This window comes from Rhinoderma darwinii, chromosome 4, assembly GCF_050947455.1.
Source record: "Rhinoderma darwinii isolate aRhiDar2 chromosome 4, aRhiDar2.hap1, whole genome shotgun sequence".
Taxonomy (NCBI): Eukaryota; Metazoa; Chordata; class Amphibia; order Anura; family Rhinodermatidae; genus Rhinoderma; species Rhinoderma darwinii.
This window is the reverse complement of record NC_134690.1, coordinates 323,654,047-323,941,410: the sequence shown is the minus strand read 5'-3', so window position 1 is coordinate 323,941,410 and position 287,364 is coordinate 323,654,047. Positions and strand designations below refer to the sequence as shown.

The 287,364-nt window shown below is 44.0% G+C and overlaps 2 protein-coding genes across 3 annotated transcripts; both read right to left on the bottom strand.

Annotated features, from left to right (window-relative positions):
• Positions 1-22,705: 22,705 nt before the first annotated feature.
• LOC142760555 (E3 SUMO-protein ligase ZBED1-like) lies at positions 22,706-25,507 on the bottom strand. Its single transcript, XM_075863747.1, has 2 exons — positions 25,259-25,507; positions 22,706-23,899 (listed from the first exon to the last, which is right to left on the bottom strand). Exons 1-2 carry the CDS (start codon positions 25,505-25,507, stop codon positions 22,706-22,708), a joined length of 1,443 nt encoding a protein of 480 aa, XP_075719862.1.
• Positions 25,508-100,881: 75,374 nt separating this feature from the next.
• HNRNPLL (heterogeneous nuclear ribonucleoprotein L like) lies at positions 100,882-263,639 on the bottom strand. Of its 2 annotated transcripts, XM_075862799.1 has the most exons (13): positions 263,243-263,639; positions 223,850-223,968; positions 206,415-206,652; positions 202,530-202,615; positions 192,197-192,293; positions 192,048-192,120; positions 178,565-178,636; positions 165,639-165,853; positions 129,398-129,519; positions 127,362-127,563; positions 126,933-126,990; positions 119,852-119,950; positions 100,882-104,741 (listed from the first exon to the last, which is right to left on the bottom strand). In XM_075862799.1, the coding sequence occupies exons 1-13, from the start codon at positions 263,405-263,407 to the stop codon at positions 104,686-104,688; spliced, it is 1,602 nt and encodes a 533-aa protein (XP_075718914.1). In that variant the 5' UTR covers positions 263,408-263,639; the 3' UTR covers positions 100,882-104,685. The 2 variants fall into 2 exon arrangements, with proteins under 2 accessions (XP_075718914.1, XP_075718915.1); XM_075862800.1 differs by lacking the exon at positions 178,565-178,636.
• Positions 263,640-287,364: the final 23,725 nt, after the last annotated feature.

The window sequence follows — 287,364 nt, the reverse complement described above, 5'->3', positions numbered from 1 at the left end:
ACATCTACATCTCTGATATCAGCAGAGGCGTAGCTAGGTTCTCCTGGACCCGGGGCAAAGATTCCGTTTGGCGCCCCCACCCAACTTATTTCCCGACATCTCCTCTTCCCTCGCCATGTTTGCTTTCTCTACCAATCAATGATGTGTAGAAAAAATGTTCACAATTTTTTTAAATGTAACGTGAGCATAAAAACATTTCTACATTTTACAGGCGATATAGTTATATAACGTAGTTATCATAAAAATAAATTAAAAGAAAATAAATTAGAGGCCACACACAGTCCCCTTGTAAATAGCGCCACACACATCCCTAGATAGTGCCACACACATCCACCTTGTAAATAGTGCCACACACACACCCCATGGAGATAGCGCCACACACAGCCCCCCCTTGTAAATAGTGCCACACACAGCCCGCTTCCCCCCTTGTAGATAGCGGCACACTCCACCCCTTGTAGATAGCGGCACACTCCACCCCTTGTAAATGGCACACTCCCCGCCCCCTTGTAGATAGTGCCACACACAGCCCTCTGCCCCTTGTAAATAGCGCCACACTCCCCCCCCCTGTAAATAGCGCCACATTACCCCATTTTAAATAGCGCCACACTCCCCCTTTGTACTAAGCGCCACACTGTAAACAGCGGCGAGCAGTAGCCTACCGCTACCACGCTCTGCCTGACGTGACTTACCGGAGGAGGCCATGCGGCGCAGGCAGCGACAGAGTTCCTTCTGACTAGAGTCGGTGACAGCCAGGGCCGGCCTTAGGTTGGATGGCGCACTGTGTGGGGCTCTCTATTGCCGGCCTCTAGACAAACCAAAAATGAACCACATATATGGACACGCACATACTGGAACATATATACTGTACAAAAATAGATATTGGGATGCACTCCTCAATCAATTGGCGCGGTGCTAGTAAGGTAGGGACGAGAATCCCACAATATTGGAAATATATAACCCCAGCACACACAGAGGTACGCAAAAGATCCAGATGCAAACAAATTTAAGTTTTATTGCAACAAAAGATGGTAAAGTTGAGGTGGAAAGCGACTTGGTAAAGACGTTTCGGCCGAACCTCAGCCTTTGTCACAGTCGCTGTAAGACGATATCACTGGTATGGGTTGTCCGCCGGATATTCCCTGTGTATATACTGTACATACATAAAGACAGATATTTAGACATACAGGCAAATACACATATACACATTCTGGAATATATACATACAGGTAAATATATAGACACACACACACACACACACACACACTACAGATAATGTAGTAGATTTCACATGCAGTCCTATGTAACATCACAGATAACACACAGTGGTAACTCTCTGAGTACAGATAATGTAGTGGATGTTATCTGCAGTCCTATGTAACACGACAGATGACACACAGTGATAACTCTCTGAGTAAAGATAATGTAGTAGATGTCACCTGCAGTCCTATGTAACATCACAGATAACACAGTGGTAACTCTCTGAGTACAGATAATGTAGTGGATGTTATCTGCAGTCCTATGTAACACGACAGATGACACACAGTGATAACTCTCTGAGTAAAGATAATGTAGTAGATGTCACCTGCAGTCCTATGTAACACCACAGATAACACACAGTGGTAACTCTCTGAGTACAGATAATATAGTGGATGTTATCTGCAGTCTTATGTAACACCACAGATAACACAGTGATAACTCTCTGAGTACAGATAATGTCGTAGATGATAACTATACCCACAGACACATATAAACACACACAGAGGCATATATATATAAGGGGCAGCAGAGTATATAAGGGGCAGCAGGGTATATAAGGGGCAGCAGGGTATATAAGGGGCAGCAGGGTATAAAGGAGAAAGCAGGGTATAAAGGAGGAAGCACAGATATCTGAATTTTATCTGTTCTACTTTAATATTGAACACACTTTTAAAAAGAGACATAAACACATGCAGAGACATACACACACACACACACACACACACACACACACACACACACACACACACATATAACCAGGGCCGCCATCAGGAATTTCAGGGCCCCATACAGCTAAATTGTCTGGGCCCCCCTACCGTGGCACCGCCTGTTAACGGTACTCCGTCCAGCACTATATCATGCTCTTTGTGTGATACATAACTAATAACTTTTTATTTGGCTGAAAGATTTTGAAGCCTGCCACCACGACAAGGTAGACTCTTTTGGCAGGGCCTTACTCTACGCTAACTTAAAAATATATAGACTTTATTCCTTTTTCTGCAGATTTTATGAATATAATAATACTTAAAGGGGTTTCCCAGCCCCTAAAAATTGATGTCCTATCCTCAGGATAGGCCATCAATAGCTGATGGGTCGGGGTCCAACTACCGGGACCCCCGCCGATCAGCTGTTTTGAAGGGAGTGCAGCGCTCGTACGAGCACTGCCTCCCCTTCATTTCTACTTGCTCACCGTGAATCGTCGACACAGATGTAGTGCAATTCAGAGTATTGCAGCCTTCGCACATTCACTTCATTGGGAGAGGGCTGCAATACTGTGAATCGCAATTACATCTGTGTCGACGATTCACAGTGAGCAAGTAGAAATGAAGGGGAAGCAGCGCTCGGACCGACCCATAAGCTATTGATGGCCTATCCTGAGGATAGGCCATCAATTTTTAGGGACTGGAAAACCCCTTTAAAGGAACAGTGTCATCACAAATAAATTTTTTATATGTTAAAGATGTTAGTGCTTTAATAAAAACGTTTATATTCATTTGTGTGTTTGTGTTTTACTGTTTCTTATTTTTACACTTTTTCTTCCCTATGGGGGCTGCCATTTTTTGTTCCATTTCTGTGTGTGTCGATTAACGACACACACAGACATGGAATACGGCAGCCACAGTCCCATAGGGACTGTGAACGGCTCCCGTCCCATTGACTGCCGTGTACGGCGTCTGTGTGGGAACTGCGCATGCGCCGCTCCCACACAGTCCTATTCGAAATTGGCGCCGTCCGGCGCCATTTTCCTGTGGACCGGAAGTCGCGGCCGGACAGTAATATTACTACTTCCGGTCGCGGCTTCCGGACTTGTGCACATGGAACAGCGGCAGCAAACGGAGCGGACGGGCCGGAGGGAGCCGCGGCGGCAGGAGCAGGTAAGAGATTTCAATGTATGTTAGTGTTTGTGTGTGTTTATTACTGTATGTAAACCTACTACACTGTGGGTTACCTCAAAAAATAGGAGGTTAAACCTTTCAAACCCCTCGTTTATCCCGGCACTAGCCAGGATAAAGGAGGGGGGGATGCTGAGAGCTCACTAGAGCGAGGGCTTTTAACCCAATGTTGCAATGCTGCAATTTTGGGAACTAGCTCCATCTAGTGACCAAAAATTGGTAGTATTATAAATTAGAAAAAATTTATAATATTTCCTGACTCGCGAAAAAAATAAAAAAAATTTGAACAATGTTTAATCACCCACACACTAAATGTTTAATTTTTAAAAAAAAACCATGTTTTTCTGGCAACACATTCCCTTTAAAGGGAACCTTTTAGCACACTCATGAAGCCCTAACAATGGACACAAGGCAGTGCTAAAGCTAGGACTTCTCGAAAATGACGCAGCACTTTAGAGTAACACATAGTTTAGTTTAATCAGTGCACCTGTCACTATATCATACTGCCCGCAGTTGGGGCAACATTAACAGGCCGACAGGTTCACATAAACAAAATAGAAGATACAGGATTTGTTTTGGTACAATCTTAAAACCCCATCTATGATCAAAAATAGATGCAGAAGAGCAAAGGAGAAAAAGGTTGTTAACAGTGGCATAACAATTGCGGTCACAGGGGGGGGTGGGTCGACCTGGAATGGGCGAGCCCCACTTAAAGGAACAGTGTCATCACAAATTATTTTTTTATATGTTAAAGATGTTAGTGCTTTATTAAAAACGTTTATATTCATTTGTGTGTTTGTGTTTTACTTTTTCTTATTTTTACACTTTTTCTTCCCTATGGGGGCTGCCATTTTTTGTTCCATTTCTGTCTGTGTCGATTAACGACACATACAGACATGGAATACGGCAGCCACAGTCCCATAGGGACTGCGAATGGCTCCCGTCCCATTGACTTCAGTGTACGGCGTCTGTGTGGGAACTGCGCATGCGCCGCTCCCACACAGTCCAATTCGAAATTGGCGCCGTCCGGCGCCATTTTCCTGTGGACCGGAAGTCGCGGCCGGACAGTAATATTACTACTTCCGGTCGCGGCTTCCGGATTTGTGCACTTGGACCAGCGGCAGCAAACGGAGCGGACGGGCCGGAGGGAGCCGCGGCGGCAGGAGCAGGTAAGAGATTTCAATGTATGTTCGTGTTTGTGTGTGTTTACTACTGTATGTAAACCTACTACACTGTGTTAGCTAAAAAAATGGCGACACACAGTGTAGGAGGTTACACCGTTCAAACCCCTCGTTTATCCCGGCACTAGCCAGGATAAAGGAGGGGGGGGATGCTGAGAGCTCACTAGAGCAAGGGCTTTTAACCCAATGTTGCAATGCTGCAATTTTGGGAATAGCTCCATCTAGTGACCAAAAATGGGTAGTATTATAAATTAGAATTAATTTATAATATTTCCTGACTATTTCCTGACTCGTGAAAAAAATAAAAAAAATTTGAACAATGTTTAATCACCCACACACTAAATGTTTAATTTTTAAAAAAAAAACATGTTTTTCTGGCAACATATTCCCTTTAAAACCGTATCCTCGTATTTAACGAAGCGTTAGGACGGTGTATTCTGCGTCTTATATAATTTACTAATGCTGCCCGGCCAAATGTGGCAATGGGCCTTGTGTACCAGGCCATGAAGGCAAGAGGAGCGAGTAGTGGGGAGTACATTTTTATGTCGGTTCTGGGGTCCATGCTTAACCCCTTAAGGACGCAGCCTAGTTTGGGCCTTAAGGCTCAGAGCCCATTTTTCAAATCTGACATATTTCACTTTATGTGGTAATAACGTCGGAATGCTTAAACCTATGCAAGCGATTCCGAGATTGTTTTCTCGTGACACTTTGGGCTTCATGTTCGTGGTAAAATTTGGTCGATATATTCAGTCTTTATTTGAGAAAAATTGCAAAATTTAGAGAAAATTTAGAAAAAATAGCATTTTTCAGAATTTAAATGCATCTGCTTGAAAAACAGACGGTTATACCACCCAAAATAGTTACTAGTTCACATTTCCCATATGTCTACTTTAGATTGGCATCGTTTTTAGAACATTATTTTATTTTTCTTGGACGTTACAAGGCTTAGAACATAAACAGCAATTTCTCATATTTTTAAGAAAATTTCAAAAGCCTTTTTTTTAAGGTACCTGTTCAGTTCTGAAGTGGCTTTGAGGGGCCTATGTATTAGAAACCCCCATAAAGCACCCCATTTTAAAAACTAGACCCCTCAAAGTATTCAAAACAGCATTTAGAAAGTTTTTTAACCCTTCAGGAATTTCACAGGAATTAAAGCAAAGTGGAGGTGAAATTTGCAAATTTCGTTTTTATTTCTGAATTTCAATTTTATTCTATTTTTTTTCTGTAACAAAGAAGGTTTTACCAGAGAAATACTACTAAATATGTATTGTCCAGATTCTTCAGTTTTTAGAAATGTCCCACATGTGGCTCTAGTGCGCTCGTGGAATAAAACACAAGCCCCAGAAGCAAAGAAGCACCTAGTGCATTTTGGTGGTGCTTTTTTATTAGCATATATTTTAGGCAGCATGCCAGGTTTGGAGAGGTGTTGAGGTGCCAAAACAGTAGGAATCCCCCAAAACTGACCCCATTTTGGAAACTGCACCCCTCAAGGAATTAATTTATGGTTATTGTTACCATTTTGACCCCGTAGTTTTTTCACAGCGCGTATTTGAATTGGGCTGTGAAATTAAAAGAATGACAATTTTTCGAATAAGATGTCATTTTTGATCAGAATTTCTTATTTTCACAGGGAACAAAATGCCCCATTTTGTTGCCCAATTTGTCCTGAGTGCGGCAATACCCCATTTGTGGTGATAAACTGCCGTTTGGGCCCATGGGAGGGCTCAGAAGGAAAGGAGCGCTATGTGTTCTTTGGAGCAGAGATTTTGCTGGATTGGTTTTCGGGTGCCATGTCGCATTTGCAGAGCCTCAGAGGTATCAAAGCAATGGAAACCCACCAAAAGTGACCCCATTTTGGAAACAAAACCCCTCAAGGAATTTATTTATGGGTGGTGACCATTTAGACGCCACAGTTTTTTCACAGAATTTATTTGAATTGGGCTGTGAATTAAAAAAAATGAAATTTTTTCCAATAAGAGGTAGTTTTGGCTCAAAATTTCTTATTTTCACAAGGAATAAAATACCGCATTTTGTTGCCCAATTTGTCCTGAGTGTGGCAATACCCTATTTGTGGTGATAAACTGCCGTTTGGGCCCATGGGAGGGCTCAGAAGGAAAGGACCACCATGTGGCCTACTGGGAATTTTCTGGTGCTAAGTCGTGTGTGCAGAAGCCCCTGAGGTATCAGTACAGTTGAAACCCCCGAGAAGTGACCCCGTTTTAAAAACGACACCCCTTAAGGAATTCATCTAGAGGTGTAGTGAGCATTTTGACCCCACAGGTATTGTGTAAAAGATAATGCGCAGCAGATGGTGCAGAGTGAGATTTGCAATTTTCTATATATATGCCATGTCAGTGTCCGATATATTGTGCCCAGCATGTGCCACCGGAGATCTACACCCCATAAACTGTAATGTTGGCTCTCCCGGGTACGGCAATACCCTACATGTGGCTGTTATCAGCTGCCTGGGCACACAGCAGGGCTCAGAGGGGAAAGATGAGGAGGGGTAAGCTGTGCGAAGTGGATCAGAGCGAGTAAAACTGGGGTAAATTAAAAATAAAGGGATGGATGATAAATTTGAAAACACTCTTTCATACAGAGCTCTGGTTTTTCGGGACACGCGTCACATTGATATATTGTGTCCTTCCTTATCCCCCTCTTATAGCAGACTCTGCACCTCTTTTGACTTTTTCCCTTCTTGCCAGTTTGGGGAACTTCTCCTAAAAAGTGTTGCCCTGGTACGATGCCTGTGGCCCCGCTTCCAGAAGTACTGTAAGGCTTCAGGACTTGATCTGACAAGTCCACCCCTCCCATGTACCTATTGTAGTCCAGGATGCAGTCTAGTTTGGGGGTCCCTGTACTGGTACCTCGTACAGGTACATGGGTACTGGTGTGGCATCTCCCTGGTCTTGTACTTGACACACAATATGTTGCTGCTAGATTGTGCCCTGCTCTCACCCCTTCTGAGTGTTTGCCCAAGCAGAGTCGTAGGGAGGCCTCTCAGGTTTCTTCTAGCAGTGCCGCATGCCGCAGGACTTCTGGAAGCGAGGCAGTTGAAGAGTGGGACGCTGGTATAAAATTTATCCAGGTAGAGGTGGTAACCCTGGTCCAGCAGTGGGTGCACCAAATCCCACACAATTTTTGTATTAACTCCCAGTAAGGGGGGGCATTCTGGGGGCTGAGAACTGGTGTCCTTCCCTTCATATATCCTAAATTTGTAGGTATACCCTGATGCACTCTCGCACAGCTTATACATCTTCACGCCATACCTTGCCCTCTTACCCGGCAGGTACTCGCGGAATTGAAGCCTCCCTTTCAAATGTACCAGGGATTCATCTATAGAAATACACTTCTCGGGGGTGAATGCTGGGAAAACCGGGCACTGAAACGGTCTAATAGGGGTCTCCGTTTATACAAACGGTCAAAACTGGGGTCATCTCGGGGTGGGCACGGCTCATTATCAGTATAATGTAAGAAGCGAAGTATTGCCTCATTTTTATTTTATTTTTTAGTTTCCAGCTCAGTTCTGAAGTTGCTTTGAGGGGCCCATATATTAGACACCACTATCAAACACCCCATTTCAGAAACTAGACCCCTCAAAGTATTCACAACAGCATTTAAAAAGTTTATTAACCCTTTAGGCGTTTCACAGGAATTTAGAGCAAAGTAGAGGTGACATTTAATTAATTTAATTTAATTTATTAGGCACCATGTCCGGTTTGAAGAGGTCTTGTGGTGCTAAAACAGTGGAAACCCCCCAAAAGTGACCCCTTTTTGGAAACTAGACCCCTTGAGGAATCCATTGTAGTTTTCTTGGGGTGCATGCGGCTTTTTGATCAGTTTTTATTCTATTTTTAAGTGGCGTGGTGACTAAAAAACAGCAATTTTACTATTGTTTTTTATTCAATTTTTTTTACAGCGTTCACCGTGCGCTATAAATGACATATTCACTTTATTCTGCGGGGCGATACGATTACGGCGATATCAGATGTTTATAGTTTTTTTTTATGTCTTATGGCGTTTGCACAATAAAATACATTTTGTAAAATATAATTTATTTTTTGTGTTACCTTATTCTAAGAGCCATAACTGTTTTATTTTTCCATCAGGAAAGCCGTGCGAGGACTTATTTTTTGCGTAACGAACTGTAGTTTAGATCAGTACAATTTTTCGGTACATGCGACTTTTTGATCTCTTTTTATTCCATTTTTTGGGAGGTGAAGTGACCAAACAATTGTGATTGTGGTACGGTTTATTATTATTTTCTCTTACGGCGTTCACCGCGCGGGATAAATAACGACATCGTTTTGTAGTTCAGGACGTTACGGACGCGGCGATACCAATTATGTATAGTTTATTTGTTTATTTATATATTTTTATTAATAATAAAGAACTGATAAGGGAAAAAGGGGGACTTTTACTTTTATTACTTTTAAATCTTTTATTTTCTTATTTTTACACAACTTTTTTTTACTTTTTCACACTTTTTTTACTTTGTCCCACTAGGGGACATGAGAGCAGGAGGCTCTGATCGCTATTCTAATACACTGCACTACATGCGTAGTGCAGTGTATTAGAGCTGTCAGCTGTTCGCTGACAGCAAGCATAGTGGGTCCTGATTTTGTCGGGACCCACTAGGCTTCCGTCGATGGCGTAGCCAGAGTCCATTGTTAGGATTCTGGTTGCCATAGTAGCCATCACGGCCCGCTATCGTGTAGCAGGCCGGCGATGGCAGCTTAACCCCTAAGAAGCCGCGATCGCTATTGAACGCGGCTTCTAAGGGGTTAATCGGCGGGGACCACCGCGATCGGTCCCTGCACACTAAGCTGTGATAGCCTGCTGTCGGAAACAGCAGGTATCACAGCTCAGACACGCGCCGGGGAAAGATGGCGCCGTGTTTACTCAGGTCAGTAATAGTACTGACCTGAGCGCGAACGTTCTACTTAGCAGGACGTACTATTACTGACCTGAGCGCGAAGGGGTTAAGGTGGATGAGGCTATTCAAAAGTGTGGCGTCTGGCCCAGCACAATGTAGTTACACCCCTGTGTGTAAATATTATTCTAATTCTCTATGTAACCCATTTATTCATTTTACACTTACCTTTGCAGTCTTCTCTTCTCTTCAGCAGGGGGGCATCAAGCTCACAAGTGCTTACCACACACTGAGGCTGAGCCACTCCCTCTGCCCTATCCAGACACAGCAGTTGGCGTTGCTGGGATCGCTCTTCAGCGCTTTGGACCTTTAGCAATAATAAAAATTATTAAGTGAAAGAAAAAACAAATATATATAAACATTGTAAAGAGCTTCGTCATTCGTTCTACAGAGTTTTAAAACGTTAGGATTAACGCTTATGATGTTGAGCGTGACATCAAGATGTGCTAGATTGCAGCATGAGACCGCTCAGCAACGTAAATACACCCCAGCTAGACTCACATTGGAGCTGCTGCTTACTGGTTAAAAAGCAACCATTCAGTCCAAAAAAACAAACAAATTAAAAACTGCAAAATTATTGTTAACTTACCTGCTGGCCTCACTTGCTTCTGGCTCTGCTTCCTCATTCCGGTCCCCGTTTTCCAGAATCCAAGATGGCTGCTACTGTCTCAGACTTGCATATAGAAAGCATTGCCTGCCAGTCTGAGACATGCCCCCACCTCCTTCACTGCTCTCAGAAGGACAAGCACCGGTGATGTCAGCGCTGTGTCCATCTCTTCTGACATTTCTCTTGCTCTGTCCCTGACAGGGGTTCCGGCTCCAGCAACATCCTCACTGACAGTGGAGGACGGAGGAAGACAGCGCCAGGGTTGGCATGAATCATCTTCTGTATGTAAGTATATCATTGTATGCTTGGAACGGTCTTTTATGTTTTACTGTCTGTGTTTCTTTTAAAGGTTTCCGTGTCTTGGCCTATGTTGGATTGTCGTGGGATCAAATGTTTTTTATATTTTTTCAACTGTGTAACTTTGCTAGTAATCGAGGTGTCTGACACCTCTCCATTACAATCGCTAGGGCTTGGTGTCAGTCAGTGATGTGCTATGTCCACCTTTTGCAGAAATTACCCCTGTACCCAACGCACCAGGGGTACTGGGAAGAGGCGAGAACCATAAGAAGCGGCCCAACCAACGTAATGGGCAGCCGCAGGCTGGTGTTTTTAGGATCGGAGGGGACCAATAGCCATGAACCTTCCATCCGTATAATCAGACTGCAGCTATTGATTTTCTCCAAGTTTTTTCTTTTTTTTATATATCTATATATATATTTTTGTATTTATAGGATAGTGTAATGCCTTTCTTAAAAAAAATAAGTAAAAAAAAATAAGTAAATGATTCAACAAAAAAACATGTGGGATCCTCCTATTTCTCTATCCAGCCAAGAAAAACCAACAACCGCAGTCTGAAATTCTCAGGATGGGAAGGTCCATGGCTATTGGTTCCTTCCCATCCTAAAAACACCAGCCTGCGGCCGTCCCAGGGGCCACACATCACATTAGATGGGCCACTCCTTATATTCCTTGGCTCTTCCCAGTACACCTGGTGCGTTGGGTACTGGGGTAATAGATTGGAGGGGTTGGTGTCAGCCAAAAGTGGACATAGCGCACCTCTGACTGACGCCAAGCCCTAGCGATTGTAATGGAGAGGTGTCAGTCAGACACCTCGATTACTAGTTCTGTTATACAGTGGAAAAATGTAGAAAAAACACTTTATTGAACTAAACTGCGCCCCCTACAGCCGGCTTTGATAATTTTATTGGTAAAAATTTGATCCTACGACGATCTGACGTAGTCCAAGATACTGAAACTTGTAACAGACAATAAAATATATAAGACAAACATACAATGATATACTTACACACAGAAGATGATTCATGCCAACCCTGGCGCTGTCTTCCTCCGTCCTCCACTGACGCGCTGTCAGTGAGGATGTTGCTGCAGCCGGAACCCCTGTCAAGGACCCAGCAGAAGTGTCAGAAGAGATGGACACAGCGCTGACATCATCGGTGCTTGTCCTTCTGAGAGCAGTGAAGGAGGTGGGGGCATGTCTCAGACTGGCAGACAACGCTCTCCACATGCAAGTCTGAAACCAGAACGAGGGAACGGAGCGGGAAGCAAGAAAGTCAGGCCAGCAGGTAGGTTAACAATAATTTTCCATTTAATTATTATTTTTTTTTTGTGTTTATAAGAACGAGGGTCCCAAACCCCCAGATCCTCCTCACTGCACAGTTAGGCGGACATTGAATTGAGCGGCGGTCAAGCATGCACGCTTCCATTTCATTCAAAGTGTATGGGAATGACGGAAACAGCAGAGTACATGCTTGACCGCTGCTCCTTACAAGCTCCGCCTGCATGGGAGTGCAAGTTTTATTTTACTCAAACTGCCCAAAATGTAGTTCACACCTGCGTTCAGCTTTCCGTTATTCTGCTCCATCAGAGGAGCAGAACAATGGAAAAATAAGATGCCCCTGTTCCATTGCACAACGGACAACACCTGCCGCCAAGAAACCCATTGACTTTAATGGGTTTTGTCGGATTTCCGCTGGGGTGTCCTTGGTTTTAACTAAAACAATAGTGCAACATGTTGCACTATTGTAACCGGTATTCTTGGTCAGATCTGCAACGGAGCCTCCAACGCAGATGTGAACAAGGCCTAACACAACAGTTTTGTATTTTTTGAAGCTGGTTCACAAAAAAAAAAAACATACAAATTCGACTGGACCAACTGCCTATTTAGAGACAGGCAGCAGCTCCAGGAGCGCCTCATAAGGGTAGGAACACACTAGGCGGATATATGGAGTAAAACTACACAGCTTATCCGCCCGGTAGCTGCAGGGAATTCCGCCAGAAAAACCGCACCAAATAGCGGTGCAGTTTGCATGAGGCATGTCCGCTGCAGAAATCCTGTCTAGGCGACGCGTCTCTCTCTTCTGAACGTAGCCCCGCCTCCTGGGATGACGCTGTAGACCATGTGACCGCTGCAGCAGTCACATGGGATGAAACATCATGATAGGAGGCCAGGCTGCGCTAAGAATAGAGGATTGCGTTGCCTAGACTATGGCTGGGGTAAGTCTAAACTTTTTTAATATATTCAAAATAAAAAAAATACCTTTTTTTTCTCATTTGTGACTGTTGCTGCAGAACCGCAGCATTTCCGCAACAAAGGAGCAGAGATTCCACAGCATAAATTGACATGCTGCGGCTTAAAAAACCAAGCTGCAGGTCAATTTTTTTTGCAGCGTGTGCATGAGATTTGTTCAAATCTCATCCACTCTGCTGCTACTGTTATACGCTGCGGATTTTCCGCAATAAAATGTGTTGCATAAAATCCGTAGTGTTCATGCCTAGTGTGTTCCTACCCTAACAATAAGGCCCAGTTCACAGAGTTTTTTGGCCTTGATTTTGACTCGGACACTGCGTCGGATTCAGGGCCAAAAAACGCCAAAAACCGCCTCCCATTGATTTCATCTGAAATCAATGGGAGCCAGTCGTGGAAAAAATAAAAAGCAGCACGTCCTTTCTTGCCGCGGTTCCGCCTCTGACCTCATGGGAGGCAGAGAAAGCATTTTTCTCGGCGTTTTTTTGTCTGCAGTCCTCAAACGCCGTGGGCAAAAATTTCTTGCAGCACAATCGTGGCAAAAAAGTATGGGCAGGTCAAAATCTGCCTCAAAATTCTTGAAGGAATTTTGAGGCAGATTTTTTATGCCTGCAAAATACTCTGTGTGAACAGGGCCATACTTAATCAGCACTTTCAGACACTACTTACTGTGTCAGAAGAGCTGCTGGCTCCCACTCCAGTCCTCGTTGTCAGGCGATGATTTCTCCACAGGTCTTCCAAGTCCAGGAAATGGCGGGGATCAGAGAATGCCCGCCGCTGCGCTACAACTTGACGCCTCCCCCTCTCCTTACACAGCTGCGCTCTTACGTTGTGGGGGAGGAGGAGGCCCATGTGAGTATAATGGAGGGGGGATGTACTCTGCACACATCCTGGTGCGGTCGTGTGCTCGCGGGTGTGCGCGCGCGCGATCTCAGGTGTGCGTGAATGGGCAGTGTTTGACGGCCGGGCCCCCATGACGAGAGGCGCAGACAAACTCAGGGGGGAGGGGGGCCCGCAGCTCACAACTTTACTTTGGTGAAAAGAATAGGTACCATTGCAGGCGTCTATTTTTTTCTACCAAAGGGAAGTCGCGGCAGTTGCCGGGCCCCCCTTTTAATTAGCTTTGGCCGGACCCCTTACACCAGTACCCCTAGTACTGCCCTGATGGCAGCCCTGGAGCTAAGGCTCTGTTCACACTTCGTTATTGCCTTGATATTTGATATTTTGTTTCCTGTATGCCTCTGCATGTAATAGTGACTATGCTATTCCATTCAGAAAAAAGGTCAGCCAGTGCTTTTGAGACATGATGGCACAAGGCCCAAATTCATACATTAATATAACAGAATTAAAGACACCAGACAAAAATATGTGGATAAAAAAGGCCGCAATGTTTTTATTAAGGGTTACCAAAAGATATTGATACTTGAATCAATAAGATAAATACTTGAACCAAATAAATAATTAAAACCATTATTCTCATACAATGAGAAGTGTATGACACTGATTGATCACTGATTGGTCAGCCTCACACACTTCTTTACAACACCCACTTGGTCAAAAGTAAAAACACGCCCAGTTGGGCATTAAGAAACTAAATCTAAAATTGCTCATAACTTGCTCAAAAATGATCGTTTTTCAAAATAAAAACCACTGTTGTTATCTACATTCCAGCGCTGATCAGATTATGTAGGAGATAGGGCACTTATAATCTGGTGACAGAGCCTCTTTAAAAATCACAATAATAATAATAAACCAGTTTAAAACTCAGTCCACCCAGCAATAGCTGGGAGACAAAAACCCCACAAGCCTTGACTTAGCAAGGCAAGGCCCCCAAAAAACACTGCAGCAACGTTTCCACCATATTTTGAAGACCAAGATTAAATATAACAATACCAACATCAGATAAATGTACTCCATTAATTCTGTAAAAACCAGGTAAAAAACCTTCCAAATCTGTATGTCTATAACTAAATCCATCCAAGCATTGGATATATTTTGCGAGCATTCTGTTGACACGTTTTCTGATTCTTTCAAGGAATAAATTCTCCTTGCTAGACCAAACAAATCTAGGGATAATTTCAGAGAAAACCAAAATAGAATCAGGGAACATGCATCTGAATAAAGCAAAATCCCTTTTAATATTCCATAATAGATCCAAAGTTTTAATTTTGCCTAAATCATTACCACCTACATGAAAAATAACAACATTAGTGCTAGGCCAACAAACCGAAAGTTTCTTAATCTCTCCCATTACTCGGCTCCAAATGAGGCCCCTGATTCCGCACCAGAAAATATAGACAGTCTTGCTATCAAATGATAAATTTTCAGTGTAGATTCGTCTTTTAGCTCTCTTTTGAGCCCAATACAAAAAAGAATGGCCAAGCATCCATACAACTAAAGAAGAACCTAAAGAAAGAGAAATCAAAAGGTGAGCAATAAGTCGGGCCTGACATAAATGCTACAGTGAAGGAAATAAGTATTTGATCCCTTACTGATTTTGTAAGTTTGCCCACTGTCAAAGACATGAACAGTCTAGAATTTTTAGGCTAGGTTAATTTTACCAGTGAGAGATAGATGATATAAAAAAAAAGAAAATCACATAGTCAAAATTATATGTATTTATTTGCATTGTGCACAGAGAAATAAGTATTTGATCCCCAACCAACCATTAAGAGTTCAGCCTCCTCCAGACCAGTTACATGCTCCAAATCAACTTGGTGCCTGGATTAAAGACAGCTGTCTTACATGGTCACCTGTATAAAAGACTCCTGTCCACAGACTCAATTAATCAGTCTGACTCTAACCTCTATAACAAAGAGCTTTCTAAGGATGTCAGGGACAAGATCATAGACCTGCACAAGGCTGGAATGGGCTACAAAACCATAAGTAAGACGCTGGGTGAGAAGGAGACAACTGTTGGTGCAATAGTAAGAAAATGGAAGACATACAAAATGACTGTCAATCGACATCGATCTGGGGCTCCATGCAAAATCTCACCTCGTGGGGTATCCTTGATCCTGAGGAAGGTGAGAGCTCAGCCGAAAACTATACGGGGGGAACTTGTTAATGATCTCAAGGCAGCTGGGACCACAGTCGCCAAGAAAACCATTGGTAACACATTACGCCGTAATGGATTAAAATCCTGCAGGGCCCGCAAGGTCCCCCTACTCAAGAAGGCACATGTACAGGCCCATCTGAAGTGATTGGGAGAAGGTGCTGTGGTCAGATGAGACTAAAATTGAGCTCTTTGGCATTAACTCAACTCGCTGTGTTTGGAGGAAGAGAAATTCTGCCTATGACCCAAAGAACACCGTCCCCACTGTCAAGCATCGAGGTGGAAACATTATGTTTTGGGGGTGTTTATCTGCTACGGGCACAGGACTACTTCACCGCATCAATGGGAGAATGGATAGAGCCATGTACCATCAAATCCTGAGTGACAACCTCCTTCCCTCCACCAGGACATTAAAAATGGCTCGTGGCTGGGTCTTCCAGCACGACAATGACCCGAAACATACAGCCAAGGCAACAATGGAGTGGCTCAAAAAGAAGCACATTAAGGTCATGGAGTGGCCTAGCCAGTCTCCAGACCTTAATCCCATCAAAAACTTATGGAGGGAGCTGAAGATCCGAGTTGCCAAGCGACAGCCTTGAAATCTTAATGATTTACAGATGATCTGCAAAGAGGAGTGGGCCAAAATTCCATCTAACATGTGTGCAAACCTCATCATCAACTATAAAAAACGTCTGACTGCTGTGCTTGCCAACAAGGGTTTTGCCACCAAGTATTATGTCTTGTTTGCCAAAGGGATCAAATACTTATTTCTCTGTGCACAATGCAAATAAATATATATCATTTTGACTATGTGATTTTCTTTTTTTTTTAAATATATAATCTATCTCTCACTGGTAAAATTAACCTAGCCTAAAAATTCTAGACTGTTCATGTCTTTGACAGTGGGCAAACTTACAAAATCAGCAAGGGATCAAATACTTATTTCCTTCACTGTATATCTTTTAGACTCCCATCTACCAACTCGCTTTATTATTTCTTCATCTAGACACAATCTAGCTGCTTCTGTTGCAGCACCAATCCTGAAAGAGTGTGAAGATATTTTAACATCATCCAAATGTAATAAAGATAGACACTTTTTTAACACAGAATTGAACTGGTATTTTGTTAAGGGGCACAAATTCTCGTGCATGAAAAAAGGACCTGGAACAGCTGGTCTAATATCTAACCAATCTCTAACATTCAAAATTGGACATAGAACGGAGCCATCCAAAGAATACAAAGAAATAAAAGAACCTCTTCCCAACTGATCAGTCTTTGATCTCTTCAAATGAATAGAAACTACTGACTCATCTATTCTAACGTCAGAAACGTCCAAGCCAGAGCATACCGGCTTACTTGCAGCAACTAATTCACCTATTCTCATTGCTGCAAAGAATGCAACGACAAAAGCCGTTCTAAATAAACATCGCTCAAATTTATTAAAACAAACCGTTTCCAAACTTACCCAAAGTTGACCTAATAAATCAAAAGAGATGGGCCTTGTCATATCTGGCTGCAAAAAAGCTTTACGGTACCCTTTTAACACTTGCTTTACTGGAAAAAAAACTAGCAAACAATTGGTTACCAAACATCTTTAAAAAGAAAGAAGTTCCAGCAAAAGTCTTAGAAATATGTGAAGCAGAAAATTCCTTATGAATTAGATCAGATAAAAACAACAAACATAAACTAACATCAACTTCAAAATGATTAATTTGAATAGAGGAACAAAACTGTGTCCATATTCTCCATGTGGCTGAATAATCAGCCCATGTTCTAGGAGAGGAAGAGGCCCTAATGTTATCAAAAACTAGTCCCATATTAAATCCCATAAGTGTACAGGGCATTTCGTTCCGATCAGGTCCGCCTCTGGAGCCAACTCCCGAAATCTCAACCACTGAGATAAACAGTCAGCCAAAACGTTACGTTTACCTTCTATATAACTAGCCTTTAGCCATATATTAAAACGCATACAACACAAAACTAGATGTCGTAGCAATTTAACAACAAGATTTAGAGGAAAAGGTATTAATAGCAAAACAAACACCTTTTGTTGTCTGAAAAAAGAAGAATTTGTTAATTACGGAAATGAGAACCCCAAATTACGATAGATACAACCACTGGAAACAACTCAAGCAGAACAATATTCTTTGTAACACCATTCTCAATCCAAGACAAAGGCCACTGCTCAGCAGACCACTTACCCTTCCAATATTCTCCGTAGCCAATACTACCTGCTGCATCAGTAAATAGCGAAAGCGCATTAGAATCCTGAAACAGAAAATTACCACAGCACTGGACCACAAGTGGGTGCACGCCTCAATAGGACCGGATCCGCGGTTCCCGATATCAGATAGACGAGGAGACAGCACTTCTGTCTCCTCGTCCACTTCTGAACATGCTTGAGAAAGGTCCTGTTGGACTGAAACGTCGCACGGGTGATTAAAAAGCTGACATATGTTGGAAGTGCTGTCTCCTCGTCTATTTTGTCTATTAGAATCCTGAAAATCATCCTGCCAACAGCTATGTCCATTCAATTTCTCTAAAAATTCAGACCATGAGCTCAAATCCTCTTTCAATTGTTTAGTAATCCTGATATGAGAACTGGGAGATTTAAGCCCTCTAGTAGAGAAATATAATCTTTTAGAGAAAACCCTGCCCATAGGAATGACTCCAGAGGCAAAATTTAACAGCCCCAAAAGCGATTGCATCTCTTTCAAAGTGCATTTCTTGTTTGACAACATATCAAATAACAGTGATCTTATTTTGTCTAACTTAGCCACAGGCAACCTAAACTTCATTTTAACAGAATCGATGACTATACCTAAAAACTCTAAACAAAAACAAGGGAAAACTGTTTTTTCCCCTGCAACTGGAACAGCAAAAAAATTACAGACTTCAAAAAACTTCTCTAATAACTTCACACAAACCATAGAACCAGAGGGTCCAACAAATAAAAAATCATCCAGATAATGTAAAACTTCACCACCTGATACCTCCGATTCAACTATCCAATGAAGAAAGCTAGAAAACGCTTCAAAGTATCTGCACGACATAGAAAAACCCATAGGGAGACATTTGTCAAAGAAAAAATGATTGTCAAAATTAAATCCAAGAGAATTAAAGCCTCTCGGATGCACAGGTAATATCCAGAAAGCAGATTTGCCAAAAGCGCACCCTGACCACAACTTCGAAACATATTAACTGCCTGATGGAAGGAGGCATAATCCACTGAGGAACTATGCCCAAAGGAGATAGCCTAAAGTTTTCAAGAGGTGGTGCTGAAAAAGGACCAGCAATTCTCCCTATTTTCAGACATAATGGAGGCATTTTACGCCTCGAATTACTCCTGAAAAAACGCCCCTAATACGCCTACAAACATCTGCCCATTGCTTTCAATGGGAATTATGATGTTCTGTTCCCACGAGCCTTTATTTTACGCTTCGCTGTCAAAAAACAGAGCGTAAAAAGATGCTCCATAAAAAGAAGTAGTATGTCACTTCTTTAGGCGTTTTTTGGAGCTGATTTTCAATTGAACACTATGAAAAACGCCTCAAAAAAACGTCTTAAAAGAAGCCTCAAATGAAGATCCAAACTTCATTCTCAGCATCAAAAACGCATGAAAATCAGAGGCTGTTTTCTCTGAAATCAGCTCCGTATTTTTCAGAAGTTTTTTGTTAAGGGTATGTTCACACGAGGGCGTCCGTAACGGCTGAAATTACGGGGATGTTTCAGCCTGAAAACATCCCCGTAATTTCAGCCGTAACGGCATGTGCAGGCGCTTGAACGCCGCGTCCATTACGGACGTAATTGGCGCTGCTATTCATTGGAGTCAATGAATAACGGCTCCAATTACGGCCAAAGAAGTGACAGGTCACTTCTTTGACGCGGGCGTCTATTTACGCGCCGTCATTTGACAGCGGCGCGTAAATATACGCCTCGTGTGAACAGACAAACGTCTGCCCATTGCTTTCAATGGGCAGATGTTTGTCAGCGCTATTGAGGCGCTATTTTCGGACGTAATTCGGGGCAAAAACGCCCGAATTACGTCCGTAAATAGGCCGTGTGAACATACCCTTAGCGTGAACAAACCCTTACTCCTTTTGAATTTTCATTCTAGCAATATCCTTATACAGATCTATTGTTTTTAAATTATTCACCCAAGAACAGCCGCGACCTTCATATTCTGGTATCTCAAAACCTTCCGAAAAACCTGCAAAAATCAAACTAGCTTTCTCCGTCGTGGTAGTGCTCTAGCCACGGAAGCATTCTTTGTAATTTCACTGGTGTCTGTGCTTTTAAAGAGGCTCTGTCACCACATTATAAGTGCCCTATTTCCTACATAAGGAGATCGGCGCTGTAATGTAGGTGACAGTAATGCTTTTTATTTAAAAAAACGATTATTTTCAGAACGTTAGGAGCGTTTTTGGTTTATTCTAATGAGCTTTCTTAATGCCCAAGTGGGCGTATTTTTACTTTAGACCAAGTGGGCGTTGTACAGAGGAGTGCATGACGCTGACCAATCGGCATCATGCACTGCTCTCCATTCATTTATACTGCACTAGCGATATAGTTATATCACTATGTGCAGCTACATACACAAACCCTAACATTACTACAGGGTCCTGATAATGAATACACATGACCATCCAGCCTGGACGTCATGTGTATTCAGAATTCTGACACTTCTGAATCTTTTTTGTGAGATTCCGGCAAGTGAGACGAAATCTCGTTTACCTCCGTAGTCTCGCGAGATTTCGTTTCACTTGCCGGAATCTCACAAAAAAGAGTCAGAAGTGTCAGGATTCTGAGTACACATGACGTCCAGGCTGGATTTCATGTGTATTCATTATCAGGACCCTGTAGTAATGTTAGGGTTTGTGTATGAGGCTGCACATAGTGATATAACTATATCACTAGTGCAGTGTAAATGAATGGAGAGGAGTGCATGATGCCGATTGGTCAGCGTTATACACTCCTCTGTACAACGCCCACTTGGTCGAAAGTAAAAATACGCCCACTTGGGCATTAAGAAAGCTCATTAGCATAAACCAAAATCGCTCCTAACGTTGTGAAAATAGATTGTTTTTTTAAATAAAAAGCATTACTGTCACCTACATTATAGCGCCGATCTCCTTATGTAGGAGATAGGGCACTTATAATGTGGTGACAGAGTCTCTTTAAGTTCTTTAGTATTAAACTGTTGCTGATTTGTTTGGCTGTTCCTTTTAAAACACCTTGACATGGGATCAGTGCCCCCACAAAAGGAGCACTCATGCTTGTATCTACAATTATGCAACTATTTACAAGTTGCCTCGTTGTAGGCAAAACAAACCCCTTTTCTCATCGCACCTTGAAGGGGTGTATTTTGCTTAGCCTCCACCGATCTTTGTGGCAACATCAAATTGATCCAAAGACCTACGTTCTTCACACCCCATTTTATGTTCGGGTGTACCGTCAATTTTTGACGAAAAAATTCATCATAATTAAACCATGCTAAACCGCCAAAATTACGATAAGCTTCTAATATTATATTAATGTGCTGAAATAGGCCAGAACAAAATTCAGGGTAACGCTCTCCCAACACAGAAGCATAGATACAGAAAGCCTGTAACCAATTGTTAAATGATCTTGAAAAAACACGCTTTCTTTCCTCATCAGCCTTTTCGTCCTTTTTATCAGTACGCACAACATGATCCTTCGCTGAAGGGAGCAAGGATAATAAATCAATACATTCATTTCTCCAAATACGGTCCTTTAAAGCCACAGGTAAATGAAAACTAAGAGGTGACATCTCACAAGAAATTGCCTCTTTACAGCAAGTTTCTACAACATCAACTCCTTTATCTAATAAAGGCAAATATCTACTGTCCTGGCCTACAACTGAACGAACAGGAACTGAACTAACATTCATACAAACATTAGCACGAACAGAAATAGGAACAGGCGGTTTAACCCAAACATTAGAAAAAGAAGGTGATACCGCAGATTTCGATAAAAATTCATTATAAAACTGGAAAAAACTAGACATAACATCAGCATGAACAGGTTGTGGTACATTTTGAATCTCACCACTCCTTGAAGCCTCCTGGGAAGATCCAGAGGATGAATTCTTTCCTTGTAGTATACCAGGAACAAGCTCAATATTCTGTATAGGGATGTCACGATACCAGAATTTGGACTTCGATACCGATACTTCGTTTAGTATTGCGATTTCGATACCAAAACGATACTTTGCCAAGAAAAAAAAAATCACAAAAAAACCTTCCATTTTCTAAACATAAAATGTTTATTGGATTGAATGTTTTTTTTATTGTTCAGATTGCCAATGTTTGATTTTAAAATGGAACATTCTTAAATAAAATCTATAGTGGTTTTTTACCTTCCCTAGATTCTAAGCCCTCGCGGGAAGGGTTCTCTTTTCCTTTGTACCACTATGTAAACCCTGTACAGCACCATGGAATTAAAGGGCTATTAGCATCTGAGACTTTAATGGTATATCTATATAGGATATGCCATGAATGTCTGATAGATGCGGGTCCCAGGATCTGGGAGTCCCAGAGGTGGGACTCACATCTATCAGACATTCATGGAATATCCTATGGCTATGCCATGAATGTCTCAAATGAGAATACCCCTTTAATAGTTCTTAACTAATAATAATTTAATTAGAATTCAGCAACTGCAATAAATTGACTATGTAAAAAACGAAACGCAAGAAAATGTAAAACATGGCCGGCCTCTTTCTTTTTCTGAAATTACAAGCTTGGGAGTTGCTTTGCATGTTTAAGGTTCTTAGCCAGGAATACCAGTGTGTCTATGTGGTCTTCTGTCAGTCTCATTCTCCTCGGACTGCAGATTAGGCCAGAGGTACTAAACACTCGCTCTGATGCACAGCTAGAGGCCGGAACGCATAGATATGCTTTGGCAATATGTGCAAGGGTAGGCAGACTTGTGGCATGTCTCTGCCACCAGGCAAGTGGGTCTTCTTCAGGACTAATCTCCTTCATCTGGCTGTACAACATGAACTCACTGCTAAGCTTTTCAGCAGGAGTTTTGTCCGATGATGCTTCACTTTCAGTTGTACCCGCAGAACCGCCTGCTGATCCCCTTTTCTCTGTTATGATGCTAGACAGCAAGCTTTTCAGATCAGTTTTTTTTTTTCTTTGCTACTTGTCCCATTGCATCATGTTCTTCCTCGCTGAACTCTTTCTGACTGATGCTCCGGTTCTGCTCCTTCAGGTAGCGAAACATTGGAAGCTCTCTGCAGAAGCTCTTCCTTCATATCTTGGATCTAAGTATGTGGCAATGTTGAGAATGAGTTGCAAGTTTTCATTTTCATACCTCTTTTTCATGTCATTTCTGACCCTTTGTTTCATTTCTCTTGCAAGAATGCGGTCAGATTCCTCCTCTGTTACACATGCATATATTTTCCATGTCAAGGGAAGAACTGAAGAAAGAGTGGGGTCTTTCTCACCACTTAAAGCATCTGTGAAGTCACTCATTGGTGAAAGCACATCTCGAACTGTCTCCAGAATGGTGACATCTGTGTCCTTCGGCATAAGATGCCACTTTTTGCGGTTCTCTGCCAGAACAGCACAGACAGCTTGCTGCTGTTCACAGAACCTCTCTACCATGTCATAAATAGAATTCCACCTGGTCGGCTCATCATGAACGAGTTTGTGTCCAGGTATCTGCAGTGTTTTCTGTTTCTCTTTTCGTGCTCTGCTCACCTTATTTGATCTGCAGAAGGCTGAGACCGTCTTACGTAGTCTGGACAGACATGCTGCCACTCTGTCAATATCTAAGGCTTTGTTTACTGCCAAGTGCAAATTGTGGCCAAAGCATGGGACCCAGTTATATTCTCCAAATGCTCGGATATCGTTAGAGGCATTATCTGTTGTTACTCCAGCCATTTTGGATAGGTCCAGTTTCCACTCTTCAGTTATTGTTTCCTGAAATGCCTCATCTAAACTCTCCGCAGTATGATCTGTGTGCAGAGCTGTACATCCTAAACACCAAGATTGCATCTCCCATCGATCTGTTATAAACTGAATGGTGACAGCCATGTATGCATCTGTAGCTCTGCTTGTCCAGAGGTCTGTACTACAAGCAAAGAATGGAACTGAAGCCAGTTGTGCCTCAACAGCCCTTTGGATTTCACTGTAGAGTTGTGGTATTTCTGTATACATGAAGTAGTTTCTACCAGGCAGGTCATACTTTCTGTCTAACTGCTGTATCAGATTTCTGAATCCACTTTTCTCAACTGTAAATATGGGCACTTGGTCCATGCAGATGTACTCAGCTACAGCTCTGTTTAGTCTTTGGGCTTCTTTGGAGTCTTTGCCATATTTTCTGTTTCTGTCTAGCACAGAGACAATGGTAGCCTGACTGGATGAACTTGAAGGAGTGGTAGAAGTTGAATTCTGCTTCTGTGTAAGGAAAATAAAGTGTGAGAAGAATATTCGTAACTTGGACTTAAAGGAACAGTGTCACGAAAAATTTTTTTTTTACATCAGTTTGATTTTAGTGTTTTATTAAAAACTTTTATATTTATTTGTGTGTTTATGTTTTACTTTTTTTTTTTTTTTTTGAACTTTTTCTTCCCTATGGGGGCTGGCATTTTTTTTCCATTTCTGTATGTGTCGATTAACGACACATACAGACATGGAATACGGCAGCTACAGTCCCATAGTGATATGCGAACGGGGCCCGTTCCATTCACTATGCTGTACGCCGTCTGTGTGGGAATGGCGCATGCGCCGCTCCCACACAGTCCAAGTTGAACTGTGCGCCGTCCGGCGCCATTTGCCTGTAGACCGGAAGTCGCGGCCGGACAGTAAGATTACTACTTCCGGTCGCGGCTTCTGGACTTGTGCACTTGGAGCGGCGGTAGTAGACGGAGCGGACGGACCGGAGGGAGCGGCGGCGACTGGAGCAGGTAAGTTATTTCTGTGTATGTAAGTGTTTTACTGTGTGTTTACTAGTGTATGTAAACCTACTACACTGTGTGTTAGCTCAAAAAATGGCGACACACAGTGTAGGAGGTTTGACCGTTCAATCCCCTCGTTTCTCCCGGCACTAGCCAGGATAAAGGAGGGGGGGATTCTGAGAGCTCACTAGATCGAGTGAGTTTTCTCAAATTTTGCAGCATAAAGCAATGTGGTTGCTTTACCACATGCAATGCTGAAATTTTGGGAATTGCTCCATCTAGTGACCAGCACTGGGAAATATTATAAATTAGAATCTAATTTATAATATTTCCTGACTTGTGAAAAAAATTAAAAAAATTAGAACAATGTTTAATCACCTATACACTAATTGTTTAACTAAAAAAAAAAAAAAAATTTTTCTAGCGTCACATTCCCTTTAAGCTGCACACCCCATTTTTGCGACATTATAACCACCAATATTTCACGTTTAAAGTTAGCCCACATGAAATTTAACGATTATGTGGGCTATGTGCTAAATATACTAATATGTGGCGCACGTGGTAAGAAGAATAATTAGCTTAGACGCAAAAAACTGTTACATTCTCAACAGTTCTAATTATTCGTCTTACCATGTGATTTTGTGAACTCATGATGATCCACATATTTGTGTTTCCATCGTTAACAGTATATTTAGCACATAGCCCATATAATTGTTAAATTTCATGTGGGCTAACTTTACACATGAAATATTGGTGTTTATAATGCCACAATAATGGGGGTGTGTAGCTTAACCAAAAATTATGAACGTTCTTTACAGGACATTTCACTAATCACTTAAGAAAGCGTAACTTTGCTAACCTGTCGACTTTTCAGCTCTTTGTACAGGTCGGGGTGATTGTCGGCCAAATGTTTAGCCAAGTTGCTGGTGTTGCCTGCTTTGCAGTGGAGGGATTTATAACACCTTTTGCACACCGGTTTTGTCATTTCTGTTGGCTGCCGGTCTTTATCAGCAATGTAGGCAAAGTATGTCCACACTTCACTCCTTGAGCACTTTTTTTCAACACGTTGTGGACGTGAGAGAACATCTGCCGTTTTTGGCGTTGCCATGCTAGTTCCTGCCTTCTCGCTGCTCAAGCTAGACTGTTTGCGTGTGACTCTCCAATCTCAGCAGAGTGGTTGGGATGCTGGGCAATGTTCGGTGGCCAAGCAGAAAACCTAACATAAGAGCATTGGTAGTTGGGTTAATGCGAGGTACATGATTGGTTTACTCACTATTAGGCCTGATTTACACAAGCTTGTGTGTTTTGCGCACGCAAAAAAATGCAGCGTTTTGCGTGCGCAAAAGGCACTTGACAGCTCCGTGTGTCATCAGTGTATGATGCGCGGCTGCGTGATTTTCGCGCAGCCGCCATTATAGAGATGAGGCTAGTCGACGTCAGTCACTGTCCAGGGTGCTGAAAGAGTTAACTGATCGGCAGTAACTCTTTCAGCACCCTCGACAGTGAATTCCGATCACCATATCGAGTAACCTGTTAAAAAAAAAAAGAGGTTCGTACTTACCGAGAACTTCCCGGCCGTTGCCTTGGTGACGCGTCCTTGGTGACGCGCCTCTCTTGATATCTGGCCCCACCTCCCTGGATGACGCGGCAGTCCATGTGACTGCTGCAGCCTGTGCTTGGCTTGTGATTGGCTGCAGCAGTCACTTGGACTGAATTGTCATCCCGGGAGGTCAGACTGGAGGAAGAAGGAGTTATCGGTAAGTCAGAACTTTTTTTTTTTTTAACACGTTCACGGAAGTCACTGTCCAGGGTGCTGAACCAGTTTAACTCTTTCAGCACCCTGGACAGTGACTGTCTCCTGACGTCGCGTACCGGAACATTTTTTGCCGGGTTCGGTCAAAACGAGTTCGGCCGAACCCGGTGAAGTTCGGTTCGGACGGTTCGCTCATCTCTAAGACACTCCGTTTGGATGTTAGTAAACAGAAAAGCACGTGGTGCTTTTCTGTTTACATTCAGAGTTTGACAGCTCTTGCGCGAATCACGCAGTTCACACGGAAGTGCTTCCGTGCGACCTGCGTGGTTTTCACGCACCCATTGACTTCAATGGGTGCGTGATGCGCGAAAAACGCAGAATTTTAGAACATGTCGTGAGTTTTTTTCAGCGCACTCACGCTGAGCAAAACTCACGGACTGTCTGCATGCCCCCATTGACTTGTATAGGTCCGTGCGACCCGCGTGAAAAGCACGCGAGTCGCACGGACGTATATCACGTTCGTGTAAATGAGGCCTTAATGTGAGGCTTATGGAGGTCCAAAACACCATGTGCTTCACATTATAGTAATTGATCCCATTAAGTATCTGAAAATTGTAATAGGCAACATTGGGTTAATGTGTCAGATACATGATTGGGTAACTTACTATTAGGCCATGTTCACACAGGGCGGATACGCTGCATAAAAAGTATGCAGCATATCCGTCCTGGAACCCGCACGGAATTCAGCCAGAAAAAACACACCAAATTGTGGTGCAGACTTTTGGGTTGAATCTCCACTGCGGAAAACAGTGGCCCTGTTTCCGTTGCCATAGTGAGACTTTCTTCTGTTCTCGTCCAGGAAGGCCACCTGGGTCTGATGCTGCAGACCATGTGACCGCTGCAGCCGGTGATTGGCTACAGCAGTCACATGGGATAAAGCGTCATCCCAGGAGGCCAGGCTGCACTGAAAACGAAAGTCACTATGACAACGGCCAGTGGTAAGTATAAACTTTTTAATTCATTTAATCCCAAAAAGATTATTTTTTTTTTCAGAGTTGCGATTTTTACAGCAGAATCGCAGCATTTCCGCCACAAAAATTGCAACATTCGCTATTTATTGCGGGTTTTAACTCCCCATTGAATTCAATGAGGAAAACCCGCAACAGAAAAGCAGCGCTTCTGCAGCATATATTGACATGCTGTGGATTAAAAAACGCACCGCAAGTCAATTTATCAACGTTTCTTTACATACAGCTTGTGGAGGAGATTTGTTCAAATTTCATCCACTCTGCTGCGCTCCTATACTTATCACTGGGAGCAAAGTCCGCAAATGCGGTTGACACTCCGCGGCCCGTCCGTGCAGTATTTACTGACTGTAAATTCTGCACGGTCCGGTCGTGTGAATGAAGCCTTAATGTGAGGCTGATAATTGATACACCAAGTGCCTCACATTAAAGAGGTTTTTCCACAAACACAGGGTAGGAGATACATGTGTGACATTTGGTACCCCCAGCGATGAGGAGTACAGGGGACCAAAAGTCCCCTAAAGTACTCCATGAGAATGGAGCATTACTGAGGAGCATGCTTGGCTAGCTCTCCATTCATTTCTATGGGTCTTCTGGGACCGCTGTCAATGAAGCTGGCTGAATATGCTTACAACGCTCCATTCTCATGGAGCACTGATTTAACCAGTTCAGGACCGGGCTATTTTGCGCCTTCAGGACCAGACACCGTTTAGCCCTTTTTAGCACGTGTTAGTTAAACGGCTAGAACTTTTTTATTTGTTGGGCTAACGACGTGATTTTTGCGATGTTTTTTCCGTAGACAATGCAGGTTTCTTTTTTTATCGTTTTTATACACACCTTTTTTGCTATTTTAGAATTTTTATTCATAAAGTTTGAAAATAATAGTAAAAAAATAAGCTTTTTTAAGTTTCAGCTATTTTTTTTGTAATAACATAGTTTTACCCTAAAATAGACCTTTTATTTGTGATCGTCATTGTCTACCGTAAATTTTAATATATTACATGTCTATATTAGGGTAATTGGGTCAGCGCTAGCGTTACAAAAATAACTGGCGGGGTAGAACGTTTTTTTTTGGGGTGTGTATTTTATGTGTATTTATTATTAATTTTTTTTTGCACTTTACTTTACTATTTTTTTATTATTATGGTCTGTCCCTCAAAGGTCAAAAAAAACCTTTGAGGAACTTTATATATTTTTTTTCTTTCTTTTACACCATGTTTTCCCACTGTAACTGGAGCTGCACAGAAGCCCCAGTTACAGGGGAAATCAGCCATCTCATAGTGACGATTGTCACTAATAGGGCTGTGCTGGGTCTAGTAAGACCCAGCAACAGTCTGTCACTAACGGCACCCGGCGATTATGTGACCAGTCACATGATCACCGGGAGGAATAGAGACAGCGCTGCTGCTGCTGTCTCTATTCATATACACAGCGTCCATTGAGCGCTGTGTACAAGTCATCAGAGAAGACAGAAGCAGCGAAAGCTGCTTCTATCTTCTCCTCAGGGTCCCCGGCAGTCGGAGACCCGGCATTCAGCTGCCCGATCGCGCGGGCAGCAAGTTAAAACCCGAGCCATAAAAAGTCTATGGCTCGGGTTTTAAGGACCAGCGGTCGGGAACCAGTTAATCTCTGGGGGTCCCAGTGGCCGACTCCCAGCAATCACACATTAATTCCCTATCCTGTGGATAGGGGATTAATGTGATTTGAGGGAACACCCCTTTAATAGTAATGGCAACATTAGGGTTAATGTGGGTCACATTAATCCTAATGTTCCTCAATGCTGGCTGTAACAAATACTAGTGCCTTTATTTTAGGCTTTTATTCTGCTCTAATACCTGCTTTCCTCTGTGACTACACTGCAGCGCGGTTCGACTCCAAACTTTAGGGCGCGAGCGGCACAGGCACGTCAACATCAACCCACTGCCTGTGCCGCGTCATAATCCCTCCCTGCCTCTACACACAGAAGCAGCTCCTCATTGGTGACAGTGGAAACAGGAGGGAGGAGCGTTCCACCCTGCTTCTGTGACGCACCCAGGATGAATGACGAGCTGGGCGGCAACTGAAAGAAAAGAACATCGTGGGCGCTGTACTGTGCGCGCGCCATGTTCTCTTCATGTATTTCAATAGTAAGCTGAGCGGACGCACAGCTAAGTATCGAAATACAGGAAATAGCGGTATCGAACCGTTTGGGGATGCAGAGTATCGAAACAGTATCGAAGTTTCGATGCATCGTGCATCCCTAATTCCGTACTGCATTCTGAGACACATCCACTGACATCGCTTGTTGCTGGGTCAGATGAAAATCACCACTTGAGCTTCCCATAAGTGACTGCTGCTGCTGCTGGCGAATACCTGACACTGCAGACGAAGGCCCTGGAGTCTCATCATCCTGATAAAAACGCTGGCTTATCTGAGGGGAAGTGGGAGCAGCTGCTTGAGAAACAGCTGATTGCCTGCTCCTGCTCCTCACTGACCTCCCTCCTGTGCCTCTGGAATGTGAAGAGCAGCTCCTTCCTCTGCTGGAAACAGGCGGTGGAGTGTATACAGCCCGGCTCCTCCTCTGCCTTTTAGACGGCAGATCAGAATTTCCTTCCTCACTGACGTTGCTTGAATGGCGGAACCAGTCATTGACAGCGCTGTGTCTCTTTCTTGTGTGGGTGCCATGTCTCTGGCTGTTCTAAACATCTCCTCAGCCAATCTTCTCCTCCGGCCGACTCTGCCCGAACAATAAGCTGCCTCAGAAGATCCTCCATGACGCTGGCCCTAGGAAATCTGGAACTGACAGAAACAGCGGGAAAGCTGTTTTTTTTTTTTAAAGCAAAATCTTCCCGCCTTCAGACTGAATGGCCAATCAGCGACAAAGTCCAGGTGCTGGGCAGAAGAATAGAAGCTTCCAAGAATCTCCCCGTTAATTAGACAACCAATCAGCGACAGTAACCTGGTGCTGGGCAGAATATCAGAATCTTCTGGAAAAGGTAGGTAAGTACCAACTGCAAGATAGAAGGGGGGGGGGGGGGTGGACGGATCAAACCACCTAACAAAAATATAATAATTAAATGAACCAGCAATAAAATCGTGACATGAATGCCCCTATGCCATCATGTGTCCCCCAAGCAATACTGCTGTGGGGGCCCTATCATTCTATCCTCTCTGTTCCTCTCTCTCATTATAGTCACACAATCATTGGCTGCAGCCAGTCACGAGACATTGTTACACATCATATACACACAGACATATAGTATAATATAGGTGTATTACTCCATATCTGGGTGTTTTCTGTGAGGTAATGTTTGCCTGTAGTGTATTATATAACCTGTATATACACACAACACATACAGACACAACACTACTGGCTGCCAGTACACTCCACAGCCTCAACATCACAACTGAGCATGTGCGAGGCTCAAACAAAATGGCACCTGTCCTAAGTAGAAGACAGTTATACCTCACTAATCTGTAATCTCTTCACCATAATCCTGGTAACTACAAGAATATTTATAATACAGGACATTAGTTATAACCGTGCCTTCCAACCAGATCCAGATGTCCTGGGACCTCTGGTGCATTTCTGGACATTACCTGTATTTGCGTCCTCAGGAGTCGTCATCTTCCTGCTCCACCATCACTCAGCACAGACCAGAGGAGACCCAGTGGCGAATCATCATTACGGCGAATCGCACAGGCCCCCTGATGCCCGGTGGTGTCTAGAGCACATGCTAGCGACATCCACATTCACTTGTATTTGCATCCTCAGGACGCTCGCTAATACAAATGAATACTATAGGCTGCTGGCCACGTTAGGCCTGCAGCCTATAAGGCGCTGGGAAGACTCCCTGCGCAGGCCGGCATGATGACGTCCCTGCATCACGCTGGTCTGCGCATGCGTCCCGCCCGGACGATGTGTAGAACTCTGTCCGTCGTGGGAACGGGGCAAGGTAAGTAAAATATTTTTTATTTTATTTGCTTTTTTGTGGGGGGAGCGCTGTGTAGCACTATATACAAGGGGAGGGCTGTGTGGTACTATATACAAGGGGGTAGCGCTGTGTGGTACTATATACAATGGGGAGCGCTGTGTGGTACTATATACAAGGGGGGAGTGCTGTGTGGTACTATATACAATGGGGAGCGCTGTGTGGTACTATATACAAGGGGGAAGCACTGTGTGGTACTATATACAAGGGGGAAGCACTGTGTAGCACTATATACAAGGGGGAAGTGCTGTGTAGCACTAGATACAAGGGGGAGGGCTGTGTGGTACTATATACAAGGGGGGAGCGCTGTGTGGTACTATATACAATGGGGAGCGCTGTGTGGTACTATATACAAGGGGGGAGCGCTGTGTGGTACTACATACAAGGGGGAGCGCTGCGTGGTACTATATACAAGAAGGGGGGAAGCACTGTGTAGCACTATATAGAAGGGGGAAGCGCTGTGTAGCACTAGATACATGGGGGGAAGCACTGTGTGGTACTATATACAAGGGGGAAGTGCTGTATAGCACTATATAGAAGGGGGAAGCACTGTGTAGCACTAGATACAAGGGGGGAACCACTGTGTGGTACTATATACAAGAAGGGGGAAGCGCTGTGTAGCACTATATAGAAGGGGGAAGCACTGTGTATCACTATATACAAGGGGGAGCTCTGTGTAGCAGTTTATACAAGGGGAGCGCTGTGTAGCACTATATACAAGAAGGGGGAGCGCTGTGTAGCACTATATACAAGAAGGGGGAGCGCTGTGTAGCACTATATACAAGAAGAGGGAGTGCTGTGCAGCACTATATACAAGAAGGAGGAGTGCTGTGTGACACTACATACAAAGGGGGAAGTGCTGTGTGACACTATATACAAGGGGGGAGAGCTGTGTGACGCTATATACAAGGGGGGGGAGCACTGTTTGACACTAAATACAAGGGGGGAAGCGCTGTGTACCACTATATAAACGAGGAGCGCTATGTGGCACTATATATAAGGGGGAAGTGCTGTGTGGTACTATATGCAAGAAGGGGGAAGCGCTGTGTAGCACTATATAGAAGGGGGAAGCACTGTGTATCACTATATACAAGGGGGAGCGCTGTGTAGCACTATATACAAGAAGGGGGAGCTCTGTGTAGCAGTATATACAAGGGGAAGCGCTGTGTAGCACTATATACAAGAAGGGGGAGTGCTGTGTAGCACTATATACAAGAAGGGGGAGCGCAGTGTGACACTATATACAAGAAGGGGGAGCGCTGTGTAGCACTATATACAAGAAGAGGGAGTGCTGTGTAGCACTATATACAAAGGGGGAAGTGCTGTGTGACACTATATACAAGGGGGGAGAGCTGTGTGACGCTATATACAGGGGGGGGAAGTGCTGTTTAACACTATATACAAGGGGGGAACCGCTGTGTACCACTATATAAAAGGGGGAGTGCTGTGTGGCACTATATATAAGGGGGGGAGGAAGTGCTGTGTAGCACTATACAAGGGAGGTGCTGTGTAGCACTATATACAATGGGTGAGGCGCTGTGTGACGCTATATCCAAGGGGGGAGCTCCTTCTGACACTCTATATAAGGGGGGAGCGCTGTGTAGCACTATACAAAGGAGGGAGGCGCTGTGTGACACTATATACTATTGGGGGAAAGCTACTGACACTATATACAAGAGGGGAGCGCTGTGTAGCACTATATAGATGGGGAAAGCGATGTGGGACAATATATACAATGGGGGAAGCGCTGTGTAGCACTATATACAAGGGGGGAGCACTGTGTGACACTATATAGAAGGGGAGAAGTGCTCTGTGACACTACATACAAGGGGGAAGCGCTGTGTGGCACTATATACAAGGAGGAAGAGATGCCTGACACTATATACAAGGGGGAAAGCACTGTGTGACTATATAGAAGGGGAGAAGTGCTCTGTGACACTATATACAAGGGGGAAGCGCTGTGTGACACTATACAAGGGGGGCTCTGTGGGGCACTATATACAAGGGGGAGCGCTGTGTGGCGCTATCTACAGGGGGCTGTGTGGCACTGTCTACAGGGGGAGGTGTGTGATGCTATCTACTGGGGGTCTGTGTTGCATTATTTATAGGGGGTCTGTGCTATCTACAGGGGGGTGTGTGGCGCTATCTATATGTGGGAGTGTAACTATCTACAGGAGGATGTGTGTGGCACTATCTACAGGAGGGTGTGTGTGGCGCTATCTACATGGGGGTGTGGCACTATCCACAGGGGGCACTGTATGTGGTGCTTTAATTTACAGTGTGTGACACAATTCTATTTAGGGGCACAGTGTTTGGTACTATTTCATTCAGGGGTGCAATGTTTGGTGTTATTATATTTAGGGGCACAGTGTGTGGCACCATGATAATTTTATCTTTGTTTATAGATGTGGAAATGTTGGAAAAGTGAAGAGCCGAAGACATCTGAGTGGCAAATTCTGAAGAAATGGATCGTGGCCGGGAGAAGTCGTCATGAAGTCTGGACCGGATGGAGAAGAAAGGGGGAAAAAAACTACTAGAATCTGAGACATTGTCACCTGTGAGTTACTAGATTTAGAGAATCTGTCACCTTTCCTGACATGTTTATTATAGGAAATCCTTGTATTTCACAAAAAGTCCTTGTGCATTCCAGAACTGATAGACAAATTGGTGTTACCGTTCCCCTTGTCAGAAGGATGTGCCCTGTGACAAGGGGAATTGTAACACCCATTTGTTAATGTTTGCACGAAAAGATAGTGTTAACAAAAGTTACGGCGCAGCAGGGCGGCGATGGAGAAGGGGGACCCATGTTTGGGTAACAGCCCAGGGCCTATGGGTTTACTTAATCCGCCACTGCGGAGAACTGCAGAGGAATCTACTATATTCATTGTGGTAACAGGGAGAGATGAAATATATTTCTGAAAATATATATATATATTTTATCTTACATTTATTTTAAAGGGGTTGTAGAAAGAAGAGCCTATAATCCATATAGTTTCTATACATTTTATATATGTGGCATTTATGGTCTGATGCACATGAGATGTAAAATACAACAGTTTATACTTTCTGATGTGCTGAAATAGCAGTAACTGAGGAAATGGCAACGCTTCAGATTAGATCATATCTTTATATTGTGTTTTTACTTCTAGCGAGGACCAAGTAATCCAGCATTGCAAGAAGCTAAAAGGTGTCACGAGAGGACAAGTCATAGTTTGGTAAGATCTTCATGTGCAGCTCTATCATATTTAACACATATATATATATATTTATCCGGTGTCCTGCTGCTATCTCCAGGGGGGACCTCCAGGGGGGTGTCCCTCCTGGTGGGCTACATTTAATGTAATGCCACACCATGTAATGCTAAATTTTTGGGTTAGGTCAGTCCTTCAGGGGGGATTGCCCTAACCCAAAAATGTAGCATTGCATGGTGCCCATTAATATAAGAGAACCCTTCGTGTAATGTCTAAAAGCACTGGGTTCCCCTTGTAGCAGCTGTCCGCTATGACTACTGGAGGGACACCCCTCTACTATCTCTATATACCCTGATAGCACATGTGGGGGGGGGGGTAGTGGTATTATACATTGGGGGTCTTGTTTGGATGGTGTTGTTCTTCTGACATGTTCAGTTTCAATGTGATTCTTCCGAAATATGAGACATGATTTTAAGATGTCACTGGTTGCTTCATAGATTTATTGCAGCTGTAACTGGGGAGAAGATTTTATCACAGGTTCATCCTACACTAAACTGTATTTCTGTGGACAGTGCCACTAACCTACGTATTGCTGTGGTTTCCTGGGAATCGCCACAAACTCATTCACAATATTCTCCAGGATTTTACAAATAAAGCGCAGGTTATGTTCACATTTATTTATGTCCGGTAGCAATTCATCCCCCAGAAGAAACCTCTGGAGGTGTGGAGACATGTGCTGCCATATTTCTATACATCCGGCATGTCCACAGATGACGTACAGTATCCATACATAGAGATTTGTGTAGTCACTCCTGGACTAGCGCCTCTGAGCAGACCCTGTGCATGGTAACTCCAACTAAATGTAGATAATTCCAGTGGTCCCTGAAAGAATAAGTACAATAGGAGATAAAATCTCTCCTGCCTGATTTCCCTGCCCCTCACCAGTCCCCATCCCCCAATCAACAGCAGAATCGATCTACAAAAAATACCTATACAGATATACAGTATATTATACGTAAATAATTTCTTCTGTCCAGCGTTCGGACCAATGGTTTACTTCTCCGGAAAAATCCTGGGGGCAGAACTTCTGGGAGAGTCATCAGTATGTGCCACCACCAGAGCCTCCACAGCCACATGGACATCACAGTAGTCACCTGTCGCCATATCTAGTCTTATGAATATTCATTTAATGCAGTTGTCTGCAGTGTGTTGCCAGTAGATGCACCCAAATGTCTGTCACAATGACAAGCATGGCGTATATTTTACCATGTTGATTATTTTGCATAACATTTTTTTCTTCTTTCTCTGTTCCCCCACCTACAGGTACATGAAAATAGTGGAAGCTCTGCCGACATATGGTGTTCATTACTACAAAGTAAAGGTCAGTGACCGTTCCCCAATAAACACATCCATAAAAAAGTTATATTCTTGTTCACAGACTTTATTACTAGTCCAGGACGACCCTTTAAGGGGTTTTCCCACCTGGGAAATTGATGGCATATCCACAGGGGATGCCATAAATGCCCGATACATGCAGGTCCCACCTCTGGGACCCACACCTACCTCCATGACCCCCGTCCTATCTTGTCCATCTCCCAGTGCTCCCCGCCACTGTCTGACGAGGTGGTCCGGAGTTACAGAAACAGCATAGCTCGCTGTGCTACACTGTTTCCGTAGCTCCCTACCACTTCGTCAAACAATGACCTGGCATCATCAGGAGCCGGCAAAGGTAGGACGAATCTCAGGGGGCCCTTTTCTAGAAATAGGGTGTGGGTCCCAGAGGTGGAACCTGCATCTATCGGACAATTATGGCATATCCTGTGGATGTGCCATAAATGTCCAAGATACGAAAACCCCTGTAATGAAGAGAAAATAATTGCCCATGTTCTTCCAGTGTTTGATCTTTTATGAAGATATTCGGCTGGAAGTTTTCATGTTGCTGTCATTTGCTTTGTATGCTGTAGCTTGGCATTGAGCTGAATTCCCAGCCCTACTGTAGATTCTGGTTGTAGCTTCACTTATGTCTACTCTAATAGTTTTCTACACAGATAGGAGGGGACATTTTGTTGCTAAAATGTTAACACTAACCAGTCATTAAAAACCATTTCAACCTAAATACTAAAACATTTCTATAGACACAAGTACTTGAGTTTTCCTCTTGTGTGAGATTGTTAAAAATTCTTCTATTCAATAATTTCATAGTTATATCACATCCTGAGAAAGTCGTATACTGCCAGTATGGCTGCAATGACATTTGTATCACCAAACCTTCCCTGTTAACCCATGTAATTCCAAAGTGCTTCTTCTCAATTCTGGAATGGACACTTGAGGAGGAGAATTCTGGCAGTGGATCTTTTGCCACATTTTAGTGTCCAAATTACGGCTGAACTGAACTTGGATCACTAGATAGCTCTATGGTGATCTAAGTTCGGTTGAGTAGAACCGCACAGGCTCCAAATGTGACAACCGTAATATGCGTCCTAAAATGTGGCTGAAATCCGCCAAAGTTCAAACATTTTCAGATGTGTTGTATTGCTGCTTGTCTGGAGCGGGAGATGCATCTAGTAGAAAAGCCAGACAGCGCACAGCAGGTGTAATGGCAGGAAGGAGGTGAAGGGAAAGTGAGCCCTAATCTACCCACCGCCCTGTCCCTGCCTACTTGCAACGACCCGCCCTAGGCGACGAGGTACAACTGGGCGGCGGTCCCTACGCTGGCTAAGTGCACAGGAAGACAAACAGGGAACACGCAAGGGAAGGGGCAGTAGCCACGGAACGCCACGAGGAAACGGGGCGGCGAACGAACAGTCAGGACCAGGACGAAGTGAGTACACCCGAGCAGGCACGGAGACAGAAGCAAGCCAGGGCAAGCAAGCAGGTAGCAGAACTGCAGCAAGGCAGAAGCACGGCAGAAGCAGGCTGGAGCAAGCAGCAGTGGGGCCAGGAATCCAAAAGAATTACAAGCACTGAGGGAGAGCACAGGGCAGGTAATAAAGGGCAGGGGGCGGAGCTAACTCCGAGAGACCAGGCCGCGATAGGCTCTCCCACTCCTGAGCCTGCCACCCTGGTTGGTGGGAGATGGTGTCAGTCGAGCAGGTCTGGCCTTAGGTGTGGATTGATTAATCCCAGGAGTATAGCTAGATGAAGTACCTGGCAGATCCCTAACAGTACTCCCCCTTTTATGAGGGGCCACCGGACCCTTACTAAGGGGACCCGGTTTAGTGGGGAAGAGGAGGTGGAACCTCCTGATCAATACCCCAGCATGAACATCACGGGCAGGTACCCAAGTCCTCTCCTCCGGCCCGTATCCTCTCCAATGGACCAGGTACTGGAGGGAGCCCTGGACCATCCTACTGTCCATGATCTTGGCCACCTCGAATTCCACCCCCTCAGGGGTGAGAACGGGAACAGGAGGTATCCTCGAGGGGGACCAGGACGGGGAGCAGCGTTTAAGGAGGGAGGCATGGAAGACGTCATGTATGCGAAAGGATGGGAGGAGCTCCAGACGGAAGGATACAGGGTTGAGGACTTCAATGATCTTATAAGGTCCAATAAATCGGGGAGCAAACTTCCTGGACGGGACCTTAAGGCGCAAGTTCCTGGACGACAACCAGACCAAATCCCCGACGACAAACCGGGGGTTAGCAGAACGTCTACTATCCGCCTGAATCTTTTGTGCGCTCTGGGACGCCTCTAGGTTCTTCTGAACCTGGGCCCAGACAGTGCACAGTTCCCGATGAACCTCCTCTACCTCAGGATTATTGGAACAACCAGGGGAGACGGAGGAGAACCTTGGGTTAAACCCGAAATTACAGAAAAACGGGGAGACCCCTGACGAGTTACTGACCCGGTTATTCAGGGAAAATTCAGCAAGGGGAAGGAATGAGACCCAATCGAATTGACAGTCAGAGATGAAACACCTTAAATATTGTTCCAGGGATTGGTTGGTCCTTTCCGTTTGGCCATTAGTTTCGGGATGGAAGGCGGAGGAGAAGGACAGATCAATCTCCAACTTTTTACAAAAAGCTCTCCAAAATAAGGAAACAAATTGTACCCCTCTGTCAGAAACGATATTGACTGGGGCCCCATGGAGACGCAGGATGTGTTTCACAAACAAAGAAGCTAACGTCTTGGCGTTAGGTAGCTTCTTAAGGGGCACAAAGTGGCACATCTTGCTGAAGCGGTCGACTACCACCCACACCACCGACTTGCCCTGAGATGGAGGCAAATCGGTGATAAAATCCATGGAGATATGGGTCCAAGGTCTCTGGGGAATGGGCAAGGAACGTAGTAGGCCCGCAGGTCGGGACCTAGGGGTTTTGGACCTAGCGCAAACCTCACAAGCGGCGATGTAAGCCCTAACATCTTTAGGCAACCCAGGCCACCAATAGTTTCTGGTAATGAGGTGTTTGGTGCCCAAGATGCCAGGATGACCAGATAGAGCGGAGTCATGGTTTTCCCTGAGTACCCTCAGCCGGTATTGCAGGGGAACAAACAGTTTGTCCCCAGGGACGTTCCCGGGAGCTGCACCCTGATCAGCCGCGATATCAGAAGCTAAATCAGAATCCGTGGCAGAGACGATTATATCAGGGGGTAAAATACAAGCGGGATCCTTCTCGGAAGGAGGATTGGCCATGAAACTACGTGACAGAGCGTCAGCCTTAATATTCTTGGACCCAGCCCTATAGGTAACCAAGAAATTAAATCTGGTAAAGAATAGTGCCCACCGAGCTTGTCTAGGATTAAGCCTCCGGGCCGATTCTAGGAAAACCAGATTCTTGTGATCCGTAAGGACCGTTACCTGGTGTCTGGCCCCCTCCAGGAAGTGCCGCCACTCCTCAAAAGCCCATTTAATGGCTAGAAGTTCGCGGTTACCAATATCATAGTTACTCTCCGTGGGCGAAAACTTCCTAGAGAAGTAAGCACAGGGGCGGAGATGGGTGAGGGCGCTGGTACCCTGGGACAAGACGGCCCCTACTCCCACCTCGGAAGCGTCAACCTCCACAATAAATGGCTCCTCTTGGTTGGGCTGAATCAGCACGGGGGCCGAGATAAAGCACTTCTTGAGAGTCTCAAAGGCCTGGACGGCCTCAGGGGGCCAATGGAGGACATCGGCACCCTTGCGGGTAAGGTCCGTAAGAGGCTTAGCGACGACCGAGAAGTTGGCAATAAATCTCCTGTAATAGTTGGCGAACCCTAAAAAACACTGTAACGCCTTAAGGGAGGCAGGTTGGACCCATTCCGCCACAGCTTGAACCTTGGCAGGGTCCATGCGGAATTCATGAGGAGTGAGGATTTGCCCTAAAAATGGTATCTCCTGTACCCCAAAGACACATTTTTCAGTCTTAGCAAACAGATTATTCTCCCGAAGGACCTGGAGCACCTTCCTGACATGCTCCACGTGGGAGGACCAGTCCTTGGAAAACACCAGTATGTCATCAAGGTACACAACAAGAAAATTACCCAGGTACTCTCTCAGGATTTCATTAATAAAATTCTGGAAGACAGCAGGGGCATTACACAACCCAAAGGGCATGACCAGGTATTCGAAATGACCCTCGGGTGTGTTGAACGCAGTTTTCCACTCATCCCCCTCTTTGATGCGGATAAGGTTATATGCCCCCCGTAGATCGAACTTAGAAAACCATTGGGCTCCCTGAACCTGATTAAAAAGATCCGGAATCAAAGGAAGTGGGTACTGGTTCCTTACGGTGACCTTATTCAGGTTACGATAATCAATGCACGGCCTAAGACCACCATCCTTCTTCCCCGCGAAGAAGAAGCCAGCACCTACAGGAGAAGTCGAGGGGCGAATGAAACCCTTGGCCAGGCATTCTTGGATATACACCCTCATCGCTTCACGTTCAGGACATGAAAGATTAAATATCCTACCCTTAGGAAGCTTGGCACCAGGCACCAAATCGATAGCGCAATCGTAATCTCTATGGGGGGGCAACACCTCGGAGGCCTCCTTAGAAAACACATCGGCGAAGTCCTGAACAAACTCAGGAAGCGTGTTTACCTCCTCCCGGGGAGAAATAGAGTTAACAGAAAGACATGACATAAGACATTCATTACCCCATTTGGTGAGATCCCCAGTATTCCAATCAAATGTGGGATTATGCGACTGCAACCAGGGAAGACCTAATACCAGATCAGACGATAATCCCTGCATCACCAGTACAGAGCACTGCTCCAAATGCATGGAGCCAACCAGGAGTTCAAAAACAGGAGTATGCTGAGTAAAATAACCATTAGCAAGGGGGGTTGAGTCGATTCCTACTACAGGGATGGGATAAGGTAAATCAATACAAGGCATCTTTAGAGACATAGCAAAATCCACAGACATGATATTAGCAGATGAGCCAGAATCCACGAAAGCACTGCCCGTGGCAGACCGGCCAGCAAACGAGACCTGAAAGGGAAGCAAAATTTTATTGCGTTTCACATTAACGGGAAATACCTGTGCGCCCAAGTGACCTCCCCGATGATCACTTAGGCGCGGAAGTTTTCCGGCTTCTTATTCTTGCGCCTGGGGCAGGTGTTCAGTAGATGCTTGTCGTCCCCACAGTAGAAGCAGAGACCATTCATTCTGCGAAACTCTCTACGTTGTCGAGGGGACATGGAGGCCCCGAGTTGCATAGGTACCTCCGAGTCCTCCGTGGAGGGGCGAGGAGACGGGACCTCGGGGGGAATCGCAGAAAAGTCAGAGGGGAGCACACTGAAGCGTTCTAGCTGACGTTCCCTGAGACGTCGGTCAAGTCGTACTGCTAGGGCCATAACCTGGTCAAGGGAGTCAGGCGAGGGGTAGCTAACCAGCAGATCCTTCAGGGCGTCAGATAATCCTAACCTAAACTGGCACCTTAGGGCAGGATCGTTCCACTGAGAAGCTACGCACCACTTCCTAAAATCAGAACAGTATTCCTCAACCGGTCTCCTACCCTGACGTAAGGTCACCAGCTGACTCTCGGCTAAAGCAGTCCTGTCAGTCTCGTCGTAAATGAGTCCGAGGGCAGAGAAAAAACGATCAACAGAGGAAAGTTCAGGGGCGTCAGGAGCCAAGGAGAAGGCCCACTCTTGGGGCCCTTCCTGGAGTCGGGATATGATGATACCCACCCGCTGGTTCTCGGAACCTGAGGAGTGGGGCTTTAGGCGGAAATACAGTCTGCAACTCTCCCGGAAGGAGAGAAACGTCTTACGGTCCCCTGAAAACCGGTCAGGTAACTTGAGGTCGGGTTCTAGAGGTGAGGTGAGGGGTACTACTAAAGCAGCGTCACCCTGATTGACCCTTTGGGCCAGGGCCTGGACCTGTAGGGAGAGGCCCTGCATCTGCTGGGTCAGGGTCTCAAGGGGGTCCATGATAGCGTCAGCGTAGGAGAAATGGTAGACTAGGTAATGGCTTGTAATTATGTAATGGCAGGAAGGAGGTGAAGGGAAAGTGAGCCCTAATCTACCCACCGCCCTGTCCCTGCCTACTTGCAACGACCCGCCCTAGGCGACGAGGTACAACTGGGCGGCGGTCCCTACGCTGGCTAAGTGCACAGGAAGACAAACAGGGAACACGCAAGGGAAGGGGCAGTAGCCACGGAACGCCACGAGGAAACGGGGCGGCGAACGAACAGTCAGGACCAGGACGAAGTGAGTACACCCGAGCAGGCACGGAGACAGAAGCAAGCCAGGGCAAGCAAGCAGGTAGCAGAACTGCAGCAAGGCAGAAGCACGGCAGAAGCAGGCTGGAGCAAGCAGCAGTGGGGCCAGGAATCCAAAAGAATTACAAGCACTGAGGGAGAGCACAGGGCAGGTAATAAAGGGCAGGGGGCGGAGCTAACTCCGAGAGACCAGGCCGCGATAGGCTCTCCCACTCCTGAGCCTGCCACCCTGGTTGGTGGGAGATGGTGTCAGTCGAGCAGGTCTGGCCTCAGGTGTGGATTGATTAATCCCAGGAGTATAGCTAGATGAAGTACCTGGCAGATCCCTAACAGCAGGTTCTTAGTGCACACTAGGTGGGTGGGTCTATATTTGTTTTACTATAAGACCGTCCCTCTTCAGCACACGCCACTTCTTACAGTGACTTTACATCATATTAAATGGATCTTTCCATCCCCATAATTGGATCTTTGTATAAATGGTTTGGCTGACAGATCTCATCTTTATTATCATTTTCCCTATTCATAGATTCTGAACTTATCCATCCCTTTTATAGATTTGAGGTGAATGTTATTTTGCCATAGAAATTTGGGGTGTTAAATATGTCTGTCTCCTTATGACGGGATAGGTTTGCACCTAACATTAACTGACTGTACTGTGTGGCATGTAAGAGCTCAATAAAAACCGCCATGTTTGTGGTCTGTGCATCAGTGAAGAGAAGATGGAAAATGTTTCTGTCAGTGGTTATACAGGGGACCAGCGACATGATTGTCAATACAATTTTCTGGCCTTCACAAGATCCCAGTGCACATAACTCCTATAACCTATGTCCAGTATATATGGCAGTGAGAAATAACTGTTTGCAGCGCTATCACGTCTCTCCCACCCCCCTCAACAGAAAAAATCAAATAGTTAAAAAAATAAAATTGAACTGGTCAACAGCACAGGTAATGTGCACTACAGATCCCAGCATGCTCTACTGCCAGAAGGAAATTAACTACATGGATGTATTTAGACTTTTAAAACATCTCTATTGTCTCCTCATCGAACAGAGAAGGTGGAAGAAACACACATTGGGTACAATCTGTCCATGCCAATCCACACACATTTTTATTTTCTAACCTACAACTTGTACAGTGAGAGCTAGAATCTGATTGGATGCCATGAGCAGCACCACTTAGGACCTTGTTGCCATGGACAGCATCACAGAAGCGTCGTCATCCAGTCACGGAATACTCAGCAAGAACGGTCAGTGCGAGGCAGCCATCGAGGAGAGAGGAGCGGCTAAGCACTACTGCGATTGTCCCGGCTGGGTTATTGTTTCTTTTATTTCTATTTGAATTTTTTTTTTTTTTTTTTTTTTTGGGATCTACCTTCCAGACCCACACTTCCGAGTGTGTGGAGGAAGAGGCAGCCAGATGGCTGCACCGGGGGCTGGTGGAAAGCTCCAGCCCCGGAGACATCTCCATCGTCCCGGGAAGACCCCGTATAGCCAGGAGCCTGAGAGACAACAGAGGCAGACTGGCTTTTTTTGACATCTAATGGCAGCATTGAGGATCGTGCCATTTCTTAAAAATCTGTGGAGAACACCAGATAAAGAATTGGGCCGATACCTCAGGCTGAAGACTCCACCACCACTACCACCAACATCTGCAGCTACCACCTGCTCAGCAAGGGAGGAACATCAGGTGCCAAAACCCACCATAACATCAGGTGAGGTCCAGGCCACTGCCCCATTGCCCAGGAAACCATCTGCCTGGGAGCTGCCACCAACAGCTGCAGTCCCTACCTGTGCAGCAAGGGAGGAACATCAGGTGCCCATACCCACCATAACATCAGGTGAGGACCAGACCACTGCCCCATCGCCCAAGAGACCAACTGCCTGGGAGAAGTTTCTGGCAAGAAAGCCATTGGTCTTTGCAACAAACAGGGGGTCACCAGTAGTGGCTCGAAAATCCAGGTTCCGCAGTGCACCTTATGACTTACCACCGCGCATTAAAGTGACTGCCAGACAGGTGCATGAGACCCCACTATGGGACACTGTGGGTTGTGCATCACGCAGGATGATGAGAGCCATGCTGAACACACCATTGGCGGATGATTGCAGGTGCTATGTCAGCGATGAGGGAGACTATGTGCGGTACACCTTCTCCAGGGATACCATCTATCCGGAGGAGTTCCACAGAGAAATTTCATTTCGCTGCAAAAAGATCTAGTGGTGGAGTCTCCTGCAACGTGCCAGTAACATCAGGGCACTAGCTGCGATTTCAAATGATTGATTTTCTGGTTTTGACATTGGCTTATTTATTGGACTACTCTTTCTGACTGCCACCTGCCCTGACCTAGACCTGTTTTTTTTACTCTTCTTGTGTTTGCTGCCTGCCCTGACCCCGGACTGTTTATTGACTTTGCTTGTTTGCTGCCTGCCCTGACCCCGGCTTATAAATCAAATATTCTTGTTTGCTGCCTGCCCTGACCCCGGCCTGTTCATCGACTACGCTTGTTTGCTGCCTGCCCTGACCTTTGCTTGACCAGCGACTATTCTTCTGCCTGACTATTTGGTACCTTGTTGTCTGCAGATGTAGGATCTGAATGGAACACTCCATAACATGTATTGCATCATAGGGATGATCCCGGGGGAAGGCAGTGCTCTTTTGCCTCAGAATGGGCTCCAGGCTCCACAAGCGTCATTGCTATGCTGCTTCTCAGGGTGATCCCCACTACATACATTTAGTGACCCTCTGCTTTTAAGGCAGGCCTGCACTGATGATCCTCCGTTCTCTCACAGAGTGCTAACCATTACACTATGGAACTTGCTTCAGGTCGTAACCCCTAAACCAGACTTCAAGTCTCACACTAGAACTCCCCACTACTGCCTGGTGTCCCCTTTGTATGTTCCCAAGGGTCCTCCTAGCACCCGGGTACTTTCAGTGTCCCCTGATTTTCAAGGTTGGCTCGCCCTGATTATCCTTGGTTCCCTCCAGCTGATGCTGCTGATGGACAGTCTGGCCGAGATCCAGAGTGCTAACCATTACACTATGGAACCTGCATTCAGGTCGTAATCCCTAAACCAGACTCCAAGTCCCACACCAGAACTCCCCACTACTGCCTGGTGTCCCCTTTGTATGTTCCCAGAGTCTCCTTCTAGCACACGGGTAAATAAGGCGATTATCCTCTTTGGTCCCTTGCTCTGGATGATTCAATCCTGCTTAATTGGAGCCGCCATGTCTTGCTGATAAGGGCTGAAGGGATAAATCAATCCCCAGGACAATGGGAGGTTATTTTTAAAGGGGTATTCCTAATGTAAAGGACCTAAAAAATAATATAATAATGATTAATAATGTGATTGATTTGATTTTTAAATAGTTCTGCATTCTGCAAAATTGTCCCCCTATCCTCATTTCCCTTATTAGGCAGTTTCCTTCCAGCCGGTCAGTGCGGTCTATTTAGGCAATAGATTTCTCGTCTGTCGGGACAGGACAGGGTGGGCATTGGCTTCACACTCCTGCACTGCTTCCCCGGGCAGGCACTAATGGACGCTGAAAATTTCTATATATATATATATATAGTATATAGATATATCATAAGATGTTCCCTCTGCAACGCTATAGGGCAGTAATGGGTAATGTTTATAAATATTGTGAGAGTTTTGAAAAACAACGTTGGGAAGATAGAAAACCCCTTTAGATGGGCCGGTCACTACTGCCATTATCCTACCCATGTGCAGGGTGATGTCAAAACCAATGTTGATAGTGGTACCTGGTGGTTTTTAAGAATTATGCAGATTTTACCTTTTGCTCTGATGTACATTATACTTGATGGCCTTGTGGAGGTATCAGCACTGCACTACTACTCCCACTGTGCCACGCAGAATCCTGCTATATCATCAAGTCTAAATGCAAAGGCAGTCCTGCCAGACTTACTGATAATTCTCAACTGGCGTCTTGGTCAGAGACCTCCTCTCCCTCTGACAGTATGTTATCTGATGTAGGAGACTCCCTCATCCCTGCTTGCCTATCACAAACTGTCTTCTGATCCTCACCCATCTGTCAAGTATCATCTGCCAGTGCCTGTACCCTCGGTGTGCTTCACCGTTGTATTCTGGTCCGCTGGGCCAGCCGCTACTCACACCGGGACCACCTCAAGAGGTAGTGACCTGGTAGTCTCCCCGCAGCGAAGTCCAGATCCCCGTACGGGGATTAAAGGGTGAAGACCAGAGAGGCTACTTAGACAACGCCCTTAGAGGTGGCCCTAAGCCAAACCGGTGGAGTAGCACAGTGGGTCCACAACCCGCTGGTCATAACACTTGCTGCCTCTTCCTCTGATCAATGAGAGATGGAAATATCCTATATTGGTGTTCTGACTCTTGAAGGGCCCATGCCTATCCCTGAGACAACTTACTCTAGTAATTGACTCTACTCTGGGCCTCAGTACTGGGATAACTACATCTAATAAGATAGAAGAGGCATCCTTTCCCTCTCACAGTATTCCAGCTGATGGAGTAGACTTGTTTATCCCTGAATCCCCTGCTGACTCAGGAGTTCATGAAGCATCTGTTAAGGACGCAACTAGGAGAATGTAATAGAACTTGTTGACTCTCTAAAAAAGGAATTGCTCCAATCAGGAGACCATTGCGAAATCACAGAATGAACTGATTAATAAAAATCAGGAAATAGAGAAAAACAATTCTGGACATAGGAGACCGATTCCTTCTCAACCATAATTGACTTTGAGGAATCCTGGATTTGGTCTCTAAGTTACCGACTTCATCAGATTTCTGCCTCCAGATGTCTGCACTGTAGAGAAAACACTGGCCCCAAAGCTGAAAAATCTTCCCCCAGTTGGACGACTTTACACAATCTCATCATCACATCGAGATCATTGCCTACAAATGGAGATTCCCATCAAACTAGTAATGTCCAAAAACATCCATCATTATGTCTTCACAACACCACCTGCAGCTCTGAAAGTCTGAGAGAAATGGAAACTCCTGTCCCATCACCACCAACATAAAAGAATAATCCTGGAAACTCAATCATGAATGGACTATAGCTGGACGGTGATGGTAAGTCTAAATAGTCAATGTTTTCCCTGATGATAATTTAGGATGTGCTAATAATCGTTACATGATGTCTCTTCAGGATTCTGTAGTCTGAATACATGTTCACACGACCACTCTCATTGTTTTACCTTGACCATTTAGGCTGCGTTCACACGTTGCAGTCATGTCACATGTTTTTGCCAAGACTCTGTAATGGCAGGAAGGAGGTGAAGGGAAAGTGAGTCCTAATCTACCCACCGCCCTGTCCCTGCCTACTTGCAACGACCCGCCCTAGGCGACGGGGTACAACTGGGCGGCGGTCCCTACGCTGTCTAAGTGCACGGGAGAACAAACAGGGAACACGCAAGGGAAGGGGCAGTAGCCCACGAAACGCCGCGAGGAAACGGAGCGGTGAATGAATAGTCAGGACCAGGATGAAGTGGAGTATACCAACGTGAGCACAGAGAAGGAAGCAAGCCAGGGGCAAAGCGAAGCAGGTTAAGCGGAACTGCAGCAAGGCAGAAGCAGGCTGGAGCAAGCTGGAGCAAGCAGCAGTGGGGCCAGGAATCCAGAAGATTTACAAGCACTGAGGAAGAGAACACGGCAGGTAATAAAGGACAGGGGGCGGAGCTAACTCCGACTGACCAGGCCGCGATAGGCTCTCCCACTCCTGAGCCTGCCACCCTGGTTGGTGGGAGACGGTGTCAGTCTAACAGGTCTGGCCTCAGGTGTGGATTGATTAATCCCAGGAGTATTCCTAGACGTAGTACCTGGCAGATCCCTAACAGTACTCCCCCTTTTATGAGGGGCCACCGGACCCTTACTAAGAGGACCCGGTTTAGTAGGGAAGAGAAGGTGGAACCTCCTGATCAATACCCCAGCGTGAACATCACGGGCAGGTACCCAAGTCCTCTCCTCCGACCCGTATCCTCTCCAATGGACCAGGTACTGGAGGGAGCCCTGGACCATCCTACTGTCCATAATCTTGGCCACCTCGAATTCCACCCCCTCAGGGGTGAGAACGGGAACAGGAGGTTTCCTCGAGGGGGACCAGGACGGGGAGCAGCGTTTGAGGAGGGAGGCATGGAAGACGTCATGTATGCGAAAGGATGGGGGCAGCTCCAGACGGAAGGATACAGGGTTGAGGACTTCAATGATCTTATAAGGTCCAATAAATCGGGGAGCAAACTTCCTGGACGGGACCTTAAGGAGCAAGTTCCTGGACGACAACCAGACCAAATCCCCGACGACAAACCGGGGGTTAGCAGAACGTCTACTATCAGCCTGAATCTTTTGTGCGCTCTGGGACGCCTCTAGGTTCTTCTGAACCTGGGCCCAGACTGTGCACAGTTCCCGATGAACATCCTCTACCTCAGGATTATTGGAACAACCAGGGGAAACGGAGGAGAACCTTGGGTTAAACCCGAAATTACAGAAAAACGGGGAGACCCCTGACGAGTTACTGACCCGGTTATTCAGGGAAAATTCAGCAAGGGGAAGGAATGAGACCCAATCGAATTGACAGTCAGAGATGAAACACCTTAAATATTGTTCCAGGGATTGGTTAGTCCTTTCCGTTTGGCCATTAGTTTCGGGATGGAAGGCGGAGGAGAAGGACAGATCAATCTCCAACTTTTTACAAAAAGCTCTCCATAATAAGGAAACAAATTGTACCCCTCTGTCAGAAACGATATTGACTGGGGCCCCATGGAGACGCAGGATGTGTTTCACAAACAAAGAAGCTAACGTCTTGGCGTTAGGTAGCTTCTTAAGGGGCACGAAGTGGCACATCTTGCTGAAGCGGTCTACCACCACCCACACCACCGACTTGCCCTGAGATGGGGGCAAATCGGTGATAAAATCCATGGAGATATGGGTCCAAGGTCTCTGGGGAATGGGCAAGGAACGTAATAGGCCCGCAGGTCGGGACCTAGGGGTTTTGGACCTAGCGCAAACCTCACAAGCGGCAACGTAAGCCCTAACGTCTTTAGGCAACCCAGGCCACCAATAGTTTCTGGTAATGAGGTGTTTGGTGCCCAAGATGCCAGGATGACCAGATAGAGCGGAGTCATGGTTTTCCCTGAGTACCCTTAGCCGGTATTGCAGGGGAACAAACAGTTTGTCCCCAGGGACGTTCCCGGGAGCTGAACCCTGATCAGCCGCAATATCAGAAGCTAAATCAGAATCCGTGGCAGAAACGATTATACCAGGGGGTAAAATACAAGCAGGATCCTTCTCGGAAGGAGGATTGGCCATGAAACTACGTGACAGAGCATCAGCCTTAATATTCTTGGACCCAGCCCTATAGGTAACCAAGAAATTAAATCTGGTAAAGAATAGTGCCCACCGAGCTTGTCTAGGATTAAGCCTCCGGGCCGATTCTAGGAAAACCAGATTCTTGTGATCCGTAAGGACCGTTACCTGGTGTCTGGCCCCCTCCAGGAAGTGCCGCCACTCTTCAAAAGCCCATTTAATGGCTAGAAGTTCGCGGTTGCCAATATCATAGTTACTCTCCGTGGGCGAAAACTTCCTAGAGAAGTAAGCACAGGGGCGGAGATGGGTGAGGGAGCTGGTACCCTGGGACAAGACGGCCCCCACTCCCACCTCGGATGCGTCAACCTCCACAATAAATGGCTCCTCTTGGTTGGGCTGAATCAGCACGGGGGCCGAGATAAAGCACTTCTTGAGGGTCTCAAAGGCCTGGACGGCCTCAGGGGGCCAATGGAGGACATCGGCACCCTTGCGAGTAAGGTCCGTAAGAGGCTTAGCGACGACCGAGAAGTTGGCAAGAAATCTCCTGTAATAGTTGGCGAACCCTAAAAAACACTGTAACGCCTTAAGGGAGGCAGGTTGGACCCATTCCGCCACAGCCTGAACCTTGGCAGGGTCCATGCGGAATTCATGAGGAGTGAGGATTTGCCCTAAAAATGGTATCTCCTGTACCCCAAAGACACATTTTTCAGTCTTAGCAAACAGATTATTCTCCCGAAGGACCTGGAGCACCTTCCTGACATGCTCCACGTGGGAGGACCAGTCCTTGGAAAACACCAGTATGTCATCAAGGTACACAACAAGAAAATTACCCAGGTAATCTCTCAGGATTTCATTAATAAAATTCTGGAAGACAGCAGGGGCATTACACAACCCAAAGGGCATGACCAGGTATTGGAAATGACCCTCGGGTGTGTTGAACGCAGTTTTCCACTCATCCCCCTCTTTGATGCGGATAAGGTAATATGCCCCCCGTAGATCGAACTTAGAAAACCATTGGGCTCCCTGAACCTGATTAAAAAGATCCGGAATCAAAGGAAGTGGGTACTGGTTCCTTACGGTGACCTTATTCAGGTTACGATAATCAATGCACGGCCTAAGACCACCATCCTTCTTCCCCACGAAGAAGAAGCCAGCACCTACAGGAGAAGTCGAGGGGCGAATGAAACCCTTGGTCAGGCATTCTTGGATATACTCCCTCATAGCTTCACGTTCAGGACATGAAAGATTAAATATCCTACCCTTAGGAAGCTTGGCACCAGGCACCAAATTGATGGCGCAATCGTAATCTCTATGGGGGGCAACACCTCGGAGGCCTCCTTAGAAAACACATCAGCGAAGTCCTGAACAAACTCAGGAAGCGTGTTTACCTCCTCCCGGGGAGAAATAGAGTTAACAGAAAGACATGACATAAGACATTCATTACCCCATTTGGTAAGCTCCCCAGTATTCCAATCAAACGTGGGATTATGCAACTGCAACCAGGGAAGACCTAATACCAGATCAGACGATAATCCCTGCATCACCAGTACAGAGCACTGCTCCAAATGCATGGAGCCAACCAGGAGTTCAAAAACAGGAGTATGCTGAGTAAAATAACCATTAGCAAGGGGGGTTGAGTCGATACCTACTACAGGGATAGGATAAGGTAAATCAATAAAAGGCATCTTTAGAGACATAGCAAATTCCACAGACATGATATTAGCAGATGAGCCAGAATCCACGAAAGCACTGCCCGTGGCAGACCGGCCAGCAAACGAGACCTGAAAGGGAAGCAAAATTTTATTGCGTTTCACATTAACGGGAAATACCTGTGCGCCCAAGTGACCTCCCCGATGATCACTTAGGCGCGGAAGTTTTCCGGCTTTTTATTCTTGCGCCTGGGACAGGTGTTCAGTAGATGCTTGTCGTCCCCACAGTAGAAGCAGAGACCATTCATTCTGCGAAACTCCCTACGTTGTCGAGGGGACATGGAGGCCCCGAGTTGCATAGGTACCTCCGAGTCCTCCGTGGAGGGGCGAGGAGACGGGACCTCGGGGGGGATCGCAGAAAAGTCAGAGGGGAGCACATTGAAACGTTCAAGCTGACGTTCCCTGAGACGTCGGTCAAGTCGTACTGCTAGGGCCATAACCTGGTCAAGGGAGTCAGAAGAGGGGTAGCTAACCAGCAGATCCTTCAGGGCGTCAGATAATCCTAACCTAAACTGGCACCTTAGGGCCGGATCGTTCCACCGAGAAGCTACGCACCACTTTCTAAAATCAGAACAGTATTCCTCAACCGGTCTCCTACCCTGATGTAAGGTCACCAGCTGACTCTCGGCTAAAGCAGTCCTGTCAGTCTCGTCGTAAATGAGTCCGAGGGCAGAGAAAAAACGATCAACAGAGGAAAGTTCAGGGGCGTCAGGAGCCAAGGAGAAGGCCCACTCTTGGGGCCCTTCCTGGAGTCGGGATATGATGATACCCACCCGCTGGTTCTCGGAACCTGAGGAGTGGGGTTTTAGGCGGAAATACAGTCTGCAACTCTCCCGGAAGGAGAGAAACGTCTTACGGTCCCCTGAGAACCGGTCAGGTAACTTGAGGTCGGGTTCTAGAGGTGAGGTGAGGGGTACTACTAAGGCAGCGTCACCCTGGTTGACCCTCTGGGCCAGGGCCTGGACCTGTAGGGAGAGGCCCTGCATCTGCTGGGTCAGGGTCTCAAGGGGGTCCATGATAGCGTCAGCGTAGGAGAATGGTAGACTAGGTATGGGCTTGTAATTATGTAATGGCAGGAAGGAGGTGAAGGGAAAGTGAGCCCTAATCTACCCACCGCCCTGTCCCTGCCTACTTGCAACGACCCGCCCTAGGCGATGGGGTACAACTGGGCGGCGGTCCCTACGCTGTCTAAGTGCACGGGAGAACAAACAGGGAACATGCAAGGGAAGGGGCAGTAGCCCACGAAACGCCGCGAGGAAACGGAGCGGTGAATGAATAGTCAGGACCAGGATGAAGTGGAGTATACCAACGTGAGCACGGAGAAGGAAGCAAGCCAGGGGCAAAGCGAAGCAGGTTAAGCGGAACTGCAGCAAGGCAGAAGCAGGCTGGAGCAAGCTGGAGCAAGCAGCAGTGGGGCCAGGAATCCAGAAGATTTACAAGCACTGAGGAAGAGAACACGGCAGGTAATAAAGGACAGGGGCGGAGCTAACTCCGACTGACCAGGCCGCGATAGGCTCTCCCACTCCTGAGCCTGCCACCCTGGTTGGTGGGAGACGGTGTCAGTCTAACAGGTCTGGCCTCAGGTGTGGATTGATTAATCCCAGGAGTATACCTAGACGTAGTACCTGGCAGATCCCTAACAGACTCCATGGCAAAAATGCAGCTTCATTGCAAAACCACTGTGTTCTTGTTGAGTATTGAAAATCGCGGCAAAAAACGTGATATGACCGCAATGTATGAACACAGCCTTAACTATACACTTTCATGTGATGCTTAATTGAAAGTTAGACCCTGTTCACATTACACAGTACCTGTGACGGAAGTCTGCAAAGTATCGCACTGTTTAGGTATACAGTGGGAAATGTTGGCCAAACCCCACGGCAGAAGCGCTATCTGGATCTAAAGCTAATAATGAGAATGATAAGTAACTTCACACAAGAGGACAACTCAAAACTTAGGGTATGTGCACACGAGAAGTGCCTTTTACGTCTGAAAAGACAGACTGTTTTCAGGAGAAAACAGCTGCGTCGTTTCAGACGTAAAAGCTCCTCCTCGCATTATGCGAGGCGTCTTTGACGGCCGATCATTTGAGCTGTTCTTCATTGAATTCAATGAAGAACGGCTCAAATTACGTTTCAAAGAAGTGTCCTGCACTTCTTTGCCGAGGCAGTCATTTTACGTGTGGTCGTTTGACAGCTGTCAAACGGCGACGCGTAAATGACAGGTCGTCGGCACAGTACGTCGGCAAACCCATTCAAATGAATGGGCAGATGTTTGCCGACGTATTGGAGCCGTATTTTCAGACGTAAAACAAGGCATAATACGTCTCGTTTACGTCTGAAAATAGGTCGTGTGAACCTAGCCTTATATTTAAAGGCAATATTTTAATTTGAGGGGGAAATGTTCATTAATTATCAACTAGTGAATATTTTTATCTTTAGCCCCTTAGTGACCACTGATATGGAAGCCTGGACTTTCTATTCTCCATTTTGTATATTATTCTCAAGTTTTAAAACTACTGATACAGTAATGTAATACTTTAACCTTTGTTCTTCCTTTTAGATGTCTCACCGCGAGCTAAAATGATACTTCCTCTTTCTTAGACAGACTATGAATCTGCTGGCATAGCTAAAATATATAATGTCTGAGCACGTAGCTAAAAAATATGCTGATTACCAATATTACAAAACATGTGATATAAATTGATACAATGTGATATAATGTATACGTGTTCTTTTATGATAAACTCCCACGTGATTTAGAGGAGGAGGAGACATGGTCAATATTGATTGGATAGACTGAAGGCCATGGCCCCTCTTATGTGATTGGAGAGGGAGACATGGCCAACACCCCTTTTAATGATATATAATCTATGTATTATTTGCTAATAAACTAGAGAATCTGATTGCACTTACAATATGTGTGAAGTGTGTAGTTTCTCTCCGATGCATCGTCAAGCTCTCCCACATATTTGAAACCAGATAAGAGACATCGAGGTCCAGTTGATGACCTGCCTAAATTGATGAGCCTTAACAATTGGTGCCGAAACCCGGGATGGAAGACAACGAGTAACGGACTGAACACAGTGGACGGATTCGGGAGGAGTCGCTGACATAAAACCGCGGTGAGTAACACTGTTAGTTACTTAAAAATTGCCTCAGCCACTCCACTCCTGATTCTGTCTCTGGTCAGTCAGTGTCTCTTACATTTCCATCCCGAACAAATGTTTCTATCTGTGTTTGTATGAATGTAAGGTCTACAATGGAGCTCAGACTCTATAGACAGATGTAACTTGAAATGACAGTAACAGATTTTGATTGAAATACCAACTACTATTGTTGTTTGTGTTTTACTGTATGTAATCTTCATTATGTATTTATGGTTAAGATCGTTAAAAAGGATCAACTTAACTGATACCCCACTGCACACCTAGTATAGTGTATTAAGATAGTAAAAGATATATACCTTTCGAGTGCTATAGGCCTGGGGAGAATATATCCTTGTGTCCTAATTGTAAGGATATAATTGAATCTGATATAGTCAGATTTCAACAGGGGGTGATAATATACCAATTCCTTTCGAGTGCTGTAGGCCTGGGGACGGTATATCACTATATCCTGATTGTTTGGATATAGAAAGGTTTGACACAGTCAGACAAAGGAGAGTAGTCCTTTGAGGTCTGGGACAGCTGACCTGGGAACCTCCTTATAAACTCCCGACATGGGGTTCAGAGATCTTGAACCCGACAGTGGGTGTGTGGAATCATGGGTGTCAGCAGTTGATATAATTAAACGGTTGAAAGGTGAAGAAGCCGTCAAAAACTGTAAAAGAATGTTTAAACAAATGAAGATAGGAAGTAATAATACGTTAGATAAAGTAGATTGTTTACATAGTTTAATATGTAAGACTAACTGATCAGAAAATCAGAACTATAGAAGAATGTGTCAATGATGTTGATATGAGTATGTGTATACCAGCATAGATTTTGATAAGAGTGACTGTAATAGTGATGTAACGATTAATACAGCTAGGTACATTATGAAGAGAAGTATGATTATAGACATGTATACAGTGTGTGTGTCCGTGTATACAGTGTGTGTGTAGCGGACTAGTCTTAGGAGCAACTGGAGTAAATGAAAACGTGTACGGTTTGATGTGAGATGTTTTTCTCAATCCAGATTGAGAACTGAATTTATTGAACTTTAAATTATTGTTATTATATCTAAAAATATTGTGTAACAAAAAGTCCTAGAACATTGAACTTAAATACAAGGTTTTGTAAATAGACTGATGTTTTAATTGACCTTTTGTATAAGGTTTAAATAATTAAAGTTAGAGTTACAAATATAGCAGAGACTTAGTTGCCTTTCAGCATTTTGGCTTGCTGGGGCTTGTAGTTCTAAACAAAAACAAAAAAAGGAAGTTGTAAAACGCGGGGTGGGGGGGGGGGGGCAGCAGCCGGTTGCAGTGTGTGAGAATGTTAGAAAGGAGAAGTATTTTGCTGCCTCTTTCTCTGTCCTTTAAGTGAAATATTACAAGCACGGTCTGTATGAATGACTGCTAATTTATTAGAAAGGAAACTGATAATTGTTTCCAATATTTTGCCTTCACACACACAATGCCTTGGATGGTGCTTCTCCATGGTCCAGCACATTACCCTGATATTGTCACCCGTACAATGAAAGAGCTGCTGGATAAGTGGTCCCCCAAACACTCCACCACTTGTCTATTGCAATATGTTGATGATTTGCTTTTGTGTAGTGTCTCTGTTGACATATGTGCTCAGGAAACAGTCTCATTATTGTTGTATCTCTCCCATATAGGTTGCAAAGTGTCCAGGAACAAATTACACCTTTGTAAGCCCACTGTTATTTTCCTTGGACATTGCCTGTCTGCTGGTGTATTGCACCTCACTCCCTCCAGGCTTACTGCTATCCAAGACCACCCAGTCCCACACAACCATCGCTCTCTCAGAGCCTTCCTGGGATTAGTGGGTTATTGTAGACCATGGATTAAAAGTGCGTCCATATCAATGCAGCCCCTGTTTGATTGCCTGCAAACTGTTGCTCTAGATGCATTTTACACCCTCAAGCTGTCTATAGTCTCAGCCCCAGCTCTGGGCATCCCCAGCTACCTTAAAGAGGCTCTGTCACCAGATTTTGCAACCCCTATCTCCTATTGCAGCAGATCGGCGCTGCAATGTAGATAAGAGTAATTATTTTATTTTTTTTTAAAAACGAGCATTTTTGGCCACGTTATGACCATTTTTATATTTATGCAAATGAGGCTTTCTAAAGTACAACTGGGCGTGTTTAAAGTTATGTACAAGTGGGCGTGTATTCTGTATGTACATCTGGGCGCTTTTACTTCTTTTACTAGCTGGGCGTTGTGACTAGAAATGTATGATGCTGACGAATCAGCATCATCCACTTCTCTTCGTTAACGCCCAGCTTCTGGCAGTGCACAGACACACAGCGTGTTCTCGAGAGATCACGCTGTGACGTCACTTCCCCAGGTCCTGCATCGTGTCGGACGAGCGAGGGCACATCGGCACCAGAGGCTACATTTGATTCTGCAGCAGCATCGGCGTTTGCAGGTAAGTCGATGTAGCTACTTACCTGCAAACGCTGATGCTGCTGCTGAATCAACTGTAGCCTCTGGTGCCGATGTGTCCTCGCTCGTCCGACACGATGCAGGAACTGGGGCAGGAAGTGAGTGACGTCACAGTGTGATCTCTCGAGAACACGCTGTGTGTCTGTGCACTGCCAGAAGCTGGGCGTTGTGAAGAGAAGTGAATGATGCCGGTTCGTCAGCATCATACACTTCGTCACAACGCCCAGCTAGTAAAAGAAGTAAAAACGCCCTGATGTACATACACAATACACGCCAACTTGTACATAACTTTAAACACACCCAGTTGTACTTTAGAAAGCCTCATTTGCATAAATATAAAAATGGTCATAACTTGGACAAAAATTTGTTTTTAAAAAAAACAAAAAACGTTATCTACATTGCAGCGCCGATCTGCTGCAATAGGAGATAGGGGTTGCAAAATCTGGTGACAGAGCCTCTTTAAGCCTTTCCACATGTATTGTCACGAACAAGGTGGTCAAGCTTCAGGTGTGCTCACACAAGACCATGGTGGTCATATGCGGCCCATCGGATATTACTCCGCTAGCCTTGATCCCATTGCACAAGGTGCCCCCTCTTGTCCTCAGGGCTATTGCAGCAGCCGCCCTTCTTGACAAAACTGCAGACATTATTTTACAACATGATTTAGTGCTTCACGTCCCACACGCAGTTGCTGAGGTCATGCACAACATTAAGACTAAACATTTTGCCACGTCTCCTATCACCAAACTTGAACTTGCCTTGTTAAATCCCTCCATCACCCTGAAAATATGTACTACGCTCAACCATGCTTCTCTGATGCCTATGGTTGTAGCGAAAGGAGGGGAAGGGGGGATGTCAGATCCTTAATGTACGAACTTGCAAATGACAATGACTTGTTTGATATGGAGCATGAACACGATTGTCAGTTTAATGCAACTTGAAGCCCAAGGGTTACCAGGTGTCACTGATGAACCTTTCACTAACTATGATGTTCAGTATTTTGTAGACGGATCCAGATACTGGAATGAGCAGACAGGACATTTCACCACCGGGTATGCAGTAGTCCAGGAAGGTAAGACAGTGCTGCAAAAGTCACTGCCCTCCAGCAGCTCTGCCCAAGAGGCAGAACTCATGGCACTCGCAGAAGCATGTAAGTTGGGCACAGGTAAAAGGGTGAATGTCTATACAGACTCAAGGTACGCCTTTGGAGTCGCACACGATTATGGCACAATATGGCAAGCAAGAGGCTTTCTGACATCAGCAGGCAAACCAATTAAAAATGCAGACGCAGTAGAACTGATATTTGAGGCATTACCTACAGAGGTAGCCAGAATTAAAGTGCAAGTGCACACAAGAGACCCCTGAAGTGGAAGGAAATGTACGGGCTAACCAAGCAGCAAAAGCGGCTGCCACCCTCCCCGTGTTGGTAGTCCAAGTGGGCCCGGTCACGGAGGAATTGCTGTGCGCTTTCCAGACCCAAGCACCGTCCCCTGAACTGAAATTGTGGCAGGAGGCCGGAGCTGTCAGAGGCGAAGGAGGGTCATGGCGTGTAAAGGGTAAAACGTGCTTACCACGTAGTCTTTTCCCAATGATGTGCGCCCTAGCGCATTCCCCAGTCCACAACTCAAAAGGCGCCATGATAGCAGTGTCACAACACTGGTTTGCCCCTGGATTTCAGAACGCAGATGGTCGACATGTAGAGGGTTGCCTGACACAACCCTGGTAAAATGACAAAAACACCCAGTTAGCGCACGCCTCGCCCTGGTTACCCCTTCCAGCGACTGCAGGTGGACTACATACAGCTACCCGAGGTAGGTGTATATGAATATGTCCTCGTGTATATGAATATGTCCTCGTGTATATGAATATGTCCTCGTATGTATTGACTTGTTTTCAAACTGGCTTGAGGCATGGCCTTTAACCAAATACACAGCTAAAAAAACACTGCTAGGAAAATACTCAGTGAAGTAATAGGCCGATATGGGGTCCCTGAAGTCATTGAGAGTGATAGAGGAACCCACTTCACAGGAGTAGTGCTAGGACATATAGTTACGAGCCTAGGTATCACACAGGCATTCCATACACAATATCACCCCCAAAGTAGTGGTAAGGTAGAGAGATTAAATGGAACCCTGAAGTTAGAAATACAGAAAGCCATGGACTCCTCAGGTTTGCCATGGACTGAATGCCTACCCTTGGCATTGTACTCTGTTAGAACCGCTCCTAGGGGGCGTTGAAACTCAGCCCCTATGAAGTACTGTTTGGCTCAGTCCCAAAGACGGGTTTGTACTTCCCGCAACAGTTGCAACAACAGTTTGATGGACTAACAGCCGATGTTATCCAACTACACAGGCATTTAACTGAATTGCATAAACAAGTGTATTCTTCTATTCCAGGCCCCAATTCCTGATTGGGTAGTCCTGAAAAGACACATAAGGAAGGTTTTGGAGCTCAGATATACTGAACTGTACCAAGTGCAACTGGTCACTGCAACTTCGGTCAAGCTCGAAGGCAAAGACACCTGGATCCATGCCAGCCACTGCAAAAAAAAAAAAAAGATTGTAAACCAGGAAGTCAAAGATGTCGCTACTTCTACCGCTTTTGATGATGTTGCCACTGGCGGGCACCCTCAATGATGTACTTGAGGACGATTGGGACAATAAGTTTATCAAACATCGCCAGGTTTTGTATCATGCTCTGAGGGAGCAAAACAACCTGACTGATTAGTGGATTTGCGCACACAGCCCTGTAATGCCAGAAGCATGCCCTACCTCGCTATCCCTGTTACTTTAGATGAAAATAATACTGTAATTACCACCCTAAGAGGGAGAAACAAGAACAAAAATGTACCTTTACCCGTAGCTGCGTGGATGGAAGAGCCGTGGATGTTATTTAACAGGAGCGGCCCACCCCTTAAATTTGCACAGACGCCTTGGGCTTCTGCTGGAGTGGACCTTGCCTGTTATCCCGGCTTCTCATCCTGCGGCTGCATTCAGCATTGATACTCAGTGTGTAGGAGTTGATGCTACTTTAGGTCAGATGCCCCACTGCGTAACGATCACTGTATGATTACTTGAGGAGGCCTTGCGATTATATGTTAGAAATAACACTAGAAGGTAATATAATGGCTAAATAGGTGACCAGTTTGTTTAAGGGGTCAGTCATAGGGGTACCGAAAAATATGTATATTGTATGTGAACATCAGGTGTATAAATGGCTCCCAAGTAATTTCACAGGTACATGTACATTAGCCTATCTAACACTGCAACTTTTATTATATACCACATGAGAATGTAGATGTTAACGCCGTGCCAGGACCCATATTGTATAAAAGAAGGACAGACGGGGCTACCCTATATTGTACATATGGGAAGTGGTAACGCAGTCATAAGTACTCTATACATCTACCCTATGATAATGCAGATGTGGGATAAACTAGTTGAGGCTACAGACTATTTGGATCAACACATATTTGAAATACTCAGTTTACTCAATGCCACCAATATACATTCACAAGCAATTGATTGTAGTATCTAAACAACACACCATAGAACGTGATTACTTAAAGAGGCTCTGTCACCAGATTTTGCAACCCCTATCTGCTATTGCAGCAGATAGGCGCTGCAATGTAGATTACAGTAACGTTTTTATTTTAAAAAAACGAGCATTTTTGGCCAAGTTATGACCATTTTTGTAGTTATGCAAATGAGGCTTGCAAAAGTCCAAGTGGGTGTGTTTAAAAGTACAAGTCCAAGTGGGTGTGTATTATGTGCGTACATCGGGGCGTTTTTAATACTTTCACTAGCTGGGCGCTCTGATGAGAAGTAACATCCTCTTCTCTTCAGAACGCCCAGCTTGTGACAGTGCAGATCTGTGACGTCACTCACAGGTCCTGCATCGTGACGGCCACATCGGCACCAGAGGCTACAGCTGATTCTGCAGCAGCATCAGCGTTTGCAGGTAAGTCGATCTTACCTGCAAACGCTGATGCTGCTGCAGAATCAACTGTAGCCTCTGCTGCCGATGTGGCCGTCACGATGCAGGACCTGTGAGTGACGTCACAGATCTGCACTGTCACAAGCTGGGCGTTCTGAAGAGAAGAGGATGTTACTTCTCATCAGAGCGCCCAGCTAGTAAAAGTATTAAAAACGCCCCGATGTACGCACATAATACACACCCACTTGGACTTGTACTTTTAAACACGCCCACTTGGACTTTTGCAAGCCTCATTTGCATAATTACAAAAATGGTCATAACTTGGCCAAAAATGCTCGTTTTTTAAAAATAAAAACGTTACTGTAATCTACATTGCAGCGCCTATCTGCTGCAATAGCAGATAGGGGTTGCAAAATCTGGTGACAGAGCCTCTTTAACTGCCTCTCAGGGAGGAATGTGCCAGATTGTGGACCCCGCCTGTTGTCATTATATTGATCCTGCGGGCAACCTCTGTGTTAAAGCCAGTCTAACAAAAATACTGATTTCAGAGAAAAGTGGCTACAAGAACATGAAGATAACAAGGACTCCTGGTGGGATAAAACCTTTTCTTTCTTAAACCCAGAGAATTGGTTTAAGGGAATACCTGGGTGGCTAATGGGTAAACTTCAAACGGTGTTTCAAATTATTTTTTATTCTTGGCTATATAGATTTTCGTTTGTTAACCCCTTAGTGTCTAAGCCTGTTTTGGCCTTGTGGTCACAGCCGATTTTTGCAAATCTGACATGTGACACTTTATGTGGTAATAACTCCGGAATGCTTTTGCCTATCCAAGCGATTCTGAGATTATTTTCTTATGACATGTTGTACTTTATGATACTGAAAAAATTTTGTCGTTAAATTTTTCTAAATTGTAATGTATCTGTTTGTAAAACAGATAGTAATACCAGACAAAATATTTACTAGTTAACATTTCCCATATGTCTACTTTATGTTTGCATAATTTTTTGAACGTGCTTTTAATTTTCTAGGACGTTACAAGGCTTAGAACTTTAGCTGCAATTTCTCGCATTTTCAAGAAAATTTCAAAAGGCTATTTTTTCAGGGACCAGTTCAGTTCTGAAGTGGCTTTGAGGACCCTATATATTAGAAAGTCTCCAGAAGTCACCTCATTTTGAAAACTGCACCCATCAAAGTATTCAAAACAGCATTCAGAAAGTGTTTTAACCCTTTAGGCGTTTCACAGGAATGAAAGCAAAGTAGAGGTGAAATTTACAAATTTCATTTTATTTCTTCGAAAATTCATTTGTAATACATTTTTTCTGTACCACTGAAAGTTTTACCCAAGAAATGCAACTCAATATTTATTGCCCAGATTCTGCAATTTTTAGAAATATCCCACATGTGGTCCTAGTGCGGTAATGGACTGAAACATCGGCCTCAGAAGCAAAGAAGCACCTAGAGGATTTTGGGGCCTCCTTTTTTTAGAATATATTTTAGGCACCATGTCAGGTTTGAATAGGTCTTGTGGTACCAAAACAGTGAAGACCCCCCAAAAGTGTCCCCATTTTGGAAACTATACCCCTCAAGGAATTTATCTATGGCTATAGTTAGCATTTTTAACCCACAGTTTTTTTGCTAAATTTATTTGCATTAGTATATGAAGATGAAAATCTACTTTTTTTGTGAAAAAACGTAGAAATTTTTAATTTTTACAAAGAATAAAGTAGAAAAAACACCCCAACATATGTAAAGGAATTTCTTCCGATTATAGCAATACCCCATATGTGGTAATAAACTGCTGTTTGGACCCACAGCAGGCCTCAGAAGAGAAGGAGCACCATTTGGATTTTGGATTTCTGATTTTGCAGGAATAGTTTTCAGTGCCGTGTCGCGTTTGCAATGCACTGGAGGGATGAAAACCGTGGAAACCCACCAATAGTGACCCCATTTTGGAAACTACACCCCTCAAGGAATTTTTCTAGGGGTAAAGTTAGCATTTTGACCCCACAGTTGTTTTGCTGAATTCATTGGAATTATTCTGTAAAGGTAAAAATCTACTTTTTTTTCTGTAAGAACTTAGACATTTTTAATTTTTACAAGGAATAAAGGAGAAAAAGCACCCCAACATTTGTAAAACAAGTTCTCCTGATTACATAAATACCCCACATGTGGTAATAAACTGCTGTTTGGACCCACACCGGGGCTTAGAAGGGAAGGAGCGCTATTTGGCTTTTGGAGCACAAATTTAGCTGGAATCGTTTTTGGGTGTCATGTCGAATTTGCAAAGCACCCGAGGGACCGAAACAGTGGAAACCCCAAAAAAGTAACCCCATTTGGGAAACTACACCACTTAAGGAATCTATCTAGGGGTATAGTGAGCATTTAGGCCCCAGAGTCTTTTGCAGAATTTATTAGAATTAGGCTGTGAAATTTAATATCAACATTATTTCCACTAAAATGTTGAATTTTTTAAATTTCACAAAGGATAAAGGAGAAAATGCTGCCCAACATTTGTAAAGCAATTTCTCCTGAGTACGACTATACCCCACATGTGGTCATAAATGTTTTTCATTAGAAAGTAATTAACCTTTTCCGAACTGATCCATGTTTTGCTTTTTTCTTTTTCGTTTTTCCTCCCCGCGTTCCGAGAGCCACAACTTTTTTATTTTTCCGTCAATAGAGTGGTGTGAGGGCTTATTTTTTGCGGGACGAGCTGTAGTTTTTATTGGTACATAAGACTTTTTGAGCACTTTTTATTACATTTTTTGGTAGAGCCAAGGTGACCAAAAAAACTGAGATTTTGCCGTTTCAAATTCTTTATTTTTCACGGCGTTCACCGTGCGAGTTCAATAATGGTATATTGTAATAGTTCGGACTTTTACGGACGCAGCGATACCAATTTTTCCACTAATAATAACTATTTACTTTTGTTTTTACATATTTTATTAGTCCCCATAGGAGACTTGAACCAGCAATCATTAGATCACTTGTAGAATACACTGCAATACTAATGTATTGCAGTATATTGTGATTTTTACAGGCTCCTGTAACAGCGTGATCGCTGTTTCTGTCCGTTCGTCCCGGGTATCCGCTGTAATACACAGCTGACACCCGCAGCGTATGACGCGGGCTCAGTGCGTGAGACGCTCCATATATCCCACACCATGACATGCTATTAAGTCATGGTGCGCGAAGGGTTTAATGCACAGCGGATGGTGCAGAGTGAACATTACAATTTTCCACTGATGCGCCATTTTAGTGCACTATATGTTGTGCCCAGTTTGTGCCACAAATACCACATAAAATATTAACCGGGTTCTCCAGGGTATGGCGATGCCATATCGGTGGACGTAAACGGCTGTTTTGGCACGCTGTAGGGCTCAGAAGGGAGGGACGCCATTTGGCTTTTGGATCGCATATTTTGCTTGGTAGTAGCTCTGGCGTTTTGCTGGTATTTCAGTTTATAATGTGGGGGCACATGTAGGCTGGGCAGAGTACATCAGGGCATAATAAGAGGGTATAATAATGGGGTAAATAAATAATAATCCGCAGATATGTGGCCAGTGTCGCACTGATAAATTGCACCCGATCCTATCCGCTTTTGGAACGCTCTGCACAATTTGCATCGCCATAATCTGGGAGTCGGAACTTTTTTTATTTTTTCACCACCGGAGCCGTGTGAGGGCTTATTTGTTGCGGGACAATCTGTCATTTTCATTGGTACCATTTTGGGGTACATGCCATTTTTTTTAATCACTTTTTATTCCATTTTTCGGCAAGCCAGGTGACCAAAAACCATAAATTCTGACAATGATTTTTATTTATTTTTGACGGCGTTTACCCTGGGCTATAAATGACCATTATACTTTATTCTGCGGGTCGGTACGATTACGGCGTTACCATATGTATATAGTTTTTTTTATGTTTTACAGCGTTTGCGCAATAAAATAACTTATTTAGAAAATAAATTATTTTTTGTGTCACCATATTCTGAGAGCCATAACTTTTTTATTTTTCAGTCAAAAAAGCTGTGTAAGGGCTTGTTTTTTGCGGGACGGGTTGTAGTTTGTATCGGTACTATTTTGGCGTACATGCGACTTTTTGATCACTTTTTATTGAATATTTTGGGAGGGGTGGTGACCAAAAAATAGTGATTCTGGCATTGTTTTTCGTTTATTTTTTTGCGGTGTTCACCGTGCGGGAAAAATAATATTATAGTTTTATAGTTGGGGTCGATACGAACGCGGTGATACCAAATATGTGTACTTTTTTTTAAATGTTCATTTTTTTCCTATAATAAAAGACTTATTATAGGAAAAAAAAGCAGTTCATGTTTATATCACTTATAACTTTGATTTTTACACTTTTTTTAAAACATTTTTATTCTTTTTTTTTTTACTTTTTTCACTTGTCCCACTAGGGGACACTTAGACTTGCAGCTCGGATCGCTGCTGGAATACATTACACTACACACGTAGTGTAATGTATTCCAACTGTCAGTGTAACGTCACAGTCACACTGACAGGAAGCCTACGACGACCACCCTCTGGCTGGTCCTTATAGGCTTCTGTACATGGCAGCCCGGAAGCCATTGTCCGGCGTCCGGTTGCCATGGGTACCATAGCCAGCCCCCGTGATTTCACGTGGGGTCTGCCGATCGGAGCTAAACACCTTAATTGTGGCGTTCAAAATCGAACGCCGCAATTAAGGGGTTAACTGACGAAATCAGCGGCGATGGGCCGCTGATCGGCAACGGGGAATGCAGGGCAGACACCCTGCACAGTTAACCGCCGCTGCAGTGTAGCGCCGTGCGGCGGTTAACTGTCAAAGCACAGACGTAACTGCACGTCAAGGTGCTCGAACTTACTGCTCACCTCAACGTACAGTTACGTCAAGGTGCGCTAAGGGGTTAAACCAGCAATGCTTGGTGGAAGTGGGTGAGAGATCTTTTTTTATGTAACCTAGAATTATCTTCCCGCACCGTATGCTAATGAGCATAAGGCTGGGTTCACACACACTATTTACGGATGTAATTCGGGCGTTTTAGCCCCGAATTACGTCCGAAAATGCGTCTCAAAAGCGTCGGCAAACATCTGCCCATTCATTTGAATGGGTCTTACGATGTTCTGTGCCGACGGTCATTTTTTTACACGTGCCACTTCTTCAGATGTAAATGGAACCGTTTCCCATGGACTCCATGGAAAAACAGCTCCAATAATGGACCGTAATGGACGCAGCAAAAGACGCCTGCACATGCCATTACGGCTGAAAACAGCACCGTAATTTCAGCCGTAACGGACGCTGCCGTGTGAACATACCCTAAGAGTCATATCTTAGTTCGAAAAAAGTCATATCTTCATTCCTCAAGCCTTTCTGAGTTAACTCTGCCTCCTTTTGATTGACAGCTCCTCACCTCCCCCTAGGACACACAAAATCCTGCGCTTGCGCATCGAAGACCTGTTCTGGTGTCTGGTAACTACATTTGAGGCTCGGGCGAAGCAGGGAAGGGTGTGTCGGGACCATACATGATGGGCGCATGTGCACTATCTCAGACGAGATTTCGGCATTCAGGGCGGGCCAGTTTTCGGGGATGGGCAGGCATAAGAAGAGGACCGAATGATACTGACGGATTATTAACATAAAAGGCACAAAATGTTTGCAGACCCTTATTTACAGTCAGAGGAAGAGCTTAGGAGAGGGGATAACAGCAATGAACTTTTGACAGCAGCAGCCAGCGAGGGGTGAGTAGAGTTCAATAGATGAAATGCTAGTGACGGGTTCCCTTTAATTTGTTGTATGCCATTGCCTGTATTTCACAATAGGTAGGTCTTTATATAGTGGTTATTTTTGATCCCATAATTCATGCTTTGTGACTTTCATAAAAACCTTTATTCATATGCAGTTTTTTTTCGATTAGTAGGAGAGCCTCACGTTGTTTGCAGTGTTTAGGGCGGTGTAATTATATGTCCTCTGTTTTATTTCTCCTGTTTATGTACTGCATATATGTAATTATAGTTATATGACTAATACATTGGATGCGGATTTCATATATTGGGAGTTATAGTTTTGTTTTTTCTTTGACTTTTGCTATGGAAGAAGGTTTGCATGACCTTATGAATCGCAGCCAAAGTGCAAAAATTGATCAGGAATGATTTAACCCCTTCCTGCTGCAGACACTTTTGACCTTCCTGACAGAGCCTCATTTTTTTCAAATCTGACGTGTCACTTTATGTGGTAATAACTTTGGAATGCTTTCACCTATTCAAGCCATTCTGAGATTTTCTCGTGACACATTTGACTTAGTTAGAGGTCGATACAATCAGTATTTAATTGTGAAAAATACCAAAATGTAGTGACAAATTTCTATAAATTTAAATTCATCTGCTTGTAACACAGATCGTAATACCACACAAAATAGTTGCTTAACATCCCCCATATGTCTACTTTAGATTGGAATGTTTTTTTTTTAACATTCATTTATTTTTCTAGGACGTTACAAGGCTTATAACTTTAGCAGAAATGTCTCACATTTTCAGGAAAATGTTAAAAGGCAATTTTTTCAGGCACCAGTTTAGTTCTGAAGTGGTTTTGAGGGGCCCATACTTTACAAACCCCCATAAATCACCCCATTTTAAAAACTGCACCCCTCAAGGTATTCAAAACAGCATTTAGAACATTTCTTAATGTTTCACAAGAATTAAAGCAAAGTAGCGGTGAAATTGACAAATTTTTTTTTTTTGCAGAAATAGTTTTTTAATCCATGTTTTTTTTTCTGCAGCACAGGTTTTACCAAAGAAATACAACTAAAAATGTATTACCCAGATTCTACAGCTTTTAGAAATATCCCGCATGTGGTCCTATTGTGCTACTGGACTGAAGCACAGGAATCAGAAGCAAAGGAGCACCTAGTGGATTTTGGGGCCCTTGTTTATATTGATTAAATTTTAGGCACTATGTCAGGTTTAAAGAGGTCTTGTGGTACCAAAACAAAAGGCAACACCCCAAAAAATACCCCATTTTGGAAACTACAGCCCACAAGGAATTTATCTAGGTGTGTAGTGAACATTTTAACCCCACAGGTGTTTCATAGATTTTATAAGAATTATGCTGTGAAAATGAAAAATTTTATTTTTTCCAATAAAATGTAGTTTGTTGTTTTATTTCCCACAAGGACTAAAGGAGAAAAAGCACCCCTACATTTGTAAAACAATTTCTCCCAAGTATAGCAATACCCCATATGTGAACATAAACTGCTGTTTGGAACCACTGCAGGGCTCAGAAGGGAAGGAGCGCCATTTGGCTTTTGGAGCTCAAATTTTGCTGGAATGGTTTGTGGTAGCCATGATGCATTTGCAAAGCCCCTGAGGGCCAAGTACATAGATTCCATCATGGAGACCCTAAATGTCTGAAATTCACAGCCATAGGACTGATGCATTCCAATTCAAGAGGGGGAGACTTGGACAAAATGGTTCTGCAGAGAGAGTCATGCTGGATCTTTAAATTCCATAACACCCAAAGGCCTCAATGAACATCAAAATTTTACTTGTTTTATTTAAAACACTATATTTCTTTACATGTATCTAGAAGAGGTGTCCTCTTTGCAAGCAAATTATTAATTATAGTCTATACCCCCTCCCCCTTTTTTTGAATTGCAAACAAACATCCTGATACCCATGACATAGTGGAATATTGGATGTTTCTATGCAATAATAGATTTGTAATATGAAATATCTCTAGAATATTTTAGACCTAAAACTTCAAAGATTCACTGAAATAAAGCCCGAAAATTTCAGGACATATTTAGTATAATGTTTTAGCACAACATTAAATCAAAAAGTATAGTGTTAATAACAAACTGAAAAAAACCTATAAGGAAAGTGCACAGAAGTTATATTGTAACCTTACATATGTCACTTCATGAAAAAATGCCATAGTAAGCAACCTGAAAGGGTAATGTAATGACAGTATAGGACCGCTATAGGGCTAATATGCCCTGCCTCTTCTGTCAATAAAATATCCATTTAATAAATAGCAACTGACTGATACCTTTTATAATAGGTTGGACTAGGAGATGTTCTGGATAAACCGTGACCCTAGAACATACAATAAATCACCCCACCCACTGCTGCAACATTCACTTAACTAAATTGATCTAGTACAGTACATCTAAGATCATTCCGAACATTACGTCTGAACAGATGGTAACGGAGAGAGCTCATGCGTACCTCGTTCTGACTCGTAAGGGTATGTTCACACGAGGTCATTACATCCATAATTGACGGACGTATTTCGGCCGCAAGTCCCAGACCGAACACAGTGCAGGGAGCCGGGCTCCTAGCATCATAGTTATGTACGACGCTAGGAGTCCCTGCCTCGCTGCCGGACAACTATCCCGTACTGTAATCATGTTTTCAGTATGAGACAGTTGTCCGGCAGCGAGGCATGGACTCCTAGCATCGTACATAACTATGATGCTAGGAGCCCGGCTCCCTGCACTGTGTTCAGTCCGGTACTTGCGGTCGAAATACGTCCGTCAATTACGGACGTAATGACCTCGTGTGAACATACCCTAAATAGCACAGAGCGATTGTCTAAGAAGTCAGGTAGGACAGGTTCAACTGTGCAGCATTTCTCGTTCCCGACGTCAATAAACTTGACGTCAGAGAACTTCACGCGGCCAACCAATGAATATGTCCAATGGTCCAAACACGCCCCCACATGTCATGGGGGTGTGCACTAGGGGGAGGGAAAAACAGACCCTTAAAAAAGTGATAGCAATACATGCTTGTTTGACAATTTGAAACACTTGATACGAGCACATGGAGCAGAACGCGTGCTGCTTAACTCTGCACCACTCTGCCATGATCCCCTTGCCACTGTAAGCATCTTTTTGAAACTGTAAGCCACAACCAGAAACATGCTCAGAATAAACCTCTTTAAAAATGCCTAATCTCCCCTGATGATTCTAAAGGCTAGAAGAAATATTCTGATTTGGTAGTGCAGACGGGATTCCCCTTAAAAACAAATAGAAAACACCGGGAGCGATCCTCTACAGGAATGGGTAGTGGGGTTATTATAACCCCAAATACGACTACAGTTTTGCATTATGTTGTAGATGCAGTGGCGTAACTACCGCCGTAGCGGCTGCTACGGGGCCCGCGGCATGAGGGGGCCAGTGTCGCCCACCAGCACGGGCCCCCACCATGGCCGGAGGCTCCGCTGGCAGCCGCTATGGCTGCTACAGCGCGACACCACTGAACACGACTACGGCAGAGCAGGGAGGTATCTCCCCGCTCTGCCATTAAACAAAAGACATGTATCCCCTATCCACAAGAAAAGGGGATACATGTGTGATCGCTGTCAGCGATAGGGAGAACGGGAGACTGAAAGTCCCCTGAAGTTCTCCATCACAAACCTCAGACTTCCGGGGTCTATGTCGGCAGCTCCGTAGAAATGAATGGAGCGCCGGTCGCGCTTGTGCGCATGCGTGACCAGCGCTCCTTTAATTTTTATTGAGCTGCGCAGACGCCGGAAGTCAGAGGTTAGTCATGGAGAACTCCCCCGTTCTCCTTATCGCTGCCAGCGATCACACATGTATCCCCTATCCTGTGGATATGCCTTTTGTAGGATACACTGTAGGTCGCATTTTTTTGGGAGGAGGGAAGCTGTATGGCGTTCCCTACAGGGGGGGGGGCTGTATGGCGTTCCCTACAGGGGGGGGGGGCTTTATGGCGTTCCCTACAGGGGGGGGCTGTATGGCGTTCTCTACTGGTGGGGGCTGTATGGCGTTTTCTACAGGGGGGGACTATATGGCGTTTTCTACAGGGGGGGGCTGTATGGCGTTTTCTACAGGGGGGGGCTGTATGGCGTTTTCTACAGGGGGGGGCTGTATGGCATTTTCTACAGGGGGGGGCTGTATGGTATTTTCTACAGGGGGGGGGCTGTATGGTGTTTTCTACAGGGGGGGCTGTATGGTGTTTTCTACAGGGGGGGCTGTATGGCGTTTTCTACAGGGGGGGCTGTATGGCGTTTTCTACAGGGGGGGCTGTATGGCGTTTTCTACAGGGGGTGCTGTATGGCGTTTTCTACAGGGGGTGCTGTATGGCGTTTTCTACAGGGGGGGCTGTATGGCGTTTTCTACAGGGGGGGCTGTATGGCGTTTTCTACAGGGGGGGGGCTGTATGGCGTTTTCTACAGGGGGGGCTGTATGGTGTTTTCTACAGGGGGGGGGGCTATATGGCGTTTTCTACAGGGGGGGGGGCTGTATGGCGTTTTCTACAGGGGGGGCTGTATGGCGTAGAGAACGCCATACAGCCCCCCCTGTAGAGAACGCCATACAGCCCCCCCTGTAGAGAACGCCATACAGCCCCCCCTGTAGAGAACGCCATACAGCCCCCCCCTGTAGAGAACGCCATACACCCCCCCTGTAGAGAACGCCATACACCCCCCCTGTAGAGAACGCCATACAGCCCCCCTGTAGAGAACGCCATACAGCCCCCCCCTGTAGAGAACGCCATACAGCCCCCCCTGTAGAGAACGCCATACAGCCCCCCTGTAGAGAACGCCATACAGCCCCCCCTGTAGAGAACGCCATACAGCCCCCTGTAGATAATGCCATACAGCCCCCTGTAGATAACGCCATACAGCCCCCTCTGTAGATATCTACAAAGGGGGCTGTTTGGCGTTATCTACAGGGGGGGCTGTATGGCGTTATCTACAGGGGGGGGCTGTAAAAAAAGGCACTATCTACAAGGGGGGGTTGTGTGACACCCTGGGGAGGGGGGGCCCCAGTCAGAAGTTTGCTATGGGGCCCAGTCTTTCCTAGTTACGCCCCTGTGTAGATGAATGCAAGATGGGAACCCGGTTGATAGGAAGAATACACACTCCAATAATTTTTATATAAAGTAGTATCTGGGAACTTAATTCATTATATTGCAAGGGTGGCTACTAATAATCTGCAAACTGAGAGCACTTATTTTTTAAATTATACTTAAGTAAAAGTTATATTTTAATACACAATCCTTCTCAACTCCAGTGACTCAAAGCCCGAGGGGCCAAAATAGTGGAAGCCCCCCCGCAAGGGACCCCGTTTGGGAAACTACACCCCTCAAAAAAATTATATAGGGGTATAGTGTGCATTTTGACTCCACAGTTTTTTTGCAGAAATTATTGGAAAGAAGCCGTGAAAATGAAAATTTTTTTCCAATAAAATGTAGGTTTAACACTTTTTTTTTTTGCATTTCCACAAGAACCAAAGGAGAAAAAGCACGGTAAGAGTATGTGCACACACACTAATTACATCCGTAATTGACGGACGTATTTCGGCCGCAAGTACCGGACCGAACACAGTGCAGGGAGCCGGGCTCCTTGAATCATACTTATGTACGATGCTAGGAGTCCCTGCCTCGCTGCAGGACAACTGTCCCGTACTGTAATCATGTTTTCAGTACGGGACAGTTGTCCTGCAGCGAGGCAGGGACTCCTAGCATCGTACATAAGTATGATGCTAGGAGCCCAGCTCCCTGCACTGTGTTCGGTCCGGTACTTGCGGCCGAAATACGTCCATAAATTACGGACGTAATTAGTGTGTGTGCACATACCCTAACACTTGTAAAACAATTTCAATAGAGTACGGCAATACCCCATATGCGGTCATAAAATGCTGTTTGGACACACGGTAGGGCTCAGAATGGAAGGAGCACCATTTGGTTTTTGGAATGGTTTCTGGGCGCCATGTCACATTTGCGGAGCCCCTGTAGTATTAGTTTAGTCGAAACACCCCAAAAGTGACTCCATTTAGGAAACTACACCCCTTGAGGAATCATCTAGGGGTATAGTGAGAATTTTGACACCAAAAGTTTTTTGCTGAATTATTTAGAATTAACCCGTGAAAATAAAAAAAAAATTCTTTCAAAAAAGATATAGTTTTAGATCAACGTTTTTAATTTTCACAAGTAGTAAAGAAGAAAAAACACCCTAACATTTGTAAAGTAATTTCTCCAGAGTATGGCAGCACCCCATATGTGGTTAGAAACTGCTGTTTACATATATGGGAGGGTTCAGAAGAAAAAGATTGGTATTTGACTTTTGGAGCGTAGATTTTGCTGGCATGGCTTGCGGACGCCATGTCACATTCGCAAAACCCCTGATGTACCAAAAGAAAAAAAAAAGGTGATCCCATTTTGAAAACTACACCGTTGAAGGCATTTATCAAGGGGTGTAATGAGTATTTAGACCCCACAGGTGTTTTTCAGAAATTAATACGCAGTGGATGATGCAAAGTCAAAATTGCAATTTTTCCACTGATATGCCATTTCACTGCACAATATGTTGTGCCCAGCTGGTGCCACTGGAGAATCTTACCCCATAAATTGTTAAGCGGATTCTCCTGTGTATGCCTTATATGTGGATGTAAACTGCTGTTCGGGCACACTGTAGGGCTTAGGAGGGAGTACATCAGGGCATAATAAGAGGGTATAATAATGGGGTACATAATAAAACTATCCATAGATGTGTGGTACGCTGTGAAGTAGGGCTTGGCGATTATGACCCAATTCAAAATCACGATTAGTTGAACATATAACCTCGATTGCAATTAATAAACTATTATTTAGGCAACATCACTTTTTGCATACCACGCCACCTATTTGCATGCTACGCCATTGAGTTAATATTTATCCCCTGAGACTGCTGTAAACTACTGTATATAATATACCCCCTGACACTGCCCCAATACATTATATTGCCCCCATAGTTTTCCCCACTCAGTATAATGCCCTCCACATGGTATAGTTCCCCTATAGCTGCTCTTCACACGGTATAGTTCCCCCATAGCTTCCCTCCACACGGTATAATGCCCCCATAGCTGCCTCTACAAACTATAACACCCCATAGCTGCGCTCCACACAGTATAAATTCCCCCATAGCTGCCCCATGCTGTAGAATGCCTCACAGCTTCCCCCACACAGTATAATGCCCTCATAGCTTCCCCCACACAGCCCCAATAGTGCCTAATAAAATACATACTCGCCTAACCCCGTTGCAACGACGAGTGGAGGAGATCCCTCTGCTCTTCCGGTCTGTATGGCTTGCGCAGACAGACGTGATGACATCACTGCCTCGCGCCTGTCTGCACTGAGCCGTGAGTGTAGACCCTACCCCCATTTGTAACACTATGCACCTTTTGGGAACGTTTCATCCTTTGTAGTTTGGGAAATTTTGCTGGGAAAGTGTTGCACTGGTATAATATGGGCGCCCTCGCTTCCAGCAGATGGGCTATGTCCCTTCCCTTCCTAGTTCCTAAATACTAGGGCCCTGAAACGAAAAGAATGTTCCCCTCCGGCCTGCACATCAATCAGGATGTTTTTTTCATCACCGCATTACTAGTGCCTTTACTTTTTTTATTTTTCTGTCGATGGAGCTGTGTGAGGCAAGCTGTAGATTTTATTGGTACCATTTTGAGACACCCAACTTTTTGATCACTTTTTCATTTTATTTTTTGGAAGAGGAAATTACCAAAAACAATTCTGGAATAGTTTTTTTATGGAGTTGTTTTTTTCATCATTCACTGTGCGCCATAAATTACATGTTATCTTTATTCTATGGGTCGATAAGATTACGGTGATACCAAATTTGTATTGTATTTTTCATGTATCTCATTTATAGGTTATTTAGAAATGATTTTTCAACCACTGCCACCAGGTATTGCTGGTTTAATAAGTGAAATGCTGGTGACAGGTTCCCTTTAAATGCAGGCTGTGACAGATGGCCTTACAGCCGCATCCGTCACCATAGACTATAATGTTTTTTGTCAAAACGGATACATCATGAACTGGAGTCATGAGCGTTCGCGACTTATCTGTTAAACGGATACCCATAGTCTGTAATGGCATCCGTTTAACATTAGCCATGAAAAGCCCGTTACATATATGTTAAACTGAGCTTTCCCGACATATACGATAAACGTAGCGAATGAACGTGATGTGAAGGGGGCCTTTCTGGCTGAAGGAAAATAGAAAAATAAGGAAAAGAATTTGGCCATGCAGGTGAGATATTGGGCCCTTCTGATGACCTGCAGTGTCCTATATCTAAGATGTGTACTATTAAAAAGAGTATCTGCATTTTCAAAAAACTTTTGATATGTCAGAGACATATCAGAAGTTTTGATCAGTTGGGGTCCCTGTCTTGAGACACCCACCATCGCTGGACACATTTTTTTGGGTCCAGTAACGTGATTCCCAGAGAAAATTTAGAATGATCATTTTAGTGCTATAGACAAATGGGTCGTTTATGATTACCTCTACTAGCACCTTTTATAGACAATGCAAGGAGAACACTGGAGTTGGACAGAGTGTGGGGAAGATGGAAATATCAGTAAGACCTCTACCCTGGTATAAAAATGGCCTTCCTTGGATAGACATTATTGTGAGTTGCATTTATAAAAACTTCACTTTTCAGGTAAATATTTTATGGTATTATTTTCAATTTTAGGTGCCAATCTATTTTAACCTTTGATGCAGGTTGCTTGTGTGAAACACAAGTAAGCTGTAAAGTTATTTTGACAGTGGTTCCTACTGTGGTCATTTCATCCTACATTTGAACATTGAGGCAGAGTTATTAGGTCTCCTTCACACGTCGGTATTTTGGTCACTATTTGTAAGCTAAAACCAGGAGTGGTCCGTAACATGTTAGGCCTCATGCACAGCCGTGCACGAAATCACGCCTGCGATTGCGGGGACTGCCGCAGCCCACATTTTCAGGTCGTTCTCCCATACAAAGTATGGGAGCACGGCCCATAAAATACGAAAAGTAGGACATGCTCCATAATTCCCGTCATGGACACCTATCCGTAGCAATACGGAAAGGAGTCCGCGCCCAATAGAACTGTATGGATCCGTAATTGCGGACCTATGTTAGTCTATGGGGCCGTGCAGACAGTCCGTGATTTTTGCGCAACGTGAGTCCGTTGCGTAAAACTCACGACATGTCCTATATTTCTGCGTTGTTCGCACATCACGCACCCATTGAAGTCAATGGGTGCGTGAAAAGCACGCATGCCACACGGAAGCACTTCCATGGGATGAGCGTGATTCGCGCAACAGCTCTCAAACTATGATTGTAAACAGAAAAGCACCACGTGCTTTTCTGTTTACAATCAAAACGGAGTGTCAATGATGGCGGCTGCGCGAAAATCACGCAGCCGCGCATCATACGGGGCTGACACACGGAGCTGTTAAGTGCCTTTTGCGCACGCAAAACGCCACGTTTTTTGCGTGCGCAAAACGCACACGCTCGTGTAAATCCGGCCTAACAGTGTTAAAATTAGACCGCTTAAAACTAGACCAGGCAGGCAAAAAAATGCACCAAATTTATTACAGCGGCACATGCTGTATAATAAATTTGGCACATCCTGCTAGACATGTTAGACACTTTTCCCTTCCTTACACACCCCATTGGTTGGCTTACTTTAGAGCAATTTATTTGCCAAAATCTTGGCGCTTTTTAAGCTATGTCCTTTTTCTTTTAAAATGTAGCTAAACATTTAACAAACTTCTGACATGTCATAGTGACACGTCAGAAGTTTTGATTGGTGGGGTCCGAGCACTGGCACGGTCGCACCAATCGCTAAAACGAAGCAGCTGAAGCGCTCAGCCGCTTCGTGTCGGTTTGTCTTTTTCCGGAAATTAATGTACCCGAGTAAGGACTCAATAGAAAGTCTAAGAGCCCGTACACCGCTACATTTGTTAACCGGAAAATGCCGAACAAACACGAAGCGCTTCAGCTGCTTCATTTTAGCGATTGGTGGGGGTATCAGTGCTCGGACCCCCACCAATCAAAACTTCTGACATGTCACTATGACATCTCAGAAGTTTGTTAGACGTTTAGCTACCCTTTAAGTCCAAAAGTTGTGTAAAATAAATCTGGTGCAAGACATGTACGCCAAGCCAGGTTGTTTTTTTGGCGCAAGTTGAGCCACAATTCTGCTGAAATTAGCTTAGTAAATCTCCCCCATTGTCTCTGCAGGGCTGAATTATAGTGAATCAAATGGTGAAATTGCCTGAAGTCTCTATCAACTGGGAACCTAAGGGGGCTTCTACAGTCCAGAAAATTACATAGTACCAATAAATAAAAATTCTACATGTAAAATGAGCAGAGTTGTCAAGTACACAATATGATACAGGGGTCTTTACACTAATCAGCCTGTATAGCACTATCAAGAGTAAGGCTGTACATACCATATATTCATCCAAAGAAGCTATTGACCCTGAGAAGTTGGGAGCCAAATCCAGTTAGCCTCCTTCCACTAAGTAGGAGTGAAATCTGCAGCAAAACCCACATGTAAGGCTTCGTTCACATCTGCGTCAGGGCTCTATTCCGACGTTCCGTCGCAGCTTTCCGTCAGAATGATTTCAATGGTGAAGGATCCGGTGCCAATGGTTTCAGTGTGTCTCAGTTGTGCAAGGGTTTTGGTGGAATAGTGTAGTTGACTACGGTATTCAGTCAAAACTATGGAATCCTTGCACAACTGAGACAAATGGAAACCATTGGCACCGGATCAGTCACCATTGAAATCAATGGTAATGCAAACGGAAACCATAGGTTGTTTCAGTCAGGGTCCCGTTCTGACGGGAAGCTCCGACGAAACATCAGAACGGGAACCTGACGCAGATGTGAACAAAGCCAAATACAGTAATCATCACAAAGATAAGTCCTGCCAAATGATTCAATATTTTTTTCTCCATTTACATACACGCCCATGGCGGATTTATCCACGTGCTCCTATATCAAATCGGATTGAAGTGGGTACAAGTTTTATCAAAGGTTCATTTGATAACGTCAGTCAAGATATTCTATTACAGTCTCAACTCAGCAATGTTCTACATTCCTTGCATGTTCTTTTTACCTTTTCTGTAAGTCTACAATTCTTTTCTTTGCTCACCTAAGTTCACGCAGAAAAAAAAAAACCCTCAAAATTCCCTCTAGGATTATATAGGTGGTCTTTAAAATACAGGTGTTTTTTTTTTGTTAGAAACTTTTTTTTTTTTTATGTCAAGAAAAAGGGTAAGGAAAAAAGAAAATCAATTAATATGACCTGAGCCACCTGGCACGGTTTTTTCTGCCCCCAATTGATATTAAATTGGAAGGTTAAAGAGGGGAATCCACCCCAAGATAGAGCAGGACGCTTTTTATTTTAAGCGCGCAGAAAAAAAAAAAAAATCCTGAGAAAACGCCTTTAATTCCCATTGAAATCAATGGGAGGCAGATTTGGGACATTCTTTTACACAGATTCCAACAGGGAAAAAGTGTCACAATAAGCAGCAGAAAATGCAATGTAAACCAGGGCTAAAATCAACAAACTGTTTTTGGTGCTTTTTAGCACACAAGACACCATCAGAGGCAATTGCCGCTGTTTTTTCAGCTTTCCCATAGTTTTCAATAGGAATTTTTGGCCCGGAAAGGCTAGAATGCTCTTTTTTCTTTTTTAGAGATACAGATTTAGATTCAGTCCGCTGAAAGGTCTGTACCATATAAACTAAGGCGCTGATTCCTATTGAAAAACAATGGCAGGCAAAATAGAGGCATTTACCCATGCGGATTCAGACGCTGAAAAAGCGTCTGAATTGGCTTGCAGAAAGTCATTTTAACAAGGTGTTCTTCTGTATCCATTCCCCAACATACAGTTGTACGCTCACCACTAGCTAGAAGTCCTCATTTAACAAAATTATAACATACACTATATGGAAAAATGTATTGGGACAGACCTCTTAAATGATTGAATTCATGTGTTTCATTCAGTCCCACCTGGCCATACAGTCTGCCTTCAAACATTTGTGAAAGAATGGGTCGTTTTAAAAGAGCTCACTGAATTCCAGCGTGGTACTGTAATAGGATGCCACCGTTGCAACAAGTCAGTTTGAACTTTCACTCCTAGATATTCCACGATCAACTGTTAGTGGTATTACTGTAAAGTGGAAGAGTTTAGAAACCATAGTAACTCAGCCACGAAGTTAAAGACCACATAAAGTTACATAATGGGTACACCAAGTGCTGAGATGCATGTGTATAAAAGTCCGCTCTGCTGATTTCAGCTCTTATCATCCATGCAAAAATTGTGTAGCGAGAGCTCCGCGGCATGGGTTTCCATGACCAAGCTTACATCACCAAGAACAATGCCAAGCCTCGGATGGAGTGTCGTAATGGACGCCACCACTTAACTCTGGAGCAGTCGAAACGTGTCCTGTGGAGTGACAAAACACCCTTCTCTATCTGGCAGTCTGATGGATGAGTCTTGGTTTGACGAGTGCCAGGAGAACATTATGTGCCTGACTGCATTGAACCATCTGTAAACTTGGTGGAAGGGGGATAATGCTATGGGTTTGGTTTTTTTTAGGGGCTGGCTGAGGCCCCTTAGTTCCAACGATGGGAAATCTGAATGCTTCAGCATACCAAGATATTTTGAACAATCGTACAGTGCATTCGGCAAGTTTTCAGACCCTTTCACATTTTGTTATGTTAAGACCTTGTGCTAAAATAAAAATTCAACGTTTTCCCCCATCATGGTGCATTCAATACCCCATAATGACAAAGTGAAAATAGAATTTTAGAAATAAGACTGTAAAGGATCTGCCAGACACAGCTTCTGTGTCGACACCCGTGGTTAGTCAGTCTGCACCTGCTCCTAAGTCTGATAGAGTGACTCCTTCGTCTACCACTCTGGCTGGGAGGCTGAGGAGTGGGAGAGCCTATCACAGCCTGGCCAGACGGAGCTAGCTCCCGCCCTCTGTCTATTTATACCTTCATTTCCTGCTTCTTCTTTGCCTGTGATTCTGCTTGTTTCCTGGCTCTGCTGCTGCTGCTTGTACTATTTGTCCTCTGCTTCATATTGACCCTGGCTTTACTGACTACTCTCTTGCTCTGCGTTTGGTACCTCGTACACTCCTGGTTTGACTCGGCTCGTTCACTACTCTTGTAGCTCACGGTGTTGCCGTGGGCATTTGCTCCTGTTCCCTCTACTTCTTTGTACCCTTGTCTGTCTGTCTGTCGTGCACATAGTGAGAGTAGGGACCGTCGCCCAGTTGTACGCCGTCGCCTAGGACTGGCCGTTGCAAGTAGGCAGGGACTGAGTGGCGGGTAGATTAGGGCTCACCTGTCTGTCTCCCTACCCAGTCATTACATAATCACACGCCCATATACCTTTTCTACCCTGGTCCCTGACACAACTATGGACCCCCTTGAGACCCTGGCTCAGCAAATGCAGGGCCTCTCCCTACAGGTCCAAGCCCTGACTCAGAGGGGCAACCTGCATGATGCTACGCTGGTAGTGCCCCCCACCTCACCTCTTGAACCCCACCTCAAGTTGCCTGACCGGTTCTCAGGGGACCGGAAGACATTTTTCTGCTTTCGGGAGAGTTGTAGGCTCTATTTCCGTCTAAAGCCCCACTCCTCTGGTTCTGAGAGCCAGCGCGTGGGTATAATTATGTCCCGGCTCCAGGACGGGCCCCAAGAATAGGCCTTCTCCTTGGCTCCCGACGCCCCTGAGCTTTCCTTTGAACTTTTTTTTGCCTTCTCCTCTGGCTCCCGAGGTGCCGTTGCTTCGTTCTTCCACAGAAAACTCGGATGAACGTATGCAACTCAGGGCCTTCGTGTCTCCCCAAAAACGTAGAGAGTTCCGCAGGAAGAATGATCTCTGCTTCTACTGTGGGGATGACAAGCATCAAGTGAACAACTGTCCTAGGCATAAGAATAAGCAGCCGGAAAACTTCCGCGCCTAAGTGACCATCGGGGAGGTCGCTTGGGCGCACAGGTATTTCCCGTGAATATGAAACCTAATAAGATCTTGCTTCCCTTTCAGGTCTCTTTTGGTGGTAGGTCTGCTACCGGCAGTGCCTTCGTGGATTCAGGGTCTTCTGCTAATATTATGTCTGTGGAATTTGCTATGTCTCTAGCTATGCCATTGATTGAATTGCCTAAACCTGTCCCGGTAGTGGGTATCGACTCCACTCCTCTTGCTAATGGTTATTTTACGCAGCATACCCCTGTTTTTGAACTCCTTGTCGGCTCCATGCATTTGGAGCAGTGCTCTGTACTGGTGATGCAGGGATTATCGTCCGATTTAGTTTTAGGCCTACCCTGGTTGCAGAAGCATAATCCCACGTTTAACTGGAATACTGGGGATCTTACCAAATGGGGTAATGAATGCATTACGTCATGTTTTTCTGTTCATTTTATTTCTCTCCCTGAGGAGGTGAACACTCTACCTGAGTTTATTCAGGACTTCGCTGATGTTTTTTCAAAAAGGCCTCTGAAGTGTTACCTCCTCATAGAGAGTACGATTGCGCCATCGATTTGGTACCAGGAGCTAAGCTCCCTATGGGTAGGATATTTAATCTCTCTTGTCCCGAATGTGAAGCCATGAGAGAGTATATCCAGGAATGCCTGGCCAAGGGTTACATTCACCCCTCTACTTCTCCGGTAGGTGCTGGCTTCTTCGTAGGGAAGAAGGATGGTTGTCTTAGGCCGAGCATCGATTACCGAAACTTGAATAAGGTCACTGTAAGGAACCATAATCCCCTTCAGTTGATTCCTGATCTCTTCAATCAGGTTCAGGGGGCCCAATGGTTCTCGAAGTTTGATCTACGGGGGGCTTATAACCTTATCCGCATCAAAGAGGGGGATGAGTGGAAGACTGCATTTAACACGCCCGAAGGTCATTTCGAATACCTCGTCATGCCCTTTTGGTTGTGTAATGCTCCCGCGGTCTTCCAGAATTTCATAAATGAGATTTTAAGAGACTACCTGGGGGTATTTCTTGTAGTGTACCTTGATGACATACTGGTGTTTTCCAAGGACTGGTCCTCCCACATTGAGCATGTCAGGAAGGTGCTCCAGGTCCTTCGGGAAAACAAACTCTTTGCTAAATCCGAAAAATGTGTGTTTGGGTTGCAAGAGATACCATTTTTGGGTCAAATCCTCACTCCTCATGAATTCCGCATGGACTCTACCAAGGTTCAGGCTGTGGCTAAATGGGTCGAACCTGCCTCCCTGAAGGCGTTACAGTGCTTCCTGGGGTTTGCTAATTATTACAGGAGATTTATTGCTAACTTCTCGGTCATCGCTAAGCCTCTTACGGATCTCACTTGCAAAGGTGCTGATCTCCTCCACTGGCCTCCTGAGGCGGTCCAGGCTTTTAAGGTCCTTAAGAAGTGCTTTATCTCGGCCCCAGTGCCGTCTTGTCCCAGGGTACCAGGTCGAGGGACATCTCCGTCCATGTGCCTACTTCTCCAGGAAGTTCTCACCCACTGAGAGTAACTATGACATTGGCAACCGCGAACTCTTAGCCATTAAATGGGCATTTCAAGAGTGGCGCCACTTCCTGGAGGGGGCTAGGCACCAGGTAACGGTCCTTACCGACCACAAGAATCTGGTTTTCCTAGAATCTGCCCGGAGGCTAAACCCGAGACAAGCTTGATGGGCGTTATTTTTTACTAGATTCAACTTTTTGGTCACCTATAGGGCTGGGTCTAAAAATATTAAAGCTGATGTACTGTCGCGTAGCTTCATGGCCAGCCCTCCTTCGGAGGAAGATCCTGCTTGTTTTTTGCCCCAGGTATAATCATTTCCTCTGTTGATTCTGACCTAGTCTCTGAAATTGCGGCTGATCAAGGTTCAGCTCCCGGGAACCTTCCTGAAAACAAGCTGTTTGTTCCCCTGCAATTCCGACTAAGGGTACTCAGGGAGAATCATGACTCTGCACTATCTGGCCATCCAGGCATCCTGGGTACTAAGCACCTCATTGCCAGAAACTATTGGTGGCCTGGGTTGCCTAAAGACGTTAAGGCCTACGTCGCCGCTTGTGAAATTTGTGCTAGGTCCAAGACTCCCAGGTCCCGACCAGCAGGCTTACTATGTTCTTTGCCCATTCCCCAGAGACCTTGGACCCATATCTCCATGGATTTTATCACCGATCTGCCTCCATCTCAAGGCAAGTCGGTGGTGTGGGTTGTAGTAGACCGCTTCAGTAAGATGTGCCACTTTGTGCCCCTCAAGAAACTACCCAATGCTAAGACGTTAGCTACCTTGTTTGTCAAACACATTCTGCGTCTCCATGGGGTTCCTGTCAATATTGTTTCTGACAGAGGGGTATAATTTGTTTCATTGTTTTGGAGAGCCTTCTGTAAGAAGTTGGAGATTGATCTGTCCTTCTCCTCGGCATTCCATCCTGAAACTAATGGCCAAACTGAGAGGACTAATCAGTCTCTAGAACAATATTTAAGGTGTTTTATCTCTGACTATCAATATGATTGTGTCTTTTATTTCCCTCGCTGAATTTTCCCTTAAGAACCAGGTCAGTAACTCGTCAGGGGTCTCCCCCTTTTTCTGTAATTTTGGGTTCAATCCACGGTTCTCCTCCGTTTCACCTGGTGGTTCCAACAATCCTGAGGTTGATGTCGTTCATCGGGAACTGTGCACAGTCTGGGCCCAGGTTCAGAAGAACCTAGAGGCGTCCCAGAGCATACAAAAGACTCAGGCAGATAGAAGACGTCCTGCTAACCCCTTGTTTGTGGTCGGGGATCTGGTGTGGCTGTCTTCTAAAAATTTGCGCCTTAAAGTCCCGTCCAAAAAACTTGCTCCCCGGTACATAGGGCCGTACAAGGTCATTGAAGTCCTTAACCTTGTCTCCTTCCGACTGGAGTTACCCCAGTCTTTTCAAATACACGACGTGTTTTATGCCTCCCTCCTGAAACGCTGCTCCCCGTCCTTGGCTCTCTCGAGGAAACCTCCGGTCCCTGTTTTCACCCCTGAAGGGGTAGAATTCGAGGTGGCCAAGATTGTGGACAGCAGGATAGTCCAAGGCTCCCTCCAGTACCTGGTCCATTGGAGGGGATACGGGCCTGAGGAGAGGACTTGGGTACCCGCCCGGGATGTTCACGCTGGGGTATTGCTCAAGAAGTTCCATCTTCGGTTCCCCAATAAGCAAGGTCCACCTAGAAAGGGTCCAGTGGCCCCTCATAAAAGGGGGGGGGGGTACTGTAAAGGATCTGCCAGACACAGCTTATGTGTCGACGCCCGTGGTTAGTCAGTTTGCACCTGCTCCTAAGTCTGATAGAGTGACTCCTTCGTCTACCACTCAGGCTGGGAGGCTGAGGAGTGGGAGAGCCTATCACAGCCTGGCCAGACGGATGGAAACCATTGGCACCGGATCAGTCACCATTGAAATCAATCGTAATGCAAACGGAAACCATAGGTTGTTTCAGTCAGGGTCCCGTTCTGACGGGAAGCTCCGACGAAACAACAGAACGGGAACCTGACGCAGATGTGAACAAAGCCAAATACAGTAATCATCACAAAGATAAGTCCTGCCAAATGATTCAATGTTTTTTTCTCCATTTACATACACGCCCATGGACTTCCGGTTCCGGCGCTGGTATGTGAAGACGCGTGTAACATCGCTCCCGCTCCTCCAGACCTAACAAAGCTGTTTGCTCTTACAAATCTCTCAAGATACACTGGGGTGGAGAAGACCTAACATCTAAACGACTGGCGTTACCTATATGGAGCGTTACTTGCTGAGGAGCAGCAGAAAACCGGATTTGGAAGACATGGGGGACGACGCTATGGAGGAACAGCCGCCCAAGATGGCGCCGTTAGAGGAGAGACGGGACAGCGTTGACTTGCCGACTGAGCCTCCTCCCGCGCAACTTCATATCTTGCAAGAAACTTTGGATTACAAATTATTGGCTAAAGCAGTGGCCGATCTTATAGTTCCGGATCTGTCCAGCACTCTGGTATCGACGGTGCTATCCACCTTAAACCGCTTACAAGAGAGCATTACCCAGCATGAGGGCCGCATAAACGAAGCTGAACAGAGGATTTCAAATGCTGAGGACGAGTTGATTGCGGTGGTGTCCCAGACAAGTGATCTGCATCAGACCGTTAAACAGCTTTACGACCGCATTGAAGACCTTGAAAATCGGTCCCGCCGGAACAACTTGAGACTGGTCGGTTTGCCGGAGTCCATACCAGTTAAAGCTCTTAGAAAGCTGTGTGAGTGTGATTTACCACAGGCCCTGGGCTTATCAGGGATGAGACAAGTGGAACGAGCTCATAGGGTGGGGTGGGCCCACCCAAACCACCTGCCTCTGACCATAATGTGGGCAATACTGAGCGGCCCCGACAAGTCATAATGCGATACTTGGATTTTGTGGATAAGGAAGACATCCTTCATGCTTACCGTACCCGAAAGGAACCACTTACCTTTCAAGGTGCACGTATACTCCTCTTCGGAGATTACTCAGCAGACGTGACAAGACAACGACGAGCTTTCAGTGCCACGTGCTCCTTGCTGTTTCGGAAGAACATTCGATTTCAACTCCTGTATCCTGCCATCCTTCGCATTAAACACCCAGATGGAACTTTCCAGACGTTCAGAGATCCGGCGGCAGCGGACCGATTCCTAGCTTCTGAATCTTCGCCTACTACATCGGTGATCTCGGAGGCAGGGACATCCATCTCCTCACCTAGACGCAGGCCACCCTTGTCGGCCCAGTCGACGCGAAGCTCTTCTTCTTTGACCGAAGCAAAGGGGACCCCAGGTAGTCCGAAGGCACAGCGTACTACACATCGAGGACGTCAAAGTGGATCGCGACTGCCAGACTGAGGACTGTACCTGAGCGGGATGGTCTCGTGTCACAACACTGGGACTTACTTGAGTATACCTAGTTAATTGTCAATATGGGTTACACTGCTGTGGGAGGGAAGGGTATGAGTCTGGTCCCCCAAAAAAGTCAGGTCTTGGGGTTTTGCCTTCTGAGATCGTTCCCCCTTGTTCTTAATCGTACAATAGGGAGGGGAGTAGATGTGTAACGTTAAGTACCAGAATAATGGGAGTCCTAGACATATATTGTTGGATATACTTGTTACTTGTTCCTTTGCGCTGTTGCACTTTGTTCAATGTGCCTTTTACTGTATTAGTTCCTATTGGAATCCACTATTGCACTCTTAGACTGCAGTTACTCACTCGGGAGGTATATTTTAGCTGTCACCATCTTGGCCCCTCAATAGGGATTGGCGCCCGCGTATTAATGACCTATCCAGTTGCTCATATTTATAGTACACCTGTGACATGAAAATCGTAACTTGGAATGTTAAAGGGCTTAGGTCCCCAGCCAAACGTATGATGGTCTTGCGCCATTTGAAAAGACTTCGGGCAGATGTCGCCCTACTGCAGGAGAGCCATCTCCTTAAAGAAGATTTCCCGCGCATGCTTAAATTATGGGTTGGGGAGGTGTATGGATCCCCTGCAGTGGAGCGGAAAGCAGGGGTTTTAGTACTGATTCGTAAGGCATTTCCTCATACGGTCACTGATGTAGTTACAGATGACGAGGGCAGGATGATACACCTCCAACTCAACAGTCCTCAGGGTACGATGAGGTTATATAATGTGTATGTTCCGAATAGCTCACAGAAACCCTTTTAAGATGTTTCGTGCCACCCTACTCCTTGATTCATCTACGGAAATAGTGGTGGGAGGGAATTTCAATGGGGTAGTGTCGCAGCAGGAGGATAGATCGTCCAGGCCAGCTACAGATCTGACGACCTCTGTCGCGGGCTCTAATTTGGCGGGTCTTTTGTCGGTTGCATCATTGATTGATGGTTGGAGACATGTTCATCCTGGTGAACGGGAGTATACTCATTTTTCTCACCCCCACTCTTCTTGGTCGCGTATTGACTATGTATTACTTAGTCGTGCATTAATTCCCAAGGTCAAAGAGGTCTCAATTACAGACCTAGTTATTTCAGATCACGCACCTGTCTTAATAGACCTGCTTGATACTCATCCTAAGGGAGACGCTTATTTGTGGCGCTTTCCATCCTTTTTGGCCAAGGATGACAGTTTCCTGACGCTTCTGAAGGGTTGGTGGCTTGAATACGGGGCTACGAATGAGCAACATGTATCTGATCCTCAGCTATTTTGGAACACGGCAAAAGCAGTTTTGAGGGGACGCATTATAGCACATGTTAGTAAACTTAAAAAAGTGGTACGGTCACAATACGAGAAGACTAGTGCAGCGTTGAGACAGGCATATACCGAATTTTTAGTAAAGCAGACCCCACTCTCTAAAAACTTATGGATATCAGCCAGGGGAGATTTTGATATATGGGCTGAGCGTCGGGAAGATTTTATTAGGACCCAACAGGAAGTAAGCTACAGACGTTTTGGAGATAAACCTGGGAAACTGTTAGCAAACCTGGCTAGGGGAAAGAGACCTTTTCACTGTATCCAACGCCTGAGATCCCCGGGAGGCAATGTTACAGAAGACCCAAAGTCCATTAACACATCACTGGGGAATTATTATGCTTCGCTGTACCGGGACGACCCGGGGGAGCTGCCGGAGGGCGAGACCTTTTTGCAAAACCTCTCTTTACCTCAAATTTCTGAGGAACAATTACACGCGCTTAACGCGCCGATAACCGCGAAGGAGGTGCGAAGTGTAATTATGGCCTTGCCCTCGGGCAAGTCCCCTGGGCCTGATGGATACCCAGGTGAATTTTATAAGGCTCTGGGGACACAAGTGGCGCCCATCTTGACTAGCCTGTTTAATAACGTATTGTCAGGACAGGATCAGGCTTTCCAAACTAATCTAGCCTATATCAAGCTAATACCTAAAGAGGGTCGAGATCTTGAATGTCCCTCCTCTTATCGGCCGATTTCGCTTATCGACCAGGACATCAAGATATTGGCTAAGCTCATGGCCAACCGTTTGGCTTTGATATTGCCCTCACTGATAGGCCCATCGCAGGTGGGTTTTGTAAAGGGCCGTTCAGCTGTAACGAACATCCGAAGAGTTTTATTGGCAATGGATAAGGTTGGAGATGGCCGAGGGGGAGAACCGCCTGCCATGATCACCCTAGATGCAGAAAAAGCATTTGACAATTTGAGATGGGGGTGGTTGGGTCAGGTGCTGGATGCCATGGGTTTTCAGGGGGCTTTTAGACGATTTCTGAGAGTTCTTTACACACAACCTAAAGCTAGTGTACACACGCCTGGATTTATCTCCCCGTCCTTTCCTTTGCTAAAGGGGACGAGACAGGGATGTCCGTTGTCCCCTTTACTATTTGATCTGGCTTTAGAGCCCTTGGCCCGGTCCCTGGATACAGACCGGACCTTTCAAGGTATTTCGATTGGGGGGGGCGACTCTGAGGCTGGCTCTTTTTGCGGATGATATCCTCTTATTTATGGCTCACCCGGATACAGAGCTGCCCAAAGTACTGGATGTCATATCGGATTTTGGCATTTTTTCGGGATTCAAACTGAATGTGTCAAAATGTGAGGCTTTGTTTCTGGGCACGACAGATCCACGGGGTGGGTTACCCACTCAGTTGCACAATATTCCAGTGGCCAAACGATCCATCAAATACTTGGGGATACATATTGGGCGCACAGCCGACTCCCTTTATCGTTTGAACTATCTCCCCTTATTTACGAAGATCTTACATGACTTGAAAAGGTGGCATGGTTTACCACTCTCTCTATTGGGTAGGAATCACCTTCTTAAGATGATGAGCTTCTCGAAGCTATTGTACCCTTTACAAACCCTGCCACTTCTTTTAAAGCATACAGATGTCTCAAGACTACAGTCGGCTTTTGGTCACTTTCTATCGAAAGGGAGGAGGCCTCGAATCCGTATAGACAAGCTCATGGCCACTAAGGAAAGGGGGGGTATTAACTTACCTAATATACGAGGGTACAATTTGGCCTGTCTAGCAAGACATGTTATAGACTGGGTGGCGTCTACCAGTTATCATTCAGATCACACGCTTGAATCACATTTTTGTGCCGCATGGGACCTCTGCACGCTCCTACATTCGTCCCTATGAGCCATGCCTGGGTACATAAAGCAATCGGTGATCTGTAGAGATACTTTCATGACGTGGAGGGCGATGAGACGGAGTTATGGTTTATCTTTCCGAGTTTCCAAATATCTTCCCCTATGGAATCATCCGGAATTCGCTCAAGGAAGACAGAGTAGTCTTTTTGCCGAATGGAGGGCGAGGGGCATTTTAAGGGTGGAACATCTACTCCATGACACGGATCCGAGATGGCTTACGGGTCAAGAATTAATAGATAAATTTGGGTTGAGACCTTTCCAAAGTATCCAATATGCTCAGGTCCAGCATTTCTTTAGGAATGCACTAAGGGAGGTGGGTCGAGAGGTGATCGCAAATAAAATGGATAAAGCAATTTTTCAACATACGGGAATGCTGTCTGTATCACAAATCTACTGCAAAATTAGGGACAGTTTGATTGTTACCCCGCCGGAACAATTTTTTATAAAATGGGAAGAACAATTAGGAGACGGGGACCTCAGGGACAAAATTCTGATAGGATGGGGTTCAGTTCGGAAACATGTGATGAGAGAGGTGTGGAGAGATACTCAGTTTCGCATAATGCACAGGGCAATCTTAGGTTTTAATATACCACCGAGCAATGCTATGCCTGACCGCCTGGTGGCCTGTCCTAAATGTCATGTCCAAAAAACAGATCTGTTCCATGGTTTATGGCAGTGCTCGGCAATTCAGCCCTTGTGGTCTCAGGTCCGTGACATGATGGATACACTATGGGATTTGGCCCTGCCAATGTCGCATGTCCTTTTCCACTATTGGGAGGAGGAGACGGATGGTGGCAGAGCGGAAGGGAGACACCTGCCCCAACTGTTTCACCTGATCTGTTTGGTAGTTAAACGACTACTGCTACAACAATGGTTGGTATCAACAATACCAACTATGCAAAATGTAGTGAACCAACTAAAGCAGTGTCTACACATAGAACGATTAGATGCGGAACGTATGAAAACCAAACGCACTAAAAGATTTTTCATAAAATGGAAGGCATTCATGATACGGCATTTATCTGAATCGGAACTTAAACAGGCGGTGTCTCCCTTCACGCTCACCAAATGGTACTTATTGGAAGTCTTATAGGGTACGCTGGGTCGTCTGCATTTGCGGGACAGCTGAATTTCTTACCAAACTAAACTTAGAATTTTTTCTTCCCGAGAAGGTGGGAGGGGTTTGTTTCCCCTTTTTCCTCAGTACTGCTTTATGAATATTCTTATTTATTTATTTTTTTTAAATTTTTGATACAAACTAATGTGCAATCTCTTTATTTGTTATATTACACTTTGTGGTAATACTGTTTAATATGTTTGAGCCTGCGTGCTCTTATTTGTTGTGTGGTTTTGTATAACTTGCAGAAAATAAAAATAATTTTTTTTAATACATACACGCCCATGGCGGATTTATCCACGTGCTCCTATATCAAATCGGATTGAAGTGGGTACAAGTTTTATCAAAGGTTCATTTGATAACGTCAGTCAAGATATTCTATTACAGTCTCAACTCAGCAATGTTCTACATTCCTTGCATGTTCTTTTTACCTTTTCTGTAAGTCTACAATTCTTTTCTTTGCTCACCTAAGTTCACGCAGAAAAAAAAAAACCCTCAAAATTCCCTCTAGGATTATATAGGTGGTCTTTAAAATACAGGTGTTTTTTTTTTGTTAGAAACTTTTTTTTTTTTTATGTCAAGAAAAAGGGTAAGGAAAAAAGAAAATCAATTAATATGACCTGAGCCACCTGGCACGGTTTTTTCTGCCCCCAATTGATATTAAATTGGAAGGTTAAAGAGGGGAATCCACCCCAAGATAGAGCAGGACGCTTTTTATTTTAAGCGCGCAGAAAAAAAAAAAAAATCCTGAGAAAACGCCTTTAATTCCCATTGAAATCAATGGGAGGCAGATTTGGGACATTCTTTTACACAGATTCCAACAGGGAAAAAGTGTCACAATAAGCAGCAGAAAATGCAATGTAAACCAGGGCTAAAATCAACAAACTGTTTTTGGTGCTTTTTAGCACACAAGACACCATCAGAGGCAATTGCCGCTGTTTTTTCAGCTTTCCCATAGTTTTCAAAAGGAATTTTTGGCCCGGATAGGCCAGAATGCTTTTTTTTTCTTTTTTAGAGATACAGATTTAGATTCAGTCCGCTGAAAGGTCTGTAGCATATAAACTAAGGCGCTGATTCCTATTGAAAAACAATGGCAGGCAAAATAGAGGCATTTACCCATGCGGATTCAGACGCTGAAAAAGCCTCTGAATTGGCTTGCAGAAAGTCATTTTAAGGCCTCATGCACACGACCGTATTTTTTCACACCCGTAAATACTGGCGTAAATACGGGTCCGGTGTCACACGTATTCCACCCGTTTTGCACCAGTATTTACGAACCCGTGCTCGTAAATATGGGTCCGGTGTCACACGTATTCCACCCGTATTTACGAGCACGTTTTTGGCAGCAAAATAGCACTGCACTAATCGGCAGCCCCTTCTCTCTATCAGTGCAGGATAGAGAGAAGGGACAGCCTTTTCTGTAATAAAAGTTAAAGAAATTCATACTTACCCGGCCGTTGTCTTGGTGACGCGTCCCTCTCTTCACATCCAGCCCGACATCCCTGGATGACGCGGCAGTCCATGTGACCGCTGCAGCCTGTGATTGACCTGTGATTGGCTGCAGCGGTCACATGGCCTGAAACGTCATCCAGGACGTCGGCCCGGATGTCGAGAGGGACGCGTCACCAAGGCAACGGGCGGGAGACCGGACTGGAGGAAGCAGGAAGTTGTCGGTAAGTATGAACGTCTTTTATTTTTATTTTTTACAGGATAGGGGATACATGTCTTTTGTTTATGGCAGAGCGGGGAGATACCTCCCCGCTCTGCCATAGTTTTCATTGTAGTCCCGGCGGTAGTTACGCCACTGGGCTGTGGCCTGCAGACCGGGTAGTCCCCTGACCTCGCCTCACCTCGCAACGCTCCCGTAATCACGGGTGAACACACGCAGCCACCCATGATTACGGGAGCCCCATAGACTTCTATGGGATGCCCGTGCCGTTATTACGGCATGAAATAGGGCATGTTCTATCTTTTTTAACGACACGGGTACCTTCCCGTGAGCAAACGGGAAGGTACCCGTGGCTAACAGAAGCCTATGAGCCCGTTATTGCGGGTCGTAATAACGACCCGCAATAACGGGTGTTTTTACGGTCGTGTGCATGAGGCCTAACAAGGTGTTCTTCTGTATCCATTCCCCAACATACAGTTGTACGCTCACCACTAGCTAGAAGTCCTCATTTAACAAAATTATAACATACACTATATGGAAAAATGTATTGGGACAGACCTCTTAAATGATTGAATTCATGTGTTTCATTCAGTCCCACCTGGCCATACAGTCTGCCTTCAAACATTTGTGAAAGAATGGGTCGTTTTAAAAGAGCTCACTGAATTCCAGCGTGGTACTGTAATAGGATGCCACCGTTGCAACAAGTCAGTTTGAACTTTCACTCCTAGATATTCCACGATCAACTGTTAGTGGTATTACTGTAAAGTGGAAGAGTTTAGAAACCATAGTAACTCAGCCACGAAGTTAAAGACCACATAAAGTTACATAATGGGTACACCAAGTGCTGAGATGCATGTGTATAAAAGTCCGCTCTGCTGATTTCAGCTCTTATCATCCATGCAAAAATTGTGCAGCGAGAGCTCCGCGGCATGGGTTTCCATGACCAAGCTTACATCACCAAGAACAATGCCAAGCCTCGGATGGAGTGTCGTAATGGACGCCACCACTTAACTCTGGAGCAGTCGAAACGTGTCCTGTGGAGTGACAAAACACCCTTCTCTATCTGGCAGTCTGATGGATGAGTCTTGGTTTGACGAGTGCCAGGAGAACATTATGTGCCTGACTGCATTGAACCATCTGTAAACTTGGTGGAAGGGGGATAATGCTATGGGTTTGGTTTTTTTTAGGGGCTGGCTGAGGCCCCTTAGTTCCAACGATGGGAAATCTGAATGCTTCAGCATACCAAGATATTTTGAACAATCGTACAGTGCATTCGGCAAGTTTTCAGACCCTTTCACATTTTGTTATGTTAAGACCTTGTGCTAAAATAAAAATTCAACGTTTTCCCCCATCATGGTGCATTCAATACCCCATAATGACAAAGTGAAAATAGAATTTTAGAAATAAGACTGTAAAGGATCTGCCAGACACAGCTTCTGTGTCGACACCCGTGGTTAGTCAGTCTGCACCTGCTCCTAAGTCTGATAGAGTGACTCCTTCGTCTACCACTCAGGCTGGGAGGCTGAGGAGTGCGAGAGCCTATCACAGCCTGGCCAGACGGAGCTAGCTCCCGCCCTCTGTCTATTTATACCTTCATTTCCTGCTTCTTCTTTGCCTGTGATTCTGCTTGTTTCCTGGCTCTGCTGCTGCTGCTTGTACTATTTGTCCTCTGCTTCATATTGACCCTGGCTTTACTGACTACTCTCTTGCTCTGCGTTTGGTACCTCGTACACTCCTGGTTTGACTCGGCTCGTTCACTACTCTTGTAGCTCACGGTGTTGCCGTGGGCATTTGCTCCTGTTCCCTCTGCTTATTTGTACCCTTGTCGGTCTGTCGTGCACATAGTGAGAGTAGGGACCGTCGCCCAGTTGTACGCCGTCGCCTAGGACTGGCCGTTGCAAGTAGGCAGGGACTGAGTGGCGGGTAGATTAGGGCTCACCTGTCTGTCTCCCTACCCAGTCATTACATAATCACACGCCCATATACCTTTTCTACCCTGGTCCCTGACACAACTATGGACCCCCTTGAGACCCTGGCTCAGCAAATGCAGGGCCTCTCCCTACAGGTCCAAGCCCTGACTCAGAGGGGCAACCTGCATGATGCTACGCTGGTAGTGCCCCCCACCTCACCTCTTGAACCCCACCTCAAGTTGCCTGACCGGTTCTCAGGGGACCGGAAGACATTTTTCTCCTTACGGGAGAGTTGTAGGCTCTATTTCTGTCTAAAGCCCCACTCCTCTGGTTCTGAGAGCCAGCGAGTGGGTATAATTATGTCCCGGCTCCAGGACGGGCCCCAAGAATGGGCCTTCTCCTTGGCTCCAGACGCCCCTGAGCTTTCCTCTGTTGACCTTTTTTTTCTGTTCTCGGGCTCATATATGACGAGACTGACAAGACTGCCTTTGCCGAGAGTCAGCTGGTGACCTTACGTCAGGGTAAGAGACCCGTTGAGGAGTACTGTTCGGACTTTAGGAAGTGGTGTGTAGCTTCTCGGTGGAATGACTCTGCCAGTTTAGATTGGGTCTGTCGAACGCGCTGAAGGGCCTGTTAGTTAGCTATCCCTCTTCAAACTCTCTAGATCAGGTAATGGCTTTAGCGGTACGTCTTGACTGACGTCTCAGGGAACGACGACTTGAAAGTTTTTGTGCCTTCTCCTCTGGCTCCCAAGGTGCCGTTGCTTCGTTCTTCCACGGAAAACTCGGATGAACCTATGCAACTCGGGGCCTCCGTGTCTCCCCAAAAACGTAGAGAGTTCCGCAGGAAGAATGATCTCTGCTTCTACTGTGGGGATGACAAGCATCAAGTGAACAACTGTCCTAGGCGTAAGAATAAGCAGCCGGAAAACTTCCGCGCCTAAGTGACCATCGGGGAGGTCGCTTGGGCGCACAGGTATTTCCCGTGAATATGAAACCTAATAAGATCTTGCTTCCCTTTCAGGTCTCTTTTGGTGGTAGGTCTGCTACCGGCAGTGCCTTCGTGGATTCAGGGTCTTCTGCTAATATTATGTCTGTGGAATTTGCTATTTCTCTAGCTATGCCATTGATTGAATTGCCTAAACCTGTCCCGGTAGTGGGTATCGACTCCACTCCTCTTGCTAATGGTTATTTTACGCAGCATACCCCTGTTTTTGAACTCCTTGTCGGCTCCATGCATTTGGAGCAGTGCTCTGTACTGGTGATGCAGGGATTATCGTCCGATTTAGTTTTAGGCCTACCCTGGTTGCAGAAGCATAATCCCACGTTTAACTGGAATACTGGGGATCTTACCAAATGGGGTAATGAATGCATTACGTCATGTTTTTCTGTTCATTTTATTTCTCTCCCTGAGGAGGTGAACACTCTACCTGAGTTTATTCAGGACTTCGCTGATGTTTTTTCAAAAAGGCCTCTGAAGTGTTACCTCCTCATAGAGAGTACGATTGCGCCATCGATTTGGTACCAGGAGCTAAGCTCCCTATGGGTAGGATATTTAATCTCTCTTGTCCCGAACGTGAAGCCATGAGAGAGTATATCCAGGAATGCCTGGCCAAGGGTTACATTCGCCCCTCTACTTCTCCGGTAGGTGCTGGCTTCTTCGTAGGGAAGAAGGATGGTGGTCTTAGGCCGAGCATCGATTACCGAAACTTGAATAAGGTCACTGTAAGGAACCAGTATCCCCTTCAGTTGATTCCTGATCTCTTCAATCAGGTTCAGGGGGCCCAATGGTTCTCGAAGTTTGATCTACGGGGGGCTTATAACCTTATCCGCATCAAAGAGGGGGATGAGTGGAAGACTGCATTTAACACGCCCGAAGGTCATTTCGAATACCTCGTCATGCCCTTTGGGTTGTGTAATGCTCCCGCGGTCTTCCAGAATTTCATAAATGAGATTTTAAGAGACTACCTGGGGGTATTTCTTGTAGTGTACCTTGATGACATACTGGTGTTTTCCAAGGACTGGTCCTCCCACATTGAGCATGTCAGGAAGGTGCTCCAGGTCCTTCGGGAAAACAAACTCTTTGCTAAATCCGAAAAATGTGTGTTTTGGTTGCAAGAGATACCATTTTTGGGTCAAATCCTCACTCCTCATGAATTCCGCATGGACCCTACCAAGGTTCAGGCTGTGGCTAAATGGGTCCAACCTGCCTCCCTGAAGGCGTTACAGTGCTTCCTGGGGTTTGCTAATTATTACAGGAGATTTATTGCTAACTTCTCGGTCATCGCTAAGCCTCTTACGGATCTCACTCGCAAAGGTGCTGATCTCCTCCACTGGCCTCCTGAGGCGGTCCAGGCTTTTGAGGTCCTTAAGAAGTGCTTTATCTCGGCCCCAGTGCTGATTCAGCATAACCAAATGGAGCCGTTCATCGTGGAGGTTGACGCCTCCGAGGTGGGAGTGGGTGCCGTCTTGTCCCAGGGTACCAGGTCGAGGGACATCTCCGTCCATGTGCCTACTTCTCCAGGAAGTTCTCACTCACTGAGTGTAACTATGACATTGGCAACCGCGAACTCTTAGCCATTAAATGGGCATTTCAAGAGTGGCGCCACTTCCTGGAGGGGGCTAGGCACCAGGTAACGGTCCTTACCGACCACAAGAATCTGGTTTTTCTAGAATCTGCCCGGAGGCTAAACCCGAGACAAGCTTGATGGGCGTTATTTTTTACTAGATTCAACTTTTTGGTCACCTATAGGGCTGGGTCTAAAAATATTAAAGCTGATGTACTGTCGCGTAGCTTCATGGCCAGCCCTCCTTCGGAGGAAGATCCTGCTTGTGTTTTGCCCCATGTATAATCATTTCCTCTGTTGATTCTGACCTAGTCTCTGAAATTGCAGCTGATCAAGGTTCAGCTCCCGGGAACCTTCCTGAAAACAAGCTGTTTGTTCCCCTGCAATTCCAGCTAAGGGTACTCAGGGAGAATCATGACTCTGCACTATCTGGCCATCCAGGCATCCTGGGTACCAAGCACCTCATTGCCAGAAACTATTGGTGGCCTGGGTTGCCTAAAGACGTTAAGGCCTACGTCGCCGCTTGTGAAATTTGTGCTAGGTCCAAGACTCCCAGGTCCCGACCAGCAGGCTTACTATGTTCTTTGCCCATTCCCCAGAGACCTTGGACCCATATCTCCATGGATTTTATCACTGATCTGCCTACATCTCAAGGCAAGTCGGTGGTGTGGGTTGTAGTAGACCGCTTCAGTAAGATGTGCCACTTTGTGCCCCTCAAGAAACTACCCAATGCTAAGACGTTAGCTACCTTGTTTGTCAAACACATTCTGCGTCTCCATGGGGTTCCTGTCAATATTGTTTCTGACAGAGGGGTATAATTTGTTTCATTGTTTTGGAGAGCCTTCTGTAAGAAGTTGGAGATTGATCTGTCCTTCTCCTCGGCATTCCATCCTGAAACTAATGGCCAAACTGAGAGGACTAATCAGTCTCTAGAACAATATTTAAGGTGTTTTATCTCTGACTGTCAATATGATTGTGTCTTTCATTTCCCTCGCTGAATTTTCCCTTAAGAACCGGGTCAGTAACTCGTCAGGGGTCTCCCCCTTTTTCTGTAATTTTGGGTTCAATCCACGGTTCTCCTCCGTTTCACCTGGTGGTTCCAACAATCCTGAGGTAGATGTCGTTCATCGGGAACTGTGCACAGTCTGGGCCCAGGTTCAGAAGAACCTAGAGGCGTCCCAGAGCATACAAAAGACTCAGGCAGATAGAAGACGTCCTGCTAACCCCTTGTTTGTGGTCGGGGATCTGGTGTGGCTGTCTTCTAAAAATTTGCGCCTTAAAGTCCCGTCCAAAAAACGTGCTCCCCGGTATATAGGGCCGTACAAGGTCATTGAAGTCCTTAACCTTGTCTCCTTCCGACTGGAGTTACCCCAGTCTTTTCAAATACACGACGTGTTTTATGCCTCCCTCCTGAAACGCTGCTCCCCGTCCTTGGCTCCCTCGAGGAAACCTCCGGTCCCTGTTTTCACCCCTGAAGGGGTAGAATTCGAGGTGGCCAAGATTGTGGACAGCAGGATAGTCCAAGGCTCCCTCCAGTACCTGGTCCATTGGAGGGGATACGGGCCTGAGGAGAGGACTTGGGTACCCGCCCGGGATGTTCACGCTGGGGTATTGCTCAAGAAGTTCCATCTTCGGTTCCCCAATAAGCAAGGTCCACCTAGAAAGGGTCCAGTGGCCCCTCATAAAAGGGGGGGGGGGTACTGTAAAGGATCTGCCAGACACAGCTTCTGTGTCGACGCCCGTGGTTAGTCAGTCTGCACCTGCTCCTAAGTCTGATAGAGTGACTCCTTCGTCTACCACTCAGGCTGGGAGGCTGAGGAGTGGGAGAGCCTATCACAGCCTGGCCAGACGGAGCTAGCTCCCGTCCTCTGTCTATTTATACCTTCATTTCCTGCTCCTCCTTTGCCTGTGATTCTGCTTGCTTCCTGGCTCTGCTGCTGCTTGCACTATTTGTCCTCTGCTTCATATTGACCCTGGCTGTACTGACTGCTCTTGCTCTGCGTTTGGTACCTCGTACACTCCTGGTTTGACTCGGCTCGCTCACTACTCTTGTAGCTCACGGTGTTGCCGTGGGCATTTGCCCCTGTTCCCTCTGCTTCTTTGCACCCTTGTCTGTCGTGCACATAGTGAGTGTAGGGACCGTCGGCCAGTTGTACGCCGTCGTCTAGGACGGGCCATTGCAAGTAGGCAGGGACTGAGTGGCGGGTAGATTAGGGCTCACCTGTCTGTCTCCCTACCCAGTCATTACAAAGACACTTGAAATTCAGATCTGGGGGCCTCCCATTTCTCTAGATCATCCTTGAAATGTTTCTACACCTTGATTGGAGTCCACCTGTGGTAAATTAATTTGATTTGACATGAATTGGAAAGACACACCCCTGTCTATATAAAAGGTATCACAGCTGACAATGCATATCATAACAAAAACCAAGCCATGAGGAGGAAAAAACTGCCTATAAAGCTCAGACGGATTGTGGGGAGGCACAGGTCTGAAGAAGGCTACAAAAAAAAAACAAACAAAAAAAAAAACTCTGCTGCACTGAAAGTTCCCAAGAGCACAGTGGCCTCCATAATTCTTAGATGGAACAAGTTTGGAACAACCAGGACCCTTCCTAGAGCTGGCCACCCCCACTAAACTAAGTAAAAAGGGGGGGCCTTGGTAAGAGAGAGGTAACCAAGAACCCAATCGTCACTCTGGCTGAGGTCCATAGCTCGTGTATGCAGATGGTTGACCTTCTGGAAGTTTCTCCCATCACTGCAGCACTCCACCAATCTGGGCTTTATGGCAGTGTGGCCAGAAAGAAGCCACTCCTTAGTAAAAGACACATGAAGGTCCGCCTGGAGTTTACAAAAAAAAACAAAACCACCACCTAAAGGACTCTCAGACTGAGAAACAAGATTCTGTGCTTTGATGAAACCAAGATTGAACGGTTTGGCCTCAATTCTAAGTGTTATGTCTGGAGGAAACCAGGCACTGCTCATCACCTCCCAAATATCATCCCAACAGTGAAGCATGATGTTGGCAGCATCATGCTGTGGAGGTGTTTTTTTTGGTGGCTGGGACTGGTCAGGGTTGAGTGAAAGATGAATGGCGCAAAGTACAGAGATATTCTTAAGAAAAACCTAATCCAAAGTGCACTGGGCCGAAGGTTCACCTTCCAACGAGACAATGACTGACTAAGCACACAGCCAAAACACAGTAGTGGCTTAGGGACAACTCTGTGAATGTCCTTCAGTAGCCCAGTCAGAGCCCTGACTTAAACCCAACCGAACATCTCTGGAGAGACCTGAAAATTGTTGTCCACCGACGGTCCCCATCCAACCAGACAGAGCTTGAGAGGATCTGCAGAGTAGAAGGGCAGAAAATCCTCAAATGCAGGTGTGCAAACCTTGTAGCATCATACCCAAGAAGACAGGAGGCTGTTATCGCTGCCAAAGGTGCTCCAACTAAGTATTGAGTAAAGGGACTGAATACTTAGGTCAATGCAATATTTTAGTTTTTCCTTTTCAATAAATTAGCAATGATTATGATCATCATTATGGGGTAGGGAGTGCAGAATGATGGGAATTTGTATTTTTTTATTTTAGCACAAGGCCTCAACATAAGAAAATGTGAAAAAAATTTAAAGGGTCTGAAGACTTTCCGAATGCATTGTATGCTTCCAACGTTGTGGGAACAATTTGGGAGAACAAACATTTGGTGACAGCATTTTTGGCTGAACAAAAAGTCCAAAAACTGCTACCAAAAATGTGAGTAAATTAGCCTGGATTCACATGCAACATTTAGACTAATGCCTCTGCTCTCTGAGCATTTACACTGGTTACTGGTTTCTTCCAGGAAATTAAAATTTTACTAATCTTCCAAGCTCTTCACATTACGTTTGAGCCTTCCATCAGAGGTATACATAAGGAGGATGAAAGGTTGCAACGCATAGGCATAAGGCTACAATAGGCTCCCATTGTAAAAACTGTATGCTGCGTGGTATACTTTTTTTTAACTACATCCCTCTGTATAGAATAGTGTAGTCTACTACACTATTCTATATAGCAAAAAAAAGTAATGCCTACGCAGGGACACTCTTGGCACATGCCGGGTAAAGGGGACCCTATGGTCTGCATACATGCCGGGAGCTTTCTTTGCACGTATGCTGAATAAGATTCACAAATACGATGTGAACAGCCCTTCCTTTAGATCATCCTAAACGTGCTCTGCAATCAGAAAATTATCTATGGTTGTTGCCCTCACTTATCACAAATTATCACTGCCATTTGCAAGATTTTTCCATAGGGTAGAAGGCACTGCCTCAGACTATGATATTTAGGTCTCATTCCATATTGCATATTGCAATACGGAATTCCATACGGATACAATATAGATTTATTTTGTCTGCATTTAGCGCTACGTTTACATCAATATTGGTTCAGTATTTTGCTCTTTGTGTGGGGTTTCAGTATTTTTAGAAGTATTTTTCCTCATGTTGTAGATACAAATACACATCCGTCATAAGGATGTAAAATACGAATCCATATTTTTCAGGCTCCGTTGACTTATACGGTGAGAAAAATGTTTCCAGTATCATTCTGATGGAGCATGTTGTGTATTTATTAAATAGATCATGCGTAAAAAACAAAAATGCAAATCAGAATTAGCCAATTCACCTTCGTTGGCATAAAACGTACGTAACGAATATGGATCTTGATAAAACAAGTGTAAATGATGACTCAGGATTCATCCACTTTTGCCTAATATGATGCACAATATGAAATCGTATTGCAGGCCACATAGTGCCATATCTAGGTCCGATATACGGAATCAGATAGCGCTTCCTGCAATTTATGTGTGATCTGAAATACAGTAACAAAAATCTTTATATACTGCCGTAGTTTTATACAGCAGTACGCATGGCCGCATTACCACTGGGTGTGCACACATGTGCGACACCGCTGAATCGCTGTTCTACTGACCAGTAGGGACATTTGCTATATTACATAAGAGCTGGTGGTGCATAATGTTACACAATACCAGCGCTTCTGGATCAATCCCTTGAAAAAAGTAGATGGCTGACAGTCTTTGGGATTGGGCCATACACTTTTGAATTGTATCCTACTTAGTCAAGGTGGCCATTGCCTAATAAAATACTCTAAACTTTTATAGTTGTAAAAATGTCCAAACTCTTCACATTTATTCACACGGTTAATAAGACAACACTTGTCCACATTTATTCAATGTATTATCAGTTCAACTCATTTACGTTGTATCAGGGAAATATACACAAAATAAGTGGGAGTTCTATGAAGAATTATGGCACATACAGAAGAATAAAACCTACAAGAAAATAAAACTTGGTAACAATATATAAGAAAGTTTCCCATCACAATGTATTCATGACAGAACATAACATGTAAATGGACTGCTCCATGGAAATTCTGGGAGGTAGCACAACTAGTTAGTGAATGTTATACTTTGTGTTATCCCTGTATCTCACGTCCTGTTAATTTCCCATGTGGGTTGGTGTTGCAGTATATTGCAAATTGTTTTTTGTCGTACAGCATGTGTGGCACAGTCATGGAGATTTTTCGCAGTTGGGATTGGCTGTGTAATCACGGATCTTGTTACTACAGAACAAAGCCTGGATATTCCGACAAGTTGCATGGACACCCAGAATTCTCCTATTCTGCTACAGGCGTGAGGAAACATTCTTAAACCCACTAGGGAATTCCTTCCTTTAGGTAACTGCGCCAGACTTATCACATTGGCGCACGCTGTATGATAAACTTCACACATCTTGCTAGACACTTTTCTCTTCCTTAGCCCCACCTCTTGGCTGGGGTACTTTACATCAATATTTTGCGCCAAAACGGTGCATGCTGTTAATCTTGCATGTTTTACTTTTCTCTTAGCCCCTCACATTTTTCTAGACCCTTTCAAACCGGTCGAGGAAGTTTCAGAAAAATGTCTACAACACACAAGAAATTTGGTGCACCCCATGTATACCACTTTTTTGAAACATTTTGTGCCAGAATTCTAACGCATTTTGATTAGTATTAGTGGTGACCATGGCATTTATAAATGGTCGCACGGAGTCCTCCAGAGTGGCAGCTGTACTTTTCCCCAATCAAGGGGAGTCACGCGCAGGGGACCAAAATAGGGCATATAGACCGGTTACTGTCCTAATGGGTCAACCCTTTCAATAAATAAAATAAAAATTTACTTGGGAACATTCATAAGTTTCCTGGTTAAGGTCCCCTGTATAACTAGGTTATGATTAGAAGCATCATAGATTCAGACAGAAATCATGTTTTATTAGACTACATGATGGTCAGAACCAATTATTTAAACATTGTCATATCGATTCCATTAAAGTGACCATTTAAAAAAAAACAAATGTCTAAATTTAATGTGTTTTTAAAATCACCACATGAAATAAAAACAAAAATTCCTAAAATGGTGGCAAATAAAAAAGGCATGGATTGCATGGATCTCATACACGCAGGACTAGAGAAATTGTCCTATAACCTCTAAATCATTTATGGGACGTAGATATGATTGTAATGTTTAGCAGGTATGTGGTAACAGAACTGTAGTATATTATGCACTACAGAGGGAGTTTTACATATGCATATATTTTGAGACCCTCCATAATACATAATATACAGCTATATAATATATATAGAAAAATAGAGCAGTGCCCCCAAGTGGCCATTAATAATAACCTAAATTCAACATACGACTTTATTGCAATAGCCTCACAATTCAAGTAAATGCTAAGGCTGAAAAATGTTATTCATTTTTCTAAATCAAACCGGATAGCGTGACAGTGGCATATATCTGGATACGCTTGTGTGGGGCCAGTTTTGCATGCAATTTGGATAAATAAATAGCAATAATTAAATCACAGTTAACCCATTTAGGATGCAGCTATTTGGGGTCTTGAGGCAACAGGGATTTTTGTTTTTTTCATCAATGCGTTTTGAGAGTTAGAACTTTTACATTTTTCTGTTGACATTGTTTATTATTTTTTTTAACAAAATCATTTGGGGGGTACATATGATGTATTCAAAAAATTACATATATAAAATATTTTTTTTGGAGGGGGGATGGAATAAAACAGCAATTCGGCAAGTTTGTTGGGTTTAGTTTCTTTCTGGTGTTCACAGTATAAATGACATGTAAAATTTATTCTGCGGGTCAGAACTATTATGGCGATACGAGATTTATATATTTTTATTTTATGTTTTACTACTTTTGCACAAAAATAAATAAATCAGGTAAATCATATTCGGAGTTATAACTTCTATTTCTCTGTCGATTGAGCAGTGTGCGGGCTTGTTTATTGGCAGGGGGAGGGGGGTGAGCTGTAGTTTTTATTGGTATATTCTGAGATACATGTAACTTTTTGATCACGAACATATTTTTGGGATACGAGGTGACGAAAGAAACAGCAATTCTAGCATTGTTTTGTATGGCGTTTACTGTGCGGGAAAATAAATGCATTCGCTTTACAGTATGGGTCAATACGGAATGTAGCAATACCAGATATGAGTAAGTCTTTTATTTACTTTTTTGTTAGCGAATAAAGCATTTTAGAATTTTTCTTAGTTTTTTTAATACATTATATTTAACTTTCTTTTTTCTTTTTTTTTTAAATCTCCCTATGGGACTTGACCATGTGATCTTTTGATCACTGATAAAACTTCTTTGTTACTGTTTTTTATGCCTGTTAGGATGTAGTCAGTGATACGCTATTAGTCAGGGCCTGCAAGAGTACAAAAATGGCAGACCTGGGGACTTTGTTAGACTCCCGGATGACTCTGTTGCAACGGCTCAGATCAGAGTGTCAGCGATAATACACCGCTGACACCCGCTGCTAATGGTACCATCACAGCTCCTGCGCCATGTGCAGTGGCAGCACCATAAATCTACTTCCAATGGCTTCAAAGTGTTAAAATCAGTTTTACAGGTGGTACAATAATTGCACTCTCAGGGACGCGGGCTACAGGTGACGGTTTGTTTAGGTAAACACTTCTACATAGCAACCTGTGTGATGCGTTATATATTATACATTAGGGGAGATGTATCAATAGTGTCAAAGGATGCACGAGTCAGCAAAAATGGTGCAAAATGTGCCAAATATCTATATAATTGGCGCACAAAATATATTTGAAGCAACTTGCTCGGCATGTTATTAACATTTCCCTCCCCTACACATTCTGTGCATTTTTTGTAAATATTGATGCATATTATGGCTACTCATAGCCAAACCCTTTTTTCTATAGCCCGTTTTAAAATTCAAACTAGGTATAAAAAGTGTTTAAAACATAATACATTTGGCGCACACTAGGTCGTCATTTTTGTGTTTGCAACAGAATTCTTCTACATTTTGCTTAGTCAATAAATCTCAACAACTGTTCTCTATGTTCATTTGTTGTTCTCCATTTCATATCTAAAATTGGCTTCCATACAGAGATACTTATGTAAACCAGCAGCGTTCCTCCCCTGGAGCCACATGTGCTACAATTGGGGACAGAATTCTGTTTATTACTAATTTACAACACATTTGGTGCTCGGTTATAGCTACAGTAACGCACTAAACTACTCCTTCATGTTTGCCAACAATGCAATGCCCAAAACCCAAAATACCAACTGGGATATTTTATTTCTTATTTAATACAGACTGAATCTGTGCCTTGCATCTAAACATTAAAATATGCTTTTAAAAAAAATAGAACATAGCTTAGTACTTAAAATATAGACCTGGAATTGGGAGGTCAGGGGGGTTACATAAAGCAAGGGTAAGACCGGGTAACAGGCCTGGAAAGATATTGCATTGTTGGCATTCACTATAGCTCATAATTATATTACAAATCAACCAAAAATGATATTAGAAACATGTAGTGCTGCTTAAAACACCCAATAACATTTAACCTTTGCATAACATTGATAATCATGCATGGTACACAACAGAACAGGTGTTCAGGGTCCTCCAGTATACAGGCTTCACAGGTGGGAGGAGGTGGAGAAACACAATTTCAGTGTGTAAGGATTTGAGCCATCTGTGGAAAGAAAAATAAAGACGACGTTTTAGCAACAAGTGAATCTACGTAAAAAAAATGTAAATAGTTTTTCTTCAAAGTTGACAGGTTTCAGTAGCCTTTTGATGGTCCATATTGTACCAAGCACAAAAAAAACAAAAACCGGTACCTGACAAAAACAATGACCCATTATAATTTAATGGAATATGGCTCCTATATAAACGGAAATTTTGGTGCAAGTGTGAACAGAGCCGACATAGGCTTTATTCACATCTGCGTTAAGTTTTTCCATTCCGTTATAGAAACCGAAGAACGAAAAACTAGAGGTGCCCGAGCCATTGCATATTGGACACTAATGACACCAGATCAGGTTTCCGTGGTCTTACCGGAAGAAAAAGCATAGCATGCAGTGCCATTTCTTCTAGCAATTTTGACTGGAAGTGCAACGGAGGCTCTGACGCAGATGTGAACAAAGCCTTACTCTTGTCCAGTGTCTAGCAATACCAGACAAAGCCCATTAACAAGAGTCACACCATTTACTTTTTTTTTTTTTATTCCAGATAAGGCAAAAAAAATTTTTTGTAATTCTGGACAATCCTTCTAACCTTTTTGCTGCCAGTAGTTTCTGGCCTTTTTTAACCTCAGGTAGCCACAACACTTTTCACACTTCATATGCCACATACAAATAAAACCTAAATTATTAGAAAAAAAAAAAACAAACCTCAAGAAAACCCAAAATCATACTAAAAGCCCCCATACTCCGGTTTTCAGCCTGATTGCTGTCTAACCTGCAAGATACAGAGGCTGCAAGCAAGGTTTTGCGGAGTAGTGATGTTTGAGAGAGTGCAGTAAAGTGCAATTATGCAGATAAGTGCATAGTGGTACACAGGGCCATAGTTTAACAAAAGGACATAGGCGATAAAGATTTGGCAATGTTTCTTTGTGCGTTGTTGTATTCGGTTCTAAAAAAAATAAAAAAATAATATTTACAACTTAAAATGGTGGGGAAAATGTATTTCGGCCTCATTCATTCACATTTGCATCGGTCGTTCCGTTGCTCTACTTACTTAGAGGAGCAACACGACAAAAATACCGGAAGCCCTGGTTCCATTGTAAGACAGACACCATCAGCGATCGACGGAAACCATTGACTCTAATGGGTTCAGTCATGGTGTCCGTGGTTTTACCAAAAACAATGGAGCTATTGTTTCCGGTATTTTAGTCCGGATCCGTGACTACTGCTACATCAATTACATAGAGTACAGCGGGGCCGGTCACATGATGAAGAGTTATGTCGTCATCAAGGAAGACTGTGCAACTAAACTTCCGGTCCCCCGCCAGCGCTATAAAAATCTATTGAAATCTCAATCAGCTCGAACGGGGGGACTGGAATGTATATTAGCGAGTGCACTCACATACTGCAGTAAATACACTAATAATTTTCAGTCCCCACATAACCCCTTTAACACCTGCTAAAAATAAACGTTCAAGATGTGCAGAGTTAATACATGCTACTTATGCCTATATCTACACGCAGATAACATCACAAAATAACCATAACTAAAAAGTTTAGAAATCCGGTATCAAGCTGGAAATTGTATAAGTCATAACATACAACGGACAAAGGCAGTATCTTGCTAAAACACGCGTGCGGTGGACGCCTTTCTCTTGCATTAGCTCTCCATGGGTCTGTATTACTATTTGCACATGGTTTGTCGGTCTCTATATTTGGGAAGTTGCACTTGCACTTTATTCAGAGTTGGTGTTCATACTATTATATATTAGCAATTTTTGGCCTTATTTGATATACGGTATATATATGCTCATGTTAGATACACTACATACTATTTTGCTCACTAGTGAGCTCTATGGGGATTTATAACATTGTACTATTTTTAAGAATGTCGTTCTCTTTAAAGAGGCTCTGTCACCACATTATAAGTGGCCTATATTGTACATGATGTGATCGGCGCTATAATGTAGATTACAGCAGTGTTTTTTATTTAGAAAAACAATCATTTTTGACGAAGTTATGGCCTATATTAGCTCTATCCTAATGACTCTCAATGGACAACTGGGCGTGTTTTACTATATGACCAAGTGGGTGTTGTGGAGAGAAGTGTAGGACGCTGACCAATCAGCTGTATGAGGCTGCAGATAGCTATATCGCTATCTGCAGCCTCATATACACACACACCAACATTACTGCAGTATAAGGAATATACATTACCTCCAGCCAGGACGTGATGTTTATTCACAATCCTGACCACTTCTGTAGCATCTGTGAGAGACTACAGCACAGAACAGCAAGATCTCGCTGTGAATGACCGCTTACAGCGTAATCTCGCGAGACTACGCCTGTTGTGCTATAACTCACAGAGACGCTACAGAAGTGGTCAGGATTCTGAATACACATGACGTCCTGGCTGGAGGTAATGTATATTCATTATCAGGACACTGCAGTAAAGTTAGTGTTTGTGTATGAGGCTGCAGATAGCGATATAGCTATATCGCTATCTGTAGTGTAAATGAATGGGGAGAAGTGTGACGCTGATCGGTCAGCGTCATACACTTCTCTCCACAACGCCCACTTGGTCATATAGTAAAACACGCCCAGTTGTCTATTAAGAAACTCATTAGCATAAAGCTAATATAGGTCATAACTCCGTCAAAAATGATTGTTTTTCTAAATAAAAAACACACTGCTGTAATCTACATTACAGCGCCGATCACATCATGTACAATATAGGCCACTTATAATGTGGTGACAGAGACTCTAAGTTGTTTGGACTCGTGTATTTTTTAACTTGTAAGCAATAAAGATTTATATTGGCATTGGCCGCATCTACTCTTCTTTATAGGTTGAATGGTATTTGCAGTTCCATTTAACATTTTGTTCTAACTACAGTCAGTATCTTAACTGAAACTCCCAAAGCAATTAGTTTTACACAGAGAACGTGGCTCAATTTATATAGAAGTACAGTCACATGTGCTATACTGATGAGCTCTGCTATGATCATATCTGAAAACCAAATAGAAACTGTAGTATCTAAACTAAGAATAAATTCCAATGCTCGGTTTCATTTAAGTATTTCAGGCATTATATGGCATGGCACTGTAGCGATTCCTGCATCTATATCAATTCGCACTATTGGGGTCTAGTCACACGGTGCAGTCAAACAGCGTTTCTTGCTGTGTATGACTGAATGGTGTTACTATACCCTTACAGGCGAAGTCCCTATGCACACGACAGTAAAAAATGTCCGTAATTGCGGACCGCAATTAGACACGCCCAGTTCTATTGGCCGAAGACACCTTTCCATATCGCTACGGAAGGGTGACCGTGCCGTGGATTATGGAGCATGTCCTACTTTTCGTTTTTTGCAGGCCGTGCTCTAATACTTTGTATGGGAACACGGCCCGAAAATGCGGCCCGCGGCCGGCCGTGCTCGCAATTGAGGCCCGCGATTACGGGCACGGCCCTGTGCATGAGGAGGCCTTAACGATAAACATAGCTAAACACAGCATGAAATCTTAGTTTAAGTTCTTGCCAGTAGAGAGATAAGGAGTGCAGTATGGTTGTTGCAAATTAGGCCCCATTCCTCTATACTTCTCCCTCATGACACAAGCAAGCATGCACTAGAGGTAGGGATTAAGAGCGATTTGAAATGTATTAACCTAGTCAAAAAGAATGGTGCCATTCTTGTACCAAGCTCCCTCAGACTGGCAGTTTCATTTCAAGAAGTATTTCAGCAACCCAAAAAAAACAAAGACATGAAGCAAAACATACAAGTCCTCTAAGGCTGGGTTCACACGACCTATTTTCAGGCGTAAACGAGGCGTTTTACACCTCGAATTACGCCTGAAAACACGTCTCAAATACGTCAGCAAACATCTGCCCATTTATTTCAATGGGTTTGCCGACGACCTGTAACTTTACACGTCGCTGTTAAAAGACGGCGCGTAAAATCACAGCATCGTCAAAGTGCAGGACACTTCTTGGGACGTATTTTGAGCCGTTTTTCATTGACTTCAATGAACAACAGTTCAAAATTACGGCCGTAATTGACGCCTCGCAAAACGAGAGCACGAACAATTACGTCTGAAATGCAGGAGCCGTTTTCTCGTGAAAACAGCTCCGTAATTTCAGACGTAATTGTCTATATTGTGTGCACATACCCTAAGACTCACTTTAAGGGTATGTGCACACACACTAATTACGTCCGTAAGTGACGGACGTATTTCGGCCGCAAGTCCCGGACCGAACACAGTGCAGGGAGCCGGGCTCCTAGCATCATACTTATGTACGATGCTAGAAGTCCCTGCCTCACTGCAGGACAACTGTCCCATACTGAAAACATTATTACAGTACGGGACAGTTGTCCTGCAGCGAGGCAGGGACTCCTAGCGTCGTACATAAGTATGATGCTAGGAGCCCGGCTCCCTGCAGTGTGTTCGGTCCGGGACTTGCGGCCGAAATACGTCCGTCAATTACGGACGTAATTAGTGTGTGTGCACATACCCTAACCCCTTAAGGACACAGCCAATTTTTTCAAATCTGGCTTGTGTCACTTTATGTGGTAATAACTTTGGAATGCTTTTATGTATCCAAGTGATTCTGAGATTGTTTTCTCGTGACACAATGTACTTTATGTTAGTGGTAAAATTTGGTCGATATATTCAGTGTTTATTGGTGAAAAACACCAAAATTCAGAGAAAATTTGCAAAAATTAGCATTTTTCTAAAATTTAAATGTATTTGCTTGTAAGAGGGAGTAATACCACTCAAAATAGTTCCCATGTCTACTTTATGTTGGCATCGTTTTTTTAAAAGTCCTTTTATTTTTCTAGGACGTTACAAGGCTTCTAACTTTAGCAGCAATTTCTCACATTTTCAAGAAAATTTCAAAAGGCTATTTTTTCAGAGACCAGTTCAGTTCTGAAGTTTCTTTGAGGGCCTTCTATATTAGAAAGTCCCCATAAATCACCCCATTTAAAAAAACTAGACCCCTCAAAGTATTCAAAACAGCATTTATAAAGTTTCTTATCCCTTAGTAGAGGTGAAATTTACAATTACATTTTTTTTCCCAAATTAATTGGTAATAATTTTTTTTCTTGAACACAAAGTTTTACCTGAGAAATGCAACTCAATGCTTATTGCACAGATTCTGCAGTTTTTAGAAATATCCCACGTGTAGCCCCAGTGTGCTAATGGACTGAAACACTGGCCTCAGAAGCACCTAGAGGATTTTGGGGCCTCTTTTTAGAATATATTTTACGCACCATTTCAGGTTTGAAGAAGAGGTCTTGTGGTGACAAAACAGTGGAAACCCCACAAGTGACCCAATTTTGGAAACTGCACCCCTCAAGAAATATCTCTAGGGGTATAGTTAGCATTTTGACCCCACAGTTTTTTTTTACTAAACTTATTGGAATTAGTCTGTAAAAGTGAAAATCTAGAAATGTTTAATTTTTACAAGAAATAAATGAGAAAAAGCACCCCAGCATTTGTAAAGCATCTTCTCCCGATTACGGCAATGCCCCATATGTGGTAATAAACTTCTGTTTGGACCTACGACAGGGCTCACAAGGGAAGGAGCACCATTTGGATTTTGGAGCGCAAATTTTGTTGGAATAGTTCTCTGTGCCATGTCGTGTTTGCAACGCCCTGCAGGGACCAAAACAGTGGAAACCTACCAAGAGTGACACCATTTTGGAAACTACATACAGTTTTAGCTCATATTTTTTCATTTTCACAATAGATTAAGCAGAAGAAGCACCACAACATTTGTAAAGCAAACTCCTCTGAGCACAGCAATACCCTGTATGTGGTAATGAGCTGCTGTTTGGACACACAGCAAGGCTTAGAAAGGAAGGAGCACCATTTGACTTTGAGCTCAAGTTTTGCTGGAATGGTTTGCAGCGCCATGTCACATTTGCAAAGTCCCTGAGGGGCCAAAACAGTGCAAAACCCGCAAAAGTGACCCCATTTTGGAAACTACACCCCTCATGGAATTTATCTAGCAGTATATAGTGACCCCAGGTTTATTTATTTTTTTGCTGAATTTATTGGGATTAGGAAGTGAAAATGAAGATCTACATTCTTTCCATTAAAATATTGCATTTTTTTTCATTTTCTCAAGGATTAAGAGGAGAAAAAGCACCCCAATACGTGTAAAGCAAATTCTCCTGAGTACGGCAATACCTCATATGTGGTAATAACCTGTGGTTTGGACACAGGGCTCAGAATGGCAGGAGTGCTACTTGGCATGCAGATTTTGCTTGATTGGTTTTTGGGCACCACGTTGCATTTGTGACCCCCATTTTGAAACTGCACCCCTCAAGGCATTTTTTAAAGGGGTGTAGTGAGAATTTTGACCCCACAGTTTTGTTTTTTTTTTAGAAACGAGCACTCAGTGGATGGTGCAAAGTGAAAATTTTAATTTTCCACAGGTATATGCCATTTTAGTGTACAATATGTTGTGCCCAGTTTGTGACACCGAAGGCAAATACCTCAAACTGTTAAGTGGGTTCTCCCGGGTACGGCAATGCCATATATGTGGACATAAACTGCTGTTTGGGTAAGCTGCAGGGCTCAGAACGGAGGGAGCGGCATTTGGAGCGCAGAATTTGCTTAGTGGCAGTTCGGTTTGGGGATTTGCTGGTATTTCAGTTTATAATGTAGGGGAATATGTAAGCTGTGCGGGGTACATCAGGGTATAATAAGAGGGTAAAACAATGCGTAAATAAATAATCCACAGATGTGTGGCCAGTGTCGCACTGATAAATAAAAAATCTTATCCGCTTTTGGAATGTGGTTAGATGTGGTTTTGCAATTCGGCCTGTACAGAGGACGTAGAGCTGGGCAATTCTGACCTAAATCAAAATCACGATTAATTGAACATGTAACCTCGATTACGATTATGGAGCGATTTAGGCCACACCTATTTTTGCATGCTTCGCCCCCTATTTGCATGCTACGTCATTAAATTAATGTTTATCCCCTGAGCCTGCTGTATACTACTATGTATACTATACACCCTGACACTGCCCCCACACAGTATATTGCCCCCATAGTGCTCCACACACAGTATAATGCCCCATAGCTGCCCCACACAGTATAATGCCCCTATAGTTGCCCTCCACAGTATAATACCCCCATAACTGCCCTCCGCACAGTATCATGCCCCCCCATAACTATCCTCCACACTGTTTAATGCCCAAATATATGTACCCCACACAGTATAAAAGTACCTCATAACTGCCTCTACGCTGAATAATGCCCAGACAGCTGCCCCAAATAGTGCCTGATAAAAATATTATACATACTCACCTAACCCGGTTACAATGACAGGTAGAGAGAGGCGCGATGACGTCACTGCCTCGCGTCCAGAGATACATAGTGAATGGTAGAGCAGGAACCTTACGTTCGTGTACCATTGGGTTCAACTGTATCTGCGTCATGAAGATGCAGATAGTGTTTAAACAGGAAAAAATAATTTAGAAAACCGTAATTCGCAAGAGGTCGATTAATTGCGCTGAATTTCGATTGAGTATTTTTCGATTAATTGCCCAGCTCTAAGATGAAGCACAGGTTTTCAATGTGCTTTACCTATATAAGCTGCACGGCCAAAAAAACTCATCAATTTGCAGTTTAATCACACTAAGCGCTTCAATGCGCAACACCTATCAATCCTTAAATGCTACGTCCACCACTTTTTTTTGCTCCAATGCATCAAAAAGAAAAACACGAAGCAACTTTTCAAGTAGTCTTGATTAAAATTACGGGACTTCCGGAGGCGGGACATTGCGAGTGGCCATGTTTTACCTCGGCTCCGTGCACCGCGCAGGGAATCCGGCGCATATCGCCTGCATCGGAGGCTCGCTGACCTCCTTCCAACGGTGGGTGAACAGAACACCCTCCTCTGCACCGTCTGAGCTGCTCTTTGCTCCGGGAGTCGACAGTGCCTCCATCGAGGCACGCTGCCTCAGAGGCCGCCAGCCATCTTGCGGCCTATTACCTCGCCACGAGCAGGGAAAGCCTGGTGGCAGCGCTGAAGCTGCTGCCTTGCATCTTCCCCTCAGAGAGGGTTTCGGCACCCTTGTATTGCCCACCAGGGACATTTGATCGCCGGTGGAGGCCACTGGCGTTGCCTGCCCACCTTCGACATCGGGGAGCCGTCGGCCATCTTGGGGCCTACCATCCTGCCCCATCCAGTGACAGAGGGTCTCTGCTGCCGGCCTTGAGACTGCTGGAGCATCTCCCCATCACACATGGGATCCCCGGTCAACTCGCAAAAGGGGAATGTGAGGCAGACTCTCCACTAGAGGGCTGAAATGCCCTTGCCTTGCTCCTTAGGGGAGCTCCGAGCCTTGGCGCCAACCACAGACATCACCAGCCTCCTTGATACCAGTGAGTCTGTCCAGTGCTGTGCGACCTGGCAGGGACTGAGGAGAGGCAACTTTGTGGACACTGCTACATTCCATCTCTGTGTAAGCGGACATTCGAGAGGGCAGAGATATCTTCTTGCTGCCTCACAGAAGAATTGGAACACCACGCTTGCTGCTGGCTTCTTCCTCACCATCAGGGAGTTGGCAGCCATCTTGCACTCTGCTCGCCTTCACCTCCCACAGTGAAGCATCTGGACCAGAGATACTGCCTGGTACTGAGTACAGTGTCTCCCCTTCCAACGACTAAATATAATCACCTGCTGAGTACAGAGGGCCAAATAGTGAACTACGGCGTGTATACATTGAACTTTGCTTCCCCCAACCCTGTAATACGTGGTTGCAACCTGTCACATATGTCATCTGGATAACTACATTGCCTGATATACTGGCATAACTGTTCATACTTCACTACCGTCTGACTTAAGCAATTGCTGAATGCTTGCGACATTGCTGCCACCTAGTGGTCATTATAACTTTGATCGCTACACCATCTTCTTCTTTACAAATTTCAAACCCCTATAGGATGCTTATGCCACAACCCTAAAAACGTAGGAGACGACCCGTCTGACCTAATTTAGCCCTACCATCTCGCTCAGTCTTGATAATTGACAAAATTTCTTCAGACATGCTCAACCTCCACGTCTTACTAGGCAATCTCAAGGGTCCGAGTCTAAAGCAGAAGCAATGACAAAGGGAGAAACCGGCAAAGAAAAAACAGGGGCCTAGACATCCTCAGACTCAGTCTGCACCAGTGTCTTTTCCTCACTCACCGAAGCTTCTCCAAACCGGAGACATCACTCCACCAAACCTATCTCCGGCTGACAGTCCTCTGTCCTCCCCACTTATAGATCATCATCATGCCACTGTAGTGGCAGAAGAGGTATCTCGCTACGGATGCCTTTATTTGACTAGAGAATGGATCTGATTCATGCCTTCATTAACTCAGCACTTGCGCAGATTGCCACAAACGCGCAAAAAATAGTGGACCTGGAGAACCACGTGCTGGCATGCGAAACTACAGTGTCTGACCTGGATAATTCGGTAGCTCAACACCAAAATGCAGAAATCATTCTGAAAGATAATCTGGAGGACCTGGAAAACAGGGAGAGACGGAACAATCTGCGCTTTGTAGGAATTCCTGAACACATTGTGGGCAATGATCTCATACAACTTCTCAGAACTGACCTTCCTCCCGCCCTCCAACTGGATCTTCTGCCTGACCCATTCAGCATTGAGCTGGCTCACAGAAATGGCCCCCCGAGGGGGAAGAGAGTAAACCTCACTCAGTTATAGCGAATACCCTAACTGGGCAATCAAGGAGCATGTGCGAAGGGCTTATAGACAGGCCAAGAACTTGCAGGTCAGGGGCTCTAAACTCCTTATTTTCCAGTACTTCTCCTCAGCAGTCTCCTTGAAAATAAAGGCGTTCACGCAAATATGCCATCATCTACATGAGCAGGGAATACGTTTCCAACTTCTGTATCCAGCAAAGCTCAAGGTGACTGAAAATGGCTGAACCAACTTCTACGGGGACCCTGGAGCAGCTTGGCGTCACTTCCTCAGAGATGTCCCTGCCTGACCTGCCATTGCTTTGTGAAGATTTGGGGACACTTCTATTTTATATTCCTCAGTGCCTTACCACATGTTGCGTATTTGCACTGTAACGCTGCTATTGTTTTTTTCTTAGATGTCTTGTATTACTACTTTCCATTGTGTGATACACATATTGTTCACTTTACCTAACTTTTTTTTTTTTTTTTTTACAAACTCAGGTATTTCCCTATCCCCTTCTCCCCTGGACACGTATTCCCCTCCTGGGTCGCTATATTCTGGGATCTACTGCTCGCTGGGACAGCGGACCCCGAACTTATAATTCATCACATTCCTGCTTTGAGACCGCCCCTACAGGGATAGGATGAGTACCCTTTAGAGCACTATAGACACACCTGTTGTCACGCCTTCCGCATTACGAATGGTCAGTTGGAACGTTGCTGGCCTAAACACTGTAGTCAAACGTAAAAAGGTAGTAACATACCTGAAGCGACTGAGACCCCAGCTAATTTTCCTAGAGGAGACACACTGGCGTGAGGGTGATGGGGGTTCCTTGAGGGCCCCATGGTTGGGTGACTGTTACACAGCCTCATATACCTCTAAATCTAGAGGGGTGGCTATTCTTTTTCACAAATCTCTGGACCTGACTGTTCACGATATATACTCAGACCATGGTGGACATTTCCTGTATATTGAGGTTACCATTAACACGCACAGATCTAGCCTTGTAAACATATATGCACCCGTTCACCCCAACGCAGACTTTTACTCACTTTTCTACTCCAGAAACATATACATACTCGGATCCTGGGTGGTGACTTTAACCTCCCCCTAATCTCCGAAGTAGACCGATCCAACGCGGCTACACAAGACCGCGCGGGGGCCTCTGCTCTCCTTACACTCATGGAACACCTCTATGTGTGATCCCTGGCGTGTAACCCATACCTCCTCCCGGGAATACACGTACTTTTCACATGTCCACAACACTCACTCGAGAATGGACTATTTTCTTATATCGGATTCCCTTTTTTCATCATCTTATAGAATTTTTGACTTTTGACGAAAAGTACAGCATTTTGTATCAAACACCCGGTCTATACAATGCCCCTCCACCCAGCAATGGGGTCTATTTGGGATACTGCCACCTTCCATGACCCCTCTCGAAGAATCACAAAAAACTATTATATCTATGCAGCGGCTAGGAAGGCGATCCTTCAGGTTTTGATAAAGAAAGCATGTGTGGGGGACACATCGTATTTTCCTAGAAAAAGTATGGATTGGGTAGAAACCTCCCTTTGAAAAGAGCACAAAAAACAAATCTTTTTTTAAGTTATGGTAGAACTTTATACCTCTGTTACCACTTCATATAAAACAAAAACTAATTGCATGCTTTGGTTCCACAACTTGGTATCTGGAACATCAGCTGACTGGTGTGGCACCGATTACAATAGGATTCCTTAATATCTGTACTACCTCATGATGACCACGGAGGATACATGTGTCCATCTCCTTTCCCCTCCTCCCTCCCTCTATTCTTCCCCTTCCCGTTTGGTGTATTTAGTGTGTGTTATGTGCTCTGACTTTTTTTTACACTTTTTCAATTTGTTTTTGGGGCAAAATCTCTGACCCCATCGTTTTATCAATTATCATTTGATTTATACTATATAATATGTGCAATGTTCTACATGTTCAGAGATGCTGTCGTCATGGGACATCTTGTTGATTCTTTGTTTGTAACGTTTGAAAAAAGAAAAAATACAAGCATAAAAAAATATTAGAATTGCAGTTTCTAAGGCTATGTTCATACAGAGTTTTGACGCGGAAACCGCTCCGCAAAACTCGCCAAAAAACGGCCCGAAAATGCCTCCCATTGATTTCAATGGGAGGCGTGGGAGGTTTTCTCCCGTGAGCGGTAAAACCCGCCTCGCGGGAGAAAGAAGGGACATGCCCTATCTTCGGGCGTTTACGCCTCTGACCTCCCATTGACTTCAGTGGGAGGCAGAGAAAGCGTATTTCGCTGCGTTTTATGCCCGCGTCGCTCAATGGCCGCGGGCGAAAAACACTGCGAAAATAGTCGTGCAGGGAGAGGAAAATCTTCTTCAAACTTCTAAATGGAATTTTGAGGCAGAAATTCCGCCTGCAAAAAACTGTGTGAACATAGCCTAAAGCTCCTATGCAGACCATTGTATTCCCATGGTAAAACTACAAACAAACCCTGTTTAGTCGGACCCTGCAGTCAGGCTCCCTTTCATCGGACCCTGCAGTCAGGCTCCCTTTCATCGGACCCTGCAGTCAGGCTCCCTTTCATCGGACCCTGCAGTCAGACTCCCTTTCATCGGACCCTGCAGTCAGACTCCCTTTCATCGGACCCTGCAGTCAGGCTCCCTTTCATCGGACCCTGCAGTCAGGCTCCCTTTCATCGGACCCTGCAGTCAGGCTCCCTTTCATCGGACCCTGCAGTCAGGCTCCCTTTCATCGGACCCTGCAGTCAGGCTCCCTTTCATCGGACACTGCAGTCAGGCTCCCTTTCATCGGACCCTGCAGTCAGGCTCCGTTTCATCTGCCCCATATATACCCAAAGTATTATAGCAAGAAATAAGAGAAAGACAAAAGGGAGTTTGACTGCAGGATTAAACCACACAGGGCTTGTTTTTCAGCTGTAACCAGACTTCTGTAACAGATATAAACATCCCATGCAGCATAATAGTCTTATCCCTGTGTGATGCCGCTTTCTAGTCCAAATAATATCCTCCTATCTGCTTCAGACAATCAACTTACATCATTTTCAGGGACCACAGAGTCTAGCCTCCTAACAGAAATAAATGTGATCAGTTTTACACAAAAAGTAATGAGCTGTAGAGAAAAGCAAGCACGTAAGTAACGAATTGCAACATACATTCCCACACCGGAAGAACTGAGTGAAATAACATGGCAGATGACAAAACGTACAATGAAGCACAAAAGCCACTCGTCAGGACAAGTGGTCATGGCCCACAAAGGAAACTGTTGTATCAAGTATTCTGGCATTGACATGTAAAAACACTCTTCAGCATTTAAGAGTTTTTGTGAAACATACAACATGACACATGCAGTGAAGCTTACTACATTGGCAATACTGACTAAAGGATTTATTTTTATGAAGGAATTTTTACATATACAAATAAAAAGCAAATCTAAAACTACTCAATGCAAAAATTTAGGTGGTTCAATAATGAATCACTTGAAATAATTAAAGTGCAAAAAAAGTAAGTGAACCCTTGGGCATTACCTGGATTTCTGCATTACTTATAACATTTAAAGTCAAAAGTAATTTGTATAAAATCTATTCTAATGCATAATTAAAATAAATATGACTGTACATACAGTATGTATAATAGTCACCATTTTATTCAGATCAAAATCAATAGAAACATTGTAAAGCCTTCACAAAGTAATACACTTGACTAAAATTATTGCTGACCCTGATAAGTTCGGGAAGTTTGTAGAACAGTCTTATGCCAATTGATGCAGTCAGTCAACACTAGTTGGAATTAAATATAGCGATTGGCAGAGTTGTTGATGTTTTCCTACCAGTTTGTGTTTTGCGCTCATGCATGCATAAATGCTAACATCCTCACTTAGGCAATCATAACATGCAGGTTTATGGAAAATGACTTCATAGGAAAGTCTAACTGCTCTTCTATACCGGAAAATTTCACCCATATGGTAAACAAGTATATTTGAAGGTTAGAAGCTCTGCAGCAGCCGAGTTGTATATTGCAGTGCCAGACACTGAGTGCATCCATACAGTGTACAGCCCCACACGGGTCGGATTGGCTGCAGAAAATCCGACCCAGACACTGCAGGGAGTTCCGACCAAAAGCCTGTACCAAATTGTGTTTCATTTGGTGCAGATTTTCGGCCGGATTTAGCGCTGCAGAAAGGGGGAAGAGGGAGATTAAAATAAGGAAAAAAAAAAAAAACCTCCCCTGACATTTCTCATAGCGAGTAGTCCTTTGCTTCCTCGGTTGGCCTCTGGGTAACCGACGTCCTTGAATGAGATGTCATCTCACGTAACACTGCACCAGTGAAAGCAGGGTACACGGTCTTAGTTTATTCTGTTCCAAAGAGACTGAATGGAGTGGAGGACACGCATGCGCACCACTGCTCCGTTCATTGTCGGACTCAAGGGGCCCGATCTCCTGATCGCTAGGGGGGGCTGACCCCCAGCGATCAGATATTTATCACTTATCTTGCAGATACGTGATTAATGCTTTTGGTGGGATAAACCCTTTAAGGTTTTGTAGTTGGCCGAGTCAAAGTTCTAACTTGAATCCCATTAAGATGCTGAGGCAAGACCTTAAAGAGAACCTTTCACTTCCCCAAACATGTGCAGCCGAGTGCAGCATGTTATAGGAAAGGTTCACAATCACTGTCCCACATAAAATTATTTTTCTAACTCCCTCTGTTATTTACAGATCGGTGCCGTTATATATGGCGCCCGATACGTAAATAAGCACCTGGACTGTCAATGGGTCGTTTCGAACTAACTTAAAGGCAAGGGGGCGTGATGTCTTCGCTCGGACACTGTCCAATCAGCTGCGGACAGTGTCAGGGCGGCTTGCGCGGTATTCCCTTCCGCGAGAACACACACAGACTTGTGGTTGTGCTGCAGATAGCGTGCGCGCGCCTTTTATCGTAATAATCCGGTGTCCCTTTGTGCGCACACACCAGAAGAGGACATCAATGCACAAGCGCGGGATTTTGTGTGCTGGGGAAGGCGAGGAGCTGTCAATCAAAATGTAAACTCGGAAAGACTTGAGGAATGAAGATTTGACACTCTTCAAATGAAGATATGACTTTTATGCTCATTAGAACACTCTGTGGGAACACTAAAAAACTGAATACTAAAGCTACAGAGCCGACTAAGACGACAATTATAGGTTATATAGAAATTATTTTTCACCCACTACCAGATATTACTGGTTTAATAGGTGAAATGCTGTTGACAGATTCCCTTTAATGCCCTACGTGTAATGAGATTTGCTTTTCATCCACTCAGTTTCATATGCTTGCGTTTTCCACACTGCTTGATCAGATAAAGAACACTGCTTCTCTTGAAGGTTTGATATATAAAATAGCAGCACTTACTAGGTACTCTAACTTGGTAGTGATTTAATACTGTGAGGGCTTCAACTGCTTCAGTCTTGGTTTCCCATTCAAGCAGACCGGACAAAGTTTTTGATGACGCTGTGGAAAACACAGAATGTTAGCTTAAAACGTACCTAACTTTTCAGGAGATTTTCAGAATAAGCTGTCAGATGTTCGTACATGAGGAATAACACTATTTCTGGCCATTATGCGACCTGTATTCTGCATTATTTAGGGGAGAGGGATATAGAATATATATATATATACACACACGTACGTACGTACGTACGTACGTACGTACGTACGTACGTACGTACGTACGTACGTACGTACGCGGTAGCATGGAGGGCATTATACAGCAGTACTTCGTAATGTGCTTGAAAATCCAGCACTGGGGTGACATAGAAATCCCACCAGAAGCCTGTCTCTCTCGATCTGCTCCTACTGCCTCCCCCTGTTCTCCCATGTGTGTTACTCACTCTCTGCTCTCTCCTCCCCTCTCCATAGACATGTATAGCCAGGCAGTAAAGTGACCTCCCACCTTCTGCAGCCCATTTTGCTCTGAAACCAGAGATGGACAATGCTTGATAACAGGGGGTGGACAGCAGATTACAGGAAGGGAAACATCTAGTGGCAGTAACTTTACACAAAATTTGCATGGATAAGACCACTACATTCTTCGTTCACATTTGCATCAGGGTTCCATCGGACCTTTCCATCAGGTGAACCCATGAACGGAAACCAAACTGAAACAATAGCTTTCTGTTTGCATTACAATTGATTTCAATGGTAATTCATCTTTTGCAAATGGTTTCCGTTTGTCACCATTCTGTAAGGTTTACGTTGTTTTGACGGAATCAATAGCGTAGCCGACAGCGCTACTGATTCAGTCAAACAGAAAACCATGAACGGAACCCAGATGCAGATGTGAATGAAGTCGAAGTAAATTACAAAGTTGATCTACATCAGATATAATAATATTAGGTTAGCATAAGTGGTTTGGAAATGTAGTGTCCATGTAAATAGGGAGTAAAAACCAAAGTCATGACCAGGATTAGGAATATTAAAAACATTATTTTACTGGGAGAGTAGTAGGCTAGTGTAGAATCTTATAGTTGCATGTGGCTTATATTATTAGCACTTGGCAAAAATCTGCATGAAGGTTGCATGTAACTTTCTTCTTAACAGGAAACTCCGATTTAAGGCAATTACATATCACGACCATAAGGGTATGTTCACACAGTTTTTTTTAGCACTGCTCGTGACGCGGAAACCGCACCAAAAAACGCCTGCCATTGAATTCAATGGGAGGCGGAGGAGTCTTTTTCCCGCAATCGGAAAAAAACCCTCGCGGGGGAAAAGAGTGATGCCTTTTCTTCAGGCGTTTCCGTCTCTGACCTCCCATTGACATCAATGGGAGGCAGAGAAAAGTTTTCACTGCGATTTTTGCCTGCGGCGCTCAATGACCACGGCTGAAAAACGCCACAAAAAAAATGGCAAAGGGTGCAGGCAGGTTCCTGATGGAATTTTGAGGCAGATTTTTCTGCCAGCAAAAAACTTAGTGTGATCTAGGCCTTAAAGGCAAAAGACAGTAAAAGAGGATTTTCTTGCGGAGTTCATTGGAGGATGCAGAAGACAGGGTATAGGCTGCTGCCACTAGGCGGCAGCACTAAGCTACATAGGGACGTACCTAGTCTGCAGTTTGCTCCTACTAATTCTATACAACCAGTAGAAGCCAACAGAAGGTAAATTGTACACCTAAAATAAAACACTGGATAGGTCAGAGCCGAGAAGGAACCACATCCAGGAAAACCAGACGATGGCTAAAAATAACTGGGTGGGAGCTGTGTCACACCAATGAACTCAGCGAGAATAGAATTTTACAGGTGAGTAACAAAAAATGCTCTTTTCTCGCTCGTGTCATTAATGGGGGTTTCCCATGACATTTATGACCTATCCACAGGATAGGTCATAAATGTCAGATAGGTACGGGTCCCAGAGGTGGGACCCACATCTATCTCTAGAACGGGGCCCCCTAAACAGTGTTCTGTCACTCTGTGATGCGGCAGAAGCAGGTGAACTCCGACCACGACTTCGGAAACAGTGTAGCTTGCTGAGCTACGCGGTTTCTGTAAGTCCCATTGAACTGAATGGTAGTTAAGGAAACCGTGTAGCTTGCATGCTACGCTGCTTCCGTAACTGCTATTCACTACTATGGGAGTTACGGAAACCGCATAGCTCAGTGAGCTACGCTGTTTTTGTAACTCCTGACCATATAGTCAGGAAGTGGCTGGGGAAGCAGAGGGAGCAGAAAAACGGTAGAATAGGGTTTAGGGGGCCCCCGTTCTAGGGATAGGTGCGGGTCCCAGAGGTGGGACCCGCAGCTGACATTTAGAACATATCCCGTCATAAATTTCTCTAATGGGAAAGCACCTTTAAGGGACACATAAAAGACTGTGGGATGTCCTAGAGCAGATTGCTGCTATGGATAACCCAACCTATCTACTGTTTAGTGCAGAACTTGTGACCTGTAGATGCATCCAAGTATCTAATCGTTCAGACCCTTAACTTAGTAAGGTGTAGAGGAGGGGACCCCGTAGTGTCCTTAAACACCTAAGTAGCAGATCCAAGGCACACCGAATAGACCTCCAGAGCTTTAGTGGAATGTGCAATGAGTCGGAAGGGAGCTCCTTTGCAGAAAATGCCTCACAAATGGCCATCCTGATTCGTTGAATGAATGGAGCATTAGATGCTGTCCAGCTGACTAAAGGAGACTCGTATCGGTAAAATAATGGCTTCAGACAGAGATCTGAAGAACTACATCCAGATGGGAGTGGAAAGCATTCCCGAGAATGGGAAGCAGAGGGTAAAACACGGATACTCCTTGAAAGCACCAGAGAGGGAGAACGGCAGGGAAGAACTGCCAACTGAGACATCCTTCATGAGGGAAAAAAACAAACAAAAAAAAAAAAAAACACCAGCGGGAGGAGACAGCGACCAAAAATTGGTAACTTCTAGAAAGAAGCCAGGGAGAGAACGCACACAGAGGCTGTAAAGAGAGGACTACATGACTCCTTGTGGTGCGACTATAGAAACATCCTTCTGGAGAAAAGGCTTCACGTCAGGTTGAGGACAAAGGTCGCAAGAACAGGGTGGAAAAGGTAGAGCCTGCCCCATGTGAGAACAAAGAGCAAGCCTTGCTTGGAAAAAAATAAATATTTTTTTTTTTAACAATCATGTCATGAAACAGTGATTTTAAAAGCTGGTGAAAGGCTGAAGTGTTCCCTGGGCGTGAAGAGAGCTTTCCTGGCCAAGCCAGAAGGTCCAAAGGGCTATAAACTGGGTGCATTTGTAGTTTAAAATGGACAAAACCAGTCTACATTAAGGGTTCCTCAAAAGGAATCATGACAGTATATTATGTGTGGATGAGGGGAACCTCTCTTAGGTCCAGCCGTTCTCTGCTAAGGGAGTCAGCTACCCATTTCTCCACACCCAAGATGTGGACCCAGTAAGAGCCAAACCACAGTAATAGATGGAACGTGACTCTCCGCTCACAATAGGATCCTAGCTGACACTGACATCACCGCTGAGCTGTGGGTCCCACTAAGTAGAGGAAGAGGTCCTACGGAATAGTTGGAAAGAGGAGTCCCCAACTGGAGTGTGCGACTTAATGCCAAGCAGGACTGGAGATAGATCCTAGTGAGCCATAAATCGCCTGAGGGAGAGGATGAGAGTAAAACTAAGTAAGGGACAGGCATTCCCACTGAAAAGCTTGGATGCTTTCTTGCATAGAGATTAGCCTGTGTTGGGAAAGAAGGACCCTGGCTGACTTGGCAAAGGATACCAGGGAGGAAAAAAAAACAAAAAACTATTCTCATGTAACATGAAGGAAAGAAAAGTGGATGGGCGAGCATAGCGCTATACTCACCTATTCCCGTTTACTGACCCCATCTATCCTCCTTCTGCTGTCCTTGGGAGTAACAGAAGAGTCATTGCATCTTTATACACTGTGGGAATTCGCTGGAATAGTGAGATAGCAGACAGGACTACGGGGTGATACTATGGCTGGTGGGTAACAGAGGAGCTGGACTTCTATGTTACACTACTTGCACAACAGACCAAGAGTGTGAAAATTCAGCACTGTTCGCCCTCCCCATTTGGGGACAAACAGGGAGGCCAATGTGTCTGTTTCCCATCTAGAGAACAAATATCAAACTAAAATAAATAAAAGCCAGAAAACCTGCAAATGCAGGGATGTCTGCCTCCAACAGACAGGAAGCTAAAACGGATTAGCTAATTGTCTGCAGTAGGGCCTGTGTAGGAGGAGCGAACACCTTTTTTTTTTTGCTTAGTGTGGCCTCAAGTGGAAGCAGCCTATACCCACAGTCTTCTAGGTCCTTCAATGACACGAGCAAGAAAATGATACAGTGAAACCTCTCCAGACAACCGGCCTTTTGAGTAGACACACCCTTCCAGACTGAATTTCTCTGTGATAGATTTTCCCCACCCTGCTAGTCTATGGAAACTGCCCCTCTATAAGCAGACCACCCCCGAATCTGATCAACCACCACTTTTTTTTTTTTTTTTAGCAAACTTTTCAGTGAAAACCCCTTTAAGAACAAAAAAACAAAACAAAAAAAAAACAACGACAAATTGGACTTCCATGCACTGTTAATCATCTAAGTGCAGGTGCGTGCCGAGCCGCATTACCATACCGGAGAGAGCAGGAAGAGAATACTTGCTTGGCACATCAAGGGAGAGAAATTGCCAGCATAGCACCACATCATGAGGATAGGGTGAGCAAGAGGAGGAGCATTTCCAGCACCATAGAGAGTCATAGGAAAGGAGGTAGGCTATCAGATAAGGAGATGGTGCAACAAGCTGCACTAAACAGCCTGCAGGACTGCCACTGGTGTGTCAAGGTTAGCAGCGAGGGCAGAAATAAAGAGGGGAGCCACGCTGGGGTCTAGAAAGGAGAGGGGAGCCACGCTGGGGTCTAGAAAGGAGAGGGGAGCCACGCTGGGGTCTAGAAAGGAGAGGGGAGCCACGCTGGGGTCTAGAAAGGAGAGGGGAGCCACGCTGGGGTCTAGAAAGGAGAGGGGAGCCACGCTGGGGTCTAGAAAGGAGAGGGGAGCCACGCTGGGGTCTAGAAAGGAGAGGGGAGCCACGCTGGCGTCTAGAAAGGAGAGGGGAGCCACGCTAGGGTCTAGAAAGGAGAGGGGAGCCACGCTGGGGTCTAGAAAGGAGAGGGGAGCCACGCTGGGGTCTAGAAAGGAGAGGGGAGCCACGCTGGGGTCTAGAAAGGAGAGGGGAGCCACGCTGGGGTCTAGAAAGGAGAGGGGAGCCACGCTGGGGTCTAGAAAGGAGAGGGGAGCCACGCTGGGGACTAGAAAGGAGAGGGGAGCCACGCTGGGGACGAAGAATGGAGAGGGGAGCCACGCTGGGGACGAAGAATGGAGAGGGGAGCCACGCTGGGGACGAAGAATGGAGAGGGGAGCCACGCTGGGGACGAAGAATGGAGAGGGGAGCCACGCTGGGGACGAAGAATGGAGAGGGGAGCCACGCTGGGGACGAAGAATGGAGAGGGGAGCCACGCTGGGGACGAAGAATGGAGAGGGGAGCCACGCTGGGGACGAAGAATGGAGAGGGGAGCCACGCTGGGGACGAAGAATGGAGAGGGGAGCCACGCTGGGGACGAAGAATGGAGAGGGGAGCCACGCTGGGGACGAAGAATGGAGAGGGGAGCCACGCTGGGGACGAAGAATGGAGAGGGGAGCCACGCTGGGGACGAAGAATGGAGAGGGGAGCCACGCTGGGGACGAAGAATGGAGAGGGGAGCCACGCTGGGGACGAAGAATGGAGAGGGGAGCCACGCTGGGGACGAAGAATGGAGAGGGGAGCCACGCTGGGGACGAAGAATGGAGAGGGGAGCCACGCTGGGGACGAAGAATGAGAGGTGAGCCACGCTGGGGACGAAGAATGAGAGGGGAGCCACGCTGGGGACGAAGAATGAGAGGGGAGCCACGATGGGGACGAAGAATGAGAGGGGAGCCATGATGGGGACGAAGAATGAGAGGGGAGCCATGATGGGGACGAAGAATGAGAGGGGAGCCATGATGGGGACGAAGACTGAGAGGGGAGCCATGATGGGGACGAAGAATGAGAGGGGAGCCATGATGGGGACGAAGAATGAGAGGGGAGCCATGATGGGGACGAAGAATGAGAGGGGAGCCATGATGGGGACGAAGAATGAGAGGGGAGCCATGATGGGGACGAAGAATGAGAGGGGAGCCATGATGGGGACGAAGAATGAGAGGGGAGCCATGATGGGGACGAAGAATGAGAGGGGAGCCATGATGGGGACGAAGAATGAGAGGGGAGCCATGATGGGGACGAAGAATGAGAGGGGAGCCATGATGGGGACAAAGAATGAGAGGGGAGCCATGAGGGGAACAAAGAATGAGAGGGGAGCCATGATGGGGACAAAGAATGAGAGGGGAGCCATGATGGGGACGAAGAATGAGAGGGCTGTTTGTGTGCTGTATATGGTTGCTGGCTGTATTACACCCAAAGTCTTTGGCTGATTTCACCGGAGGGAGATGCGGCCAGCTATACATTTTATTACAAGGCAGGCATTCTAATGGATAACCCAGTCCGCCAGAGCCACTGCTTTTTAGCAGCTCTCCAATCGGGGGAATTGGGCATATGGTTCTCCTGAGGGTACAACCCCTTTTAAGTCTAGCCTCAGACCACCACCGATTTCCAGAATGAAAAGGCTCTACACGTTGAATATAAACCTCAATGGCATGGTTTAGAGATTTGTGTTACTAGAAATATGAGAGGAGATTCTAAGTAAAGGTCATTGATTTGAAAGGGCCTTTGTTTAGAATGTGGTTTCAAATTTCTAGTACTAGAAATCGATGGGAGGTGCAAAAGGGGTAATACCCTCACTAGAGAGGAAGATCATTTTCACTGTATTCTCCTTTTAGGTCACCAAGTATACCACACAAATTTTACAAAAAGGAATAATTTTTTATACTTCGTAAAATATGTAAGGTTAGAAGTCCTGGATTATACTAACGTTTGGCGTCAAACACTTTGTACTTAATGAACTTCGGAACTTTGTGATCTTCACAGAGCTGTAGATAAAAATAAAAATAAAGGAAATAAGCGTATAAAATAGTTATTGAATAGGCAAAATTATTTAAAGAACACCAGTAATACACCTAATAATGCATGCATTAGTAGCGGCTAGATCATCTTTTGGTGCGTTGCATTATAAAACATACTATCATTTTGGCCAGCAAACACAATAAAATTTATTCTTTTAGGTCTTTGGTAAATCTGCATTCTGTGTCAAAGACATGTTCATACAGTCCTGCCCCCATGCCAAATGCTACCCTGCCCAAAATGTTGTATAGCTGTATGGACCGGCAGGAGAAAGTGTAAAACACACAGCAGGGTTTGTTTGCACTTTATTTGGAAGCAGCATATTGTCTATATAAAATACCTTTTGGAAGAGGCTTTCTTCCATGCATAATGGAACATTATAGTAGTGCAGAACACAAGATGGCGGCTGTATTATGTTTTTAGAGGCTTGGCCGGCGCTTGTAAACCTATTATTCTTGCTCATTGCAAAGTCTTTGTAACTACTTGTACCATCTTCAAGTTCAAATATCTGACTTGGAACAACAGAGTGCTGTTTTGACACACTGGAAAAAAAAAACAAAAAAAAACATGTATTAGGCAATATTTTTAAATGGCCTTTATTAAAGCCCAGAAAATGGGTAGCTTTAAATATTTATCCAAACGCTCTACTTATTTCACGTGGAGGTTTTTGTAATTGCCTGTGAACATCTGCATTGGAGGCTCAGTCAGTGGCCTCAGTCACAGATCAGGCCAAAAATACCGCTATTGTTTCCAGCAAACCACAGACACCATGATGGTAACCCGACAGAACACATTAAAGTCAATGGGTTCCATCACACGGAACCAGCTCTTCTGGTATTTTTGTTGTTCTGCTCCTCTGACGGAAGACAATAATGGAAACACTGACGCAGGTGTAAACAGGCCCTAACTCCCAATTATTTCAAAAGCGAGTTACTGTTTATGCATGGGCTACTCCGTCCAGAGTGGGGAATGAAAAACCTTTGTTTTCAAGATAGTTAAACACAAACACAGAGATAAAATTATGAAATGTTTCAGGTTCCTTAAATATTCATAAAGAACCAGATCTCTTGACCTCTCTCTCCACTTCTTCACAAATCGCATACAGCCAACCAACCATGCATGGGCATTGTGTAATGCGAACTCTCATGTGGTGGTGCTGCAGAAAAATATAACACTTAGGCCCTATGCACAATCACAGACCCATTAATTTCTATTGGCCACGGACATCTTTCCATATTTTTAATGATGGGGTCTGTGCTGAAAAAATGATAGAACCTGTACTATTCTTGTCCGTAATTACAGCATAGACTCTCCCATAGAAACCTATGGGCGCTTCCGTAAATACGGACCGCTACGGATGTGCATCTGTAAACCATCCGTATTTACGGAAGGGTTGCTATGCAACATGTTGGTGACATTTGCAGTCTCCCTCTTTTTTACGGATCCGTGTGTATGGATCAAATACGGATGCATTACGGACCATATTTGCGGATACCGTTCCGTATATATACGGATAAGTTACGGATCCGTATTTAAGGATAAATGACAATACAGTCATGTGCATGGGGCCTAAGGCTACATTTCACACGAACGTGGCCAACCTCGGACGTGAAAAACGTCAGTTTTTTCACGTCAAGGGTGCACCTATGCGGCACGCGTTATCACACATCCCCCATAGACTAGAGTCTATGAGGAATGTGTGCAGCACAAAAAAAAAAATAGGACATGTTCTATTTTTTCACGGACTCGTTACACGCTCCGTTGAAACAACGATCAATTGAACGGCCCCATTGAAATACATGAGTCCATGTGACGGCTGATGTTTTCACGGCCATCACACGGACGTGATACACAGTCATCTGAATGAGTCCTTACTGACAGGTTTCCCCACAGATTACAGCTGATCACTGGGGATCCCAGCAGGGGACACTTTGTGATCAGTTTATTGTCAAGGGACCTTTCTAACAAGTAGGGATTGTACAAAGCGGACATCCCCTTTAAGGTGTCTTACTTTCCTTTTTTTTTGAATATTTAGGTCATCTAACATCTCGACAGACCAAAAAAAACAAAAACAAAAAACTCTTAACAATGAGAATACATAATTTTGGTTTTACGGAATTACACACAATTCTTCAAAATACCTAAAGCCATAATCCCAGAAGTTTATTTCCTTTCAAGATAATAAATTGGACATATGTACTTATTAAAACTGCCTTCGCATCTTATAACTAAACTCTAAACATGAATATATAGTAAGAGGATGTTAAAGGCTTGGAGAAGATGTGCTGGATCTAATAATTATGGTTTTTAGCTGGTTGGTTATATAACATGCATTTCTGTTTCGATGATTCAACCATATGTTCACATTGGTCTTACCAAACATTAAGTCTCTTTCCAAAAACCTTCACATTATTGAGATGAGTAACTGCTCTTTCCACAGCATACTCATCACCCATCTCCACGAGGGCTGTGCCTGGAATAGTCTTCATGAACTTTATCTGCAATCACCAAATAATTATAACAATGTAACAAAATATGAATTATCATCAGATCTGTTTTATAGGTTTCACACAAACCATTATAGATTAATATAATTCTACGAACAGGACAACATATACAGCAGTTATGCAAGAGGTATCTGATCTAAACAACCCTTGTTTTCAAAATAAGGGCCTGTTCACATCAGCGTTGGCTTTCAGTTCCGGGGTTCCGTCGGGTGAACCCTGCAACGGAAAGTCAAACTGAAACGGAAGCTGTGGTTTCGGTCACCATTGAGATCAATGGTGACGGAAACATTGCCAATGGTTACCGTTCGTCACCATTCCGGCAGGTTTCCGGTTTAATGATGGAATCAATAGCGCAGTCGACTGCGCTATTGATTCCATCATTAAACCGGAAACCTGCTGGAATGGTGAGGAACGGAAACCATTAGCAATGTTTCCGTCACCATTGATATCAATGGTGACCGAAACCACAGCTTCCGTTTCAGTTTGACTTTCCGTTGCAGGGTTCACCCGACAAACTTCAGACAGAACCCGGGAACGGAAAGCCAACGCTGATGTGAACAGGCCCTAAGTTGGCCCGACAAACAGCTGATCGCTGCAGGTTCTACTTTAGAAGCCCCATGCAAACCATTGATATTGATAAAGGAAGTTGTGGCTGGTCATACTACATGCAGACTATTCAAATAGATGGTTGACCATGTAATAGGTGGCCAGGTTGAGTCTGCCAAAGTTAGGGTCCTCTTACACAGCCCAACATTGGCTGTGTAAACAAGCGCTGATAAAGGAGTCCGCTTGTTGATAGGCGCTCGTAGAGTGCAATGATCAGGAATGAGCATCACATGAACGCTCGTTCACCCGATAATTGGCACGTGTAAAAGGGCCTTTAGGCTTTGTTTGCGGCTCTCCGCACTTGCCAATAGAAATCTATATGCCCCAATAGGGCCTAAAAGGTTTGTCTCACAAAAATAACCCTTTTTCCTGCTTGGGACCACTTTCTATGAGCCAGAACAGAGAGCTGCTAAATATACACAGCTCCTGGTCTGGCAGTCACATGATACTACATTTTAATTGCATTGGCCACTGGCTGGCCAAAGCTTTCCCTGGTGGTAGCAGCTGTTCGCCATGGGTTTCAGAAAGCCAGGCTCACGCAAGTCAGCTGATCGCCATGACAGCTTTAAAAATAATCAGAAGAGACACTTAATATATATTTAAAGTATTAAAACAAGAAAAAAAAAAGAAGAAAGAAAGAAAAACACATAAGTTTATCTAAATCTGAAAATTGCTGCGGTTGTAAAAGGATTAGGTCTGGGCAAATTTGACTGAAGAACCATAATGTTTACACAGATAAGACTAGTTGGATTTGTTGCAACCTCTTGAGCTATTGCCCTATTTTTGGCCTTAACATTTTATTTTTTTTATAAATAAATGAGCAAATTGCTTCGTGATTAAGTTGAATTTCAAAAGTAAAACTTTTTCATTTCTCCCTATACATAGCCTTGTGAGAGTTCATGTTTTCTTGTGGAACAAGTTGTATTTTTAAATTGCCACCATTTTGGAGTACATAGAATTTATTGACTAACTTTTATTTTGTGTGCTTTCATGTGATTTAAATAATCCCTTTATTCTGTGGATCGTTATATCGGGTTTTTTCTGTTTCACTACATTTGCACATTAAAAACATTAGTATTTGTTTTGCAACAGCCATAACTTTATTTTTCTGACTACGTATTGGTAGGAGGGCTTATTTTTTGCAAGACGACTAGTTTTTTGGGGAACGTACTACTTTTTATTGCAGTTTTTGGAAGGCAGGATGAACAGAAAACAGTAATTTTGGCATTCTTTTCTAAATTTTTATAACGTTCACAAGTGGGTTAAATTACGTAATAGTTTCACAGTTTAGGTTGTTAAGGCGCGGAGATACCAATTAAGTGTAGGTTTATTTTTTTGTAATAAAGCATTTTGTAAAGGAAAAAAGTTGATTTTTCATTTATTTTGTGTTGACTTTAATAAATACTTTCCATATGGAAGTATTAGGTCCATCAATGTAAAACTAACAGGTATTCTATTAGGTCCTGTCTCTGGCAGGGCCTAATAGGCATACACTGCTGGCAGACCTGTGGACCTTGGTTATGCTGCAATGGAAACCATGCCGGGCTTAGGACACAGTGCCGTAAAAGGCGGCGCTGTAGAATAAAATACCCTTAATGACTGCCGTGAAAAGGTGTAAGGGTGGTCATGAAGGGGTAAACATAATAATACTTATTGTGAGGGATTTAGCACCAGAGGAGTGAGGCAAGCGAGTTCACAAGTCAGAGACACAGCAAATATAGTCCAAATAGGACTTGCCTGTGTTTTATTTTTATAGTCCATAATGAGAAAATAAAACTTACATTTCGAGCAAAAAAAAAAAAAAAAAAAAAAAAAAAGGAAACCTGTTTGGCTGAGCACAAACTACACAAGTACGGTTCCTTAACCCCTTAGTGACCAGCCCATTTTAGGCCCTAATGACCAAGCTATTTTATTTGTTTTTCTATAGTCGCATTCAAAGAGCTATAACTTTTTTATTTTTTCGTCTACATAGCTGTATGAGGACTTGTTTTTTGCGGGATTAGTTGTACTTTTTAATAGCACCATTTTTGGGTACATAAAAGTTAATTAAAAAAATATTAACTTTTTTGGGGGGGGGGGGGGGATTATAAAAAAACCTGAATTCCGCCGTTCTATGAGTTTTTACATTGACGCCGTTCACTATGCGACGTAAATAACATGTTACCTTTATTCTATGGGTCGGTACGATTACGGCGATACCACATATGTAGAGGTTTATGTTTTACGACTTTTGCACAATAAAAACACTTTTGAACTAAAATTATGCTTTCTAAGAGCCGTAACTTTATTTTTCCATCAAAGTAGTGATTTTTTTGGGCTTGTTTTCTGCGGGACGAGACGTAGTTTTGATTGGTACTGTTTTGGGGTGCATGGGACTTATTGATTCATTTTTATTATGACTTTTTGGGGGGGCAATGGGAAAAAATTGCAATATATCCAGGCATATGTCCAGGGCAGACCTGGGGGCTTTTATCAAGCCCCCGGCTGCCATGACAACCCATTGGAGACCCGCGATTGCATTTGCGGGCCGCCGATGGGTGACAGAGGGAGCTCACTCCCTCTGTAAAGAAAGTTAAATGCCGCGGTCGCTATTGACGGCGGCATTTAACGGGTTAAACGGCCGCGAACGATCGCGGGCGTTGGAGCAGGAGCTCAGCTGTCTAATGACAGCTGAGCCCCGGCTCCAGCCTGCACGGGAGACCCGTGCAGGACTTAGACTAGGCTCACGTGAAAAGGCGTCAGCCTAGCCTAAGGCCCCTTAGTGACTCACGTGAAAAGGCGTATTGGTGGTCATTAAGGGGTTAATATACCAGGCACCTTTCTGCCAGTCACTGGAGACCCAGTAACACAGATATTTACTCACAGACAGCAGATGACTCAGGAGTCAGCCCATAAGTGAGCCGGTCAACCCTATGTCTGCACCTTCTTATGCACTACAGGTGAAGCTAATTGACCAGCAGTCTATCCATAATGGCAGAAATGGACTAGAGATCTGAGAATCCACCCTACTCTTTTCCAATTCAACTCCATGTCCTTTTCCAACCAGCCAGCTTTGAGAAGTCTATGCTTTCCATTTTAAACTAAACATTCCCTGGAGACTAAGACACATACAACAGGGGAAATGTACCTTTCCCCAATGACTTTACCTGTCACAATCTCACATTATATACAATAACACGTACAATTCCGAGGGTAAAGGCAAAGACAAAGGCTTTTTTCACACAGCAGTATGTAGGTTAATATTTCCTATAAGTATTATGCCAAAGCCAAAACCAGGAGTAATTCCAAAACACAGAAGAGGTACAAGTCTTTAACATTATACTTTTTCTCTGTGTAAGTTCCACTCCTGGTTTTGGTTTCCAAATACGTATGCCAAAATATCGACCAAAATACGGTCACGTGAAAGTGGCCAAAATCAGAATTACATACACTTCTAAACATTGAAATTGCAACACCAAGAAGGGCAAGACGTAAGGTTATCCAAATCGAGGACTAGCAGGTGTCGCTAAGTTTTGAAAATGATACAATTTTCAAGCACCTAGCGCCAATCTGCGGCACGTGGGCGCATAAAACCCAGATTTAAAGCAAAGCTTCTTATCTACATTAACGCTCAATCGGATCAAGTTGTGTGGGATGATTGTGTGATGCCTCCTGTTAGTCGACGTGCCAGTTATCGCCACTTGTCACAACTTGTCACTTGTCCTTAACTGGGGGACCTTGGTTTATCACTCCGGCAGATCACTATATGCCTAGGGAGAAAGGTCAGCACTGTTTAACGTTGCATGTCCAAAACGGTTGGGAGAACAACGAGTGGGAAAGACAGCAAGAGGTGTGCGGATGCAAACCTCTGCACGGACAGATCGTCTGATTGGAAGAATGGCACGTAGTGATGCATTCTGTACTGCAAGTGAAATTGGACATCATATCCCAAGCCTAGGGCGGCAACCAGTGTGGATAACAAACCATCACAAGGAATTTGCACAACATTGGGCTAGGAGCCAGACGTCCAGCTACAGGTAGACCACACGCCACCACGCTCAAAGACTATCATTGTGCACAGCAAGACGGCAATGGAGGTCTATCCTCTTCAGCGATAAGTCCTGCTTTTGTCTCAGACGGAACGATAGCCGGAGATTGGTCTGAATACTGAGTGGGCAACGCCGTGAAGAGGCCATCACAAGGGAACGCACCATAATCACTACTCCAAGGATTATTGTGTGGGGTGGCATAATGTACAGTAGCAGGACCCGTTTAGTCATTTCAGGTACACTAACAGCTCGGCGTTACATCGATTTGGTGTTGGACCCAGTGGTAAGGCCATTTATAACCTCATTGATAGAATGCCAAGGCGTGTAAGTGTGTATATTTCTGCACGTGGGGCTCATACTCAAAACTGAATAAAATCAAGATATTTGGAATCATTTTTTTATCATTTGCATGTCATTAACATGTCTATTGATCCTGTGATTTCCACAATTTCAAAACTTTTCCTTCCCGGTGTTGCAATTTTAATGTTGAGGAGTGTAGTATCAAACTAATAATTGAAACAAGAGGAGTGAAGGCCCTGCTTGCAAGAGCTTAAAAAGTCTATGGAATAAATAGGAGACACGCAAAATGAAAAAAAAAAAGTGTTTGATTTGTTGAATGGTCCAGACAGGATTTATAAAATAGGGCGGCATACAAAGCTAAATGAGCTATTGACCAGACGGTATTTATGACAGATATTAAGGGCATTGGGGTGTAAGGAGTGTGGGGGATACGGTTGAATAAATAGGGTCAGGTTCTGAAGACTAAGGTAATGGTGGGTGTATAGGTGATAGGCCGGTCTAAAAAATGTGGTTACAGGGCAAGCTTAACCGGCTCAGGACCAGGCACCGTTAAGCCATTTTTAGCACGCGTTAGTTAAACTGCTATAACTTATTTCTTAGTTTAGCGATGTAATTTTTGCGCTGTTTTTTTACGTAGACCATGCCGGTTTCTTTTTTTTTTTAAATCATTTTTATACACATCCGTTTTGCGATTTTAGAATATCTACACTAAAAGTTAGAAAATCTGGGGGGGAAAAAAATGCTTTATTTTTCAGCAATTTTTTTTTGTTAATATAGTTTTACCGTAAAAAAGACCTTTTATTTGGGATCATCATTGTCTACCATAAATTTTGATATAGGACGTCTATTTTAGGCTAATTGGGTCGGGGCCAGCGTTACGACAATTATTTGCGGGGGACACGTTTATTTTGGGTGGGTATTTTGTGTGTATTTATTATTACGTTTTTTTGCACTTTATTTTACATTTATTTTTTATTATGGTCTAGCCCTCAAAAGGTCAGAAAAATCCTTTGGGGGGGGGGGCTTTATTTTTTCACCTTATTTTTCCACTGTAAATGGGGCGGTCTAGTTAGTCCCAGGAGCAGCCTCTTACTGACAGCATCCTGGCGATCATGTGACCAGTCACATGATTACCGGGACAAATAGAGGTAGTAGCGCTGCCTCTATTCTATACACAGCGCTCATTGAAATTATCTGAGAAGAAGTAGTAAAAGCTGCATCCATCTTCTCCCCAGAGTCCCCAGCAGTCACAGACTGCCGAAGACTCGACACTCCGCTGCCTGATCGCTTGGGAAGCCAGCTAAAAACCGTACAGTAGATACATTATGGTGCAGGTCTCAAGTAGCCCGACATTAATAAAACAGTCGGCGGTCAGGAACCGGTTAAAGTTCTGGATGTTGGGAATTAATCTGACTGTCCGTGTTCGTGCAATAAAGGGGACTGGTGCAGCACGAGAGAAGTCTTGAAGGCAGGTGTTGGAGGTTCAGATTATGAAGGATGTTAGCCATAGCTCAATGGCTTAGTTACATGTATAGAATATGTGAAATGGATTGTCATGGATTTAGCTACTTGAGTTACAAACAATGCCAAACCACCTAATCCTGTGATATTTTTTTTTGCCTGACATCAGGATAAGAGGCACAGAGGATCTCAATGGGCTCCCTGCTACAGATTACTCAACTGTGAGAAGCGAAGATTTAAGAAATACAGTTAAGTCTAGAATTATTTGGACAGTGACACAATGTTCATGATTTGGGCTCTGCATGTCACCACATTGAATTTGAAATGAAACAACTGAGATGCAATTGAAGTGTAAACTTTCAGGCTTAATTCAAGGGGTTGAACAAAAATATCCTGCGAAACGTGTAGGAAATGCAACCATATTTCTACACAGCCTCCTCATTTCAGCGGCTCAAAAGTAATTGTACAAATTAACATTACCATAAATAAATAATTTTCGTTTTTTTTAATACTTTGTAGAGAATCCTTGGCAGGCAATGACAGCCTGAAGTCTGGAACCCATGTAAATCCCCAAACGCTGGGTTTCCTCCTTTGTGATGCTTCGCCAGGCCTTTACTGCAGCGGTCTTCAGTTGTTGCTTGTTTGTGGGTCTTTCTGCCTTAAAGAGGCTCTGTCACCAGATTTTCAAACCCCTATCTCGTATGGCAGATCGGCGCTGCAATGTAGATTACAGTAACGTTTTTTTTTTTCAAAAACGAGCATTTTTGGCCAAGTTATGAGCATTTTTATATTTATGCAAATGAGCCTTTAAGTACAACTGGGCGTGTTTAAAGTTAAGTCCAAGTGGGCGTGTATGGTGTGTGTACATCTGGGCGTTTTTACTTGTTTTACTAGCTGGGCGTTGTGAATAGAAGTGTATGATGCTGACGAATCAGCATCATCCACTTCTCTTCGTTAACACCCAGCTTCTGGCAGTGCACAGACACACAGCGTGTTCTCGAGAGATCACGCTGTGACGTCACTTCCTGCCCCAGGTCCTGCATCGTGTCGGACGAGCGAGGACACATCGGCACCAGGCGACAGAGGCTACAGTTGATTCTGAAACAGCATCAGCGTTTGCAGGTAAGTCGATGTAGCCTCTGTCGCCTGGTGCCGATGTGTCCTCGCTCGTCTGACACGATGCAGGACCTGGGGCAGGAAGTGACATCACAGCGTGATCTCTCGAGAACACGCTGTGTGTCTGTGCACTGCCAGAAGCTGGGTGTTAACGAAGAGAAGTGGATGATGCTGATTCGTCAGCATCATACACTTCTATTCACAACGCCCAGCTAGTAAAACAAGTAAAAACGCCCAGATGTACACACACAATACACGCCCACTTGGACATAACTTTAAACACGCCCAGTTGTACTTAAGAAAGGCTCATTTGCATAAATATAAAAATGCTCATAACTTGGCCAAAAATGCTTGTTTTTGGAAAAAAAAACACGTTACCGTTATCTACATTGCAACGCCGATCTGCTGCAATACGAGATAGGGGTTTGAAAATCTGGTGACAGCCTCTTCAAAGGAACAGTGTCATCACAATTTTTTTTTTAATATGTTAAAGATGTTAGTGCTTTATTAAAAACGTTTGGATTAATTTGTGTGTTTGTGTGTTACTTTTTCTTATTTTTACACTTTTTCTTCCCTATGGGGGCTGCCATTTTTTTTTCCATTTCTGTATGTGTCGATTAACGACACATACAGACATGGAATACGGCAGCCACAGTCCCATAGGGACTGCGAACGGGTCCCGTCCCATCCACTTCTGTGTACGCCGTCTGTGTGGGAACGGCGCATGCGCCGCTCCCACACAGTCCAATATGAAATGCGCGCTGTCCGGCGCCATTTTCCTGTGGACCGGAAGTCGCGGCCGGACAGTAAGATTACTACTTCCGGTCGCGGCTTCCGGACTTGTGCACTTGGACCAGCGGCAGCGGACGGGCCGGAGGGAGCCGCGGCGGCAGGAGCAGGTAAGAGATTTCTATGTGTGTTCGGGTTTGTGTGTGTTTACTACTGTATGTAAACCTACTACACTGTGTGTTAGCTCAAAAAATGGCGACACACAGTGTAGGAGGTTAGACCGTTCAATCCCCTCGTTTATCCTGGCACTAGCCAGGATAAAGGAGGGGGGGATTCTCAGAGCTCACTAGAACGAGTGCTTTTTTCCAAATTTTGCAGCAAAAAGCAATGTGGTTGCTTTACCACATGCAATGCTGCAATTTTGGGAATAGCTCCATCTAGTGACCAGCACTGGGAAATATTATAAATTAGAATCTAATTTATAATATTTCCTGACTCGTGAAAAAAATAAAAAAAATTTGAACAATGTTTAATCACCTACACACTAAAAGTTTAACTAAAAAAAAAAAAAAATACATGTTTTGCTGGCAACACATTCCCTTTAAGTTTTGTCTTAAGCAAGTGAAATGCATGCTCAATCAGGTTGAAATATGGTGAAGGACTTGGCCATTCTAGAATAGTCCACTTCTTTGCCTTAAAAAACTTCCGTCTTGCTTAGTATGTTTTGGGTCGTTGTACACCTGTACTGTGAAGTGACGTCCAATCAACCTTGCTGCATTTGGTTGAATCTGAGCAGAAAGTATATCCCTGAACAATTCAAAATTCATCCAGCTGCTTCTGCCTTCAGTCACATCATCAAACACACACTAGTAAGCCAGTGCCTTTGGCAGCCATGTATGCCCATGGTTTACAGAGTGCTTTGGATCATGAGCCGTTCCAAGCCTTCTCCATACTTTCTTCCTCCCACCATTCAGGTACAGGTTTAGTTTCATCTGGCCAAAGAATGCGGTTCCAGAACTGGGCTGGCTTCTTTACATGTTGTTTGGCAAAATCTAATCTGGCCTTTCTATTTTTGAGGCTGATTAATGGTTTGCACCCTGTTGTGAACCCTCTGTATTTGCTCTCATGAGGTCTTCTCTTTATGGTAGACTTAGATGCTGATACACCTACTTCCAGGAGAGTGTTCTTCACCTGGGTAGATGTTGTGAAGGGGTTTTTCTTCACCATGGAAAGGATTCGGAGATCATCCACCACTGTTGTCTTCAGTGGATGTCTAGGCCTTTTGGAGTTCACGAGAACACCAGTGCGCTCTTTTTTTCTTTCAAGAATGTACCAAACGGTTGATTTGGGCACTCCTAACATTTGTTCCCTCTCTGATGGGGATTTTTTTCAGCCTAACGATAGTCTGTGTAACTTGCATTGAGAGCTCCTTTGAGCTCATGTTGTGGGCTCACAGAAATAGCTTCCAAATGCAATTGCCACACCTGGAATCAACTCCAGGCCTTTTACCTGCTTAAAGAGAACCTTTGACCTCCCCATACATGTGCAGCTGAGTGCAGCATGTAATGGGGAGGGCTGCACAAACCCTGGGGTACTTTAAAAAAAAACATTTCTACCTCCCTCCGGTATTTAGACATCGGTGCCGTTATATGTGGCGCCCGATATTTAAATAACCCCTGAACGGTCAACGGGGCGTGTACTGGAAAGGGGGCGTGTTACTATGGCTGTGACCAGTGGCGTAGCTACTGCCGTAGCAGCTGCAGAGGCTGCTACAGGGCCCGCGGGATGAGGGGGCGCGTGTCGCCCGCCGGCACGGGCCCCCACCATGGCCGGAGGCTCCACTAGCAGCCGCCACTGAACACTACGGCAAAGAAGGGAGGTATCTCCCCGCTCTGCCATTAAACAAAAGACATGTATCCCCTATCCACAGGATAGGGGATACATGTGTGATCACTGGCATTGATGGGGAGAACGGGGGACTGAAAGTCCCCTGAAGTTCTCCATCACAAACCTCAGACTTTCGGGGTCTGTGTCGGCAGCTCCGTAGAAATGAATGGAGCGCCGGTCGCGCTTGCGTGACCAGTGCTCCTTTCATTTTTTTTTTTTTTAATTCTTTATTTTAAAGCTTTTCATAAAATATGTGAAGGGGGTACAGAAAAAAAAAAAGGGGAATACACAGTAAGGGGGGTAGATACATATCGCAAATTTGTCATACCATGATGCAAGTTATCAAGAGTACACAGGCGCATGCATATACAGCAAATATCACGCGTTCTCATAACATATTCCTAACATTACATCTGATAGGCTGTTATTTCGCTGAAAACCAACATCTTAAAATCACCGACAGCTCTTGTGGAGTCAACTCTGGGGTGTTACGGAAATCATGCCACTTCTGCCAAGTCTGAAAGTGAGAGACAGAGCGCTGGTGGACTATAGCTATCGACTCTTCCATATCGTGTATGTGTGACATTTCCCTGATCCATTCCGACAACGTAGGGATAACAGTACTTTTCCAATGTCTGGGAATCACCGTTCTAGCTGCAACCAGGATGTAGCCCAATAACGTGCGGGCCCATCCCTTGGTCGCCCCCGGTATTATGGATAGGAGTAATACTTCTGGGCTGTTCTCTAAAGTTATGTCGAGGATATTCTTGATCAACGATAATATCGATCCCCAAAATGGGCGAAGGATAGGACACTCCCACCATATATGGGTTATCGTTCCCCTCGCTAGTCCGCAACGCCAACACCGATCCGATGTAGACGGGTATATCAGATTCAGGACTGCCGGCACCTTATACCACGAGACAAGATTTTAAAATTAGTTTCTTGCGCTTTGCATGAGATTGAGAATTTATGGCATAAAGTAAATGCCCTAGACCAGTCAGCGGGTGGAATAGATGTCCCCAGTTCTTTTTCCCAACTTATGGCATAGGAAGGTTTGGATACCCTCTTCTCTTCCAGTAAAAGAGCATAAACCAACGCTATCGGTCTCGACGCTGTGGAGGACGAGGAGACCAGAGACTCGAAAGGGGTCAATTCCCTGGACAGATGTAGGGAGTGTTTATTTTTGCTAAAATAGTGCTGCAACTGAAGATAGTCCCACTTCGACCGTAAGGACCTGGCGTCAACTGGGACCAGCTCTTCATACCGTCTTAGTTGACCCGATATCATAACATTTTTAAACGGGACACCCAAGTCCCCATCACCGCCCAGTCTACCCAGAAAGGATGGCTGCAATCCCGGAGCGAAAGCCTTGTTCCCTACGACTGGCGTCAACGGCCCATTTCTAGAGAACAAGCCAGTCCTGGCGAGGTACCTGTCCAGGGTACGCAATAGCTCCCCTACCACCATAGGTAAGGACTTGGATGCCATCCTACTGCCTGGTGGCCTAGGCGCCCAAGGAAGGGAGATCAATGGTAGTTTCGTCTGAGCTGCTTCTATCTGTATCCACCTCTTATCCGATGGGGTATGAGCGATGTCAAGTAACCTCGCCAAGGTTGCAGCTATGTAATAGAAGCAATCCGGTAAAGCCAACCCCCCGTTATTTTTCCGTTGTACTAGAGTGTGGCGTGCCACCCTTGGCCCTCTCGAAGCCCAGACAAATTTCTTAAAGCAAACATTTAATTCTCGAAATAGCGTCTTAGGGGGGGTACAGGGTAGCGTTTTATATAAGTACAGTAAGCGGGGTAGTATATTCATTTTCAAGACATTGATTCTCCCTAGCCAGGACAGCCACTTTCAAGTGTGTTCAAGTCTCGTCTTAAGGTTTGTAAGAGGGGAACGTAGTTCATGGCATATGTTTGCGTTATGTCCGAGGGTATCATTATACCCAGATATTTAATCGCCCTAGGTTGCCAGGTAAAGCCAAAGGAGGACTGCAAGGCTTGTAAGGTGCTGCTATCAAGAGATACGTTCAATGCCGTGCTCTTAGTGAGGTTAATCTCAAAATTGCTATGTCGGCTATATTCCTCAATAGTGGACATCAGCACCGGCAGGGAGATACGAGGTTGCGTGATGTATAACAGTACATAGTCTGCGAAAGCGGAGCATTTGACGTGATGTGCCCTGACCTGTATGCCGCTGATGTCCGGGTTACGCCTAATCCCCTGTAGGAGATGCTCCATGGTTAAGGCATAGAGAAGGGGAGACAGGGGGCAGCCCCGTCTGGTACCGTTGTTTATTTTAAAAGTAGCGGATAGCTGACCGTTTATCCGAACCCAAGCTTGCGGGCCCGAGTAAAGCGCTTTTATACTCTGCAGCATGGATGGGCCTACTCCAATTTGCTCCAGAGTCTTCCACATAAATCCCCAGTCCACCCGTTCAAAGGCCTTCTCAGCATCAAGTGAGAGCAACATGCAGGGGAGTGAAGTCCGCTTTGCATGATCTATAAGAGAGAAGGATTTCAGAGTATTGTCTCGGGCCTCTCTGGTGGGAACAAAGCCAACCTGATCCGGGTGGACTAGGGATCCAAGCAGGCCTCCCAATCTATTCGCCAAGAGTTTTGCGTATATTTTTGCATCTGTGTTTATCAAGGAGATAGGTCGGTAGCTAGTGCACAATTGTGGATCCTTGCCCTCTTTGGGAATAACGGTGATATGTGCTAGTAAAAACTCAGGTGGTGTCGGTGCCCCTCCAGACAGCGCCTGTAAGGAACGTAACAATATTGGAGAAAGCCCGTCGGACAGAGACTTATAAAAGGCTGCCGTAAACCCATCTGGACCAGGGCTCTTACCCATTGGCAGCTGTTTAATTACATTTGTTAACTCCTCTAATGTAAAAGGGGACTCTAATAGCTCAATATCTGCGGTGGCCAATGTGGGGAGAGCTGTGTCTAGCACGTACTTTGTCAGTGAGTGAGGTTCCCCAACCGGGCTCTGAGGTTCCATCGGAGCGGGGAGATTGTACAATGCTCTATAGTATTGCAAGAAAGCCTCCGCTATTTTGTCCGAGGTATGCACTGCTACCCCCGCCTCATCTTTGATCGAAGGGATATAGGAGGCTGACATACGGTTTTTAAGCGCTAGGGCCAATGTTCTTCCGGGTTTATTTCCCCATTCATACATGGAGCGGGAAAATATTTGGCGCAAGCGGACATATTTTTTATTGAGTATATGCTGAACTTCCTGTCTTTTTAGGAGTAGTTTTTGTAGTGCATCTGCCTGCAGTGTAAGTTTATGTTGGGTTTCCTGCGCATGCAGTTCAGCAAGCAGGGAGATGAGTTTAGTGCTCGCCTCTTTTTTGAGTCGCGCTCCATGCTTTATAAGGATCCCTCTCAACACGCATTTGAGTGCTTCCCATTTAATTGGCGGGGAGGTGGAATCGTCAGCATGGTTCTGTTCAAAGTGCATCACTGCTCTCTCAAGCTTACATAAGGAGTCTTGTAGGAGGGATTCGTTGAGCCTCCATGTGAAAGAACCCCTCTGTTTGGGGAGTAAGGTGATCGCACAGAAGACAGGTGCATGATCAGACAACAAAATATTCCCAATACGCGACGAGGTAATTTGAGGAAGCAAACTATGATTTGACAAGATGTAATCAATCCTACTATAAGAGTTATGAACGTGGGAAAAGGTGTAGTCTCTGTCCGACGGGTGCGCCAATCTCCATACATCGCAGAGCTACATACCATGGAAGAGTTTTTTGATCTTATTCAGCTTATTATATGCAATGCTAGATCTCCCAGATGAGGTGTCCCAGTACGTGTTAAGGGGTATGTTGAAGTCACCGCATAAAAGCAGGCTCCCTTTCTTGACCTTTCTCTAGTGTCTTAATTAAAAATGCAACCTGATTTATATTTGGGGCGTATAAACTCGCAATCGTGTATATTTGCTCCCCTATCTCACAGGTAAGGAAGAGGAAACGTGCGTCAGGATCCGTTTGGACCTGAAGGACTTTGTGGGGAAGAGACTTGTGGATAAAAATAGAGACCCCGTTTGTTTTGCCCTCTGGATTAGTGCTATGATACATGGATGTATAATATCTATTCTTCATGTCAGGGAAATGGTCTGTGTGGAAGTGGGTTTCTTGTAGGCACACAATATGTGCTTTCTGCTTGTGCATTGCATAAAGGACTTGGGACCTCTTCTGGGGGACATTGAACCCCTGTACATTGAACGAGGCCACATTGAGATCAGTCATCCTGTTAAGAGGCAAGCACCCTAAACCACGTCTGTCTCTTCAAGAATAAACAAGAAATAAAAAATATAGTAAGGTAAAGTAATGGAACAAAAAGGCCAAGGTAAAAGGAGAGGTGAGGGAAAGGAACAAAAACAAGTGACAGTAGATACTGTCAGCAGTATAATCTATCAGTGAAGCGCACTAGCGCTAATTCTTTACTAGTAGACTAGTTTAAACCCTATGGGGGGGGGGGGTCACAGAAGACTAGACCAGAGAACAATTATTCCCTCCGAAGGACCAGGTCTAACCCTATAAATCAAACAGTAACATATGAAACAGGAGAACGCAAATGACATCAGGGAGAAAGAAAAACATTGGTACAAATATGCAACCACATCAGCGGCCGTAGCATATTCACCCACTGGAAGTTGATAAAGAAGCGGAAGTGAGGAGTCAGCGATCCCGGGGCCGTCTCGGCGGAGTGGTGGGTCTGCGACGCAGGCGCTGTGGTCTCGGAGATGATGGTCGCTCAGGAGCAATCCTCAGATCCCAAGAGGCGGCAGAAGGCGACGTGCCCGATGGCTCTCGGAGGAAGCCTTCCCAGGCCGGGAGGGACATCTGCGGCAGTTCTAATTCTTGTAAAAAAAGTAGGAAGCTCTTCCGGTACCGCAAGGCTTGCCATCGTGTTTCCCCATTTTACATGGAGAGCAAAAGGAAATCCCCATCTGTAAGGAATGTTCCGGGACTGAAGAACCGATAATAATGGTTTCAAAATTGCTCTTTGTCGCAGGGTTCGCCGCGAGAGATCTGGGAACAGTGAGATCGTTGCTCCATCGAAATCAATGGTCGTAAGAGCTCTTGCTTGCTGCATAATCTCCTCTTTGACTGCGAAATAATGGGTACGGCAAATTACGTCCCGGGGTCTGCTGGGATCATTACTGCGGGCTCTGAGCGCTCGATGGGCTCGATCAATTTCGATGTGGGACTCCAGAGGTTTCTTCATGAGGCCATTGAAGATTCCTCTAAGAGTGGGAAGGAGGTCAAACGTGCGTGTCGCTTCTGGAAGGCCGCGCACCCGTATGTTATTCCTTCTATTTCTATTCTCCAAATCGTCTTGTTGTGACGCCAGAAATCGTTGTTGCGCAGCTTGGGTCTCAATGACTTTCCAACTCCTGTACGGATTGCGAGATATGGCTTTTAAACTCCAAGTCGTCTACTCGGGCATGTAGCGCCGTGACCTCACCTTGTACTCTTTGAAGATCTTGACGGCAAGCTGCTTTAAGGTCTGCGGCTAATAGAGACATGTCGTTCTTTGTGGGTAGGAGGGCAAGTAGTGCTTGTAGCTCCGGGTGTCCCCTCAGGGTAAGCGCTGCTTCATCAGGAGGGGGCAGTCCCTGCATGGCTCTCACTCCCATGGCCATTTTAGGTGGCCAGGAACCACGGTGATCGCGACCCGGCTCCCTGCCAGGTAAGGGGTCTGCCTCCACACATGAAAAGCCCCTCTCTCTTCTAATGCCTAGTAAGGGGCTTGGTTGAGGTGCACACAGCGATTTCTTCGCCGGTGGGCTCAGGACTCTGTCGGCATCTCCTGGGTGTATCGGGGAATACGCTAACAGGGGGAGAAGGCAATGTATACTGCACAGGGTAATGTGCAGGGGAGGTTGCCACGTGGTCCTGCGGCTGGGGAGCTGTAACCGCCGCCGCCCAGTCTCGCGGGCTGGTGATGGCGTTGATCCCACTCTCCTTCCCCCATATCTGAGGGCTGATCGTCGGGGCAGGGCCCCTGGTCCGACTCACCCTCCACCGAGTTTGTCCCCAGGCTTGGCTCCATTTCCGGATGAGGCGCCTCCGCCTCTGTCTCATGGTCTGGGCAAGATGGCGCCTGCAGGCCTACGAACCCGGCGCCCTCTTCGTCCGGATCGGTCAGCTCCTGGAGCGGCTGAAAAAAGTTGCGGATGGGTACGTCCGAAGTGCCCGGTGTCTGCGGCCATTTGAGGGAGCTACGGGTCTTAGCTTTCCCCATTTCAGCGGTGTAATCTCCCGATATTCACGGCGTTCTCTACGGGGGGGGGGGCTGTACGGCGTTCTCTACAGGGGGGGGGGCTGTACGGCGTTCTCTACGGGGGGGGGCTGTGCGGCGTTCTCTACGGGGGGGGGGGCTGTACGGCGTTCTCTACGGGGGGGGGGGGCTGTACGGCGTTCTCTACGGGGGGGGGGGGGGCTGTACGGCTTTCTCCACGGGGGGGGGGGGTGGGGGGGGGCTGTCCGGCTTTCTCCAAGGGGGGGGGGGGCTGTACGGCGTTCTCCACGGGGGGGGGGGGGGGGGGCGCTGTACGGCGTTCTCCACGGGGGGGGGGGGGGGGGGCGCCGTACGGCGTTCTCCACGGGGGGGGGGGGGGGCTGTACGGCTTTCTCCACGGGGGGGGGGGGTGTTTGGGCTGTACGGCTTTCTCCAAGGGGGGGGGGGGGCTGTACGGCGTTCTCCACGGGGGGGGGGGGGGGGGCGCTGTACGGCGTTCTCCACGGGGGGGGGGGGGGGGCTGTACGGCGTTCTCCACGGGGGGGGGGGGGGCTGTACGGCGTTCTCCACGGGGGGGGGGGGGGCTGTACGGCGTTCTCCACGGGGGGGGGGGGCTGTACGGCGTTCTCCACGGGGGGGGGGGCTGTACGGCGTTCTCCACGGGGGGGGGGGCTGTACGGCGTTCTCCACGGGGGGGGGGCTGTACGGCGTTCTCTACAGGGGGGGCTGTACGGCGTTCTCTACAGGGGGGGCTGTACGGCGTTCTCTACAGGGGGGGCTGTACGGCGTTCTCTACAGGGGGGCTGTACGGCGTTCTCTACAGGGGGGGCTGTACGGCGTTCTCTACAGGGGGGGCTGTACGGCGTTCTCTACAGGGGGGGCTGTACGGCGTTCTCTACAGGGGGGGCTGTACGGCGTTCTCTACAGGGGGGGCTGTACGGCATTCTCTACAGGGGGGGCTGTACGGCGTTCTCTACAGGGGGGGCTGTACGGCGTTCTCTACAGGGGGGGCTGTACGGCGTTCTCTACAGGGGGGGCTGTACGGCGTTCTCTACAGGGGGGGCTGTACGGCGTTCTCTACAGGGGGGGCTGTACGGCGTTCTCTACAGGGGGGGCTGTACGGCGTTCTCTACAGGGGGGGCTGTACGGCGTTCTCTACAGGGGGGGCTGTACGGCGTTCTCTACAGGGGGGGCTGTACGGCGTTCTCTACAGGGGGGGCTGTACGGCGTTCTCTACAGGGGGGGCTGTACGGCGTTCTCTACAGGGGGGGCTGTACGGCGTTCTCTACAGGGGGGGCTGTACGGCGTTCTCTACAGGGGGGGCTGTACGGCGTTCTCTACAGGGGGGGCTGTACGGCGTTCTCTACAGGGGGGGCTGTACGGCGTTCTCTACAGGGGGGGCTGTACGGCGTTCTCTACAGGGGGGGCTGTACGGCGTTCTCTACAGGGGGGGCTGTACGGCGTTCTCTACAGGGGGGGCTGTACGGCGTTCTCTACAGGGGGGGTTGTACGGCGTTCTCTACAGGGGGGGTTGTACGGCGTTCTCTACAGGGGGGGTTGTACGGCGTTCTCTACAGGGGGGGCTGTACGGCGTTCTCTACAGGGGGGGCTGTACGGCGTTCTCTACAGGGGGGCTGTATGGAGTCATCTACATGGAGGGGCTGTAAAAAAGGCACTATCTACAAGGGGGGGGGGTTGTGTGAAACCCAGGGGAGGGGGGGCCCCCAGTCAAAAGTTTGCTATGGGGCCCAGTCTTCCCTAGTTACGCCCCTGCCTGTGACACTGTCCAATCAGATATGGAGTGTTACAGCAAGAGCGAGGAGTGTGCACACGCGCTCGCTCTCCCTCTTCAGCCTTCAAGATTAGTCTTCTCCAGAACTGGCAAGGGGTGTGTCACTGCTACGGACAGTCTAAGAGCTGTGGAGAGGAGAGCGCACATGCACGCTCTCATCACTTCAGCTCTTGCGAGAGATCAGTCTTGTATTGTCTGCCGAACTGGCAAGGGGGCGTGTCTCGGCTATGGACAGTGCAAGCGCTCCCCAGCTCTTACACTGTCCGGAGCAGTGACACGCCCCCTTACCAGTTCGGCAGACAAAGTACACGTCTGATCTCTCACAAGAGCTGAAGAGATGAGCGCTCTCTCCTCTCCACAGTTCTTACACTGTCTGTAGTAGTGACACACCCCCTTGTCAGTTTGGCAGAAGACTGATCTTGAAAGCTGGAGAGAGAGAGAGCATGCGCGCGTGCAAACTCTCTCTCATCGCTCTTGCTCTAACACTGTCCATATCTGATTGGACAGTGTCACAGCCATAGATATACGCCCCCTTGCCAGTACACGCCCCGTTGACACAGTTCAGGTTATTTAAATATCGGGCGCCAAATATAACGGCACAGATATTTAAATAACGGAGGGAGTCGAAATTTTTTTAAAGTGCCCCAGGGTTTGTGCTGCCCTCCCCATTACATGCTGCACATGTATGGGGAGGTGAAAGGTTCTCTTTAATTGATGATGGATTAACAAGGGAATAGCCCATTAAATAGCTTTTGAGATAATTGTCCATTACCTTTGGTCCCTTGAAATAGAGGCAGCTACATATTAAATAGCTTTAATTCCTAAACCCATCCTCAAATTAGGATGTGAATACACTCAAATTAAAGTGGAGAGTCTGCACTTTAAGCCCATATTGATCATAGAACTGTATATTCATTATGTTTTGGTAAACAGCTAAAATGACAAAGCTTGTATCACTGTCCAAATAATTCTGGACCTAACTGTATATGTAATAGTTTCAAGTACCTTTGCTTGTGTAAACATCTTTATCAAAGAAATGGACTGATCAACTAGATCCGAGTACACCACATTCAAGTTCTCTATAGTAACAATTTGTTATCTGTGGTTGTAGATAACCGTGAGAAAAAAATACAATTTACAACCACAAAATAATATAGCAGTGGTAACCTACTAGGCGTGTCAGTTTTCACATTTAGTCCTCTCTCATACTAATGCTGGTTTAACTTCTTCCCGCAAATGGGCACACCATTATTGCGGTTTTCTGACTGCAAGAGGATGTAACGTACGTCCAGTGGATGGCGTAGGCACAGGAATTGTGCCTGTGCCATCAGAAGCAGGTGCTAGCTGTAATATAGAGCAGATATCCCACTGCAATGGCTGGGAACAGAGTTCTCAGATTGGGAATTCCAATCCCGGCTATTTAACCCATTAGATGCCACAGTCTATAGTGACCAATGCATCTGGTTAGAAAGAGGAACGGGACTACTAACAAAGGCCCCTAGGCTTGCCATGGCTATATGCCTATCCCCGTCAGTTGATCACAGACAGGCGATAAGTGCTTTGGTATACGGAGTATACCAAAGTTTTATATAAGTAAACCAGAATATCACATGGTGAAATCCCCTAGCAAAACTAAAAATTAAAAATAAAAAATGTTTGAAAGTTTTTAAAATAAAAGTGATCACCGTACCCTCACGTTTATGTAAGTTAAAAGGAAGGGAACATGGAATCTTATATGGCTGAAATACAGCTTAAAGAGGCTCTGTCACCAGATTTTGCAGCCCCTATCTGCTATTGCAGCAGATAGGCGCTGCAATGTAGATTACAGTAACGTTTTTATTTTTAAAAAACGAGCATTTTTGGCCAAGTTATGACCATTTTCGTATTTATGCAAATGAGGCTTGCAAAAGTACAACTGGGCGTGTTGAAAAGTAAAAGTACAACTGGGCGTGTATTATGTGCGTACATCGGGGTGTGTTTACTTCTTTTACTAGCTGGGCGTTCTGATGAGAAGTATCATCCACTTCTCTTCAGAACGCCCAGCTTCTGGCAGTGCAGATCTGTGACGTCACTCACAGGTCCTGCATCGTGTCGGCACCAGAGGCTACAGTTGATTCTGCAGCAGCATCAGCATTTGCAGGTAAGTAGCTACATCGACTTACCTGCAAACGCCGATGCTGCTGCAGAATCATCTGTAGCCTCTGGTGCCGACACGATGCAGGACCTGTGAGTGACGTCACAGCGTGATCTCTGGAGAACACGGCTGTGTCTGCACTGCCAGAAGCTGGGCGTTGTGAAGAGAAGTGGATGACACTTCTATACACAACGCCCAGCTAGTAAAAGTAGTAAACACGCCCCGATGTACGCACATAATACACGCCCAGTTGTACTTTTACTTTTCAACACGCCCAGTTGTACTTTTGCAAGCCTCATTTGCATAAATACGAAAATGGTCATAACTTGGCCAAAAATGCTCGTTTTATAAAAATAAAAACGTTACTGTAATCTACATTGCAGCGCCTATCTGCTCCAATAGCAGATAGGGGCTGCAAAATCTGGTGACAGAGCCTCTTTAACAAAGGGTGAAGCCATTGAAAAGGTACTATTGCTTATCTTGATTCCTCTGTGTTACTAACCTAAGCAGTGGAAACTTCCCCCGTTTTTATGCACTTTGCATTTTTTATGCCTTGTAGGCTTAAAGGGAATGTGTTGCCAGAAAAACATGTTTTTTTTTTTTAAATTAAACATTTAGTGTGTGGGTGATTAAACATTGTTCAAATTTTTTTTATTTTTTTTCACGAGTCAGGAAATATCATAAATTAATTCTAATTTATAATACTACCCATTTTTGGTCACTAGATGGAGCTATTCCCAAAATTGCAGCATTGCAACATTGGGTTAAAAGCCCTCGCTCTAGTGAGCTCTCAGCATCCCCCCCTCCTTTATCCTGGCTAGTGCCGGGATAAACGAGGGGTTTGAACGGTGTAACCTCCTACACTGTGTGTCGCCATTTTTTGAGCTAACACACAGTGTAGTAGGTTTACATACAGTAGTAAACACACACAAACACGAACATACATTGAAATCTCTTACCTGCTCCTGCCGCCGCGGCTCCCTCCGGCCCGTCCGCTCCGTTTGCTGCCGCTGGTCCAAGTGCACAAATCCGGAAGCCGCGACCGGAAGTAGTAATATTACTGTCCGGCCGCGACTTCCGGTCCACAGGAAAATGGCGCCGGACGCCGCCAATTTCGAATTGGACTGTGTGGGAGCGGCGCATGCGCAGTTCCCACACAGACGCCGTACACGGAAGTCAATGGGACGGGAGCCGTTCGCAGTCCCTATGGGACTGTGGCTGCCGTATTCCATGTCTGTATGTGTCGTTAATCGACACAGACAGAAATGGAACAAAAAATGGCAGCCCCCATAGGGAAGAAAAAGTGTAAAAATAAGAAAAAGTAAAACACAAACACACAAATGAATATAAACGTTTTTAATAAAGCACTAACATCTTTAACATATAAAAAAATAATTTGTGATGACACTGTTCCTTTAAGCAGCTCCTGATGAGCTTAATTGTTCAAAGTTACTGGTTTAAGGTTCAATACGGTTTTGCATGCCTGCTACATGATGACATGGGAACAGGGTCCCATTATCACTGCTTGCTGATTGTGGGGGGATGGTGCCTTCACATAGAGATATGGTATAGAAAGGAATATGGTGACACTTAAATTTATGTCCTGGAATGTGAGGGGAATGGGAACGCCGGGTAAGAGAAATGTGATCTTTTCTGTACTACGGAGGCACATGCCTCATATTATATGCAGTCAGGAAACGCATCTTACGGCAGATAAGGTGCATATGCTGAGTAAATATTGGATTCAATGGGGGCGGCATGCTACTAGATCCTCAGCATCACGGGGAGTATCACTGCTAGTACATAGAAATTTACGCTGGGAGGCGTTACATACAAGAATAGATACCGATGGTAGATATGTGCTGGTTCATGCTAATGTAAACTCTGTCCCTTATGTCATAATTGGTATCTACAACCCGCCACAGGGCTCAATGAGTATAATTAGAGAGGCCATCACATTCACTTATCAGGAGGCGCGAGTTATACTAATGGGGGACCTGAACCTCACCATAGACCCTCTGTTGGATCGCTTTACTGTTAGGACGGGCCCCCGGGACCCCATGAGTCCCACGCCGCTAGCATCTATGATAGATGAGATGGGATGGTTGGATCTATGGAGAGTGAGCCACCCGGGAATAAGGGAATACACGTGCCATACTCCGCAGTTTAACGCTCTGTCTCGCATTGACTACATGTTGGGATCTCCCGCCATTTTCTCAAGTATGGACTCTATAGAGCACCTGCCCAGAGGGTTGTCGGATCATAGCCCGATTCTTTTACAGTTACATCAACGGGCAGAGGGAAGGAGGGGAGCTCTTAAGATACACCCATTTTGGTTGCAATTGTTTACGGGAAGTGACAGAATACCTGACCAACTAGATGTCTTTTTAGGAGCTCATTCACAAGAACAAAATAGTGCACTGGTGTGGGATACATTGAAGGCGTATCTGAGAGGGTGCTTGAGATCCTCTATTTCCTATGTTAAACGCTCCTCAGCCAGACAAGAAATGGATTTAGCACAACAATGCAGGGATTTAGAGGATACTTTCGTACGGGACCCTACCCAGGTTAACAGAGAAGCGTGGCTGGCAGCGGGCAGACAATATTTGCTTCTAGTCAAGGAAAAGGCATAAAGAAGGATATTCTTCACTAAACAATCCTTTTTTGAGCACGGTAATCAGTCGAGTAAGCTGCTTGCACAAATAGCGAAACAGAATACCATGTCACCCCCCAGTGCTACGTATATCCCAACCAAACCAGGGTACGGCTACTACGCCACTAAACATACTGAATAGATGCGCAGACTTTTATGGGGAGCTCTACACTTCGCAGGCACAGTATTCGATGGAGGAATTGAACTCCTATTTAGATGGGGCAAACTTCCCAGGGTTGTCAGAGGAGAATAGAATAAAGTTAGAGGCCCCTTTCTCGGTACAGGAGATTGAAGAATGCTTATCCTCGATGACAAAAGGGAAGGCGTCAGGTCCGGATGGTCTCCCTCTAGAGGTGTATATTAAATATGCAGATACTCTAAATCCCCAGTTATTAAATGTATTTGAGGATGCCTTTCAGAAGGGTGAGTTACCAGTCTCGATGAAAGATGCCACTATAGTTATCATTTTGAAACCAGGAAAAAGTTCAGAGGAATGTGATATCCCTACTCAATGTGGATTATAAAATCCTAACCAAACTTTTAGCTAATAGACTCAGTGGCGCTATCACAGATATTATTCATCCGGACCAATCCGGTTTTATCCCAGGCAAATCAACATCGGATAATATCCGCAGAGCTCAGGTGGTGACCCAGATAGGGTGGTGGGAGCAGCAGGACTGGGCATTGGCCTCGTTGGACGCGGCTAAGGCCTTTGATTCATCAGTAGAGTGGCCTTATTTGTTTGAGGTCCTTCGCAGATTTGGTTTTGGCGAGAGCTTCCTTAAATGGATTAAAATCCTATACAAAGATCCGAGAGCATCGGTGTTGGTCAATTGGATTTTGTCTCCCTCCTTTTGTCTCCATAGAGGCACGAGGCAGGGATGCCCCCTGTCCCCTCTTCTGTTTGCAGTGGCCATCGAGCCCCTGGCTATCCGCATCCGTCGGGATGCGGCTTTTCAGGGTATCCGCATAGGACCACGAGAGGATCGGATCGGTCTTTATGCCGATGACATGATTTTGTATATGGCTAATCCAAACGCCTCCTTACCAAAAGCAATGACAATACTGGAAGAGTTTGGACGGTTCTCAGGCCTATATATCAATTGGAGTAAGTCATTTCTTATGCCCCTTAGACCTGATAACTGTGGGTGGGATACGGACTTCCAGGGCCTGCAGGTGGTCTCCTGTTTTAAATACTTAGGGGTCCATATAGTTAGGGATAGTGGCGCTTCATATGATCTTAATATATATCCCCTGTTGACAAATCTGAGAGATAAATTTGCTGTCTGGAAGGCGCTCCCTATATCGACAGCAGGAAGAATAAATTTAATTAAGATGATAGTGCTGCCCAAAATGTTATATCTCCTAGAACATAAAGGACACCCTGGTCCCTAAACGATTTTTCAACCTGGTAAGCTCTTTATTTTCCTCATTTGTATGGGGGGGGGGGGGGGAGTCGCCCTAAGCTTAAACTTAGCACGCTCCAACGCCCCAAGGAACAGGCGGGGGCCGCTCTACCTGACGTGTTCTTGTACTACTTGGCAGGCCAATTAAGATATATTAAGGCATGGGTGGCTGAGGAACCAATGCCTAATGCAGAACTCCACTTGGCCCACTTTCTTAGGATCCCCTCTTTGTGGCCCATACTTGAGCCACATGGATATAGCCCTAGGCATTCCTTGCCAATACTTAAACTAGCCAGGCAGGTCTGGTCACATGTTAAGAAAGTTCTGGAATGGGAGGACATAGTTGCAGAGCTGCCACTTTGGTCTCATCAGGGTCTGTCTCATTTTAGGGGGATGCAGGATTCTGATTTTTGGATTGAAGTAGGTATAACGCAGGTGCAAAACCTGATAGATGACGGGGGACATATGATATCCGCCAGAGAGATACAGGATACATTCCGGGTCCCTGAGAGAGATGCATTCCGTTGTGTACAGATTAGGCATGCTTTACAATCCCAGTTCAGGGAAGATCAGAGATCCATTTCTTCACTTCCACTCATTGGTATTCTGAGAACACAGGGACCAAGGGGGATGGTATCTGCCCTTTATACTTACCTTCTGTCACAGAGGGTCGCTCACGCTGAGATGTCGGTTGAGGTTGGATGGAGGGATCTTATTCCCACACTATCCAGTGAGGACTGGGGGGAGGCCATGGGGTCACATCTCTTGGTCTCGCCTGCAGCGAACAATAAATTGACGCAACTGTACATCATACACAGATGTTATATCACCCCTATCAGATTATATCGGATGGGAAGGGTGCCTAGCACACGATGCCCTAGATGCTCTCAAGACCAGGCTGGCTTTGATCACATGATGTGGTTATGCCCAGTCATAGCCAACTTCTGGAAAGAAGTGACGCAAATACTGTCCTCAATTATGACCAACCCAATTCCATGTGAACCAGGTCTCTGCTTATTGGGGCTGTTGGGAGAGAGGATGCGGACACACTACGAGGGTATCTTCCTGCGAGAAGCCCTGTTCTTAGCCAGAAAAGCGATAGCCATCCGATGGATGGGGGACACTTTTCCGGATACATCACAATGGAAAAGCCTGGTCAATGCTATTTTCCCATATGAAAATATAGTATATAAACATAGAGGATGTCAATATGGAAAGGGCAAGAAACCACGGCGCCACTTGGTGTGGATCAAAGAAGGTGGAGGTGAGGAATAAAGATAATATATGCTCACCGTGAGGTTATGAAAGTTGAATGAAGGAGTCCACGAAATAGCTGCTGCCAGATCCGGGCCGGTTACCGAGGTGACCGCTTGGGTATGATGAGTGCACGTGGAAAAAATTAGGCTCTATGTTGGCGCTGCTGCGTGGTGAGGACAGGATGAAATCCAGAGGCTGGGTGAACGTAAAAGTTTTATTGCTATGCAACGCGTTTCAACGCCGAACTGGCGTTTTCGTCAGGCATGGTGAACACAGAAAAAAAGAGACATGTATATATACACAGAAGAGGTCATCTGATTAGAGCCAGTTCAGACTGGGCAATTAGGCAAAAAAAACGCCAAAAACTCATGCAGGTCAGAGTTCAAGCGGTACAGTCCATTGCAATGACATTTCATAGTATTTAATCAATAAAACACAATAAAAACCATAAAGATAAAAGGCGAGTTGTCACTATAGAGAACTCTTATTTTGTTCTTATATGAAAATGTCGGGGGATGGATAAAAACATTGTGTGTGGGGGACGGCAATATTTTGTTATTAAATGGTTAACTGATGACATCAGAAGGGAACAGAGGTGGTGAACAAGTAGTAGATGATTTGTTCTTAGTTTGTTTATTTATTTAGAGCGTGGGACGTTTGTGTATCTGAAATATAAGTGGTTACGTGTGAAGGTTGGATTTGTTACTGGTTGTCAAGGAGACCACCTACGTTACGGTGGCCGACGTGGTCCAAAGCAAGATGGAACGCACGGTGACCCGCAAAACGCCAGAGGACGCCGATCTATGCAGCAGGAACAGTGGGAGATGAACAGAGAACGGGTTGCCGAGAAGAAGTAGGTAGATATAAATTGAATGTGAGTGATGGGACTAAAATTAATGTTTTCATTGACGCAGTGTTCCATATGGTAGTTTGCTTTTATTTCTATGTTTATTTTTGTTTTTATTAATTGGTTTAAGTCACTTAGAGCAAATGGAGTAGTTAGAGGGGTGAAGGTGGCATCGATGAATTTTGTTGGGGCAATGCCTGAATTAAAATGGTTGGTTTTGCTGTCTAGATGAAGTGTGCATAATATTTGGATTAACTCTTAGAGTTACTGCAAGGGGAGGGGACCCTATCAGAGATCGTTGGTGCATTAGGGTTCGGGCATGAAACCGCAGATGCAAAGGGGGGGGTTTGGGTACAGGACGGGGATGGTGAATTAACTGGTTATTGATGGGAAATACGGGAGCAATTGTGTCAACCGGGTCCCGTAGTTACATATTTGGGCTGTTACACTGTGCTGTATTATGGATATTAAATATTAGGTATAAGTACGAGTGGGGGCTGGTGGGATCCAGAGGTTTTCCGATGTTTGGGATTAGTTTGATAGTTAGTCTAGGGATGACTGATGTCGTTTAGACCCAATGGGTATAGTGTGTTCATTTTTAAAATCCAGAAGTTTTCTCTTTGTTTTAATTTGTTGAATCTATTCGGGACGTCGGGGTGAATGTATTCAATGGGTGTTATTGTAATTTTATTGGATTGGCATTCGTGTGTCTGAGAGAAATGACGTGATACACTGTGTTTGAGATACCCAGTGTTAATATTGAAACGGTGATTATTGACTCGGGTTCTTAAGCATTGGGTGGTTCTACCAATGTACTGTAGTTGGCACGGGCATTCTAAAAGGTAAATGACATATGAGCTGCCACAGTTAAGGAGTGTTTGAATTGTGAATGTCTCGTTGGTGACGGTGGAAGTGTAGTTGTATTTTTTGTGGCTAATGGTGTTGCAGCAGAGGCAGCGTGAATGTCCGCATTTAAAGGAGCCTTTGAGGTTAGAAAGAAAGTTTGTGTGTATTGTCAGATGTTTCTTTGTTCTGCTGGGAGTCAGTATATTTTTGAGGGTTAGGGAACGTCTGAATGTGATGTTTGGTTTGTCTGATAGTGTGTCCTTTAAGTGCGGATCATTTTTTAGGATGTGCCAATGTTTGGACAGAATGTTCCTAATCATTTTATTGCCTCTATTGTAGGTGGTGATGAAGTTGATATTGGAGTTGCTAGGGCCAGATTTGGGTTTCACTATGGAGGGGTTTAAACAGGACTTTTGTGTGAGTTCAGAAGCTTTGGATCTTGCGCCTTTTATAAGGTTTATTGGAAAATATTTGTCTTTGAATCTTTTTTCTAAGATTGCACATTCTTTATTGAAGTCTTTATCTGTGCTGCAGTTCTTCCTTATTCTCCTGAATTGCCCAAAAGGGATGTTCTTAAGCCAGGGGCGATAGTGGGCGCTTCTAAAATCGATATAACTGTTAACGTCTACTAATTTAAAATGTGTATTTGTCGTGAATTTGTTGTTGTCGTTGTCGTAATTGATGGTGAGATCAAGAAAATCTATGGAGGTGGGGGAAAAAAGTGTGTGTAAATGATCGGTCGTAGTTGTTGTTGTTTAGAGTTCCAATGAAGCGAGAGGCTTCCTCCTCAGTGCCTTTCCATACTATAAACAGGTCGTCGATGTACCGTTTGTATAGCAATATGTTGTTTTTATAGGGGTGTTCACCATGGATGTGTGTTTTTTCGAAGGATCCCATGTAAAGATTGGCGTAGGAGGGTGCAAAGCGGGTGCCCATAGCACATCCTTTGATCTGGTGGTAAAAGCTATTGTTGAAGCTGAAGATGTTGTGTTTAAGGATGAAATCGATACCGTTGGTTAGGAAATCTACCTGGGATTCGGGGATTGTGTTGGTGGATGAGAGGAATGAATGGGCTACTTCTATGCCTTTGTTATGGGGAATGTTACTATACAGTGTAGTTACGTCTGCTGTTAAAAAGCTGATTGGGGATGTTGAAGGGTCAAAATTTAGGTCATTTAAATCTCTAATTAGTTGTGTGGAATCTCTGAGGTGGGATGGTAAGGTCAGGACAAGGGGTTGGAGGTGAAGGTCAATGAAATGTGAAAGGTTGCTTGTGAGGGAGTCTATTCCCGAGATGATGGGGCGTCCGGGCGGATCGATTAATGATTTGTGGATTTTTGGCAGGTGGTGAATGAAGGGCATGTTTGGGAAGGAGACAGTTAGAAAACGTTTCTCTTTTTTGTTTATCAGTCCTGATTTGGCAGCTGACTCAATGAGGTCTTTATATTCTTGTGTATAAATGGATAATGGGTTGGTAGTGAGTTTTCTGTAGAAAGTAATGTCGCTTAGGATCCTCATGGTCTCATCAAAATACTTGTGTCGGTCCTGGATAACTATGCCCCCCCCCTTTATCAGCTGGGCGAATTATGATTTCTTGATTCTTTTGGAGATTTTTCATAGCTCTTCTTTCATGGTTAGTTAAGTTGTCAATATAATGAGATGGTAGTTCTAGTGTCCTAAATTCGTTGCTAACCAGGGACGAGAATGTTTCTATCATTGGGCCCTGGTGGTGGGTCGGGTAAAAATTGGACTTGGGGTGGACTTCCACTGGGATGGCCAAGGGTGTGGAAGAGTCTCCAGGTAGTTCAATGGTTGGGCCTGGTTTGGTGGTGTATTTGGTCATAGCGAAGTGTCTGGTGAGTGTGAGTTTTCTTATGAACCTGTTAAGGTCCATAAAAAGTTCAAAACTATCAGTTGATGCTGTGGGGCAGAAAGAGAGGCCCCTATTCAAAAGGCTGTGTTCAGAACTGTTTAAGATGTGTAGTGATAAATTGAACTATTTTACTGTTGGACCAGGTTCCTCTTTTTGTTGAGTGATAGATGTTGGTTTGGTCTGTTTTTTGCCTCCTCTCCGTCCTCTAGGTCTATGTCTAATTTTCTTTTGGTCGAAATTTTTTGAATTTTTGGGAAGAAGTGGGTGATGGTTTGGGCTTTGGGACTTGTGATGTAGGGGATCAGGATGTCTTTGCTCACCACAGTGGGAGTTAGTGGAGGTCTGACTAGCTGGGAGGGGAGTCCTAAAAAAGACGTTGTTGCGTATGTGAAATCAAGAACAGATGTGGCCAGGTCCATGTTGGGGTTTGTGAACCCCTGGGTTGTGTTATGGTCCTCTGGTGGGCTGTGGAAGTGGTCCTCAGGTGAAATTGGATTAGTGAAATAGGGAGTATTGTGTACTGATAATTGGAGTAGGGATGACATTTTAATTCAGGCATTGCCCCAACAAAATTCATCGATGCCACCTTCACCCCTCTAACTACTCCATTTGCTCTAAGTGACTTAAACCAATTAATAAAAACAAAAATAAACATAGAAATAAAAGCAAACTACCATATGGAACACTGCGTCAATGAAAACATTAATTTTAGTCCCATCACTCACATTCAATTTATATCTACCTACTTCTTCTCGGCAACCCGTTCTCTGTTCATCTCCCACTGTTCCTGCTGCATAGATCGGCGTCCTCTGGCGTTTTGCGGGTCACCGTGCGTTCCATCTTGCTTTGGACCACGTCGGCCACCGTAACGTAGGTGGTCTCCTTGACAACCAGTAACAAATCCAACCTTCACACGTAACCACTTATATTTCAGATACACAAACGTCCCACGCTCTAAATAAACAAACTAAGAACAAATCATCTACTACTTGTTCACCACCTGTTCCCTTCTGATGTCATCAGTTAACCATTTAATAACAAAATATTGCCGTCCCCCACACAAAATGTTTTTATCCATCCCCCGACATTTTCATATAAGAACAAAATAAGAGTTCTCTATAGTGACAACTCGCCTTTTATCTTTATGGTTTTTATTGTGTTTTATTGATTAAATACTATGAAATGTCATTGCAATGGACTGTACCGCTTGAACTTTGACCTGCATGAGTTTTTGGCGTTTTTTTTGCCTAATTGCCCAGTCTGAACTGGCTCTAATCAGATGACCTCTTCTGTGTATATATACATGTCTCTTTTTTTCTGTGTTCACCATGCCTGACGAAAACGCCAGTTCGGCGTTGAAACGCGTTGCATAGCAATAAAACTTTTACGTTCACCCAGCCTCTGGATTTCATCCTGTCCTCACCACGCAGCAGCGCCAACATAGATCCTAATTTTTTCCACGTGCACTCATCAGGATGTCAATATAAATTCTTGAAAATCTGGGGAGAGTGGTGCTCCTCACCTCTTGCCTCCTTCAGCGTGAGCGACCTTAGAGAATCCTTACCACTTCACGTAGGAAGGATTTGAGATCTACTTGACCAGGTATTAAATACCCTAGGTGTGAGAATGGAGCTTGGATCTGGTAAATAACTGCGACCTGTATGTCTGCAGAATCACAAATAAGTGGGACACTGACCTGCCTGCGTGCAGTGAATATTTGGAGTCTCCTGTGACTCACCTTCATGTATAAATGTAAATTGCAAACTCTTGTTTCTAATGTGTATTCATGGTATGCAGGAACGTTAACGTTACTATTATGTTTTCAATTGCTGATGATTCTTGTATGTACTTTTACAATAAACCGAGTTAAAAAAAAAAAAAAAGTGATCACCGTCAAAATATAAAATAAAACATTTGGTTCCCCCATTAAAAGTGTTTTTTCAAAAAATAAAGGAAAAAAATAGTAGTTAAGCAAAACTTCTTGACACTGATTTACAAATTTTTGATCTCAATACTGGACATTTGCTTTAATACATTTGAGAAGTATTTACTTCATAACACCACTTAGGCTTCTTTTACATCTGCGTCAGGGCTCCGTTCCGACGGAGCGGAGCCCCAATTGACACAAACTGAAATCAAAGGTTTCCGTTTCCATCACCGTTTATTTCAATGGTGACTGATCCGGTGCCAGTGGTTTCAGTTGGACTCCATTGTGCAAGGGTTTCATAGTTTTGACAGGATTAATACCGTAGTCTACTACGGTATTCATCCTGTCAAAACAGAACCCTTGCACAACGGAAACAAACTGAAACCACGGGCACCGGATCAGTCACGATTGAAATCAATGGTGATGGAAACGCAAACCTTTGGTTTCAGTTTGTGTCAGTCAGGGCTCCGTTCCGACAGAAAGCTTGAGGGAACGTCTGAACGGAGCCCTGACGCAGATGTGAACATAGCCTTACTGCTGATTTTTTTTTAAATGTACAACGATTGTGTGATAAAAGCTAAATTTAGAGTTCCTGCATCTTATGAGAGATAAATAGAGTTTACCAGCTACAAAAAATAATCGTTGTGTTTGAGGGACAAAACTTATAGACTATGTGGTTAAGAACGCAGCCTAGTTTGAGCCTTAAAGAGGCTCTGTCACCAGATTATAAATGCCCTGTCTCCTACATAATCTGACCGGCGCTGTAATGTAGATAACAGCGGTTTTTATTTTGAAAAACGATCATTTTTGAACAAGTTATGAGCAATTTTAGATTCATGCTAATTAGTTTCTTAATGCCCACCTGGGCGTTTTTAAAATTTTGACTAAGTTATACACTTCTCTCCATTCATGTCCATTTGTACTCCGCACAGCATGATATCGCACACACACACACACACACACACACACCTACATATATATATATATATATATATATATATATATATATATATATATATATATATATATATATATATATATATACATACACACACACACGTTTTTTTTGTTTTTGTGGACTTCACCGACAAAGCTAACTAGGGCAAGGGTTCCGAACACTAAACCTAACTAGATTGTGAACTTCCCTGACACTATGCCAAACTACAGCGATGATTCCCTGACATTAAATCCAACTACGGTGACTGATTCCGGACACTAAATTCCCTGATGCTATACCGAACAATTCCCTGACACTAACAACTGATTTTATGTGAACTCTACAGTGATGGATCCCTAACGCTAAACCTAACTACGGTGACTGATTCAAGAAGCTAAATTCCCCGACGCTATACCCAACTACACTTTTTGACGGTTCCCTGACACCAACTAACCCGAATACTAAACTAACTTGCTACTAACTTTGTAAACTAAACTTTTTTTTTAAATTGTTACTATATTGTATAAAAGAAAATAAATAAATAATCCCCAATGACTAAGAAATGTGGCCCTGAAGACTCAAAAGCGGTCAGTGATCGCTGGTGTGTGGTTACCCCCCCCCCCGTGTGTGTGGTGCCACCACGCGCCGCCCCGTGGGCGCCACACAGGGGGGGGGGGGGCGGCGCTTGGCACCACACACAGGGGGGGCGCGTGGGACCACACACAGGAGGGGGCGCGTGGCACCACACACAGGAGGGGGCGCGTGGCACCACAACACAGGGGGGGGGGTGGAATTATCTAAAGAGGGCTCTGCGGCATTAGCTAGAGGGGGTGTGGCACAATATACAGAGAGCAGTGTGGCACTATCTACAGAGGGAACTGTGGCATTATCTACAGGGGCGTGTGGCACTATATACAGAAGGCACTTGTCAAAAACGGAAAACAGGGAACGTATACAAAACAGATGCAAAATAGGGTTCAAAGCGGACCTAAATGGCCATTTTTAACGACCGCACCCGGACCCTGTTGTGTGAATAGAAATGGCAATCCCAGCGTGGGGTGGGGTGGGATTGGGTAGCTGTAAAGGCACCAAAAATTAGCTACTCCCTCAAGCTAGGGCTAGGCATCCTTGCAGGCTCACAAGGCTGCTTCGAAGATCTGATCGGAGGTCAGTGGACATCAGCTGCCTTCTGGACACTCTTTGCGCCTTTGACCCTGTACTGAATATGACACGTGACATTACAACGTGCATGTCAGATTTCAGTGTAGGCGCCAAGGCTGGAGCAGTGAAGGACAGCCCTGACACGGTACACAACATGAATCTAATCTATTACAAACTATACACCACTGATAAAACTGGCACATTCATACCCTAGACTACCTTTTTAGTGGACCATTGTGGGAAAAACGGATGTTAAAAACGGATGGTAAAAACTGATGACAACTAACGATAACTGATGGTTTTGTAGTAAAAATTGTGAAAAAGCCTGATGGCAACCGATACATCTATGCATCAGTTATAATCACTTGAGAGATTAAAAAAAACTGATGCTACTGATATATGTGAACACACCCTTAGGGCCTGTACACATCAGTGTTGCCCTTAGACATGATCTGCCTTAGACAATTATGGCATATCCACAAGATATATTTTAAATGTCCGATAGGTGCGGGTCTAAAGCTGCGACCCGCATCCATTTTGAGAACGGTAGTCTCCTGACCTCGCCTGGCGGCTGGTCATTGCATCCAGGCGCATACGCGGAAAAAAGGTGGCCGAGCTTACGGAAACCGCGTATACTCGCTATGCTACGCCATTTCCATAACGCCCATTTTTTTTTGTGGGAGTTATGGAAACCGCATTTTTCCGTAAACCCAGCCACCTCTCTACTGAGTCTCTGACTGGACAAGGTGGCCAGTGGTTGCCTCAGCAGGAGGGGACAGTGTCTGGGGACTCCTGTTCTCGATATAGGTGCAGGTCCCAGAGCTGGGACCCACGTCTTCCAGACATTTATGGAATATCATGTGGATATACGGTAAATCTCTAAGATAGGAATACCTCTTTAAGCAGCAGTGAACCTGGTTCTGTTAACCACACAACTGTGTTCGCAAGTCGAGGTCAAAACGGCGTGGTTGGGCAACAATTTGCGGCAATGACCGCAATGAGTGAACCCAGCCTTAGAAGCTGTGCACCTGGTTCTGTTGACCATAATTAACAATGGATTCAGCCTTTGGATATAAAGTAGAAAATGTTACTTGGAAATGAGGAATTGAAACAACATTTCTTAGTAATTGTATGATGTAAAGTTCTGTATGTTTCTAAGATTTATTTAACACCTTAATGACCAGCCTATTTTAGACCTTAATGACCAAGCCATTTTTTACGAGACCTATAACTTTTTTATTTTTGCGTCGACATAGCTGTAGAAGATCTTTTTTTTTTGCGGGACAAGTTGTCATTTTTAATAGCACCATTTTGGGGTACATAGATTTTATTGATTAACTTTTAAGAAATTTTTTTTTGGGGGGGGGGGGGGAACCGAAAAAAACCTGCAATTTCGCCACACTTTTTTGCGTCCTAAATTTACGCCGTTAACCGTGTGGTATAAATAACTCAACTTTATTCAGTGGGTTGTTGTGATTGTAGCGATACAAAATTTGTATCGTTTTTGTATGTTTTACTACTTTTACACAGTGAAGACACTTTTTTTCAAAATGATTAGTTTTTGGGTCATCATATTTGAAGAGCCATAACTTATTTATTCGCCGATGCAGTTGTATGAGGGCTTTTCTTTTGCGGGACGACTTGTAGTTTTTATCGGTACCATTTTGGAGTAGATTCGACTTTAATCACATTTCTTTTTAAAGCTGGATTCAAAGAAAACAGCAATTTTTGCATGTTCTTTTAGTTTATTTTTTTACAACGTTCACCGGGTGGGTTAAATTATTTAATAGGTTTATAGTTGGGGTCATTACAGACACGGCAATACCAAATGTGTAACTTTTTTACTTTATTTTGTTTGTTAATAAGAAAGCAGTTTGGAAGGGGGAAAAGTGGGTTTTTCATTTTTTTTTCCAGTTTTTATGAAACTTTTTTTTACTATTCCCACTAGTCCGAGGATCACATTCATAATACACTGGAATAATTTTGTATTGCAGTGTATTAATGTCTGTCCGTGAGAGGCATGACCTAGCAGGCATACACTACAGGCAGATCTGGCGGCCATCGGAGAAACAGACACTCAGCGATCTTATCGCCGGGTGTCTGTGGGATGAGAGGGAGCTCCCTCCCTCTCTCCAAAACCACTCCGATGCGGCGCTCGCTATTGAGCGCCACATCTGAGGGGTTAAACGGGTGAGATCGATACTAATAACGATCTCACCCGTTTGAGCAGGGATGCCCCCAACCCTCAGCTACCTCTGGTTGCGGAGAGCAGAGAGATTTAACGGCACCCTGCTCTGTTCATTTATTCCGATGCAGCGCCGTAAAAAGGCTATTGCATCGGAATAAAAGCCCGTTAGTGGCCACCGTAAAAACATTATCGGTCAGTCACCAACGAGTTAATTAGAAGGAAAACCCAATTTTTGATTGTAACAGAGAAGTTATCATTTGATAATGAATTTAGCAAAGGCCAGCAAATTTTTGTGGATTTCACAAATTTAGTAACCTTCCATAATTCGTACCGTCAGCTTTTCTTTCAGGATAATTCTCTTACAGGATATAGCAATGTTGTTGGGTCTTTCATCCACCCTTATCACATTTACCCAATGGAACACCAGTGCAACCAATGTGTTCAGCCACATAGTCTATACAGTGATATACCTGAATAGTGCATACAGTGAGCACATAATGTATACATGCATTAATGACAAGAAAGTTCCATGTTTTGTCCATATATATAGTGCATATAGTGCCCATATAACACCATGGAGTGCTTTAATAGTACCATGAAGTGACTGGTTCTGCCACTGTCTAACAGCCACCCCCCAACCCATTTAATAACACGAGCCGGCAAATAATGTCATAGGATTGGAATTGTTGGATTCTGGATCCCTTACCTTTTCAATGTTTCCATACAAGCAGAACAAGTTAAACACCCGAGAGCAGTTCATTTTTTCTTGGTGGAGGCCACTAACCATGGTCACTGAACCAACAGAAGGCCCACCATGGATGTATGAAGAGGACTGAGGTAATGGATAGGACACCAGCTCTGGAGTGTCTCTCGATCCCATTCTGTAGCGGTTTGGCAATGGCAACAATGGGCCATGATTTCCTAATCGATAAAGAATGCAATTGTTGGTTATTGAAAAATTCTTAGCGGGTTATTAAAATAATTTTTGAGAAAACTCCACTTTTGCACAACATACTTTACAACGAAGCACAGCTGTAATCTATATAAAAAGTTCCAAATCTTTTTCATCATATGTTTTAAGTGAACTGTACACATGCAATAGCTTTTATCCGAAGGCACACCTGCAGCCATTTTACCCGACTCCTCAATAAACATGCATGTTCGTCCAGGTGTGTGTGTGTGTTTAGGAAGAGGGGAATAAGGCATTGTCAGACACCTGAGGCAATGGTTTATCTCCTGCAGACACAAAGGATCTGACACGTTAAAATTAAACATATCCGATCCTTCTTTCCATTTCGACAGCCTCCATTGTTAAGAAGGTTGGAATGTCCCCACGCACATTAGATCAGTGGCCGAAACTTGCAGGTCCAGCTGACTTATGCAGAGTGTGTGGCCAGCTTTATTCACCAACTTGTGTCAAACGCCAGTCTTAAACTAATGTATGTCGGCCGAAATGTGCTAGATATTGAGAGGTGCATACCTCTAAATATATTTGATGCATCTTTGGCTGACTGAAATGCAAATCCACAACTTCCATGAGCAGTTGTAAATTTGCGCCATAACTTGCGCCAGTTTCTGCTGTAAATTATGATAAATCTGTCATTCCGGTGGAGGCCCTGTCCCTCCCTTGGCCAAGCACCATTCCTTTTACTTGCAACTGGGAAATTGGCGAGAAAAGTAAAAAAAGTCGCAAATTGTAGCGGGAAACTACGACGTCAACCAAAATTTGCGTCTTTTTACTGGCGTAAATCTGTTAATATATTTCCCCAATATTTCAAATTCTTCTGGACTCCAGGTACCAGAGTGCAGTGTATTGTGTTAGCTCACATGGAAATTGCAGCTCAGCCGTTGGGTAACATTTTACTGCAGATAAACTGTATACAGATTCAAAGAAAGAAGCAAAGGAATGGTAAAGGAAATGGCAATATCTTATTTATATTTTAACTGTAAAAGTAATGGCTAAAAAATGTATTTTCTCAAACTGAACCTACAAAAAGTGACCAAGGTCAGATTTTATTTATGAGGAACCTTTATAGGAAGGAAGGCAGATGTTGGGTCATACTTCATAATAAAAAAAAAACAAAAAAAAACTTCTAGATATTAGCATTTTATGTAAAGCTGTGTAGAAATTAAATGGCTTGAAAATTAATTTCGAATCTGCTTTAGTAAATTTTAATTACAACCAATTTATAAAATGCCATTTTACAACCATATAGGAGAGAAGACTGGTCAGGCTTTCAGTAGCATATATAATTTTAGCTGCAAGCAATTCAATGTTTTGCAATTTAAAGAATAACTAAATCTTCAGATATCTTTTTAGAATAAGCTGTAATATGTGTGTACACGAGAGAACACTATTTTACCATTATAAGGCCCCATGCACACAACTGTAAAACCTCAGACCTTAACACGGTCCGCGGTTTTACGGGCCCTTTCAGTTCTATTGACCGCGGACACCTTTCCGTATCGTTACGGATGGGTGTCCGTGCCGTAGAACGGGTCCAGGAATTATGGAGCATGTCCGTTTTTCGTGTTTTACGGGCTGTGCTCCCATTCTTTGTATGGAAGTACGGCCCGAAAACGTGGGGCGCTATTACGTGCACAGTCGTGTGCATGGGGCCTAACAGTTGTATTTTTTCCCTCTACAGGTGCTAGCTATATATATATATATATATATATATATATATATATATATATATATCTCAATCTATATAATGCTCAGTTTTCTCTAACATATTGGGCGGAGCCTAACACATATATACTGTATATATGTGTATGTATGATCTAAATCAAATTAATATTTGGTGTGACCACCCTTTGACTTCAAAACACCATCAATTCTTCCAGGGAAAATTTGCACAAACTCATGGATTATAGTCGGGTGTAAGATTAACAAATTACACCAAATAGGTCATAATGATCATAATTTTCATATGGAGGTGGAAACATTCATTAACACAAACAGCTGTGTAGGAGGCTTAAAGAGACTGTCACTACATTATAAGTGCCCTATCTCCTACATAAGGAGATCGGCGCTATAATGTAGGTGACAGCAGTGATTTTTTATTTAGAAAACCAATCTATTTTCACCACAATAGGAGCGATTTTAGCTTTATGCTAATTAGTTTCTTAATGCCCAAGTGGGCGTTTTTACTTTAGACCAAGTGGGCGTTGTAGAGAGGAGTGTATGACTATGACCAATCAGCGTCATGCACTTCTCTCCATTCATTTAGACAGTGCATAGTGACACTGGGTTGTTCACGATGTGATGTCTTATACTGACAAATTAACGTTACTGAAGTGTTTAGACAGTGACTAGACATTCCTTCCTTCCAGACAGGACGGGATGTTTATTCACAATCCCTGCACTTCGTTAACGTTTGTTTGGTACTTACAGCAGAGCAAAGCGTAATCTCGCTGTAACCTGTCACTTACAGCGAGATCTCACGAGATTATGCTTGCTCTGCTGTAAGTACCAAACAAACGTTAACGAAGTGCAGGGATTGTGAATAGACATCCCGTCCTGTCTGGAAGGAATGTCTAGTCACTGTCTAAACACTTCAGTAACGTTATGTCAGTATAAGACAGCACATCGTGAACAACCCAGTGTCACTATGCGCTGTCTAAATGAATGGAGAGAAGTGCAGGACAGATTGGTCATAGTCATACACTCCTCTGTACAACGCCCACATGGTCTAAAGTAAAAACGCCCACTTGGGCATTAAGAAACAAATTAGCATAAAGCTAAAATCGCTTCTAATGTGGTGAAAATAGATCGGTTTTCTAAATAAAAAAGCACTGCTGTCACCTACATTATAGCGCCGATCTCCTTATGTAGGAGATAGGCCACTTATAATGTGGCGACAGAGCCTCTTTAAAACTGGGTGAGGAACAACCAAACTCTGCTACAAAAGGTGAGGCCGTTGAAGACCGTTTCATGTCACAGGTCCACCATGGCAAGACTGAGCACAGCAACAAGACACAAGGTAGTTATACTGCATCAGCAACGTCTCTCCCAGGCAAAGATTTCAAAGCAGACTGGGGTTCCAAGATGTGTTGTTCAATCTTTTTTGAAGAAGCACAAAGAATTGGGCATCGTTGAGGACCGTAGACGCAGTGGTCGGCCAAAAAAACCCCACAGCAGATCAAAGATTCATCATGCTTACTTCCCTTTGAAATCGGAAGATGTCCAGCAGTGCCATCCGCTCAGAACTGGCAGAAAGCAGAGGGAGATATGGAAAACCCATCTACTGTTTGGAGAAGTCTGGCCAGGTGGTCTTCATTGAAGAATTGCAGCCATAAAACCATACTTACAACGTGGAAAAAACGGCCAAGCGACTAAACTATGCATGAAAACATAGTTTCAGGGGTAGAAAAAAAAAAAAAAATGGCAGTAGGCATTTAGGACTGACGAGTCAAAATTTAAAATATTTCGCTGTAACAGAAAGCAGTTTGTTCGCCGAAGGGCTGTAGATAATAAGTAGAATAATGTGTGTCTGCAGGCAACAGTGAAGAATGGTGGAGGTTCCCTTTAAAGTTTGGGGCTGCAATTCAGTAAATGGAGTTGGGTATTTGGTTAAGATTAATGGTGTCCTCAATGCTGAGAAATACAGGCAGATACTGATCCATCATGCAATACCATCAGTGAGGCGTCTGATCCGATTTCAAATGTATTCTGCCGCAGGACAATGCCCCCAAACATACGGCCAATGTCATTAAGAACATCTCCAGCGTAAGGAAGAACAAGGAGCCCTGGAGGGATATGGCCCCCCAACACAGCCCTGACCTCAATATGGAGTCTGTCTGGAATTACATGGAGACAGAAGGATTTGAGTAAGTCCACATCCTATAGATCTGTGGTTCGACCTCCAAGATGTTTGGTACAACCTGTGTGCAAGTGTACCTCGAAGAATTGATGCTGTTTTGAAGGCAAATGGTGGTCACACCACATTGTTTTGATATCTCCTTTCAGTTCATTCAGTTTGTATTTTGTGAATTGATAAAAAAAATAAAAAGAAACTTCTATTTTTGAAAGCACTCTTACTCTGCAAAAGTTTTAGGCAATTGTGGAAAAATTATGACAGTACGCTACAATTGAAACCTATTGTACTGTATACATGCATGAAAAAAAAATTATAATATACACACACACGACATAATTATCAAGCCTGCCGACAAAGGGGGAGCGGTCGACGTTATGGACCGATCCTTGTATGTGCAAGAAGTTTATAGACAATTAACCCCCATCCGCAACAGGACGTAACTGTCCGTCGTTGCGGGAAGTTACTTCCCGCACGAGGACGTACAGTTACTGAGTTAATCCCGGTGCACACTGTCGGCGACAGTGTGCACCGGGAACCAGGAGGTCAGCTGTCGCCGACAGCTGACACTCCCCTCTTGCCGGCCAGCGGTCCTTTGCCGCTGATTTCGGCGCATTAACCCCTTAAATTCGGCGATCGGGTGCAATCGCCGAATTTTAGGGGTTTCTAACATATCGGCTGACCCCCGTCCGAAATCGCGGGGTCTGCCCATAGTTAGTATGGCAAACGGAAGCCAAACAATGGCTTCCGGGTCTGCCATGGACGGAAGCCCATCAGGACCAACCTTCGGTTGGTCCTGATAGGCTTCCTGTCAGAGTGACAGAAAGTCACTGTGCCGTTCCCGATGCACACTGTCGGCGACAGTGTGCATCGGGAACTTGGAGATCAGCTGTCCCCGACAGCTGACACTCTCCAGTGTTGCCGATCAGCGGCTCATCGCCGCCGATTTCGGCATTTAACCCGTTACATGCGGGGCTCGATTGCAATCTCCGCATGTAGCGGGTTTGTAGCGCATCAGCAGCCCTCATGCAATCGTGGGGCTTCTGATGCTTGTGATGGCACCCGGGGGCCAGACAACGGCCCCCAGGTCTGCCATGTATGTCAGCCTATGAGGATCAGCCTCTGCTGATCCTCGTAGACCAACTGTCAGAGTGACTGACGTCACACTGACAGTTGGAATACATTACACTACCTAGGTAGTGTAATGTATTCTAGCAGCGATCAGAGCTGCAGGTCAAAAAAAGAAAGTGTAAAAAGTAAAAGAAAATAAAAATGTTTTATAAAAGTGTAAAAATAAAAGGTTTTGTTTTCCTATAATAAGTCATTTATTATAGGGAAAAAATGAAAACGTTAAAAAAAAAGTACACATATTTGGTATCGCCGCGTTCGCAACGACCCAATCTATGAAACTATAATGTTAATTTTTCCGCACGGTGAACGCCGCAAACAAAATAAACGGAAAACTGTCAGCATCGCTATTTTTTGGTCACCACCCCTCCCAAGATATAGAATAAAAAGTGATCAAAAAGTCGCATTTACCCCAAAATGGTACCAATAAAAACTACAACCCGTCCCGCAAAAAACAAGACCTCCCACAGCTTTTTTGACGAAAAAATAAAAAAGTTACGGCTCAGAATAGCGTGTCCCAGAAAATAAATTATTTTATAGAAACTTAATTTTATTGTGCAAACGCTGCAAAACTTTAAAAAAAACTACACATATGGTATCGGCGTAATCGTACCGACCGGCAGAATAAATTAAAACCTAATTTATTGCGCACGGTGAACGCTGTAATAAATAAAGAATTTAAAGCGCCAAAAATCGCTGTTTTTTGGTCACCCTAGCTCTAAAAAAGATCCTGAGGGGCCAAAATGCTCACTATATCACTAGAAAAATTCCTTGAGGAGTATAGATTCCAAAATGGGGTCACTTTTGGCGGGTTTCCACTGTTTTGGTCCCTCCGGGGCGTTGCAAACCCGACATGGCACTGAAAACCAATCCAGCAAAAGCTTAGCTCCAAAATCCAAAAGGCGCTCCCTCCCTTCTGAGCCCTGCTGTGGGTCCAAACATCAGTTTACGACCACATATGGGGTATTGCCGTAATCGGGAGAAATTGCTTTACAAATGTTGGCGTTCTTTTTCTCCTTTGTTCCTTGTAAAAATTCTATGTTTCCACAGAATAGGTGATTTTCATCTTCACAGACTAATTCCACTAAATTCTGCAAAATAACTGTGGGGTCAATATGCTAACTATACCCCTAGAAAAATGCCTTGAGGGGTGTAGTTTCCAAAATGGGGTCAATTTGGGGGGGTTTCGGCTGTTTAGGTACCACACGACCTCCTCAAACCTGACATGGTGCCTAAAATATATTCCTAAAAAAAGGAGGCCCCAAAATCCACTAGCTGCTCCTTTGCTTCTGAGGCCTGTGTTTCAGTCCATTAGGACACTAGGGCCACATGTTGGATATTTCTAAAATCTGCAGAATCTGGGCAATAAATATTGAGTTGCGTTTCCCTGGTAAAACCTTCTGTTACAGATTTTTTTTTATTACAAATGAATTTCGGCAAAAAAAATGAAATTTGTAAATTTCAACTCTACTTTGCCTTAATTCCTGTGAAACGCCTAAAGGGTTAAAATATTTTCTGAATGTGGTTTTGAATACCTTGAGGGGTACAGTTTTCAAAATGGGGTGATTTATGGGGACTTTCTAATATATAAGGCCCTCAAAGCCACTTCAGAACTGAACTGGTCCCTGAAAAAATAGCCTTTTGAAATTTTATTGAAAATATGAGAAATTGCTGCTAAAGTTCTAAGCCTCGTAACGTCCTAGAAAAATAAAAGTACGTGAAAAAAAATGATGCAAACATAAAGTAGACATATGGGGGATGTTAACTAGTAACTATTTTGTGTGGTATTACTATCTGTTTCACAAGCAAATACATTTAAATTTAGAAAAATGCTAATTTTTGCTACGTTTTTCACAAATAAATATTGAATTTATCGACCACATTTTTTCACTAACATAAAGTACAATATGTCACGAGAAAACAATCTCAGAATCGCTTGGATAGGTAAAAGCATTCCGGAGTTATTACCACATAAAGTGACACGTCAGATTTGAAAAAATAGGCTGTGTCCACAAGGCCAAAACAGGCTGTGTCCTAAAGGGGTTAAATGACACGGATGTGTATAAGAAGGTTCCTTTTGATCTTATTAATGATATTCAGAAACGGATTAGTGTTGGTCGACAATGCCTTTGCAAATGACATGATCGATAGGGATTTATATACCTTTCTAACACCATCATTTCCTATCACCCCCATACTGTACTGCCTACCAAAAATACATAAAAGAGTGTTACAAATCCCCCAGGGAGACCTATAGTCTCGGGGAGGGAGTCATGGCTCAGTCCACTAGCTATATTCCTTGATAAGATTTTGAGGGAGTTTGCCACATCTGCTAAATCATATCAGGGACACGGCTGACTTTTTGGTCAAGATTAGAGATATTACTATTCCAACAGGGGCTATGCTGATCTCCTTTGATGTGACCAGCTTATATACCTCCATAAACCACACGAGAGGCATGACTAGTATAAGTAAAGCACTGGATGGCACCGAATTCTCTTGTGACTGTAGGGAGCTTTTAATCAGCCTTTTGGATATAGTGTTGACCTGTAACTACTTTCTATTTAACGATGAATACTTTTTTCAACTCCAAGGAACGGCACGTATGCCATCGTCATGGCTGACATGGAGACGTCGATCTATGTATCCCACCACCTCACCTCGGTACTTGGGTGGTGGTGATACATAGATGATGTCTTCCTCATTTGGACAGGGGATCTGCCCGCGTTGAACCTGTTCTATGATTTCTTGAATCAAATTGACCCGGACATAAAATTCACGATGGTGGTTTCCAGTACCCATATCCAATTTCTTGACACCCTGGTCTGTATACAAGATCAGTCCTTAATCTATGATTTGTCAAAGAGACAGCCTGTCATAAGCTGCTTAGTTATGATAGTCACCATCCTAAGGGGATGATTAAGTCCTTACCGTACAGTCAGCTATTAAGGGTTAAACGGATTGTGGATGATCCCATCAGTTTGGATAACAAACGTAACAATGGTAGGGAAGTTCCTGGAAAGAGGGTACCCAGGGAGACTCCTAAAAAAACATCTTGAGACAGTGAAGTTAATTGACAGGGCTCAACTATGTCAGGACAATAAAAAGAACAAACAGAAGAATAACAGACTTCCTATGGTCTCCACATATAGTGTATGTAGCCCAAATGTAGCAGGAATTATTAAAAGGCATTGGAGAATCTTGAGTAATTACTATGATAAGGTAGTGGAATTTCAGTCTCCTCCGTTATTCTCTTATAGAAGACCACATAATCTTAGGACCAGGCTTGTTATGACGGATGTCAGCTTAAAACAGTCTAAGCAGGGGTGGACGGCCAGACTCGACACGTAGGGGATGTTCCCCCTGTCTGTCTTGAGAGTTGTGCTAGAATACTGAAGGGTAATGCATTTATACATCCTGCTACTGGTAAAGCTTACAAAATTACAACTTATTATACCTGCAGAAGCGATTTTGATATATATGTGCTACAGTACAGTGCCCATGTAATTTAATTTATGTGGGCGAAACAACTGAGTGTCGATTGAGGTTAAACAAACATAAATCCAGTATACGAACAAAGAAAATTGAACTTCCTCTACCACGACATTTCGTGGAGATGGGACAAACTGTACAACAACTTAGATTTACTATTATTGACAGGGTTCCTCCTCTGAAACGTGGAGGCAACAGGGAATTGATCCTTAAACGGGAAGTTCAGTGGATCAATAAACGGAATTCACTACACCCGAATTAATATTGATTACCCCTTGAATGTATTTAAAGGATGACTACAGTCTTGTTTTGACTTTTAGGATATCTTGATCCAATTATATTTAAGAAGTTTTCATCCTTTATGTATACAGCCCTTTTGATGTGGCCAATGTCGATCCTGGGGAGTGTTCCCTTGCCTTGGGATATCTGTTCACGATTTATTCACTGCTCTAAATATGTTGTGGTGTAAGGAAAGAGAGAGTAATGATTATATTTGACAGATCGAAGTCTGGGTTTTGGTATTAGAAGGACACTCACCAACTAGACTAATGAATACTGAACACGTGGTCATTTTTTTCTGTCCATAGGATTGTTATTGAATAAAAAAAAAAAAAATTCTCGTGTATACTGCAATGCTGCTGTGACTCTGCACAGCTCTGCTACATCTGCTATGATTCCATTAGTTTAATATTATATGGTATGATTTATGATCCCTTTGTCCTCTGATTCATGGATGTTCATTCTGTATATAGAAGGTTTGATCTAATAATGTAGGGCGTGCCTTTCCAACCAAGGATCCCAATCTTGATTACCACTATATACCTTTGTACTGATTATACATAGACACATTGGTGGAGTGTTTTTTGTTTTTTTTAGACCCGAGACTCCGGCATTTCTATATGCTGGTAATCTTTTGTCTCTAGGGACGTAAGGTATTAACTATAGCCAAGCCCACTGTTGTAGTACGCGATACGCAGTTTCTCTACACTCCGCTATTACAGCAGAACACATTATCCATGACTTGGGTATAATCTTTGCATTTATATATCCATTTAGACTATATAGCATTGGTAATCTGCCCCTAATAAAGATGGTGTGACGCACTATTGCGCGGCTGATCGGGCCTTTGTTAGTGCTGTAGTTGCATCAGTCATCAGTCTTGTGCATTGTCATAGCAACCAGATAACGTGTAAGCCTTACCCAATGGACAGCTAGAGCTTGGGAATGCGCAACCCGGCGCTTGAGACACCAAGAATTTCGTAGTCGACACATGGTATATTTTGTTCAGGAAATCTTAGCTTATTTGGATTGGTGAGTGCCAGCTCTTGAATTTGAATAATGATTAATGTTGATACCTAATTAATGTATTACACTGGTTTATATGCACATGTTGGACACATGATTTAATAGTTTCCTATACCTTATGTCAGGATTTAACTCAAACACATTTGTACTGTATTTTGATACACTGTTACACATTGTGATTTTTTTGCATGATCTGTATAATTGCCAATATATAGCACTTGTTAATTGAGCTATGCTCTCACTATACGCACACGCACACACACACACACACCCCACACACACACCCCACACACACACCCCACACACACACCCCACACACACACCCCACACACACACCCCACACACGTGTGTGTGTGTGTGTGTGTTTTCACAAATTGCTTGAAAATTCTTCCATTGAGGAAGTGAAACATTGCATCTGCTGGGTGAAGAAATTTCACATTTTTTTCTTTGCTTTGAGTGCTGCTTACGTGCTCTATTTTCCTTATACATCATATGGGGAGACGTCACTCCTCACTATTTGAAGCATAGCACCAGACAATTTTGGTTTCTTGACACGGTGCTGCCCCTAACACGTACGTACAATATAATATAATATATATCTATCTTGGAGATTATACAGCAGCAATGAGCAGTGTAGCTTTGAGTCCAGCACTGGGGTGAGATATAACAGTCACAATGAGCTACTGCAAAGTGGGTTTCTGTCTGCCTCTCTCTCACTTCTTCCTCCTCCCCCTCCCCACTCCATAGACTTCTTTGGGCAGCTTTTAACCTCGTCTCTCATCTCACTGAAGGATCGTCTTGTCTTAAACAGTAAATTCAGAGTGAGTGAACATTTAGGCTGGGTTCACACGACCTACTTTCAGACGTAAACGAGGCGTATTATGCCTCGTTTTACGACTGAAAATAGGGCTACAATACGTCGGCAAACATCTGCCCATTCATTTGAATGGGTTTGCCGACGTACTGTGCAGACGACCTGTCATTTACACATCGTCGTTTGACAGCTGTCCTCCGACGACGCGTAAAGATGCAGGACACTTCTTTCAGAAGTAATTTGAGCCGTTCTTCATTGAACTCAATGAAGAGCAGCTCAAAATTTACAGCTGTCAGAGAAGCCTTGCAAAATGCGAGGAGGAGCATTTACGACTGAAACGAGGCAGCTGTTTACTCCTGAAAACAGTCTGTCTTTTCAGACGTAAAAGCCTGCTACCGTGTGCACATACCCTTATGCTGGATTCAAACATAGCGTATTTGTTGAAAATTTTGAGGCCGAAGCCAGAAGTGGTTTCAAATGAAATGGGAAATATAACAGAACAACGTTTACTTCTTCCTCCTGTATCCACTTCTGGCCTTGGCTCAAAAACGTGCAACAAATACGCAACGTGTGATTCCAGCCTTAAGACACCTGATAAGTAGAGAAAGAGGCATTTTTCTCAGATATATTACCAAGATTCTTAGTCACTTCTACTATTAATTTATGCAAAAGCTTGTTCAAAGTGCAGTGCCTATTTGAGTGTCCACCACAATTTGCTTGAAGTTCAGTTGCTTACCACAAAGGCTCAAAATGATAAATGTCCATGACAACTATACAATAGCTAACACTACCACTAAGAAGCTGATAGCAACTTAAAGTAACAATAGAACTTCATATTGAACAGTGTTAAGTGAAATGAGCACAAACCATGCTCTCCGTTCCTAAAATACTTTATTATTTTAATATTTGTGATCATGGGACTAGGGCCATATGTCCTAAAGAATTTAGGTATGCATCCCTCTCCTCCACATTCACCATCCCCCACCTAAAATGCTACCGTTTACCAGCAGAGAATGCAGTTTATAGTATTTCAGAATACTACATGTGTTGTTATTTCAGTATTAACACAAAACAATACAATTTCTTTAAAAAGGTGCATTTCATAAAGGGTTACTATACTTTTAACATGTCATAGCGACATATCAGAAGTTTTGATAGTTGGGTGTCCAAGCACGGAGACGCTAAAACGAAGCAGCAGAAGCCCTTGCATGAGCGCTGGGCTGCTTCGTTTGAGCAAGTGGTGTACGGGCCCAAACACTGTTGGCATATCCTAGGTATTTGATATCAATGTCTTAAGTGAGAAAACTCCTTTAACCACCTAAGAATTTATCCCGAGCCTTGCTCGAGCTTCAGGAAAAGGACCTTAGTTTAGCCCGAGCAGTGGGCCTGAATAGGCTTGTTTTAAAGCCAAGAATATGGTCTAGACGTAAACTAGCCTAAGCTAGAGCAGGTTGAAGTGGGAATTGCATATACTGTGTTTACATCTCCCACTACAGCCTGTGTGAACTGCAGGAGGGGGTTGGGCAGCAGGGGAAATGCTTGCAGCATGTACAGAAGTGGGGAGGGGGTGTGATGCTCCTCCTATATCTGTATGGCTTTAGATAACCCCAGGAGGAGCGGTAACATGGACTTTTATTCAGGTCATCATCCTCAATCAGAAAGCATACTTGCTCTCTGACAGTCACATATGGGAGGTGTCTTTTTCTTCCCCCCAAAACGCCAGCTGTTTAACGTTTCAGATGCCACGTTTTTCCAATTTTAAATGTGACTGTTACGGGCTCGCCACAATTAAATCATGCACAAAGGGGTCCACAGCAAAAAGGAAGGGACAGTATTTCACGTGTGATTTTTTATTTTTTAGCCCGTCAAGAGACAAGAACTCTAATTAGCATGTTAAATGCTAAAAAAAAAACATCACATAAGCGCTGGCACTTTGTTTGTGGAGGTCCTCAAGCATACTTTATTTTACAAGCAAAATCAGGCTCCCTTTAACCCCTCCCCCCGCAACGCCAAAAAAGAAACTTTATCAGCACTCAATGTAATGATTTAGATAAATATGTAAAAGCAGCATACCATAACCATCATATCTATAGGATGATGGATGGTCTCCCAGAATGGCTTGTCTCTGGCGGCCCTTGCCCAGGTCTGAAAGAAATATAAAAAATTAAAAGTTAAACAAATGTTATTATACAAAAAAACAAACCTTTTCTTTTTTTTAGCCAGTTAGTGACCGCCCCATAGTGTTTTTACGTCCGTCACTAATGGGCTTTATTCCGATGCAATAGACTTTTTACGTCACTGCATCAGAATAAATAAACAGAGCAGGGAGCGGTCAAATCTCCCTGCTCTCAGCTGTCAGAGGTAGCTGAAGGCTGGGGGCGTCCCTGCTCGAACGTGCGAGATCGATATTAGTATCGATCTCACCCGTTTAATCCTTCAGATGCGGCGCACAATAGCGTGCACCGCATCTGAGTGGTTTTGGGGAGAGGGAGGGAGCTCCCTCTCATCCCACCGGCACCTGGTGATAAGATCACCGAATGTCTGTCTCAGATGGCAGCCGGGGGCCTAATAAAGGCCCCCAGGTCTGCCTGTAGTGAATGCCTACTAGATCATGCCTCTAGCATGACCTAGCAGATGCCTGTCTGGTTTACACGTGCAGGCATAATACACTGCAATACAGAAGTATTGCAGTGTATTAGAAATGTGATCGGATAATCGCATAGTGAAGTCCCCTAGTGGGACTAGTAAAAAAGTAAAAAAAAAGTTTCATAAAAAGTGGAAAAAAATAAATTAAAAACACATTTTTCTCCCTTACAAACTGCTTTATTATTAACAAAATAAAGTAAAAAAGTTACACCTATTTAGTATCACCGCGTCTGTAACGACCCCAACTATAAACTTACATAATTTAACCAGCACGGTGAACGACGTAAAAAATAAAATAAAAAAAACATGCAAAAAAATTGCTGTTTTCTTTGAATCCAGCCTTAAAAAAAAATGTGAGAAAAAAGTGATCAAAGTCACATCTACTCCAAAATGGTACCAATAAAAACTACAAGTTGTCCCCCAAAAAAAAAAAAAAAGCCCTCCTACAATTGCATCGGCGAAAAAATAACTGTTACGGCTCTTCAAATATGGAGACAAAAACAAATAATTTTGAAGAAAAAAAAAAAGTGTTTTCACTGTGTAAAAGTAGTAAAACATACAAAAACGATACAAATTTGGCATCGTTGCAATCGCAACAACCCACTGTATAAAGTTAGTGTTATCTATACCACAAGGTAAAACGGCGTAAATTTAGGACGCAAAAAAGTGTGGCGAAATTGCGTTTTTTTTCTATTCCCCCCAAAAAAAGTTAATAAAAGTTAATCAATAAATTCTATGTACCCCAAAATGGTGCTATTAAAAAGTACAACTTGTTCCGCAAAAAACAAGACCTTATACAGCTATGTCGACGCAAAAATAAAAAGGTTATAGCTCTTAGAATGAGACGATGGAAAAACTTAAAAAATGGCTTGGTCATTAAGGTCTAAAATAGGCTGGCCATTAAGGGGTTAAAGGGGTTCACCGTAATGTATATATATTTTTTTATATAGCTCTCGAAGATTAAAAGGGTTTTGCAATAGGATGTTTATTTCCCCCCTTAAGCAACAAGCATATTTTGGCCTACAGGAATTCTTTTGTTTTTGTATCGCCGAATTCCGGGAGCCATAAGTTTATTCCCTTGACGTAGCTGTACGAGAACTTGTTTTATTGCGGGACGAGTATTTTTTGAATGGCACCATTTTGAGGTTTATATAATTTGTTGATTCCTTTTCCCACCCAAAAAAAGGTAATAAAATGTAGTATTACGCTTTTCTTTTAAGTGAATTAATTTTTTATGACGCAGTTTACCCTGTAGCATAAATAATGTGTTAACTTTGTTCTATGACTAAGTACGATTACGGTACTACTAAACATGTAAATTTTAGTTTCTTTTTTTTTCCTGCATTAAGTTCCGTTGAAGGGTTCCGTCTGAGGTTTCCCGTCGGGTTAACCCTTCAACGGAAAGGCAAACGGAAACCTAAGCTTCCGTTTCCCTCACCATTGATATCAATAGCGACAGAAACCTAGCTAATGGTTTCCGCGTGTCACCGTTGTGACAGGGTTCAGTTCTTGACAGAGCCAAGAGCGCAGTCGACTGCGCTATTGATTTTGTCAAACTCGAACCCTTTCACAACGGTGACAGATGGAAACCTAGCTAAGGGTTTCTATCACCATTAAGTTCAACGGTCGGGGAAACGGAAGCGGAGGTTTCCATTGCCTTTCCGCTGAGGGGTTAACCAGAAGGAAACCTCAGACGAAACCCCTCAGCGGAACACAGACTGATGTGAACACAGCCTGCCTAGTTCGGCAGAAGACCGATCTTGAAAGCTGAAGAGAGCGCGAGCGCACACTCTCCTCGCTCTAGCTGTAACACTGTCCAAATGTTTTTGGACAGTGTCACAGCCATAGTAACACGCCCCGTTGACAGTTCAGGGGGTTATTTAAATATCGGGCGCCAAATATAATGGCACCGATATCTAAATAATGGAGAGGGGGTAGAAAAAAAAAAGCAAAAGTGCCCCAGGGTTTGTGCAGCCCTCGCCATTGAAGGCTTATTTAGATGAACGTGATATACCTCCGTGCAATGCGTGTGATTTTCACACCCCTCGCACGGACCTATGTTAGTCTATGGGGCCGTGCAGACTGTCCGTTAGTTTCAGGCAGCGTGTGTCCGCTGCGTAAAATTCTCGACATGTCCGTTGTGTGCGTTGTTCGCGCATCACGCACCCATTGAAGTCAATGGGTGCGTGAAAATAACGCGCAGCACACAACACGCGTGGATTTCACGTGCGTCGCACGGACTCTATGGGGCCGTGCAGACAGCCAGTGATTTTTACGCAGCGGGTGTCCGCTGCGTAAAACTCACGACATGTCCTATATTTGTGCGTTTCTCACGCATCACGCACCCATTGAAGTCAATGGGTGGGTGAAAATCACGCACTGCACACGGTGTGACGCGTGTGAATCGTGCAAGAGCAGTAAAAAATATGAATGAAAACAGAAAAGCACCACGTGCTTTTCTGTTTAGAAACATACAGAGTGTCATAATGAAGGCGGCTGCGCGAAAATCACGCAGCCACGCATCATATGCTGGTGACACACGGAGCTGTTAAGTACCTTTTGAGCGCGCAAAACGCACACGCTCGTGTAAATCCGGCCCAAATGTAATACTCTTCTGCACATGTATGTGCAGGTGAATGGTTCGCTTTAGTAGCACTATTTAGTGGTACATGGTCCTAAGGCCCCTTGCACACGGAAATGCCCGTAATCACGGCCGCGATTGTGGGCACAACCGGCCACCCACATCCTCGGCCCGTGCCCCCATACAAAGTATGGGAGCACGGCCTGTAAAACGCAAAAGATAGGACACATCCTATCTTTTGCGATACACTTATACGGCCTGGACACCTTCCCGCAAATAAATGGGAAGGGGTCTGTGAACAATAGAAGTGAATGGATCCGTAACTCTGGACTGCAATTGCCGTCCACAATTATGGGTGATTTTTTTCGGTCGTGTGCATGGGGCCTTATTGATTACCTTTTCTTTTTTTGGGGGGAGGGGGGGGGGGCGAAAAAAAACAAAACAAGTAATTCAATTTTTTTTTTTCTACGTTGCTCACCGTGCAGTATGAATTAAGTTTGACTTTATTATATGGGTTGTTACGATTCCAAATACGTATAGAATTTTTTTACACTTTTTTGCACAATAAAACCACTTAGAGAATTTTTTTTATTTTTTTCCATAAGCTTCTTTTAGTTTGTGTAATAAACTTTATTTAACTTTCATTTATTACTTTATTAATTTAGTACCACTAGGGGACTTTACAATGCGACTGTTTGATCGCCATTATAACGTTTTAGCAGGCAGTTTATTAGGCTGTGCCGATCACATCGCAGGGCACCAATTGGGTTATGGATGGAGCCCCCTCCCTCTGTAGCCACTTAGATTGATAGGGTTGATATGGACCACAGCATCTAATGTATTAAACACCCAGGATCAGAGATTTACCTCCAATTTTGACTCGGCTGTAATAGTACGTCCAAAGGAAGGCATGGGAAAATGAGCCGACTGCGGTAATAACACTTCAATTAGAATGTAATAGTCTGCCCAAGTGCAAGAAAAAGCGTTAAAAATACTGTGCCTCTGGCATCCAATGAACTAAGTGCCGCTGCATGTAAACTTTACAGCAGCGCTTAAAGAGAAAGTATTCCCTATATGTTTTTTTTAATCAGTTTTTATTTTTTGATCGTAGATTTTTTTTTTTATTCTATTTTCTGTACGGTGATAATGGGGCAGCCTTAGGCATCATTTACACGAGCGTAATATACGCACCTATATTACTCAGTGCAGACAGTCCGTGGCTTTTGCGCAGCGCGAGTGCGCTGCGTAAAACTCACGACATGTTCTATATTTCAGCGTTTTTCGCGCATCACGCACCCATTGAAGTCAGCGTGATTCGCGCATCAGCTGTCAAACTATGAATGTTAACAGAAAAGCACCACATGCTTTTGTTTACAAACATACAAACCGAGTGTCATGATGGCGGCTGCGCGAAAATCACGCAGCCGCGCATCATACACTGATGACACACGCAGCTGTTAAATCAGGCCTTCGTCTGGAGCTGAACTATTATACTCCATTAGAAACATCCACATAAAAGTCTATTTTCTTAACACAGATAGGGGATAGCTTGTTCTAACCGAAATATCCCTTTAAGTATTGGAGTGCTGCCTATTCTTTAGAATATTTGTACATCCAGAAAGGATTTTTGGTCGGATTCCCTCGGGTGTGCATCCTCCCATGTTTCATATACGGATGCTGCTGGACAGTGGAATATAATATAAAATATACTAGTCCTTCTCAAGGACTTAGAATATCAAAAAGTTAATTTCAGTAATTCAATTCAAAAAGTGAAACTCATATTATATAGATTCATTACACACAGAGTGATCTATTTCCAGCATTTTTTATAAAAGCCCAAGTTCAAAAATGTTTAATACCGAAATATTGGTCTACTGAAAAATGTGTACAGTATATGCACTCAATACTTGGCCGAAGCACTTCATGCTTCCCTCTGCTGACAAGCTTAATGGAGATGCAGATTTTATTTTCCAGCAGGACTTGGCACCTGCCCACACTGCCAAAAGCACCAATACCTGGTGTAATAACCACAGTATCACTGCGCTTGATTGGCCAGCAAACTCGCCTGACCTAAACGCCATAGAGAATCTATGTGGTATTGTCAAGAGGAAGATGAGACACCAGACCCAACAATGCAGACGAGTTGAAGGCCGCTATCAAAAGCAACCTGGGCTTCCATAATACCACATCAGTGCCACGGGCTGATCACCTCCATGCCACACCGCATTCATGCAGTAATTCATGCAAAAGGAGCCCCGACCAAGTATTGAGGGCATATACTGTACATACTTATCAGTAGGCCAATTTTTGAACTTGGGTTTATATAATATTCTAATTTTCTGAGACACTAGACTTCGGGTTTTCATTAACTGTTAGCTATACTTGTTAAGATGGGGGGAAAAAAAAAATTATGGAAATAGATCACTGTGTGTAATGAATCTACATAGGAGTTTCACTTTGCAAACTTTTTGATGAGACACACACACACACACACACACACACACACACACACACACACACTTAAGCAGCACAGCTACAGTGGTGGGTGCAAACCTCCTGGGTTGAGGCTAAGAACCCCTGTAGATACAAAAATAAAAAATATAAAAAAAAAGAGGAGACAGAATTCCAAGGAAAAATGACAAGTTTTAATCACCCCACAGGCAGGCAACGTTTAGATCTAACTGAATGGGATCATTGTCAGGCTTGACAAAGATACCATTGAGTCGGATCGAAACGTTGCCTGTCTGTGGGGTAATTAAAACATGACATTTTTCACCTATTTCCTTGCAGCACTCCAATAAGCAAAATCGTGAAGTTTATTCAGTCCACATCAAGCAAAGGTGCAACGTTTCTGTCTTACAATAGGACCTTTCTCAAGCAAGTATGTGGCTGCACATCGTTCTAGTAAGATCACTATATGCTGTGTAAATGAATGGAGAGGAGTGTATGACGCTGACTGGTCACTGATCGGTACACAATACATGCCCAGTTGGACATACGAAAAAAAACACGCCCAGTTGTCCATTTCAAAGCTCATTTGCATATATATATATATATATATATATATATATATATATATATATAAATAAAATATATATCCAAAAATGAACGTTTTTAAAAAAAACAACGTTACTGTTCTCTACATTGCAGCGCCGATCACATGCAATAGGAGATAGGGGTTTGAGAATCTGGTGACAGAGAATCTTTAATGATAATCTCAACCACCAAAGGGGTTCTATATAGTTCTAAAATAGGTTACACTAGCAGAACATGACTAGACAGATGTATATGGATCACTGTGGACGTATCAAATGTCTGTTGTCAAGCAGTCAGTTTACAGGCTTAGTGCTGAGAAACTGCATTTTTTAGAAGCGTAACTATTATATATTGAGCACTTTGCCATCTTAAAACAGCTTCGAACCCTTTGAATGCACACGCTGCGTATTACACGCAGATTTGCTGCGCATATTTTCATGCGGAAAATCTGCAGCGTAATAGAGTACCAGCAAAGTAAATGAGATCAAGAAGTCTCATCTACACGGCAGACTTTTCTGCGCATAAACTGACATGCTGTGCGTATTTTAAAATACTCAGCATGTTAATTTATCCTGCGTTTCTGCTTGCGAATTGTATCTAACTAGTTTTAAAGAAAAACGCACCAAAACACGCAGCATAAAACCGCACCTATTTCTGCATCAAACTTTAAATACTGCACCTAAAGAAACGCACCATTAGGTACGGTTTTAGCTGCGTAATTACGTGCGTACACCTGCGGTTTTGGTGCGGCTTTTCCCCATCAAATTACGCAACGTGTGTATGTAACCTAAAGTGTTTTTTCAGTTTGGTAAACCACACTCCTCTTCAGAGGTACCCAAAAATAAGCTGATCAGAGGGTGTCCCAGTATATGGAGAGAAGTTACACAATCTGTACCACCCTTGTAATATGGCCACCCACACAATCGTTTTCAAAATGATCTTCACACACACGTACAAAACAAATAGTGTCACACTACCATCCATTGTGGGAAAAATAAAACAGAGATACAGGTGATGAAGGAATTTAAGACCTAACAAGATGACTGAATATGGAATAGTTAAAGATCAATTTGAAATCTAAAAAAAATACAACATTTTCAAGATGCAAGATAAGAAAAACATGGTTTCTTAAATATATTTTCTATAGATTCCTTTAAAAGAGGACCGATCAACCCTCCTGACTGGTCTGTTTTAGTAATTACTTGAATACCCAGAAAATAAACATTGCTAGAGCATCTTTTTCTTAGAAATCTGTGTTGTGCCGTTCCTCTGTTATTCATCCTAAAAATGTACGAGACAACTGAGCGTTGCCATTCTAAAGGGGCATGTCCACACAGTTTGACACTATCCAATCAGTTCTGACAGTGTCAGACTGTAGCGATACACCCTATTCACAAGGGGAACAGTAACCAATTGTCAATTTATGTATTTTCAGGAGGAGCAACAGAGGAATGGCGCAATGCAAAGTTTTAACCTAAGGTGCTACAGAATTGTTCTTTCATGAGGAATGCAAGTATTCACTAAAACAGATTGGTCAGGGGTAGCTAACAGTCCTATTTCAGGAAACCAGTTTTCATTGTACATCATCATAGCAACACTTTATCATATACAGAACATAACATTTCAGGAATTATATAACAAATTACATGCTTCAAACAGTACCTTATTCCTACTACAAGCTTCACCATTTTCAAAGAGGACTCCTTGCAAGAGGTCTCAGCATAATCCAATAATAACCTGTGTTACATGGTTTCACAGTTAACATTCCACAGTTAACACAAACAATATGAAATATCAATGCTGAACAAAATTTATGCAAACAAAAGGAAAATATACATAGGTTTTTCTTAAAATTAATCCACTAAACATGAACATTCAATTTACACTAGAACAGGATTACAAATGAAGAGGAAAATAAGCAGGGATCACATACATTTATTAGTCTTAGGCCCTGCTCCCATCACATTTGGCGAATATATACACCAAAAGTATCCATAGAGCTCCAATTCACCCGACATAGGCCAAAAGAATGCCCTTTTATCCTACGTAGGGCTAATATATGTCGGTATACCTTATTTCTGCTGTACCAAGAAGCATAGTCTACTACGTTTGTCCATGTTAGAGGCATCCAGTTTATTAAAAATAAATAAATACTGTGCGGTATGTTTTTTTAAACATGGGAACCTATGGGCAAGGTAGGCCAATGTATGCCTACACAGTGGCCTAGGTCAGAGGTATACATCGGGCAATACCCCAGATCTATACGTCGGACGGAAGGCTCAAACGTGATATGAATAGGGCCTTAAAACAAACTGGCTCAGTTTTAAGGTCACGTAGGCAGGTGCTCCGGGATGTAACAAGAGCGGCAGACTTACATTGTTTCATTAAAAAGGACCTGTCACTAGCTCCTACAAAATTAGACTCACGTAATTGGCGCTGTGTCGAGTCCAGCGGTGCTTGTTCCTTACTATTGCTGATATTGCCCCCTTTTTAATTATTAAATAATATGTAAATGAACCGCTGGCTAGTGAGACTAACGCGATGACACTATTGCCTAGGAATGTCTTGAGGAAACCGCCTCACGCTGATAGGTCGTCAGAGGCTCTGCTAGCTCCGCCCATAGAAAATCACTGGTGGCCAGATCCACTTGGCTAGCCAGCGGTTCATTTACATATTGTTTAATAAAGAGGGGACAATATCTCAGCAACAGGGAGACACAGGAGTAAGCCACCACCACCGCTGGAATCAGACAGCTGCAATTACGGGAGTCTAATAACTCACTCTGTAGGAGCTAGTGGCAGGTCCTCTTTAAATCACTGAATTTGTCCTTATCTACCCCACTAATCTACACAACATTTACCAAGATTACTGATACTTGGGATAGTGAAGGGTGGGGGGGGGGCAGCTCTACGAAGGGCCAGATAATGCAAAGATCCATTAAGAACTTGGATTATAAACTCATCAGGTGACAGTAATATTAGAGATGTTTTACATCTCACTAGTCATCATGCTACTCACTTTCCTTTGTTTGATTGCGTTACCCCCCCGTTCATGCTTAGTTTCCATTCCCTTTAATTTTTGCTTAAAAATTCGAAAAATTGGTGTCTGACTAATTGTCCGCTAGGCCAGTGTGTTCGACTAGGGACAACTATGTCAGCGCCACTGAGTAATGTGGGTGCACCATAGGGTACGGTACTTGCACCATTCCTCTTTGCAATATATACCACTGACTTCCAATATAAAACTCTACCACTTGCCATATGCAAAAATATTCAGACAATTTTGTGGTAGTTTGGTGTATTACGAACGGACATGATCTGGCATATAGGAAGCAAGTGGAAATTTTTTGTGCATGGTCAGCGGCAGATTTGCTAATACTGAACTCAGGAGAGGATTATTGATTTTGGCAGAAAGAAAAAAATTTAATTAGTTGAGTATCAATGGGCAGAAGGTGTCAATTGTGGAGACCTATAAGTATTTGGGAGTATTTATGGACAATAAATTGGACTGGAAGCTAAATTACTATATGCTTTATAAGAAGGGCACGAGTAGTTTTTACTTTCTACGCCAACTGAGAACTTTTAACGTGTGCTCGGAAACGCTAGAGGTTTTATAATTCGGTGGTAGGGAGTGCAATTTTCTTTGCTGTGATTTGTTGGTATGTTAATGCAAGGGTCATAGACTAAATAAGATTGTCAAGAAGGCGAGTAGTATTATTGGAGGTGCAATTGAGCCGGTTAGGGCGGTGGCAGAAAAAAACGTGTAATGCGGAAATTTGAGAGGATTGTTGCTTGTCCCTCAACATCCGCTATATAACGGTTATATCTCAAAGGAGTTCATTTAGTCAACGCTATTTGCAATTAAAGTGCACTAAAGACAGATTTATGGAGGTCATTTTTACCTACTGCTATTTCTTTATTTAATAGAGTGATCTATTGTATATATTGACTGCAATTTTTTTTAAAAATTTTAGTATAAAATGTACTTTTATGTATTGTTGATATCTTTCTGTGTGGCAAACCGTTTGACTATTGTTAATTTCCCTTTTGGAATCAATAAAGTCTATCTTATAAAGATTAGAGGAAAAAAAAAAAAAAACAACCCACTCTTTCACAGCACTAAAACGGGCAAATACCTCACCGACAGACTATTGATTGGTGTGGCATGCTGGTCTATGGGCAGGTTAAGATTCGGGAAATTATCAAAACTGGATAGATTTGCTACACATTTATGCTAACAGAGGAGATATTTTCCTACATATATACCTCTCCCAGTCCAATAACCTGACTACAGCGAGTCATATTCTGTCAGCATTAACACGGACAACACAGAACTATAATTTGCATACAGCAAATAGAATATAGAACCCCACAAGCAATCACAGCAACCACCTGTCCGAAAATTTGTCAGGGGCCGTAACTGTTATTTTTATGACCATTTCAAAAAGCCTTAACTGCGATTATAGCGGTAGTCGAGGTGACAGATCTAGCCATAGCTTCATACTACTGCTTATGTACGTAGGGGAAAGATTTAGTCTGAAACCACCTCCAGAAACGGTCACCCAATATTAGAAATCACCACAGACTTCTCTACGGACCAGATACTAATTTTTGCTCAGCTATTCCACACTGCAGCGCCTGGGTGAGGAGGAACGCTGGGTCACAGAAACCATTGCTTTGCTAGACATGTATTTGGGCAACAATAGGATTTACTCAATATAGCAGAACTTTTTTACAGTGAAGTACTGTAAATGAACTGGGAAATGTGGAAAGAATGGGAAACAATAACATACACCCAACATTGAAATTGCGACACCAAGAAGGGAAGCTGTAAGGTTATGTAAATCGAGGAAGTAGCAGGTGTCGAAGATCTGCAAATAATAACATTTTCAAGCACCTACAGTAATCTGTGGCATGTGGGAGGGGCATAAAAGCCAGATTGAAAGCAAAGTTTTTTTTAGCAACATGAAACCTAAAAAATCAGATCAAGTGGTGTGGGATGATTGTGTGATGCCTCCGGTTTGCGACGTGCCAGTTATCGCTACTTGTCACAAACAGAGAGAGAGACAGAATCCTTTAACTGAGAGACCTCGGTTTATCACCCTGGCAGATCACTATGCACCTAGGCCGAGATAGCATTGCTGTTCAACATTGCATGTCCCGGAGGTTGGGAGGACACCAACGAACGGGAATGACCGCAAGAGGTGAACGGAGGCAAACCTATGCACGGACAGATCGCCTGATTGAATGGAAGAATGGCGCGTAGTGATCTATTCTGTACTTCAAGTAAAATTGGAAGCCACATCCCAAGCCTAGGGAGGCAACCAGTGTCAATAAAAACCATCAGAAGGTGTTTGCATGACATTGGGCTACGAGCCAGACATCCAACAACAGGTGTTCCATTGACCACATGCCACCACTTTTAAAGGCTATCATGGTGCACAGCAAGACAGCAATGGAGGTCTCTCCTCGTCTGCGACGAGTCCCGCTTTTTCTCAGACGCAATGATAGCCGGAGATTAAACTGGAGACCAGGTGGGCAATGCCATGAAGAGGCCTTCACACTGGTCCTACCCCCACGATTATGCTGTGGGGCGGCATAATCTACGGTAGCCGGACCCCTCTAGTCTTCATTTCAGGTACACTAAAAGCATGGCACTACATTGATTTGGTCGTAGAATCAGTGGTACGGCCATTTCTCCCAAGTGTCCCAGAAGCCATGTTTCAACAGGACAGCGCCAGGACCCATGTTACGGTGAGAAGCCTGCATTGCCTTAACGTGCTTACCATGGCCTGCAGCTTCTCCAGACTTGTCTCTCATCGAGCACAACTGGGACATCATTGGTCAGCAATTGAAAAGAGCTGCCAGCAGGCAATCTTGATGATTTACGTGCCCAAGTGCATTCAGCGTGGCATAACATTTCTCAGACAACTATTAATAACTTCATTGATAACACGCCAAGGCATGTAAGTGCATGTATATCTGCGCGTGGCGCTCACTCTATACTGAATAAATAATGATGTTTGGAATTTTTTGAATCCATCTTTTTATCATTTGCATATTATTAACATGTCTATCTATCCTGTGATTTCCACAAATCCAAAACTTTTCCTTCTTTGTGTTGCAGTTTCAATGTTGAGGCCCACCTACCCCCCTTAATTTAGCACAAGAGATGTCTAAACAAAACGGCTGACCAGAACTGTTGAATATGACATATCTATAAACAAGTATAGTATTATTTTTTTTATAAGTGTTTTGTGTTTTACACATTCCAGTCTTTCAAACTACATTTAAAAGGATATTTGCAAGTCATGTAAACCACAAAGGAATAGGGATCTTGAGAAATGCATTTCACAACTTAACAAAATGTTAATGACATCAATAGATAGGTTACTTGCGCCAGACTAATAACCAAATTAACATATTTTAGAGTGTCTTTAATGGAATAACTGGACAGTAGTGACTAAGTCTGCCAAGTACATGAAACCTGAATGTATTTTGTGAAACTATATCTAGAAAATAGAAAATATAGAGCACAAACGTAGAAAAGTACAAAATGTTCCCTTATATAGGTAACATCTACCTGGACTGGATTTATCACTTTTACTGATTGTACACACCGTAAGATTCTAGAAATCAAAGGATTGTGTAGCTGAAAAGTCATACAGTCAGAAGATATACAATTCTTCTAAAGTCCTGAAAATGCTGATTTGCACTCACATTACTTAAGTCAATGTACATCCAGGTGACAGCTTTCTTGGAGCAATGACACCATATTCAATCCATGCAAGTATGCAGAGGGCTTTCAAATGTCCACCTCTAGGAGTCTGTGGTCGTGATGATGCATGCAGAATGCAGTCAAAGTGAGTTGCAAGTCTGTGGTTTTAGGAAGGATATTTTCAGAGAGTTGATGCCGATGTGGTGCATGAAGAAGTGTAGAGTCAGCCTGCTGGATGATCCTCCGCTAGACTTCTGAATGCCTTGTCCAGCTTGGGAATAAAGTCTTGTCCGTTGAGATGCAGTGTGCAAGTTTATGGATTGATAATACATTCCAACCCTCAGCATACAGATAGAAAGTAAAAGGGGAAAACGGAATGAATCGGATTAGAGATATGGTCTTTGGTACTGAAAGCATGTCTGCACGTGGGGGCTTCTCTTGGTATCTGAACGGTTCACCAGAGACCGATACTAAGCCAAAACCTACAGGGCAACTACCGTGGAACTCAACCAGAATTAAACAATACACCACATGTTTCCATATCTGAAAAAAAAGCCAATATTATGAAACTCCTACCTCGTCTGTTCAAGTAAGGTTTGCTGTAATCCCAACTGTCATTGTCATTCCGAATTACATTGAGGCGTGTGGGCTGTGTGCAATGAAACAAGTAGTTAATGTCACTGCAGGTGAGGAAACAGTAAGGATATAGAGTGAACAAGACTTACCCTGGCATATTCTATTTTAAGTGTGCAGCATCCAGCATAAATGTCTGCTCCATTCAGCGCAGCTTTAGCCTTCTGGGCACTATTTACAGTCTCAAATGTGCGACTGAGTTAAGGAACATGGATGCAGGTAAATGCATAAAGTCATAAAAACATTCATAGTTTGGCCTCATGCCCACTTCAGATTTTTCCTTCAGGGTGCGATCAGTATTTTTCACTGATAGCACCCTGACACATTCATTTCAATGGGCCCATACACACTTCCATTATTTTCACGGATCCGTTCTGTTCAGTCAAATGTAGAGCATGTCCTACTTTTGTCAGTGATTGCTTGAGTGGGGCCCATAGAAGTCAATGGGTCAGTGAAAAAAAAAACGGACGGCAAACGGAAGGCTTCCGTGCGCCATTTTTTTTATGGATCCGTTACCCTAGCAACGGCAGGGCGTGCCACAGTTCAGACTACAGTACACATTCATTCCTGAAGATGGAGGTTGAGAGACTCAAGCATGGTGCATGATCACCATGGGTGTTTCCTGGGACATGTGACAAGTTCAAATGAAGTTTAATACCTTCTGGGTTTTTTTTAACTGATCCATGAAAAACAGAAGCCAAACAGAAGCACAACGTCCGTTTAAAACGGAAACACAGAACGGACACGGAGTACACACAGAAACCACACAAATGGATAACGGACACACGGATCCGTGAAAAAGGCAGTGAAAACGGTGATGAAAGTGTGCATGAGGCCTTAGTGACTGTAAAGCAATAAACGGCAATGTAATCAATACTTGTAAATAAAATATATAGGGGGATTTTATTATTCTGTATAGGTCACAATTTGAGACTTTAGAGGCATTTGCACCGCTCACTATTCTATTAAATATTGGGTGGAGTCAGTGGAAGGAGCGTGGCCTTCCGCAGCCTGACAAGTTTACTATAAATTTACACCAGAAACTGGCATAAATTATAGTGCAAAACTACACCAGCTCATAGCAGACATCAGAAAAAAAAAAAAGATACTATAGTTTACACTAAGTATTCGCTTTCAGAACATTCATAAAAAGACAATCATAACTACTATTTGATGAAATAGTATTTTATAAATTAAGTACCTTTGCTAAGAAAACACAAATTTAATATTCCATTGTTTGCCTATTCCTTTTAGCTGCTGCAGAAACTGGCTATCCAGAGTTCATAATATCCTCCTTGTATGTTATGTATATGCTTGATCCTGGGAAGCCCTTTCCCGTCAACACTAACAGCAATGGCTGCCTGCCCAGAATGGAAAAATAAGCACCAGGTAAATTGCGTCCTCCCCAGATAACGGGGCTGGTTAATGCACTATATACAAAGTAAATGAAATATAGTGGAACCGTACAGAAAATAAATTCCAATAAGGCTACACAGGGCTGCAACAAATTCAAATACCTCTCCTGACCAGCAGGGGGAATCAGCAGAATACAGACACCATTTTCTGCAGCTCATATTCTGCAAAAGACCGCACAGAAATGCTGTTGTGTGACGGCAATTTAAATATACTCTGTTTACAGTCCATTCATAAAATACAGGCGACAGCAAACCGTGCTTAGAATTGCTCTCATTCGTAAAGGGAGTTGTTCCAATAACATTGTACCAGGATATTGCTCATAAAACAATTCCCTATTAGAATGCTTAAAATGTTGCCAAACCCAAGCTTAACCCCTTAACGCTCCAGGACATACTATTATGTCATGGTAAGTGCATCGTTCACTGCTCAATGCGCCGGGACCGATCGCAGAGCTCCCCCGCCGATTAACCCCTCAGAAGCCGCGTTCAATAGCGATCGCGGCTTCTTAGGGGTTAATCCGCCATCGCCGGCCTGCTACACGATAGCGGCCGGCGATGGTGACTATGGCAACCGGACACCAAACAATGGCGTCCGGCTATGCCATAGATGGAAGCTTGCTTCAGTGCTTGCTGTCAGTGAGTAGCTGACAGTTCTAATACACTGCACTACGCATGTAGTGCAGTGTAGTGTATTAGAATAGCGATCAGGGTCTCCTACCCTCAAGTCCCCTAGTGGGACAAAGTAATACAGTAAAAAAAAAGTTAAAAAAAGTTGTGTAAAAATAAGAAAATAAGTTTTAAAAGTAAAAATACTCCTTTTCACTTATCAGTCCTTTATTATTAATAAAAATATATAAACAAATAAACTATACATAATTGGTATCGCCGCGTCCGTAACGGCCTGAACTACAAAATTATTTTGTTATTTATCCCGCACGGTGAGCGCCGTAAAAAAAATAAATAATAAACCGTACCACAACAACAATTGTTTGGTCACTTCACCTCCCAAAAAAAATGAATAAAAAGAGATCAAAAAGTCACATGTACCGAAAAATTGTACTGATCGAAACTACAGTTCGTTACGCAAAAAATAAGTCCTCGCACGGCTTTATTGATTGAAAAATAAAAAACGTTCTGGCTCTTAGAATAAGGTAACACAAAAAGTGAATGATTGTTTACAAAACATATTTTATTGTGCAAACGCTGTAAGACATAAAAAAAACTATAAACATATGGTATCGCCATAATCGTATCGCCCCGCAGAATAAAGTGAATATGTCATTTATAGCGCACGGTGAACGCTGTAAAAAAAATTGAATAAAAAAACAATAGTAGAATTGCTGTTTTTTAGTCACCACGCCAACTAAAAATAGAATAAAAACTAATCAAAAAGCCGCATGCACCCCAAGAAAACTACAATGGATTCCTCAAGGGGTCTAGTTTCTAAAATGGGGTGTTTGATAGGGGTTTCTAATATATGGGCCCCTCAAAGAAACTTCTGAACTGAACCCTAAAAAAATAAATAAATGAGGCAATACTTCGCTTCTTACATTATACTGATAATGAGCCGTGCCCACCCCGAGATGGCCCCAGTTTTGACCGTTTGTATAAACGGAGACCCCTATTAGACCGTTTCAGAGCCCGGTTTTCCCAAGCATACACCCCCGAGAAGTGTATTTCTATTGATGAGTCCCTGGTACATTTTAAAGGGAGGGTTCAATCCCGCCAGTACCTGCCGGGTAAGAGGGCAAGGTATGGCGTGAAGATGTATAAGCTGTGCGAGAGTGCATCAGGGTATACCTACAGATTTAGGATATATGAAGGAAAGGCCACCCCCAAACCAGACTGCATGATGGACTACAATAGGTACATGGGAGGGATGGACTTGTCAAATCAAGTCCTGAAGCCCTACAGCGCCATGCGGTGTGGTATAAGAAGCTGGCCACATCATACAGATGGCTTTGTACAATGCGTACGTGCTACGTCGATGTGCAGGCCAGAGGGGAACTTTCCTGGAATTTCAAGATCTAATCTTTAGGGACCAGGAAGGGGGGGCACCCAGTACTTCTGGAAGCGAGGCCACACGCATCGTACCAGGGCAACACTTTCCAGGAGAAGTTCCCCAAACCGGTGGAAAGGGAAAGAGTCAAAAGAGGTGCAGTCTGCTATAAGAGGGGGATAAGGAAGAACACAATATACCAATGTGACGTGTCCCGAAAAACCAGGGCTCTGTATAAAAGATTGTTTTAAAATGTATCATACATGCCTTGATTTTTAATTTACCCTGATGCACTCCGCACAGCTTACCCCCCTCATCTTTCCCTTCTGAGCCCTGCCGTATGCCCAGGCAGCTGATAACAGCCACATGTAGGGTATTGCCGTACCCAGGAGAACCCACATTACAATTTAAGGGGTGTATATCTCCGGTGGCGCATGCTGGGCACAATATATTGGACACTGAAATGGCATATATATATATAGAAAATTGCAAATCTCACACTGCACCATCTGCTGCGCATTATCTTTTACACAGTACCTGTGGGGTCAAAATGCTCACTACACCTCTAGATGAATGTCTTAAGGGGTGTAGTTTTTAAAATGGGGTCACTTCTCGGGGGTTTCAACTGTACTGGTACCTCAGGGGCTTCTGCATACATGACTTAGCACCAGAAAAGCTCCAGTAGGCCAAATGGTGGTCCTTTCCTTCTGAGCCCTCCCATTGGCCCAAACGGCAGTTTATCACCACAAAAGGGGTATTGCCGCACTAAGGACAAATTGGGCAACAAAATGGGGTATGTTGTTCCTTGTGAAAATAAGAAATTTTGATCAAAAATGACATCTTATTGGAAAAAATATCATTTTTTTCATTTCACAGCCCAATTTAAATAGGTGCTGTGAAAAAACTGTGCGGTCAAAATGATAACAAAAACCATAAATGAATTCCTTGAGGGGTGTAATTTCCAAAATGGGGTCACTTCTGGTGGGTTTCCATTGTTTTGATACCTCAACACCTCTTCAAACCTGGCATGCTGCCTAAAATATATTCTAATAAAAAAGAGGCCTCAAAATGCACTAGGTGCTTCTTTGCTTCTAGGGCTTGTGTTTTAGTCCACGAGCGCAGTAGGGCCACATGTGGGACATTTCTAAAAACTGCAGAATCTGGACAATACATATTTAGTAGTATTTCTCTGGTAAAACCTTCTCTGTTACAGAAAAAAAAATGAATAAAATTGAAATTCAGCAGAAAAAATGAAATTTGCAAATTTCATTTCCACTTTGCTTTAATTCCTGTGTAATGCCTGAAGGGTTAAAAAACTTTCTATATGCTGTTTTGAATACTTTGAGGGGTCTAATTTTTAAAATGGGGTGTTTTATGGGGGTTTCTAATACATAGGCCCCTCAAATCCACTTCAGAACTGAACTGGTACCTTCAAAAAAAGGCTTTTGAAATTTTCTTAAGAATATGAGAAATTGCTGTTTATGTTCTAAGCCTTGTAACGTCCAAGAAAAATAAAAGAATGTTCAAAAAACGATGCCAATCTAAAGTAGACATATGGGAAATGTGAACTAGTAACTATTTTGGGTTGTATAAGCGTCTGTTTTTCAAGCAGATGCATTTAAATTCTGAAAAAATTTTTGAACATTTTCTCTAAATTTTGCAATTTTTCACAAATAAAGACTGAATATATCGACCAAATTTTACCACGAACATGAAGCCCAAAGTGTCACAAGAAAACAATCTCAGAATCGCTTGGATAGGTTTAAGCATTCCGACGTTATTACCACATAAAGTGAAATATGTCAGATTTGAAAAATGGGCTCTGAGCCTTAAGGCCCAAACTAGGCTGCGTCCTTAAGGGGTTAAAGAGGCTCTGTCACCACATTATAAGTGCCCTATCTTCTACATAATATGATTGGCGCTGTAATGTAGATTACAGCAGTGTTTTTTTATTTAGAAAAACGATCATTTTTGACGGAGTTATGACCTATATTAGCTTTATGCTAATGACTTTCTTAATGGACAACTGGGCGTGTTTTACTTTTTGGCCAAGTGGGCGTTGTGGAGAGAAGTGCATGACGCTGACCAATCAGCGTTATACACTTCTCCCCATTCATTTACACAGCCCATAGCTATATCACTATGTGCAAACACACACACACAATGAATATACATTACCTCCAGCCAGGACGTGATGTCTATTCACAATCCTGACACGTCGCTAACGTTTGTGAGATGTACAGCAAGGCAAACCTAATCTCGTTTTAAATGACAGTTTACAGCGTAATCTCGCGAGATTATGCTTGCTGTGCTTTTTCGGGATTGTGCTAGCGAAGTGTCAGGATTGTGAATAGACATCACGTGATGGCTGGAAGTAATGTATATTCACTGTCAGGACACTTGAGTAACGTTAGTGTGTGTGTATATGTGGCTGCACATAGCGATATAGCTATATCGCTATGTGCTGTGTAAATGAATGGGGAGAAGTGTATGACGCTGATTGGTCGCTGATTGGTCAGCGTCATACACTCCTCTGTACAACGCCCACTTGGCCAAAAAGTAAAACACGCCCAGTTGTACATTAAGAATCTCATTAGCATAAATCTAAAATAAGTCATAACTCCGTTAAAAATGATCGTTTTTCTAAATAAAAAACACTGCTGTTATCTACATTACTGCGCCGATCACACATGTACAAGATAGGCCACTAATAATGTGGTGACAGAGCCTCTAAGTAATAGTAAAATAGTTATATTCGTGTCAATGAATAGTAATGTGATGTATACTAGAATAGCACTTTTTAATTTATCTACTTTTCGATGTAATTGATGCGTGAAACACGAACAGCACACGGATGTCTTCTGTGTGCGGTCTATGGTTTTCACGAACCAACAGACTTCACTGGGCGACTAGGTGAGCAAAAACACACAAATATAGGACATGCAGTGAGTTTCACACAATGGATACTCTGTGTGAAAACCTCACGCGTTTCTAAATAGCCCCATTGAAATGAATGGGTCAGTGTGCTGTGACTTCAGGGGTATCAATGTGAATAAAAACCAATTTGCGCAAACTAAACACTTATAAAATACAAGAACGATTCATCAGCGGATTCTATTGTGAATTATATTGGACAAACACACTCATACAGATTTCTCGTACATGGGGGTAGCAGGTTTTATAATTGGTGTTACAGCAGATTACTTCCAGTAAAAGTACTTTTACACCGGCACATTTTGGCCCGTGAAACGAATGCCGATCAACGAGACGGATCAAACAAGCGCTGATCAACCAGACAGCTCGTTGATCAGCACTCATTTGATCCTTTCACAAGGAGCTAGTATGGGGACGAGCGCTCGTTCCTCCGATCACTCATCCCCATACATTCGTATCACGTGGGCAGCACGCCTCCGTTTACACAGCAGGGATATGCGTTGCTGACAACGATAATATTTTGCACTTCTAAAACGATATGATCAGCTGGTCGCTGCCCTGTTTACACAGGGCAATTATCGGAAACGAGCGTTCTGTGAACACTCGATTGCCCGATAATTGGCCAGTGTCAAAGGGCCTTTAGTCATTGAACACCCAGCATATGTCTTGAGTACACCAGGATAGAAGCTGTTGGATCTAAATAAGCTGTCACCTTCTCTCATTCCCCCTCTATTTTGACCCTACGTGTTTCCATACAAGAACTTCATCAGCGGTCTATTGTTGTTTAACTGGCTATCATGCCAGTAATAGATTAGAATATCAGTGCATTGTTTGCATATACACAGAAGTGTGCTTGCATTTGATATCGCTTCCACAGGGACACCGAGATTTAATAGAAAACACTCAACTCCTTCACTGAGACCAAACCCCTCAAATCAGCACCAAAAACACGCGGTCACTGAAAGCCGGGTGCACCATGTGACCCGTCCGGCCAATCACCACTGCACAGGCCACCGGCACGGAGACAGCTCATTGATTGGCACTCGTGTGCTACTTTCACAAGAGCTAGAATGGGGACGAGTGCTCGTTATTCTGATAGCTCGTCCACAAAGATTTTTATCACGTCGGCATTACGTCTCCCTGTTTACACAGGGAGATGTGCCGCCGACAACGATGATATTTTTGACATTTAAAACTATACAACCAGCTTATAAACGAGCTCGTTCATCGGCTGATCATTGCCCTTTGAATGCTAGTTTGCCCGATAATTGGATAGTGTAAAAGGGCCTTTAGAACGAGGTTGTCCCAATATAATCTCTGCTTCTTTGTTTGGTTTGGGATTGAGATATGCCTTGAAATAAATTGCATAGGTGCACATACCTTTGCCATTGTCTGTGGCAGATTCTAACCACTAAATTTAGTGCTAGAAGTAATGCAACAGTTGGGGTATGTTCAGACGGCCTATTTTTAGCAGTTTCTCGAGCCGTGAACGCCCAAAAAAATGCTAAAAAAACAGGGGCTGAACGCCTCCAAACATCTGCCCAATAATTTCAATGGGAAAAACGGCGTTCCGTTCCCATAGGTTTTTTTTTTTATGTGGCAATTTTTAAAAATGGTGCGTAAAAAACAACGCCCCGTAAAAAAGAAGTTCATGTCACTTCTGGACAGTTTTTGGAGCAGTTTTTCATTGACAATAGAAAAACAGCTTAAAAAAGTCCATAAAAAACACGGCAAAAAAAACGCACGTTTCTTAACAAAACAGCTGGAAATCAGAGGCTTGTTTTCCCTTGAAAACCACTCCGTATTTTCAGCCGTTTTTTGTTAAGCGTGTGAACATAGCCTTAAGGGTAAATTGTCAGCTAGATTTTTAAAGGTCCTCAAGATGGGATGCTGAACATCAATCTTCATTGGCCTTGAGACAAATTTGTATTCTAATGAATATATTCAGTGGCTCCAGTATGTATGGTTTTTAAATGGGTTAATATAAATAACTGGTTACTATAAAGCAATCATGTCGACATTAACCCCAAGTGATGCATACAGTACATTTCTCGTGTGCCTGGTCTGGGGCCCAGACCACAGGAGAATGCAGCTCATAATGTGCATCTGCCTACCGCAGGTTAATGATCAAGAAGGAGCACACCTTTATACCGAGCTGCCTGCCTGGCCATAAGGAAAAAACTAATTGTGATTTAACAGCAAATCTGTTCTCTTCTCTACCATGGGGGCACTGTGGCACCTTTTCCATCTCCGAAAGGAGGTAGGCTGTGTATGTTTGTGTGTATATACATATGGACTTGTTGATATAGCCATATTTGTGGTCCGTGTTCTCTCCAAATATATTTTAAATCAATAGATTTTTATTAAAATGTTTAATTTAAAACAATTGTACAGTGTACAAAGTCATTGAGAGTTAGACGCAAGTAACAGAACAGTGAACCTAATGGTAACTGTGCATAGTTAAGGTGTCTTTACAACATTGCATCAAATTAGAAACGACAGTAAGACAAAATATGTAATCCCAAAGATATAATTCAGGTGGGTAGTAGTACGCAAACAAAATCTAAACTAAGCAATCTTCAGAAAGACAATCTTCAGCACCCCATAAAAAGGACCAAAAACGCATATCATGATGGAAATATAAGAGTTAGAAGGATCAGTGTTTGAAGTAGGAGCTATGGAACCATTTATTCCGGAATGTGTTGTGCTGCAGATCTTGGTTAGCCAACTGCTCATAAATGTAAGTAGTATTGACCAGCGTCACCACCTCTTGGATATGGGGTGGGGACCCCTGTTTCCAATGTCTGGTGATAATATCACCAGTTAGGGGGCCATAAGAATATGTGTGACTACAGTAACATACTGAGAAACACATTCAGTCCTAGTAATAATAATGCCAATTCAGGAGTTAAAGAAACAGTTAGATCAGTAATAGTGTGAATGACATGGTGGACTTCCGTCCATAGGGGTTTGATCCTAGGGTAATCCCATAATATATGTAAAAGGGTAACTGATGACCCACAAGTCCTCCAGCAAGCTGGTGAGGATAATGGAAATATTAAGTGTAATCTAGTAGACTAAAAGTACCATCTCAAGCTAGTTTTGGAAACTGCTTCCTGATATGAGGTACTTTGGAAGATCCTATGCACAAGGTGAAATGCAGTTTCCCATTGATCAACAGAGAAAGTGGAGTCAAGTTCTCTTTCCCATTTAAGCAAGGGGGGGGTTTAATGAATGTATCTTTTTTCTACGGCCCGCCCAGACACACACCCCTGTAATCATACGGGAAGGTGTCCGTGGCCAATAAAAATGATTTTCAGTATTTTATCCTCAATTACGAAACCTCAGACAGGGCAGCATAAATATCTGACAGATTCGCTTGAGAAAGGGTACCTGATGACCCACAAGTCCTCAAACAAGCTGGTTTTCTCATGCTTCAACCGTCCTCTGGAATGCGCTACCACAGACAATCAGACATCCACAGTTTTAAAGGTGCCCTGAAAACACATCTTTTTAGACAGGCCTATAACATTCCCTAATCGGACTCCTTCCCGTGGCCCCATTAGTCATCAGAATAGGATTCCCTCACACTCCTTGCACTGTACTGCATTTCATATACGTCATACACGTATACTGGCTGATGACCGTCTTATGCAGATTTGTGTGTACCACCCCATGTGTATAAAAGATGGCTGGACCATTGTACTGAACAAACACTTTTACATTTTGTGTCTCCCTTATTTCCTCAAAGATTGTAAGCTCTTGCGAGCAGGGTCCACAATCCTCCGGTCTGAATTGTAAGTTAGCTTTGTCACTATGTAATGTCTGATATTGTCTGCCAATGTTCCCTCTAAATTGTAAAGTGCTGCGTGATATGTTGGCGCTATATAAGATTATTATGATGATTATTATTATTGAGAAACACAGACCACAAATTCTGCTGTGTAAGCAGGGTACGTGCGTGTACACGTGTGTATGTGTGTGTGTACATGCGTGTATGTGTGTGTACACCTGGTTTCATGGCTGCATCTGAGGCACCCATAGTGTGAGATTCCCCCCACTGCCATAAAAGGATATTCCACCATGGCTTGGATTCCATTTCTCTTAAAAATGACTATGCGTTCCACTTTTCCTACAGGGTTGCAGACCGAATAAAGGACATCCTATGAAAGAAGAAAGATTACATATTATTTTAATATATATATGTTACAAAAAAGGTTTACTTAATCTTGCATACAGTTATTACAAGAAAAGAGGACCTGTCATCTGCCCAAGAAATTGCAGATGTCACCTCAGTTAGCAATTCTGGCGTTTTTTTTTATTTCTAGCCCTACCGTTCCTGAGCTATCTGTGCTGTTTGTTTTGGCACCCGACAGTGAGATGATGCCTTTGACTGTCAAGTGGGTGGTCACTCACTTTTCAAGGGGGAATGAACCTTGCTTTGACTGTGGCATAAAAAAAAAAAAAAAATACTGAACAAAAAAAAAAAAAAACACTCCAAGAGCTATAACATTTTTATTTTTCCGTTGATGTACCTTTATGGGGGCTTTTGCAGGATGACCTGTAGTTTTTATTGGTACCATTTGGGAATACATACAATGTTTTGATTACTTTTATTCCTGTTTTTGGAGACAGGATAAACAAAAGAAATTTTATTCTGGCATTGTATTATACAGTTTTTTTTACAGTTCACTGTTTGGGATAAATATGGTGTTAAAGAGGCTCTGTCACCACATTATACGTGCCCTATCTCCTATATAAGGAGATCGGCGCTGTAATGCAGGTGACAGTAATGCTTTTTATTTAGAAAAACTATCTATTTTAAACCACTTTATTAGCGATTTTTAGCTTTATGCTAATGAGTTTCTTAATACCCAAGTGGGCGTGTTTTTACTTTCGACCAAGTGGGCGTTGTACAGAGTGTATGACGCTGACCAGTCAGCGTCATACACTCCTCTCCATTCATTTACACAGCAGCAACGCATTCTTACTAGAACACGATGTGCAGCCACATACACAGACATTAACGTTAATCAAGTGTCCTGAATGAATATACATGACCTCCAGCCTGGACGTGATGTGTATTCAGAAACCTGACACTTCTGGATATTTTCTGTGAGATTCCAGCAAGCCACTCGTAATCTCGCGAGATTACGAGGTAAACGAGATTTCCTTTCCCTTGCTGGAAATCTCACAGAAAAGATTCAGAAGTGTCAGGATTCTGAATACACATCACGTCCTGGCTGGAGGTAATCTATATTCATTATCAGGATACTTGATTAACGTTAATGTCTGTGTATGTGGTGCACATCGCGTTCTAGTAAGAACACGATGCTGCTGTGTAAATGAATGGAGAGCATGACGCTGATTGGTCAGCTTCATACAATCCTCTGTACAACGCCCACTTGGTCGAAAGTAAAACCACGCCCACGTGGGCATTAAGGAAAACTCATTAGCATAAACCAAAATCGCTAATAAAGTGGTAAAAATAGATTGTTTTTTTAAATAAAAAGCATTACTGTCAACTACATTATAGCGCACCTCTCCTTATGTAGGAGATATGGCCCTTCTAATGTGGTGACAGAGCCTCTTTAATTTTATAGGAGGGGACATAACGAATGCGGCAATACCAATTACGCATGTTTTTTTATTAATGTTATTTTTTTTTTTAATAATAAATGCGTAAGGGGAAGAAAAAAAACCAAAAACGTTTTTGCAAATTTTTTTTAATGTGGGATTTTTTTCTGTACGCTTTATTTGCTGCGTGTCATCTTTGTGCCCCAATGTGTGTGGGAACTATTCACTCCTCATGCTGTACAATTACGGCACGTTGTGAGAAGGGGTTAAAGTGGTTGATCAGAAAAACATGGCTGCCTCCAGAAACACCATCAGATCTGTCCATGGGTCGTGTCTGGAAGTGCATCTCGGTTACACTGAAGTAAAAGGGGCTGAGCTGCTACACCACAAGTTTCCTTTTAACAAAGCAGTCATGTCTTTCGAATCATGGACAACCCCTTCAAAAGTGTGATTTACATCTGAAAATCTGATGCAGCATGTGATTTTAAAAGGGGTAGTCCCAGAACCAACAATTATTACCTGTCTACCGCTGGGAGACCCACTGATCAAGAGATCGGGGGTCCCATGTTCCTCCTGCCCAGTCGGGCATTGAGAAACAAATTAGCATAAAGCTAAAAATCGCTCCTAACGTGGTAAAAATAGTTTTTCTAAATATAAAGCACTGCTGTCACCTACATTATAACGCCAATCTCATTATGTAGGAGATAGGGCACTTACCGTATTTTTCAGACTATAAGACGCACCTGACCATAAGACGCACCCAGGTTATAGACAAAAGAAAATAGAATAAATTATTTTTTAACAAATTTTTTTTTCCTGTTTCACCACATTCGGAGAGCCAAAATTTATTTCATCGATTGAGCGGTGTGAGGGCTTATTTTTTGCGGGACGAGCTGTAGTTTTACTGGCACATACGATTTTTTTGATCACTTTTTTCCTTTATTTCATATTTTAAGCACTAAGGTGACCAAAATACTATTTTGAGGTTTTACATTTTTAAACTCACTGCGCGAGTTAAATAATGCTATAGTGTAATAGATCAGACTTTTACGGACACAGTGATACCAAATTATTTTATTTTTTACATTGTTCTTGGGAGAAAGAAAAAAAAAAGGGAAAAGGTTTGTTTTTTTACACTCTTGAAAATTCATCTGACTTTTTTTTTTTTTTTTTTTACACATTTTATTAGTTCCCCTAGGGAACTTGAACCAGCGGCCACTTGGTTACATGTGGAGTCACTGAAACAGCGTAACTACGCTGTTTCCCTAACTCCCATAGTAGTGAATGCCAGTTACGGAAGCAACGTAGCATGCTAGCTACGCTGTTTCCGTAACTACTGTGCAGTTTTATGGGAGTTACGGAAACAGCGTAGCTCCGCAAGTTGCGCGGTTTCAGTAACTTCACATGTAATTAAGTGGTCGGGAGAGCACAGAAAGCTAGAACGGTGTTTAGGGGGCCCCGTTCTAGAGATAGGTGGGACCTGCATCTATCTGACATATCCTGTGGATATGTCATAACTCTCCTTCTTAGAAAAACAAACACTTATAAATGCAGCGGTCGCTATTGACCACGGCAATTAACTAGTTAAAGGGGTTTGCCATAAAACACATTAATCCCCTACCCACAGGAAAGGGGCTACATGTGAGACCGCTGGGGGCCCCACAGCTGGGACCCCCAGCGATAAGGAGAACAGGGGACCGAATTCACCCAGAGCGCTACATGAGAAGCCTGGACTTCCGGGTTTTGTGTCTGGCTTATCTGTTCCGCAGCTCCATAGAACTCAATTGGGAGCCGCTCGTGCATGCGCAGAAGAATCCCATTCATCTCTATGAAGCTGCCAGACACAGAACGCAGAAGTCACAGCTTCTCATGCAGCACGCTTGGTAACTTTCGGTCTCTGTTCTCCTTATCGATCACACATGTATATCCTATCCTGTGGAAAGGGGATACAGGTGTTTTATGGCACAAGCCCTTTAAACTGCCAGTAGCAGCGAAATTGCTGTTCCTTGCCATTATAGCAGCGTGTCAGAAGCTGACACCTGCAGTGTATGGACCGGGCTCAGTGCGTGAGCCCGCTCCAAACATCATCCCACTCCTGCTCCATGATGTGCCGGCACGTCATGGGTCGGGAAGGGGTAAGTAATGAAGCAGTCATGGGGCCTGGCGATGCCGGGTCCCTTGACTGCAGACTATAAGAAGCAGGGACTTTTAGCAAGATTTATTCTTGCTAAAAACTGCGTCTTATAGTCAGAAAAATACGGTATAATGTGGTGACAGATTCTCTTTAAACTTCACACTGGCTGCATGATATTTGTTTTGCTGCCAAATGACAGTTAGTCGGCCACTTCTTTTAAATGGTATAATACATGTATTTCTCAGACTTACCACTGTAATTGGATAAAGGGGATTCTGGATGGAAAGAAGGAGGACTTTATTCCCACCAGATGGGTCTTCAGTGTTTGCTGGTCTGGTAATGCGTTTGCTTGTGGAGTAGTTGAAGAATGCCTGCTGTCCTGCTATGTACACTGGCTCATTGCTAGCAAAAGTCACACATTTCTTTGAAAACTCTGTATCCTCAAATTCAACCAAAGCTTGTCGCTTGAAAGGCATCATCATTACATAGCTTAACAAGGGAAAAAAACAACAACATTTTACTAAGAATATACATTTGGTCATATTACTTATTAAAAAGAACATTAACCCTTTCAAGACCGAGCTCATTTTGGCCTTCAGGACCAGCCCCATTTTTTTCAAATCTGACGTGTCAATTTATGTGGTAATAACTCTGGAATGCTTTTGCCTATCCAAGCGATTCTGAGATTGTTTTCTCGTGACATATTGTACTTTATGTTAGTGGAAAAATTTGGTCAATAAATTCATTGCTTATTTGTGAAAATCACCAAAATTTAGAGAAAATTTGCAAAAATTATAATTTTTCTAATTTTAAATGTATCTGCTTGTAAAACAGATAGTAACTATTTTGTGTTGTATTACTATTTCACATATTCCATATGTCTACTTTATATTTGCATAGTTTTTTGAACATTTTATTTTTCTAGGACGTTACAAGGCTTAGTACTTTAGCAGCAATTTCTCTCATATTCAAGAAAATTTCAAAAGGCCATTTTTACAGGGACCAGTTCAGTTCTAAAGCGGCTTTGAGGGCCTTATGTACTAGATAGACCCCATAAATCACCCCATATTAAAAACTGCACCCCTCAAAGTAGTCAAAACAGCATTCAGAAAGTTTATTAACCCTTTAGGCGTTTCACAGGAATTAAAGCAATGTAGAGGACAAATTGACAAATTGTATTTTTTTTGCTGCAATTCATTTGTAATACATTTTTTTCTGTAACACAGAAGGTTTTACCAGAGAAACGCAACAAAATATTTATTGCCCAGATTCTGCAGTTTTTAGAAATATCCCACATGTGGCCCTAGTGTGAAAATGAACTGAAATACCAGCCTCAGAAGCAAACGAGCACCTAGTGGATTTTGTGGCCTCCTTTTATTAGAATATATTTTAGGCACCATGTCAGGTTTGAAGAGGTCTTGTAGTGCCAAAACAGTGGAAATCCCCCAAAAGTGACACGGTTTTGGAAACTGCACACCTCAAGGAATTTATCTAGGGGTATAGTTAGCATCTTGACACCACAGGTCTTCTGCTATATTTATTGGAGTTTGCCTGTGAAAGTGAAAATCTACTTTTTTTCTGAAAAAATATAAAAAAAAAAAATATTTGCAAGGAATAAAGAATAAAAAGCACCCCAAAATTTGTAAAGCTACTTCTCCCGATTACAGCAATACCCCATATGTGGTACTAAACTACTGTTTGGAAGTGCAGATTTTGCTGGATTGGTTTTCAGTGCCATGTCGCGTTTGCAACGCCCTGGAGGGAGCAAACCGGTGGAAACCCCCCAAAAGTGACCCCATTTTGAAGACTACACCCCTCAAGGAATTTTTCTAGGGGTATAGTTAGCATTTTGACCCCACAGTTTTTTTGCTGCATTTAGTGGAATTAGGGTATAATAATTAGGTAAATAATAATCCGCAGATATGTGGCCAATGTCGCACTGATAAATGGCGCCCGATCTTATCCGCTTTTGGACACTGCACAATTTCTGTCGCTATATTCGGAGAGCCAGAACTTTTTGTATTTTTTCTTCACCGGAGCTGTGTGAGGGCTTATTTGTTGCGGAACAATCTGCAGTTTTCATTGGTACATGTGATTTTTTTTAATCACTTTTTATTAGATTTTTTTGGCAAGCAAAGTGACAAAAAAACAAATTCTGACAATGTTTTTTGTCTATTACACTTTCCATCGTGCGCTATAAATGACATTTTACTTTATTCGATACGATTACGGCGATACCAGATGTATAGTTTTTTTTATGATTTATTTTTTGTGTCACCATATTCTGAGAGCTATAACTTTTTTATTTTTCAGTCAAAAAAGCTGTGTAAGGGCTTGTTTTTTGCGGGACAGGTCGTAGTTTTTATTGGTACATGCGACTTTTGATCACTTTTTAGTCAATATTTTTGAAGGGTTGATGACCAAACAAATAGTGACATTGTTTTTTAATTATTTTTTTTGCGGTGTTCACCGTGCGAGAAAAATAATATTATAGTTTGGGCCGTTTTCATATTTTTCCTATAATAAAAGACTTATTATAGGAAAAAAAGCATTTTTTGTTTTTGTAACTTATAACTTGTTTTTACACTTTTATAAAACATTATTACTTTTTTTTTCTATTTTTTACTTGAAGACCTGCAGCACTGATGGCTGCTATAATACATTATACTACCTAGGTAGTGTAACGTATTATAAACTGTCAGTGTGAAGCTGAGAGTCACACTGAAAGGAAGCTTATGAGGACCTGCCTCCGGCTGGTTCTCATTGGCTGCTGTGAATGGCAGACCCGGGGGCTGTTGTATGGCCTCCGGTTTTGCCTTATAACCGATTGCAGCACCAGCAATCGGTCCCCGGGAAAGTTTGTTGTAGCAACAAACTTTCCAGTTTGTTGTAGTAACAAACGTTCCAGTTCGTTGCTACAACAAACTTTCCCTGCGATCATAGGACCGGGACCTGAACCAATTAGGTCCCGGTCATGTCTCCGGGACGAGAGGCAAGGGATAACAGCGCGATCCGGGTGTCAGCGCTACTTTGAGACACCCGGATCGCGCTTTTAACACCCACCGTGAATTCACGTCGGCGCTGCACAGAGCCCAGCAAGCGCCGACGTGAATTCACAGTGGGCGGTCGGGGAGCGGTTAAGAAACAGGATTACTCATTAAAGAGGTTTTTTTGTGTGGGGGGGGGGGGGGGGGGATATAAAAACAAACTCCTCTAACCCCTTCCCGACATTTGACTATTGGGTACGCCATGGAAAGCTAGTGCTTCTCGCATTTTGCCGTATCCATACGCCAAATACATCGTCTGATGTCAGCGGTATCTTACAGCTGACATCCGGCTGTAATGGCGGGGACCAAAATTAGCTTAGATCCCCGCCATTAACCCCTTAAATGCAGCGCTGAAATGCGATCGCTGCATTTAAAGGTATTTGCAGCTCCTCGGAACCCCGCCAATGAAATTACCGGGGTTCCGCTGACTGCAATGGCACCCTGAGGCCTAATACTGGCCTCCCGCTCTACCTAGCACGGAAGCCGTTCAGGACCCGTCGGCAAGATGGCGCCAGCTCAAGAGCTGAGTCAGCGTCATCAGCGGTGGATGTCAGCTGTCTGTTACAGGTGACATCCACCTGTAACGGCAGGAACCGTTGCTAGCTCCAATCCTTGCCATTAACCCCTTCGATGCAGCTATCGAAAGCGATCGCTACATCTTAACAGTTGCTAGAGGATCGCCAGCCCTGACATGCAATCAGGGCTGCCGACTGCTGCTATGGCAACTGGAGACAATGGCCTCCTGCTCTGCCATTACGGTAGCCGATCAGGCCCCGCTGGGAGGCGAACCCTAATCGGCTTCCTGTCCGTGAATAACTGACAGATCTAATACATTGCACTATGTAGGTAGTGCAAGTATTGGGAAAAAAAAAAATCAGACAGTTGGACCTTCAAGTCCACCAATGTCAGACTTGAAATTTTTTTTTTTAAAAAGTTACAATTTTGAATATAATAAGTTTCAAGTAATAAAATAAAACACAAACACCCTGTTCCCTTATCAAGTCCTTAATTAAATAAACCATACGTATTTTGTATCGCCGCGACCGTAACGATCTGAGGTATAAAAATATTATATTATTTATTGCACGCGGTGAACAGCGTAAAAAGAAAAAAAAAAAAAAAAAAAGCGAAAAAAACTATACCACAATTTGTTTTTTGGTCACTTTGCCCTACAAATATTGGAATAAAAAAAGGGAACAAAAAGTCGCACATATCCAAAAATGGTACCTATAAAAACTATAGCTCGTCTCGCAGAAAACAAGCCCTCATACAGCTCCGTCGACAAAAAAGTTAAACAGTTATGGTTCTCACAACATACATTAATACAAAAATACATTCTTTTTACAAAACTAATTAGATTGCGCAAAACGTTGTAAAAACATAAGTGCTATAAATTAGGTATCGCCGGAATCGTACTAACCCGCAGAATAAAGTTAACATGTAATTCATAATGCATAGTGAACGCTGTATAAAAAAAAACAACTATGCCAGAAATGCGTTTTTTTTTTGGTTACCTGGCCTCTCCAAAAAACAGGAAAAAGGTGATCAAAAAAAGTCACATGTACCCCAAAATGGTACCAATAATAACTACAGCTAAAAAAAAAGCCCTCATACCACTATGTCTATGAAAAAATAAAATTAGTTAAGGCTCCAATAAGTCAGGAAATAAAAAATATGAAGTTGTGCAGGTCCGAGGGGAACATTTCTTCTGTTTCAAAAGGCGATTTATCAAGGCCCTAAAATTAGGGAACCAGGAAGGGGAGGGCCCAAACATATCCGCTGGAAGCGGGGGAGCCCGTATTATACCAGGACAACACTTTCCTAGCAAAATTTCCCAAACTGCAAAGGTGCGGAGTGCGGACCAAAAGGGGGATAAGAAAGGACGCCATATATCAGTGCGACACCTGCCTGTGCAGAAAGGATTGCTTCACAGCGTAACACACATCTATGGATCATTTTATTGTTTTTTTACCCCATTATTATACCACCTGACTATGCCCCTGATATACTCTGCCCAGCTTACATGTAACGCCACATTAAAAAACGGAAACACCAGCAATACTCAAACAAATCTACTACTAAGCAAAATCCACTCTCCGAAAGTCAAATGGCGCTCCCACCCATCTGAGCCCTACAGTGTGCCCAAACAGCAGTTTACTTCCACATATATAGCATCGCCATACCCGGGAGAACCCTTTGAAAAAATTTTGGGGTGTGTGTTTGCAGTGGCACAAGCTGGGCACGACATATTTGCCACTGAAGTGGCAATCTTTAATTTTCAGCATCCGCAGTGCATTCATTTATGGAAAAGACCTGTGGGTGAAAAGGCTTCCTACACCCCTTAATAAATGCCTTTAGGGGTGTAGTTCCCAAAATGGGGTCACTTTCTTTTTATTATTTCACATCTGAGTCCTGCAATTGTGAACCAATACTTTGTAAATCGCCAAATTAGGCCTCAATTTTACATAGTGCTCTTTCACTCCTGAGCCCTGTCAAATGTCCAGGCAAAAGATTAGGGCCACATGTAGGCGGTTTCTAAACCCGGGAAATACAGCATAATAATTAGAGAACTGTCTTGTTATGCTGGCACAAGCTGGGCAACACATATTGGCATATCAATGGAAAAAAAATCCCATTTTCACTCTGCAAGATCGAGTGCACACTAATTTCTGCAAAATACCTGCGGGGTTAACATGCTCACTACACCCCTAGGTGAATGCATTGAAGGGTGTAGTTTCCAAAATTTGGTCACTTCTGGGGGGTTTCCACTGCTTTGGTCCCACAGGCGCCCAGAAACCAATCCAGCAAAATTTGAACTCCAAATGCCGCTCCTTCCCTTATGAGCCCTACTGTGTGCCCAAATATCAGATTATGATCACATATGGGGTATTGCCGTACTCGGGAGAAATTGCTTTACAAATGTTAGGTTATTTTTTTCATTTGTTGAGAAAATGAAAAATTGAGCTAAAGCTACGTCTTCTTGAAGGAAAAGGATTGTTTTTATTTTCACTGCCCAATTCTAATAAATTCTATGAAACACCTGTGGGGTCAAAATGCTCACTACACCCCTAGATTAATTCCTCAAGGGGTGTAGTTTCTAAATGGAGTCACTTTTTGGGAGTTCTCATTGCTTTGTGTGCCCTCAGGTGATTTGCAAATGTGACCAGGCCTCCGCCAACCATTCCTGCTAAATTTGAACTCCAAAAGCCACATGGCGCTCTATCCCTTCGAAGCTCTGCCGTGTGTCCAAACAGCGGTTTATGACCACATGCGGGGTATTGTTTTACTCGGGAGAAATGTCTTTACAAAGTTTGCAGTGCTTTTTCTCCTTTAGTCCTTGTGGAAATGAGAATAAATAAATATAAAAAAAAAAAAAAAAAAAAAAGCTACACCTACATTTTCTTTGAAAAAAAAAATTACGATTTTCATTTTCACGGCCTACTTCCAATAATTTCTGTAAAAAACCTGTGCGGTCAAAATGCTCACTATACCCCCTAGATAATTTGAGGTGTGTAGTTTCCAAAATGGGGTCACTTTTGGGGGATTTCCACGGTGGTGCCTAAAATATATTCGAATAAAAATAAGGCCCCAAATTCCACTATGTGCTTCTTTGCTTCGGAAACTGGCGCTTCAGTCCAGTAGCATGCTAGGGCCACATGTGGGATTTTTCCTAAAACTGCAGAACCTGGACAATAAATACTGAGTTGCATTTCTCTGGTAAAACTTTGTGTTACAAAAAAATTGGATTAAAAATTAATTTCTGCAAAAAAATATGAAATTTATTCATTTCACCTCTACTTTGCTTTAATTCCTGTGAAACGTCTAAAGGGTTAAGACAGTTTCTAAATGTTGTTTTGAATACTGAGGGGTGAAGTTTTTAAAATGGGGTGACTTTGGGGTTTCTAATATATAAGGCCCTCAAAGCCACTTCACAACTGAACTGGCCCCTGTAAAAATATACTTGAAAATGTGAGAGAGGGCGCATGCGCGCAGCTGAACATGGTGGACGCGTTCTAACCAGGCTCCGCACCTCGTGAAGGCATTCCAGCATATATATCGCTAACAGCAGACATCGAGACCCATAAAAGAAAGGAGAAGTACCTTAGAGGTTCGGGCATCCACCTATGGCCAGAGGGAGTGGAAGAAGGGGTAAGCAAACCCAGGCTCAGAGGTCCGTGGCAGACATGCTGATGGCGGCGCCGAACATGGCGGAGCAAGGCCTGCTGCAGCAGCAGCAGGTGACACAGATAGGATCCAGCACATCGGTGTTATCACTGGATTATCCTGTGCTCCTGCGGGAAAATAGCAGCACATCACTATCGCAGGCACAGGAGTATTTACAAGGAGAGGGCCCGATCCCAGACCTGGGACTGCCGCAATCAGCGCCCGTTCACGGGTCACAGCACTCGCCAATGCCGCCGGCCATTACTTCCGGATTGACAGAGGACGCCATCTTTTCCTGCATATCAAGAGCCATGCAAGCTCAGATGGGGGAAATAAGCTCCAAGATAGCCGCTGTACACCAAGATTTACACAAAGTGGGGGCGCATATGCAGGCTATTGAGACTAAAATGACCTCCGTCACTGCAAGAGTTAACCAGAATACTAGATTTATGGAGGATCTGCAGGAGCAATTGGAGGAGGCGAACACCAGAATTGAGGATCTGGAAAACCGATCCCGACGCTATAACTTCAGGATCAGAGGGGTCCCGGAATCTCAGACGGAGGTACCGGCGGTGGTTCGTATGCTACTCACTACCTTGATACCTGATATATCGGAATCACATATGGAAATTGACCGGGCCCATAGAGCATTGACGGCCATGAGGAGGGATGGACTTCCCAGAGATATTATAGTGAAACTCCACTATTATTCGATTAAGGAGAAGGTGATGGAAAGAGCTAGGAAGCTTCCGGTGATCACCATTTGTAATACAGCGGTCCAGATATTTGCTGATTTGGCTCCCCAAACCATTCAAAAAAGGCGGATGCTTCGCCCTATCCTGCAGACCCTCAAACACCATGCTATCCCATACCGGTGGGCATTTCCATTTCGTCTCCTTTTCATGCGCAATAACAGGCAATATGGCTTCTCTACGCTACAGGAGGGAGAGGATCTGCTGAGGGACTTACATATTCTACCACCCCAGGATAAGTCTAGCTCCTCCCGACTCCCCATACAGGATCCCCCGTTGTCACCAATATGGCGTACCCAAGGAGGCCGTCCAGAGTTACCTCGGGAACAGAGGGTGGAATCTCGTCGGCAACAATTGAATCCGACATGACGGAAAGGAGGCCGAATATAGAAGCAGATAGTTTCTTTTTCTTTCTTTTTCTTTATTCTTCATATCGGCCGGAGATGTCTTCAAGCAACACTGATGCTGAGTTTCAGCCGGATACCGCCAGTTGCAGTTCTCAGCGGACTGGGAGCCGGGGATCCATACGTTGGCGTGGATGAGGGGATTTCTTTGGTTTCTCTGGACTCCCACTTATAGTAATGAAAATTTGTTTATAAGCTGACCCGAAAAAGGCGAGGAAGGTTCTTGATGGGTCAAGGTCGCAGTGAGTTGGTACTCTGGCTATAGATATGTTTGTTTTAACCCCTTCCCCCTGCTGGCATTCTGGGCCCTAATGTCCAAGCCATTTTTTAGATTTTTCCATTGTCACATTCGAAGAGCTGTAACTTTTTTATTTTTGCGTCGGCATAGCTGTATAAGGTCTTGTTTTTTGCGGGACGACTTGCAGTTTTTATTGGTACCATTTGAGAGTAGATGCGACTTTTTGATCACTTTCTATCACATTTTTTTTAAGTCAGGATTAACAGAAAACAGCAAATTTTTCCATTGTTTTTCATTTTATTTTTTACGGCGTTCACAGTGCGGGTTAAATAATGTAACAGCTTTATAGTCGGGGTCGTTACGGATGCGGCGATACCAAATATGTGTAACTTTTTTGCTTTATTGTAGTTTTTTTTAATAGTAAGGCATTTTGTAAGGGGAAAAGCTGGGTTTTTCTTTTTTTTCACTTTTTTTTTAAATTAACTTTATTAAACTTTTTTTACTAGTCCCACTAGGGGACTTCCCTATCCTCCGATCGCTATTATAATACACTGCAATACTTTTGTATTGCAGTGTATTACTGCCTGTCCGTTTAAAACGGACAGGCATCTGCTAGGTCATGCCTGCGGCATGATCTAGCAGGCATTCGCTGCAGGCAGACCTGGGGGTCTTTATTAGACCCCCGGCTGCCATAGAAGACACAGACACTCGGCGATTTTATCGCCGGGTGTCAGTGAGATGAGAGGGAGCTCCCTCCCTCTCTCCAAAACCATTCAGATGCGGTGCTCGCTATTGTGCACCGCATCTGAAGGGTTAAACAGGTGAGATCGATACTAATATCGATCTCACCCGGCAGAGCAGGGACGCCCCCAGCCCTCAGCTGCTTCTGGCAGCTGAGAGCAGGGAGATTTCACGGCTCCCTGCTCTGTTTACTTTATTCTAATGCAGCGACGTAGTTTGGCGGCGCTCTAGAATAAAGCCCACTAATGACCTGCCGTAAAAAGACGTATCGGCGGTCATTAAGGGGTTAAAAATATGAAAGTTTGCTTTACCTTATACTTAACATGTGAATGCCTATTATGCTCAGAGTTGATATAGGTTAAGGGGTTGAATGTCTGGGTATATATTTTCGGAAATGCTGTGCCTTCACGACGGTCTGCTGCCCCCCTGTTAGCAGTCTTTTCTTGACTGCCTAGTCCAGACATGGGCAAACTACGGCCCGCGGGCCACATACGGCCCGTTAGGCTTTTTAATCCGGCCCGCCGAACTTGTCCAAATAATAGTAAAAACCTCCCTTAACGCCGAAGGACGGATATATCCGTCCTCAGCAGCTGCTAGTTCGCGCAGGACGACGGATATATCCGTCCTGTGATCGCGCGGGTACTGACAGTTTACCCACGCGATCAGCGGCAGGAGCACGGCTGTTATACACAGCCTGGCTCCTGCTGCAACTGCCGGAATCGAAGCACGCGCCGATTCCGGCAGTTTAACCCATTAAATGCCGCTGTCAACAGTGACAGCGGCATTTAATGTGTTTGACAGAGGGGGGAACTCCCTCTGTCTCCCGATCGGCGCCCCCGCAAACAAATCGCGGGTCGCCGTCGGGTTTCCATGACAGCCGGGGGTCTAACAAAGACCCCCAGGTCTGTCTTCAGCATCTGCCTGTTAGGCGATGCCAGAGGCATGACCTAACAGGTTGCCTGTCAGTTTTACACTGACAGGCAATAATGCTTTGGTATACGAAGTATACCAAAGCATTATATATGCGATCGGCATATCGCATAGTGAAGTCCCCTGGTGGGACTAAAAAAAAAAAAGTAAAACCGTTAAATAAAGTTTGTGAAAAAAAAAATAAAAAAAATTACAGTCAAAGTCAAATAAAACTACTTTTTTGCCCCAAAAAGTGGTTTTATTTAATAAAACGGTCAAAACAAATCACACATACACATATATGGTATCCCCGCGATCGTAACAACTTGACCAATAAAATGAACACATTAATTAAACCGCCGGATGAACAGCGTCCAAAGAAAACGCAAAAAACAACGGCAAAATTCTCTCTTTTCTCCCATTCCCCCCATAAAAAATAAAATAAAAGTTCATCTATAAGTCCTATGTACCCCAAAATAGTACTAATGAAAACTACACATTGTCCCGCAAAAATCAATCCCACGTACGGCCACATTGCCGGAAAAATAAAAAAATTACGCCTCTTGGAACGCGGCGATGCAAAAACAAGTAATTTTTTTCTAAAAGGGTTTTTATTGTGCAAACGTAGAAAAAACATATAAAACCTTTACACATTTGGTATCCCTGTAATCGTGCCGACCCATAGAATAAAGTTAACATGTTATTTACGCTGCATAGTAAACGGCGTAAATTTATAACGTGAAAATTAATGCTGGAATAGCTGCTTATTTTCAATTCTCTCCTAAAATAAAGTTAATAAAAGTTAATCAATATGTTATAAGCATCTAAAAATGGTGCAATTACAAAATACAACTCGTCCCGGAAAAAACAAGCCCTTATACGGCTATGTCGACGTAATAAAAAAAAAGTTAGGGTATGTGCACACACACTAATTACGTCCGTAATTGACGGACGTATTTCGGCCGCAAGTCCCGGACCGAACACAGTGCAGGGAGCCGGGCTCCTAGCATCATACTTATGTACGATGCTAGGAGTCCCTGCCTCGCTGCAGGACAACTGTCCCGTACTGAAACCATGATTACACTACGGGACAGTTGTCCTGCAGCGAGGCAGGGACTCCTAGCATCGTATATAAGTATGATGCTAGGAGCCCGGCTCCCTGCACCGAGTTCGGTCCGGGACTTGCGGCCGAAATACGTCCGTCAATTACGGACGTAAATAGTGTGTGTGCACATACCCTGACGACTCTTGGAATGCGACCATGAAAAAACAAAAAATAATCCTTGGTCATTAACGTGCAAAATGGCCCTGTCATTAAGGGGTTAATGTGGCGCGTATTTCTCTTTATTTCACTTTAATTTTCACTTCGTTTCACGTCACCATTAAAGGAACAGTGTCATGGCAAATAATTTTTTTTATATGTTAAAGATGTTAGTGCTTTAATAAAAACGTTTTTATTCATTTGTGTGTTTGTGTTTTACTTTTTCTTATTTTTACACTTTTTCTTCCCTATGGGGGCTGCCATTTTTTGTTCCATTTCTGTGTGTGTCGATTAACGACACACACAGACATGGAGTACGGCAGCCACAGTCCCATAGGGACTGTGAACGGCTCCCGTCCCATTCACGTCCGTGTACGGCGTCTGTGTGGGAACTGCGCATGCGCCGCTCCCACACAGTCCTATTCGAAATTGGCGTCGTCCGGCGCCATTTTCCTGTGGACCGGAAGTCGCGGCCGGACTGTAATATTACTACTTCCGGTCGCGGCTTCCGGACTTGTGCACATGGAACAGCGGCAGCAAAGGGAGCGGACGGCCGGAGGGAGCCGCGGCGGCAGGAGCAGGTAAGACATTTCAATGTATGTTAGTGTTTGTGTGTGTTTACTACTGTATGTAAACCTACTACACTGTGGGTTACCTCAAAAAATGGCGACACACAGTGTAGGAGGTTAAACCTTTCAAACCCCTCGTTTATCCCGGCACTAGCCAGGATAAAGGAGGGGGGGATGCTGAGAGCTCACTAGAGCGAGGGCTTTTAACCCAATGTTGCAATGCTGCAATTTTGGGAACTAGCTCCATCTAGTGACCAAAAATGGGTAGTATTATAAATTAGAATTAATTTATAATATTTCCTGACTATTTCCTGACTCGTGAAAAAAATAAAAAAAATTTGAACCATGTTTAATCACCCACACACTAAATGTTTAATTTTTAAAAAAAAAACATGTTTTTCTGGTAACACCATGCCTTTAAGCCCTTCGGTTTTCAAAGAGTACAATATCAGCCGTCACTTTGCCACGAAGCATGCAAACTATGCTAGCAAGCAGTCAACACAAGAACGGGCGGCTACTGCTCAGAGGTTGGCAGCTAATTTACAGAGTCAACAGAACTTTTTTCTTGATAAATCACAGTGCGTATGTTATTTTAATCTATTTACATTTCCTCCTCCCAGTATCTGCGAAATAGTATGTAAATGCCATATCTTGCATATTCCTTGAGACAAATTTATTAACTGATAAGGGCTATTTTTCACATTTGAAAGACAGTTAATAAATTGGGTTGTAGTGTTCTTACTGTGCTATGAGGTTTGCACACACTACATTTAATGCTTTAGTATATCCGGCCCAAACACTCCCTCCAAATGCTCCTGGCCCGGCCCCTCTGTCAAATTTTAGAACCCATTGTGGCCCGCGAGTCAAAAAGTTTGCCCACCCCTGGCCTAGTCGGTAGACTATGTTCGGTACTATTGATACTTTGTGTCTGTCCTATTTTTGTTCTGTCTTTTACCCCCTTCCCTTTCCCGTCTTTCCTATTTCTGACCTTTGTCTCTATGGCTGGATCCCAATCAGCACATGGTTCTACCTCCTGCTCTATGATGGCGGCCATGGAATCTGCTAAAACCTTTAGCTTACTCACACATAATGTGCAGGGCCTTAATTCCCCGATCAAGCGTCGAAAAGCTTTCTTGTATTATAAATCCTCTCATGTTGATATACTATTTTTACAGGAAACGCATTTTTCTACCTCTTCTGCTCCATCGTACTTTCATAGACATTACTCACAAAAATTTTTGGCTAGTGCCTCTACTAAGCACAGGGGAGTGGGCATATGGTTGTCTCGGTCGGTCCCGTTTACACCTCACAACACGATCTCTGACCCGGATGGCAGGTACATCCTGGTCTCGGGTCTGTTACATGAATCTCCAATAACCTTTATTAACTACTATGCCCCGAACTCCAATCAACCGGCGTTCTTCCAAGGCATGTGGCGCAAGCTCCACTCATCGATAGAGGGCCCGATAATTATGGGTGGGGATTCTAATATCGCCTTGGACGCGTCCATGGATAAATCCCACGCATCCAGGGTGCGACTTATACCTCCTACGTCAACCAGCATACAAGTAGCACGTTTCTTCCATTCGGTGGATGTTATAGACGTCTGGCGGGATTTTAACCCCACAGCAAGGGATTATACTTATTTCTCCTCAGCCCATAATATTCACACCCGTATTGATCATGTTATGATGTCAACTAGCTTACTCCCTAAGGTCACGGATACTAGGATTTTGGCTACACCCTGGTCTGATCATGACCCGATTGTGGTTCGGCTGTCAGATTTATGTGGGAGACCGCCTATCTCCTCTTGGAGATTGAATGAGTCACTACTATCGGATCAGGAGATAGTTAAAGAAATCCAAAGGGATTTGGACACATATTTTCTACTTAATAAAGCACCAGACACCTCAATTATGTCCAATTGGGCGGCTCACAAAGCAGTGATTAGGGGGAAATTCATTCAGATAGCCTCGCGTAATAAGAAACGGTTGAAGGAGGTTCTGGCGTTAAAGGAGAGGAAGTTTGCGGATCTGTCTAAGCAATTTAAAATAGACCCTTCGGCAGATATTAAAGCAAAGTTAGCGGAAGCTAGAACTGAATTAAATTTATGTCTGACAAGTTGGGCGGAAAAAAGTCTGCGTTGGTCACAACATAAGTTTTTTTCACAAGGGGATAAAACTGGAACATTACTCTCTAGACGTCTCACGCCCCGATTTAACACCTCAACACCACCGAAATTGCGATTGGCGGATGGATCTTTATCACAGAATCCCACAAAAGTTGTAAAGGCCTTTCAGGATTTTTATTCAGCTTTGTACTCAGCACCACCTCAGTTTGATAAAAATAAGGCTAAGGTCTTGCTGGAAAAAACATTCCCTACTAAACTTTCCCAAGGGGATAGAGAAACACTGGATGCTGAATTTAGTTTGGAGGAGGTATTGGATGTTATTAAAAATCTGAAGGCTCACAAAGCCCCGGGGCCAGATGGGTTTTCCTCAGGTTATTACAAACACTTTAGGGAGGTCTTGGCCCCGCACATGGTTGAACTGTTCAATGCTTATCGGGAGGGTAATAATTTGCCTCCTTTTTCGAATTTAGCTTACATACATCTTATTCCCAAGCCTCATAAGGATCATACAGATCAGGCCAACTATCGCCCGATATCCCTGCTCGATGTAGATCTTAAGATTATGACAAAAATTCTGGCGGTTAGATTGAACTCCTTCCTCGCCACATATATACATAAGGACCAGGCGGGATTTATACCCCTCCGCCAGGCGGAGGACCAGACGAGACGGGCTGTGGACATTATCTCAGCTGTTCGTTCAGGGTGGGATGGTACTTTCGGACGTCAAAGTATGTTATTAAGCCTTGACCTTCAGAAAGCTTTTGACTCGCTATCCTGGGACTATTTGTTTTATGTCCTTGAGAGAATGGGCTTCGGTTCAGGTTTTTTGTCTATTCTTAAGATCTTATATTGTCTTCCTACAGCAAAAATAAATTCTAGGGGATTTATGTCGGGAGCTTTTCCAATATGCAGAGGAACGCGACAGGGGTGCCCACTATCACCTTCCCTGTTTGCACTGGCTATTGAGCCGTTGGCCAACCTCATACGAAATTCTCCCGACATTAGGGGGGTGAAGGTGGGAGGAGTAGAACATAAATGTGCCTTGTTTGCGGATGACATTCTGCTTTTCATATCGACACCTCTCACATCCTTGCCGAATCTTTTTCATATTCTTGATCAGTTTGGCAAGCTGTCCGGGCTTAAGGTCAACCACTCCAAGTCGGTGGCAATGAATCTTACATTGCCAATCGGGGTAGTGAAGCTCCTAAGACTTAACTTTGATTTTCATTGGGATGCACGTAGATTGACGTATTTAGGTATTAAATTGACGCCCACCATAGAGTCCCTCTACGAGGACAACTTCCCTCCACTTTTTCAACAAATAGCTACAGATCTCACTAGATGGTCCCCTCTTAATCTCTCATGGTTTGGTCGCATTGCCTCCATCAAAATGACGATCTTGCCCAGATTGCTATATTATTTTCGCACGCTCCCTATTGTGGTCCCTCAGAAGGCGCTTAGACAAATCCAAGGGCTCATCATGTCGTTCATATGGGGTTCTAAAAGACCGAGAATACAGAGACAAACTTTATTTACCCCTAAAACTGCGGGGGGTCTGGGGGTTCCCAATATCCAACAATACTATCATGCAGCACGTCTGGCGCAATTTACAAATATGTATGCGAGACCATACTGCCCCCAGTGGACGCAAATTGAAACGGCCGCATGTACCAGTTTCCCGCTGGAAACGTTACTGTGGATGGAGTCCTCGGACAGGCCTCCGGTTCTCTCCCCTGTGCTTTCTCAGATGTTACAGCTGTGGGACTCGCTTAGAAAGAGATTTCATATTAAAATCACCCCATAATCCGCTCATGACCATCACGGGTAATTCTGCCTTTCCTCCGGGTCTGCATAGAATGGAATTCCGGTGGTGGCTCAATAAGGGGTTTTACAGGATTAAGGACTTCTTTATAGGGGGGGACATCAGAACTTTGGATTACTTTAAGGACTCACACTCGATGCCCCCATCGGAGCATTTTAGATACATCCAGATACATCATTTCTTGTTGGATTGGAAATCCAGGAGGGGGGACATCAGTACATTGACCACTTTTGAACGGCTGTGCTGGCTGTCTGGCATACGACGTAAAATATCCACGATATATTCCGATCTGGTTACTCCGGAAGGTAAACTCCCTTACATGACTCGATGGGAACACGATTTAGGTACGGGAGTGGAATTGGAGCAGTGGCGGGAGATGGCTTGTACGACCTCGAAACTATCTATCAATACATCCTTGGTGGAAGCGGGTTATAAGGTATTAATGAGATGGTATATGGTCCCTACTCGTATAGCTCGGTTTAACCCATTGGTGGATAAGCACTGCTTTAGACAATGTGGCGCGGAGGGTACACTAATGCATATTCTATGGGAGTGTCCAATGGTTGCCACCTTTTGGAACCAGGTATACCAGCTTATTAACACAGTGACCCAAGTCAAACCCCCCAGGGATGTGATTACGGCTCTGCTATGCGGTCCTATTCCGGAGGTTAGGGCCCCCGCACGTAAATTTCTCCGATATGTGTTTCTGGCAGCTAAAATAACTATTGCTAGGGCTTGGCGAACACCCACGTTGTCTATGGATATGTTGATAGCTAAGATTTCATGGATAATGGTTAACGACCGCCTAACACATCTGCTGGCGGGTACATTAGACAAATTTGATGCCATTTGGGACCCATGGAGGAATCACACATTTTCGTGAATACATAGAGATGGTTAGGAAACCCTTCTACCCTACACCTTTCCTTCCCCCCCTCCTTATCCTTCTTTTGATTATTGTGTGTGTTTTGGTTTTGTTTTTTTCTTTCTTTCTTTCTCTTATCTTTCTTCCATAGAGGCCATGTTAAGGTACTCTATAAAGTAATGTGATGTCAAGGATAGTTACCTATGTTAGCAATGAATACATTTATATACTATATATTTGGCAGGAGTGTTGACATCATGACTGGTATATAATGTGAGATTTATTGGAGACCATGTTGGTCTAATACTTTGTTTAATTGTATTACTGAAATGCAAAAGTTGAGACTCTGCGAGTCTGTGTTATTATTATATTATTACTTTACAAAACTGTTTAATAAAAAACTATTGAAAACAGAAAATGTGAGAAATCTAAAGTAGACCTATTGGGGATGTTAATTAGCAACAATTTTGTGTGTTATAACTGCCTATCTTACAAGCAGATACATTTAAATTTAGAAAAATGCAAATTTTTGCAATTTTTCGCTAAACTTTGGTGTTTTTCACAATTAAAATACTGAACGTATCGAGCAAAGTTTGCCAGTAACAAAGTCCAATGTGTCACGAGAAAACAATCTCAGAATCGTTTGGATAGGTAAAAGCATTCCGACGTTACCACAAAGTAACACGTCAGATTTGAATAATGAGACTGTCAGGAAGGTCAAAAATGGCCAAAGCAGGAAGGGTCAACCATAGTTTACTTTATAAATACAAATATGTAACCTACCATATGGTGCCAAATTTAGAGAGCGCCTCCACCAGGTCAGCTTCCACCACAGACTCACAGAGCCCTCGAACATGAACTACTGGAGAGACTGAAACTTTGTGATGGTTTCCACCTCCATCCTGTAGATAACACGAAAACAGAATTAGGGAATTTAAAAAGCAAAAAAAAAATCCTTTTACAAAACCCATTTATTTGCTTACACCCTAAATATACACACACTATTAATATTGTACTCTCTATTCACTATCAATATCTTTTAACTAGGTGTATCATGTCATTTCATTGATCCTAATTTTTGCCCTGTCAATCTATTTACATCTCACTTCTAGGCTCTTAAGAGTACTGCGCTAAGAAATCTATAGTTAGCATTATGGCAACAGCTCTTTTCTGGGACCATTATCACCTTTGACACATACTAGAAGCCAGGAGTGCACAAAAAAAATAAAAAAAAATAAAAAGCGGTGAGTGGCCCACAATCCCCTGCAAAACTTGGCAGATCTTCTGCTTCAAGGTCATCATTGAGCAGCATCAGAGACTTTCAGATGCCCTGTTGAAACAGGCTTTACTGAAATCGGATGTGATATCACCAGGACATATAATCCCTTTTCCATTCATTTTAATGGAGGAGAGTACAGAATGGTAGAAAACCGTTATTAAACAAGGTAAGTAAATGACCATCCACGTTAAACAAATAAAAGCGCTCCCACTGAAGTAGTCTGGACTGTATAGTGGCACTCTACTGATATGCTCAAACTATATCTGAAGACCTAGAATTGTTTTCCAGGGTGACATTTAAAGGAGACCTGTCACCTTCTCCTGACTTGTTTATTTTAGTATGTACATGAAATAACGATTCTGGAACATCTTTTCTTAGAACTATACAATGTGCTGTTCATCTGTTATTTCTCCCAGAAATGTATGAATCAATTGACAACTGGGCATTACCATTCCCCTTGTCAAAGAAAGGGTGCCCCTATGCAGTCTCACCTATCATCACTAATTGGGCCATGTCAGTCTGGTAACAACTTTTAGGAGGAATAATAGAGGATCAGTACAATGCAGCACAGTTTTAGAAGTGTGAGATATTCTCTGGACAACAATATTCCTCCTGATCTCCTTGGTTCATAAATAGAATGCCAGGAATACAGGGAGACTCACCCAAGCAGAGCTAGAAGAGGGATTGTAACTGCAGCTTTATATTCCAATATCTTTAACAGAAAATGCTCATTAATAGGTTTTGCTAAGGCCAATCCATTTTTGTTAGAAGGGTCCTCCGATAAGCTAGTCACAGAATGCCACAACGCTGGGACCCCCTGCGATTAGTTGGAAAGTTTAATTCCACTGCAGGGCCACCACATGGAAAGCGAAGCATTACAAGGTGTCCATGGAAATAAACTGAAAATTGATTGTCTAAACCAGACATCACCAGAAACACTGTGGATTAGCAGGATTTATCAAAAGGTAAGTATAAACATTCCAAAACAAAAATGTAAATCTTTACATCCTTACTCTCATACTAAAATAGCATTGTAGGTATAACTGCAAACAGTAAACGTGGCATGCAGCTAGTTATCACAATATGTATGTTTGTCCAGGATACACAAGCACCAGGTATCGAGGACTTGAAACGGATATGGTTCTTTTCATAGTTTGTTCTCTAGGTTTGCAGAGCAGTAAATATTGTAGCCATCTTCGTGTTCTCAAAACTACTTCACATTTCGGCTTCCTGCCACTCAGACGTTCATTATTTGAAAAGACGGTACGTCACGGAACAAGTATGCAGAACTGATTTAATCTAAAAGCAATTACTTTGAGAAGAAAAAACAAATATTTGCCATGCTTTCAAAATGAAATGTTTGCCAGTGGTCATTGAAAAAACAAAAAAAATACACATATTACCTTATCGTATACAAATAGCTTTATTCAGACAAGTACTTTCCAGTTTGTAGCCAAATTACTACTCTATATTAGAGAATCACTTGGAGAGCAATTTCTGTTTGTTTAACCCCGTAACGACCAAGGACGAAAATGAACGTCATGGTCGGGTGCTAGTTCCCGCACCATGACGTTCATTTTCGTCCGCATTTCAAACTGTCACTCTGTGTAAACACAGAGTGACAGGCGCGCGCTGACAGCTGTCCTAGACAGCTGGGACATCAGTCTCGCCGGACAGCGGACCATCGCCGCTGCTTTAGGCAGTTAACCCCTTAAGTGCGGCGACGGATTGCCGTCAACGCATTTAAGTGGTTTGAAGCACATCAGCAGCCCCCACGAAGTGATCGTGGGGGCTACCGATGCTTGTCACGGCAATCGGAGGTCAGATAATGACCTCCGGGTTGCCATGTACGGAAGCCTCGGAGGAACAGCCTCCGGCCGTTCCTCCTCTGCTTCCTGTCAGTGTGACAGTCACGTCACAATGATAGTTAGAGTACATTACACTACGTGTGTAGTGTAATGTACTCTAGCAGCGATCAAAGCTGCAAGACTAAGTGTCCCCTAGTGGGACAAGTTAAAAAGGTAAAAAAAAAGTAATAAAAATGTTTTAAAAAAAGTGTAAAAATAAGAGTTATAAGTTCTATAAACACTAAATGCTTTTTCCCCTATAATAAGACTTTTATTATAGAAAAAAAATGAACACGTTAAAAAAGTACACATATTTGGTATCACCGCGTTCGTAACGACCCCAACTATAAAACTCTAATGTTATTTTTCCCGCACGATGAACACCCCAAAAAAAAAAAAATCAATAAAAAACGACAACAGAATCGCAATTTTTTTGGTCACCACCGCTCCCTAAATAAAGAATAAAAAGTGATCAAAAAGTCGCATGTACCCGAAAATAGTACCAATAAAAACTTCTATCCGTCCCGCAAAAAACAAGCCCTTACACAGCTTTTTTGACTAAAATATTAAAAAAATTACGGCTCAGAATATGGCGACAGAAATTTTTTGTTTTTATAAATAAGTCATTTTATTGTGCAAACGCTAAAAAAAAAAGGACCAAACCTATATACATATGGTATCGCCGTAATCGTACCAACCCGCAGAATAAAGTAAAAATGTCACCTATAGCGTACGGTGAGCGCCGCAAAAAGAAAACCTAAAAAAACGGTGTCAGAATTCCTGTTTTTTGCTCAGGATTGCAAAAAAATTGAATAAAAAGTGATCAAAAAAAAAATCACATGTACCCCAAAATGGTACCAATGAAAACGACAGATTGTCCCGCAACAAATAAGCCCTCACGCAGCTCTATTGATGGAAAAATAAAGAAGTTATGGCTCTTGGAAAGCGGGGAGTGAAAATCTAAAAGGAGGCAAAAAAATGGATCAGTCCTGAAAGGGTTAATTCATTTCTAATGAAAAAACTTTTGACCACATGTGGGGTATTTCCGTACTCGGGAGAAATTGCTTTATAAAAAATGGTTGTTTTTTTCCTCCTTTATCCCTTGTGAAAATGAGAAAATGCAACATTTTAGTGGAAAAAAATGTTGATATTAATTTTCGCGCCCTAATTCCAGTAAACTCTGCAAAAGACCCGTGGGGTGTAAATGCTCACTATACCCCTAGAAAAATTCCTTGAAGGTTTTTCCAAAATGGGGTCACTTTTGGTGGGTTTCCACTGTTTTGGTCCCTCCAGTGCATTGCAAATGCGACATGGCACCGAAAACCATTCCAGCAAAATCATAAATCCAAATGGCGCTCCTTCCCTTCTGAGCCTTGCTGTTGGTCCAAACAGCAGTTTATTACCACATACGGGGTATTGTCGTAATCGGGAGACATTGCTTTACAAATGTTGGGGTGCATTTTCTTCGTTATTCCTTGTAAATAATAAAAATTTCTATGTTGTTTCAGAAAAAAAGTACATTTTAATTTTTACAGACTAAGGCCTCATGCACACGACCGTATTTTTTCCCACCCGTAAATACGGGTCCGGTGTCACACGTATTCCACCCGTTTTGCACAAGTATTTACGAACCCGTGCCCGTAAATATGGGTCCGGTGTCACCCGTATTCCACCCGTATTTACGGGCACGTTTTTGGCGCCAAAATAGCACTGCACTAATCGGCAGCCCCTTCTCTCTATCAGTGCAGCATAGAGAGAAGGGACAGCCTTTTCTGTAATAAAAGTTAAAGAAATTCATACTTACCCGGCCGTTGTCTTGGTGACGCGTCCCTCTCTTCACATCCAGCCCGACATCCCTGGATGACGCGGCAGTCCATGTGACCGCTGCAGCCTGTGATTGACCTGTGATTGGCTGCAGCAGTCACATGGCCTGAAACGTCATCCAGGACGTCAGGCCGGATGTCGAGAGGGACGAGTCACCAAGGCAACGGGCGGGAGACCGGACTGGAGGAAGCAGGAAGTTGTCGGTAAGTATGAAAGTCTTTTATTTTTATTTTTTACAGGTTTATACTGATCGGTAGTCACTGTCCAGGGTGCTGAAAGAGTTACTGCCGATCAGTTAACTCTTTCAGCTCCCTGGACAGTGACTATTTACTGACGTCGCTTAGCAACGCTGCCGTAATGACGGGTGCACACATGTAGCCACCCGTCATTACGAGAGCTCCATAGACTTCTATGGACTGTCCGTGCCGTTATTACGGCCTGAAATAGGACATGTTCTATCTTTTTCAACGGCACGGGCACCTTCCCGTGAGAAAACAGGAAGGCACCCGTCGCCTATAGAAGTCTATGAGCCCGTTATTACGGGTCGTAATTACGTCCCGTAATAACGGGAGTTTTTACGGTCGTGTGCATGAGGCCTAATTCCAATATATTTAGCGAAAAACCTGTGTGGTCAAAATGCTAACTATACCCCTAGATAAATACCTTAAGGGGTCTAGTTTTCGAAATGGGGTAGTTTATGGGGAGTTTCTATCGTTCTGGCAGCTCAAAGCCTCTCCAAATGTACAGTGGGGCCTAAAACATTTTCAAGCAAAATATGAGTCCTGAAAGCCTCCGGGTGCTCCCTTCCTTTGGGGCCGTGCCGTGTGTCCAGACAGCGCATTAGGGCCACAATGTTGGTATTTTTAAAAACCGGAGAAACAGGGTGATAGATTTTGTGGTGTGTTTCTTCATTCTCATGGTCGCTTTACAAAGAAATTGGTCTTCAAACTGATACTTTTATGAAAAAAAGTGAAATTATTTTTTTTTTCACCTGCTATGTATTAAATTTAGCAAAAAACTGTGGGGTCAAAATACTTACTATACCCCTAGGTAAATACCTTAAGGGGTCTAGTTTTCTAAATGGGGTCATTTGTGGGAGTTTCCATCACTCTGAGACCTATGAGCCTCTGAAAACCTGGCTTGGTGCAGGAAAACAAAATGTACTTCAAAATTTATAAACTTATTATTCAATTTGTAAGTCCTCTAAATTGCTGAAAATGTATTTTTCAAAAGTGCTGCCAAAATAGAGTAAAGAGATAGAAATATATATTTTGTTAAAAAAAATTGTACAGTATGTATGTACATATGTGACATATTGCAGTTAAAAATAGGGGAAAATGGTAATTTTTACAAAATTTCTTCCATTTTTCTATTTTTTAATTAATTTCCGCAAATCGTATCAGTCTACTTTTACCACTAAAATAAAGTACAACATGTGACGAAAAAACAAGGTCAGAATTACTTGGATATTCAAAACTTTCACAGAGTTATTCTCTGATAAAGTCAGACATACCAGATTTGACAAATCTGGCTTGGTCATTAAGGTACAAACATGCCCGGTCATTAAGGGGTTAAGAATTAAACCTATACCAGTACAGGGCAAAGAATTACATTTCCTTGTCCCTAACCCACTGACGGCAGAACAGTTGCTATTTATGACAGTCTTTATTCTGTGAATTACCTTCTCACAAGAGCGGTCACAATCTACGGATGGTTACTGAAAACGTACCACTTCCGACAAGCATATAAAATAGTCACACGCGGGAGATTTTGTTCTAGAAATCTGATAAAATCAGCTCCATAGATCTGAATGTGGTGGATCCTCCTACAGCAGGTGCATGGACTTCTGAAAGTTCAGTTTAGATGAATGGAACGGATTTTCAGTTACAGAAATAACTACCACAAGATATGCCACGTGTGAGTTTACCCCAGCCTGAGCTTCCGAGTTCTCCTAGCCAGTATTCTAACACGGCCTCCACCTGGCATGTCTAGAATGGCTTCTTTCCCCCTGACTTTTTGTATGCATTTCCTATTGCTTATAGATTGTAAGCTTGTATGGTCAGGGCTCCTACCTAATGTATCTTGTAAATTCTGTTTCACTTGTCTATGCCGCACTGCCTTTTGTAATAGTTACAATATATTACCCCAATATTGTTCTCCGTAAAGTACTGCAGAAGCTGATGGCACCAAATAAATAATTCACAGCATGCAGTTGGATGTAAACTACGCTTCTATTCCTCTGATGGCACCTGCAGAAAAACAGTGTGAAAATTCCCCCACCCCCTTAAAATATGAGTGATTTCAATGATAAACCAGGCTCCATGCACACCACTGTTTTATGTCCATGTGCAATCCGTTCAACGGATAGCACACAGACCCATTAATTTCTAATGGCCCCATGTACAACACCATGATTTCCACTGATCAGAGTGCAGGCCGTGATACAGAGCTGCAAAACTCAGCAGCTCCTATTGTCACCCATTCAAGTCAAACCTATGGAACACACAGAACGGCATTGGAGGACACACTGACCACAAAAAACGGACAATGGATCCGTTGTTTATAGGCCGCAAAATACAAACAGTGATGTTTGGATTTTGCTCTCATCGGGCTTGGTGGACTAAGTGGTTTGTGTAATAAGTGGAGTTATTAAACCAGAGTTGAAAAGTGTAATTAAAGTCCCTGTAAGTACTATTCTTTTCCTTTTTCGATTGTTCAGTTTTTTTGTAACTGGGATAATGGATAACAAGATCGGAGGTTTTCTTCAGTGCACATTTTGCCATATGTATGTACGACTCAAGCCGGAAATCCAGGGTGAATACCTCTGTGGCAGATGTGAGCATGTTGTTCACCTGGAAGCTCGCATTAGAGATCTGGAGGAGCAAAATGCAGCACTGAGGGCGATAGACAATCTTGACTGGAGCATGCGGCTCACTGAGCAAGCAGTTAGTGGGGTAAACATGGAGGGTGAAGACATGGGTCAGCAGGATCAGGCAAGTAGCTAGGTTATTGTAGTTAGAGGCAGTAGAGAGGGATCCAAGAAAAGGTAGGCCAATCCGGTTTCTGTTCCAAGCAAAATTGCCAAATTGGGTGATGATGCGAGGGTGTCGGTCTCAGAAATGGCAGCCCTAGTGGATACTGATCTCCCTAACAGCCAGGAGAACCGCCCAGCTAGTATGCGGCAGGATGGTAACACAGGTAAGGTAAGACAATTGGTAGTTGTAGGGGATTCCATAATCAGGAAGACGGATAGAATAATTTGTCACCAAGACCACCTCAACCAAATGATTTGCGGTCTCCCTGGTGCCATGGCGGCATGTGGTGGAATGGGTGGATAAATTACTGGGAGGGGCTAGTGATAATCCAGCTGTCGTGGTCCATGTGGGAACCAATGACAGAATACATGGTAGGTGGAAGAACCTTAAGAATAATTTTAAATAACTAGGCTACAAGCTGAAGGGATAGACCTCCAAGGTTGTATTCTCAGGAATACTGCCTGTGCCATGTGCATCACAGGAAAGACAGCGGGGGATCAGGGAGTTAAATGCATGGCTGAAGTCTTGGTCCAGAGGAGAAGGCTTTGGGTTCCTAGAGCACTGGGCTGACTTTTCATTAGGGTGCAAACTGTATTCTGCAGATTTTCACCTAAATGGAAGGGGGTCCGCTGTGCTGGGGGAAAGAATTCTAGCAGGAGGTCAATGTAGAAAAATAAAGGGGTAGTTAGGTTAGAGAGGGGTCAGACTATCGGTGGGGGGGGGGGACGACGACAGTGGGGAGAGCACTAGGCAACAGATAAAAAGATCTCCTTAATTACAAAACATTGGAAATAAAAATGCCAAATCACATTTCTGATACCTACATAGCAATTTGAAATGCAAGTTTAAGTGTATGTTCACAAATGGCAGAAGTCTAGTAAGCAAAACGGGGGAGCTGGAGGCCTCGGTACTGGAGGAACATATTGATATAGTTGGTGTTGAGGAAAAATGGCTAGACTCTTCTCACGACTGGGCTGTAAATCTACAGGGTTTTATACGGTTTCGGAAAGACAAGGCGAATAGGAAAGGTGGTGATGTATGTCTGTCTGTCTGTATGTATGTATGTATGTGAGAAGTGATCTGAAGGAAAGTGTGAAAGACAATAGTGGGTGAAGATTGTGAGGAGGTTGAAACCTTGTTGGTGGAATTACAAAGGGAAGTAAACACTGAAAAAAAATATTTTGGTGTAATCTATAGACCCCCCAATATAACGGAGGAGATGGAAGGTCAGCTATATAAACAGATGGAGCGGGCTGCGCAGGCTGGTACTGTAGTGATAATAGGAGATTTTAATTACCGGGATATTAATTGGTGTCATGGTTCGGCTTCAACTGCCAAGGGGAGACATTTCCTCAACTTCTTGCAGGAAAGTTTTATCGCCCAGTTTGTGGAAGACCCGACTAGAGGTCTGTTGTATCTGGTAATTTCTAATAATGCAGAGCTTGTTGGAAACGTCAATGTTCGCGAAAACCTCTAATATTGATCACAATATAGTTGCATTTTACATATACTGTAAAAAACAAACACAAGCTGGGAGGGCAAAAACACTTAATTTGAATAAGGCCAATTTCCCCAGGATAGGGGCAGCAATTCAGGATATAGACTGGGAAGAACTAATGTCAAATAAAGGGACAAATGATAAATGGGAGACATTAAAATCTACTTTGTATAATTATAGCGCAAACTTTATCCCTATAGGTAACAAGTTTAAAGGACTAAAATTAAACTCCACATGGCTTACACCTTCTGTAAAAAGGACAATACATGACAAAAAAAGGGCATTTGAAAAATACAAGTCTGAGGGTACAGTTGTAGCCTTTGTAGGTTACAAAGAGCTTAATAAAATCTGCAAAAAAATAAAAATCAGTAAAAATACAAAACGAAAGGCAGGAGGCCAATGATCATAAAACAAATCCCCCAAAAATCTTCAAGTACATAAAATTGAAGAAACTAAGGTCTGAACATGTGGGACCCCTAAATAGAGGTAATGGAGAGTTGGTCACAGGTGATCAAGAGAAGGCAGAGTTACTAAATGGGTTATTTAGCTCTGTATATACAACAGAAGAAAGAGCAGCTGATGTAGCCCCTGCCAGTGATGTTAACCCCTTAATGACCGGGCCATTTTGCACGTTAATGACCAAGGATTTTTATTTTTTTTTCATGGTCGCATTCCAAGAGTCGTAACTTTTTTTTTTTTTAATTCCGTCGACATAGCCGTATAAGGGCTTGTTTTTTGCTGGACGAGTTGTATTTTGTAATTGTACCATTTTTAGATGCTTATAATATATGGATTAACTTTTATTAACTTTATTTTCGGAGAGAATTGAAAATAAGCAGCTATTCCAGCATTAATTTTCACGTTATAAATTTACGCCGTTTACTATGCAGCGTACGATTAGTGATACCAAATATGTAAAGGTTTTATATGTTTTCCTACGTTTGCACAATAAAAAGTCTTTTAGAAAAAAATTACTTGCTTTTGCATCGCCGCATTCCAAAAGCCGTAATTTTTTTATTTTTCCGTCGATGTGGCTGTATGTGGGCTTGATTTTTGCAGGCCAATGTGTAGTTTTCATTAGTACTATTTTGGGGTACATAGGACTTATAGATTAAATTTTATTTTAGTTTTTTATGGGGGGGAATGGGAGAAAATAATTTTGCCGTTGTTTTTTGCGGGTTTTTTTGGACGTCGTTCATCCGGCGGTTTAATTAATGTGTTAATTTTATTGGTCAAGTTGTTACGATCGCGGGGATACCATATATATGTGTATGTGTTATTTGTTTTGACACTTACTAAATAAAACCACTTTCTGGGCAAAAAAAAGTAGTTTTATTAGATTTTTTTTTTTTCCCACAAACTTTAACAGATTGACTTTTTTTTAATTTTTTTTTATTTTATTTTTTAAGTCCCACCAGGGGACTTCACTATGGGATCTGTTGATCGCATATATAATGCTTTGATATACTTAGTATACCAAAGCATTATTGCCGGTCAGTGTAAAACTGACAGGCAACCTGTTAGGTCATGCCTCCGGCATCGCCTAACAGGCATTTGCTGAAGACAGACCTGGGGGTCTTTGTTAGGCCCCCGAATGTCATGGAAACCCGACGGCGACCCACGGTTTGCCAGGGCGATGATGGGGTGACAGAGGGAGCTCCCTCCCTCTGTCAAACACATTAGATGCCGCTGTCACTATTGACAGCAGCATTTAATGGGTTAAACTGCCGGAATCGGAGCGCGCTTCGATTCCAGAAGTTGCAGCAGGAGCCAGGCTGTGTATAACAGCCGTGCTCCTGCCGCTGATCACGTGGGTAGAGTGGCAGTACCCGCACCATCACAGGACGGATATATCCGTCCTCCTGCGCGAACTAGCAGCTGCTGACGACGGATATATCCGTCCTTCGGCGTTAAGGAGTTAATACATCAATTAATATAATGAATATAGATATGGTCCAAGCGAAGTTAAATAGAATAAACGTGTACAAGCCTCTGGGACCAGATGGGTTACACCCAAGAGTTCTTACAGAACATAGTTCAGTTATTTCTATGCACCTCTTGATATTATTCAGAGATTCCCTAGTGACTGTTATAGTGCCAAGGGATTGGCGCAGGGCAAATGTCGTGCCTATTTTCAAAAAGGGCTCTAGGCCTTCCCTGGGTAATTATAGACCAGTTAGCTTAACATCAATCGTGGGGAAAATGTTTGAGGAGCTATTGACGGACTATATACAGGAGAACGTGACAAAAAAAAAATAAAAAATAGTATTTATAAGTGACAGCCAGCACGGTTTTACTAAGGACAGAAGTTGTCAAACCAACCCAAAATTGTTATTATGAAGAGGTGAGCAGAAGCCTAGACAGAGAGGCCGCTGTGGATTTAGTGTTTTTGGACTACACTGTACCTCATAGACGTACAATGGGTAAATTAAGGACCATAGGTTTAGAAAGTATAGTTTGTAACTGGATTGAAAATTGGCTCAAGGACCGAATCCAGAGAGTTCTGGTCAACGATTCCAACTCTGAATGGTCCCCGGTTATAAGTGATGTACCCCAGGGTCCCGTGCTGGGACCACTATTATTCAACTTACTAATTATATAGATGGGATTAATAGCGCTTTCTATTTTTCGCAGAGGACACCAAGCTATGTAGTATTGTTCAGTTTATGAAAGGTGTAAATTACAAACGGATTTGGACATGCTAAGCGATAGGGCATTCACTTGGCAAATTAAGTTTAACGTAGATAAATGTAAAGTTATGCATCTGGGTACCAACAATCTGAATGCATCATATCTCTTAAAGGGAATGTGTCGCTAGAATTTTTTTTTTTTGTTTAGATTCTAATTTATAACATTTCCATGTGCTGGTCACTAGAGGGAGCAGTTCCCAAATTTGCAGCATGGTCAATGTGGTAAAGCAACCTCATTGCTTTATGCTGCAAATTTGGGGTAGACACACTCTCCTCTAGTGTCCTCACACAATCCCCCCTCCCTTCGTTCTGGCTAGTGCCAGGAGAAGGAGGGGTTTGAATCTTCAAACCTCCTACACTGTGTGCCCCCATTTTCTGAGCGACTGCACAGTGTAGGAGGATTAGATACAGCGCTCAGCAGACAGTATAACACGAACATAAATTACCTGCTCCTGCCGCCGTTGCCGCCTCCGCTCCTATTATTTGCGTCTTCGCTTCCTTGATTATATGGCCGGAAGCCGCGGCCGGAAGTCGTCATCTTACTCTCCGGCAGCGGCTTCCGGTCCACATGAACATGGCGCCGGATTTCGCTCTGCTAACAAGCTTCGTTTTGATCTGTGTAGGAGCGGCGCATGCGCCGTTCCCACACAGACGGCGTACACTTCTCTCCATTCATACTCCGCACAGCGTGATCTCTTGAGATCACGCTGTGCTATCACATACACCCACATTAACTGTACTGAAGTGTCGAGAGTGAATAGACATTGCCTCCAGCCAGGACGCGACGTCTATTCATACTCCCGACACTTCTGTAAAGAGAGTGTGGGACTTAATCACAGCACAGCGTGATATCGCGAGATCACACTATGCTGTGTGAGTAAGTCCCACAAAAACTTTACCGAAGAGTCTGGAGTGTGCATAGACAACGCGTCCTGGCTGGAGGCAATGTCTATTTACTCTCAAGACACTTCAGTACAGTTAATGTGGGTGTATGTGATCGCACAGCGTGATCTCGTGAGATCACGCTGTGCTGAGTACAAATGGACATGAATGGAGAGAAGTGTATGATGCGGATTGGTCAGCGTCATACACTTCTCTTTACAACGCCCACTTGGTGAAAAGGTAGAAAACGGCCAGTAGTCTATTAAGAAATTAATTTGCATAAATCTAAAATTGCTCATAACTTGCTAAAAAATGATAGTTTTTCAAAATAAAAACCACTAGCGCTAATCAGATTATGTAGGAGATAGGGCACTTCTAATGTGGTGACAGAGTCTCTTTAATGTTTATAATGAAATTCCCTAATATAATGGTTGATCTAGAGCTTTATTTTCATTTCTGTACATCAGAAGCACAAAGGCTAAGGCCACATCTCACGGAATCTAGATAATCACCCAGAATGTTTATGCTCTTCCACTTCATCTCATCGGATCTGGAAATAAAAGGCTAGATAGTCAACTATATCAAAGTACAGTGAGCGGCAAGGAGAGTGAACAAAACAGAGCTATGCTTATTACACCATCCCTATAGGATCCATCCTTTATTAACTCTACATTGATTCATATGATAAACAAGTGCTAGCGTTAAAACGGTTTATATCTCATGGACACAAGGCCAAATTAACACAACGTTTTATTCTGAAGCATTTATTTTTATTTTTTGTGGTGGAAAAACGCAACACCTGGTTTGGCTTTCCATAAAGGAAGTTTTAAGAACATATCTAAGAATTGCTTCTTAACCCCTTAAAGGGAATGTGTTGCCAGAAAAACATGTTGTTTTTTTTAAATTAAACATTTAGTGTGTAGGTGATTAAACATCGTTCAAATTTTTTATTTTTTTTTCACGAGTCAGGAAATATTATAAATTAGATTCTAATTTATAATATTTCCCATTGCTGGTCACTAGATGGAGCTATTCCCAAAATTGCAGCATTGCAAAATTGGGTAAAAAGCCCTCGCTCTAGTGAGCTCTCAGCATCCCCCCCCTCCTTTATCCTGGCTAGTGCCGGGATAAACGAGGGGTTTGAACGGTCTAACCGTAGAAGGTTAACATACAATAGTAAACGTACACAAACACGAACATACATTGAAATCTCTTACCTGCTCCTGCCGCCGCGGCTCCCTCCGGCCCGTCCGCTGCCGCTGGTCCAAGTGCACAAGTCCGGAAGCCGCGACCGGAAGTAGTAATATTACTGTCCGGCCGCGACTTCCGGTCCACAGGAAAATGGCGCCGGACGGCGCCAATTTCAAATTGGACTGTGTGGGAGCGGCGCATGCGCAGTTCCCACACAGACGGCGTACACAGAAGTGGATGGGACGGGAGCCGTTCGCAGTCCCTATGGGACTGTGGCTGCCGTATTCCATGTCTGTATGTGTCGTTAATCGACACATACAGAAATGGAACAAAAAATGGCAGCCCCCATAGGGAAGAAAAAGTGTAAAAATAAGAAAAAGTAAAAAACACAAACACACAAATAACTATAAACGTTTTTAATAAAGCACTAACATCTTTAACGTATGAAAAATAAATTTGTGATGACACTGTTCCTTTAAGGACACAGCCTGTTTTGGCCTTAAGGACACAGCCTATTTTTTCAAATCTGACATGTGTCACTTTATGTTGTAATAACACCGGAATGCTTTCACCTAGCCAAGCGATTACGAGATTGTTTTCTCGTGACATATTGTACTTTATGTTAGTGAAAAAATTTGGTCGATAAATTCAGTATTTATTTGTGAAAAACACCATAATTTAGAGAAAATTTGTGAAAATTAGCATTTTTCTAAATTTAAATGTATCTGCTTGTAAGACACACAAAATAGTTACTAGTTAACATTTCCCATATGTCTACTTTATGTTTGCATCGTTTTTTGAACGTCCTTTTATTTTTCTAGGACGTTACAAGGCTTAGAACTTTAGCAGCAATTTCTCACATTTTCAAGAAAATTTCAAAAGGCTATTTTTACAGGCAACAGTTCAGTTCTGAAGTGGCTTTGAGGGCCTTATATATTAGAAAGTCCCCATAAATCACCCCATTTTAAAAAATGCACCACTCAAAGTATTCAAAACAGCATTCAAAAAGTTTCTTAACCCTTTATGCGTTTCACTGGAATTAAAAGCAAAATAGATGTGAAATTTACTAATTTCGTTTTTTTTTGCCAAAATTCATTTGGAATAAAAAAAAAAAATTGTACCACGGAAGGTTTTAGCCAAGAATTGCAACTTAATATTTATTACCCTGATTCTACAGTTTTTAGAAACATCCCACGTGTGGCCCTAGTGTCCTCTTGGACTGAAACACACACCTCAGAAGCAAAGAAGCACCTAGAGGATTTTGGGGCCTCCTTTTTTTTAGAATATATTTTAGGCACCATGTCAGGTTTGAAGAGGTCTTGTGGTGCCAAAACAGTGGAGAGCCACCAAAAGTGACCCCATTTTGGAAACTACACCCCTAAGGGAATTTATTGAGGGGTGTAGTTAGCATTTTAATCCCACAGGTTTTTTGCTAAATTTATTGGAAAAAGTCTGTAAAATTGAAAATCCACCTTTTTTCTGAAAAAAACATAGAATTTTTTAATTTTTCCAAGGAATAAAGGAGAAAAAGAACCCCAGCGTTTATATAAAGCACTTTCTCCCGATTACTCCATATGTGGTAATAAACTGCTGTTTGGAACCACGGCAGGGCTCAGAAGGGATTGGATTGGATTATGGAGCACAAATTTTGCTGGAATGATTTTCGGTGCCATGTCATGTTTGTAACGTCCTGGAGGGACCAGAACAGTGTAAAACCCCCAAAAGTGCCCCCATTTTGGAAACTACACCCCTCAAGGAATTTTCCTAGTGGTACAGTTAGAATTTTGACCCAACAGGTTTTTTGCAGAATTTAGTGGAATTTGGCCGTGAATATGAAATTTTTTCTGAGAAAACGTAGAAATTTTTAATTTTTACTAGGAATAAAGGAGAAAAAGAACCCCAAAATTTGTAAAGCAACTTCTCCCGATTACGGGAATACCCCATATGTGGTATTAAATTGCTGTTTGGACCCACGACAGGGTTCAGAAGAGAAGTAGCGCTATTTGAAGCTCAGATTTGTCTCGAATGGTTTTCGGGTGCCATGTCGCGTTTGCAGAGCTACTGAGGACAGTGGAAACCCCTAGGAAGTGACCCCATTTTGTAAACTACACTCCTTGAGGAATTTATTTAGGGGTGTAGTGAGCATTTTGACTCGAACGGTGCTTCTTAGAAGTTGTAAACACTGGGCCGTGAAAATGCAGAATTTAATTTTCTCCAATAAAGCTTCTCCTGCTTTATCCTCAAATTTTTCTTTTATACAATGGTAATAAAAAATAATAAAAAAGCACCCCAAAATTTGTTGTGCAATTTCTCCGGATAAGGCCAATACCCCATATGTGGCCATTAAAGGACCAGTGTCACGAAAAAAAAAAATTTACATCAATTTTCTTTTAGTGTTTTATTAAAAAAATGTTTATTTATTTGTGTGTTTGTGTTTTACTTTTTTTTTTCACTTTTTCTTGTCCATGGGGGCTGCCATTTTTTTTTTGCATCTCTGTATGTGTCGATTAACGACACATACAGACATGGAATACGGCACAAACAGTCCCATAGTGAATGCGAACGGGGCCCGTTCCATCCACTATGCTGTACGCCGTCTGTGTGGGAACGGCGCATGCGCCGCTCCCACACAGTCCAAATTGAACTGTGCGACGTCTGGCGCATTTTCTTGTGGACCGGAAGTCGCGGCCGGACAGTAAGATTACTACTTCCGGTCGCGGCTTCCGGACTTGTGCACTTGGAGCGGAGGTAGCAGACGGAGCGGACAGACCGGAGGGAGCGGCGGCGGCAGGAGCAGGTAAGTTTGGTCTGTGTATGTACATGTTTTACTGTATGTTAACCTACTACACTGTGTGTTAGCTCAAAAAATGGCAACACAGTGTAGGAGGTTTGACCGTTCAATCCCCCTCGTTTCTCCAGGCACTAGCCAGGATAAAGGAGGGGGGATTCTGGGAGCTCACTAGAGCGAGTGAGTTTTCTCAAATTTTGCAGCATAAAAGCAATGTGGTTGCTTTACCACATGCAATGCTGCAATTTTGGGAATTACTCCATCTAGTGACCAGCGCTGGGAAATGTTATAAATTAGAATCTAATTTATAATATTTCCTGACACGTGAAAAAATTAGAACAATGTTTAATCACCTATACACGAACTAAAAAAAAAAAAAAATTTTCTAGCGACACATTACCTTTAACTGCTGCCTGGGCACACTGTAGGGCTCAGAAGGGAAGGCCTACCTTATGTTTGCAGAGGCTCCAGAGGGGAATTTAAGAAATCAATGACATGACATCACATCCATTCCATTTGAGTAGTAAAAATTAGATTTAACGAATATCAGCAGAGGTGTGATAAAAACGGAAGCATTCTCCGATGCAGAGGCCTGGTTTAGAGGGGCAGGTCATACAGTAGCGAGTGGCGTCTTTCCTAATCCCTCTGCTTGAGCAAACGCGACACATTTTCTGGGGGGGTTTTGTTTTTTTTCCGTGGGGGGTGAGTACTCCCAGGAAATGCTGGCGAGGTATTATTCTGGAGATCCCAGAAGTGCTGCTACCTTCATTGCTGCCCTCTGCTTCGTGGTACAGTAGGGCTGCAGTACCTGGTCCAAAAGATCCACCCCTCCCATGAATTGGTTATAGTCCTGGATGCACACAGGCTTGATGGTCTGCTCTGTGGCTCCTCTGACTGGAACTGGGGTGGATCGATTAGCATGGAGTGTGGTCAAAATAAAGACAACACGCTGGTCTTTATATTTAACAAGCATCAAATTTTCGGAGCAAACAGCCCTGCTTTCCCCACGGCGCATTGTCTAATCTATAAAGGACTTGGGGAGACCCTTTTGATTTCGCCGAATTGTGCCACATGCTAGTGTGCCCCTGGCAGAAAGGCACCTCAGGAGGGGGACGTTATTGTAAAAATTGTCCACATACAAGTGGTATCCTTGGTCTAGTATGGGGTGGAGCAAATCCCATACTATCCTCCCACTTATTCCCAGGACAGGGCGACAGTTTGGTGGCTCGATCTTTGAATCCTTCCCTTCATATACACGAAAGCTCAGTGTATACCCAGACACACTTTCACAGGCCTTATACAGCTTCACGCCATACCTAGCCCTTTTATTGGGCAGGTACTGGCGGAAGTGTAATCTGCCTTTAAAGTGGACTAGGGTTTCGTCCACTGCAAGGCATTTTTGGGGCGTATAGACCTGACTGAATTTTAAGTTGTAGCGGTCAACTACTGGCCTAACTTTATACAGTCTATCATAATTGGGGTCGTTTGGGGGTGGGCACTCATTGTTATAGTGAAGGAATTTTAATAAAATTTCAAAACGGGCCCTGTGCATGGCAAGAAAATAAAGAGGGGAATGATAAAGGATGTCTCTGTTCCAATAGGAACATATCTTGGGTTTTTTGGTAATGCCCATACTCAATAGAAGTCCCCAGAACTTGTGGATTTCAGTGGGGTTTGTGGGGGTCCATTTTTGGGGCCTGGCATAAAAACTATTTGGATTGCGGGAAATAAATTGCTGGGCATATATGTTCGTTTGCGCCACAATCAAATTTACAAGGTCATCAGTGAAGAACAGTTGGAAATAGTTCATTTCACTGAAGCCTGCGGTATCTACATTGATGCCTGGAGTCGCAGTGAATTCAGGCACCTGGGGCACAAAATTATCTGCGGGGATCCATGTGGAGTCCGCTGTACTGGGCTGCGATTGTGCACTACTGACGCCTACCCTTGGATGCCTACGTCGCGGTTCATCAGTAGATGAGTCACTAGATGAAGAGGACACTAAAAATGTCACCTCTTCCCCACTACCAGAATCAGAGTCCTCAAAGAGCATGGCACATGCCTCTTTGGCAGTATACAGACGCTTAGTCATTTTTTTCTTCTTCTGTAAACTTGGTAACAAAGTGTCACTGGTGTTGAAAGTAACGTAAAACTTTTTTTGTATTTTTTTAGGTTTTTTTTTGTTTTTTTATTGTTTGTTTTAGGGAATTAGTTATTCTATAAAATAAAGGTATTTTTTTAAATATATCTACAAAACTCCCGGGTAACAGGTGTCAAACACAGGTGGATGGAGTTTGGTATGTCCCAATTAGGCGCAGAATACAGGACGGTAGCGATGAGACAATATATAGGGCACAGGACAGCCGTATAGGGCACAGGACAGCCGTATAGGGCACAGGAGATTGGCTGCTGGGTGATCCAGGGGTTAATTTATATAGTTAATTATTAATTTACTCTCCAACTAGCAATAGCTCCTTCTCTGATCGCTTCCCTGACAGAAGTGAAGCAGTCAGAGACGGAGACTACACTAAACTCCCCTCTCCAACTGTCATAATAAACTGTGATTGGTCCATCAGCACTGATGGACCAGTCACAGCGATCGCCGACCGAGGACAGCTGTGGTTGGTCCTCGGCCGGCATCCCCTGTTGCTAGGCTGTCTTGGACAGCCGTATTTCGTAAAATGCAATGTTCTACCTGTCAAAGTAAATTATACTAAGCGGTGATTTGTCCATCTGCACTGATGGACCAATCACAGCGATCGCCGGCCGAGGACAGCTGTGATTGGTCCTCGGCCGACATCCAGAGTTGCTAGACTGTCTCTGACAGCCGTCTTTTTTAAACTTCCGCAGCACCAGGATGTGCGGCGGAAGTTTAAATCGTTCGGAACGTCACTAAGCTGTGATTGGTCCATCTGCACTGATGGACCAATCACATCCATCGCCGGCCGAGGACAGCTGTGATTGGTCCTCGGCCGGCATTCTCAACTGCTAGGCTGTCTCGGACAGTCTGTTTTAAACTGCCGACGGAAAACATCCCGATGCAGCGACAGTTTAAAGCGTTCACGTAACTGTACGTGGAGATGCGCGAACATCTCGTACAGTTACGTGAAATGGCGCGAAGGGGTTAAAGGGACTCTCACCAGTTTATCAATTCCCTATCTCCTAACTAATCTAATAGGCGCTTTGCTGCTGATAACTACAGTGTCATTTGTTTTCAAAACCGTTTATTATTTGCAAAGTTAAGAGCATTTTTCTAAATATGCTAATGTGGCTCTAATAGCGAAATAGGAGGTGACTTTCTTTTCACTCTGGGCGGTGTAATGTTTTCTGTAGGACGCTGTCCAATCAGCATACAGCTGCTCCCCCTTCCCTGCCCAGCAACACCGTGTGATCTTATAGTACACAGCTTCTATTCCCGACTGTGTATTCAACTGGCGATATCTCCGGTTGTGTCACAGCTAGAATTGCATATGAAAGATTAGAATCGCCTCTCATATGCCACCAGAAACCGCTGTTCAAGGTGGTCCACAGCCCGATATATGGCTGTTTGAAGTGATCCCCCTTCCCTCTAAAATGTATCTCACACTGTGTAAAGCAGCTTCATGCTGATTGGACAGCGTCAGAAGCTGTGAGGTAGCTCCACCTCAGGAGAATCGCTGCTGTTACGTCCCAGTTGTCTAATAAAGGCTCATTTACAGATTTAGAAAAATCCTTATAACTTTAAGGCTGGGTTCACACGAGCACATTAACGTCCGTAATGGATGGACGTATTTCGGCCAGAAGTCCCGGACCGAACTCAGTGCAGGGAGCCGGGCTCCTAGCATCATACTGATGTACGATGCTAGGAGTCCCTGCCTCTCTGCAGGACAACTGTCCCGTACAGTAATCATGTTTTCAGTACGGGACAGTAGTTCCACGGAGAGGCAGGGACTCCTAGCATCGTAAATAACTATGATGCTAGGAGCCTGGCTCCCTGCACTGAGTTCGGTCCGGGACTTCCGGCCGAAATACGTCCGTCCATTACGGACGTTAATGTGCTCGTGTGAACCCAGCCTTAAAGTAATAAAGCTTTTTTTAAATCAAATCACACTGTAGTTATCAGCAGCAAAGCGACTATTACATTAGTTAGGAGAAAGGGAATTGAAACAGCAAAAAAAATGTCTTCTGGTGCAGTAGTGGTTCAGCTTTGTATCGCTCCAACGGTCATGTGACAACACGGCCTAAAGCTACAACTATTCAAACATTATGACATTACTTATGGGCAATTTCCCAATACACTTGTAAAATAGTCTAACCTGAATATAGTTTTGCTTTGCGATGGCCTAGGAAAGGCCATTTAAATTTAATGAATAATGTATCAAAGATTATATGTAATTATGTCTATCGCTTAAATTACCAATAAGACCACATGAGCAATATTTACGGTGACCTATAAAATGATAATCCCAATAATCTGTACAAGTTGTTAGTCCTTTTATTTACAGACTGTCCAGGAATTTATGAACAATTGGAAACCCTGCTAACGTATTTGGAAATTTCAGTAAGAAAATATCACCTACTACCCAGTAAAAGTGGATCAATACTTTAAATGAAACTACTAAGGATGTGACATACTATGTGTACGATCAGGTCTATATCTCACAAGAATACCACCTACCTTCCTGTCTTCCGGTAAACTCAAGTGCAGGTTTTAGAGTTAGAAAAATAAAGTTTGGTTTTCTTTCTGAAGTCATGACATTGAGGAGATGCAAAACTGCTTTTATTATATTCACATACATACATTTTATAATCTGAAATATCCCTATGTCACTGTCAAATCATGTACTAATTAAAAATGACATTTTCCTAAAATTAAATATTTACGTTCTCCTTTTGGTTATATCTGTTTCTTGAAAAGGAGAGACAACCAATATGGCTATGGTTACAGTCCCCAAAACGGTTATCACACAGCGTATGAAGGTTGCAGAATGGAAAATTTGCTTAGTTACGAAGAAGTGTTGACTCAGGGGAGAACTTCATAACTAGGAAGATTTTCCATTCTAGTCTGGTAAAGGTAGTTCACAAACCTTGAGAGACTTGTAATGGCAGCCATATCAGTGGTCACCCAACTTTCCCAAAAACTGATGCAACTAAGACAAGTCTGAATAGTACTTTTAACATCTTGACAGAAGAGGAGCTGAGGGTAACGACACATGTAGCAGTGTTTTACCGCCAAAGATTTTGATGTAAATCTGCAACAAATCCCTAACAGCTGAACATACCCATATATTTACAGACGTTAAATTCGCTTTGTTACGAGCTCTAAAGCCAAAGCTTAAAGGGATTTTCCCATGAGGGACATTTATGACATATCCACAGGATATAGCATTAGGCTGAGTTCACACGACCTATTTTGAGACGTAAACGAGGCGTATTATGCCTAGTTTTATGTCAGAAAATACGGCTACAATACGTCGGCAAACATCTGCCCAATCATTTGAATGGGTTTGCCGACATACTGTGTCGATGACCTATCATTTACGCGTCGTCGTTTGACAGCTGTCAAACGACGACGCGTAAAATGACTGCCTCGTCAAAGAAGTGCAGGACACTTCTTTGCGACGTAATTTGAGACGTTTTTCATTGAATTCAATGAACAGCTCAAGATTACGGGCGTCAATGACGCCTCGCAAAATGCGAGGAGGAGCATTTACGTCTGAAACGACGGAGCTGTTTTCTCCTGAAAACAGTCTGTAATTTCAGACGTAAGCTAGTTATCGTGTGCACACACCCTAAATGTCAGATAGGTTCAGGTCCCAGAGGTGGGACCCGCATCTATCTCTAGAACAGTACCCTCTAAACCCCATTCTATCTTTTTGTGCTCACGCTGAAGCCCGGCCGCTGTTTCCGTAGTGAATGGCAGTTACGGAAGCAGTGTAGCATGCGAGCTACCCTGTTCCTGTAACTACTATTCAGTTCTATGGGAGTTACAGAAACCGTGTAACCCCCGAACATGTAATCAGTAAGTGGCCGGGAGGCAGCATGAGCACAAAAAGCTAGAGCTGGGTTTAGGGGGCCCTGTTCTAAAGCTGGGTATGGGTACCAGGGGTGGGGCCCACGTCTATCTTACATTTATGACATAACCTATGGATATCCTCAGAAAAACCGTGGTTGAACAACAGCACACGTTTCCAAAATTTTAATCAATATGTTCTTTTATTGGTCAAACATCCAGTAAAAAAAATGGCAATGTTTCGCCCTGTGACAAGTGGAGGGGCTTTCTCAAGACTGCTCCTAATATCGGGATATGTGCTGCTTCGAATATTTTGTTTTTTGGATAATATCCTATGGACATGTCATAAATGTCTCTAATGGGAAAACCCCTTGAACACTGTTAATATATATTTTTTTCCATTTTTTTTGCCAAAGCAAGGAGTGGATAAAAACGTAAGGATAAGTATTAAGGAGAGTGATACTTCTACTCTTTCTGGATCCACTTGTGTATGGCTAAAACAAAAACTGCATGTGTGAATACAGCCAAACATTCTTTGGTAGTGAAAGGATTTTTTGTGACATTTTTTCCTTTACTGACAATTGCATTTTACATGCTCACCACTATACATATACAACTCCTATCAATCACAGAACTGCTGCTTTCCCACTTTGGTACATCCACTATGGAGATACTACTAAATAGATTTTGACGAGCTCTCAGAACTACAGAGCAAATAATTGTGCTGTTCATGACCTGAAAGAATGTGCATCACTTGCTTCACATGCTTTTCTTGGAAAATGTGAGATGTAGGAGTCTAAACGCTGTGAATGGAAAGGGAGTGGTGGAATCATATGCAGAATAAGAAGGGAACCATTTACATGTTAATAAGTTCTTATTACATAAAACAGTATAACATTCTTTCTATAATCTGGAGCAATTGATCTGCTAGTTTCTGTAGAACTTCAAGATAAGAGATCAGCAGATCCTCCACTTTATTTTGCTTTCAATAAATAAAGAGATGGTGTTCTAGGCCCTCATTCTTTCAGAAGAAAGCAGTATACGCATTTTAATACTGCATGTTTGATTAACTGACACTACCACAGAAACATTAAGGACCAATGCACACAATGCGTATTATGTGCGGTTTTACCGCGTGTATAATGTGCGGTTTTAACGTGCGTATTTGCGTTCGGGAAAAACAGGACCAGCATAGGCAATGAGATTCAAGGAAATCTCATGTCCACGCTGCAGTATTTTTCCGCACATAAATTGACCCGCGGTGCGTATTTACGGAACCGTAGCATGTCAATTTATCTCGCAATTCCATCTCCGTAGTTCTGGAGAAACACGCAACAAAACCCACAGCATGAAATGCCGCGGTTTACACAGTAAAATGTAAAAGCCGCACCTTCAGGTGCAGTTTTTACCTGCAAATTTGTTGCTGCGTATTTTCGGCAGCAAAATACGCAATGTGTGCATGTAGCCTAAGGTGTAAATGCACATGATGCGTATTGTGTGCGGTTTTGCTGCGCATGTTTGCATGCATTTAAAAATCCGCAGCATGTCAATTTATCGTGATTCCGCTTGCGAATTTTATCTGACTAGTGCACAGGAAAAATGGAACCATAACCCGCAGCAAGAAAATGCGCTGATTCAAGCATCAAAAAAGGTGAAAACCGCACCAAAAAAATGCATCGAAAGACACGAGATCTGGTGCATTTTTTACCTGCGAGTTTCCTGCGCGTTGCAGCGGTTTTGTTGCGTATTTTCCACAGTAAAATACGTAAGGTGCGCACGTAACCTGAAGGTCCTTTTACGCAGCCCGAAATGGGCTGTGAGAACGAGTGCTGATCAAAGACAGCTCGTTCATCGGTGCTCATTTGCTCCTGATCAGTTATGCATGGGGACGAGCGATCATTAAGATGATCGTTCTTCACCATACATTTCCATCATGTTGGCAGCACATCTCCATTCACACATGTGCTGCCGACTAGCAAACATCTTACTGGCTGCATAAATAAGCAGATCAGCCGATAAAGGAGCGTTACCTTTTTCATTGGCTGATCGCTGCCCTGTTTACACAGGGCAATGATTGGGAACGAGCATTCAAATGAACGGTTGTTTGCCCGATTGGCCTGCATAAGGTCAAAAATGCCTCATCTTCTGTCATTTGAATGCGTTTTCTAATCCATTTAGTCACCATTGTCAGTGCCACTTCAGAACAAGCATGAAGAAAGACGTACACAGTATACAGCTGACAACACATTAGTAATTTCAGACAACCGTTTTCTTAACACGCCATTCATGGTTGGTCTGTGATGGGTAATGTTTTGGAGGATAACTTCACGTTGAACAATCGATTTTAATCTGTATTATGCATCAATATTTGGAAGCCAAAACCAGGAGTGGTTCTAAAACACAAAAGGAGGTACAAATCTTTACATTATACTTTTTTTTTCCACTCCTGGTTCTGGCTTACCAATACGGATATAAAATGCTGACCTAAATACAGCTGTAGGAAAATGGTCTCGATCTGTGACCTCGTCTGGGTTTCTATTGATGGGATGCAGTTCTGCCATTTGGCATTAACCCATTAGTTATCGCCAATACGCCTTTTCACGTCGGTCATTAACAGGTCTTTGGCTAAGCCGCCACCTTTTCACGACAGCCTAGTCTAAATCCTGCACCGATGTCCTGTGAAGGCTAGAGCGGGTGCTTGGCCATCTCATGACAGTCAGGCTGCTGCTGTAACGGTAGCGATCCAAGTTTCCAGTGTATGGCCAGCTTTAGATTGCTCTGTTGTCTCAGCTCCATTATATATATATATATATATATATATATATATATATTATTTTATTTTTTTTTAAAGGCATTAGAATGAGCAACAAAATCTATCTTATATTCTCTGGTCCTGCTTCAGTAACAGCTTATAACAAATTAGCTTCTTTCCTTATAAGAAACAAAACATTCAAGATTTATTCAAAAAAAAATTTTTGGGGGGGGGTTATTTTACTTTTTCTATTGTTTTATAACTACTCATTCTGTTTTGATTTTTCTCTATTACAATATTTCATTTTTTTTTTAATTTATTTTAAATTATTCAGGCTCAAGTTTGCAGTTAACACATGATCTATGTGTTCCCTGCAGCCCCCTTATACAGATCACTGATAAAAGTGATCAAATGGTAAAGTCCATTAGATGATGGTTATCAGTGGTCTGTATAAAGAAATGCGATCTGTCTTCTCTGCATGCTACCGAGTCCCCCGCTGCAGAGCGAATGCCTTTGATGTCATTGTCGTCACTGGGTTCCCTTGCCACTGTGTTCGCACACAGTACTCAATATGATCGCTTTGATCATCAGTTTAAGGTGCAGCAAACTGATCACTTATGTTCCCTGGCTCAGGACAGGATCGGGCCGTCACACTGCAGGCGCGCACAGTGCCATCATGCAGGTAGCACAGAAATTAATGGGCTAATGGTCCATGAACCGTGCCAAGAGCCCATTAATTTACGCGGGACAGATGGGAAGGGGGGTTTTCTCCTCAATACAATTTATTACCTATTCAAAGGATATGTAATAAAGGTTAGCTCTGTGGATGGTCCAACTGCTGGGGCCCCCATTGAAACGGGGATCCTCGCACGCTTCTAATAGGGTCAGCTGCTAAAAAGAGGTATGAAGCAGAAACCGAGCATGTGTACAAGCCCACTGGAAATAGTCAAGAAAGAAAGCTTGTTAAAGGTTATTCACGGGGGCAAAAAAAAAAAAAAAAAAACACCTTTAACCTCTTAACGACATGTCACGTACTGATACGCGGCAGCCAATAAGGGGAAGTATGGAGCGGGCTCACGGGCTGAGCTTGCTCTATACACAGCGGACGACGGCTGTGTTATACAGCGGACACCTCACTGCAACGAGTGGAATCAGAATACGGCGACACAAAACATTTATTTTTTTAGCAAATAGTTTTATTTTTTTTTAAATGGTAAAACATAAAACATAAATTTGGCATTTCCGTAATCATATCAACCTGTAGAATAAGGTGAATATGTTTTTACCGCCTGATGGACGCAGCAAAAACAAATCCCCTAAAAAAAATGGTGTAATCATTGTTCTTTAGAATTCACTGTTTATTTGTTTCTTATTAATTTTCCCAGGAATAATTGATTTAGTCACAGATTCATTTCTTTAGTGATATGAACGGTAAATAGGTAGCGATATCAACTGTATTTAATTCAAATACAATCTGCCTGTCTGGTAAACAATGCAGAGTGTAATACTTTTTCCTTTTCTAGTGCTTTCAGCACTTACATTGTCACTCTTAAGCCTGTGAGTTGGTGGTGATCCGAGTTACTATAACAGGACGAGCCTATTTTTATTATTAATTGATCCAGATACTAGTATCTATAGACTATAATGTTTTGTTTTTTGGGGATTTTTAACAAACCAATTGATAATCACGCCGAGGAACTTCTCCACATGCTACAAAAGGCCATGAGAGATAATTTGATTAGTCAACAGGAATTTGACTTTGTGTCCTAACAATCCGCATATCCCGACTTTCTACAGTGTACCAAAGATACACAAAGGTACGAACCCCCTTAAAGGTCGACCAATTGTATCTGGCATTAGTAGCCTCCTACAAAATACAAGCATTTATGTAGACAGGGTCCTACGGGACTTTGTCCATGCCTTACCCTCCTACATAAGGGTATGTTCACACGTAGTCAACAAAAACGTCTGAAAATCCAGAGCTGTTTTCAAGGGAAAACAGACCCTGCTTTTCAGACGTTTTTTTACCAACTCGCATTTTTCGCGGCGTTTTCACGCCGTTTTCTACGTCCGTTTTTGGAGCTGTTTTCATTGGAGTCTATGAGAAAACAGCTCCAAAAACGTCCAAAAGAAGTGCCCTGCACTTCTTTTGACGAGGCTGTATTTTTACGCGTCGTCGTTTGACAGCTGTCAAACGACGACCCGTAAATAACAGGTCGTCTGCACAGTACGTCGGCAAACCCATTCAAATGAATGGGCAGATGTTTGCCGACGTATTGTAGCCCTATTTTCAGACGTAAAACGAGGCATAATACGCCTCGTTTACGTCTGAAATTTGGCCGTGTGAACATACCCTAAGAGATACAACAGACATTCTCAAAAGACTAGAGGGTTTGGAAATCCCCTCAGGAGCAATGCTAGCAAGCCTAGATGTTGAGGCTCTGTACAGCTCCATCCCCCATGAGCAGGGATGTGAGGCAGTACGATGCTTCCTCGAAACTCGGGGTACCCAATACAAGGACCATAACGAGCTTATCCTCAATATGCTTGACTTCATTCTGACCAAAAACATCTTTCTGTTTGGGGGTAAACTGTTTCATCAATTGAAAAGAACTGCGATGGGCAGTCCCTGTGCCCCCAGTTACGCCAACCTTTATTTAGGTTGGTGGGAGGACCAAGTAGTGTTCTCAGGTAACCTTGCATCATATACCTCGCCCATTTTATTGTGGGCGAGGTACATTGATATTTTCATTATCTGGAATGATACAGCTGAGAACTTTAACCGATTTGTTGACATCTTAAATATAAATGGACTAGGATTGTTTTTTACATCAGAGATACAAGAAACATCCATTAACTTTCTAGACTTCACCATCAATAAAACAAACAGGCAACATTACCACCACACTATCGTAAGACCACTGCAACCAATAGTCTTCTAGAATGGGATAGCCATCACCCTACCCCCTTGAAAAAAGGAATTCCTAAGGGACAGTACCTCAGGTTGAGGAGAAATTGCTCGGGCCTAAGAGATTTCATGAGGAAATCAAGACATCTCCGGCAGAGATTCCAAATGAGGGGATACCCGGACAAAACTCTTAGGCAAGCATATCAACATGCGTTGTCATACAACAGAACAAATTTATTAATCCCGCAGGCCACCACTGTGGAAGAAAATAATAAAAACAAAGTTAGGGTGGTGGGTACTTATGACGATAGACATCGAGATATTAGAAGAATCTTTAATAAATTTTGTGGTATTTTAACAGCAGATAGTGACCTCAAATCGGTCAGTGGCACCTTATCCACTAATTACTTTTAGACGAGGTAGAAACCTCCAAGATCGTTTGGTGCATAGTCATTTCTCCGAGGTCTCCCCACTAATGGATTGGTTACCCGACCATCCGTTAGGGACTTTCCAATGTGGTACATGTAGAGCCAGTCAGTATAATTGTGAAAAGCAACAGTATCCGAAGTGCATCTACCGGACCAGTCTTCACCAACAGGGAATTCGGTAATTGCAAGTCCAAAGGGGTGGTCTACATGGCCACATGCACTTGCCCTCTAAACTATGTGGGAAAAACTATTCGGGAATTCCGAAGAAGAGTCCTGGATTACATAGGAAATATTCGACGTAAAGATGACACCTGTTTAGCGAGACATATGAGAGAGGTACATAATAGGGAGATGGAGATCTCATTTCAGATAGTAGAGGTCATTAGACCATCTAACCGAAGAGGTAGTTTGGATAAATTTCTACTTCAGAAAGAGTGTAGATGGATTTATAGGTTACACTCTTTGAGCCCTCAAGGGATTAATGACTATATGTCTTTTAGCAGCTTTATATAAATATGTCAGTATACACCTACCAATGATATAATCTAGACCTATATAACATCTAGCTAGTCATGAAATTGACAAATGAGGATTGTGAACATTGAAAATAGACATCCAGAAACGTATGCTCCTAATCCCCTTATTGTCCCCATAGATCGGAGTTAAATAGATAGATCTATCTATCTATCTATTACAATCATTATGCAGTATGGCTACAGATCTATATATAAAAGCTAGGGAATCGTACGCACTGCATCTTCTATATATCTGCATTCTTCATTATTACATATGGCCTATTTACCAAATAGTCCTCCCTCTCGATTAGTCTGCAGGCTAATTTAACTTTATCATCAATTCCGTTTTGCTCATCTGCCTCTACATATGTCGAGAATTCAATTCCAAATGCATTGGCCTTGTCTCTAAACTCAACACAAACCTGCTCACACAAAATCAATCTGATTAATTTCACCTTTAATTGCACCCCGTCCGGTATGTACATAACATACCTCCAGTGACAGCACGACGTGTCCGATACAGTAAGGCAGAGCAGTCCCCGAAGGCCCCTCCCATGGCCCTGACGTAGAGGAAATGGGAGGGACCCTAGCGCTGGTGACAGCGCTATCCGCCAGGCCAATCATCCCCACATTTTCATTCTGGGGTAGCCGGTCTCAAGACTGCCTTGATTGGCCAAAACGGACGAGCCCCCTACAGAGGGGGGGGGGGATAGGAGCGGCTGAACACGCCGTGCCTCACGATAGGCTGTACTTCACAAGGAGAGGTGGACACTCCACTTTATAGCGTGGAGCGTTCTGCCGCCGACTGCGGCTAGCAAACTGTACCGATCATGGACATGACAGCATGTCCTTTCATGCATTGTACGCTAAATAAATAATTAATAATATTATAATCCAAAGGCCCCTGATGATTTGCGGCAGTTACTGGTGTTAGCAATGAAACGCGTAGGGCACGCTCTGTGAGTGACTGGTACGAGTCACTAGCCCTTATAAGGGCTCATTAGCTGGCAACTGAACCAGCAATCACATGCTGGTATACATCGATCTACAGCACAGCCAGCTCAATAAATATCACAGCATCCTCAAGGATCACTGTGATCAAATAGAAGTTTAACCTCGTAGCCCGGCAATACAATTCAGGATATGACTGCACGGACGAGGATAAACTATTATACCAACGGGGTAACACATCCCCGATGGTTAGAGAGCCCAAGTCCGGACTACAATAGTACTATATATATATATATATATATATATATATATATATATATATATATATATATATATATATAAACATAAAAATCACAAAAATAATTAAAATTTGTAAAAAACATTACAATACATCCATTGTTAAAAAGCAAAAAAAAACAAAAACATTATAGTCTATAGATACTAGTATCTGGCTCAATTAATAATAAAAATAGGCTCGTCCTGTTATAGTAACTCGGATCACCACCAACTCACAGGCTTAAGAGTGACAATGTAAGTGCTGACAGCACTAGAAAAGGAAAAAGTATTACACTCTGCATTGTTTACCAGACAGGCAGATTGTATTTGAATTAAATACAGTTGATATCGCTACCTATTTACCTTTCATATCCCTAAAGAAATTAATCAGAGACTTAATCATTGTTCTTTGCCCATTTCACCCCACGAATATTTTTTTTTCAGATTGCCAGTACATTATGCGGTACAATAAGTGGTGCCATGAAAAACTACAACTTGTCCCGCAAAAAAACAAGGCCACATATGGCTATGTCGACGAAAAAAAATAGAAAAGTTATGGCTTTTGGAAAGCGGGGAGGAAAAAAAAATGAAAAAAAAAAAAAAAAACTCAGATTGGCCTTGTCTTTACAATTAACACAGGGATGTGAAATATAAATAATTAACACTGGCTAAAAATATAAATAAAACGGTGAACAGCTGAAATATTGAAATTAATATTATGGAAACAATGAGATCTATGAGATAACAAGCCTAGTACCCACTACAAACACAGATAATCCAATGCTGGGCATGTTTTTGTAAATACTACTGACTGACAGTTTTTTAATCTGATGTGACACTATTCCTAAGCGGCTATAGCATCCTGCTTGGATTGTCCCTGGAGAATTGGCAAGGGTACATGGACCAGGGGTGAATAAATACACAGAAAAGCCCTCACCCACAGCATTAGTCAATCCGTAATGCCTTATAGAGTCATATTAACATGGACAGTTAGTAATGCCTCAGCACACCCCCAGTGGGTTAATACACTCAGTTTTGCCATGGCTTTATATGGTGTTCATCAGCATTGCTTTACCTTAACCCCTTAATGACCAGCCTATTTTGGACCTTAATGACCAAGCTATTTTTTACGTTTTTCAATCATCGCATTCCAAGAGCTATAACCTTTTTATTTTTGCGTTGACATAGCTGTATAAGGTCTTGTTTTTTGCGGGACAAGTTGTATTTTTTAATAGCACCATTTTTAGGTACATATTATTTATTGATTAAAGGGGTATTCCGGAACTAAAAAATTACATTTATTTAAATAAAACAATGAAAATGATATAACTTTACAATGTACTTACGTTTCATCAGATGGCTGTAGCGTCGTATATCCTCCTCCGTCACCGCCCCCTTAGTGAAGCAAAATCTGCACTTCCTGTGCAGACCCGTCCATTTAGTCTTCTGCCTTGCTTCCGGTTTCCGGCTTTCACACTGTACGGTTACGTCACAAATGACGTAACCGTACCACGTGCTTCTTTATCTCAGAGCATGCGTGGTTAACACACTCCACCGCGCATGCTCTGTGAAATTATAACCCCTTATAAATTACCGACGGAACACGAAGTTGCGAGAATAACGGCCGTTTCGGCCGTCTTCCCGACAGGTGCAGGAGCTGTGACAGCTGCTGTCTCGTACAGCAGCTGCCGCAGCTCCTACAGCGGGGACCGATCGCTGTGTCCCCGCTGTCTAACCACTTAAAAGCCGCGTTCAATAGAGATCGCGGCTTTTTAGGGGTTAAGTTACCATCGCCGGCCTGCTACACGATAGCGGCCGGCGATGGTTACTATGGCAACCGGACACCAAACAATGGCGTCCGGCTATGCCATCGACGGAAGCCTAATGGGTCCTGACAAAGTCAGGACCCACTATGCTTGCTGTCAGTGAATAGCTGACAGTTCTAATACACTGCACTACGCATGTAGTGCAGTGTATTAGAATAGCGATCAGGGCCTCCTGCCCTCAAGTCCCCTAGTGGGACAAAGTAATAAAGTAAAAAAAAAAAGATGTGTAAAAATAAGAAAATAAAAGTTAAAAAAAATCCCCTTTTTTTCCCCTTATCAGTCCTTTTTTATTAATAAAAATATATAAATAAATAAAATAAAAAATAATTGGTATCGCCGCGTCCGTAACGGCCTGAACTACAAAATTATTTCGTTATTTATCCCGCACGGTGAACGCCGTAAAAGAAAATAATAATAAACCGTACCACAATCACAATTGTTTGGTCACTTCACCTCCCAAAAAATTTATTAAAAATAGATCAAAAAGTCGCATGTACCGAAAAATGGTCCTGATCGAAACTACAGTTCGTTACGCAAAAAATAAGTCCTCGCACGGCTTTATTGATGGAAAAATAATAAAGTTCTGGCTCTTAGAATAAGGTAACACAAAAAGTGAATGATTGTTTACAAAACGTATTTTATTGTGCAAACGCCATAAGACATAAAAGAACTATAAACATCTGGTGTCACCGTAAGGCCGAGTTTACACGAGCGTGTGCATTTTGTGCAAGCAAAAAGCGCGGCGTTTTGCGTGCGCAAAAGGCAATTAACAGCTCCGTGTGTCAGCCCTTTATGATGCGCGGCTGCCTGGTTTTCGCGCAGCCGCCATCATTATGACACTCCGTTTGGATGTTTGTAAACAGAAAAGCACGTGGTGCTTTTCTGTTTTCATTCATCCTTTACAGTGCTGTTGCTTGAATCACGCGCGTCCCACGGAATTGCTTCCGTGCGACATGCGTGGTTTTCACACACCCATTGACTTCAATGGGTGCGTGATGTGCGAACAGCGCACAAATATAGGACGTCGTGCGTTTCACGCAGCGGACATACGCTGCGTGAAAATCACGCCCACCTGGCTGCACGGCCCCATAGACTAACATAGGTCCCTGCGACGCGCGTTGCACGGATGTATAACACGCTCGTGTAAATGAGCTCTAATCGTATCGCCCCGCAGAATAAAGTGAATATGTCATTTATAGCGCACGGTGAACGCTGTAACAAAAAAAATAATAGAATAAAAAAACAATAGTAGAATTGCTGTTTTTTTAGTCACCGCGCCACTTAAAAATAGAATAAAAACTGATCAAAAAGCCGCGTGCACCCCAAGAAAACTACAATGAATTCCTCAAGGGGTCTAGTTTCCAAAATGGAGGCACCTTTTGGGGGTTTCCACTGTTTTGGTACCACAAGACCTCTTCAAACCGTTTAACCCCTTAATGACCGGGCCATTTTGCACGTTAATGACCAAGGATTATTTTTTGTTTTTTCACGGTCGCATTCCAAGAGTCGTAACTTTTTTTTTATTCCGTCGACATAGCCGTATAAGGGCTTGTTTTTTGCGGGTCGAGTTGTATTTTGTAATTGTACCATTTTTAGATGCTTATAATATATTGATTAACTTTTATTAACTTTATTTTAGGAGAGAATTGAAAATAAGCAGCTATTCCAGCATTGATTTTCACGTTATAAATTTACGCCGTTTACTATGCAGTGTAAATAACATGTTAACTTTATTCTATGGCTCGGCACGGTTACGGGGATACCAAATATGTAAAGGTTTTATATGTTTTTTCTACGTTTGCACAATAAAAACCCTTTTAGAAAAAAATTACTTGTTTTTGCATCGCCGCATTCCAAGAGCCGTAACGGTTTTATTTTTCCGTCTATGTGGCCGTATGTGGGCTTGATTTTTGCGGGACAATGTGTAGTTTTCATTAGTACTAATTTGGGGTACATAGGACTTAGATTAATTTTTATTTAATTTTTTATGGTGGGAATGGGAGAAAAGAGCGAATTTTGCCGTTGTTTTTTTGGACGCCGTTCATCCAGCGGTTTAATTAATGTGTTAATTTTATTGTTCAAGTGGTTACGATCGCGGGGATACCATATATGTGTATGTGTGATTTGTTTTGACACTTTTACTTTAAAAAAAACACTTTTTGGGCAAAAAAAGTAGTTTTATTTGATTTTCACTGTAATTTTTTTTTTTGTTTTTTCACCAACTTTATTTAACGGATTGACATTTTTTTTTTAGTCCCACCCGGGGACTTCACTATGCGATGTGCCGATCGCATATATAATGCTTTGGTATACTTCGTATACCAAAGCATTATTGCCTGTCAGTATAAAACAGAGGGAGCTCCCTCCCTCTGTCAAACACATTAGATGTATTGACAGCGGCATTTAATGGGTTAAACTGCCGGAATCGGAGCGCGCTTCGATTCCGGCAGTTGCAGCAGGAGCCAGGCTGTGTATAACAGCCGTGCTCCTTCCGCTGATCGTGTGGGTACACTGGCAGTACCCGCGCCATCACAGGACGGATATATCCCTCCTCCTCCTGCAGCTGCAGAGGACTGATATATCCGCCCTTCGGCGTTAAGAGGTTAAAAACGCAGATATCCAGTGATTTCAGCTTGTGCTATCAGTAATAGAATGAGAGCACCAAAATGAAGACTGAGATTGCAGAAGTTAGTAGAGCTGGGTGTAGTAGGCGGAGCAAGTGCACTGCTGCATGCACATTGCATGCTGGGACTAGAGCAGTGCATGCAGGGAGGAGAAACACAGGAAGAGAAGAGGAATGAACTTACTGAGCAAAACAAACCTCTCAAGGTAAACAATAGGGAGTAGTGTTACTAAAACCATTTATTATCAGGAAAAAGATAGTCAGAGTGCACTAATATATTAATAGAGGAACATTGCATTGATTTAAAAAAAAAAAAAAAGGATTGGAAAACCCCTTTAACTTTTATTAACTTTTTTTTGGGGGGAAATAGAAAAAAATCCGAAATTTCGCCACTCTTTTTTGCGTCCTAAATCTACGCCGTTTACCGTGTGGTATAAACAACACTAACTTTATTCAGTGGGTTTTTACGATTGCAACGATACCAAATTTGTATAGTTTTTGTATGTTTTACTACTTTTACACAGTAAAAACACTTTTTTTTCAAAATTATTTGTTTTTGTGTCTCCATATTTGAAGAGCCGTAAAGTTTTTATTTTTTCTCCGATGCGGTTGTATGAGGGCTTTTTTTTTGCGGGATGACTTGTAGTTTTTATTGGTACCATTTTGGAGTAGATGCGACTTTTTGATCACGTTTTATCATATTTTTTTAAAGTCAGTATTCACAGAAAACAGCAATTTTTCCATAGTTTTTTATTACATTTTTTACAGCGTTCACCGTGCGGGTTAAATAATGTAATAGATTTTTAGTCGGGGTCGTTACGGACGCGGCGATACCAAATATGTGTAACTTTTTAACTTTATTTTGTTTTTTTAATAGTAAAGCATTTTGTAAGAGGAAAAGCTGTGTTTTTCATTTTTTTTCACATTTTTTTTTAAATTAACTTTATTAAACTTTTTTTTCACTTTTTTACTAGTCCCATTAGGGGACTATAATATGCGATTCTGCGATCGCATTTATAATACACTGCAATACTTTTGTATTGCAGTGTATTACTGCCTGTCCGTTTAACACGGACAGGCATCTGCTAGGTCATGCCTCCAGCATGATCTAGCAGGCATTCACTCCAGGCAGACCTGGGGGCCTTTATTAGACCCCCGGCTGCCATTAGAGACAGAGACACAGACACTCGGCGATCGTATCGCCGGGTGTCGGTGGGGGAGAGAGGGAGCTCCCTCCCTCTCTCAAAAACCACTCAGATGCGGTGCTCGCTATTGAGCACCGCATCTGAGGGGTTAAACGTGTGAGATCGATACTAATATTGATCTCACACGGAAGAGCAGGGACGCTCCCAGCCCTCAGCTGCCTCTAGCAGCTGAGAGCAGGGAGATTTGACATCTCCCTGCTCTGTAAACTTATTCCGATGCCGCGACGTAAAAAGTCTATGGCATCGGAATAAGGCCCGTTAGTGACCAACGTAGAAACACGATGGGCCGGTCACTAACGGGTTAAAGGGGTTGTCCACTACCGGACAACTGATGACCTATCCATCTGATAGGTAATCAGTATATCAGTGTGGGTCCGACACCCGGAACCCACACTGATCAGCTACCCCGGCTGACTCCGGGCACCAGACATCCATACCGGAAGCAGATGGCGGCCAAGCTGCACTACTGCAGCTCTGCTCCTATTCAAGTGAATAAGAGCAGAGCTGCAGTTCTGCAGCACGGCCGCGATGCAATGCACGGAGCCAACTGGTTCCGGCTCCATACATCGCATACTGTTCAAGGACATCCGGTGCCCAGAGGCAGCCAAAACAGCTGATAGTTGCAGGGTCCAGGTGCTAGACCCCCATCAATCGTTTAATGATGACCTATCCGGTGGATAGGTCATCAGTTGTCCAGTAGTTGACAACCCCTTTAAAGCAGCAGTCCTGGGAAATGTTTATAAAAGGTTTCCATTGCAAACCATTATAACAGTACTTTATCTAAAAACTCAAACTAAAATCATTGGGGAGGAAATACCAAAAATTTTCAAGGAATGCAGCATACCCTGAAAACCCCCCTTCTCTGTGCCACACTGAGGATAGGATTTTCATAGATTTGTTTTTTGAATCCCGTTCAAGATCTAGCCGCCGCAGTAAACTACCGCATCAGGCATTTCTGCAGTCAAATATGCAGGTGTTATGTTTAACCCTTGCTGCAGATTTTACCCCTTCTACATTAAAAAGTATGAAATCTGAAGTATGCTTTGATTTCCGCCCAGAAAACGTTCATGACTGCAATCAGCTGCAGATTCTCCGCACAAAAATTATGCAGCATTTTCGTCCCGTGTGAATCCAGTCCAGGGTAAGTTCACAGAGGGCAGATTTGTGCCAGAAAGTTCTACAACTGTCCCATTCATCTGAATACGGCCTGCAGAAATCCATGCACATGCTACGAAAACAAATCCATTCAGAAATGTGGATATACCCTTAGTACAGAGCTGTTCAGCCTTCGTTGGACTCTGTGTATACAGATATTCTCCGTACATACAGAGTCTGATGGAACATGCCACAACATGGAAACAAACAAGTGCTCATATTGGAGAGCACTTATGTCACATGCATATAATAAAACACAAAATGCAAAAAACACACACTAGACTAAGTCATATAACATTGAAATGTGAAAACCCACACAACTTTATTGCACAATATCATACAAGAACCCATCATATTATATGTAATAAGATTGCTGTAGAGTGCACCCGAATATGGACTTGATGTTTAGGGGATATTTAGATGTATTTATGTTTATTTTCTATCACATAGTTCCTAGGTATAGAAAAAAAGTGACATGAACGATTGGACGCAGCACGGGCCGACGAGGAGAAATATTGGAAATGTGTTTCTAATAAACACAGAATAGGTTGTAGTCATTGATATGGCTACAATAGACACATGTACTGTAAGGGTATGTCACACGCTTAGCAAAAAACGACTGAAAATAAGGAGCAGTTTTCAAGGGAAAATAGCTCCTGATTTTCAGACTTTTTTTAAGCCACTCGCTATTTTTACGGCCATTTTTGGAGCTGTTTTTCCCTTAGTCAATGAAAAACGCCTCCAAACGTCCCAAGAAGTGACATTTTCGCGGGTGTTTTTACGTGCCGCTTTTGGAAAACGAGGAGTAAAACACCGCCCCGTCAGAACAGAACGCCGTATTTCCCATTAAAATCAATGGGCAGATGTTTGGAGGAGTTAGGCTTCCGTTTAACGAGGCGTAAACGTCCCGAAAAACGCCTGAAAACACTCCGTGTGAATATACCCTAACGATGCATTTGGCCGTTATTCCCGCATGGTAAGAAGAGCGCGTCTTGCTTATGTCCCTCATGAGTCCGTACAGTCCATCACGCCTGCAGCCATACAAGAGAGATCATGTGCAGTTTCTATGCATCTGGCAGTGTGTGAATGATTTCATAGGAGGCAGCGTATTCATTGTGAGGGTATGTTCACACGGCCTATTTACGGACGTAATTCGGGCGTTTTTGCCCCGAATTACGTCTGAAAATAGCGCCTCAATAGCGCTGACAAACATCTGCCCATTGAAAGCAATGGGCAGACGTTTGTCTGTTCACACGAGGCGTAAATTTACGCGCCGCTGTCAAATGACGGCGCGTAAATAGACGCCCGAGTCAAAGAAGTGACCTGTCACTTCTTTGGCCGTAATTGGAGCCGTTATTCATTGACTCCAATGAATAGCAGCGCTAATTACGGCCGTAATGGACGCGGCGTTCAAGCGCCTGCACATGCCGTTACGGCTGAAATTACGGGGATGTTTTCAGGCTGAAACATCCCCGTAATTTCAGCCATAACGGACGCCCTCGTGTGAACATACCCTTAGGTTATGTGCACACACACTAATTACGTCCGTAATTGACGGACGTATTTCGGCCGCAAGTACCGGACCGAACACAGTGCAGGGAGCCGGGCTCCTAGCATCATACTTATGTACGATGCTAGGAGTCCCTGCCTCGCTGCAGGACAACTGTCCCGTACTGTAATCATGTTTTCATTACGGGACAGTTGTCCTGCAGCGAGGCAGGGACTCCTAGCATCGTACATAAGTATAATGCTAGGAGCCCGGCTCCCTGCACTGTGTTCGGTCCGGTACTTGCGGCCGAAATACGTCCGTCAATTACGGACGTAATTAGTGTGTGTGCACATACCCTTACTAGAATGGTGATGCTGATGCTGCCACATTGTAACTATTGCTTGTGATGCACATAGAGCAGTGCCCAGCACGTGCCAGCTATGGATGGAGAGGGGGGTCAGCACATAGACACAGTAAACCCGTATATACTTCACAGTGCATGCATCAATACGTCACACTCCAGAAAATGTATGGGATATATACGGATTTTATTCTAAGAAAAGACTTGGTTTATCACAGTCATCAAATATCACGCAATCAAAGCAATGAGATGCTGCTTTTTTTTTTTTTTTTTTGCATCGACAAACTTTGCAGGAAAACGACTGCCAACACCAGTTTACAAACTAGAATTAGTTCCACAGCATGCGTCATATTCTGGACGAGTCAAGTGATATATTTCAATGAAAGCCTCAGTATCAAACAACGCTGTGCAAGTGAACGTATTGTGTCTCACATATATATACACACACACACACACACATCATATGTGGCAGTGTGATTCGCAGATTTACTTATCCATGGAATAAAGAAAAGAATGGGCACCATAAGTCCATGAATAACCCTGCACTGACATATAATACGTATTATAATAATACAGACACCACGCGCCTCCTCAGCAGACTCACAGTAGATGTATGCAGCGAATAGCACGAAGAAGAATACATGTCTGCATATATCCTTACCCCATGGCTGGCTGAGCCCCGAACAGTGCTCTCTGAGGTAGCACTAGACTCCTCATGCTCCTCCGAGGTATAGTCTAGCTCTCCATCCTCCTGGTTGCTCTTCAGTCTCTTGGGTTGACTCTCGTATTCGCCCTCTTCACACTGTTCGGAGGAAGAAGACGACATGACTGCGGCTCCTTTGTCCCGCACTGACTGACACTACACACTCAATGTCCATCCAACCGGGAGCGGGGCGGGGACTGGACTGAGGTCGGGCTTCATGAAATGGGCGTGTCCTATCAGCCGCGGGCTCGTTTTCTCTGGAATTGTAAGAACAAGGCGGATGTCTCTCTGACAAACCATCTACGCCAGCAGCCACACGGGAAGGAGATGGAGGGCCAGAACCACGCCCCTTGGTAGGCTGCTCTCTGCCATTGGAAAGCTTGTTGCCATGGCGATAATGTTTTCTACTCGGCGCTCTTTGTAATGGCGGCTGTAATTCTGACAGAAAACGTTTATAAGGGTATGTTCACACGCAGTGATTTCAGGCGTACATCGGGGCGTTAACGCCTCGAAAAACGGCTGAAAAAACGGAAGCTAAACGCCTTCAAAGATCTGCCCATTGAAATCAATGGGAAAAACAGCATTTAGTTCATACGGGGTGTCTTTTTAGGGTATGTTCACACGCTAGCTGTCATTTACGGCTGAAATGACAGCCTATTTTCAGAAGAAAACAGCTGCGTAGTTTCAGCCGTAAAAGCAGCTCCTCGTAATATACGAGGCGTCTGTGACGCTCGTATATCTTGAGCTGCTCTTCATTGAGTTCAATGAAGAACGGCTCAAATTACGTGGCAAAGAAGTGTCCTGCACTTCTTTGCCGAGGCAGTCAATTTACGTGTCGTCGTTTGACAGCTGTCAAACGACGACGATACGTCGGCAAACCCATTCAAATGAATGGGCAGATGTTTGCCGACGTATTGTAGCCCTAATTTCAGGCGTAAAACGAGGCATAATACGCCTCGTTTACGCCTGAAAATAGGTCGTGTGAACCCAGCCTTAGGGTATGTGCACACACACTAATTACGTCCGTAGTTGACGGATGTATTTCGGCCTCAAGTCCCGGACCGAACACAGTGCAGGGAGCCGGGCTCCTAGCATCATACTTATGTACGACGCTAGGAGTCCCTGCCTCTCCGTGGAACTACTGTCCCGTACTGAAAACATGATTACAGTACGGGACAGTTGTCCTGCAGCAAGTCAGGGACTCCTAGCATCATAAATATGATGCTAGGAGCCCGGCTCCCTGCACTGTGTTCGGTCCGGTACTTGCGGCCGAAATACGTCCGTCTATTACGGACGTAATTAGTGTGTGTGCACATACCCTAAGGGTATGTGCACACGCTAGCTGTCATTTACGTGTGAAAAGACAGACTGTTTTCAAGAGAAAACAGCTGCCTCGTTTCACACGTAAATGCTCCTCCTCGCATTTTGCGAGGCGTCTGAGACGCTCGTCAATCTTGAGCTGTGCTTCATTGAGTTCAATGAAAAACAGCTCAAATTACGTGGCAAAGAAGTGCCCTGCACTTCTTTGCCGAGGCAGTCCATTTACGCGTCGTCGTTTGACAGCTGTCAAGCGACGACGCGTAAATTACAGGTCGTCTGCACAATACGTCGGCAAACCCATTCAAATGAATGGGCAGATGTTTGCCGACGTATTGTAGCCTTATTTTCAGACGTAAAACGAGGCATAATACGCCTCGTTTACGTCTGAAAATAAGTCGTGTGAACCCAGCCTTAGGGCAGATTCAGACGAACGTTGCGTTTTTGCGCGCACAAACAATTCGGCGTTTGACAGCTGCGTGTGTCATCCGTGTATGATGCGTGGCTGCGTGATTTTCGCACAGCCGACATCATAGAGATGAGGCTAGTCGACGCCCGTCACTGTTCAAGGTGCTGAAAGAGCTAACTGATCGACAGTAACTCTTTCAGCACCCTCGACAGTGAATGCCGAACACAATATCGAGAAACCTGTTAAAAAAAAAGAAAAAGTTCGTACTTACCGAGAACTTCCCGGCCGTTGCCTTGGTGACGCGTCCTTGGTGACGCGCCTCTCTTGACATCGGGCCCCACCTCCCTGGATGACGCGGCAGTCCATGTGACCGCTGCAGCCTGTGCTTGGCCTGTGATTGGCTGGAGCTGTCACTTGGACTGAATTGTCATCCCGGGAGGTCAGACTGGAGGAAGAAGCCGGGAGTTATCGGTAAGTCAGAACTTCGTTTTTTTTTTACAGGTTCATGTTTATTGGGATCGGTAGTCACTGTCCATGGTGCTGAAACAGTTTAACTCTTTCAGCACCCTGGACAGTGACTATCTCCTGACGTCGCGTACCGGAATTTTTTTTGCCGAGTTCGGCCGAACCCGGTGAGGTTCGGTTCGATTGTCCGGGTTCGCTCATCTCAAAGACACTCCATTTGGATGTTTGGAAACAGAAAAGCACAAGCTGGTGCGCTGTTTCAGTCGGTTCGCACGGAAGTGCTTCCGTGCGACCTGCGTGGTTTTCACGCACCCATTAACTTCAATGGGTGCGTGATGCACGAAATACGCGGAGATATTGAGCATGTCGCGCTTTTTGCGCAGCTGACAAACACTGCGCAAAAATCACGGACTGTCTGTACTGCCCCATAGACTTGTATTGGTCTGTGCGTGGTGCGTGAAAACCACGCGGCCCGCACGGACCGAATACACGCTCGTGTGAATCCCCCCTTAGGCTGAGTTTTTTGCAGGAGGAAAATTCTGCCTCAAAATTCAGTTTGGGATTTTGGGGCAGAATTTGACCTTCCTGCATGCCGTTTGCCGCGATTTTCGCTCTTTCCCATTGAGTGCTACGGGGGAAAAAATCCCCGCGAAATACGCTTTCTCTGCCTCCCATTGATGTCAATGGGAGGTCAGAGGCGTAACCGCGTGAAGATAGGGCATGTCCCTTCTTTCTCCCGCGAGGCGGTTTTACCTCCGCCTCCCAATGAAATTAATGGGAGGCATTTTCGGCCGGTTTTTGACGAGTTTTGCGGAGCGGTTTCCGCGCCCAAAAACTTGTCAAAATTCTCTGTGTGAAAACTGAGTTTTTTAACAACTTTTTTGATGCGGAAACCGCGCTGCAAAACGCGAGCATAAACGACCGAAAATGCCTCCCATTGATTTCAACAGAAAACGGAAAAACCGACTCGCGGGAAAAAGAAGGGACATGCCCTATCTTCAGGCGTTTACACCTCTGACCTCCCATTGACATCAATGGGAGGCAGAGAAAGCGTATTTCACTGCGTTTTATGCCCGCGGCGCTCAATGGCCGCGGGCAAAAAACGCAGCGAAAATTGGCATGCAGGCAGAGGAAAATCTGCCTCAAAATTCCAAACAGAATTTTGAGGTAGATTTTCCTCCTGCACAAAACTCTGTGTGAACCCAGCCTATTACGCCGCTGTTTTAAAAAACGGAGCGTAAAAAGATGGTCCGTGAAAAGAAGTAGAATGTCACATCCTGAGGCGTTTTTTGAAGCTGATTTTCCATTGAACACTATGAAAAACGCCTCAAAAGAAGCCTGAAAATAAGCCTCAAAAGAAGCTCCAAATTAAGGCGTCATGCACACGGCCGTAGCCATGTGCACGGCCGTGATTTTCGGGTCGGCCGGCCACGGAGTGACAGCCGCAAGCCGCCCGCAATTCGCGGGCCGTGCACATGGTCGTGGCCATTATTTTCAATGAGCCCGGACCACAGAACACAGTCGTAATAAGACTTGCCCGTTCTTTCTGCGGTGCGGGCTCCTGGGCCTTGCACGGACCGTGAAAACCACGGTCGTGTGCATGGCCCCATAGGAATGAATGGGGCCACAATTCTCCCGTGGATTTTCGGGGGAATTGCTGCCGCAAAAGCACGTTCGTGTGCATGAGGCCTAAAAGAAGCTTCATTTTCAGCTCTAAAAACACCTGAAAATCAGAGGCTGTTTTCTCTGAAAACAGCTCCGTAATTTTCAGCCGTTTTTAACTCAGCGTGTGAACATACCCTAAGGGCCAGTTCACACAGAGTTTTTTGACGCGGAAACGGTGTCAGAAAATGCGCCAAAATATGTCAGAAAATGCCTCCCATTGATTTCAATGGGAGGCAAAGGCGTTTTTTTCCCGTGAGCGGAAAAACCGACTCGCAGGAAAAAGAAGGGACATGCCCTATCTTCGGGCGTTTACACCTCTGACCTCCCATTGACATCAATGGGAGGCAGAGAAAGCATATTTTGCAGCGTTTTAAGCCCGTGGCGCTCAATGGCAGCGAGCAAAATATGCTGCGAAAATCGGCGTGCAGGCAGAGGAAAATCTGCCTCAAAATTCCAAACGGAATTTTGAGGCAGATTTTCCTCCTGCAAAAAACTCTGTGTGAACTCACCCTGAGGGTATGTTCACACACTAGACTTAGGCCTTATACACATGAACGTGTTATACGTCCGTGATACGCGCGTGACTTTCGCGTGTGTCGCACGGACCTATTTAAGTGAATGTGGCCATTCAGACTGTCAGTGATTTTCACGCAGCGTATGTGCGCTGCCCGTACTTGCCTATACTTGCCCGTGTTTCGTGCAGCACTCACCCATTGAAGTCAATGGGTGCGTGAAAATCACGCACGGCACACGAAAGCACTTCTGGGTGCGCGCAAAACGGACACGCTTGTGTGAATAAGGCCTTAGGCTGGGTTCACACAGAGTTTTTTGCAGGCGGAAATTCTGTCTCGAAATTCCGTTTGGAAGTTTGAGGCAGATTTCCTCTCCCTGCAATTGAGCGCCACGGGCATAAAACTCAGCGAAATACGCTTTCTCTGCCTCCCATTGATGTCAATGGGAGGTCAGAGGCGTAGACGCCCGAAGATAGGGCATGTCCCTTCTTTCTCCCGCAAGACGGTTTTACCGCTCGCAGGAAAAAGACACCTCCGCCTCCCAGACGCCTCCTCCTGAGTTTCAGACGTTTTTTAAGCCACTCGCGATTTTCGCGGCGTTATTTTACGGTCGTTTTTGGAGCTGTTTTTCAATGGAGTCAATGAAAAACGCCTCCAAAAACATCCCAAGAAGTGTCCTGTACTTCTTTTGACGAGCCGTCATTTTACACGCCGTATTTTGACAGCAACGCGTAAAATAAAGGCTCGTGGGAACAGAACATCGTAATTCCTATTGAAAGCAATGGGCAGATGTTTGTAGGCGTATTAGGGGCCTGAATTACGTCTGAAAATAGGCCGCGTGAGCATACCCTCTTTGATGATAGAGACTGAAACAGAAGACTACTACTTTTCTCCATATTTAAATTGATTAAAAAAATTTAATGGGAATTTTTCATTTTGGCTGGGTTTAAATTGTTTGTTGTTTCGTTTGTGGCATGCTTTTTTTGTTTTGGGTGACATGGGAGTTTATGTACCAAATAAAAAATGCTTGCTAAAAACGCACAGTGTAAACTCATCCTTATAATTGACCTCGTCTATTAACCCCTACCCGTTGCAGCCATTTTTAATTTTTTAATTTGAATTTTTTTCTCCCCACCTTTCAAAAGCTTTAACTATTTATTTTTTTCGTATGTATCACGGTACATAGAAGATGCACTGACGGCTCGGCTGACAGCAGCTCTTGTGTGCCAATTTTCTAAGCTAAGTTCTGATCATGTCAAAGTGGATTCACTTCATCAGAACTGAGCTTAGAAAATCTCTCAAAAGCTGTCAGCCGAGGCATCCGTGAAGCTGCAGAAGTGAAACGGTGCGTTGTTTTTTTTAAATATAAGAGTCAATTACAAAAATGTTTTTTATCCCCAAAGACAAGTCATTTAAAAAAAAAAAAAAAGGTGTCCATAGCCTTCAAGGCCCGGTACACACAGCAACTTTTTAAGGCCTTTTGCACACGAGCATGTCCGTTTTGCGCGCGTAAAAAACGCAACGTTTTGCGTGCATTGCAGTTCCGTGTGACATCCGTGTACGATGCGCGTCTGCGTTTTTTACGCGCGTATGTCATCAGTATGTCACGCGTTTTTTACGTCAGCAAAGAAAAGTCAAGGAGGTGTTCTTCTTTTTCTCATGATTTCTTTAGCAAATGTTGCATGACACACAGATAGCACACGGATTTGCGTCCGTGTGCTGTCCGTGATTTTCACGCACCTATTGACTTCAATGGGCGCGTGATGCGCAAAAAACGCACAAGTATAGGACATGCAGTGAGTTTCACGCAGCGGACACACGCTGCGTGAAAAACACTGAATGTATGAATGGCCCTATTGAATTGCATAGGTCCGTGTGACGTCCGTTGTTTTAACGCGCGTAACACAGACATGAAATACGCTCATGTGAATAAGGCCTAAGTGTATTTAGTGCCTCTTTTCAAAATTATGCGTTACAAAATGCCTGTATAAGCTTTCCATTGACTCCAATGGGAAAACGCACCGTTAGGGTATGTTCACATGGCCTATTTTTTTTACGTAATTACGCCTGAAAAGACGGCTCCATTACGCCTGCAAACATATGCCCATTGCTTGCAATGGGTTTTACGATGATATGTTCAGACGAGGTGTAATTTTACGCGTCGCTGTCAAAAAACGGCGCGTTGAAAAACGCCTGCGTCAACTAAGTGCATTCCACTTCTTTGGACGTTTTTGGAGCCATTTTTCATTGACTCCATTGAAAAACAGCTCCAATTACGTCCGTAATGGACGCTGCGAAAAACGTGAGTACTTGCAAAAAACGTCTGAAATTCAGGAGCTGTTTTCGCCTGAAAACAGCTCCGTATTTTCAGACGTATTTTGCGTTTGCGTGTGAACATATCCTTAGTGCACACAGCACGTTTTTTTTTTACACATGTGTAAGTAAATTATGTGTAACTAAGGCCCCATGCACACGACTGTAATTTTGATCCACAATTACGGATCCGTAATTGCGGATCATATTACTGATCCATTCATTTCTATGGCCCACGGACACCTTCCCGTATATTTACGGGTAAGTGTCCGGGCCGTATAAATGACCAGCAAAAAATAGGACATGTTTTGATTTTGCAGACCGTGCTCCTATACTTTATAACGGGAGCACGGCCCGCAAATGCGGTTGATAGTCCACAGCCGTCCGTGCCCGTAATCAGTGTTTTATGCAGTGTGTATTACATTTAATTCAATGGGAGGCAGTAGACACATGAAAAAAACCACATCAAAATACATGTATTCATAAAAAAAATTGCTTTCAAATTGTGTGACGTGTTTTAAATATGTAAACTACCATTAACAAAATTAAGGCAAAATAAAAGTGGAACATAGAATTACCTAATCCTACGGTCAGTGACAGGCGTATGCCTGCTTTTCAATCCAAGTGTTCTCTACCACTATACAAGCACCAAAATGACCAGTAATATTGCCATACAGTGACCATAGATACCAGTTCTTTGCAGCTCTGCAGAATATAATCATTCTGCAGATTATACAAGAGAATACAGCACTGATCAGAAAGGGTTTGTGCACACGCTAGCTTCCTTTTACGTCTGAAAAGACACACTGTTTTCAGGAGAAAACAGCTCCATCGTTTCAGACGTAAAAGCTCCTCCTCGCATTTTGCGAGGCGTCTGCGAGATGGCCGAACATTTGAGCTGTTCTTCATTGACTTCAATGAAAAACGGCTCAAATTACGTTTCAAAGAAGTGTCCTGCACTTCTTTGACGAGGCAGTCATTTTACGTGTCGTCGTTTGACAGCTGTCAAACTACGACGCGTAAATTACTGGTTGTCGGCATAGTACGTCGGCAAACCCATTCAAATGAATGGGCAGATGTTTGCCGACGTATTGGAGCCGTATTTTCAGGCGTAAATCGAGGCATAATACTCCTCGTTTACGCCTGAAAATAGGTCGTGTGAACCCAGCCAAACAGTCACAGGTAGAATACATAACAATTAGGCTGGATTTACACGAACGTGTGCGTTTTGCGCGCGCAAAACGCACTTAACAGCTCCGTGTGTTATCACCATATGATGCGTGGCTGCGTGATTTTCGCGCAGCCGCCATCATTATGACACTTTGTATGTTTGTAAACAGAAAAGCACGTGGTACTTTTTAGTTTTCATTCATACTTTTTACTGCTCTTGTGCGAATCAAGCGCGTCACACGGAAGTGATTCCGTGTGCTGCGCGTGATTTTCACGCACTCATTGACTTCAATGGGTGCGTGGTGCGCGAGAAACGCACAAATATAGGACATGTCGTGAGTTTTACGCAGCGGACTCACGCTGCGCAAAATTCCTACTGAAAATTTGCAAATAAATAGAAAACCTGGTGTGACCATTTCCCGTGTCAAAGTGCTATGTCCCCACATACTGACAGTGCCCAATCATCGCTGACAGTATCACACTGTGTAGGGACAATGTAAGGGCTTATTCAGACGAACGGGATATACGTCCGTGCAACGTGCGTGATTTTCACGCGCGTCGCACGGACCTATATTAGTCTATGGGGCCATGCAGACAGTTGCGTGATTTTTACGCAGCGTGAGTCCGCTGCGAAAAAGTCATGACATGTCCGTTCTTTGGGCGTATTTCACGCATTACACGCACCCATTGAAGTCAATGGGTGCGTTAAAATCACGCTCAACACACCGAAGCACTTCGGTGGGACAAGCGTGATTCGCGCAACAGCTGTCAAACTATGAATGTAAACAGAAAAGCACCACATGCTTTTCTGTTTACAAACATCCAAACGGAGTGTCATAATGATGGCGGCTGCGCGAAAATCACGCAGTCGCGCATCATACGGGGCTGACACACGGAGCTGTTAAGTGCCTTTTGCGTACGCAAAATGCTGCGTTTTTTGCGTGCGTAAAACGCACACGCTCGTGTGAATCCGGCCTCACAGCCAGTTGCCAATTAGGCCAGGGCTACACAGAGACTTTTTGGAGCATTACTGATTGATTTTATGACTGATTGATTGAGTGACAGCTGCAGTCCACAATATTGCATGCAACTCAATGTATTGCTTTGTACTACATCTGTACACCGTGTTCCAAATTATTATGCACATTGTATTTAAGTGTCATAAACATTTAATTATTAGTTTTTCAATTAAACTCATGGATGGTATTGTGTCTTAGGGCTTTTTGGATCATTGTAATCAATCTCAGACACCTGTGATAATTTAGTTTGCCAGGTGTGCCCAATCAAAGCAAAACTACTTAAGAATGACGTTCCACATTATTAAGCAGGCCACAGGTTTCAAGCAATATGGGAAAGAAAAAGGATCTCTCTGCTGCCGAAAAGCGTGAAATAGTGCAATACCTTGGACAAGGTATGAAAACATTGGATATTTCAAGAAAACTTAAGCATGATCATCGTACTGTGAAAAGATTTGTGGCTGATTCAGGGCACAGACGGGTTCGTTCAGATAAAGGCATAATGAGGAAGGTTTCTGCCAGACAAATTAATAGGATTAGGAGAGCAGCTGCTAAAATGCCATTGCAAAGCAGCAAACAGGTATTTGAAGCCGCTGGTGCCTCTGGAGTCCCGCGAACCTCAAGGTGTAGGATCCTCCAGAGGTTTGCAAGTGTGCATAAAGCTATTATTCGGCCACCCCTAAACAATGCTCAGAAATACATGAAGACTAATTTTCAAACCGTGTTGTTTACTGATGAGTGCCGTGCAACCCTGGATGGTCCAGATGGATGGAGTAGTGGATGGTTGGTGAATGGCCACCATGTCCCAACAAGGCTGTGACGTCAGCAAGGAGGTGGCGGAGTCATGTTTTGGGCTGGAATCATGGGGAGAGAGCTGTTAGCCCCTTTAGGGTCCCTGACGGTGTGAAAATGACCTCTGCAAAGTACGTAGAGTTTATGACTGACCACTTTCTTCCGTGGTACAAAAAGAAGAACCGTGCCTTCCATAGCAAAATTATCTTCATGCATGACAATGCGCCATCTCATGCTGCAAATAATACCTCTGTGTCATTGGCTGCTATGGGCATAAAAGGAGTGAAACTCATGGTGTGGCCCCCCATGTTCCCCTGACCTCAACCCTATTGAGAACCTTTGGAGCATCCTCAGGCAAAATATCTATGAGGGTGGGAGGTAGTTCACATCAAAACAGAAGCTCTGGGAGGCTATTCTGACATCCTGCAAAGATATTCAAGCAGAAACTGTCCAAATACTCACAAATTCAATGGATGCAAGAATTGTGAAGGTGATATCAAAGAAGGGGTCCTATGTTAACATGTAACTTGGCCTGCTAAGTTTTTTTTATTGAAAGAGCTTTTGATTTCTGTAAATATGACCTCCAGATGCTGCAAATTCAACAAATTACCATTTTAGTTCTCTTTACAACCTTTAAAATGTTTTGATCTCTGTTGTGCATAATAATTTGAAACAGTGCATTTTGCGTTTTTTACTTCTAAGAAGAAATCTGTTATCATTAGGAGATTTGTTCAATAAAATTCGCATTATACTCCAACGGTTGATGGCTTGAAGATGACTGTCATTTGCATCGACTATTTAGGAAAATCAGCGAAAAATAACATTTGCATAATAATTTGGAACGCACCTCACCTATCTTCAGATGGCCCAACGGCTGAACACTCGTCAGGCCAGGTGGTCACTGTTCTTTACCAGGTTCCAGTTTGAGCTCCATTATCTCCCGGCCGACAAGAATGTGAGGGCCGATGCCTTGTCCAGGTCTTTCGAGACAGAAGACACCATGGAGATTCCACAGAACATTATTGAACTGTCTTGCATTGTCTCTGTCAATCCCCTGCAAGTTGGGGACATTCCTCCAGTGAGGACTTTTGTGCGCCTGGCTTACCGTGGAAGAAACCTCCGCTGGGGACACTGCTGTAGACTGGCATTTCCTGTGCCCAATGCTCCCTGGCAGCATATAGCTATGGACTTTTATTACTGACCTGCCTCTCTCTGCCGGATGCAGTACTGTCTGGGTGGTGGTGGATCGATTTTCAAAGATGGCCCTCTTCGTTCCTCTGACCGGTCTTCCTTCTGCTCCTCTGCTGGCCAAGCTATTCATCCAACACTTCTTCCGCCTGCACGGCTTGCCGCAGCATATTGTGTCTAATCGGGGGGTTCAGTTCATCTCAAAGTTCTGGAGAGCCCTCTGCGGACTCCTAGGTGTAAAGTTGGACTTTTCCTTGGCCTACTATCCTCCAATGTCAGGTCGAGAGGATCAATCAGATCTTGGAGAACTACCTACGCCACTTCATTTCCAAGCAGCAAGATGACTGGGTGCAGTTGCTTCCGTGGGCGGAGTTCTCTTACAATAATCACACCAGCGAGTACACACAGAAGACACCATTTTTTATTGTCTATGGCCAACACCCACAAATTCCTCTCCCGGTCCCTGTTATGACCGAGGTGCCAGCTGCTGACACGGCTTTTGGGGACTTTCTGCAGATCTGGCAGCAGACTCAATCCTCCATCCTGCTGGTGGTCGACCGCATGAAGCGGAAGGCGGACACAAGGAGAAGAGAACCTCCTCAGTTTCTTTCTGGCACAAAGGTCTGGCTGTCCTCCTGGAATATTCGACTGAGGGTGCGGTCGTACAAATTTGCTACCAGGTTCCTTGGTCCCTTCAAGATCCTGCAGCAGATCAACCCTGTCGCCTACAAGCTTCAGCTGCCTCCTACCCTCAAGATCCCCAACTGCTTCCATGTTTCTCCTAAAACCAGTGGTTCTGAACCGCTTTACCAAGGCTCCTAGCCCTGCGGTTGCCTCCAGCGGCCCTTCAGACACCTTCGAGGTTAAGGAGATCTTGAACACCAAGAGAGTGAGAGGAAAGACTTTTTATTTGGTAGATTGGAGGGGGTTTGGTCCTGAAGAGAGATCCTGGGAGCCAGAGGAGAACCTCAATGCCCCTACTCTTCTGAAGAAGTTTCTCTCTCGCTCTGGTCCCAGGAAGAGGGGGCGTAAGAGGGGGGATACTGTCATGTTCGTGGCTGTGGGCCGTCAGGTTCACTCTCCCCCTGACGGCCGCAGCAATGGGTCGGCGAGCGTTGGTCCCAGTCTCCTCCTCAGGAGACGCCAGCGCTCACTTCCACTCACCTCATCCGGATCCCGTAGGGTGCACGCGCATGCTCGTGCCAGCTCTTAAAAGGGCAGTGCGCGCACCGGACTTTAATGAACTATTAGCCCATGAGTGCCCTGGACTATAAGAGGGGTTCAGCCCCTTGCTTGTATGCCTGAGCGTTGTTGTTGTACTCTAAGTTTGTCTATGCGATGGTCTCCTAGTGTGTTCCAGTTACCTGTATCCCGTGCTATCCTGGTCGTGTGCCGTGCTGAGCCAGAGTCATGCTGTGCTGTATTCCATGCCTGTCCTGTTTCACCACGCCTGACGTCTGCTTGCTGCCTAGTCCCAGCCGAGCCTGCCTTGCTACTCTCCGAGCTGCCACAGGTACCCTATACGAACTATAGACTTTAACCTGCGCCCTGTTGGCCAGCTGCGATACCACAAACCACGAACCCTACGTGACACTGTTTTCGCTAAATCCTTTTTTGGCCTCCTGTAGATAATGTAAGGCTCTAACCAACCTCTCATCTCTGCTCATTCCTGTGGACCGGAGCTTGCCTTTGACATGCACGCTGCTGCAGAGCATATACTCTGCAGCCACTCCTGTGCCTTTCTTGTACCTTCTTTAGTTTCTGATAGGTGTAATCTAGCCATACTTGTGTCTAAAAATGCCATGATAGTACATAGAGCGGTGTGTATTTAACACACCTGAGCACTTTCCTTAAAGGGAACCTGTCACCAGCATTTCACCTATTAAACCAGCAATACCAGGTGGTAATGGGTGAAAAATCATTTCTATATAACCTATAATTGTCTTCATATTCTGCTCTGTAGCTTTAGTATTCAGCTTTTAAGTGTTCCCACACCGTATGCTAATGAGCATAAAAGAGTCAAATCTTCGTTTGAAAAGAGTCAGATCTTCCTTTGAAAAGAGTCATATGTTCATTCCTCAAGTCTTTCAGAGTTTACCCCGCCTCCTTACTTTTTGATTGACAGCTCATCGCCTTCCCCCAGCACACACAATCCTTGCTTGTGCATTGACATCCTCTTCTGGTGTGTGCTTACAAATGGACACCGGATTATTACGATAAAAGGAGCAAAATGTTTGCAGACCGTTATTTACAGTCGGAGGAGGAGTTTAGGATAGGGGATAACGCCAATGAACTTTTTATAGCAGCGGCCAGTGAGGGACAAGTAAAGTTCAATAGGTGAAATGCTGGTGACAGGTTCCCTTTAAGCAGCATTTTTGACCTGGCCGCGTCCTGTTGGGATTATACCTGCCCAATTTGTGAGTGTGGCCATTTTTTGTGTTTTTAATCTTATTATATGTCCCACCTTTTTTCTGTGGTTAGCTTCAAGTTTTGAACGAAAAGTTCCAGTTAGGGATTCGCAAGTGTGGGGATCCGTGACGAGGATTGCGAGCTTGCGTTCTTTTGGCCACCAATTACAACCAATACCCCATGTATTTTCCATGTTTACTTGTATTATATTTACTACTTTATGGACGCAGCCAGGTCTTCAATGCTGGGAGAGCATGGTGTGTTGCGGTCTGGCATAGCAAGCAGGGCAGCCCGCTCTATGTACTATCATGGCGTTACAAATAGGCTGCTACCAGGCTATATAGGCTGTGCCTCATGATTTACGCATTAGCCCTCCATGTTTTACACACTGCACCCACACTTCATGCATCACTCACGTTCCTGACCCTTTTAGTACTGCCCCCTATATTTTACACTTTATTCACCACTCACTATACTCAGTACTGCCCCCTATATTTCACACATATTATTACTACTTTATTCATTTACTTTTTACTACATATCCCATGCACCACACGCCACTCCCCTCAAGGCTAGTGGGAGTGGCTATTATTATTTAACACACCTGAGCACTTTCCTTCAGCAGCATTTTTGACCTGGCTGCGTCCTTTTGGGATTATACCTGCCCAATTTGTGAGTATGGCCATTTTTTGTGTTTTTAATCTTATTATATGTCCCACTTTTTTTCTGTGGTTAGCTTCAAGTTTGGAACGAAAAGTTCCAGTTAGGGACTCGCAAGTGTGGGGATCCGTGATGAGGATTGCGAGCTTGCGTTCTTTTGGCCAAAATTACAACCAATACCCCATGTATTTTCCATGTTTAGTTGTATTATATTTACTACTTTTTGGACGCAGCCAGGTCTTCAATGCTGGGAGAGCATGGTGTGTTGCGGTCTGGCATAGCAAGCAGGGCAGCCCGCTCTATGTACTATCATGGCGTTACAAATAGGCTGCTACCAGGCTATATAGGCTGTGCCTCATGATTTACGCATTAGCCCTCCATGTTTTACACACTGCACCCACACTTCATGCATCACTCACGTTCCTGACCCTTTTAGTACTGCCCCCTATATTTACACTTTATTCACCACTCACTATACTCAGTACTGCCCCCTATATTTCACACATATTATTACTACTTGCACATTGTACACTATTCATTTACTTTTTACTACATATCCCATGCACCACACGCCACTCCCCTCAAGACTAGTGGGAGTGGCTATTATTATTTAAAGAGACTCTGTCACCACATTATAAGTGCCCTATCTCCTACACCTATTACACCTATGTGATAATCCGAAATTCTCAACCTCTTTTCTAATCTATGACCCTCATATGCACCAGTGCAATGATTCCCCCTCTTCTTCTAATGCCTATTTTGTGTGATATTTTCTAAATTTATTGCCTGCTATCCCATTGAGTGAGACTAGTGACAATCTTCCTCTTACATTACATGCTTGAGTTGGCTGGACAGTGTACCTTTAATAATAGAGAAGCTTTAATATGTGGCAGAAGAGAGATGTTCTCCTTGTTCAGAGGTCTGACTCCACTATACAGTAACTGGAAGAATCTGGTGGCCAAGCATTCATGTTTATTACCATAGGGAGAGGTGGATAAGCGACTGCCAGACACCAGTGCCAGCGTCCATCTCCCAGTATAGCAAACGTTATACTCCAATATGCCTGATCCTTGTTTCCCCCAATATCAGAGATGAGGCTACGGTCAAGCTGTCCCATACACATAAGATCCTGACATCATTGGTGGGATCTTCAACAAGTATTTCATATGAATGGCCAACTTTACAGATTTTTGGGGGAGGGAGTTAAAAAGCGCTTATTTGGTGGTAAAACACAAAACTATATATACTAGATATACTTATCTAACAATACCTCCAATAACTTCTTGTCCACAGCTGTGGACAAGAAGTCATCACACACCAAGCAAGGATTCAGAGGGAGGAGGAGCCTTAAATAGAAAGTCTTGGAATTTTGGCACGCGCTGGCCCTTTAAGAAGGGAAGAGCCCTCTAATGGCTGCAGCCGCACATCGTGGATGACGACCGCGGAGGGAGGTAAGAGATGCACTTACCGGACGCCGCCCAGAGCCAGCAGAGCGTCCGGATTGGTTAAGTGGATCTCGAGAGAGCATGAAGGAATGGAGGGTGCAGGAACCAGAGCAGAGACCGTGGAAGAGGCGGGGAACGGATTCGCCGTGGTGATGAATGGAAGACGGCATTTAAAACCCGGGACGGGCACAATGAATACCTAGTGATCCCCTTCGGACTGTGTAACGCTCCCGCAGTGTTTCAGGAGATCGTTAACGATATTGTAAAGGATCTGCCAGGCACAGCTTCGGGGTTAACTCCCTTAATTAATCAGTCAGCACCTGAATCTACATCCCTGAGACTGACTCCAGCTTCCACCACTCAGGCTGGCAGGCTTAGGAGTGGGAGAGCCTATCGCAGCCCGGCCAGACTCAGGTAGCTCCCGCCCTCTGTCTATTTATACCTGCATTTCCTGTTCCTCCTTGCTTGTTATTCTTTTCGTGTGGTTTCCTGGCCCAGCTACAGCTCCTTCTATTTTGTTCCTGCTCCATACAGACCCTGGCTTACTGACTACTCTTCTGCTCTTCGTTTGGTACCTCGCACACTCCTGGCTTGACTCGGCTCGTTCACCACTCTGGTTGCTCACGGTGTTGCCGTGGGCAACTGCCCCTTTCCCTTGCTTGTATTCCCTTGTATGTTTGTCGTGCACTTACTGAGTGCAGGGACCGCCGCCCAGTTGTACCCCGTCGCCTAGGGCGGGTCGTTGCAAGTAGGCAGGGACAGAGTGGCGGGTAGATTAGGGCTCACTTGTCCGTTTCCCTACCCCCCGGTCATTACATAATAACAAGCCCATACCTAGTCTACCCTGGTCCCTGACACCACTATGGACCCCCGTGAGACCCTGGCTCAGCAAATGCAGGGTCTCTCCCTACAGGTCCAGGCCCTGGCTCAGAGGGTCAACCAGCCTGATGCTACCTTGGTTGTTCCCCTCACCGCACCTCTTGAACCCCACCTCAAGTTGCCCGACCGGTTCTCAGGGGACCGGAGGGCTTTTCTCTCCTTTCGGGAGAGTTGTAGGCTTTACTTTCGTTTAAAGCCTCATTCCTCAGGTTCTGAGAGCCAGTGGGTGGGTATAATTATGTCCCGGCTCCAGGAAGGGCCCCAAGAGTGGGCCTTCTCCTTGGCTCCTGACGCCCCTGAACTTTCCTCCGTTGATTGTTTCTTTTCTGCTCTCGGACTTATTTATGACGAGACTGACAGGACTGCCTTTGCCGAGAGTCAGCTGGTGACCTTACGTCAGGGTAAGAGACCTGTTGAGGAGTATTGCTCTGACTTTAGGAAGTGGTGCGTAGCTTCTCGGTGGAATGACCCTGCCTTAAGGTGCCAGTTTAGGTTGGGTCTGTCGAATGCCCTGAAAGACCTGCTAGTTAGCTATCCCTCTTCTGACTCCCTAGACCAGGCTATGGCTTTAGCGGTACGACTTGACCGACGTCTCAGGGAACGACAACATGAACGTTTATGTGTTTTCTCCTCCGACTCCCCCATGATGCCTCCCGAAGTTCCGTTGCTTCGTTCCTCCAGGAAAGACTCAGAGATACCTATGCAACTCGGGGCCTCCGTGTCCCCCCAACAACGTAGAGAATTTCGCAGGAAGAATGGTCTCTGCTTCTACTGTGGGGATGACAAGCATCAAGTGAACAACTGTCCTAAGCGTAAGAATGCAGCCAGAGAACTTCCGCGCCTAAGTGATCATCGGGGAGGTCACTTGGGCGCACAGGTATTTCCAGTAAATAGGAAACGTACTAAGGTCTTGCTTCCCTTTCAGGTTTGGTGGTAGGTCTGCTACCGGCAGTGCCTTCGTGGATTCAGGGTCCTCTACTAATATTATGTCTGTGGAATTTGCTATGTCTCTTTCTATGCCTCTGATTGATTTGCCTAAACTTGTCCCGGTAGTGGGTATCGACTCCACTCCTCTTGCTAATGGTTATTTTACACAGCATACCCCTGTTTTTGAACTCCTTGTTGGCTCCATGCATTTGGAGCAATGCTCTGTACTGTTGATGCAGGGATTATCGTACGATTTGGTTCTAGGCCTTCCCTGGTTGCAGCTGCATAATCCCACGTTTGACTGGAATACTGGGGAGCTAACCAAATGGGGTAATGAATGTTGTACGTCATGTTTTTCTGTTAATTCTATTTCTCCCCCTGAGGAGGCGAATACGCTACCCGAGTTTGTTCAGGACTTCGCTGATGTTTTCTCTAGGGAGGCCTCCGAAGTGTTACCTCCTCATAGAGAATACGATTGCGCTATCGAATTGGTACCAGGAGCTAAGCTTCCTAAGGGTAGGATATTTAATCTTTCTTGTCCCGAACGTGAAGCCATGAGAGAGTATATCCAGGAATCCCTGGCCAAGGGTTACATTCGTCCCTCTTCTTCTCCGGTAGGTGCTGGCTTCGAATACCTCGTCATGCCCTTTGGGTTGTGTAATGCCCCTGCGGTCTTCCAGAATTTCATAAATGAGATTTTGAGAAATTACCTGGGGATATTTCTTGTAGTGTACCTTGATGACATACTGGTGTTTTCCAAGGACTGGTCCTCCCACATTGAGCATGTCAGGAAGGTGCTCCAGGTCCTTCGGGAAAACAAACTGTTTGCCAAAACTGAAAAATGTGTGTTTGGGGTACAAGAGATACCATTTTTGGGTCAAATCCTCACTCCTCATGAATTCCGCATGGACCCCGCCAAGGTTCAGGCTGTGGCGGAATGGGTCCAACCTGCCTCCCTGAAGGCGTTACAGTGTTTTTTGGGGTTCGCTAATTATTACAGGAGATTTATTGCTAACTTCTCGGTCATCGCTAAAGCCTCTTACGGACCTCACTCGCAAAGGTGCTGGTTCAGCCCAACCAAATGGAGCCATTTATCGTGGAAGTTGACGCATCTGAGGTGGGAGTGGGGGCTGTCTTGTCCCAGGGTACCAGGTCCCTCACCCATCTCCGCCCCTGTGCCTACTTCTCCAGGAAGTTTTCGCCAACTGAGAGTAACTATGATATTGGCAACCGCGAACTCTTAGCCATTAAATGGGCATTTGAAGAGTGGCGCCACTTCCTGGAGGGGGCTAGACACCAGGTAACGGTCCTTACCGACCACAAGAATCTGGTTTTCCTAGAATCTGCCCGGAGGCTAAACCCGAGACAAGCTCGATGGGCGTTATTTTTTACCAGATTAAATTTTTTGGTTACCTATAGGGCTGGGTCTAAAAATATTAAGGCTGATGCACTGTCGCGTAGCTTCATGGCCAGCCCTCCTTCGGAGGAAGATCCTGCTTGTATTTTGCCTCCAGGTATAATCATTTCCTCGATCGATTCTGATTTAGTCTCTGAAATTGCTGCTGCTCAAGGTTCAGCTCCCGGGAACCTTCCTGAGAACAAGCTGTTTGTTCCCCTGCAATTCCGGCTAAGGGTACTTAGGGAAAATCATGACTCCGCACTATCTGGTCATCCAGGCATCCTGGGTACCAAACACCTCATTACCAGAAATTATTGGTGGCCTGGGTTGCCTAAAGACGTTAAGGCCTACGTCGCCGCTTGTGAGGTTTGTGCTAGGTCCAAGACTCCCAGGTCCCGACCAGCGGGCTTACTGCGTTCGTTGCCCATTCCCCAGAGACCTTGGACACATATCTCCATGGATTTTATCACCGATTTGCCTCCATCCCAAGGCAAGTCGGTGGTGTGGGTGGTGGTAGACCGCTTCAGTAAAGTGTGCCACTTTGTGCCCCTCAAGAAACTACCCAACGCCAAGACGTTGGCTACCTTGTTTGTCAAACACATCCTGCGTCTCCATGGGGTCCCTGTCAATATTGTTTCGGACAGAGGGGTACAATTTGTTTCATTGTTTTGGAGAGCCTTCTGTATGAAGTTGGGGATTGATCTGTCCTTCTCCTCTGCCTTCCATCCTGAAACCAATGGTCAAACGGAGAGGACTAATCAATCTCTAGAACAATACTTAAGGTGTTTTGTCTCTGACTGTCAATATGATTGGGTCTCATTCATTCCCCTCGCCGAATTTTCCCTTAATAACCGGGTCAGTAACTCGTCAGGGGTCTCTCCCTTTTTCTGTAATTTCTGGTTTAATCCACGGTTCTCCTCTGTTTCACCTGGTAGTTCCAACAATCCCGAGGTAGAGGTCGTTCATCGGGAACAGTGCACAGTCTGGGCCCAGGTTCAGAAGAACCTAGAGGCGTCCCAGAGCGTACAAAAAACTCAGGCTGATAGAAAACGTTCTGCTAACCCCCTGTTTATGGTCGGGGATCTGGTGTGGTTGTCGTCTAGGAACTTGCGTCTCAAGGTTCCGTCCAAGAAGTTTGCTCCCCGGTTTATTGGGCCGTATAAGGTCATTGAGGTCCTCAATCCTGTCTCCTTCCGGCTGGAGTTACCCCCATCTTTTCGTATACACGACGTGTTTCATGCCTCCCTCCTTAAACGCTGCTCCCCGTCCTTGGCTCCCTCGAGGAGACCTCCTGTTCCCGTCCTCACCCCTGAGGGGGTGGAATTCGAGGTGGCCAGGATTGTGGACAGCAAGATGGTCCAAGGCTCCCTCCAGTACCTGGTCCATTGGAGAGGTTACGGGCCCGAGGAGAGGACTTGGGTACCAGCCCGGGATGTTCACGCTGGGGTATTGGTCAGGAGGTTCCACCTGCGTTTCCCCAGTAAGCCAGGTCCACTTAGAAAGGGTCCGGTGGCCCCTCATAAAAGGGGGGGTACTGTAAAGGATCTGCCAGGCACAGCTTCGGGGTTAACTCCCTTAATTAATCAGTCAGCACCTGAATCTACATCCCTGAGACTGACTCCAGCTTCCACCACTCAGGCTGGCAGGCTTAGGAGTGGGAGAGCCTATCGCAGCCTGGCCAGACTCAGCTAGCTCCCTCCCTCTGTCTATTTATACCTGCATTTCCTGTTCCTCCTTGCTTGTTATTCTTTTCGTGTGGTTTCCTGGCCCAGCTACAGCTCCTTCTATTTTGTTCCTGCTCCATACAGACCCTGGCTTACTGACTACTCTTCTGCTCTTCGTTTGGTACCTTGCACACTCCTGGCTTGACTCGGCTCGTTCGCCACTCTGGTTGCTCACGGTGTTGCCGTGGGCAACTGCCCCTTTCCCTTGCTTGTATTCCCTTGTATGTTTGTCGTGTTTGTCGTGCACTTACTGAGTGCAGGGACCGCCGCCCAGTTGTACCCCGTCGCCTAGGGCGGGTCGTTGCAAGTAGGCAGGGACAGAGTGGCGGGTAGATTAGGGCTCACTTGTCCGTTTCCCTACCCCCCGGTCATTACAGATATCTTCCGAGATCTACTCTATGTCTGTGTTGTTTTTTTATCTCGATGATATTTTGATTTTCTCCCCAGATCCGACGACTCATCGGAGGCATGTCCGTCAGGTTCTACTACGATTAAGGGAGAATCATTTATGCGATAAAAAGGAGAAGTGCGTCTTTGAGAGGAGTTCTCTGCCCTTCCTGGGCTACATCATCTCGGATCAAGGCCTCAAGACGGATCCTGAGAACGTGAAAGCTGTCCTGGAGTGGCCACGTCCTCAAGGCTTAAGGGCCATACAGCGGTTCCTGGCATTCACCAATTTCTACCGGCAGTTTATTCCTAACTTCTCTTCTCTTACGGCCCCCATCTCGACCCTTACCAAGAAGGGTGTGAACGCCAAAGTGTGGACTCCAGAGACAGAGTCCGCATTTATTAGCCTCAAGAAAGCCTTCACTTCAGCCTCGATCCTTCATCATCCTGACGTATCTCGGCAGTTCTCACTGGAAGTGGACGCTTCCTCTGTTGGTGCAGGTGCACTTCTGTCCCAGAGGAGCTCCAAAGGAAAGGCAGTAGTGTGTGGCTACTACTCAAGACTTTTTTCTTCTGCTGAGCGCAATTACTCCATTGGAGATCGAGAGCTACTGGCCATCAAATTGGCCCTGGAGGAGTGGAGACATCTTCTAGAGGGCGCTGCTCACCCCATTCTGATCTTCACCGACCACAAAAACCTTACCTACCTTCAGTCTGCACAACGACTGAATCCCCATCAAGCCAGGTGGTCGCTGTTCTTCACCCGTTTCCAGTTTGTGCTCCACTACCGTCCCGTGGACAAGAATATGAGGGCCGATGCCCTGTCCAGATAGTTTGAGACGGAAGACACAGTGGAGTCCCTTCAGACTATCATAGACCCGTCCTGCATTGTCACTGCTAATGCTCTGCAGGTTAGAGACATCCCTCCTGGGAGGACTTTTGTTCGGTTGGTAGACAGGAGAAGAATTCTCCGCTGGGGACACAGTTCTAAACTGGCTGGGCACGCTGGTGTCCGTAAAACCTGAGACCTGATTGCTCGTCACTTCTGGTGGCCCACGCTACCTAAAGATGTTCTGGACTTTGTCTCTTCTTGCACGTTGTGTGCCTCTAACAAAGTGACTCACTCCAAGCCTGCTGGCCTGCTTCAACCTCTGCCTGTACCCAATGCCCCCTGGCAGCACATTGCAATGGACTTTGTCACTGACCTTCCCCCCTCAGCAGGATGCAACACTGTCTGGGTGGTGGTGGACCGGTTCTCTAAGATGGCACATTTCATCCCGTTGACCGGCCTACCTTCTGCTCCTCGTCTGGTGAGTCTCTTCATTCCACACATCTTTCGCTTGCATGGCTTGCCTCTTCACATCGTGTCAGATCGGGGTGTTCAGTTTACCTCAAGGTTCTGGAGAGCCCTCTGTAAACTCCTGGATATGAGATTGGACTTTTCCTCAGCTTATCACCCCCAGTCCAATGGGCAAGTTGAAAGGATCGACCAGATCATGGAGAATTATCTCCGCCACTTCATCTCTTCACAGCACGATAACTGGGTACAGCTCCTTCCATGGGCCGAGTTTTCATACAACAATCACACAAGTGAGTCCACCACTTCCACTCCGTTTCACATTGTATACGGTCAACATCCTAGAGTCCCTCTTCCTGTGTCGACTTCATTTCTGGTACCCGCTGCTGACTCTGCATATGGGGACTTCCTGCAAATCTGGCAACAGACCCAGTCCTCTATTTTGCTGGCAGTAGATCGCATGAAGCGAAAGGCAGATACTAAGAGAAGAGAGCCGCCTCAGTATCTTCCGGGGACTAAAGTCTGGCTGTCCTTTCGGAACATTCGCTTGAGGGTGCCTTCATACAAGTTTGCTCCCATGTTCCTTGGTCCTTTCGAGATCCTGCAACAAATCAACCCTGTCTCCTATAAGCTGCGGCTGCCTCCTACCGTCAGAATCCCCAACTCCTTTCATGTGTCCCTCCTGAAAGCAGTGGTCCTGAACCGCTTCAGCAAGACTTCTAGTTCCACAGTTGCTCCCAACGATCCTTCTGATGTATTCGAGGTAAAGGAGATCCTGGACTGCAAAAGGGTAGGAGGACATTCTATTTGGTGGACTAGAGAGGGTTTGGTCCTGAGGAAAGGTCCTGGGAGCCAGAAGAGAACCTCAGTGCCCCTGCTCTTATTAAAAAGCTCCTCTCTCGCTCTGGCCCCAAGAAGAGGGGGCGTGAGAGGGGGGATACTGTAGCATCCGTGGCCGCAGGCCATCGGGTTTACTCATCTCCTGACGCCCGCAGCCATGGATTCGTGAGCGCTGGTCCCCATCTCCTTCCTAGGAGACGCCAGCGCTCACTTCCGCTCCGTTCTGCTGTGTCCCATAGGGTGCGCGCGCACGCTCGTGCCCAGCCTTAAATGGCCAGCGCGCGCAAATAGGAAGTCGTCATCCTCATCAGCTGCCACGATTTCCTGGTCTATAAGAAGGCCCCAGGCCTTCTAATCCTTGCCTGAGTGTTGTTAGTTTTCCCAGTCTGTCTTGCAAATGGTCCCTTAGTGTTTCCCGTTCCAGTTGTTACCCGTGCCTTGTTCCCTATTCTTGTTTCCCGTGCTGTGCCTTTAGTATCAACTCGTGCCACGTCCTGTGTCATCTGCCACGTCCGAAGGAATCCGCCATGTCCTGTGTCATCTGCCACGTCCGGAGGAATCCGACACGTCCGGTGTCATCTGTCACGTCCGAAGTAATCCGCCACGTCCTGTGACATCTGCCACGTCCGGAGTAATCCGCCATGTCTTGCGTTATTTGCCACATCTGAAGGAATCCGCCACGTCCTGTGACATCTGCCACATCCGGAGTAATCCGCCACGTCCTGTGTTATTTGCCACGTCCGGAGGAATCCGCCACGTCTGGAGCAACCTGCGGCACCTGTGTCATCCGCCACGTTTGGCGTTATCTGCTGCACCCATCTCCATCTGTGCCAGAGTTACGGTCACCGTCTGGAGTATCCAGGTACCCTTGTGCGGGACATTGTATTTCTGGGGTTTCTTGTTTGGCCTGCTGCCTCCCCGCTACGGCGGTACGGCCTAGTGGGTCCACTAACCCGCTTCGTGACAGTTATTACATTTTTTCATAGACGTAGTGGCATGAGGGTGGTTTTTTTTGCGGGATGAGCTGTAGTTTTTATTGGTATCATTTTGGGGTACATGCGACTTTTTGATCACAATTTATCCTATTTTTTGGGAGGCAAGGCGACAAAAAACAGCAATTCTGGCAACGTTTTTTTAGTTTTCTTTTTATACAGCATTCAAACAATATGTTAACTTTATTTTGCGGGTCAGTACGATTCCGGTGATACCAAATTTATAGAACTTTTTTTTGATGTTTTACAACTTTTTACACAATAAAATGACTTT

Excerpts from the sequence above, each read along its gene's own strand:
- LOC142760555 (XM_075863747.1), bottom strand. The coding sequence starts at position 25,507 with ATGGCAACGCCAAAAACGGCAGATGTTCTCTCACGTCCACAACGTGTT. Across the intron at positions 23,900-25,258 it reads AAGAGCTGAAAAGTCGACAG|AAGCAGAATTCAACTTCTAC; the intron begins GTTAGCAAAGTT and ends TTCCTTACACAG.
- HNRNPLL (XM_075862799.1), bottom strand. The coding sequence starts at position 263,407 with ATGTCGTCTTCTTCCTCCGAACAGTGTGAAGAGGGCGAATACGAGAGT. Across the intron at positions 192,121-192,196 it reads TTAAAATAGAATATGCCAGG|CCCACACGCCTCAATGTAAT; the intron begins GTAAGTCTTGTT and ends CATTGCACACAG. Across the intron at positions 119,951-126,932 it reads CAAAGTGTTTGACGCCAAAC|CGTCATCAAAAACTTTGTCC; the intron begins GTTAGTATAATC and ends TGTTTTCCACAG.